The sequence below is a fragment of the Heterocephalus glaber genome, unplaced genomic scaffold (assembly GCF_053883595.1).
Source record: "Heterocephalus glaber isolate CG9 unplaced genomic scaffold, H.glaber_assembly_v1.0 deba00001724, whole genome shotgun sequence".
NCBI classification, from domain to species: Eukaryota; Metazoa; Chordata; class Mammalia; order Rodentia; family Bathyergidae; genus Heterocephalus; species Heterocephalus glaber.
The window spans coordinates 4,347,511-4,629,493 of NW_028258435.1; the positions used below are offsets into that span (position 1 = coordinate 4,347,511).

A 281,983-nucleotide genomic window follows, 5' to 3' on the forward strand; every position below is an offset into this window, starting at 1 on the left:
GCACAAGTCCTGTCCCCAGCAGTGGCAGTGAGGCTGGCACACGTCCAGGTGACCTCTACCCTGCTTTGTCGCAGCTGGCGCTGGGTCCTTTCATCTCCGGCCAGCAAAGAGCAGCTGTCTCGGTTCTCCAGCAGCTGTCCTCAGAGGCCATGCAGGGCACAGGGATCAGGGAGCCAAAGCCAGAGAGCATGCGCTGTCCTGTGGCCTCCCAGGAATGCTGTTCCTGGCCACAGGAGAGAGCAGTGAAACAGGAGCTGCTGGGGCTGCACCTGTCCAGCCACCACTGGTAGAACTGTTTTGCTCAATATCTGGGGAAACTGAGTCCTGGGAAGGGAGAGAACATTTCTAGACGCCTCCAGTTATCTGTGCCTGTACATGTTGCTTGCAGTACCTTTGCATTAGTCTTTTTTTTCCTCATTGTGTAGTTCAGGCTGCTCATGCTCCTAAAGTCTCTATGTAGCCCAGGCTGGCCTCAAAGTCACTTCGGTCCTCCTGCCTCAGCCTCTCAAGTGCTGGGATGACAGGCGTGTGTCACCACATCTAGCCGCCACGTTATTCTCCTTGCCATTAATTTTTACCTTTTTAAAAAAGTGCTTTTGACTTACTGCCTACAATCCTCCAGAGTTTATATTCTTTTTTCTTTCTTTTTTTGGTACCGGGGATCGAACTTGGGAACTTGGGCTCGCGAGGCAGGTGGCGGAACCACTGAGCTAAATCCCCGGCCCTAGAGTTTATATTTTTGCTCAAGGCTCACTAAAACAAAAAATTTTTGTGCACTTTTGCAGTAATTTTTAAAAACTTAATTTGGATGGTCTTGCTTTCAACTCGACTGCAAACAGAGTTTACGATGAAAGGAAGATAATGATAGGAATGAGGCCTCAGCCAAGATGTGAGCAGGGCCGAAAATATCCCTTACGAAATAGTTCCCTCACCCAATAAATCTCCCCCTGTCCCTGGTTTGACAAGTGACCTTTGAAGGAAGGAACCGTGGGGAGCAGACAGCTGCCGCCGGGAGCAGAAGAGAGGACCCGGGGTCTTCTTCCCTTGGGCTCTTAGCTTCGCAGGCCAAGGCCTACAGCGGTGTCCCCAGACTGTCCCCTGCCCCTTGCAGTCTCCACACCGGCGACTTCCGTTCTGGCCAGGTGCTTCTCCTTGGTCAGCGGAACTGACCCCCACCCAGCTGGTCCCGTCCCTCCTTGGGCACTATCTTGCTTGAATTCAGCCACTTGTGCTTTCTCAGACTCATTCACTTCTCATATGCATTCATTCAGTCCTTAAACGGTAAGTACTTATTCAATTAACAATGCTTCCCCCCATACTGGGGATTAAACCCAGGGGCTTTGCACGGAGCTACATAGCTACATCTCCATCCACAGGCCACTTTTTATTTTGAGACGGTTTCTGTAAATCCCTAAACTGCCTAGGCTGGGCTCAAATTCTCAACTCTCCTGCCTCAGCTTTCCAGAATGCTGAGATTACAGCGTGTGCCACCACTCCTGGCCCAATCAATGATTACTGACTGCAAAGCCTATATGAGAACAACTCACACTCAGGTCCTTTAGGTGTCTACTGAAGAACTAGCACAGTGCACAGGTTGAACCTAGAAGGTGAACAGGGTGTAGGGTGCTGAGGGGTGGGGCAGGCCTCTCAGGGTGAGAAGGGAGGGGCGGATGGCAGAGAAGGTATGGGCTGGAGAGGCGGGAATGGGTGGACTTCCCTGCACAGCACAGCCTGCACCATGGAGTCACCTCGGGCCAAAGTGTGTGGCAGCAGCAGGAGGAACGTGCTCGTCATAGGGTGGATGTCCATGCCAGGAAGGGAGAAATTCCCAGCATACGTCAGGCCCAAGTTTTGGGATGTCAAAAGCACCAAAAGAAACATAAAAACATTGATCTTCCCAGGTGTGTGAGGCAAGCACCTTGCTAAACAGCTTCTTAAACACTGCAGGGGATTCACACTGAGTGCTGACTGGGTCCCTGACCCAAGAACAGTGGGGAAGAGGAGGCTGGATGGCGGGACCCTCGGTCGGGGATGAACCAAGTCTGAGCCACTGAGAGGAAAAGCAAGGTGGGCCAGAAAGCCTGGGAAGGGGCGCTGCCCAGCTCCAGGAAGCCCAGTTCTGGCCAGGGTCTCGGCTGCCCACTGAGGCCCAGTGTTGGCTTTGGAGCCGTCACGGTAGGTAGGCATCTGCTTGTCTCAGATGGGGAAAGGAGCTGGGTGCAGTGCCATCCGGGTTCCTGCCCAACTGGCAGAACCAGAGTCAGCCTTGGCTTCTGGGATCCCGGGCATTTCTTGGGACCCCTTTTCTCAGCCATGTCCGCATCTGTATCTGCAGTGACCTACCAATAAGTCCGTATCCAAGCCATGACCAAATCTCTCTCCTTCCTAGCTTGCTGCTGAACAATTTGCCCTGGACGAAGACGAAATCTTTCAACTGGAGATCTTAAGGAGAGTTAATGACAACCAAGCTTCATTATTTGTTTTGTGTATGAAGAAAGTGACTCACAGAGGGGTTAGTGATTTTCCTTCAACCAGGGAGTCAGTATGAGAAGTATGAATGAAACTTAGGATGAAACTATTTCATTAACCTTTAAACCCTGTACGTTCCCCTTTACAGTAATGCAGTTTACAAAAATAATGACAGCTTTTCACTGAGAGGCTACTCCTTTATTCTCTTATTAAATGTGACTTACATGGGGCAAAGCATCTTACTACAAGGTGTTCCTCACTGTGAAGCAAGACAGGAAGAGTTGTGATGTTTTATTGGTGAGCCCTGCACCACGCACAGTTTGTGTTTTCATCCACCCACCCATCCATTCATTAATTCATTCCATCAACACACAGCCGAGTCCCTGTTACATCATCTGTAAAATGGATGCAATAATGTTACCATTGATAAAAGGTTGTTCTGAGAATGAAGATTAATTTCTATAATGCATGCTGTGCAGCACTGGTAAGCTCTTAAAAGAACAAATATTATTAAACAAGTAATTACAGGAGCCATGTTGAAAGACAAAAAAAAAAAAAAGTCCCTTTACATCCCTGTCTGTGGATGGAGAGAGTAAAGATGCACCCAATGGGTCAGTAAATCCCTGAGGAAGAGGTGGATCCCTCAACTGAAAAGCCAGAACTGGGAACAGGAGCCTCAGGTATACAAAAGAGGCAACCTCGGACCCATAGTGTGGACAGTGAGGTGTCAGAGGGTGAGGAAAATATTGCTAGGTAGGGGAGGTTAAACCGAAACCAAACGCTTAGAAATGCTGGCAACTCAGAGTTACGGAGAAGAGAGACAGACACAATTTTTTTTGGTACTGGGATTGAACCCAGAGCCTAGCACTGAGCTACTTCCCAGCCCTTTTTAAATTTTTGATTTTGAGACAGTGTCTCACTAAGTTGCCCAGGCTGGGCTCCAGTTTAGTTCCTCTTGCCTCAGCCTCCCAGAGTGCTGGATTACAAGCATGCGGTGTCAACAACTTTTCAAGTTTTAGGCTGTATATTTCTGGCTTGTTTGAACTTTTACAAAAATACATTTTTTGTGTATTCTTTTTGTAAAACAAGAATTGTCATACTGTAAAAAAAGGAATGAAAGAAAAAAGATGGCTTAACTCATATCAACAGACTAGTCTTTTCTTCTTGCAGGTAGACTGTTGTAAATGGGTAAAAATCTACACTCTGGCTGTTTCTAATCTGTAGAAATGGCTCTCTGTAGAAAGTGCTTGGTACATGTAGCTTGATCATTACTCTTTTTTTTTCATTACTTTTCTTTTTAAATAGGCTTTCATGGCTAGTACTTGGGACCACGGTATTGTTATCCCACCAGCTGCATAAAAATATACAGCCAGTCATTGTAAAATTAATTTGTAACTCAAGAAGCACACGGCATTCTTTTTGCTTTGTATATTATATTGTCACCAAGAACAAGAATCCATAATCATTATATAATTATTTCATTCCAATGCCTATGGAGTGTCCAGCTCCCTCATTTTCGGGTCTATTGGGGCCTGAGGGAGTAACTCAGCCTACGAATTCACGGGATTTACCTTTGGACCAGTGCTGCGTTGGGTCACCGAGGGTCTCTTCCGGCCCAAGTAAAACTGGCTTTACCCAGAAAGGAAAGACAGATTCCTGGGATTCTTATTAATGAACACGCTGCTTTACAAGCTCAGGGCTTTGGCCAATCTGTGCACTTATCTTTTATATGCCAGGGAGATTAACTCTTACTACTTATGGGCATCAGGTTCTAGCTTTTATAAAGAGTAGCTCATGTATCTTAATATCATTTTCTATTTTTGAAATTTTAATGTGTGCTTAAGCATTTTAAACTTTATTTCCAATACACCTTTCAACATACTTAGCGAAAATTTGCTGCACCTAGCAGTCTGCATAACCTACATAACAAGATTTCTCTGTTGGTGTGACAGTGCTTATATGGATTATTCGACTGTTGGACAGTTGGGTCCACTCCCAAGTTTTGGTCATTATGAACTTTCTGAATACCCCTGCTGAATCCCCCTCCCTCTGTGGATCGTTTCTTTAGAAATGTACTTCCTTACATGGGCGTACTGGGTCAAAGGGACTTTATGAACAGTTTTATAGCCCTTGAACATACTTTTCCGCTCGAGCCCTGGAGGCGCTGACCCGCGGCACTAGCCGCGAGGGGGCGGGAACGCGGAGGCGCGGACGCGCGGGTGCGCAGTTTTTGGACGCTCTCCTGAGTTTGGAGGATCAGCCCTAGCTGGGCGATGCAGGGAGCTCTTTGCAAATCCCAGAATTTCTGCCTCTACCCACCTCCCCGGCCCCCCAGGAAGCTACTTTTTTTTTTTTTTTTACGGTACCGGGAATTAAACTCAGGACCCTGCGCTTTCAAGGCAGGAGCCCCACCACTGAGCTAAATCTCCAGCCCTTTTACGTTTTTGGGTTTTTTTAGTACCGGGAATCGAACTCGGGACTTTGGGCTTGCGAGGCAGGCGCCGGAACCACTGAGCTAAATCCCCGACCCACCACCCCCACTCGGAAGCCGGGGCGTGAGTCCTCAGTTCCCGGCTCCAGTGCTCACGACGACCCCTGCACCCCGGGTGCAGTCCACGCGGCGCCCTCTGAACCACAGGTGCGCCTCGGGACCCGCGAACGCAGGACCTCGGCGGAGCTGCGCGCAGAGTCGGGGGGAACCTGGCCCCCGGGGGGTGCGACGGGCCTCAGTGGGGATAGCGGCCCTGGAGAGCGGTCCTCGTCCACAGTCCCTCTGCCTCTTGGAATCTGAAAAAGTGGGGGGGTCGAAGGGAAAGCACAGCCAAGCGCACCCGAGTAACAGGAGGACGGAGGCGGGCGCCGCGGGGCGGAAACGCGGGGCCGGTGGGCGGGGCCCAGGTGCGCGCGCAGGCGGGGCGTGGCTAGCACGCGCGGGGCGGGCGGAGGGGCTTCTGGGTAGCGGCGGCGCGCTAGCAGGGCAGGGCCGCGGTGGGGGCGCGCGTGTGAGAGCGGTGTTGCGAGGCCTGGAGGCTGCCGCGGCCACCATGGGAGCGGAGCGGCGGCTGTAGTCGCCCGAACCTGGGCTGCAGCCTCCCGGGACTCCGAGGCTCGGGGTGGAGGGGCGGGGACGCCGCCCGCGCTTGTCGCTCCCGCCGGGCCCTCGGAGCGGCGCCCCCACCCAGCTCGAGGCGCGGCCCCCACTGCGGGCGCTGGGCCCGGGCGGAGCCCCGGGGCGCGGGGGCGGCGCGAGGCCCCAGGCGGCGGCATGAGCAGGGCCCCGCCGCCCGGGAAGATGCCTGGCGACCCCGAGGAGGCCGGGCCCGGGGACGGGGCCGCCGACCGCCGCAGGAAGCTGGACGCGCTGCTTCGGGACCCGCGCTCACCTATCAACGTGGACAGCCTGCTGGTAGGTTGCGGCCAGGTCCCCGCTGCCCTCCCAACCGCGGGACCGCGTTCCCGGCGCGGATCCTCCCGGCCCGGTCCCGGGTCACCCCCTTCTCTGCAAAGCACCCCGCGTCCCCTTCCCGCTTACCCGCAGGTTTGGGGAGGAAAAGCGGCGTCCTGGCCCAGCTTCCTAAGCGGGGGAGCCGAGGTTGCAAAGTGTCACGCTGCCCGGGTGCGAGCAGGTGTCCGTGGGCACTGCCCACCTGGGTGCTCGACAAAGCGCTGCGCCCACTGTCTCTTTTAGTGGGGAATCTTGAGTTCGTAGCTAAGGTTTTGCTGTTTTCTGCTGCCTCTGAGCATTCCTTCGTAGCTATTTAGTGCATCTTAATTTATGTAAATTGAATTTTCCCGAGATTGTTGCTCGAGAGCCAAAAACAAAAACAAAAACAAAAAAAGGTCAGAATCGTAGAATGGAATAAATCTGCCCCTGCATCTTATCTTTCCTAGGACGCCCTTAGAAATCCAGATTCATAGCCGGGTAGAGGCTGCTTGTGGCTCTTGATTAAGAGGCGAACGCGTTTTACAAGAAAATGCCCTGGAGAGTGCTGGCATTTTTCTTATTTTTCTAAAGAGTTGATAGTTGCCTCTCGCAAGACAGTTTGATAGCACGCAGGAGAGATGTAGCAATAGGAAAAGATGGTGTGGACTTCTACCTCGGGGAAAAGAGAGCCGAAGGGGTTCCTCTGGCTCCTAAGCAAGCTCTGCAGGGCAGGAGTTAGGGTGGGCGGTCGCACCTTCTGTGCCAGGGCGCGGTGCTCACAGTCCTGGGTCCTGCTGGGAGAAACCTAGTGACTCCGATGAGAAAAACCTTCTCCTCCCTTGCTGCTGCCTGACTTCTCCTCTGAAGCCGTTGGTTATCCTTTGAGGTTTCTGGAACCCTCAGAGAGTGACTCAGTCCCGTCTGGCCAAAATACAGGAACTGAGTTGGAGAGTGTGTATCTTTCTGGACTGTGTGTGGAATATAGCGATATGCCCAATTGTATCCGAATGGAAGTACTATATTCGCCCTGTTGGGTGTTCTCTTTTGCTGATGTTTCAGTTAAGGTGTTGTTGGTTTTTCACGGGGAGCATGACACCTTGAAATCTTTTAATTGGGAATTGGATTGGTTGTGTGGAGATCGCAGCCTTTCCAGCTAAAACAGCCTGGGCTTCACTTCCAGCATTTTCACTTTGGTATTTTGCTAAGCAAAACTTTGACCTAAGGCCAGGAAGTTCAGTTAAAAATAGTACCTCAAGGTTCAGACTGAATCCCAGATAGAATTTTTTTATTTCCACTTCACTTTTATTCCTTGGGTGTTTAGTAATGTTAATTACAATTATTAGGATTATTCGGAGCTTGGAACTAAGCTGTTGCTTTATTTTCTGAATTATTAAGATGAAGATAATTTTAAACCTGAAATGGGCCGGAGATTTAGCTCAGTGGCACTGCACCTGCCTCGCAAGTGCAAGGTCCTGAGTTTGAACCCCGGTACCGGAAAAAAAAAAATGAAGCAGAAAACCCTGCAACATTGCACATGCTCAGTAAACAATCTAGTCCATTTATTAAGTACTTAAGACAACCAAGAGACATTTATTAAGGTGACATCAGCGGTATGAGAGTTAACATCGATGCTGCTGGCTTGACAGCACCATTACTGCTGCTTTTAGTTGATTAAATACCGTTATGAATATAAATGTGATTCTGAAGTGCAGTAAGTCTTGCCAAGCCAAAAAGTGAACAGGTTCACAGGAAATAAAATTGAAAAAAATTTTTAAAAAGTTATAGCAGATTAATTTTAAATTATGTATATTCAGTGTGAAATATTAGAATGAATTAATTTTAATTGGTAGCATTTACATAAAAATTTTGCTATTTTTTGGTATGGGGAATCAAACTTGGGAACTTGCACTTGCAAGGCAGACAGTGGAACCACTGAGCTAAATCCCTGGCCCAATTTTATTTTATTTATTTTTATGTTTTTGCGGTACTGGGTATCAAACTCAGGACCTTGGGCTTTTGAGGCAGGCACATTGCCACTGAGCTAAATTCTGGCCCTATTTTAGCTATTTTTAGGTGTCCATTTGGGTGGCGTTAAGTATATTCACGTTGTTGTGCAAACTGTCCATTCTCACTTTTCACCTTTCCAGACTGAAAGTCTGCAAATTAATCTTTGAAAGAATGCTATAAAAACTTTTGTTTCCTAAAATACTGATGAAAGAATGGCTGGTATCACTCTAATGATTTGAAACCTTACCTTATAAGCTGCATTTCACAGTTGCTCATTGTTTTACTGCACGTCCGCTTTTGTTTGTTTTGCTGTAGAAAATATTTTGTCTTTAATAGAGACAACTTAGGGAATGTAGTCTAATAGGGACACAGCACACAATACGGTCTCCTTCAGGAGCCCCAAGAAGGGCTGGTGAGCTGCACTTCCCTGAATGACAAAGGAAAAGGATTCCTGTGTGCCAGAAGTTACTGTGTGAAGCTATCAGTAGGCCAGGCCAGAAGATGTTAACAGGCAGAGTGCTTAGCTGTGTGCTCTGTGGATGTAGATCTCCTGTGTACCTTTAGCATATTTTTAGTTAATAGCTTTAATTTTTCTTTGTAAAAGAAAATGGTTTCATTTAAAACTATTTCTGGTTACAAAATTTTGATTGTGTATCCTTATCGTTTGACTTCGCCATCAGGAAAGTGTCAGTCACCAAGAATAAATAGAGCAGGATCCTAAGACTGTCTCAATTTGGAGACTAACCTTGTTTCTTTGCAGAAGAAGCCTCTAGTTTCTTCATATGGGCCCTTAAATTAATCCGAAGAGAATGTATCTATCTCTTTATGTGGTTGCAGATTGTGAGCTGCTTGATACTATCTAAACATAGTTTTGAGAAAGGTTTGCGTAATACTTGGAGTGGGGGGGCTTTGGTGATCTGCTTTTGTAGTGCTTGACATCTTTGGGTAAATACCTATGCTTTGTTGTCAAGACTCAATCCTCACACTGTTTGCCTATTATGGTAAAAAGAATTGTGTTTTAGCATTATGTTGGAGAAATGGCTTTCTAAAGTCTGTACTTCTGGATTTTGATTCATTTTACTCTTTCCAGGAGTATTCTTTCCAGTTATCTAATCTGTAGGATTGAGGTAAACTTACTTAAGACTCATGTGGATGAGTAAAGGGGATTAAACATTTATTTACAAGTTTCATTGCCTTAGAAAACATTTAATTTGAGTGATGTCAGTATACCTGTAGACCATATGATATTTCTTTTGTATTTTTTGGTATCAGATGTTGAACTTGGGTCTTTGTGCTTGCGCAGCAGGTGGTGAAACCACTGAGCTAAATCTGCAGCCCCCATATGATATTTCTTACCACAGTGCATAGGGTTTTTTGGGTTTTTTTTGGCTTGTTGCTGGTATTTGCTAATTAAAATAAAACTTTATAGTTTTTCTCACTATATAGTAAGTGAGAATATTATGAAGATACAATAAAAATAAAGTAGAAAAGAACTTGAAAGTTGTTTTATACATGTATTTCTTTTATTTATTTATTTTGGTACCGGGGATCGAACTCAGGACTTTGCGCTTGCAAGGCAGGCGGCAGAACCACTGAGCTAAATCCCTGGCCCCCATGTATTTCTTTTAAAGGTTGGACATTTATAACATATGTGTTAGTTTACTTTAAAGCTTACATTTTGATAATTAGAAAATCTTGAATTAAAGTGATATAAAGTTTATTATAGTTATTATAGTTAATAATAATAGCATTATTATTATAGTTATTATTTAGGTAAAGTTGAATTTCTTTGCAGATCCACAGTTCCTTATTCACAAATTTGATATATAAAAAGCTCTGAAAATCAAGTTTTTACTAAGACTTACTTGTGGGTGACCTTAGACCTGATCTGATGTTATGTCATGCCTCTTGGTGTAGATAGTAATAGCTTTTACTGGAGAAACATTCATGCACTTGATTTCACGGTGCTGATTTAGATTTCCAAGAGGGTTTTTGGGAACATACAGTATAAGTACTATGTTACCTTTCTAAAATCCAAAAAAAACCCCTCTAGTTTGAAACATCTTGATCCTGCAGTACAGCCAGGGGAAACTAATGAAGGAAATCCAGACTGGTAGACATCTGAATGGTTATAAAGAATAGTGGATAATTACCTTAAAACATGTCTTGGTTACTTTCTTATTGGTGGGACAAAATACCTGACACCCAATGGTAGGAAGGAGGAAGGGTTTATTTTAGCTCACAGTTTGTAGAGGTTTCAGTCCATACTTGGCTGCCTCCAAGTCAGGATGGCATGGCAGAGGGGCATCACAGAGGAGAAACAGTCCGTGGCAGGGTAGGCAGGAGGCGGAGGCGGTGGCGGTGGCGGTGGCAGCAGCAGCAAAACAGTAGCAAGAAGCCTCCCTTTCCCTTTATCCCATCCAGGCTTCAAGCCTTTTGGGTGGTGCCACCCACACCTACAGTGGGGCTTCCTTCCCATTATTCACACACAGAACTATGCTACATCAATCAGTGCACTAATTTGGTTGCCACACCCTTAATCCATATTCGCACACCTTAGATCCAGCTACTTCTGAAAAGCGCTCCCATGAGCACATGAATTTTGGGAGCAATCTAGATGTAAGTCATAACAAAGCCTAAGTTTGTTTTTGCTGAGCCCTGGTCAGATAGCACTCTTTCCCCATTTTCAGTTCTGAGATATAAAAGAATATAGCATTCAAATTCAGTTTTGAAGCATGGGAAACATTCGTGAAGTCACACAGTAGATGTAGTACCAGCCTGTTGAAGTCACCCATGTGACTTCAACACGTCTGGATCCACTAATCTGCTGCCCGGCAAGTTTTACTGTTCCTTTGCTTCATTTTACAGGTTACATTTGTCCATGTCCCTGAACAACATTTTATTAATCTAATTTCACTTGTTTTATTTATTTTTTTTCACTTGTTTTTTAAAGTTTATAACTGTTTGTTTTTTTGGGGTTTTTTTTGGTACTGGGGATCGAACTCGGGTCCTTGCACTTGTGCAGCAGGCGATGAAACCACTGGGCTAAATCCCTGGACCTGAAGTTTATAACTGTTAATGTTTGTGTATATCCTTTTGTGACTTGCTTTTTTTCACTCAAAATTGTGTTTTCTTACCCACACTGGTTTTTTTCATGGCCACCATAAATCATAATATAGCTCCAGTTTACTTGATGGATACTTAGATTTTTTTTTTTTCCTGTTGTGGAAAATGTGGCTCGGACCATTCCTGAGCTCATAGAAAGGGTTTCTATAGACCAGGTATATATCTGAGAGTTGAATGCTAAATTTCAGGATATGTTATGTTTGGCATAATATAATAGAGTTTCATTTAAAGGATGACAGAGGTGAAAGAATTTACAATGAACATCCATACACTCAACACCTAGTTGCTTTTTTTTTTGGTAGTATTGGGGATCAAACTTGGGACCTTGCGCTTGCAAGGCAGGCAGCAGAACCACTGAGCTAAATCCCAGGCCCTTCTAATTGCTTTTTTTTTTTGAGACAGAGTCTCACCATGTAGTTCAGACTGGCCTTGAACTCACTGTGTAGCTCTGGGTGGCCTTGCACTCTTGGTGATCTTCCTGCCTTAGCCTCCCAAATGCTGGGATTACAATCGTGAGCCACCACGCCCAGCCTAATTGCTATTCTACTGTATTTTTGATTAATTTAAAGTAAGTTAGACTTAGTAATATGTTTTAACATTTTGGTATACAGTAAGTGTTTAGGTCTTTAAAAGATTAAATTTACAAGCAATGAAATACACGGATCTTAAATGTCCACTGATGAGTTTTAACAGATGCACATACAATTCAAATCCTTATCAGAATATAGATTCTTATTACCAAGCCAGAAATCTTGCTTATGTTTTTAAAAATTTATTTATTTATTTATTTAGTTTTTGGTACTGAAGATCAGACTCAGGACCTTGTGCTTGTGAGGCAGGTGGCGGAACCACTGAGCTAAATCCCTAGCTTTACTTTTTTCTTTTTAAGTCACTATTTAGTTATTCAGACTACTCGGCACCATTTTTTTTAGGGGGTACCAGGAATCAAACTTGGGTCCTTGCAGTTGCAAGGCAGGCGGAGGAACCACTGAGCTAAATCCCCAGCTTTACTTTTTTCTTTTTAAATCACTAGTTATTCAGACTACTCGGTACCATTTTTTGCGGGGGGGGGGGAGTACCAGGAATCGAACTCGGGTCCTTCCAGTTGTGAGGCAGGTGGCGGAACCACTGAGCTAAATCCCCAGCCCCCAGATTTTATTTTTTAAAGTGAAGAAAGATGTCATTTTTTTAAACGATAGAAATAATATGTTCTTGTGAAAATTTTAGAGAATATAGAAAGGATAAGTAGTAGTAATATTTACCCACAGTCTTTTATCTAGAAATCACCATCATTTATATTAACATTTTTATATATATATATATATATATATATATGTATGTATGTATTTTTAGGTCAAAAATGTTTAAAAATTGTATATGTGCTTTACCTTTTTAAAATACTTAGTGAATAATAAAAGTTTTTATGTAGTCAGATTTATCTTAGTATCACAGGAAATTCCTCATTACCATGTTTATAATAGGTACTATTTAACTGTAGTCCTCTGCTGGCTTTATTTATTTATTTATTTTTTGGGTACTGGGGCTCGAACTCAGGACCTTGCGCTTGCAAGGCAGGTGGCAGAACCACTGAGCTAAATCCCAGGCCCCTGCTGGCTTTATTTTTATTGATAGTATTTTTTTCCCATTTGGAATTCTGATGAAAAGTGTGGGACCAAAAATCTTATCAGAAGATTTGTCTAAGTATTAGAATTTCCACAATATTAATTGGAAGCTCTCTAATTTTTTTTTTTTTGGCAGTGGGAGTTGAACTCAGGGCCTCACACTTGCCAGGCAGGGACTGTGCTGCTGAGCTATATCCCTGGCCTTTAACCTTTATATGATGTTTTCTATTTGGAAAGTGGTGGTTGGGGAGAGACAGAGACAGAGAGGAATGATACAGATTTGGTCTCCATTTGAGCCTTTCCGTATCACCCCACCTCACGTGGAAATTGCATTCTAAGACTGCAAGATGATCCATGACTTAACAGTGGGGTTATGTTCTGATTAACCCATCTTAAAGTGGAAATACCGTTAAGCCGAAATGCATTCAATAATACCTCCAACTCGCTTACCAAAGGACAGCTCAGTAGCACAGTGCAGTTGTTTGCCCCTTGATTTCCTATTTGACTGGGAGCTGCAGCATGGTGCTCCTGGGCCCCTGTTCCACACATCATTAACCTCAGAAAAGAGCAGAACTCAAGTGTGATTCTACAGGGTGTGGGGCCAGGGATTTAGCTCAGTGGTTCCGTTGCTTGCCTTGCAAGCACAAGGACCCAAGTTCGATCCCTGGTTCCAAAAAAAAAAAACACAACAGCTACAGGGTGTGTATCACTTTTGTATTGTCAGAAAGTTGAGAAGCCTAAGTTGACTCTTGTAAGTTGGATGTCTGTATTGAAAACTGTTCTGTACTGACATTTAAAGCATACATGTATGGGCTGTTAGTGATACGGACCACTGGTGAAGAGACTGATGGCCCATGCAGCTTTAGAAAGTAACACTGAAGAACCCTTCCCGTGGCGGGTCTGTGGGCAGGCTGGTGTCCTGTATGGAGCTTAGTACTCGACAGCAAGTATGGTGACACTCGGGCTCAGGCTCCCACTGTCATTAATCCTTCCTAGGGAGTGTTCTCCTTGCCTTTCCTCTGTGCTCCCCCCCCCATCAGATTCTGTAGCTATTTTTGCAAATTCTGCAGTTGGCTGTTCCAAGTGACCCTCACCTTTGTGAAAAGCGTTTGGTTCCTGGTGGTTCGCATTTCTGTGTGGGTGTGAGTGTGCTGACAACAAAATACTAGAATTCCTTTTTGATTCTTTGTTGGTCATCTTTTAGGGAATGAAGTCTAAGCCTTAATGGTTTTATGGCTTGTTGGCTCCTTTTGCTAATAGGTTTGGATATCTAAAAATATGTTGTATGTTTTGTTACAATTGATTCATCACTTTGTATTTAGTGTCTGATTTTCATTATTTTCTAAGTTTCAGACTTCTTCAGTTATAAAGCGAGAGATGGACATTTTCTTTTTAAGGCACTAATGATTTGGAGCTACCACTTCATTATTGGGGCCATTTTTTTATGCCCACAGAAATGATGAACAGAAAAGCCTTCAGCAGTGCTTTATGTAGAAGGAAACAGGCAGAGCAGGTTGGTATCGTCTTAATCACTTAAGTGACATGTTGAGGAAAGGTCACTACACTAAACATTTTTATATACATCTTGGTTAGGACTACTGTGTACCGTGGAAATCGACTCTTGTTTGATGATTCCCAAATGAACCCTTTGATATGTGTTCTTGTCACTTAGTTCTTACCTAAGCATAGGAAAGAAGACATGTAGATATCTGTATATGCAGAGGGGGGAGGGTTTGGGAAGTAGAATTAGCTGAAGGGCATGTAGGAAAAGTAAGCTAATTTGGACATTATCTCAGTTGTGATGAAATATCATGTCTTGGAAAAGATTTAAGCTAATTTTATTTTGCATTTTAGGTGAAGTACAGACACTTTGTGTGGGCTGAACAGCCTTGATCACTTATGTGTCATCTGTTCCCCCAGCTTCACTTTTCTTCTGGTTAATCACGTGCAGTTCCTTCTTATGAACCTAGGAGATCCCTGTGTGGGATCAGCGCTGCATGAGTAAGGATGAGATGAGACAGATGAGATGCTGGTGGTGTGTTCAGGGTGAAACCCTTTAAAGTGTCAGATTGGTTTTTATTAATAGTAAGGCAGTATCTGTTTATCACCAAAATTAGAAACAGTCAAAGGGCATAAGAAATTTTGGTCATGAATCAAGAATATCATTATAAGTCATGGTGAAGAATGATATTTTGAAAAATTTTTAGATATCATTAAGCATTCTTGGTACTAACATTTTGATTTGGCTTTGGCCTGTTTAGTTTGTACTTTGTGTCCTTTTCTGATAAATGTAAATTCTTAATTTTTCACGTTCTGTTTGTATTTTATTTGAAACAGTTATAGAAGGATCGAGGGTCACAGCATTTTCAGTAGCTGCTGGTGGTGCTCAGTTAGACACAGAACAGACACCGTGTGCATGTTGCTTGTAGGAAATCCCTGGTAATTGTTGGCTGGGTTAATAAATCCGGCTTGTAGATGTAGTACAATTGACAGGACATGTTTCTGTTCTTTGCTTTTAGAATCAACTCTGAAATAAAGTTTTGGCTGAGACAAAACAGATGTTCACAATAGCCAGGTACCCCTGTTCACTAACTTTGCTAGTTCTTTTCGTTTTTAACAGCTTTGTGGTATACTGCACATACCCTAAATTCACCCATTTTAAGAGTACAATTTAATAATTTTCATTAAAATGTTGAGGGGTGTTTAACCATCACCACTATCCATTTTCATTACCCCCAAAAATTACCTTGAGCAGATTTAGTCAGTCCTGACACCCATTCCAGCCAGCTGCTTGCCCGCTTCTGTCTCTGTGAGTTTATTACTTGTATAAATGGAATCAGATAATATGCAGTAATTTCCTCTGTCTTTCACCTAGAATAGTGATGAGTTTGGGTTGTAGCGTATATCATTTCGTATTTTGTTCTTTTTCATTGCTCAATAGTATTCCACTGTGTGGATGTGTTACATTCTGTGAATGAATTTAATGAGGACATGTGTTCTCATTTGTCTTGGGCAGATCTTAAGGAACAAGATTGCAGGATAGTGTCTTAAGCTTATTCTTTAAACTTAAGAAACAAAGTGTCCCCCACCTATGGCCCTTCTGCTTCATGAGAAAATCAAAGGCACCAGAAAGACATCCTTTCACTCTCGTAGTCCTTGACTTGCCAGCTTATCTGTTCTGCACCAGTTGTTCTTCCTTCCTTCTGTTTAAGTGGATGCGATGCCCATCATTCTGTGTCGAGCCCTTCCCCAGCTGTGCTCTGGGTCTCATTCTCATTCCTGCTAATTAACACGCTGACTTCCATCTCTGAATTCCACTTCTTTCTCATTTTGCTCAGCTTTAAGTGTTTCACCCAAAACACAGACAACAGCAGAAACAGCAACATAGCCCTAGAAAGAGACCTCACTTATTCTGCCTTGTTGGTCTGTATTTTTTTCCAGGACTTTCTTTCTCATTTATATGCTGGTGACTTCCACAGGATCTGCCTAAAAGCTCACCTCAGAGCTTCAGGCTTCTGCGTCCAGTGTCTTCCTGGGCCTTCTGCCCGTCTGTACTGCAGATATTTAAAGAGCAGCATTCTCTACTGCTGCACTCTTTCCTCGCTTTGCTCCCAAATCTACTTTTCATTTTCTCTGGTCTTAGTGACTGTTTTCATTATCCATTTGGCGTGGATCAAGCCAGAAATCTGGGTATCCGTCACCTTCGACCTTGTGTTCAGTCTCTAGGTCCTGCCAGTGTCAGCTCCTAAAAATGATTCACTTCCCTCCCATCCCCTGCTGCTTTCCTATTTCAGGGACCAGCATATTATTTCTGTATCTTTACAGTATTCTCATCCAGTGTCCCTTCCACCAGTCTCCTACCCATTTTCCACTGTCCAGCCAGGCCACTTACTATAAAATGCAGATCTCATTGTGCTGCTCCCTAACAGAAAATACTTAGGTGACGAAGCACTCATCAGGAGAAAGTTCATTTCTGAATGAAATTCTTCATGATCTAAGTTCTGCTTACTTTTCCAATCCTGTATCTCTTGTAACTTATTTCTTTCTCCCACGTTGTAGGCATCTTGAATAGATATTATTTGGAGTTGCACTATTGTTCTTACATCTTCAAGGTTTTTTTTCCCCTTTACATGTAGCTCCTTCTCCTTAAAGTGGAAATAGAATGCTAACTTCTTAAATACGAAGCATCAAACAGTATGTGGAAAAACTTCTGCAGTATTATTGTTTGGTTGTCGTCAGATTCTGGATATAGAAGACAAATGTTTATAATAATGTTTTCCAGAAATTGACCTAATTATATATTTAATTATAATGGACAATTTGTTTATAGAACTCAAAGGGGATTTCCTTTGAGTAGTGTTCCAAGTATAGGTCACTGATAATGAACTCATGCTTTTTTGTGAGCATTTCTCTTGTGGGAAATGTGGATAAAGTGGTTGGCTCATGGAAAAATGGGAATATAAATATTGGACACAAAACTTCCTGAAACTACAGAAAACTAAGTAAAATTTTAAACAAGGCTTTAATGATAAGTGTTTGACACCTGTCATGTTGAGTAGATTTTATGATACAAATTAAAGTTGTTGTCACTAGCAGTAATAGAAACAGTAACAAGATCTGTATTTCCTGCTGTGTGCCAGGCAGTGCTATGAAGAAGTACTTTACTAATTTGTTAGATTCCTGTGTCCAGTGACATCACAATAATGTGTTCTTTTCAGATTGGCCTCTTTTACATTCCGATGTGGACTTTAGTTCCTTCTTTGTCTTTTCATGGCTTGATAGTTCATTCTTTTTAGTGCCAAGTCATATTCCATTGTTTGGGTGTACCACAGTTTATCCCTTTACCTACTGACTTGTTTGCTTCCAAGTTTTAGCAGTTGTGAATAAAGCTACTGTAAACATCTCTGTATAGGTTTTGTGTGGACATGAATTTTCAACTGCTTTTGGTAAATCCCATGCACTCTTGCTGGATTGTATGGTAAGGTCAGACTCTAGTACCATAGTGTTCTGGAAAAGGAAAGAGACAGTAGAAAGCCATGGTTATAAGGAAGATATGAATAGGTGGAGCACAGAAGATTTTCAAGACAGTGAGGATACTATGTATGCCACTTAATGGTGACACACATTTTTCTGAAGTCATCGAATATACAACCCCAAGAGTGAATCTTAATGTGAACTATGGACTTCGGGTGAAAATGATACGTCAGTGTAGCTTTATCAGTTTATGAAAAATATGCCATTCCTGTAGGGGATGTTGATGAGGACAGCTGTGTGGGGGGGGACTGAGGGCTATATGAGACGTTTTTGTACCTTCCTGTAAATTTTCTGTGAATCATCAAAGTGTTCTAAAAAGAGCAACAATGTGATCTTTAAAAATATTTGGTACTTAGAAATACTTTGAATTCAGACATGGTGTCAAACATTTCTAAAAATCCATGCTCCCTTCTCATTAGAAAGAGTTGGCTGCATACCTTTTGCAAACATAAGAAATCTATTACTTCTCTATATTAAAAATTGTATTAAACTCAAGAGTTGAGGCCTGGGTTATAGCTCAGTGTTAGCCATCAATTCAGTCCCCAGCATCAAAAAATGAAACCCACAAAAAATCCTCCAAAAGTTCCTCCTGAAAAACAACAACAAAACTGGGCAAGGGGGTGCACATCTGTAGTTCTAGCACTCTGGAAGGCTGAGGCAGGAGGATTACAAGTTGGAGCCCAGCCCCGGCAACTAGGTGAGTTAGCAAGAGCCTGTCTCAAGATAAAATGTATAGGGTTGGGGATGTAGCTCATTGTAAAGGCCTTGCTGAGTGGCAGAACTGGAAAACAGTCATTGTTAGTAATTTCTAAGATAGTGTTCTTTTCTCATTATCATGCTTACTTTCTAAAGTAATTAACACTATTGTTTTAACATTAACCTTTCGTCTTCTCCCAAAGAGTGTTGGTACCGTTTCTCTCTCGTGTGTCCAAGTAGAGAAAGTACGAATGACATTTCTTCATGGTCTTCAGTATGATGGGTAATTCAAGAACAGTAAATGATCACTTTTTATAAGTCTTTTAAGGGCTTGTGTGAAATGTTTAAGGATATGTGTGGAATTCCAAAAGTTAATTAATCTTAGGATAATGAAGCCGCCATCTGAATCCTGGACTTTGTCTAATTTCCTCCCTGTTGGCACTGAGCTTTTTCATTATTGGTGATGAGCAACATTATCTCTCAGATCGCTGCCAAGAATTAATATAAAGAGAACTGCTATTGCTCCTACTGTCAGACTGATAGAGGGTATTTCAGAGGCATTGAAATTGAGGTATCTTCAAGTCTTCACTTCCGGGTCAAGCTGGGATAAAAGTGAAAATGTTAATGATGCCACTAAAGAGAGGTGACAGGACTTCTATGTTTTATTTATTTTTGGATAACAAAATTAAGGAGAAACTGAGGTGATGATTAAGAAGTCATAATAAGCCTGTATATCCTAATCTCCTTTTCTTGTAAAGACACTGCAGTGGGTTAAGGCCCAGTCTGACAACCTCATTATAAATTCATCATCTCTTTGAGGACCTTATCTTCGAGTTAAGTCACATTCTAAGGTACCAAGGCTGGCATTTCAACTTTAAATTGGGAAGGGGCACAATTCAGTCTCTAATTACCTATCCATTTATCAGTCTTTGTGTCCCATCTAGTTTTTTAAACCTGTCATTTAAAAAAACTTGCAGTGATATAAAATTGGGAATTGAAAAATACAATGAATACATACGTGGAAACTTCTGAGTTTTCTCTGTGGTCCTGTTATTGGTTTATGGGGTGCTTGCCTCTTGGTTTCCAGGTTTTTTTCATCTTGAACAAAGAATTGCACAAAACAAGCAGAAACAGTGACAAAGTCTATTTGAAAAATGAAGATAAGGGAGAAACTGGCTCTGCAGGGTGCACTTGGGCCGAATAAAAGGAAGGAAAAATTAAAAACCCAGATAAAATAAAAGTACACCCTTGGGGCACACAGGGCGGGCTCCCGTGAGGAAAGCCACAGAGCACGCTTTCAGTGGTGTCCTGGCTCTGTTTCTTCCACATATCGAGGGAACCCACAGGGCCCTGGGAATTACTTGGCGGTGTGTCCTGGGATCTGGTCACCCCTGCTCCCCCTGTCAGCTTTGCCATGCCCTGCCTTCTTGCCTCAGTCCTCCCTCCTGCCTTAAAAATTGGTCACTTTTCCATTTGTAAAACAAGTTTTTAATTCCTAGTTTCAGGGATTATTTTGTGTTAGATTGCTAGCTTATGGTTTTCTTTTCTAAAAATATTGCTTCAGTGTTCATTTCCCCCTAAACTAGATGTCTTTGTTTTATGCCTGTTTACTATGCCTGACTTGATGGGAATACTTTCTAGCAGCCCAGGCTCTTTTTCTTTGGTTCTCACCAAGTGTGCCTCTCTGTGTGGGCAAGCATGGCACTTCATCTAAGCCAAGCCACCCAGCTCTTTGACTTCCTTTTTTTCCTGATCGCTCTGCCCCACACATTCCCTGAAGCTGTCTGGACTCTGGAGTGTGTGGAACTCATGTCCTCTGTGCTCTGGGTGTCCTCACCAGCAGTGTTCACCCTGAGATAACTTACAGGCTCCAATCCTAGCCTCACCCTTGAAGTTTGCCACATCATTCTGTTTTTAGTGGTATTTCCATTTACAAAATACAGCAATTCTAGATTGTTGAAATTGTCAAATCCTAGAAAATGTAGCATTCTTGTGCATGATTGGAGAGACGCTAAGTCCAACTGGTTGCTGCAGAGTTGCTCTTACACAGTGACAGATGGCAAGAGGAGCCGGACATAAATGCAGTATTTTTGTGCAGAGCGTGGTGTTTTGCTTTGTGTTTTTCTGTGCTTTGAAATTTACCACATGAAAAAAAAGTTATTAAATACTGGTCATCATGTACATTTCTGTTATGCACGAGACAAGTTCACTTCAGAAATAGCTCCAAGAATAGTTGTTTTTTTTTTTTTTTCTGTACTGGGGATCGAACTTGGGTCCTTGTGTTTGCAAGGCAGGCGGCGGAACCACTGAGCTAAATCCCTGGCCCCAAGAATAGTTTTTATATTTTATTTTCTCATTGAAAACCAGATTTGTTTCAGCCCCAAAGAGCATGTTTATGTAAAATTAAATGAACACTGGCAGGGTGCTGACCCTTTCTTTTTTTTTCCCCCTAAATGGGGAATGTTACTGTGTTTATATAGGAACATTGATTTTTCTTGTTAAGAGTATCTCCATTGCCCTGCTTATATAGAACCAACAGCACGCAGGTAACAATGTAGACTCTTCTTCTTTGCCTTAGTAACATAGTAACATTCCTTTTTTTTTTTTTGGTACCAAGGACTGATCTCAGGACCTTGCACTTGCAAGGCAGGTGGCAGAGCCACTCAGCTAAATCCCCGGCCCAGTAACATTCCTCTGTCTCTTAATGTCGCCAGTATCATTTTCCTTGGATATTTGCAGTGGGTGGCCAAAAGAACAACTCCAAGTTTCCTAAAAGGCCTAGGGAACACATAGTAGAAGAGAGCTGCCTCTTCTTCTATGCGGATCATGTGTTGGACAGTCACAGGAAGAGGTGGTTCTGGTTTTTGTGGTATTGTTTTCTTCATAATGTCTCCTGTTTTCTCTGGCTCTTTTAGGAGTTTCTTTTTTCTTTTTCTTTCTTTTTCTCTTTTTTTGGCTACCGGGGATTGAACTCATGTCCTTGCACTTGCGAGGTGGGCAGCAGAACCACTGAGCTAAACCCCCAGCCCATCTTTTAGGAGTTTCTTATTCTGATTAGTTTGAATCAATGTGATTATGGTGTGCTTTTCTGTTTTCATATTTCTCATCATGAATTTTTTGAGCTTCTTGATATGTAATAGTTTGTAGCTTTTGTCACATAACGGGGATTTTGAGTTCTTATTTCTTCACATAATTTTTTTTTTGTTCTTTTTCCTTTCTACTGACTCCAGTTACATATATATTAGATTGCTGCATGTGGTGCCATAGCGTAAAGAATCTGTTTATTTTGTTTCCCTGCCCCATCCTTCATTTTCATAATCCTTATTTTTTTTCATAATCCTTTTGTCTTAAGGTTCCTTTGTCTTTTCTTCCACAGTTTTTAGCTCCCTGTTAGTACCATCCAGTATATTTTTCATCTTACACATGGTACTTTTTATCTCCAGAATTTGGATCTGTGTCCTTTTTGTGTAGTGCATGTTTTTGTTGAACATTTTCAGTGTTTCCTAAACCTTTCCATTCACTTTCAGTGTACAGTTAAGGGGCAGTAAGTACATTCACAATATTGTGCAACTGTCACTATTTCTGAAATTCTTTTATCACCCAGAACAGAAACACTGGAGTCATTCATCAGTAATTTCCTATCTTCAATTACCCCCGACCCCCTGGTATACCCTTTATATTATTTTCTATTTCTAAATTTGCACATGCATGCATTTCTATGTGTGTATTGTCTATAAAGGCATGCAGTATTTGCTGTTCTATGTCTAGCTTATTTCACAAAGCATACTGTTTTCAGGATTCATCCATGTTGAAGGATGTAGCAGTTATTTTTTCAATTAGCAATAATCACGCCTCAGATAAACCTCATTGGCTATGATGCTGCCACTGCACAAAGCTTGTACCAGTTATTTTTTAATGTCTTGTAGCCTTTTTAAATTTTGGTACCAAGGATCGAACTCAGGACCTTGCGCTTGTGAGGCAGGTGTGGTGCCACTGACCTAAATTCCTGGCCCTGTCCTGTAGCCTTTTGAACATAGGGAGTACATATATTACTGTTTTAATATTCTTTTTATTTATGTCATGTTTGTCATTTCTCCGTCACTTTCAGTTCACATTGTTTCTGCCCAGCATGTAAATTCTCCAGCTTCTTGGCTTATATGATAATTTTTTATTGCTTGTTGGACATTACTAGTTTACACTTTTATGAAATTTGTTTTTGGTGTATTGAGACAAGGTCTGTGTAGCCCTGGCTGGCTTTGAACTCACTATGTAGCCCAGGCTGGCCTCAAAGTCACAGCGATCCTCCTGGCTCAGCCTCCCAAGTGTTGGGATTACAGGCGTGTACCACCATGCCTGGCTAGTTTACACTTTTATGGCCTTGAGATAGATGTAATTGTAATTCATCCTTGGAGGATGTAGTTGTAATTTTTGCAGTTTGATCCTTTTGTGCCTTGCTTTCTCCTATGGGTAAAGAGTAGCAGTTCATCTGGGGCTAATGTTTCCATATCACTGAGGCAGAACCCTTGTGAGTACTGCTGTGGTTTGAATGTTTGAATGCTGTGGTTTGAATGTCTCCACCAAAACTCCTGGTGAACTTTAATCGCCATTGTAGCAGTGTTCAGAGGTGATGAGCTTGAGGGCTCTGCCTTCAGGCGTGGAGCAGTGTTGTCACTAGAGAGTAGGGTCCTGACCTGCAAGGTGAGCTCAGCCTGACAGTCCTACACCTGTGCTCTCTCATCTTGCTCCATGGCTTGAAGGGTCTCCTCAGACTCAGCCCTTGGCTTTGGACTTCCTGGCTTCCAGAACCACAAGCTAAATAAGCTTATTTATTCTGTCAGAAAACAGAAAACACAATGACAAGTACTGGATCTCAGGTCTCCTGAATCATAAGGATTTCCTTCTGGCTAGAATGATAAGAACTCTTAGCCATCTGCTCCAGGGAAATCTCACACAGATGCACTGAGAGTTCCCTTCTGAAGACTCAGGCCCCTGCACATATGTATCTTTCTGTGTCCCCCTCTTCCCTGGGCTCCAGATCTCCTGCTTGCTTGGTCAGTGAGTATAGTCTGGGGATGGTCTTCATGTGGTGAGCTGCAGTCATCTTAGGCTTGCTTGTCACTCCTCTCTCACTGGCTGACATCCAGTACCTTAAAGTGTTTCACTTTTTTTTTCTGGTGTTTTAGTATTTTTTTTTTTTTTTTTAAGGTTAGAATAGGTTAGGTGTCTGAAAGGGACTCCCATAGACATTAAGTAAAAACACATTATCTTGGCCTGGGGATTAAAATTTAGCTCAGTAGTTTTGCCACCTGCTGCACAAGCACAAGGACCCGAGTTTAATCCCCCGGTACCAAAAAAACACCCCACATTATCTGACCCCAGAGTAAGACTTATATGAAATAATTTTATTCCGTGCCATAACTTATGTTAAGTGTTACCACATTGCTGACCCACGACACAAAATGTTTGCTATTTTTGTCCTTATGATCTCATCAAAGGAACCCATTGTTAGTGTCTTCTTTATATTTAAATGTTGAATTATTTAAGATGAGATCTAAGCCAGCTAATTACAATACTGTGAGTGCTATTGAGAACACCTGGTCCAATTGATTAATTGATTGAGACAGGGTCTGGCTTTGTAATTCAGGCTGTCATTGAAAGCACTGTGAGCCCCAAGCTGGCCTCTAACTTGGAGCAATCCTGCCTCAGCATCCCAAATGCTGGGATTACAGGTGTGCACCAGCACACCTGGCTCTTAATTTTAAAAATTGAAAAAGTAGGCATACATGAACAGCCGTCTCCTTGTGGCCCAAATGTCTATGATCTTCTGGTGCTGCACTAGGAGAAGCCTCTGGGGTTTGGGCTGTGTGGAATAATGTTCTGTGTTTGGCAGTGTTCATGGCTGTGTCAGATTGGTCACGTGAGTGCATCAGGTTAGGGACTGTGAGCACTAGGGCTTGGTGAGTAGCTTCAAGGAGGGATCCCTACAGGGAGCAGATGTGTGCGTGCACCCTTCCTGTGCTTCTCTCCAGGGCGCTGCTGGTGCTTGCCTCCCTGTCACACCACACCACACAGTGGAAGCAGCTCCTGCTCTGACAGATACAGCTGAGCCATCAGGTCCCTTATAGCAGGAGCAGCCTCACTGAGCCAGAAGTGTTTGGAAATGGACCTGAAGGCACCGACTGGTTTGTGGTTTTTCTGTCTTCTGTAGCTAAACCAATCCAAACTAATAAGATACTTATATGATCATCATTTCCTTAATATTGCTGAGAAAATAAAGTGTTTAGAAATGTATAGAAAAGGGCAACTTGGGCCCGGGATTTAGCTTAGTGGCGTTGCTTCCTGCCTGCCAAGCACAAGGTCCTGAGTTCCATCCCCCTTACCAAAAAAAAAAAAAAAAGAAAAGGGCAACTTTAAAAACTAGTTTTATAAAATTAATACTGTTTACCCTTATAGAGCTCCTTTTATGTATGTGCCTGGTGTTTTATAGAAGTTTTATTTCCATTTACACAATAGTCCTAAAAAGTTACATTTTTATCTCTGATGCTTTTGAGGTTTAGAGACATTATATAATTAGACAGTAGTGGTAGAGTTAATAGTATTTCATTTCAAGTCAGTCTAATTCAGAATCACAGAGTTTCTTTTCCCTAAGCCAAGCATTTCCAACTCCTTTGTTTTAAATGTTCATTTCTTAGATCTTCTTGGTTGGTAAATTAATCGTTTGATTTTGGAGCTGTCTTACAAAGGTAGCTAAATTCATAGTTTTTAATTAGTATATTGACATAAGCTAAGATGTCTTTTAGCTTGCATTCTTCTTCATCCTCATTATTGCTGAATCTGCAGAATTGAATCCCTCCATAAACTAGAAAAGTAGTAATTCAGCCTTAAAGTACATACCATAGATGAGGGCTAGCCTCACACTAGCTCTATGCATGCAGCCTTCATCAGTTAAAGGTTTTGTTTTATGTATGATTAGCTTTAAATTACACTACACTTAGGATCTTAGGAAAACAGCTTAATTCTTTTAATATATTCTAAGTCTCTGAATTCATTGATTTTAATGCAGTTTTTAAAGTTTCCACTCTCTTATATTTTATTTTAGCTCACTTATTTTGGAATAACATAATGGCAGTCACAGGACGCATGGGCACATTCTGGGACTCAAAGTATGCCAAGAATTAAATTGTTTACTTCTGCCCAGTGTGGTAGTGCATGCCTGTAACCCCAGCACTTGGGAGGCTGAGGCAAGAGGATTGCCAGGAGTTTGAGGTCATCCTGGGCTGCATAGTGAGTTCAAAGCCAGCCTGAACTACATAGCTCTCAATAAACAAAAAATAAACAAACAAAAAAGGGCTTTTACTTCTTAAAGAAATTTAATTTTTATTGTCTGTTATGGTAAAAGATTTTTAAAGCCTTGGTGTTCCAGAACCTGTTTTACCAGTTATCTCTTAAGTGAGATGAAAATTGCATACCTGAAAGAGAAATTCATTAGTAGCGGAGATGCCAGAGCTACAGAGAGACTAAGTCCTTGTTTATGTAACCTTTTAGCTTGTTGAGTCTTTCCTTTTCTGGAGTACAGGAAATTAAATACTGTGGAAGAATTTGCCATTCCCAGCTGCTCACATGTCCCCTATGCTATAGAATTTTTTTAATGCTACTTTTATTATTTTATAAATCTGGCATGGTTTTAGTAATTGACAAAGTATGAGTAAATTTAATAAGGAGAACAGTTTGAAACTCTTAATATTATATACACGAATGTTGTAGAAAATCTGAATTTTCTTGGGCTCTGAAATGTACCCTTGGCCTCTCTCACTACCTCTGAAAATGTAGATTCCCTGCTCCCCCCTTTGACCACATTTTCCAGTTCAGCTTCTCAAGATTGAGTGCTACTGGTTGAAGAAAGCAGTGTTGAGTAGTGTTTTCAGGAGAGATGTCTTAGGATATTTTCTAAATGCTTCTGTCCTAATCTAGGCCTTCATTAGCTTAGGTAGCTAAGTTAATTAAACTGATTAAAAAAAATCCAAATCAAGTTCTTCAGTTGCTCTAGCCTTATCTCAAATACGAAATACCAAGATGTGACTAGTGCTACATGTCAGACAGCATAGATAATATAGAATGATTCTGTGTCCCTTGGCTGTCTCAAGTCCTTCTAGTCAGAAGAAGGTTCCTAGTAAAACTTAGATGTGTGTCATTTAATAATGTGCTTACTGATTTTAATTTCTGGCTGATTTAAAAAAAAAAAAAGTGAGGTCTTTCATTTCTGTCAAACCTGCCTTTCTTACCAGTCTGTTTTTTGATGAACTTTCTCATTGTAATTTTTATTTTTGTTTTTGGTAATGGGGATCAAACTCAGGACCTTGTGCTTGTGAGGCAGGCGGTGGAACCACTGAGCTAAATCCCCGGCCCCAAAATACTCACTTTTTAAAATAATTATTTGTTTATAGTATTTTTATTTGTTCTATTACAGTATAAAGACCACTTAGATACCTCTTGAGTACAAGGATTGTCTTGATTACTTCTTAATCATTTTATACAACAGTATGTAAAAATTTTTATTTTAGTTCCTTTTTTAATTACCAGTTTATAGCACTGTCCTGATATATGGGTACTCATTTGATAAATTTAGGGAATCAGATTGTCCATTTTTAAAGATTTTTTTCTGTGGATGAAAATATGTATGAAATTTTAGTAAAATAACAATTTAGCTTTTTGGACATATTCTTTGTTTTTAAGGATTATAATCTCATTTGTAATGTACATTTCCCCCCTTTTTTGCAGCTCTTCACATAGGAGAAAGTTTTTGAATATGCCATTTAAAGAGATGAATAATTTTCAAGGACATCCATGTTAAGTATCATATTTGTCTGGCTTTGTCACATGCCACAATATGGCTTTGCTATTTGAAGAATGTCTTTGGTGGCGAATGCAAAACTGTGATTCATGGGTGCTGGGTATCATATCAGCCACATTTGGTTATGATAGGGATTTGTAGCTTTTAGAAGCTGACTTCAATACTCTGTTATAAGGAACCATTGAAAGCAAAATTAATGATATGTATACTATAGCTTGCATTTTTTTCTAACCTACTGGATTTGGTGGTGTGTAAAATACAGTTGATATGAGACCTTATTTGCATGTGGACGCGACCTATACTATGTGTTGGAAATCGTGATGCATTGGGTCCTGATAAATGCACTGGCAAATGCACTTAAACCATTTGTGCAGTACTCTTAATGCGCTTAACAGTATCCTGTGTTTCAGTAATAGTAACTGAAAAGACAGTAGGTTCAAAGTCCAAATCATTGCCTTTATACAACTTGTAAATAAAGCATGTATTCCACTCAGAATTGGGATAAAGAAGCAGTGTATCAAAAAACATTTTAGTAATGTTTTTAGTTGCTATGTTGGACTTTGAAGAGAGTATTACTGTGATGTGCACATTGTTGACTGAATAGTTTTTCTTGGCACTGTGTGTGTGTGTGAAAGATAAACATTCAACTTATATAGTTTTTCAGTTTTCAGTATTCCTTTGCTTGAATAAATTCATTACCCTATTGCAAGACCTGAGTTATTGTAATCACATCTGGTTATCAAGGGTTGCCTTTACAAATGTGTTTTTGTGGACATTCTAGGAAGAATTTATTTGTTCTACTCATATTTCTTTGATTAGCTGATGTTATATATTTAAGATAATAAAAATTATTTGCAGTGCAAACATTTGTTTTAAAAAGTGTTATAAAATATCAATGGAGTAATTTTTAAAGGATTTAGAGATAATTCAGCAAAGACATGCAAATTACAAAAACAATGCCCAGGATGTAAAAAGATGAAAATAACATGTCCATGAGAGATTACTTTATTATCCTGTGAAGCCAAAAAGTATTCAGACAGTGGTAGAGTCCACTGTAGGGAGAGTAAGTTTGCCATGTCCTCACTGGTGGTCAGTGGTTCTTATCACTTTTTTTTGGTACCGGGGATTGAACTCGGGACCTTGCACTTGCAAGGCCGGCGGCAGAACCACTGAGCTAAATCCCCAGCCCTGAACAATCTTAAGTTGCTTCCTTTTGGCTGGCACCATCATCTTCTGGTAATTCACCCAAGGGTCTGACAGGCCCAAAGAGAAAGAGGAGAAGCGCCCAGTTCAGGTTCTTTACATCTTCTGGAAAACATGAGGCTGTTTCTTTGGCCACAGATAGGCAAACCTAAAGAAGGGTGATACTGCAGACATCAAGGGACAGGTGTACAATCAGAAAAGAACGCCCCCAGGCATTACCATGGCAACATGGGACACATCTACAGTGTGGCCCTGCCTACTGTTGACATCATTTGTACACAAGGAAGTTAGGGACAAGATTCTTGCCAAGAGAATTAATGAGCGTATTGCATATATTAAGCACTCTTAAGAGCCGAGATACTTTGCTGAATTGTGTGAAAGAAAATGATCAGAAAAAGAAGAAAGCCAAGGAAAATGGTATCATAAACCTAGGTTCAACTGAAATACCTATATGCTCCATCTGGAGAAGCACGCTTCATGAGAATCTGTGGGAAGGAGCCTGAGCTGCTGGAACCTATTCTCTATAATAAATGTCAAAGAATTAAAGTCTTCTGGACTATTAATTTTTTTGTTTTGTTTTTTGAGACAGGGTATTGCTCTGTAGCTCAGGCTGGCCTAGAACTGTGGGAATCTTCCTGCCTCAGCCTCCCGAGAGCTGGGATTACAGGTGTGTGCCACCATGCCAGGCCAAGATTTTTTTTTTTTTTGGTACTGGGGATCAAACTCGGGTCCTTCTGCTTGTGAGGCAGGCGGCGGAACCACTGAGCTAAATCCCCGGCCCTAAAATGTTTTTCTTAATTGAGTAATAGTGTGGTGTCTTCTCTAAAGAAATATTTAAAGCAAATTATAATTGCACTCTCTTCCTAAAAAAAAATCAGTGGACTACTTCTTAGAGCATTTTTAGGTCTGTAGAAGATGGAAGAGATAGTAGAGTTCCCATGGGACCCCATCCCCTCTGCCTTCCTAGTGTCGCTTGTGGCTAACATCCTGCACTGAGGTTACAGCATTGTTACGAACTAAGAGTGATAGCATACGTTATGGCTTACTCTTATTTGTACATTGTTTGTAGTTTCAACGAATGCACAGTGTGTTGTATCTACCATTACCACACCCAACTGAAGAGGTTTGCTGTCCTAAAAAGCACTGTGCTCTACCTGTTTCTCTCTCCAGCACTCCCATTTCCCTAGTCCCTAGACATCTTTTTGCTATCTCTATAGTTTTGCCTTTTTTAGAATGTCTTAGTGGAAATGTGCAAGATACAGCCTTTTTACACCCATGTCTTCAAGAGTTCTCCCTATTCTGTCTTCCAGTGTTTCTGTTTTAATATTTAGATCTTGATCCATTTTGATCTTAGTGCTGGTGAAAGATGTGGGTCTAGTTTTGTTTGTTTGTTTTTGGTACCAGAGATCGAACTCAGGTCCTTGCGCTTGTGCAGCAGGTGGCGAAACCACTGAGCTAAATTCCCGGCCCTGTGGGTCTAGTTTTAATCTTCGGCAAGTAGAAAGCCAGTTTTTCCAGCACTGTTTATTAAAGAGGCTTTCTTCCACTGAAAGTGTTTGTCTCCTTTGTCAAAGATAAGGTGGCTGAGTGTGTTTGGAGTTGCTTTTTGTAACTACTACTCTGTTCCATTGATCCTCAGGTCTGTACCCCACCCCCAGTACCATGGTGTTTTTATCACTGAAGCCAGGGACAAAAACCATATGATCATGTCAATAGATACAGAAAAAGTGTTTGACAAAGTCCAACACCCATTCATGTTAAAAACTCTACAGAAAGTTGGTATAGATGGTCTTTATCGTAATCTGAAAAAAAGCCATCTATGACAAACCAACAACTGACATCATATTAAATGTATAAAAACTGAAAGCTTTCACTCTAAAATCAGGAACAAGACAAGGATATCCACTATTACCACTCTTATTCAATATAGTTCTGGAAATATTAGTCACAGCAATTAGAATAAGAGAAAGAAATAAAATGAATAAGAATAGTAAAGGAAGAAGTTAAATTGGCTCTGTTAATATGGTGTACTACATTTTTTGCATATGTTGAACTATTCCCGAATCCCTGGGATGAATTCTGCTTTGTCATGGTATGTGATCTTCTTGATGATTTGCTGCATTCTGTTTGGCAGTATCTGATTGAAGATTTTTACGTCTATGCTTATTAGGGAGATTGGCCTGTAATCCTCTTTTTTGGTTGGATCCTTCTCTGGTTTTGGTATCAGAGTAATGCTTGGTTCCAGAAATGAATTTGGGAGTATTGCTTCCCTTTCAATTTCATTAAAGATTTTGAGAAGTAGCAGCATTGGGTTTTCTCTAAAGTTCTTGTAGAATTTAGTAGTAAATCCATCAGGGCCTAGGGTTTTCTTTGTTGGTAGCTTTTCAATTACAGCTTCAATTTCATTGGCTGATACTGGTTCATTTAGAATTTTTATATCTTCTTGATTCAGCTTTGGTAATTCATATGTATCTAGGAATCTGTCTATTTCTTCTGTGTTTTCCATCTTACTAGAATACAGGTTCTTGGGCTGGGGATGTAGCTCAGCTGCGGCGTGCCTGCCTGGCAAGCACAAGGTCCTGAGTTCGATCCCCAGTACCAAAAAAAAAAAAAAAAAGGTTCTCAAAGTAATGATGATCTTCTCGATTTCTGTAGGATCTGTTGTGATTTCACCCTTTTTATTCCTGATTGCATGGATTTCTTTCCTTTTTTGATAAGGTTGGCTAAGGGTTTGCCAATTTTATCTAATCTTTCAAAGAACCAACTCCTCAGTTTATTGATTTTTTTAAAAAATATTGTTTCGTTAGTCTTCATTCTGTTAATTTCTACTCGGATCTTTATACTTTTCCTCCCTCATGAGCCTTAGGCTTGACTTGTTCTTCTTTTTCTAGAAGTTTTGAGGTTCAAAATTAGGTTATTTGATCTTGCTTTTTTTTCTGATATAATTTACTGCTATAAATTACTCTCATAGGACTGTTTTCATTGTATACCATAAGTTCTGGTATGTTATATTGGCATTTTGGTTTAATTGTAGAAAATATTTAATTTCTTCTTTGATTTCATTTGTGACCTGTTGGTTTTTCATGAGGGTGTTAATTTCCATGTGTTTGTGAAGTTTTTTTGTTTTTTTTTTTTGGTACCAGGGATCGAACTCGGGTCCTTGTGCTTGCAATTCAGGCGACAGAACCCCTGAGCTAAATCCCTGGACCTGTTTGTGAAGTTTTTGTGGTTTATTTTGCTATTGGTTTTCAGTTTCATTGCACTATGGTCTGATAATAATGCACAGGCTAATTTTAGTTCCTTTGCATTGTTCTATATTGAAGACCTCTGCAGTAGGTTCCAATCATTGTATGAAGCAAGGCTGAAGGAAAAAAAACTAAAAGACAGAACTAAAGAGACAGAGAAACTGGGGAGTCAGGACAGCCAATGCTGCTTATTCAGCCAAAGGCATTGATCAGTCAAAGCCACTGATTTTTATTGGTAATCAACTGGGGTAAAGTCAAACTACGTGCTAAAGGGAGACTACATGTTAAGGACATGCAGTTGTGCAGTTACTATGGATACTAGTGCAGGCAAGAGTTGTAAAGGAAAAAAACAAAGCACTCTCTAATTAGGAAAAGAATAGACAAAATATATAGTTATAATTAAATCCTTGTCCTCCTAGTTAAGAAAATTTTAATTGTGGGAATGTAATTTGGGTGCAAGTTACTCTGACCTATGGCCATACTTGCTTCTCAAAATAAGCCAGTTGAGGGGTTAACTCTTTACAGCCTTCACTGCTTACAGCCTGCTTTGGGCATAATCAATACTGCAGTCCCCTACAGTTCTAGGAGGTAGTGTGTGGTCTATTTTGGAGAACATTCCATGTTCAGCTGAGAAGAACGTGTTCTGATGTAGGATGGAATGCTCTGTAAACATCTACTAAGTCCAGTTGTTCAAAAGTTTGGTTCAGTTTTGATGTTCATTGATTTTTGCCTAGTTGATCTATTTGTGACACTGGAGTATGGAGGTCCCCCATTACAACTGTATTAGTGCTTATTTGAGTTTTCATGTCCATTAATATTTGTTTTATTTATTTATTTATGTATTTGTACCGGGGATTGAACTCAGGACCTTGCACTTGCGAGGCAGGCGGTGGCACCACTGAGCTAAATCCCCAGCCCAATAATTTGTTTTATGTTTTTTTTGGGTTTTTTTTGGTACCAGGGATCAAACTCGGGTCCTTGCGCTTGCAAGGCAGGCGGCGGAACCACTGAGCTAAATCCCTGGCCCATTAATTTGTTTTATATAGTTGGGTGTGCTGGTATTTGGTGCATATATATTTGTAATTGTTACCTCTTCCTTTTGGCTTGAAATCCACTTTGTCTACAGATAGAATAGCTATCCCTGCTTTTTTCTGAGTTCCTGTCTCATGGAGTATTGTTTTCCATCCTTTGACTTTAGCCCTATGAATTTCTTTTTGAATTAAGTGTGTTTCTTGTATGCAGCATATTGTTGGATCTTGCTTCTTGGTCTATTCTGTCTGTTTCTTTTGATTGGTGAATTGAGACCATTTACATTAATGCTTATAACAGATACAACTGACTTACCCTTGTCATGTTATTTTCCTGTTGTTGATCCCCCCAAACCCATTTAATTACTTGTCTTGCCTGGTAGATTCATTCCGTTGTGGTTCTAGTCCTTGTTATATCTTTCTAGATTGTCCTTCAGAACATTTTGGAGTGCTGGTTTGGTGGTCATGAATTTCTTCAGGTGTTCTTTGTCATGGAAGTATCTTATTTCTCCATCAATTTTGAAACATAGTTTTACGGGGTATATCAATCTGGGTTGAAGATTGTTTTCCTATAGGGCTTGAAATACTTCATTCCAAGCTTTCCTTGACTTGAGAGTTTGTGTTGAGACCTCTGCTTTGATTCTGATGGGCTTTCCTTTATATGTGATTTGTTTCTTTTTTCTAACAGCTTTTAATATTCTGTTCTTGTGTTGAATTTCTGGAATCTTGACTATTATATTCCTTGGTGTAGATTTTTTTTTGATTGTGGCTAATTGGAGTTCTATATGCCTCACTTATCTGTATGTCAAATTCTTTTTCCATGCTTGGGAAGTTGTCTGTCATTACTTAAGTGAGCAGTTTTTTTTTTATGTCATTTTTATGATCTCCTGCTTTTTCATTGACTGATCAGTCTGTTATTCTTCTTTGCATCATCTAGCAGCTACTGGATTGATTTTTTTGTGGTCCCTTGCTATTTTTAAGAAAGCTTTCTTTTCATGATTGCTAACCACAATCCTGTCTTCTATATCTGATATTTTGTCCTCACATTGGTTCCTTCTGCTGCATATATTTTCAATGGAATTTTTAATCTCCTGGATATCTGTTTGAATCTATTTCATGGATTTCATTTCTTTTCTATATTGGCTGTTCATGGTTTCCATCATGTTTTCTAAGCTCCTCTATTTAAAAAATTTTTTTTATCTGTATCTGGCCTAGTGTCGCTAAACATGTCTTTCATTATGGTCACCATCTGTGTAATTATCTGAGAAATTATTTTTGATTTGATTTTTTTTTTCTAGAGCCTCATTTATCTGCTTTGTTACTTCCACTGTTACCACTTCAGAGAGTCCAGGTGGGTGGCTTTCAAATTGTTCCACCTCATTGCCCTCTTGGTTTGCTTTTGGTGAGGTGAAAGTCTGGGGTTGCATCTTAAGTGTCTACTTTCTTTTTGTTGTTTTTTTTTCAGTTTAATTCCTGGGTTGATGCTTGTAAATGCTTATGGCAGGTAGCTTTATTGCCAGCATTTAGAACCATTGTGAAATGGCTACTTCTCAGGGATGTCTTCCAGGTGTAACTGGCTTTTGGGTTTTAAGTCTGTTGCGTGATCCTACTTCTACAATTTATTAAGGATTAGAAGTTGCTGCCTACTTGGCCTAGCCCCTGGTTCTTTGACACTGACCTATAGTATTGTTTATGACCCTCTTGGCAGTCTCAGTCTTGGCACACCAGCAAGAACAACTGATTAGAGCAATTATGTCACCTTGGCTAAGGTAGTACAACCAGCGGTAACAATAGCATCAAACACAGGTTAGAAAATGACAAACTGTGGTAACTATTAATTTGCCACCTTTAACCATATGAACTATATTTGTGGTTATATAACAAAATCTGAAACCATAAAATTCTATACAGTAAATATGCCCTCAATATGGTGATTTTACTCTCAGGGGAGAAAATTTAAAAGGGGTTGGGGAAAAAAATAGAGAAATAGAAGAAGAGGAAAGAAGAGATTAGAAACCAGGCTGAAGGACAAAGGAAGCTTACATGAATTTCTGGAAATTGGTGAAGAATACAAGAGGGAAAAAGAGAAGGAAGAAATAAAAATAAGAAAAGAACAACAACAAGAAAACTAGAAGCAGTGTTCATGCTCTTATAAAAATGAGAACAAACAATGAAGAAAAAGAAAAGAAACACAACAAGAAAAGAAAAGAAAAAAAAAATCCACTTCGGGATGTGTCTTCTGCTGTCACTGGTAGACAGCATGGGCAGACAGAGCCCAGATCCATGTTGCTTAATCCCAGCAAGTCAGACATAGATTTTCTTTTTTGTATTAAATTCTTTTATTGGTACATTGTAGGTATACAACACAATTACATTTCTCATTGGGAATTGTACCTTTATATAATGCATCTTGGTTCTTATTTTTTCCCCATTCCTAGCCCTCCCTTCACGCCCTCCACCCTTCCCTATTTACAAAGACTCTATTTCCATTTTTTCCATTTCTCAGCATTTTTCCTTTCCCTTCTTTCCTTTCCCCTGCCCCTCCCACCAGCCCTACCCCTTTGGACCTTTTCTTCCTATTTTACATTATCGATTATTCATTCTAATCATTGGTACATTTTGGGTATACAATATAATGACATTCATCATTGGAAATTTGCACCTTTACATAGTCTCTCTTGGTTCTTGTTTTTCACCCTTGCCCAGCCCTCCCTTCAACCCCTCCAGCCCTCCCTATTTACAAAAATTTTGTTCCTATTTTTCCATTTTCTCATATTAATCCCATTCCTTTCTATCCTTTCCCCTAGCCCTCCCACTTCCTTCCCCTTTGCCCCTTTTCTTCCTATTTCACATGACCTATTATACATTTAGTCCTTATTTACACTTTCAGTTTCTCACAGCAGAGAAACTATTTGGTATTTACACATCTGTGTCCTATTTATTTCACTTAAGAGTATTGCCTCAGCGTGCATCCACTTAGCTATAAATGTCCCTAATTTCTCATTTTTTATGGCTGAGTAGTACTCCATTTTTTTAAAAAAGCCACATTTTCTTTATCCAGTCTGCAGGTGATGGGCATTTGGGCTGTTTCCAAGTTTTAGCTATTACAAACTGCGCTGCTATGAACATGGGTGCACATATATCACTGTGGTATGATTCTTTTAATTCTTTGGGGAAGATCCCCAGCAGTGGAATAGCTGGGTCAAATGGGATTTCCAGTCCTAGTTCTTTGAGGTATCTCCATACTGATTTCCACAGTGCTTGCACCAGTCTACACTCCCACCAGCAGTGGAGCAGGGTTCCTCTTTCCCCACAGCCCTGCCAGCATTTGTTATTGGTTGATTTCATGATAGCAGCCATTCTTTCTGGAGTGAAGTGAAATCTCAGCGTTGTTTTCATTTGCATCTCTCGAATGACCAGTGACGTTGAACATTTTTTCATGTATTTATTTGCTATTTCTACTTCTTTGAAGTCAGACATAGATTAATGGCCAGTCAGTGGATAATCCCACCAAACCTGTACCTTTAGTTTCCCTGAAGTTCAGGCTGGTTTCTGGCTGTGAGGCTGGTACCCATTTTTTTTTTTCCTTTTTTTTTTTTTTTTTTTTTGCAGTACCAGGGATCGAACTCAGGACCTTGCACTTGCAAGGCAGGCGTGGTGCCACTGAACTAAATCCCTGGCCCCTGGTTCCCATTGTTTTCAATCTGAAATACTCCATGTGCCTCCTGCTGGCTTCAACTTGCTCCTTGACCTCTTGCCCATTTGCACTTGGTTCCACCTTGACACTGGGAGCCGCTAGATGGAGCCAGCCTGCAGCTGCTTTGAGTTCCAAGCTCAGTCAGTCCCTCTCCAAGATGGCTACCAACCAATGCCCTCTCCTGGGGGACGCCCGAACCTGAATAACTCACCAGTCACTGCAGTCTGCTCTGTCCACTGCTGCATTCCACTGGTGCGTTTCTCCGTGGAGGCCTCTGGGGTCATGCGTAGTCACTGTGAGCCTGCAGGTTCGAGCTGCCACTCCCATGCAGTGAGTCAGGACTCAAGGAGCAAGTGCCGGCATTGAGGTCTGTCTCCTCACTCCCCACGGGCTTCAGTTCTCACTCCGGCTCCTTGCTGGGTCCCAGGGACCCACTTCCCTTCTCCTTTCCGCATATTGCTACATTTCAGGGCCTGGACACCAAATCTCAGAGAAGCTGTTTCTCTGCTGTCCACCACTCCACCATCTTCCCAGAAGTCCCTGTTTTTACTTTTGAATAATATTCCATGTACCACAACTTACCTGTTTACCCAGTGAAGGACATATTGTTTGGGTCCAGTTTTTGGCACTTATAAAGGTGCCATAAGCATTTGTATGCAAGGCTTTTGTATATCATAAGTTTTCAGCTCATTTGAGAAAATACCATAAATGTGAATGTTGGCTCATATGGTAAGATTACTTAGTTTTGTAAGAACCTGCCACACTCTTCCATAGTGTCTACCATTTGCACCTGTCAGCAGTGGATGAGGGTTCTGGTTCTTCCACGTCGTTGTTTGCAGTTGCTATTCTTGGGTTTTTGTTTCTGGATTTTAGCCAATCTAATAGGTATATAGTGGTATTTCATTTAAAAATTGCAGTTCCTTAATGAGGTATGCATAATTTGTGAAATATAAATTTTTTTGAATGATAATTTGCGTACAATAATAGCACATATCTTAAATGTACAGTTTGTAAAAAATAAACATACATAACCACACCAAAACCAAGATACAATGGGGAGCACATTTGTCATTGTAGAAGGTTCTTTATTTCCCTTTTTGTCATGCCTATCCCTCATGACCCCTAGCAGCCACTGATTATTGCATCTGGTCTGGAAGGAGACATGAAATTTCAGGTCTGAGATAAAGGACTCTGTTACTCTTTGAATGGTAGCAGCCACCGCACATGCTCAGTTCCTTGTGCCTCCAGCTTCTTACAGGAGCAGTGCAGAGTCATGGTGGTTTTCAGCACATCCAGCACATTGTGTTGCAGGCAAGGAATCTGTTATTTATAAAGGGACACAAAGTAAGCAGAGACAAGTCTGCTTTTTGTTACTGTTCTTGAGTTCAAGTTAATTTTACTATAGTAATGAAGCAAACTTGAGTATTAATTACAAACGAATATAGAATCGTTAAACCATGAAATGCCTTTATCTAATTCCTTAAAGTCTGCCGTTCCTTCTTATTTTATACTTTCTCCATTTGTAATTAATATAGTCATTGATATATTTGGATTTAAATTTACTGTTTTCATATTTGCTTTTTAAAATTTCTCCCTTATGTTGTACAATTCAATTTCTTCTTTCTTGCATTTGGGATTGTTTATTAGTATTTTATCCCTTTCCCTGTTAACTTGCTTATTATACATCCCCTTTCTCTTATTTTGGTGGTTTTCCTATTTTTTTTTAACATACAACCTTGCTTTATTAAAGTCTGATGACGTTTGTTCTCCAATTCTTACATTCCTGAATTCTCTTCCTCCCCTCCCGTTCCCCTACCTTCTGTCTCCTCCATCTGTCTGTCCCTCTCAGTCTCTCTATATTTCTATCTCCATTTTTGAGAGTCTTGCTGTCCTACCTGTGCTGGCCTTGAACTCCTGAGCTCAAGCAATCCTCCTCCTCCCTCAGCTTCCTGGACAGCTAAACTACAGACATGCACCATCTTGTCTGGCTCAGGATAATGTTTTCTGTCATAATTTTGCAGAAAAGGAAGGTCAGTTTTTCAGTGGACCATATATGTGTGGTTATATTTCTAGATTCTCTGTTTTATTCCAATGATCTATATGTCTTTCCTTGCACCAACACTGCCTTGATTACTGTAGCTTTAGAGGAAGTCTTAAAATTAGGTACTAAACGTCTTCCAACACTTGTTTTTCTTTTTCTTTTTACTTTTCTAGGTCCTTTGTACGCCTACATAACTTTTAAATTTCAATATCCAATTCTTCACTTATAGCAAGTATACATAGACCTGAATTTTTATATATACTTTGTGTTTTCTAATCCTGCTAAATTCAAATACAAGTTCTAGGGGCTCCTAGAGATTTCTTAGCATTTTCTCTGTAGATGATCATTTCTTCTACATATAAAGATTTTGCTTCTACCTTGCCAATCCCATCCTAATTGTGTCATTTTATTGCCAGACTATTTTGGTTTGGGCCTATGTTTCAAGTTTAATAGATGAAGAGTAGGCATATCTGCCCTTGTTCCCACCTTAGGGAGAAAGCATTGTATCTTCTCCATTCATATAAGGCATTTTTGCTGGAGGTATGGAGTACGTGTCTTTGATCTGTTGAGAAGGTTCTGTTCTACTCCTAGTCTCCTGATAGCTTTTACCATGAACAGCTGTAGAATTTAGTTTGATACTTTTTCTCCAACTAGTGACAGGATCATATGGCTTTTTCCTTTCCTCTGTTAAAATGATGACTTTTGGGGGTGGATTTTACAATAATGAACCAGCACTGCCATCCCTATAATAAAACTACTTTCTACATACTGCCATATCTGACTTCTAATAATTTGTTTTGTTAAACAAATTTTTATCTATGTTCATACTTTTTTCTTCAATTATCTTTATCCAGTTTCAGGATTAGCACAATGCTGATTTCCTAAAATGAGGGGAGAAGTGTTTCTTTTTTTTTCTGCTTTAAATGTTTGGTGTAATTTAATCAGTTAAAATTTATATGAGCCTGGTGTTGTCACATAGGTAGATTTTCAAGCTAGGAATATACTTTAATAGTTGCTATTCAAATTTTATATTTCCTCCAGAGTTAGTTTCATTAATTTGTCTTCTAAGGTACTTCTTAGAGATTTTTGAAATATGCTTTCTGTATTCTTTTAAATTCTGTAAAATCTGTGGTAATGTCTCCTAGATCTTGATATTGTAATTTTGTTTCTTTTTTTTTTTTGGTACTGGGGATCAAACTCGGGTCCTTGTGCTTGCGCAGCAGGTGATGAAACCACTGAGCTAAATCCCCCGGCTTGATATTGTAATTTTAAAATTGTATAATTGATATTGTGTAATAGGAAGAAAGGTCTAAAGGAGCAGAGGAAGTGGGAGGGGTAGGGGAAAGGAAAGAAGGGAAAAGCAAATATATGAGAAAAGGAAAAAAATGGAAACAAAGTCTTTGCAAATAGGGAAGGGTGGAGGGGGGGTGAAGGGAGGGCAGGGGAAGGAGAAAAAAATAAGAACCAAGATACTCATGTAAAGGTACAAGATCCCAATGATGAATGTAACTGTATTGTACACCTAAAATGTACCAATAAACTTAATGGGGGGGTCAGTTTTATTACCTGGTGGCCCAGGAGAAAAAAAGGATTTATAAAATAAGATACTACTGATTTGACCACTTTGTAGAAGCCATACCATTTCTAGATTTTTTGATTGTACTTTTTTTAAAGTACAAACTAGTCAGTTATATTTTATAACAGTGTAATCAAAACCATTGTGGTAGTTTTTCAAGGAAATGTGGTAATAAAATATCAGAGACCTTGGTTATAGTTGTCTCTTGGATCACACCTTTTACTTTATTTGAATGCATTTCACAACATTCTCTTTCCCCTAAGAAAATTTACTTTCTCTGTGTGCTTATGTTTCCACAACATGTGATAGTTAATTCTTGTCTGTCTGTATGCAAGTTGTTGCTGCCATATTTTACCCGTGATATTGGAGGGCCTTTTCTTGCAGTATTAGCTGGTTGCAGTATTACGGCTTTGATCACTAAGCTCTTCAGAGTGAAGGTATTATTAGCTCCTTCATTTATGCTGCAGACAGAGTTGTTCAGATATTCTTGCCTGTCAACTTAATAGTGAAGTTATTTTTCTGATTTCAGTATTTCTTTGTTTTGATTAAGTGAACATATTTTTTAATTGTATCTCAAATTTTTCCTGTTAGGAGAATTTTATGTACAGTCATTCAGTGAGTTTGTGTTTATTTGGCAAACATTGCATTCCAAGCCCAGGATTAGGCCTTGGAGCTGTAGCAGTGAAGAAAAAAGAAAAATCTCCAGCCTGTTAATTTGCTTTTTAATTGGGAGCTAGGTAATACTTAGCTTAATTGTGTATAAGATAGGAATAAATGATGAGAAAGAAAATAAAACAGAGAAGAGCACATGAAGCATAGTGTTAAGTTTAGACAGCAGAGTCTTCCTGAAGAGGTGACTTTTAAGTGAAGATGTTACTGACGGAGAAGGAGAGGTAGGCCGTGTACACAGCAGGCTGTGAGCCTTCCACACCGAGGTGAAAGGCAAATCTGAAGCCTCTCAGTCCACAACTTGCCTGGTGTAGGTTTTTTTTTTTTTTAAAAAAAGCTTTTTATTTTGAAACAATTTTTGAAAACAATTTTATATACATGTTACATAAGGACTCTATTCAAGTGTTGTCAGTAGTCTAAATAATTTCTTTTTTTCTTGGTTGTTTGAGACAGGGTCTCACTATGTACTGATATTCACTGTGTAGCCCAGCATGGCCTGGAAGTCACCGTGATCCCCCTGCCTCAGCCTCCTGAGTCCTTGGATGACAGGTGTGCGCCACCACACTTATCCTAAATAATTATTTCATAGAAAAAGGATCTAATCCAGGATTATGTGTTTCATCTTGCTGTCATATCTTTGTAATCTCCTTTTATCTGGTACTGCTCTGGAAGGTCCTTTTTGGAACTTCATGCTTTTGACATTTTTGAAGGTTATAAGCCATTAGCCCTGGATTTGGATTTGTCTGGTGTTTCCTGATGATTACAATCAGGATATGCATTTTTGGCTGGAGTATCACAGAAAAGTTGTTTTTTTTTTTTTTTTTTTTTTTTATGTTGTGTTCTTAATCCTGTTGGATGGCATATGGTTTATCCCATTGTTGGTAGTGTTATCTTTGATCATTTGATTAATGATACCTATCAGGTTTTTAAGTTACTTGTTTCTCTTCTTTGTAGTTATATTTTTGGAGAAATCTTGAGACTGTGTAAAATCATGTTCCTTTTGCTACTTGTACCTATTAGTTTTACCTTCCATTGATGTTTCCCACCATGGAGATTCTGAGCAGAGGTCATCTGCTGTGCTCCCTTGAAAGTGCTCCAGGGGAGTATGAGGGCAAGGCTGGGAACCAGAGGCTCGATAACAGGTGATGCATTAATTCCAGCAAATGATGGTGGTGTGTAAGGGTGGGGGAAATGGTGGGATTCTGCATTCGTTTTGAAGACAGCGCAAGGAAGATCTGTGTTTGCAAACAAGTTAAGCCTGATGCCCACCCTGTTAGCTGAGTATTTGGAAGGATGGAATTGCCACTGAGATGTGGAAGACAAAGAGAAAGTGGTTGTGGGGGAGGAGGGAGAGCGAAGTTTTGGACTTGGGAGACTTGAGTAGTGAATTCAGGATTTGGGTAGGGTAGAGATAATGAGTTCAGAAGCTATCAGCGTATGATGGTACAGTATTTAAAGGCACAAGACAAGATGAGTTTTGTGGAACAGTGGGTTGGGAAGAAGACCAAGGACAGAGAAGAAAACCAGTAAAGGAGACTGAAAGAGGGCAGCCAGAAAGTTACACGGAAAACCATGCATTTTCATCAAAGCCAGGTAAAGCAGGTCTTTAAAGAAGTAGACAGTGAGGGACTGTCCAAAAGTGTTTGTAGGTCACACAGATGTGAACTGAGATGTGACCTCTGGATTAGCAATGTGTAGGTCATTGATGAGCTTGAGAAGAACAATTTAGTTATTGTAGTAGTTGGCTGCAAGGGAGAACTGAGCAGAATGAGTACTGAAGACACTAGGAGGGGAAGAGCTAAAGACAGGTAGTGTAGGTATCTCATTCAAGGGATTTGACTAGAGGAAAGGGAGGGAGGGAGGGATGAAGAGATAGTATAATGGCCAACAGGTAGAAAGAATTGCTATAGTGTTGTTAGTGGGTGCGAGAGAATGGGAGACACGATGCATAGGAGGAAGGATGGGCTGTAACCAGGGCTACATACATCATAATTCAGGAAAGAAAGTACAATATATGGGCACAGATGGAGGATCGTGGGTGGATTTGGTAAAAAGGGCAGAGTTAGCTCCAGAGAGCACCGGCTGACTGGGGGTATGGTTTTTCCAGGAGAGTGTGCTCACGAGAGAGGAGCATGGGTTATGTGGAGGGCAGTGGCTGTGATGCTTAGCTGTGGATTTTAAGTTGTGGAAAGAGGACAATGGTAATGAGAATGGAAGAGAGGAAGAATGATAGGATCTGGACTGAAGGCCCCTGTTGGATCAAAAGATTGCTGGACTGAGGTGTTAGAGAGTGCTGGAAAGATAGGAAATAGTCAAAGGCCAGGATGTTTGAGATTATGGAGGTGTTAATGGTGATGTATGGTATGGTAATGATAAGATTAAGGAAGCCACAGGCTGAGTGTCTGGGATATTGGGAAAAATCTGCAAATATAATGCTATCACCAAGTGTTGCAGAGAGTGACCTGACCATAAACAAGGAGCCAGAGTGTTTATAGACACGGAGGGTCGGAGGGTTGTGAGCCCAGGGTGTGTGAGTGTATGAGATAGATGACTTAAGAAGTGGCAGTGAGTCCCAATGATATGATTCAGAGCTCAGAGTGTTCAGGAAGGAAGGAGGAAGAGTGTTCTGCGAGGCCCCAAGGAGCACGGGGAACACCTACCCACCTACGGCACCCATTGCTTGATGGATTGGAGAGCCTAGCCCCATCATCAGGGGCAGCATGGTTTCAGCTAGAGCATGAAGGTGAAGGTGGTTGTAAGGTTTAGGATGACTGAATGATGTATTTGTGTGAATAATACTAACATATATGCCTACTTTCTTGCCTTGACCCTTGGTGATTGTCCCACCAGACCTCTTGTTGGTGTCTGATTTAACATTTGAGGAAAGACTGTGTAAAGTATTGGGATTTAAACGTTAGAGGAATCAAAATGGAGTTCAAAGGATTCTGGATGTAAGGAATTGACAGCTGTTAAGACTTAATAAGCAGTGTCCAAATATAACTACATTATAGTAAGTACAATGACATTTTCCTTGAATGTGCAACATGTGGAAGTTCACAATAGGGAAGAGGTCATGGAGGTTCACGATGAAAAATTTCATGGAAGTAAGTCTCATTCAAGCTCATCTTTCAAGAATAGGCAGTGTTAGGGCCGGGGATTTAGCACAGTGGTGCCATCGCCTGCCTCACAAGTGCAAGGTCCTGAGTTTGATCCCGGTACCCCCAAAAAAGAATAGACGCTGTTTGGATGAGCAGAGATGACTGAAGAACGTTTCTTTGCTCAGCGCTCAGTCATGGCATGCAGCTTCCTCTCAGCGAACAAGTGTTGCGTGTTCCTCGGGGAGAGACTGCTGTGAGCTCAGTGATGGGAACAGAGAAGGCAGCGTGAAGGGCAGAAGTCCAGCTGGCCTGGGCCAGTGCTGTCCAATAAGTAAACACTGGGAGCCCTCTGCGTAGCTTCTGCTTTCTGGTAGCCTCATTTGAAAAAGTAGAAACAGGTGGAATGATTTTCAATAATGTATTTCATTCAAATGAATATTATCATTTTCACATGTAATCAAGATTTTCACACATGAAGGAGGTCTCTTACACTCTTGGCTCTGGACCCTGGTGTGTATTTTATATGCATAAAGTACCTTAGTTCAGACCAGCTGCATTTCAAGCCACCTGGCTGATGGCTTCCGTGCTGGATACTACAATGCAGAGCAAATGTGAAGAAAGGGTAAGTAGAGCTTTGGGAAGCTGGAGAGGGTCAGATGGCAAAGGATGGCAAATGCTAGCTTCCTGGCTTTTGGAAGCTATTTAATATTTTGAGGAGGGCATGAAACGTACAGATTTCTACTTCAAGAAGATTGACCACTCACCAATGGAGTGGAGATGGACTGGAGCAGAGGGAGATTAGAGGGAGGAAAACTTCACAAGGAAGAAGTGAGGCGAATCTGAAACACATAATGGAGGGAGGGTTGTGCTGCTCTGAGTGCAGTGAGCGCTGTCCAGGAAGGACCCGGTAAGGGTACAGGACGCAGAGAGGGATTCTGCACCAGGCGAGGCACCGTAGAATGGCTCGTGTACTGATAAAGAGGTGGAGAGTGCCTCACCCAGCTCCGACTCTGATGTTACCGGCATGCAGGCTGAGCATGAGTTACACAACAGGAGTTTTTATCTTTGGGTATATATAGTAGGCTTAGGTTCTAGAAAATAAGTTTTTACCTTTAAGGAAGATAATAAAAATTTCCTTAACTTTAAGGTGTGTGTGACTGCTAAACTTTTAATCTTTTGTCTTATGCGGAGGGGTTTTAGGGTACCTCCAAATAGATGTATTTTTATTTATAATATGTGTACAGCTGTCACTGTATTAAAATATTATGAACATTGCACAATAACCATTAAAATAGCAGTTTTTGTTCTGTTTTTTTTTTTTTTTTGTACCAGGGATCAAACTGGGGTCCTTACACTTGCAAGGCAAGCGGCAGAACCACTGAGCTAAATCCCCAGCCCAAAATAGCAGTTTTTAAAGTGTCAGCTACATCTACAAATACAGTATTTAAAAAAAAATCACATTGTATCAGTGGTACAAAAACTTTTCATAAAATGCAATATGCTTTATTTTTAAAATTTTGACAGCATTGTTGCAGTGATTTCAAGGTCAGATTCGAGTTTCATGATTTTCCTTTTGAGGACTGTCATTGTTTAATTTCACAAAGATAAATAGATACAAATGGAGGAAGCATAGTGTATCTTTTCTTCACCAGGTTAGAAAATTATATTTAAAATATTTTAAAACATGATTGTGAAGGTTAACACTTTTCATAGGACAGTTATCAGTAAAATTAATGTATGACTAGAAACACTTCCAGATATCCCTTTTCAAAATAATCCCCGTATAGCAATATTTTCTTTCAAAAATATTTTTTCTCACTATTTTTCTCTTATTTAGATAAAATCTATTATTTTTCTCCCCAGAATATCTGCCAGCATACTATTAATAGTTACCATAGGAAAGGCCAGAAAATTTGGAGCAATTTATCTTTTTGTAAAAGAAAAATATGTAATTAATCTGTAAATTCAGTGTTTTAAAAATTCATTGTGGCAGGTTAGCCAGAAAACATTTGTATAAAACTGCAAGTTTTATGGTCATTTTTATCTCATTACATAGGCTTGAAAATATTTTGTTAGGCTTCAACAGTTTTTTTTTATTTGTATGTTACAGGGTTGAGATGATGTAGCACTGTTTGCTCTTTAAAAATTTGATTTCTTACTTGTGAAAGCTTTTCCTATGAATGAGGCATGAGTGGTACTATGTTGCATAGTTCAGAGACAGTTTTTTATTTCAGCCAAAGCTCCTATCAATGGTGACTGTTAGAAAGAGTTTCCTTAAAATATTGCTACCAAAGGGGAGGGAAAAGGGATGACAAAAGAATGTGTGTTATATACATACACCACCTCCCCACAAGGAATGTAATTATTATGTACTGCAGGCATGAACTAATAAAAAATAAAAACTGGAAAAAAGAAAAACAAAATATTGTTATTGAAGAATAATTCACAGCCATGTGTGGTGGTGCACACCTATAATCCTAGCTACTGGGAAGGCGGAGGCAGGAGGACTCACAAGTTTGATCCCAACTTGGGCAATTTAGGAAGACCTTGTCTGAAAATTAAAAATAAAAAATAGGCTGGAGATGTAGCGCAGTGCTCCCTGGGTTTAATCTTTTGTTCTGAAAAAATAAATTTCTATTGAGAATTTCTTCAACTATTTCTTAATTGTGATAGTATCCAACATATATTTAAATTGATCAGGTTAGAAAATGTGTGTACTTTCAATTGTATAGTAAATCTCTCTTATTGCATAATGTATTTTGTTACTCATTTCTTCAACTTTTCAATTATTTTTCCTGTATGCCTTCAAACAGCATTTGCTGTCAAGAAAATATACCATTTTCACCATATTGTTTTTGATATATTTCAGTCATTAAAAACAAAACAAAACAGAAGAACCTATTTTTTTTTTGTACCGGGGATCGATCTCGGGACCTTGCGCTTGCGAGGCATGAGGTGGAACCACTGAGCTAAATCCCTGGCCAAGAACCTGTGTTTCCTATGGGCCTACATAGCAAGTCCTTTTCTCAAAGACCAGGGGTAGTGGTGGTGGTGGTGTCTTGATGTTAAAGGAGCAAAGCAAAACAAAAAAGCTAAAATATAAAAGAGGTTGAAAATGTTTATTATTCAATTTAATGAAAATTACTGAAGTACTTGTTGGAATTCAGGACATTGAACGTTATTTGAGAAAATATAGAGACTTGGCATGATCTGTTGACTAGGTTTTTACTTTTTTTATTTTTTATTTTTGTACAGGGATTGAATTCAGGACCTTGTGTTTGTGAGTCAGGAGCAGTGCCACTGAGCTAAATCCCCGGCCCTCGCTAGGTTTTAAATGTTTTGCTAATTGTGGTGGCTTTAGTTTTGTTCAGCTCTGATCTGAAATATGAATTGTTGAAAAGCTTTGTGTTCTACAGAAGTCATGTACCATAATTAATAGGTCTCATGGGGGAAAAACAGGATCAGATCAGACTGTACAGAAACCTAGATGACTTTTAACCACCAGAGTAACAACAGTAGTAGGATTTCAGATACAAGTACAAGCACAGTTAAGTCTGTGTTGGCATTTGAACCCAGTACCATGGACTTGATGATGTCTACAGCCCCAATTAAACCCTGAGGCTTGCACTTCTATCGTTGAATTCTGGGCCCGGGGAGGTTTTCATTCCCACACATTCCTTGAGTTACTTTCCCCTTGTCTTCTGAGCAGAGGACCACTCAGTGTCTTCTCGGCCTCTGAACCTGCACTGCTGTCTCCATCTCCCTGATGGCTTGGTATCCTGGTCAGTATGGAGGGCTTTGTTTGTTTTTGAGACAGAGTCTTGCTGTGTAGTTCAGGCTGGCCTTGAATTCACTATGTAGCCTAGGCTTGCCTTAAACTCGCAGTGATCCTCCTGCCTCAGTCTCCTGAATGCTGGAATTACAGGTGTGCAGTACCCCACCCAGTATGGAGGTGTTTTTTTTTTCCATTAGGTTTATTGGTACGTTTTAGGTATAGAATACAGTTACATTCTTCGTTGGGATCTTGTACCTTTACATAGTGTATCTTAGTTCTTATTTTTTCCCCATTTCCCTGGCCTCCCTTCACCCCCTCCATCCTTCCCTGTTTACAGAGACTTTGTTTCCATTTTTCCCTTTTCTCATATTTTTTCTTTTCCCTACCCTTCCCACTTCCCCTACTCCTTTAGACCTTTACTTCCTATTTCACATTATCAGTTCTACCATTTGAACCTTATTTACACTTATTTTTCACACCAGAGAAACTATTCAGTATTTACACGTGTGTCTTTTTTATTTCACTTAGGAGTATGGCCTCAATGCGTATCCATTTAGCTATAAATGTCTCTAGCTTCTCGTTCTTTACGGCTGAGTAGTACTCCATTTTATAATAAAACCACACCTTCTTTATCCAGTTTCCAGTTGATGGGCACTTGGGCTGTTTCCAAGATTTAGCTATTACAAACTGTGCTGCTATAAACATGGGTGCACATATATCGCTGTGGTACGTTCTTTTAATTCTTTTGGGAAGATACCCAGCAGGGGAATAGCTGGGTCAAATGGGACCTCTAGTCCTAGTTTTTTGAGGTATCTAGTATGGAAGGTTTTTGAAGGCACTGTCTGTGCTCTAGGAAAGTACTTCTGTAGGACTTTGGGCTTCTTCCTTAATGCCTTCCTATCTTATGATACTAAAGCTTTCTCATTAATTTGAGAAAAGTTGCCTGTCATTTAAATAGTGGACAGAAAGGACACATATATAGAAGGTTTTTTAAATTTTCGGATTTTTGAAAGTATTTACTTTTGAAAGATTCCTTGAAGTGTGTAGAATGACTGCTTTCTAGGGAAGAATGAGTTACACCTTGATCCTGTGGTGTCTGTTGAGAAGAATATTTTACTTTCTCACTGGGTCTGCGTACTTACAGGTGTAGTTAGAAGGAGAAAGGAAAAACCAAACCACCACCACCACCACCACCACCAAAGTCCTGCTGAGACGTCTGTGCAGGTCCTCGTTACATGGCGGTTTTCTGGCCCGGAAGGAGCCGCCTGTGCTGCCTCTCCATTTCCTGCATCCTTTTTGCAGGCAGGCTTTTATGAGAACCAGATGTAAAGTGGCTGGCCTTGGCACTGAGCGTATGCTCAGTAAATTGTCGACCTCCACTGCTCTGCTGCCCTATATTTTTACCTTTGGATTTTCAGGTGAAGTTGATTTGAAAGCTCTTGCTGTGCTTCAGTAGGTTCGTTGTTTAGATTTAACTAACCTTTGGGAAAATTAGGATTATGTTGTGGGCATAATGATACAATGTTGGAATGTGTCCATTGACTTTTTTGTGAAAAATTTTAGTTTCTGTAGTTTTTAAGTGTAACGAGCTATTTTTCAAATTCTAGTAGTAGGGAGTACTTTTGTGTTTGAAATTCCTTCAGTTCTATCTCAGATACCTAAGCAGGGCCATGGTCCACTTCTCCTTTGTAACTGCTGACTTGTTAAAAGTCGTAAGGAGCACCTTTACCTGGAAGGTGGGGCCAGGGTACACAGGGTGTACCCCCATCTTCCTGGTGCTCTGAACACTAGTAAGGATTTATGTTTTGGAGGGTAACTCTAATAGAAAATCCACATTGAATTTAGGAGACTCGAGGATGAGTTTCTTACTTTTTGTCTCATGCTTCTCCAAGTAAGGAGATAGTATATTGGATAAAGTATGTGAAGATCCCTAAGCACAATGAGTGATGGGAGACAGATTTTAAAATGTTTTCCTAGAGCCAGTGTGGTGGCCCACACCTATATTCCCAGCACTCAGGAGGCTGAGGCAGGACTGTGAGTTCGAGGCTAGCGTGGGCTACATAGACAGACCCTGTCTCAAAAGAACAAAAACAAAACAATTTTTTTTGTTCATTTGGTCTGCGATGTTTTTATCCTGTGAATCAGCTCATTGTTATCGAGTATATCCAAAACATTCTTTATTGATAAATAATACTTCTGTATATACATACAGAAAAGCAGCAACTTGATGGGTTTTTGCAGTCTAAATGCCGATGTAATCTGCATCCAGTCCCGACATGTACCCCCACGGTGCTGACCCAGTCACCACCCCACCCACGTTTTTAAAAGTTTATATGACTTTTCTATATATGTTTTTAAAAGAATTGTAAGGAAATCACATTTGTTTTTAATCATTAAGCTGTATTTGAATATTATTTTTTGTTTGTTTTGGGGGGTTTACAGGGGCTCGAACTTGGGACCTTGCACTTGCGAGGCAGGCGGCAGAACCACTGAGCTAAGTCCCTGGCCCATGAATATTACTAATAAGTAAAAAATGGCATATACCAAACATATCCTTATTGGGAACTTTAAAAAGAACTTCAGCAATTCTAATTTTATCTGGCCATTAGTTTCTCAGTTGAATATCATTGTTATGTTAAGAATAGGGTTCCTGGGCCAGGGATTTAGCTCAGTGGTTCCACTGCCTGCCTCGCAAGCACGAGGACCCGAGTTTGATCCCTGGTACCAAAAAAAAAAAAAAAAGAATAGGGTTCCGACAGATGATAGATTTTTCTGACACTCTGTAGTGGAGAAATGCTTTAATTGCTGGTTTCCTACTTTACTCAATAGTTGTGAGTAAAAGAGTATGTTCCTTGAGCACAGAAACTTTCTGTTTATAGAGGAAAAGATGTAACTGTTGATTTATAGATCAAAGAAACAATGTTATGAATAATACTTTGATTCCTGTCTTGCCACTGACTTAATATTTTAGGAGAAAAGAGTTAGAACCTAATTAAAATATTAAAAGTACTAGTAATTACCTGATGTAGCACTGAACACAATATCAACCCTGTTTCTTTTTAACTATGCAGTTCTGGGAAATTGTTTCAGGTTCTGCAAGCTTAATTTCTGAAATTAAACGATGATCCTAGCACCTGCTTCCACAGTCCACTGGGAAAATTAACAGAAGTAATGTTACATAAAGTGTCTGGCACAGCTTCCATTGCAGGCACTTGAGTTTTTAGCAGCTGCTTTATTGTTATAGGAGCATTGTCTCCTTTCAGACTACTAACTTTGCATTTAGTTCTTCTAACTCCTCCCAGAGTGTTGATCAGATCAGTAACGTGATTCTTGGCACGCTCTTGTAAAATGAAGCGTGCTTTAGCTGGTGAGCCTCTCACTGCAGGGCAGGCTCTCAGGGCAGAGCCAGACTGGGCACTGCCAGCGCAACACCTGGCACTGGCCCTGAGTTAGAGATGTCGAGACCACCTTCACAGTAACCAAGGCGTTTGAATGCAGAATCAAAATCAGTGGAAAAATCCGTGGTGAACAAAATATGAAAAGCAGAAATTTACATAAAAGCAGGATTAAGAGAGCCCTGCTGAGCCATGTTGTCATGTGAGGCCGAGGAAAAATTAGTAAGGCCAGTCCTGTCTCCTTGAGCCCAGTCAGAGCCCAGGGCAGCAGGAAAAGCTGACACCGGTATCGTGGCACCTGCCTTTTGCCCCAGGAAAGGACCTTTCTGCTTCATCCACCTCAGCCTATTCCAGGCTGTGCTTAACCTCCTGACAGGAGAACTGCTCATTACAATGATTTTATAGGCTGTTATCTGTGCTTCGCAGATGAGTGCCCTAGAAATCAGGGGAAGTTATCGCCTAAGGTCACGCAGCCACTAAGTGGCAGAAGCAAGATGATATGGCTCGCGTTTCTTAATTACCAGACTTGTTTTACTTCATTGTTTCTGTGTAGGACACATCTGTGTATCAAATTATTTCTTTCTACATTCACTTGACTTGCCATGTCCAGCATGCGCACCTAGATACAGGGATGCCAAAATGAGAGCGCTTATGAGGCCGCTCGGAAAGGGGGCTTCCATCCAAGGTGGGGAGGGGTGAGAGAATTTGTGAATAAGGGCAAGGAGCAGGGAAGGCAGCTTTCTTTTTAAGCAACGTTTTAATACACTTATCCCTTTAAGTGTTGTGAATATGAATGTTACTCTATTGCCAATTAGTCCATTGATGTACCTTATTTTTACATGTCGGGGAGTGTTAGGAATTGACCTTTCTGTAGCCATAAGTTGCTAACTAAAGGTGGCTATGAGTAAACAGGAAGATGATCTTCTGGTTTGTTAATGAGCTGCTCACACTTAGCATTGAGTTAATCTGTATGACATGAAAAAAGTAAGACATTTTAACCCAACACTCCTATTTATATTCCTTGGTACTTTTTTTCATCTTCAAGAAAGTATTTTCTTGTTAGGTAATAAAAAATATTTTATTTTGTTAAAGGCAGAATAAATTTAGTTTTTCATTTAATTTGGCTGGTAGCTCTTAGACTAATGTACTTGCAGAGTGATACATTTATAAAGTAAACATTAAAGATTTTATTCAGCTGATAGTGATAAATGATAGCAGGTCAGTTAATAGCATTTTAGAGTTTTCCAAAATAGACAATATGCTTTTTTTTTTTTGACAAATTATTCAACTTTATCATATATAAGACTGCATGACTGTAATGCAAAGGGGGGTTTCTTTTTTCATTTAGGGTTACAATATACACAGCAAGTCCGGACTAGATCTTACAATCTGAACACAGGTATTTAACCCTTTCCTTTTTTTTTTTTTTGGTACCGGGGCTTGAACTTGGGTCCTTGTGCTAGCAAGGTAGGTGGTGTAACCACTGAGCTAAATCCCTGGCCCCGGTATTTAACCCTTTCCATGCACAAAAGCCCTGTAACCAAACTGTGTAGTAGAGCACCCAAAACTTGGATTTTATGATTTTCTAATGTAAATATCGGTTTAAAAACTGCTTTAGTTTTTTGCTGCTTGCTAAGATGTGGCAACCAGCACAGAAAAAATGACCTGACCCATATAGTGTCTTAACCTTATGTTCATGTTCCATATTCCTAAACAGCAGTAGCTACTGAATCCCATTTGATACTGCTGTACTCAAGATCATACCCTTTTATTCACTGTAAACCTTTTATGAACTACCAAGTTCAAAAAATCATCCACAGGCTTGACATTTAATTACAAAACAAATATGGATCTCTTGATTAACACAAAATTTTGTGGTTTATAGAAATGGTTATTTCCAAGTTTCCATTCACATTTACACAGTCTTAAGCATTCCTTTCATCACTGTTTACATATAAAAACCTGCTTTTTTTTCAGAAAAAATTGACCTAGCCAGCCACATGGAGTTGACCAATGAAAAGTAACATGGTGTCCTGCTGTTGTTTCGAACAGGGTTTTGTTTTTGTTTTTTTGGAACCGGGGATTGAACTCGGGTCCTTGCATTTGCGAGGCAGGCGCTGGAACCACTGAGCTAAATCCCTGGCCTTGAACAGGGTTTTATTGGTAGAGGTAGATTACTGCTTCTTTTCTAGGCTTCTTTTGATCCTGGACAGGTAAATTATGCTATTTTCATTCTCTCAATTCAACTGCTTGAGACGATAATGCTTTTTAAAAATAGTGTGGAGTACACTTAAGATTGAGAGATGAATGAGCAGCATATAGATGGTGGCTTAGGAATTCATACAGATTGAACATCTCTGCTCTAAAAATCCAAAACTTTCTTGTTTGAAGTCAGATTTTTATAATTCCTTCAGTACTATCACGTCTTCATGAGGTTGTTTGTCTTCAAGATAGCACCTTTAAAAAGAACCCATGCCTAGCTCAGTTGCCCTGTCTGCCCAGAACTCTTTTATTTGGGTTTTATCTCCACTTGCATTATGGACATACTCCTGACAACTTCAGAACTCCTGGCATCTTAGATCTAAATTTCTCCCAGCAATTTACCTTAGGAGCCACATGATCTGGATTCTAGATTGTTTATTAATCATTGATTTCCAATATTGAAAGTCAGTATTTCCATACATATTTTACTCTTGAGAAAAACGTTACAACTCTCATTGTGCCTCTGTGATAGTAACATTTACTGCCATAGGAGTGTGGCCTGCCTCTCAGTTTAGCCACTAAGAGTCTGAAACTTAAGCATTAGCATGCTGCCTAAAGTGGAAAATTTTGTACCTGACCTCATCGTGGTTTGCAGTCAAAACTCAGGCACAATAAAAAATATTGCCTAAAATTACCCTCAGGCCACACCTGTGAGGTGTAGTGAAGTTTTAAAGAATTTTGTGTTTAGATGTTGGTCCCATTTCGTTATGTATATGCATATCCCAAAATCTGAAACTTCTGGGCCCATGAATTTCAAATAAGGGATACTCAACATGTATTGTGTTTGCTTCTGATGGATTTATTTTGGTTCTATTCTTTTTAGTTTTCTATTTGTATCTGGGTTTGTAGTAACAGGAAATATATGTGAAGGTAATTTGTTTCTTTGTGACTTAACCATACAGTAGATACCCAAAAATGTTTCGTATGCTGTATAGCCAACTATGTATTTTCTTTTGTTGTCTCATCTTTAAACCTATGTATTGTTTAGTGTTCTATTGCAAGGATAACTTTATTAAATTTAGGTTCAGTAATCTGGTTTTTTTATTTTGTTTTTTTTTGGTTCCGGGGATCAAACTCAGGTCCTTGTGATTGCACAGCAGGCGACGAAACCACTGAGCTAAATCCCCGGTCCAGGTTCAGTAATCTGTAAAGTATAAAAGCATTGTAAAAACCTGATTCTGTTAGGTGTCAACTCTTAGTTTGGAGAAGTTTTCTAACCTCAGCTTCAGTTTCTATGGCTACTGCTGTGATGTGACAGTAGTAGTATCTAACGTACCTGTTACCGTGAGGGTTAGAATGTTTAGTTTATGTGCAGAGCTTTGCACAGTAATTAAGTAATTAAGAACATTCCTGTCATTAGTCTTAAGTGCTGGATTGACCTGTGTAATTTAGTTACAGGTTTTGGTAAATAGGCTATAAAGTATAAGACACATAATTTATAGTCATATTGAATGCAGGTGTTATTGTGGTCTAAGATGTGAACTCACAGTAACATCTTAGAGAGGTTTTTTTAAAAACAAAAATAGAGCAATTGAATTGAAACCTTAGTATTAAGAAGGCAGTGAACAGTGATTTGGAAGCAACAAATTTGTAACCTAAATAGTCCTTAGAGAAGTCATTGATGCCCCCTGAGTAGCTGAATTCTCAGGCCTGGGTTGATGTGGCCGATGTGGTAGGCTGACTTTTTGGCCATTCTCTCTTGCTCCCTTCTTTCCTTCTTGCTTCCAGAGCAGCAGAGCAGTTTTGACTTCCTTCCTACTTTACTGGTTGTTTCTTCTTAGTCCCTTCCTTTTCTCGGTCTTACTATTGATGTTTCCTGGGACGTGGACCTTGATACTTTTCTGTAGTCTTTGGTCACACCTTTGGTGATTTTGTTCTTAGTGGTGCTTGGGATTGAACCCGGGGCCTCCAAGCCTCCACTGCTGAGCTGTACACCCAGCCCACACCTTTGGTGATTTTATCCAGTTTTGTAGCTTTAAATGCCACCTATATGCTGGCAACTCGTATACTTATAAACATTTCAGCTAAATGATAATTTGTCCTGAATTTAGAAGTAGTGTATTGTGAAAAGGAAATTAAGTCAAATACTTTATTCCTTCCTGACAGCAGAAGTGTAAAAGTTTCTCTGTTCTGGAGAAGTTAAAAAAATAAATATACTCCATATTGTATTGGAGAAGTTGAGTATTGGTTTGTACTTTTTTTTTTTAAATCAAAGTTGGAAAACGCTTTTTCCTCTCCGCCTTCCTCCGCTTTTGGACTACTTGTGAAGTGGGTTCCACCATGAACATAACTCCTGTCCTTGCCCCGTAACGTTGGAGGTGGAGGAGCTCTGGTGTCTGAGCAAGCTGGGGTGGGTTTAACCCCGTGTGTGACTGAAAGCTGTGTCTGAGCCACCTTGTTAGGCTCTGTGGTATAAAGCTTGGGTAGTTCTCTTTTTGTTTTGTTTTTGAGCTGAGGTTGTTTGAACCCAGATACGGGCTGTCCCATATCTGGTTTTGGTGGCTCGCCTGGCGAAGACCTTTGCATTCTGCCTGATCTTGCTGATTTTCGGCTGGAAGCTGCACTGGGAAGGAAGGTCACAGACCCGGCCCTTCCCCAGGGCCTGATCGAGTGACTCTCAGCGTTTACTTCATAGGCTAAAACATGGGACCTGAAAACAAGCCAATGTTCAGCTCTTAAAAAGTGAAATTGAATAGCATATATTCCAGTTATGAAACTTCATAAAGCCTCAATTAAGTTTATTTGTTTTTGTGGGTTTGGTTTTTTTTTGACAGTACTGGGGATCAAACTCAGTACCTTGTGCTTGCATGGCAGGCATGGTGCCACTGAGCTAAATCCCTGGCCCCAAGCCTCAATTAAGTTTTTAATTTCATACATTATTACATTGTTATTCTGATAAAAAATTATTAGATCAGAGTACCATACAGTCACTAAAATGTATACTACATACATAATAAACAATTGAAATAGAGTTTGATCTTTAAGAAATGATTTGAAAAACAACATGAGCAATTTGCTCAAACATTCCAACTGTTGAAAAAGTTCTCTGGCTTTACACTGGTGAGGTATATTATAGGGAAATATTTGTAAACTATTTTCGGATTTTTTTCTTGATTATTTACTCCTCCAAAAAGATAACCCTATCTTTTTGATAATCCTCTTTCAGTGAGGGTATGGGGGAAGTAAGGGTTCAGTCTTTTTATCAACAGTAAGCTTCAAAGAAACCTTTCTTTTGTTTTCATTGTGTGTAAATGAAGATTTTAAGACAGTTATTTTTATCTTTTTAGTATGAATTATTGTTTGCAAAATCTCTGATGAAGATTTATTCTTGCAGTGGAAGGTTTTACCTTGTTAAATATTTTCTTCCTGTCAAGGTTAGGAGAAGTATAGAAGAATGCTTTCCAAATGAAGACACCTGTCTTTGATTTGAAATCATACTGGAATACAACTTTTTTTTTTGGTACCAGGGATCAAACTTGGAACCTTGCGCTTGTGAGGCAGGCAGCGGAATCTCTGAGCTAAATCCCTGGCCCTTTCCCCGACTTTTTTTAGGTGCATGTCTGTAATACAGACTAATGGTATGTATTTTGGGGAATCGTACATGCATATAACATATCTTGATAATTTTCAATCTCTTTACTTCCCCCATGCCCTTTCCCATCTCTAAGATTATACCTTCTACTTTTTTGGGGGGTACCGGGGATCGAACTCGGGACCTTGTGCTTTTGAGGTAGGTGGCAGAACCACTGAGCTAAATCCCTGGTGTCTACCTTCTAGTTTTATTATCATTTCTTTTTTTTTCTGACTTTTAAAAATATTAGTACATGTTGCAGTTCATGAAGTTTACAATCATTTTGGGAGTGGTTATATGTACATATTATAGCTTCTTTTTTTTTTTTTAAACCCTCTTCTACACTTTCCCTTCCCCTTCCCCCTCCATTTTAATTTTACTCATTCATTTAGTTATACTTTAGGTTTCTCATAGAAAAAAACATGCAGTACTTAACTTTCTGAGACTGGCTTATTTCACTTAGCGTGATGGTCTTGAGTTCTATATATTTCCTGCAATGACATGATTTCTTTATGGATGAATAATACTCCATTGTGTATGTACACCACAGTTCTTTTATCCATTCATCTGTTGATGGGTATCGAGGCTGTTTCCAGAGCTAAGCAGTTGTGAGTTGAGCTCTTATAATCATGGGCATGAACCTAACAGTATGGTATGGTATCTTTAACTCCTTCCGAAATATACCCAGGACAAAGGTATAGCTTTGGGTCTCCTGGATCACACAGTTTTAGTTTTGGGAGAATCTCCAGTTTCCATAGAGACTATGCTAGTTTACATTCCCACCAGCAGTGTAGCAGGGTGTCCCCACACCCCGATTCTCACCTGCATTCATTGCTTTTTGTTTATAGATGATAGTCATTTACGAGGTAAGATGACAATTTCAGGTTTTTGTTTTTTGAGTTTTTTGGTACCGGGGATCGAACTTGGGACCCGCACTTGAGAGGCAGGTGGCAGCACCACTGAGCTAAATCCCCGGCCCCTTAGTTGTTTTGATGGTAGTTCCTTAATGACTAAAGATGTTGAACAGGTTTTCATATACTTATTGACCATTTGTACTTCTTTTGAAGTGTCAGGTTCATTTGCCCAGTTTTTGATTGGATTGTTGGTTGAGGTTAATTTTTTGAGTTTTTATATACTATATTCTAAATATTAGTCCTTTGTCAGAAGAGTAGCTAGCATTAAAATTTCTTTCCCATTCAGTAGGCTATCTTTTCACTCTGTTGATTGCTTTGTTTGCTGTGCAGAAGCTTTGTAATTTGATATGGTCTTGTTTGGTGATTCTGATACTATTTCCTGTAAAACTGGAGTTCTATGTAGAAAGTCTTTCAGGTGTTTCCCTGTTTTATCTTATAGAAGTTTCAGAGTTTCTGTTTTTATATCTTGGTCTTGGGTCCATTTTTATTTGATTTTAGTGCAGTGTCGGTTATCTAAATTTCAGTCTTCTATTAACGGGTAGCCAGTTTTCCCAACAGCATTTTTAGAGAGGCTGTCTTTTCTCCCAAAATATGTTTTTAGCCCCTTTGTCAAAAATTAGATAGCTGGGCCGGGGATTTAACTCAGTGGCACTCCTTGCCTCCTGAGTTCAGTCCCCGGTACCACAAAAAACGGACAAACAAACAAACAATCAGATGGCTGTAGGTGCATGGGGTTGTTTCTGTGTCTTCTGCTCGACTCCACCAGTATCTTTTGTTACTCCAGTTCATAGTATCACTTCAAAACTGGTGTTATGATACCTGTAGCTTTGCTCCTTTTGCTCAGGTTTGTTTTGCCTATCCTGAGTCCTTTGTTCTATATATATTTGAGGATTGTTTTTCCTCTTCTAGTGAAGAATGTTAGTGTATTAATAGGGATTGCATTAAATGTGTAGGTTGCTTTTGATGATAATTGACAATTTCACTGTATTAGTTCTGATTCAAGAAGGGACGTCTTTCTGTTTTCTGATGTCTTCTTGAGTTTCTTTCTTCAGAGCTCTGTAATTTTCCTTATAGAGGTCTTTCACCTCCTTGGCTAAATTGATTCCTAGGTATTTGTTTTTTGAAGCTATTGTGAATGGAGTTGTTTTCCTGATTTTTTTCTCATCAGGTTCATTATTGGTGTATAGTATGTTCATTCTGTAACCCTTAGTTTTTTCATCACCACCAAGATATATACTTTTTCCTACTTTGATTTTAAATTTAATGTATGCTCATTTTTAAAAATGTATGCTCATTTAAAAAAATCTAGAAAGTACATAAAACTTAAAAGAAGAAAATAAAAACCCAGTCAGTACAGCATCATTTTTTCCTGTTTTTCAAAGGATATTTGGCTTTGAGGGTGGGCTCCCTGGGATAGGATAGTCTTAGTTTTTCATTTCCTCTTTGTAGGCACAAAATTAATGTTTGTTAAATGAGTAAGAACTTAGTGTTGTTGTATTTTGTTTCCTTTCTTCTTCCTCTTGAAAACATGTATTTATTTGGTAGTGCTGGAGGCTGATCCCACTGCCTGGCACCTGCTTCACGAGTGCTCTGTCGCTGCACCACACACCCAGCCCTGGAGCCCCAGTGCTCCTGGCCAGGTGGAGGTGAGACCCCCTGAGGCTGGCCAGAGCTCCGGCGTTCCGGCGTGGCTCAGCATCTGTTCACTGGGAATGTACATGATAGAGTTTTAAGACTTTTTAGAATGTTTAGAAATTATAAAAACTGTCTTTTTATTTTTAACAGGATGGCTTAAATTCCTTGGTCCTTGATTTGGATTTTCCAGCCTTGAGGAAAAATAAGAATATAGATAATTTCTTAAATAGATGTAAGTATGTTTATTTTTAAACTTCATATTTGATCATATAACTGTACTTGGACAAAAGATTTGTGTTTGATTAATATAGTCCATAAGCTTATTAACTTAGTTAACACATTAGCTTATTAAATTTAAGAATATTTTAGTTTGTCATTTATTTTATGTAAAAACTGATATTTACAGTGCCTGTTTACTTGAGACCCTGGGTTTGACCCCTAGTACCACAGGAAAAAAAAAGCCAAAACTAATATTCTTTCGTTCTGAAGCAAAACCTCAGAACTGAAGTGCAGTATGTAACATTCAAGATACGGTATAAATTATTAAGGCTATTTAGCTGTTTTAGGTTATTTATAGCAGTTTTAATTGAAGTTTTAAAGTAATATTGACAACTCTTAAGACTTAGATTTCAGTACCCAGAAAAAATAATAAGCTGTAATGTTTCTATAAATATGGACATTTTGGTCTAAAAAAAAAACCAGTGTGGGGATAACAGTTATCACATGTATTATGTTAACCCATCATAGCACATTATCATACATGTTTATCACATATATGTTAACATGTATTATAAACGTGTTTATACTGTATATCCATGTTTGTGTTAACCAGTTTGCCATTATTGATATCAAGGTAAATTGAGTTGAATTCTAAAGATTAGAAATTCTCCAAATGATTAATACATATCTTGTATCACCCTAGTAAGCTCTTTAATTTGGAATTGCCAGATACTAACTAGGGTATTTCCCCAATTAAACAATCTTGTCTTTAGTTACCATACATACACTGTACAGTTACTACTTTGTGAAGAAGTAGGCTGTCAGTCATTGCCAAGATTGTCCTTGCAAGTGATTTTTGTGGCAGCTTTCTGTCATAATTTATAATGCACACCAGGATTACTTGGTTATCACTGTCAGCTGACATCAGATTTGCCAAGTAACACAGTTAGAACACAGAATAGCTTTAACTGTTGCTTTTTGGGAGTCCATATGTATGGGTTTGGTTCTTTAATATAAGGATACTGTGAATCTTAGGGGCTTTTGTTTGTTACTGTTTTTTGCTTGTTTATTTGTCAGTACTGAGAATTGAACCCAAGGCCTTTGCACTGAGGTACACCTTCAACCCCCTTTTTCAAATTTTTAATTTTGGGGGTTTTTTTTGGTTTTTTTTGAGACAGGGTCTCACTATGTAGTTAAGGTTGACCTTGAACTCACTGTGTAGCGCCTTAATCTCATGGTAGTCCTCCTGCTTCAGCCTCCAGAATGCCACCACGCCCAGCTCAAATTTTTAATTTTTTTTTTTTTTGGTACTGGGGATTGAACTCAGGTCCTTGTGCTTGTGAGGCAGGCAGCGGAACCACTGAGCTAAATCCCTGGCCCCCAAATTTTTAATTTTGAGACAAGGTCTTGCTAAGTTGTCCAGGCTGGGCTCAATTGTAATCCTCTGTTTCACCTTCCCAGAGAGGTTTAGAAGTTTGAATAGGAACCTTTAAAAACCAAAGTCCAGTATGTTGAAATGAAAATGTGTTTACAAATATGATTACTCATACATGGTGCTAATAAATGTGATGCTTGATATTATAAATACAGTGAACTTTTTATCATAGATGAGAAAGTTGTGAAAAAAGTCCGAGGCCTGCAGATGAAGGCGGAAGACTATGATGTTGTAAAAGTCATCGGGAGAGGAGCTTTCGGTGAAGTGCAGTTGGTAAGAAAGTGCTTGACCTTCTGGTTTGGGGAACTAGATCAGGCGCAGTAGAGTGACTCTGGTGTGCCCCTGTTGCCCTGAGGTGGTAGTGGTGGTGGTTCTTTTTAGGTTCACAACAAAGTTGTTTTGGTTTTGTAATTTCCATTTCATGTATGTTGTCAGTATATAGCAGTGTAATATATTTGTGAGTGTTGACTTTGTGTCCTGCTCTTTTGCTTAATTTGTTTGAATGTTTTTTTCTTTTTTTGATACTGGGGATCTAACTCAGATCCTTGCACTTACCAGGCAGGCCCGCCCCACTGAGCTGCATCCCCAGCCCCTTGTTCTAATAGTTTTTGGTGAAATATTTTGGGTTTTTCTGTCCATAAGTCATACAAAGACAGCTGGGTAGAGACTATTTTTTTTTCTCCTCCCTTTTTTTCCCCTTCCCTCCTCTCCCTTCCCCCTGCCTCTGCTACAGCTAGAATTCTAGTGGTGTGGTGAACAAAAGTGGCATAACCAGGCTTTGCCTTGTTTCTCAGAGAAAAAGCTTTTAGACTTTCATTAATGAGTAGGATGTTCACCAAGGGTATTTACTATATGCTATTTATATATTGGGGTAGTTTTTCTAGGTTTGTTTTGTTTTGTTCGTTTTTTGATACCAGGGATCGAACTCAGGTCCTTGCGCTTGCGAGGCAGGCGGTGGAACCACTGAGCTAAATCCCTGGCCCTTTTTCCTTTTTCTAGATTTGTTGAGTTTTGTTATTTTAATTACTAACAGGCATTGAATATTGTTAAATGCTTTTTCTGCGTCATGATTATATGTGTTTTCCCCTCTGGCTTCTGTCAGTGTGGTGTTATTAGCATTGATTAATTTTTCCTCTGTTTAGCTGTCCTTGCATTTCAGCAATAAATTTCACCTGATTATGGTGTTTAAGTTTTAATATATTGCTGAGTTAGGTTTGCTAGCAGTTTGTTGATGATTTTTTTTTATAAGGAATTTTGGTCTGTAGTTTATCTTTGTATCAGTGTAATGCTGATTTCACAGGATAAATTAAAAGATGCTCTTTCTTCTTCAATTTTTTGGAAGAATTTGAGAAACAGAGAATACCCAGAAATGAAAGTAGGGATATTTCTACTGATTCTACAAAAATAAAAAGGATTAGGAGAATTCTATGACAAATGTTTTGCTAGCAAATTGGATAACCTAGATAAATGAGTTCCTAGAAACACAAAACCTGATGACATTGAATTACAAATGAATAGAAAATTTAAAGAGAGCTGTAGCTAATAAGGAGATGAGTCAGTAATCAAAAATATTCCCAACACCAAAACAGGCCTTGGACCCAGTGATGTCATTGGTGATTTGTACCAAACTATCAGCCTGTTTATGTCTTTGGATCTACAACTGCAAGTAAATGTGACTGGGAGGAGAGATTTATTTCTGTCACTTTACTATTTGATTTCTGTATGTCTTATAGCTCCTTTTCTGTACTCTGGACTCCTTTTGCATTTAGTTGACTTTTTGTAGTGATACTTTTAAATTCCTTTCATCTTTTCTTTTGTAGATATTCTGTAACTCTTTCCTTTGTTGTTGCCATGTCGATTACATTTAACATCCTAAAGTTATTACATCCTAATTCCAGTTTATACCAGCTTAACTTCAATAGCATACTAAAATTCTGCTCCTTCAGCAGCTCTTTTCTTACCTGTTTCAGTTGTTGCTGTCACAGAATTACTTCTTTATACATCATGTGACCTAAAACATAAACTTCACTGTTACTACCTTTTTTTTTTGGTACTGGGAATTGAACTTGGGACCTTGTGCTTGCTAGGCAGGCGACAGCACCACTGAGCTAAATTCCCAGCCCACTGTAATTACTTTTAATTCATCAGTCTCTTAAATTACGTAGAAAATAATGGATTTATAAACCAAAGTCAAAATAGTGCTAGCTTTTATACTTAATATTTAAATATATTAGTCTCATGTTATCTAGAAAGCAAGAAGTACAATTAAAAACTGCTGTAACAATAATACTAGCTGTTTATTTATGTGTTTTATTAATTAACTTAGTTGTTGGGGATCAAATCCAGGGCCTCACACAGGCTAAGCAGGCTCTCTGCCACTGAGCTACAACCCATGTATTTACCTTTATTGAGATCTTTATTTCTTCATATGAGTTATTGTTTAGATGGTATCTTTTCATTAACCCTGCAAGACTCTTCTGACCACTTCTTGCAGGTCAGGTCTGGTAGCAGTGTCCATTAGCTGTTTTTTATCTGGCAATGTCTTAATTTTCCTCTCAGTTTTGAAGGACAGTTTTGTCATATTGTGAATGTATTGTTTGTTTGTTTTTAACTGCTTAGCACTTTGAATGTATTGGCCTATCATATTCTGGTGTCCAAAGTTTCTGATCAGAAATATATATAAAATTTTAGCGGATTCCTGGTATCTGACAAGTTTTTTCTGTCTTACTGTTTTTTTGTTTTGGTACCAGGGATCAAACTCGGGTCCTTCCATTTGCGAGGCAGGCGGCGGTGGAACCACTGAGCTAAATCCCTGGCCCTGTCTTACTTCTTTTGAGGTTCATTTTTTTGTCTTTGATTTTCATGTGATTATAATGTTTCTCCTTATGGATTTCTCTTGAGTTCATTTTACTTGGATTTCATTGACCTTGGATGCATATGTTCATGTCTTTATATCTGTTACATTTTGGGACTTTTCGCTATTTGATACCTGCTCAGCCTTGCTTCTCTCATCTCCTGGTAGTCCCATAGGTGTGTGTTGCTCCGGCTAAAGTATCATTTGTGTTTTTAGTTGGTTCACTTTTCTTCAGACTTTTTCCTTCCTGTTCCTTAAATGCACTAATTTCCGTGCCATGCTATTCAGAAGATTGCTGATTCTTCTGCCTGCTCAGATCTGCCTTTGAATCCCTTTTGTGAGTTTTTTAATTTCAGTTGTTGTATTTTTCTTTCTTTTTGTTTTTTTTTTTTGGTACCGGGGATGAAACTTGGGTCCTTGTGCTTGCGAGGCAGGTGCCAGAACCACTGAGCTAAATCCCCGGCTCGTTGTTGTATTTTTCAACTCGAGAATTTTCTTGTTTTCTTTTTAGGTTTTCTCTTTTACTGACTTCTGTTTTTTCAAACAGTGCCTTCTTACCTTTATCCATGTCTTCCTTTTGTTCCTCAAGCATATTTATGACAGTTGTTTGAAAGTCTTTGTCAAGTAGATCTGCCATCAGTTCTTTCTTTCCCAGGGACAGCATCTGTTGATTCTTTTCTTATGAATATCTGTATCCTTCTATGTCTTTGTATGCCTTCAGAGTTCTGTGTTGATACTGGGCATGTGAATCTGATAGTGTGATATGTCTGGAATTTAGCTTCTTCCTCTTTCCTAGCGCTTGCTGTATTGTGTATGTGTTTTAATTACTGTAGACTGTGTCTACTGTATCACCCTAAAGTGTAAGTTTAAGATTTTCTTGGGTCTTTTCTAGGCCAGCAGTTTTTCTTGGATATCCACACTCACTTTCTGATTTTCCTGTTTTGAATGTCTAGTCCTTAAAATCTGGTTCCCATAAGGGCAACAAGTTGAAAATAAAGGGGTAAAAAAAGTGTACTGAACTTTCAGAGCTCCTGGGTATCACTTCAGCATGAGAGGGAGGGGCTTGCTGCTGTGAGGGAGGTGGGTGACAGTAACTGCCTGTCCCTCTTGCATAGCTGTGTGAGCAGCTATGATCAGAGTTATCAGAGTGGACGTCCTTTTATGCTCCCTGGTTCCCTTGGGCTATGTGGAGGTTGCTGTAGGAACACAGAGCACAGCTGTCCGCCAAGGGGCGGGGACCTGGGCCAGGCAGCTAGGACTGTGCTAAGGACCGAAATTTGTCAGAACTAACCACCATGTTAGTCCATGCCTTCCCCTGGAAGACGCAAGCCTTCGTAGACTCCAGAGTTCCAAATCTTCGTTTCAGACAGATTCCTCCAGTGCAGATGCAGTCTAGGTGGGGGCACAAATTTCTGTTGTGCCTTCCTCTCCCATCTTCTCAGAATCTCTTGCTGTCTAGATTAGTGGCTCTTCTCCAGCAGCACTTGAAATATTTCACTTTGTTCTTTCTGTTCGCATGGTTTTTGAGGAGAAATTCTCATCTCTGTTCCTGTGTGAGCCCCACCCCGCAGCTTCTTTCTGGGTCTTTCATTTTTGAGTTCTGTAGCTGAAAGTGATGTGCCTACATGTAGTTTCTTTGGCCTAAGTCCTCCTTGGTGTTCTTTGAACTTTTCTGGATCTATGAATTGACCTGATATTAATTTGGGGAAATTTTGAGCCATTATTTCAAATACTTCTTTGTTGTTTTTTCTCTGTCTTCTGACATTTCCAGTACATGTATATTGCACCTTTAGTTGTACCATAAACCTTGGATATTCTCTTCTGATATTGTTCAGTCTCTGGTTTTTTTGAGCTTTGGAGGTACCTACTGATATATCCCCAAACTCAAGGTTCTTTCCCAGCCATGTCTAGTTTACTAATGAGCCCATCAGAAGCATTCTTCATGTCTTTTGCAGTGCTTTTGATCTCTAGAATTTCTGTCTTTCTACCTGCATCCCTCCCCTTGTCCTTGCACGTTGCCCACTGTGTCCATTTGGCCCCTACCATATTAACCGCTGTTCTTTCACATTTCCAGTCTGATAATTCCAGCATCCCTGCCATGTATCATTCCGATTTTTGCTATCTCTTCAAGTTACATTTTTGCCATCAAGTGTGCCTTGTGATATTTTTCTTCACGGCTAGGCATGGTGCACTGGATGGAGGGAACTACTGTTAAGTAGACCTTTAGGACTGTGGCGCAGGAGGGAGGGACATGTTCACAGTGTACAGCCCTGTGATGAGATTGCAGTCTTCTAGTGGACCTAGGCCTCTGGACTGTGAACTTCAGAAGTGCTTCTCCTCCCCTCCCTAGAGGTGGGGCAGGGTGGCTAGAGTGTGCCGTAGTTGTGTATTCCCTTCCCCAAGTTCCTCAGCTCTCAGTACAGCTTTTTTTCCTAAGAGCAGACTTTGTTAGGAGCAGCGATCCCGGCACATTTCAGAATGGTCCCTTCCCCTTTCCCTGCTAGAAGCTTTTTAGCATAGGAGGATTTTCCCTCATTATTTACTGTGGGGACCTGGTTGACCACTTGGATGTAAAACTTACTAAGGTAGGTGCCACCCTTTGACTGGGCCTCTCTAGCCTTTATTTCTCAGGCTTGACCACGCTTGGCCTCCACAGCTGGCTGGTTGCAGTTCAGGTTGCCTGCTCCACTAAGGTGGCTGCTCCTTGGGCTCTGACCTGGAATCCCTGGCTCCCTCTCCTCAGCCTTGGAGCCCTGTGACCTGGCTTACCTCCTCTTTCCTGGCCAGAAAAAGATGTTGATGTTCAGTCTGCGCAGCTTTTCACATTGTTACTGGGATGGAATAGTGGCTTTAGGCTCTTCACCCACGGAGCCAGAAATGTTAGCAGGCACATGGTTAGCATATACTTAAAGGGATGTACTCAGAACAGTGCCATCTGATGTGGGATGAAAGAACTGAGAGGTTGGTCTGGAGCACATTTAAGGAAAATACTGCCCTTGAAAATGGTAACATTTTATTGTTTGCTTGTGTTCTTTGATTTTTAGTGAAAATGGTGACGCTTCAGATTTTTGATGTTCTAGTGGGAACAGTGAGGTTAGGTTATAGGACAATTGAATTACTAAAGATCTTACAGGGAAAATATAGAGTAGATGCAGCCATTAGTTGTGCTGTTTTCTAACTCAGAGGTAATGGTGAGCATAGGCATAAATCTTTCTCTGAGTTTTGACCTAAAGAGTAGAGGCAGTAATACCTGTTATGAGGGCATTGAGGGCAACAAGTGGACTAATGCAGTAGACAAGCCTGGTTACAGAGTCCCTGAGGGTTATCTGTTAGCATGGCCTGTTTGGGATATGGACCCATACTGTGGTATGTGTATTTTACATGGATACGCTGTTTCTAAATGCTTACGATGCCGAGTAGCTATGGAAGAGATGCTAGAATTTGGAAAGAAGTGTGACAGCCCCTATTTATCATGTTCTCATGTCACAGTATTCACTGTGTTAATTCAGTCATTATGATTCAATATGTTGAAGGAAAGAAAGGAAAATATACAGATATGAAAGGCTTTCATTTTTGTTATTAATTTTCCATCTTAGCCACAAAATATGCAGAAGCAAAGTCATATGATTTTTGAAATGAAAAATATTTTAACATTCCATTAATCTGATGACCTGACCCAAGAGCTTGTGGCATGTTTGTTTTGGCTTTATTTCTTGGCTCTGTTACCTTACGCAGGGAGTCTTTAAAAGATGAATAAAGTTGTAAAGGAAAAGTCCAGGTTCTTCTTCCATCCATAGCCTTTGAAATTGATTTGTGTGTAGTAAGTTACTGTGATGGCTTTGTAGGGAAAGTTCCACATTTGACACATCTTTTGATTATGGTCTTCTAATTATTTGAAGGAAGACTCATAAAGTCAGTGCAAGTTTTTCTTTCCCTGTGAAATGCTTTTTCTGGTCAAGTTAAAAATGCATTCCCTAGGGCCGGGGATTTAGCTCTGTGGTTCTGCCGCCTGCCTTGCAAGCGCAAGGTCCCGAGTTTGATCCCCAGTACCAAAACCAAAATCAAAACCAAACCAAACAAAAATGTATTCCCTCAAGGAAGGAAGGGAGAAGAAAAAAAGTGAAAATAGAAGGAAAAAATGGAAACAGCTTCTGTACATAGGAAGGGGAGGGGGCTTGAGAGGAGGAGATGGGATAAAATAAAATTTATTTATTTATTTTTAAAAATTAAATTTATTTTAAAAAATGTATTCCCTCATAGGGCCCATTAATCAGTTTCTACAGATAAAATTCTCCCTGTAAATGTGACTGTGGTATGTCGCCGGTGTACTGCAGTGCGTGAGGCATTGGCTATAGAGGCAGGCTGCTTGTTGAATTCTGCCTGCACACTAGCTAGTGTGACTTCAGCCAAGTTACCCAGTGTCTTTGCCCCTCAGTTTGTTTCTTTTTCTTTTTTTTTTTTTTTTTTGGTACCGGGGATCAAACTCAGGTCCTTCTGCTTTTGAGGCAGGCGACAGAGCCACTGAGCTAAATCCCCGGCCCTAACCCCTCAGTTTGTTAGGTGGTAAGTGAAGCTAACAGTGGCATTCATACCTTATAGGATTCCTGTGACAGATATGACAATGTGTAAAAAGCCCATAGAATGGCCCTTGTGTCCTAGTCATGTTGAGTAAGTGTTAGCAGTTAATTGTCAGGTAGCAAAAGTTCATTTAGGTGTCACCCATAGTTTACCCAGGACCATTGTGTTGGAGAGATGTGCCAGTCTCTAGAGGTGCATAGCAGAGCCTCCGTCTCTCTCCCTGCAGTGCGGTCCTATGGAGAGAGGAGGATGCCTGCCTGCTGTCTGGAGCTCGGTGGGCTGTGTGCCTGATGGGGCTGGAGAGCCTGAGGGAGGGAGCTGGCCCTTCCCTTGGTGGGTTGAGGTGGGAGTTGCTGCACCCAGGGTGCCTGGGAGAGTGTTGAGAGGCCGAAGCTACCAAGCCACCTAACAGCTTTGGGCTTGGGCTTTGGCATCTGAAAGGGCACTCCTCTCAGATTGAAGAGTTCCATGATTCCAGGATGGCAGAAGCCGCTCAGATTGTGTCTTTTTTTCTCTACCTACAGAGAATATATGCATTTATTTTATATCACGAAAAGTTTGTGACATGGATGATTTTTATCTGACAGCAGTATTGCTAGTGGCTTGTGTCCTTAGTATATCTTTTCTGACATCTCGTTTTTGTAGAGGAAACTAGAATTGGGGGTAGTGCCCAACACAGCCAGGGCTTCTTTCTTGGTGATGTCTGTGTGTGCCGGCTGCCTGGGGCTGTGTGACCGGCACCACAGAAAGGTGTGTTCCCACAAGCGCTCAGGCGTTGGCAGGCACAGTGCTGTCCTTTACTGCTGCGACGGCTGGGAGCATTTGGAGGCGGTTCCAAGGAGTGTAGAGTTATTTTCAGTGGGTATTTATATTTATCCTAATTATTTTTCATTTGAGGAAAGTTAAAATTTTTTCCCTATTGAGTTATAAAAATAGAATCAGTGCTAGTTATTTTCTCTTGACATGAGAAAAAGAATTATTTTATGTATACTATGACAAATATATTCATAGTAGAATAATAAGAAAATAAGCTACCGTTATATTCTTAAAATTCACAAATAGGGAGACCTATCGAGCGATACCAGCTCTTCTTAGTTTGATGCATAGCTTTGCAACTTTTCAGTTTTTAAAGATATATGTGATATATGTATGTCTTAAATATCTCCATATTAAGGGATCATATTATGTACATGTTTTTGTAATTCATGTTTTTTAATGTAACAAGTAGTAGCATATGCTTTTATGGCAGTTGTTATATAATATTTGGGACAGGCTCTACGCGACCTCACAAGTCTTTAGGTAGTATTATTGCTGTGATGCCAGTTTTCATAGACAGCATGAATAATCTGCTGATGGTCATGTAGATGCTTAGTAGGTGAAGTGAGATTTGGATCGAGGTGTGGAAGATTACAGCGTGTGTTTTCTTTGTTACACGGTCATAACCATCTTCCCTGTCAAGTAAGTGTGGACTTCATCTGTAGCGTTACTGACTGTGCAGTATTTCACTCTCATCTTACTTAGACTTACTTGGTTCTTCTTTCTTTTTTTCCCCCTTTGGTACCAGGAATCGAACTCAGGACCTTGCATTTGCCAGGCAGGTGCGGTGCCATTGAGCTAAATCCCTGGCCCTGATTCTTCCTTCTTGAAACATCCAGTCTCCCCATTTTACTGGCTATTCTTTCTCATTCTTCTTCAGGTGGTTCATCCCCACCTGACCTCTACATATTGTAGTTGCCAGTGGATAGACTCTAACTTGCATTCTCTTCCAGGGTGAGCTCATGCATCATGTGACTTTAAATACCATTTATTTGATGTCACTGCTCAGAACTTTGTACCTCACTCTCCAGTTCATATCCATGATGACTTGACAGTCAGATGTGTCATGGGGGAGGGAAGAAGAAGGGGATTTTTTTTAAAAAGCTGTAATATGTACATGTAACCACTCCCCAAGATGATTGTAAACTGGATGAATTACAAACATGTACTAATAAAATAAATTATAAAAAGAAAAAAAGTATCATGGACATCTAAAATGTGTAAAATTAGAACCCTTGGTTCTATAACTCTGTTCTTCCTCCATAAAACTATTCCTATTCTTATCTCTTCATCTTAGTAAATGACTCCAGCACCAAATTAGTTGCTCAAACCAAAATAAAAAGGGAATCAGCCAGATGTGGTGGTGCACGCCTGTAATCCCAGCACTTTGGGAGGCTGGGGCAGGAGGATCACTAGTTTGAGCCCAGTTTGGGCAATTAAGCAATTTGGGGAGACCCTCTGTCAAAATAAAAAATTATTAAGGGAACTGGGAATGTGAAAGCCCTGGACTCAATCTGTAGTGGTGGGGCGGGTCATCGATTTTTCTTTTCTTAATTCCCCTGCCCAGTTTTCTATTAAGTCCTGCTGGGTGTGCCTCCATGTATTTCTTCAGTCCCTCTTTCTTTCACAGTATTCACTGCCACCCTTTCATCGACCAGCTCTGTATGAAGAAGGCCTGCATGCTTGTGCTCAGCTCCGTTTTCCTTCTCTGTTAGCGGGGCTTCACCACTGACCCTGTTGATCTTAGGTGTGCGGTGGTTGGGGAGGAAGTGTCAAGGACGTGCTTCTCACAGTGTCTGAGCTCATGCTACCCATGCTCAGTGGGACATGCGTGCTGACTGCACATACTCTGCCCTTCTGCCTTGTGTGCCTCTTCCTCCCTTGCTGCCTGGGCTCGATGGCGGGGCTTTTCCTGCATGCAAGAGCAGGGCACTAGGAGATGTCGCGTGGCTGTGGTGGGAATTTGTGTTAACGTATGTAAATGGCTGTTTCCTTCTAGATTATTTCTCTGTGTAGTTATCTCATATGTAAACATTAATGGTTTAAATATTTAAGTACATTCTTAAAACAGGTTTTGTCACTGTCTGGGTCAAGCATAAGTAATGATATGAGATAGATTAATCTGCTGTAATGTTGTATGGAGTTATTGCTCTGATAAAGTTAGGAAACATTCAAATTTTGATTTGCTTTTAGAGTAAGTGAAGGTTTTGAAGGGTAGTGTAAATATAAGAGAGGCCATACTCTAGCAACTTCTTGTTAGCAATTACTTGTGCTGTATTTAACAATATCATTGGCACAATCATTTGCTTTGAGATAATCTGCTAATTCAACACAAGTCAGTTAAAATTTAGCCTCTCTGCAGTGGTAGGCTAGGGTCATTCATCCCTTAAACCCCCACCCCATGTTTTATTGCCATCTAGTGCATATGTTTTCAGCATTCTATAAAGTTCATAACACCATAAATTAAAGGAATTGTTACTCCAGCCTACCTCCTTGATAGGGAGATGGATGGAAGCTCCAACTCTTGTTATCACTCAGTTGATCTTTTGCATGTAGCTTTCTTTTCATGTAAAGCTACAGTGTATTGATACTTCAAATTTCAAAATATTTTAAAATGAGAAGTGATAGAATTTCTTAGTAACCTTTGTAATTAATATTTGGTTAAACAGTTTTCACACTGAGATGTATTTTCTTTCTATCCGTACTGATGTTTTACCCACTTGTTCTATCAAGTACTGAGATGGGGTTGTTAAAATTTCCAACTAAAAACATAGAATTATCATTTTCTTTAGTTCCATCAGTATTGGCTTCACAAATTGTTGGCTCTTGTGTTGAAGATGCACACATATTTACAATTAGGCCTTCCTGATGAATTATCTCTTTATTTTATTTTATTTTTTACTGGGGATCGAACTCAGGACCTTGAGCTTGCGAGGGAGGCAGCAGAACCACTGAGCTAAATCCCTGGCCCTGAATTATCTCTTTATCTAGATTGTCCTGTTTAGTTATTGAAATAGCCTTGCCTTGAAGTCTGCTTGATTATTTATATTGCTATTCTAACTTTCCTGTCCTTGCTGTTAGCATGATGTAGTTTTTCCTATGCTTTTATTTTCACTTGATGATACTTAAACTGTATAAATCAGGATGTGCTTTTTAACCAATTTTGATAATTTCTGTTTCTCAGCTGGACTGTTAGGTCCATTTATATCCCATTAGACTCTGTAGGGCTATCTCAGAGGCCACTGAATTGATTTATGCTAAAGTCCAACTGATTTAAATTCTGTCTCCATTCTCCATTAAACCTTTCTGGTGACGTTATCATTTCAATTGTTGTATTTTTCAGTCACAGAATTCCTAATCAGTTGTTTTGTATAGTTTTATGTCCTTGTTGATGTTTTCTTCTTTCGTTGAGGCTTTATTTTCCATATTTCTTTAACATATTTGCTTTTGTTTCTTCAGGTATTATTTTAAGGTATTATAAAGTCCTCATGTATTTATAAGGGTGTTTTAAAGCTAAATTCAACATCTTTTGGCGTCATTTTCTGTTGACTGCTTTGTTTCTTTTTTGGTACTGGGGATCGAACTCGGGTCCTTGCGCTTGCGCAGCAGGTGGCGAAACCACTGAGCTAAATCCCAGGCCCCAACTGCTTTGTTTCTTAATGACTCACATTTCCTTTTCGCCTTTAATAATTTTTAAATTGTATATTGCACCTTATGGACATGTGGTAGGAACTCTGAATTTGGTATTTTTCTTTGAGGAGTTGATTTTTATTTCAGTGAGCCATGCAGTTATGTACTGGCTCCCCTTAACTTGTGCAGGCTTCATTTTACACTTTGTAAAGTAGATGTTGGAAAGAGGAAGGTGTTTCCGAAGGACTTTTTTTTTCTGATACCGGGGATAGAACTTGGGTCCTTGCGCTTTCCCAAGGACTTTTAATCTCCAAACTGTGCTACTTGTGGCCGTTCAGAGTTTATTCTTGGCTGGGTTAGGCAGTGCTCCAGTAGGCCTGCTTTGTGCGTTGTTCTTTATTCTAAGGTGCATCAGCTGGATGGCCAGGAAATTAGTAGTCCTTGTTCAGTTTTGCTGACTGGCTGTTGAATGTCCTTCCCGTGCTGCTTGACTTCAGTGTTTCTGTTCTTTTGTCAACCCCATAGCAGTTGCTCCTTAGGAAATGGCCCCTGCTCTGCAGAGCCCAGCCTTGAGCCCGCTGCTTCCTTGCAGCTTCCAAGACACACACACACACACCCCCCGCCCCGCCCTGGGTGTGGCTCCTGACCTTCCACCACTGCGCTGCTTCCTTCCTCACAGTTTCTGGCCCCCCCTCCTTTTGACTCCTGACTTTCCAGTCCTGTTGTCAGTGCCACCTGTTCTCTGCTCCTTAGCTTCAGGGCACTGTGCTCTGCTGAGATGCTACTTGTGGCACACTGGATGGGATACTGATTTCAAGCAGGGTTTCTGGGCAGTTGCGCAGCTGAGTTGGTAAGTTTCTTTCCCTGAGATTATGGTCATTTTAAAATTTATTATTCATGTGTATATTTTGATTTATTTTTTCAGTGCTGGAGATTGAATCCAAGGTCTCATTCATGCTAGTCAGAGTCTTTACCACTGAGCCCGCAGGAGTGTGTGTGTGTGTGTTTGTGTGTGGGTGTGTGTTGCTAGGGGCCAGACAGAGCCCAGCTGAGAGTGGACCTTCTGCTGCTTCTTTTACAAATCCTGAAAGCGGTTTCTTCCTGTGTTTGATGGTTGTTCACGATGGGAATGCTCAGCAGTGCTGGGTCCTCCCTCATAGCCAGATGTACATGGTTCTGAGTGATAAATTCATGCATTCGCTGCATCATACTAGGAGGTATCCGTGTTCTTTGTTGTTGGTTTGTTCAAGTCCACTCAAAAGCTCTTATCTACTTTGTTATTGGAGAAAACTTTGTCTTGAATGCATACATTTTATGATTGTTCAGAATTCTGTTGTATTTTATACAGCATTTGATCTGTAAAGCGTGATGGTTCTTTCCTGTCTCCTCAGGGAGAGATGGTATTCCTTTGATTTACTTTATTTTCATCAATATAAGTATTGGTTCTAGATGTATAGTAGACAAGAAGCAACTAAAAATATTGTTGAACCTTTCTTAAAACTGGAAATTTATAGTCTGGCCAGCCATTGAGTTCAAAAAATATGTTTCTACATATTATTAGTTCCAGATTCAAATATTTAATGAGTATATTTTATAGCTAATGCTGGGATTGAATTTGGCACTGTGAATATCAGAAAACAAAACAAGTGTGAATGATCCCTACTCTTGCTGAGTGTACATTCCAACATCAGAGACAGGCAGTAAATACAAAGAAACAAACAACATTTAAAAATTACAAATTGTGGTATGTGTGAGGAAGAAAATAAACAGAGTACCGAGGCAGAGCTCGGTGAGATGCTTTAGGGTGGTCAGAGAAAGCCTTTTAGAGGCGCCACATATTTCAGCTGAGCCGTAAGGAGCAGGTGTCCTGGGGAGAGGAGAGTTTGGGACTGTGGTGGGTTTTCTCATGCTCTCCTCAGTACTGTGAGGCCGCCGAGGCAAGGCTTGGTCTGGTGGAGGCACTGAGAGGAGATGTGTGTGCTTGGAACATGCAGAGAAATGAAAATGGCAGAGTTTCAGCTGGGAAGGTGGACATAGGCTGGATGACTTGGGGCCCTATAGACTGTGGCCAGCAGCTCGCCTTCCTCTTAGCTTCTCTCTTCCAACCCTAAGTGGGTGACCACAGACTGGTCAGAGCTCCTGAGTGAAAGTACAAACTGGATGAGCTGTCGGGCTGGCAGGTGCCATTTGGCTTGGTTTGCGGAAATGGCCCTAACTGTGAGCTTACATATGTAGAAACAGCGTGGATCCTGCATGCTGACTGCCTTTCCGACTTCATTCTGTATGGTCCTCTGGCAAGTTTACTTCCCTGTGCCTCATATTTGCCATTTATAGTGGGGAAATAATACCTCACTGGAACTGTTGTGAAGTTTAAGGTAATGCATGCATCAAAATAGTGCCGTTTTGGGGCCAATGTGATTTATTATCTAATTTGACATATTACAAGAGAAAATGAGAAGTTTTGGCTTTATGTTGGGAGTGAAATGAAGAGGCTTGAGGTTGTTTTGTGCTTTTGTTTTTTTTGTTTTTTTGGTGCTGGGGGTCAAACTTGGGACTTTGCACTTTCAAGGCAAGTGGTGGAACCACTGAGCTAAATCCCCGGCCCGCATGCATCAAAATATATAGCCCATGGGTCGTACTACAAAGTACTCAGTAAATTCATTCTTTTAGGAAAGATTTATTGAAAGAATATTATGTGTCAGGGCAGGGGATTTAGCTCAGTGGTTTCACCGCCTGCTGTGCAGGCTCAAGGACCCGAGTTTGATCCCCGGTACCAAAAAAAGAAAAAAAAGAATATTATGTGTCAGGCTTTTTACTGGGCATGGGGGGTTAAATAGCAAACAAAACACAAACATTTGCCTTCATTATGTTAAATTCTAGTGCTGAGATAGGTGACAGATAAGTTGTTGTTTTTAAACTGTAGAGCCGGGATGGAGTTCAGTGGTGCTGTGTCTGCCTGGCAAGCGCAAGAAGTGTGGGGAGGGGTCTGTAAGTGGTTCCTGCACACAGGGGACACGAAAGGGAGTCACCAGCAGTGACTGCAGGCCAAGGAGCTGGCTCAGAAGGAAAGGGCAGGCAGCAGTGGAAATGGTTAGAAGCCACTGGGCTCTGAGACACCTTAGAGGTAGAAATGACTTGATTTGCTGGCAGAGGGGTTTTTTTTAGCCCAGGTAACTGGAAGGATAAAGTTGCTATTTATGCAAATGGGGACGACAGTAGAAGGGATAAATTCAAGGGTGAAGATGAGGAGTTCAGTTTTGGATATCCTGTTAGATACCTAGGTATAAATGTTAGCAGTTCTTATTTATTGTTAATTATTGAATGAATGTTAACTGCATTTATCATACATTAAATATTTATTAGCTCTGTGGTAGGCAGTTAATTACCAGTTATGGGAATTAAAAGAGTGCTCAAAAATAGTGTTCTTGCTCTTAGGGAATTTATAGTCTAATGAGGAAGGTAAGAATTGACCATACAACCATATTGTTGGTAGCTTTTCTCTATAAGGAAAAATAACCTTTTAAAATAAGCTGCCTAAAAAGACATAAAGATAACAATAAAATCATAGATATCCCTTGAACTTTAAATCAGTTAGGTTTTCATGTTCTGATAGTGATACATTGATGCTTCAAACTAAAATAAATGAATTTCCCCATGAGACATAGCTTGGAAGTTTCCCATTTAATAATATCTTATTCTTAAAATTGATTAAGTAACAGAAGGGAATGATGCTTCATGAATTTAGCTTCATTTAGCTGAAATAAATTTAGTTGCATATTAAACCTGGTATTGAAAGGTATTGTATTTTGCATGAAAGATTTAGGCTGTTATATAAATTTTCTCCTTCGTTTCTTTTACATATGTAATATTACATTTTATTAGGTAGTTAAGGATCATTTTGTTTTTCAGCTGAAGACACCCCCCCCCCCCCCCCGCCCAAACCTGCAATCAAACTCAGGACCTTGCACTTGCCAGGCCAGAGGTGGTGCTACTGAGCTACATTCCCAGCCCTGAAGTCTTAATAGTAGTATTGTGGTATGATCTGATCACTTAATGTCATAAAATTAAAGGATTAATTTTTGTGTTTTAACAAATCCACAGGTTCGTCATAAGGCATCACAGAATGTGTATGCCATGAAGCTGCTTAGTAAGTTTGAAATGATCAAAAGATCAGATGCTGCTTTTTTCTGGGAAGAAAGAGATATTATGGCCTTTGCCAATAGTCCCTGGGTGGTTGAGGTAAGCATATGAAATTTTAAACTTTATTTCCTTCTTTTATGAGTTCTCATTGTTCATAAGACTTTACTTTGTCAGAAATGCTATGCCTTGGTCACTCGGTAGTAATGCAGGTGTTGTTAATAAGATGCAATTCAGCATACTTGTTTAATGTTCCTAAACACTAGGTCTGCATAGACATGACATGAATAATTGCTTAAGTTGTTTTGTAGAAGCAAGTATTACTTGCAGGTTTTTCCTTTTTAGTTTCTTAATGTACAGAATTGGCTTGATCACCAGTATGCCATTATTTTCTGCCTACCGTTTATTGTGATTTACATCATCGGAAAAAGTAAATTAAGTGAGTCATTTGGAAAGATAGTACATGTTAATATTACTCAGAAGTTGATGTTATGTTAATTGTCCTGTCTTAAACAGAAAAGCTTCTGACAATAGACATGTTGGAAATTCTCCTACAGTCTGTTATATATTACCTATGACAGTGGTGGTGAACCTATGGCACATGTTGCTGCAGGGGGCTGTTTGCATCAATGAAAGATCTAAAAGGTTCACCATCACTGACTATGATAACATTCCTGCTTCTGTGTCTTCTTTGAGTGAATTAAGGAATTTATGATTCTGTTTTGACTCCTTTTCCTTTATATTCCTCACCAGCTTTGCTTCTCTGCAGATTTTTAATACTAGAATTTTTTTTTTTAAATTACCAATTTAGGGCTGGGGATTTAGCTCAGTCAAGCGCAAGGACCTGAGGATGATCCCTGGTACCAAAAATAAAGCAAAAGTACCAATTTAGATGGCTTTGTCGTCAAAAGATTGAGTCATAGTCTTCCCCCTTTCCTTTATTTTGTTGATTGTAGCTAGTTACTTGGAATTTTTTTTTTTTTTAATAATAGAAGATTTTTTTTTTATTGTTTTTGTTTTTTGAGACAAGGTCTCACTATGTAGTTCAGATGGCCTTGAATTCACTAGTACTCCAGGCTGGCCTCACACTTGCAGCGATCCTCCTGCCTCAGCCTCCCAAGTGCTGGGATTACAGGCATGCAGCACTATGCCCAACCTTTAGTAGAAGATTTATTTAAACAAGAAAGCACAGTCATCATGGCCAGACTTAATATGAGATATTAAATGGTCGTCCCAGTTTTCCTTCTTGGATAAGCTTTTCCTTCCTATCCCTATCCATTTTGAAAACATAGTACCAGAAGATGAGGGGCCCAAGTCCAAATGAAATTCCTATCAGTGAGTTTTTAGGAGTGGGTCTGAAACTGGGATAGGTATTAGCTGATCTTGCATAGGTCCAACGGGTCAAAGCAGAATGATGAGCCCTCGGCGATTTGGATTGTTGAACTGAAGCAAATACTCTTGTTTAAGCCAGGCTCTTATGGCCAAACACTCGACTTGGCCTTCCGGGTTTCCGGAGATATGTCGTGTTCGGCTGGGTCAAGGGTAGCAGGAAGAGTGGCCCAGCGTGAGGGCTTGTGCTTTGGGAACGCCATCTTGCTCCCCACCCCCAGCTCCTAGTTACTAGGAATTTTTGTGGCAAATTATGTACCATAATATTGACTTGATTAAAGAATGATGATGATAAAGAATTTTTTCCACTTTTTACTTAACATTGCTTTCATAATAGATTTCTTGCCATTTCCAGTTAACCATTTTATATGCTGGTATTATTCATTCATTCATTTATTTATTTATTTTTGTACCAGGGATGGAACTCGGGTCCTTGCGTTTGTACAGCAGGCGGCGAAACCACTGAGTTAAATCCCCGGCCCTATGCTGTTATCTTAATTCTGCTAAGTGGACCCTTATAGAGTGTTAATTGATAAAATATCTCTTGATTATTGAAATAATCTGAGGAAGTAGATCAGTGGTGAAAACAGTGCATTTGAAAAAAATCACTCAGGGCTAGGGATTTAGCTCAGTGGTTCCATTGCCTGCCTCGAAAGCACAAGGTCCCGAGTTCAATCCCCGGTACCAAAAACAAAAAGAAAAGAAAAAATAACTCTGGTTCCAAAATTGGCACACAAAAATCAATAGCTTTCCCATACACCAGTAATGCTGCAAAAGAAATCAGGGAAACAATTCCATTCACAAGAGATTGAAAATACAATACATAGGAATCAACCTAAACAAGAATGTGAAAGGCCTCTGTACTGAAGATTAGAGAATGCTGAAGAGAGGTATTGAAGAAGACATTAGGAAATGGAAACACTTCTCTTGTTCATGGATTGTTAAAATGGCCATATTTCCAAAAGTGATTTACAGATTCAATGTAATCCCTATTAAAATACTAACAGTATTCACAGAACTAGTGAAAAAAATGCTAAGATTCATATGGAATCACAGAAGACTGAAATAGCCAAAACAGTCCTGAGCAAAAAGAGCAGCACTGGAGGCATCACAGTGCCCTGCACTGTAAAGCCACAGTGACAAAACAACTCAGCACTGACACAAAAACAGACAGGAGACCAATGGAGCAGAACAGAAGACACAGAAACAACCCCAGCACTTGCAGCCATATGAATTTTGACAGAGGGCCAAAGGACCTATACTAGAGGAACAGCTTCTTTAACAAATGATGCTGGGAAGACTTTGCTTGTAGAAGACTACACCAGATCCTTCTCTCTCTCCCTGTACTAAAATCAAAACAAAATGGATCAGGTTGTTAGGGCTTGTGTCTAGATATCCCCTCAAAGCCTCGTGCTCATAGATAGGCCCTTGCAGAGGTGGCTGGATCTAGGATGTGTGATGCTGGGATTGAGAGTGTGTGATTACTAAATTAGTCCACTGATTGGTTTGGCATAGTTCTGGGTGTGGAAAATGGGAAGGCCCACCCAGGGTGTGAGCAGCACCACCCAAAGGGCAGGTAGCCTGGAAGGGATAAAAGGGAGAGGGAGGCTGCAGCTTCTGTTTCTGTGCTACTTTGGTGCCTTCTGTGCGCCATGAACCGTTTCTCCTCCGCGATGCCTGTCTGCCATGCCATTCTGCCTTGGAGCCAGCCAACTGAGAACTGAAACCTCTAAAACTGTGAGCTACAATAAGCCTTTCCTCCTTTAGCTTTGGGTATCGAGTGTTTTGTCTCAGCAACAAGAAAAGTAACTAAGACAAAGACCTAGATACAAGACCAGAAGCTTTCAAACTGCTGGATGATAACATAGGGGAAACATCTAAAGCCATAGACTCAGGCAGAAACTTCCTGAATAGAGCTCCAATAGCACAGGAAATCAAGAATCAACAGATGGATATACTTCAAATTGAAAAGCTTCTGCACTACAAAGGAAACAAACAGATTGAAGAGATAGGCAACCTACAGAATGGGAGGAAATCTTTGCTAGCTATTCTTCTGATAGAGGATTGATATCTAGACTATATAAAGAACTCAAAAAATTGAACACGTCTCAAAAAACCCAATGGCCCAATCAATAAATAGACAAATGAATTGAACAGAGAGTTCTCAAAAGAAGTAAAAATGCCCAAGAATATATGGGAAAAAAAAAAAAGCTCAATATCTGGCTTGGTCACTTTCTCATTTCGGGGAAAAAAATATCTGATACCCATAAGTTAAAGGAAGAAGGATTTATTTTGGCTCACAGTTTATAGAGGTTTCAGCTGATAGTCACCTGGCTCCAAGGCAGGGTGACATGGCAGAGGAGAAGCAGTTCACGGTGTGATAGGCAGAAAGCAGGGCAGCAATCAAGGGAGTAGGAGGGATGTGTATATTTACACCCTTCCAAGCCACGCCATAGGGACCACCTCTCCCCACCTGGCTTTAACTTCCAACATCCCACCCAGCTCCAAACTCTTAGTGGGTAATCCAGCATGACACACCCATGATCCAGCCACCTCCCTACAGCTCACTTGTGAGCACAGGAGGCTTTGGGGAGGGGGCAATCTAGATAGAAGCCATGCATCTTTAGCTGTTAAGGAAATGAGGATCAAAACTAAGTTACAGTTCTATCACATCCCAATTAGAATGGCTATCATCAAGAACACAAAAACAGGCCTGCTTCCTCCAGGATGTACTTTTATCTTGTTTTTTCCTCTTTTACTGAGCCCAAGCTCACTCTGCAGAGCCAGTTTCTCCTTCACCCTTCACTTTTACTTTTTCAGATAAAGTTTGTCACTGGTTTTTGCTCGTTTCATTCAGTTCTTTGTTCAAGATGAGGTCAGTCTAGAATCTAACCCCAGGTGAGGCAAGCAACCCCTCCCTCCCCCCAAAAGAATGCAAAAACAATACATGCTGGTGAGGATAACTAGAAAGGAACCCTTTGAGACTGCTGGTGCAAGTGTAAACTAGTATGGAGAGTCCTCAAAAACTAAAAATAGATACACCATTTATTACAGCTATGCCTCACCTCAGTGCATATGAGTATTTTTCATATGAAATTGGTATATATGTTCGTATATTCCTTTTAGGGATCTACCTTGAAGAGAAATTAGCAGGTCCCAGGTGTGCCTATAATCAATTTCAATGGATTATCTTCCCAAATCTCATCTCTTAATTTTTAGTGAGTACTCAATATTTAATTATACAAACAGCCTCATAATTCATTGTTACTATATTATTGTTGGAAAGATACCTTTTTAATTTTCTTGTTTTAGTTTATGGAAAAAATAATATTTCATAACAAAATAATAGAATAACAATAGTTAATACACTATGCACTGTGTATCGTTATCTTCAAAGTATAGTTACTCAGAATAGAAGACAGCAACAAAAAATTCTCACAAAGAAGAAACAGCTATTAGTGCAAAACTTTCTTTTCAGTGAACTAAGAGAAACTAGTAGTATAAATGAAACAAATCAGCATATATATTAAAATATTTTTGAAACAACAGTAGGTAATTTTGGGAATCACTGGAACCTCTCCCCATTTCCTATTTATCTGGCTTCTATTTTGCTCCATATATATATAATTTGAATTTCTCATATAAAAGAAACCTGCCATAATTAAGCTTGTATATCATTATTTCACTTATGTTCTCAAGTTACATCCATTTATCTATGAACGCGCCAAGTTTATCTTTCCTTATGATAGAGTAGAACTCCACTGTGTGTAAATATATTTTCCTTATCCATCCATCTGTTGGTGGACGTATGTGCTCTTTCCAAAATCTAGCTATTATAAATTGTGCTGCTATAAACATGGGTATGCATGTATCCCTATAATATGATAATTTTAACTCTTGGGAAGATAGAAGGGATAGCTGAGTCAAATGGAATTTCTAATTTTAGTTTTTTAAGGAATCTCTGCACTGATTTCCATAGTGATTGGTACTACTTTACGTTCCTACAAACTATACAGAAGAGCAACCCCCCCCCCCCGCCTCTCCAGCGTTTTGTTATATTAGATTTTTTTATGGTTGCTATTCTTTCTGGGGTAAGATGCTATCTCAAAGTAGATTTAGTTTGCATTTCTTTAATGGCCAGCAGTGCTGGACATTTTTTCTTGTATTTGTTGGCTATTTGTACTTGTGAGAATTGCCTGTTCCTTTAGGTTGCCCATTGTTTAAGTGTCTGGAGAAAAGACAGCCTCTGTAATAAGTGGTGCTGGGAGGGGCCGGGGATGTAGCTCAGTGCCTGCCTCGCAAGCTCAGGGCCCTGTGTTCAATCCCCAGTGTGGGGTGGGGGTGGGGGTGGGGATAAATGGTGCTGGAAAAGTTTGATATCCACATGCTGAAGTTTGAGTCTAGACCCGTATCTCTCACCATGCACTAAACTAAAATCAAAATGGATCAAAGATCTAAATAGTAAAACAATCTGCCAGAAGATCAAGTAGGTACAACTCTTGAAGACACAGGCTTAGGCAAGGGTTATTTGAATAGAACCCCAGTAGCACAAGAAATAATACTTTTTGGGGTTTTTTGCTGGTAGAAAGGACTTTATTTTTATTTTGGTACCGGGGATCGAACTAGGGACCTTGCACTTGCAAGGCAGGCGGCGGAACCACTGAGGTAAATCCCAGGCCCCGGACTTTGTCTTTTTTAAACCAAGTATGTATTCAGTTTGCTGTTTTTCTAGTGTCCTTACTTTTATGGTAAACACAGCTCACTCAAATGTGTGCCCCTGATCCATTTACTTTAGTTATGCCATTGTAACATTTTAAGTTCAGATACATCTTTTTTCTTTTTTTCCAGATATATCTTTTTAAATCTCTACCTGGAGTGTCCTCTTCTGTTTTCTTTTGTTTCCAGATTGAGGAAATCTGGAGTTTTTTTTATTTTGTCCTTCAAATGCAGTTTAATATATTTTTCTCTCATTTGTGTTTCTGTAAAATGTGAGTAGATATAAAGCCTTGATCAGATTCAAGTTTGACTGGAGTGGGCGGTGTGCAGGTTTCCCCAGGCAATGTTTTTCTTCTGTCAGAAGGCTAATATCTGATATCTGTTTTGTTACCAGATGTCGGTGCTCATGGTATTGGTCCATTTTATAAATGGTGATATTCCAATTTAATCATTCCTCCTTTATTATGGTGACTGGACTATTTCTTTTTATTTTTGTGTGTGTTTTGTTTTGCTGTGTTGTATGTTTTTGAGACAAGAGTATCGCCATGTAGTCCAGGCTGGCCTTGAACTCACTATATAGCCCATAACTGGCCTGGAACTCCTGCCTCAGCCTCTGCAGTGCTGGGATCACAGGTGTGCACCACTAGGCCTGGCTAGAATATTTCTGTAAAGGTAACATAATTCTCCTATTTACTGATTACCCGGTGCTACAGTTCACAAAGAAAGAGCAGGATAAATGCTTTATTCTTTCCTCATACTGTATTTGCCAGATTTCAGAGTAGTTTTATTTTATTTTTATTTATTTATTTTTGGTACCGGGGATTGAACTGAACTACTGTCCTTGTGCTTGCACAGCAGGCGGCGAAACCACTGAGCTAAATCCCCGGCCCCAGTAGTTTTATTTTTTAAGGGTCTCTAGTTTGGGTGGGGAGGGTTTCGGTTTTGTATGCATACACTTAGAAAACCTACTTGATATATTTAGATGTTTATAATGTGGCACCTTTGGTTAATGGGGTTCTATTCAGATTGTCTGCAACCTTTTGACTTGCCCTTGGGAGTGTGATAGCTTGCTTGCTAGCTGATATAACAGGGAGTTCCAGACATACTTTCTCTGATTTCTATGCTTGGAATGGAATTAACTGTATCCTATAAGTAAGCATTTCTTTAGACTAGATTCCTAGCATTGGAATTCCTAGGTCACATGATATGCATATTGACATTTTGATGAAAGTGCCAAATTGCTTTGTAAAAAAAAGGGAGGGGAACTTTTACAAATTTATAGTGTCTCTAATTGTTCTGTTTTTTTTATTAGTACGTGTTTGCAGTCCATAATGAATACATTCATTGTGGGGAGTGGTACAACTACATTTTGGTTCTTAAATGTTTTCTTTCACATTTGTAGCAAATATTGAATATTGTATTATTTTGAATTTTTATTAGTTGCATGCCTGATAAAATACTATTAAATGGTATTTCCTTAATTACAAAATTCTACATATTTAATATCCTTATTAGTAATTTATTCTTTTACATTGATTATCCAGTTTTTCTAATGGAACACTTAATTCATTTGTTAATGCTAATAGATCTTGGATATTAATCCTTTGTTATATATATGTTGGAAATACAATCTCTTGACTACTGTTTGTTGCATATTGAAGTTTTACATTTAGATGTGGTCAAATCTCTATGTTCTTTATTTTGATTCTTGGTAAGAAATACTTTCCCCTTGCTGAAGATTATAAAAATGCTTTGTACTACTCACAGTTTTTTGGAAAAGGGGATCTATTTGTTTTGTTTTTCTCAAATAAGTAGCCAATTTCCTATCACCATTTATGGAAAAGCTCATCTTTACCTATGAAATGAATTAACTAGCTTGCATATCATAAATTACCATGAACATAGGAATTTCTCTTTAAGCTCTGTTCCTTTACATTGATTTGTTAATTGTTCTTGTACTAAAATCACATTGTCTTAGTTTCTGTATTTTTCATATATTTTAATATCTAGTAGGGCAAGTTTCTTGTCATTCTCATATATTTTTATTGCAATTCTTGATAATTTCCTCTGTGAAGTTATAGTTAGCTTCTCATTTTGTTAAAAATTACAATTGTAATTTTGATTGGATTGCTTTAATAGGTACATTTTTATTGCTGTGATTACTTTGAAACATAAGTCTTCTTATAACAGAATAGTCTGTGTGTGTGTGTGTGTGTGTGTGTGTGTGTAGAGCCTGATGTCCAACCAAACAAAACCCCCACCCCCTGTAGGTTCAGAAGAGACTTCTGCATAAGAGACCTTTGCCTTTCAATATGTAGGTATTATGATGCACAAAATAAAATGGCATGGCCGAGTCAAGGTAGTGTTGAACAGTTTTTTCGTCCTTATCTTTTATTACTTTAAAATTCAGTGGCTATAGTTTTCCTTTTTATTAGTGTGCTTGTGATACACAGTGGTTGCATTTGTTTTGGGCAATTGGTACATGTATATATCATATCTTTTTTTTTTTTTGGTACCAGGGATCAAACTCAGGTCTTGCGCTTGCAAGGCAGGTGGTGGAACCACTGAGCTAAATCCCCGGCCCTGTATATATCATATCTTGATCATTTTTGATCCCTTTATCCCTTCTTTCAAAGAGGTTTCTTTTTTTTTTTTTTGGTACTGGGGATCGAACTCAGGACCTTGTACTTGCCAGGCAGGTGTAGTGCTACTGAGCTACATCCCCAGCTCCCCCAAATAGGTTTCTTATTGGGAATAACATTGAAGTGTTTGAAATGGTTCCTTAAGTATTTTTTAAGGTTTGTTGTTGTTGTCTAATCTGTTATTGTAATGTGCTTTTCAAAAAGACTTCAAAGTAATATAAAGTCTAAAGTAAATGCTTTTTGCTGTAATGTGATATTTTCTTAATAGGATACTAGATTTACTGATATTTTGTTAAATAATTTTGCATCTGTGTGTATAAATGAGATTAGACAGTTTTTTTAAACATGGGTTATTGTTAGTTTTCATATCATGGCAACACAAGTAGACATAGTTGGAGAGGACACCATTTTCCTTATGCTTTGTTAGTTTATGTAACTTCATTCCATGGGGCTTTATTGAACTTGCTTTCAAACCTCTCAAGAAAAAAAAAATTCAGTATATTTAAAGATACAATTTTTAGCTTCAAAAATTTACTCTTTTAGGGCTGGGGACATAGCACAGAGATTGAGCACTTGCCTAGAATGTGTAAGGCCCTAGGTTTGATCCCCAGCATCAACAAAGAAGGAGAAGGAAGTAGAAAAGGGAGAGGAGGAGGAAGAGGAAGAGAAAAAGAAACTATATCTGTTATCAATGTTTGTCTGTCTAGATGATAAAGCCCAAACATACCTTAGTTAGAAACAAAGTACGTCCGTTGAATTCTGTGTTTATCCAGCTCCAGTAGTTACCTACCACGGCCAGTTTTGTTTCAATTACACCAGGAGTTGGCAAACAGTTTTGTAAGAGGCAGATGGAAGTATTTTAGGCTTTTTGGACCAAGAGGCAAAATTGAAGATGTTATGTTAAGCATTTATAAAATGACATAAGAAATTTTTATCAGTTTTTTTTTTGGTTGTTGTTTTGGGTACCTGGAATCAAATTGAGGACCTTGCACTTATGAGACAGGCGTGGTACCACTGAGCTAAATCCCCAGCCCAAGTTTTATCAGTTTTATTGGAGAAATTCAAGATACAGTGATAAAGGTGGAGGGAGGGGAAGGAGCCATAAAAGAATGAAGACGTCTTAGGTACATGTATCAACTTCCCCTGATGAATGTAACCATTATGTACTGCAAACATGGACTAGTAAAATAAAAATGTGAAAGTACAGTTTTTAAAAGTATAGAGATAATGAGAGCAATAAAATTGTTTGCTGGAGTGATAACATTTTACTTAATTGGGGTTCACAACTACTGTTTCCTGTCATCAAAATTGAGTGCAGATGTTTCTTTGGTAATGCTGATGAGTAAGATTTGTCTTTGAAAAATGTCTTTTTCACACACCCAGGTACCATCAAATGCTGGTTATCATTCACCAGCAGATGGTTAGTTTTATAATAGCCTTTATTTTTAAAGAAAGCCATTAGATTTACAGAAAAAAATTGAGCGTGTAATATAAAGAACTTCCTTTCCTCCTCCATCTAGTTTCCCTTCTAGACATCTTACAAATATATGAATGTACCAATACTGATATATTATTACTCACCAAAGTCTGTCATGCATTCAGGCTTTCATAGTTTTTACCTAGTATCTTTCTTCTGTCGCAGGCCATCATATCACATTACATTCGATACTGTGTTTTAGGATTTTGTTGGCTGTGACAGTTTTTCATACTTTCATTGCTTTTGATGACTTTGACAGTTTTGTGGAGTACTTGTCAGGTATATTAATAGGATGTAATACTCCAGTATTGAAAAATGCCTGATGTTTTCTTTTTTTTTTTTTTTTTTTTCCTTCCTTTTCGGTATTGGGGATCAGACTCAGGATCTTGAGCTTGCCAAGCAGGTGCTATGCCACTGAGTTAAATCCCTGACCCCTGATGTTTTCTTACATAGACTAGGTTCATAGGTTTTTTTGAGAAAGAGTATAAAGTACCACTTCAATGATATACTAAGAGTGTCTGCTGATACTTATAAATGTTGATGGCCTTGAGCATGTGATTTTGAGCACATTTGTGACTTGGAGAGAGCCCTTTAAGCATTCTTTTAAATGCCTTTCTTGATCTTAGCTATTTAATAATATGCAGGTTAAGCACTGCACTTGAAGATTAGATTGAAGCTCCTTAACTACAAAGGCTGAATGAGTTTTGTAGTAGAAATTTTCTTTTGTACTTATATTGGGGTGCAGAAGTTCTGCTGTACTGTGATACTAGTTTGAGCTCCGAAAATACATCCACTGCAAATTTGTGTAAGAATGGAGATCTTGCTTCTCCTTTGTAAATTGTTTGTAAACCATTTGGTGCTGTCATTAAAGTGATTGTATGTAGCAAAGTTTTACAGGTAAGCACTGTTTGGCCTGGTGATTTTAGGTTGTGATAACTAAGAAGCATTATCAAGTCTGTAACAAAAGTTAATTTCCAAAGCTGAAAAGTGTTTGGTAAAGTGATTGAGAGTTATTCTTCCTCAGACAAATTTCAGTCTCAGCTCTGAGCTTGAATAATTGCAATAAAGTTTTATTGTTGCCAAGCCATTAAACTGCTGTGAGGTGAAGTGAGTCAGGATATTCAACTTCTATTTCTGAGAAAAATTCACAAAACTGACAGTCATGGTTAAGTCAGTCTATAGCATGTAATACTGTCGACACTACTTGTTTCTTAACAAAAGAACTTTAAGGTATTTCCCAGAGAGTACCTGTTGATAAGTGTTACAGTGAATAACCAGAGACTTTAAACATCTTACATTTTCATAAGCTTTGAAATATTTCTAATTAAACCTTTTCTACTCCATGCATATTTTTATAACCATCTGTTTGCATCTTACTAGATTCTACTTGAGATTGTATTTGATGTATTTTCTAAAGTTCTTTGAAAATTCTCTTTTCATATATAGAGAAGAGGGTAATTCTTTCCCCTGAAGCTAGTGTTGTCCACAATTTTAAGACAAGGCAAATGTATTGGAGTGGTTTTCCTTGTCTCCTGAGGAATTGCTGAATGTCACCAAGTCTGTGTGACTTAGTAATTTGCCGTGTTGCTATATTCACTTCATTGCTAGTTTGATTTCATTGTTTGTGCCACAGTGTTGGCATGTTTTTGGAAATTTGTGTCTTGCACAGTGTCTGAGGGTTTGCATGCTCAGCCGTGTTGGGTGTGCTCCTGGGTAGAGCAATGTCTCCAGGTCCCTGCGCTGAGTCCTGGCTGGTGGTGCCTGGCAGGTTCATTGTAGCTGTGGGGATCATGTATAAATTCCGTTTGCTCCTGCTCTTGCTAATACTTAGTTTAAAAAAAATTCCGATCATTTTATTGCATGAGAAGCGACAGTGCACGGCAATTTAGATTTCTCTTTCTCTAACATAATCAGGTACCTTTGCATGTTTGAATGTGGTCTTCTCCAAAATGCCTCTGTGGGTCTCTTCCTCGATTGCCCTTCCCCCTAGGATGTCTGTCAATTGGTTGTTTGTGTGGATAGGAACCCTTCTTGGGTGTGTGTGCAATACCTGTCCCTCCTCCTGGAAGGGCCTTTCTCTCAGGCAGGGCAGGGTGGAGCATTCCAGGGTCGGCAGTGCCCACCCTTTTACTCACCTTGCTGGGGGCCACAGCACTGAGACTAGTGCGGTGTGGCCAGGCCTGGGCCTGGACAGCTCCCTTCTCGTTGTCTGCTTCCGGGGCCGAGAGCGGAGGGACAGGCAAGCTCTTGCCGCCGTGTCCTCTATAACAGACTCACTCTCGTGACCCCGTGTGCGGAGTTTTGGGGTTTCACCCCGCGAGTCTGGGAGACTGCACACAGCATGCAACCAGGGCTTGCGCCTCACAGGCGAGGACGTCTCTCGCAGAGCTCCAGCGCTCCTGGAACGGGGACACTGGTGTCCTCAGGCCCTGCTCAGGTTTCATCATTTGTCCAGGTCACATCTCTCCTGTCAGGAGAACGAGTTCCTGGTTACATCTCGTTGCTCTTTCGGAGTTGGACCTTCTCTCAAGCTCCCCTTGATTCACCCCTTGGGGCTCTCGCATCCCCGTTAGGCTGCACGTCTGCCTGTCCTCCCTGCGTGGGCTGGGACAGCTCTCAGCCTCTGTCCGCATGCGCCAGTGCCCCCCACCCCCATACCTGTCTAGCTCACATCTGGTCTTAGGGTAAAGAGAAAGCTGCGCTTCCAGCTTTGAGAGATCTCTGCCCACGCTGGAGAAACATGACCCGGTATTCTCCGTGCTGGGCAGAGGTGCAGACCTCAGCTCCCAGCCGTGCACCGTAGGGTTAATTACCGACATGCAACGGTGCTGAGCTATAATTCTGTGTGCATGTACAGACCACATTTTCACCTTAATGACATTTTCATTTTAAGAAACTAAAAATGTTCATCTTTTTCCCTATAGGTATCCAGTTTTTTGAGCACTATTTTTAAAAAATACTACCTTTCCGGGCTGGGGATTTAACTCAGTGGTTCTGCCGCCTGCCTCCCAAGTGTAAGGATCCGAGTTCCATCCCCCGTACCAAAAAAAAAATATTACCTTTCCTTGAGCCGGGCGTGGTGCCACATGCCTGTAATCCCAGCACTGGGTGGGGGCTGAGGGTGAGGCAGGAGGATCCCCATGAGTTCGAAGTCAGCCTAGGCTACATGGTGAGTTCAGGGGCACCCTGAACTATAAAGGGAGACCCTGTCTCAAAACCCCAAATAAATACATGCTACCTTTCCCCTCATTAAATATAAGTGTTTATTACTAGACTCTGTTCTACTTCATTGATCTGTATATTGGTTCTTATACCAGTATTAATACTGTGTTGATTAGCTTTGTGATAAGTGTTGAAATTGGGAAATAGAAGTCCTCCTACTTAGTTCTGGCCAAGATTATTTAGGTTCCTCTGGGCTCTTTGCATTTCCACATAAATTTTAGGATGAGCTGGAGGGGGAGGGGCTGGGACTTATACACAGAATTCCTTGACTATATTGTACTGGCACAGATAGCAGAGGCAGGCGTGTACAGGACCCCTGTGAGGAGCAGACACCAGCCCTGGGCCCCTCCATCTCCCTCAGGGTACCCTGCAGTCTTCTCCAGGGACTGCTGTGCCACTGCTGACACAAGTCTCCCTTCAGCCTCGCCTCTTAAAGGCCTCTGCACCACCTTAGGGCCTGTACTGCATAGGACCAGCAGTCTTGTTCCCCTCGTCTTTCTTTTGTTTTGTATTAGAAGATGTCTGCCATACCAAGTAATAATAAATCCACTCATTATTCCTCTTAATCCTTCAATGTGTTCAGAGGAAATTTCTTTGCTCACTTTCCTAGCTATGCAATCTGGTCTCCTGTCCGTGGTCATGTACTCCATTCTTACAGTTCAGAATTTTTCCCTGTTAGCTTACTGTTTAATTAGTGCCATATTTGTTAGCTTTCATATGTATTGACTTTACATATTTACAGCTGCCCTCAATTTGTGTTATATGGCATCCCCTGCAGTCTTAATTTTGTTTCTTGAAGTACTTTGCTTTGTTTGCATCGCTTGTTTGCTTCTGGGAAGGGTAGGGCGTGTCATTTGCTAGGATCCACAGATCCTTTCTGGTGAGTGAGGTTTCACTGCCTGTTCCACTGTTCACACTCATGGTGCCAGTAACAGTGTCACGAGCTACTTAGCACCCACTCTGCTTTTCCCTCCCCTATCTATCGCATGTGTTCCCACTGCACTGGGACCTTCATTGTACCCATTGAATTGTGTAGCTTTTAGATGTTTCTAGACTGCTCCCGTCTCCTTGGTGCTTTTCTGTGAGGGACATGTGAATAGTTTAGGTTTCAGAAAGCTATTTGTTTTTAAACTATAGTGGATTTTTCTGTCATTTGCACTTTTTATGTTCCTTGTTCCTATTCTGTTTCTCTTTTATAGATGTTTGTATTTAAATAGTTTTCTGTACAGTACTGGCTTTTCTCAGAGAGAAGGACATTGATTTTTGCATGTTGTATATAGTATGCTTGAACAAGTACCCATGTAAAAATCTTCTCTCTTCCTGCCCTGCTTTACCATTGAATATGTCCAAGTCTGAAATAAATGATCTCATAAATTTTAACTCAATTTTGGTTATAAAATAGCTTCCTTTTTCACTGGTTAAAAGTATGTTGGGGTTTTGTTCCCTTCATAAGGTTTTGGTTTTTTAAATTGCTTTTTTCTTTCCTATCACTTTCCAGCTCTTCTGCGCCTTCCAAGATGATAAGTATCTATATATGGTCATGGAATACATGCCTGGTGGGGACCTTGTAAACCTGATGAGTAACTACGATGTGCCTGAGAAGTGGGCCAAGTTCTACACTGCAGAAGTGGTTCTGGCTCTGGATGTGATTCACTCCATGGGTCTGATCCACAGGGATGTCAAGCCTGACAACATGCTGCTGGATAGGCATGGGCACCTGAAGCTGGCAGACTTTGGCACCTGTATGAAGATGGATGAGGTACGTAATAGGCAAGAGGAGAGTGTGAAATAGTGTGCTACATCAAACCAGTACTTCAAAGAGTGGGTAAATCGCCGCCTGCCGCGCAGGTGCAAGGACCCAAGTTCGATCCCCGGTACCAAAAAAAAAAAAGAGTGGGTAAAGATACCTTGAGTTTGACTGATTACAAAACCAAATTAAAACTTTTTTTTTTTGCCACTCATTTGTTTAGTTATAGAATATTGGTAGATTTGCTGCATGCAAGAGAAAGCAAAACTCTGATAACTTAGCTTCTTTATGTTACGTTGGAAACATTTGCTATCAATCAGATTGGTTCATGTGTTTAATGGTTGTTATGGCTTGTGTCTAAATGTTCCCCCAAAGCCTCATTCGTTCATAGGTGGGGCTTCTCAGAGGTGGTCGCATTTAGAGTGTGCATTGCTGGGATTGAGGGTGTATGATAACTAAATGAGTCTACTGATTGGTTTGGCATAGTTCTGGGTGTGGCTAATGGGAAGGCCCTCCCTGAGTGTGAGTGCTGGATAGACTAGAATATAAGGGACAGAAAGAGGGCTGCTGTTGCTGCTTGTCGCTTGCTGCTTGTTGCTTCTTTGCTACTTTGCTGCTTTGTTGCCTTCTGCCTGCCATGGACTGTTTGTCCTCTTTGATGCCCCACTGCCATGGCACCCTGCTTTGGACCCAGCTGACTATGGACTGAAACCTCTACAAACTGTGAGCCAAATAAACCTTTCGTCCTTTAACTTTGGGTGTCAAGTATTTTGTCTTAGCAATGAGAAAAAGTAACTAAGACAATGGTATAGGTAGGATTAGGACACAGAATCTAAATCTAGGTACACAAGTATTTCCACCATCATTGGGATTTCTGTAATTTTCTTTTAACTAAGGAGTTAAGGTAAAATAAGGGAAGAAATATGTAACCACTTTCCTCCTACCCTCTTGCATCAACCATAGGGAATAAATTTGAGGACATCACTTATTATGATGCTTTTACTTATTGAATAATTCATATTATTAATGGGTTCAGAAACATTAACCTCATAGCTAATCATTATATTGATTTATTTGTGCTTTGCCCTTCTCTTTCTGAATGTACTTTAACTCCTGATGGGGAGAGATCATGCCTGCTTGATTGCTTGCTTACTTTCTTTCTGCTGTTAGATTCTACCAGATGACTTATAAATGTTGATACATAGAGTCTTACTGTGTTCGGCAGCCATTAACCAGTGTTCTGGTTTTTGGTTGTTCCTAAGGCTCCCCCTTGTAGTATTTACCATAATATGGTATGAAATGATTAACAGTGAACATTATCTGTAATCACAGTAAAGTTTGAAATAACTCTCTGATAGAATGGTAAACTTCTGTGGAATCTCTTGTGTTTATGTGCTGCACTTCCATGAGTGTATTCTGATTTAATTAAAAATTTGATGGGGTGGGGTGCTGCATGTTTTTAGGGGAGGAATTAAAGGTGATTAACGACAGAAAGGTGTAGAGTATGAGAATATGGGGAACAGGACAGAATATGGTATTTATAGAATAAGTTACAAACACTAAAACCACCTGTTAGAACATCCTAAATTATCTTTTAAAAATACAATAAAATGTGGCTTACTAATTTCATTGATGATTTTTTAATCCAAGAGAGTTGAGCTGACTATTCTTCCTGATTCCCAGTGTGTTCGTGAGTTCCTGCCCTGCAGCCTCTTGTCTCCTTTCCCCATGGACAGCCAGTGCAGTGTGTGCCGTGTCTGTGTGCATGTCAATGTGGTGCACACACAGGTTCCCGTTTATAGGACAGAGTCTTAGAAGAGGTGTTGCTTGCCCTGTCACGAAGCACTGACTCACAGCTCTCCCTGATGTATGTACCTTAGTGTGTTACTGCTTAGTGTGCGGTAGCATCTATAGTTGATCTTTCCTTTGCCTCGGTGTCAGCATCCCAGGTCACCTCCAGTTCCTTGCTGTCAGTAGGACTCTCTGGATCCTCTTCACGCAGGTTCCCTATGGCTCCCAGCAAGGGTTTTCCCTGGTATGAGCTAGAAGCAATTGTCCTGCATCTCGGGCGGCCCCAGGCACCGCCGGATCCTGGCATGGCCGGAACTGTTTCTGACCTCTTGGGAGTGGGTCTCTTCTCTGCTTCTCAGTAGGTTGTCCTTCCAGGCACTCAGCTTCCTAAGTATAGCTGAGTTTCTTAAAAAGCATGCCTGTCCCATGAGTGATGACAGCCCTCCTCCTGTCCTTGTCTGCTCCTTCCCCTCTGTGTCCACTAGGTCATCTTTCAACCTTCTCTGAATTGGCTTTTTGGTATGCAGGGCAGACCCTGGTACCACCAGACACTGATCCACAGGCCATGCTGGTGTCTTCAATCTATGCCTTTGTTTGAAGAAGGAATTGAGGTTAAGATAGAAACCCTTCATGTTAATATAGTCAGATGTTTTTTAAATACCCAACTTCAGTTATGTTGTTTTAGCCAAAATCTCTATTCTTCAAGTAATATTAATGATGATTATTTTTAATGTTGAAGAAAAGTTTATTCAAAACTGTCATGCATAGAACTTAAAATTTTCAGCTGGGAGTGTGAATAATGTTCAAGTTCAGCTTCCTCACGGTGCTGGCCTTTGCTTGATAATTGTCACTCCCTCGTCGTTCCAGAGATGTCCACAGACCTGCTCTTGTTCACCTGGGGAGGGAGGGGCAGGGTAGAGCACAAGGGTTAGGTCTGACCTGTGCTCTGTTTTGTACAGCTCACTTTTATAGGGGGATTTAAAAGCAGAAGGAAAATCTCACTGACAACCTGTGTGGCCCTCAAAGCCCAAAATGTTTACAGTCTGGCCTTTACGGGAGAAATTTGTCATCTCATCTATGATGCAGGCATCGGTGCTCGGATCACTTCTCATCTGTCAGCTGATCAGTTCTCCTCTGTCCTGGTTATAAAACATTATGTCATGGATAAAAACAAAAATAAACACAGCTGTCAGATGGAGGAACTTACACTAAAATGATTTGTGACCGTCACCATTGAGTGGGGCCAGATGTGCTCACTGCTCCTAGAGCATCATTACCTATGTCTTGTCAGTGGACAGAGCTCCAAGATGTGTGTCCTGACACACCCATCAGTGCACAGGGCCAGGAGACAGGGATTATTTGTACTTCATGCGCTAATCCGCATGTCCACATGTGTTTAATTTCCCACCTGCCATATGTATAGTACATTAAATGTCATACATCTGATTCAAGTCCAGCACCACAGAGTTCATTCTGTTCTTCTTCCATTCTTTTTTTGTTATTTCTTTGCCAACAAAAACCTGGCTGTCATTACCTATGTGGTATATTGACTTGTTTAACCACAGTAGACACCTAAACTTGTTTGCTAATTGCTAGTCCCTACGACTGTCACAAAGAGATTTAGTGACTATTCACTTCTTTCCCTTCTTTTCGATTTTAAAATTTTAATATAAATGAAATATTCAGTTTCATCCTTAACTTCCCAGAATTGTTATTATACTACAGCTCAGTGTTCTTTCCACACTTGTACATGAGCTAACAAGTCATGATCTCCCTGAAGGTAAGCTGACAAGCACTCAGCGACAATATAGATGCCAGATAAGCTCAGGACATCCATTTCATAAAAATAAAGTTGTCCTCTTGAGAGATTCAAGAACACTTAGCTACTTACTTAAACTTTTACAAGCCCTTGTTAAAGGAGAAGCTGTATCTAAAAGAAAAAGAAGTTTGACAAGAGAGGGAAAAATAAGTATCTTGAAAAACAAAGTGAAATACAAAATGTAAAGGATAATTAAAGAATACATTTCCTGAGACTAATAAAAAATGAGCTGTAAGATGTCAGGAGTTCATTATAAGTAAGTATAGACTTGTAAGTACAATGTCCCATTTTTGTTCCATTATTGTAATTAAAATTTTAGTTTCCATTCAAGGAGGAAAAGCTGAAAATGACTCAAGGGTGGCTTTATGAAAATATCACAGATTTCAAACAAAAGGAAAAACTCAAGAGGACCAAAAAGTTCATATTACTGATAAAATTTTCAAGGATTCAGCCTTTTAGTAATAAAACTACCTTGTGTTAGGGTACAAAATCGTAATATATAATAGTTTTTTGTCATACCCTTGTTTTCTGAAATAAAACCTCCAATCTCACCCAATTGCCAGGAACATGCAAAAGTACCTTAAAGAAGAATTTATTTATGAAATTTTTTTAGTTTCTTTTGCTATGGATCTCCAGTTTCATCGCACTATGGTCTGATAATATACAGGGGATAACTTCAGTTCCTTTGCACTTATTTAAACATGTTCTGTGTGTGAGTATGTGGTCTGTTTTTGAGAATGACCCATGTGCAGCTGAGAAGAATGTGTATTCTGATTTTGTGGGGTGGAAGACTCTGTAAACATCTGTTAAGTTCATTTGTTCAAGAGTTCGATTGAGTTCTAGTATTTCATTACTTATTTTTAGTCTAGTTGATCTATCTATTTGTGACAGTGGGGTGTTGAGGTCCCCCACTACAATTGTATTAGTGCATGTATGACTTTTCATGTCCATTAGTATTTGTTTATATAGTTGGGTGCACTAGTGTTTGGTGCATAGATATTTATGATTGTTATCTCTTCCTCTTGGGGATTCTTCCCTTTACAAGGATGTAGTGTCCTTCTACATCTCTCTTAATCAGTGTTGGTTTGAAATCTACTTGATCTGCAAAGAGGATAGCTACTCCTGCTTTTTTTCGGGTTCCTGTCGCATGGAGTATTGTTTTCCACCCTTTAACTTTCAGTCTGTGAGTTTCCTTTTGAATTAAGTGTGTTTCTTGTATGCAGCATATTGTTGGATTTTGCTTCTTGACCCATTCTGCCAGTCTATTTCTTTTGATTGGTGAATCAGTCAAATTGGTGATGGTTATAACTGAAACGTATTGACTTGTCATTGCCATGACTTTTTCTTTTTGTTGGGTTCTCCCCCTTTCCATTTAATTTCTTGTCATGCCAGATGGGTTCATTCTGCTTTGCTTCCTGGGGTTGTGATCCTCAATATCTGTTCCTAGGATATTGTGTAAAATTCTTTGGAGTACTGGTTTGGTATTCACGATTTCCTAAGGTGCTCTTTGTCATGAAAGTATCTTATTTCTCCATCAATTTTGAAAGACAGTTTTGCAGGGTACATCAATCTGGGTTGGAGGCTGTTTTCTTTTCGGGCTTGAAATACTTCACTCCAAGCTCTTCTTGCCTTGATGGTTTGTGTGGAGAAGTCTGCTGTGATTCTGATGGGCTTTCCTTTGTATGTGATTTGTTTCTTTTCTCTAACTGCTTGTAGAACTTTGTTCTTCTGTTGAGTTTCTGGAATCTTAACAGTTATATGCCTATGTGTAGATTTTTTTTGATCAAGTCTATTTGGAGTCCTATATGCCTCACTTATCTGTATGTCAAGCTCTTTCCCCCTGCTTGGGAAGTATTCTGCCATTATTTCTGTGAAGAGATTTTTTATGTCATCTGCACTCTCTCCTGTTTCTTCATGGAGTCCAGTCAGTCTTATGTTATTCTTCTTTGCATCATCTAGCAGCTGCTGGATTGATTTCTCATGTTCCCTTATAATTTTGAAGCAATTTTTCTTTTCCTGGTCACTAATTGCAATCTTATCTTGTATATCTGAAATTCTGTCCTCACATTGGCTCATTCTGCTGTGTAGACTTTCAGTGGAGTTTTTCATGTCCTGGAAATCTATTTGCATCTGTTTTATGGATTCCATTTGTTTCCTATGTTGGGATTCCATCATGTTCCTGAGCTCCTCTCTAGATTTATTAATCATGTCTTGCACTAGGGGCACAGTTTCTCCTGTTATCTGAGAAATTATTTCTGATTTCATTTTTTCCAGATTCCCTTTTGTTGCCAGTTCAGTGAGTCCAGGTGGTTGAGTATCAGAGTGTTCCATCTCATTTCCCTTTGGGGTTGCTGTAGGTGATCTGGAAGTCTGGTTTTGAGACTTATTTACATGTTTTCTCATTTCGACTGGGGGGGGTTGCTGTTGGTGCCTGCACGGATTACCTCCTCTGAGCTGGGAGAGGTGGGACAGGGGCCGGGAGCAGCGGTAGGGATGGTGGCCTAAAAGCCCTTTCCTGTGGGCTGGGAGCAGCGGGAAGGATGGTGGCCAGGAAGCCTTTTCCTCTGGTCCAGGAGCAGTGGGATGGCGGCTCAGAAGCCCCTACCTCTGGGCCGGGAGTGGTGGGAGGGATGGTGGCCTGGAAGTCCCTTCCTCTGGGCCAGGAGCAGCGGTAGGGATGGTGGCCCAAAAGCCCTTTCCTCTGAGCTGGGAGCAGCGGGAGGGACGGTGGCCGGGAAGCCTCTTCCTCTGGACCAGGAGCAGTGGGATGGCGGCTCACTAGCCCCTACCTCTGGGCCGGGAGCAGCGGGACTCAGTACCGTTGTCTGGTGGTCTGATGTCCTCTGTGTCTTTGTAGTGTGGAACCAGGTGGCTGTACAGAGGAGCAGGGCGGGGGGGTGTCCAGTCACTTCTTTCTTTTTTTTATGTTGAAAGCTTCCTCTAGTTTTTTTATTTTTTGGTACCAGGGATCAAACTGGGGCCCTTGCGCTTGCAAGGCAGGCGCAGTGCCACTGAGATAAATCCCCGGCTCTAGTTCCTCTAGTTTTAAGAATTAGAGCTCTACAGAGTGTCTGCCCAGAGCAGGGTCCCTGCCGCCCATTCTCATGTCCCCCTCTGCCCACCACTTCCTGCCTGCTCCCTGTACATCAGTCAGTCTGTAGTTTCTGACTTATCCTTCCTGTATTTCTTTTCAACAGATCAGAGACTTGTCATACATTGTAGATTGTAGATCCATATAATTTGAGAGCTTCCTCACGAGGTTTTTAGACATCTTAAATATTGTTTTCAATGTTAATCTTTGAAAGCCTGAATATGGTAGTCAAAACTAATGGGTTGAACATTAATTTTCCAAAGGAGACCACTGTAGTTTCCTTATAGTTTACTTACTAAAACATCTTTTGTCTTACCAAAACTGATGAAATTGATACCCAGCTTATCCTTCTAACCTTCATCATATGAAACTTTACCTTTAGTTGACTTGGACTTCACCACATTTAGGTCAGGTCATTCTCGTTCCTTTTTCTATGCTCTTTATTTTTTTCCATTTAAGCTGTCAGTGCCCTCACTGCTTTAACTTGTCCGTTCTTCACAGCCTTAATTTTATGTGTGGTCTCTGTCTCTCTCCTCCCTCCCTTCCTCCTTTCCTCCCTTCCTTCCTTCTCTCCCTGTCAGCCTGTCTGCTCCCCTCTTTCTGGCACCAGCAGCCTTTATTAGTTCCAAGGACAAATGAAGGGGAACTCAACAGATGCATCTCCGAGGCTGGTGTCCACGGACATGCTCTGATGCTGCAGTCCAAAAAAGGGTTCTTTCTTTCATCTTGCCCATTCCTTCCTCAGAACCTTGAATGTTAAATAAATTTTTGTTTGGTTTTATTTGTGTATGTGTGTGTGTGTATGTGTGCGTGCCCCTGCGTGCAATAAGAGATTATCTCTGAAGTCTTCACAAGATTAATGTTTTATTGGGCTGGGGATTTAGCTCAGTGGTTCCACCGCCTGCCTCAAAAGCGCAAGGTCCCGAGTTTGATCCCAGGTACCAAAAAAAAGAAAAAGATTCATGTTTTATCAAAATCTAGTTTCTGTGGGTTCAGGTGAGATTAAGAGTTTCGTCACGCTGATTGCCCTGTTCCCCCATAGAAGTGTGAAATATTGGACCATCCCTGGGTGGCTGAGGCCGCCCTCTTCAGGGGGAGTGCTGCCCACTGTGCCAGGGCACAGCCTTCAGTCCCCAGCACCACCAAAGAGAAAGTCTGTCCCGCTGTTTGAAGTCAGGCACTATCTTGTTTTCTTCTGTCCTTGTTCTCTGTTGCATAGCAGTACACACAAAGTATTACTCCCATGGTTTGCTCAGTTTCCATAAGATTTCTTAATTTATCTCCACACTAAAATTACTTCGGGAAAATAAGGTTATGGAGTCTTTTCTGTCAATTTGAGAAGGAAAAAAAATTGTTTTTTAAATTAACTTCCCACGCTTAAGATGTTTTTATAGCACGTAAATAAACGCACTTCCATAAATCATGTTTATAGAACCAGTTGGACTTCCTTTTCCCAAGGGAACAATACTTAGTGATTTATCATTTTTAATAGCTTCCTTATGAGAAGTGTGGGGGACACGGTCTCTGTTGGGCAGGAAGCGACGAAGGCTGTTTCGGCTCATCTGCCGGACCCTTGCCGGGTGGGCGGAGCTTGGGTGAAGGACGTTATTCAGCTCCGCACAGCAGTGATGTCCCTTGGCAGCACACCCAGCCCTCGAGGTTCTGTCCTTGTTGGAAAGACAGCAGGTTGCAATGATTTGTTACCCACCAGCCATAAACGCAGATTAGGGGTTTTTTGTTGTTGTTGTTTTATGGTTTAAACATACTTTATTTGTATGTATAAAATGCCCTGTGTAGTTGACCCCAACATTGTTCACACCTACTTCAAGAGTTTTGTTTTCCGTGTTCAAGTTGCTCAGTTGCTGCTGTTGGTTGGTTTGTTTTCTTTCAGGATCAAGGTGGGTGCTTTCATATAAAATCTTTTTTATTTCTTCTCTGGCAGTTCTTTGCTGGATTCTTTCCTTTGCATAATTATACCTGCAATGGAACCAACATCCTAAAGTCACCACGATAAATCTTCCTACACCAACATCACATGATCTTCTAATTCTGCCTCCCCTTCCGGGGTTCGCTGGCCATGACCAGAAGTCTGCCAGATTAGGGGGTTTTATCATTTGGCCAAATACATTGACACCACATCTCTGTGTTTCTAAATATGTCACTTAGAAGTGTAAATTTCAAATTTTTAAGATCTTTCAATTTCAGTGTTAATCTATTTCAATTGTTTCTCTGAATAAAATAACCATTTATTTATACAACCTCCAGACCATCAGTTCTCTTAATTGCTTTAGTTTCTTTGGCAACCTGCAAGGCTTCTTTTCTCTAACCTATTCTTTTCCTCTCCCCAGGGTAGGCACTTTGGGACCATGTTTTATACTTCTCTTATAACTGCATTATGAAGTAGGAAATAAGGACAGAACCTTAACAGTTGTTGATTTGCATAGTCTCCCCAGAGATTACCACCTTTTCCTTCCTCTATTGATGAAGCCTCCTGTGTTTTAGAGAGAAAACTTGCTCCTCATCCCCACCATCATGCATTTTGATGTGTTTCACACCATGTTCACCTGAACCCTTTACCGCGGCAGCAATGCGGCTCTGTTGGTAGCAGGAGCAGTCGCCACGCTCCTGACAGTCGGTGATGAGTTGTGTCGACGTGTGTGTTTCCTCACTGACCCACACCACTCGCTCTCTGCTGTTTCCCCAGACAGGCATGGTGCACTGTGACACAGCGGTCGGAACCCCAGACTACATATCACCAGAGGTTCTGAAATCGCAAGGGGGCGACGGTTATTACGGGAGAGAGTGTGACTGGTGGTCTGTCGGGGTTTTCCTTTTTGAAATGCTAGTGGGTAAGTGAAGATTTTAACTCATTCTTTTTTCAAAACCCTTTTCCTAACAGTTCAGTCAAGAATTTGAGAATATAAAGAAATTGCCTGGGTCCAAGGGAAAAACTGGAATTTTTGGAAACTTTGAACCAGTATTGGTGACATTAATGTGGCAGTGATTGAGTAGAATGTGAAAAGTAGGAACTGTTCCCCTCAGCAGATCTTTTGAGTTAAGGAAATACTAACAAGAGCAGGTTTACAATTTCATGGGCCTCCATTCTAAGATTTTCTTGATTGTTATATTTGTTACACATTTTTACATGTAAGAGTGTTAACATCTGTTCCAGTAGTAACAGGTAATCAACTAAATTTTCTTCAGTGTATGTAGTTTTGTTAGGTAATTGATTTTGTAAACTCTTCTACTGCCTGCATATATTTTGGGCTTATGTAATTCCAATCAAATGAATCACAAATATAATGGTTGACCATTTGATTATCAAGATAAATATACTTTTATTTCAGTTTCAGAAAACTCAGGCAAATTTAATAATTTTTAAAATTTAACCAAATCAATATTTAAAATTTCAAAACTTTTCTTTATATCATGTTTCATTCCCAAGATTTCACATCCCTAAAATACTAGAGTCACTGAAAAATATCTGTGTCACAAAAATATCTTCTAGGTAAAGAAGCCAGGGACTGAATTGTCCGGCTGAGGTGGGGCCATGCAGCCGAAGATGCTTCCCAGGGCAAGTGTGGCGAGACTGCTGACATGTGCAGTGGCGTTAGAGCTGATGTATTTTTGGCGTTACAGAATTTACTTCCTAGAAACTGACCCTAAAGAAAGTGTAAAATTTGTCTGATAACAGAGTATGGCTATTGATAAAGAATCAGGAATTGCTAGTAAATCCCACATTTAAATAATGAGTACCGTAGAATGTCTCTGTGCCCCAAGTTGCCCCGTCTCGGTGACAGCACAGTGCACATAGCCTAGCCCTGCCCTCGAGCCCAGGCTCATGTCACAGTGTCAATTACAGAGAGTTGGGCCTCTGTCTGTGAGTCTCCACACACCAAGCGGTCCCTAGAACTGCACACATCACGTGTGTCCTGGTTTTGCCTCGGGAGGTATCTAGTAATCTTTTGAAAGTAGGGTGGCTTTTCTTACGTGCATGGCCTCTCCTTCCAGGGAGTTAGAAAATCGGGTACTTTGGAGGAAGTGATGGGGCTGATGTAAGGGTGCTGTTTAAATTCCCACTGCTGTGCTCAAGTCTGAGAGTGGAATCAGCAGAATGGCTGAGCCCACTGAGGTGCTTGCTTAGGTTGCTGGGCACTGGACTTCCTCTAAAGGGTTCCATTGCACTAGACCAGTGTTGGTGAACCTGGCACGCGTGCCACAGCAGACCGTTGGTATCATTGAAAGCGCTAAAAGGTTCGCCATCACGTTACTAGCCCAAACAGCACTGGACAAATTTTGAATTCAGTGCCCACCTCAAATAACAGGTAACTCCAAGTGTACCATGTGAAGTTTGAATTGGCTGCTTTGGGGAGGCCTGGTTGGCACTAACATTACCTGGAGTCCAGGCACAGGGACAGGTCCTTCACCCCAGCACCTTTAGCTCTCTCTGTCTTTACGCGCACTTCAGTGCCTCTGTATCAGTCACTTATCAGCGAGGACACTGCCCCTGCCCAGGAGACACCTGAGTTTGTCATCCTCAGCAGGTCCCCTGTGCCCGTGCTGGGCCCCACCCCACCTGTGTGAAGCACTAGAGATGCTCTGACCCTTCTGGTCAGTCTGGTACATGGAAGCAAGCCACATGTGTGCTGCCCAGTATGGTGACCATGGACCACACTGAACCCTCGAGACACGGCTGGTGTGTGTGCCGAACAAGTGTGTTCCATGTTGTTCAGTTCCGGTGTAACTGTAGATGTTGCACAGGGCTAGCACCTGCTGGGCTGGGTGACAGCTCTCGGGAGTCTCATAAGAGCCCATCTAGCTCAGGCATCCGGGATCCTGACCGAACCCTCCACTTCACCCCCACTGAGGAAGCTTGCTCTTAAATTACTTCAGAAACCATTTATCGTCTGTTAAAAAAGAAATTCCAGAGTTAGCATTCATTTAGTCTGTTTTTAAAGGATCACTGGTGTGGTTAAAGCTTAAATACGTTCTTTGCTTGTGCTTCTTGGTTTTAACTGGGACCCCTGGCTCACAGGCCACTAAGTCCTCTGTGCATGTGACCCATTCCAGTATAACACAGTCAAATGTTAGATGGGAAGGATTGCATTTGCATTTTCTATTACATTCAGTGTCTTATTTTCTTGGAATTTTAGGAGATACTCCGTTTTATGCAGATTCACTTGTAGGAACTTACAGCAAAATTATGGATCATAAAAATTCACTATCTATCCCCGAAGATGCAGAAATTTCTAAACATGCAAAGAATCTCATCTGTGCCTTCTTAACAGAAAGGTAACACATGCTAAATTTCTTTGTAAAGAAGCCCTTTCACTGAAATTTGTCAAAATGAAAGCCATTGTGAGGACATATGAAGTCAGGCTCTCTTCTTGTCTGAGTTGCATTTTCTTCAGGGCTGGCTTTTTCTACTGCTAAGGCTGATGTTGGGTTACCTCACCCTTTTCTGTACACAGCCCACTTGTAATCCAACTCTAATCATAATCCTCATGTCTAAAAAGAAAATCAGAACTCAGTAAAAGAATGGGTTTGAAAGAAATAAAATGTATTATTTACCCTCTTAAGGTCGTTAATCCTTATTTCTCTTGATTATACAACTTATGAAAGAACAGTTTGTGCTGATACATAACAGTTCATAATCATAAAAACTATGTTTGCCGTCTGAGCCCATCCTTCCAACTCTTTTTTATTTGCAATTTAATATGAACAACTCTGTCCTGGAAACTATATTTTTTAAAACAAAATAGATAAGCAAAGATGTGAAAACCTGCCCAAAAAGAGAAGCTAGGAAGCTAGATCATGTTCCTGCCTTGGTCTTTCTGCTGGGTTCTCTTTTGTTCATTGGTTGATACTGTGATTGAAGCCGTCAGAGTGAGGGCCAGAGGTCCGAGAAGGCGTCCAACCTGCGATCCATGTGCTGTGATCCTGGGCAGCCATCTGCTGGCCTCCATGTGGTGGACCACACTAGACACCTCCATGAGGCCCTGCCCCTTAAGGCCACACCTTGGTGCTTGGCAACAGTGCTCTTGGTGCCGCAGTGACTGTCCTCATATTCAGCTTGCACACGTTTGGAGCAGACAGTATTCAGTAGAATTCGGGGATGCATATTCTTAAATTACTTTGCAAAACTGACCTCCAAAGAAATTGCATCACTTTATATTTCCGTTGATAATAATTGGTTTTCTCTCTTCAAACTGAATATTATAAATTTTTAAAAATTTTGTCTACAGGAGGGAAGCAACAAAAGTTACTTTATTTTATTAGAGAGGAAAATCATGTTTATCAATTATTTGTAGAGTAAAACTTTAAAACTTACTGATTACATGATTAATGATCCATAGTGATAAAATCGAAGTATAACCCGTAGAATATATAATTTGGAGGCTAAGTGGGGTTGGTGGGGATTGCATTATAAAATAGGGATAGCCAGGCGTGGTGGTACATGACTGTAATTCCAGCTGCTTGGGAGACTGAGGCAGGAGATCTCAAAGTCGAGCTCAGCCTGGGCAACTTAGCTAGGCCCTGTCTCAAATAAAATAAAAAGCATTGGGAGTATAGATCAGTAATGGAGCACCTGCCTAGCATGTGCAATGCCCAGATTTAATGCCCAGCTCTGCACAGTAAGTAAGGTGCAGAGAGTGTTATTATCCATGGAAGATTTGTTTCAGCACTTTTGGGAGTAGGTACAATCTAAGGAGTTAGATTTACAGAATTATGGGTGGAAAACAGATAACACTGTATTACCGTAAATGTGGCCGGGAGGGCACAGGTTTTCCTGTTTAGGAGCACACCTAAGCAAATGCATAGTTTTGATTTGTTTCTTTGTTTGTTTGTTTTGTTTGTGGCTGGGATGGAACCCAAGGGCTCAGTTATGCTAGGCAAGCATTACCTCTCCAGTGTAGAATGGTCTTCATTAAACTTAGAGGGTGAAAGGATGGAATTGTTAGTAACATTTTTCTGGTATTCAGAGTAATGCTCAATATATATGGGGGAGCTTAGCAAAGCAAATAGGAACAGATCCAAACTTAATGTGTGAATTCTTTTCAAGAAAGGGAGGTATTTTAATACCGTATTAGCTCTGTGGCCAGCGCTAGCCCTGTCTTAGGGCTGTCCTGAGGTTGGTGGGCCCTGCAGGTTGGAGTACACAGGAATTTCTTACTGGAAAATCTCAGACACAATTCATCTGATTCAAACTACAGGTGGAAACATACTTCACTTTCCTCAGTGCTCCCTGCATATTGCAGTCTTTTTACTCTATTCACAGAGATCACACACTACACAATTGGGATTGTTTACTTTTGAAAAACATTTAAACTGAAGCTTTTAATAAAAATATCTCAAATTTACTTGTGATTCTTTTTGGTTTAACTGTTGAGCTAATATTTTTATTTTTTTCATTATTTTTATAATACAATCTCTGACTGCATTGTTTAGGGAGGTACGCCTTGGGAGAAATGGGGTAGAAGAAATCAAACAGCATCCTTTCTTTAAGAATGATCAATGGAATTGGGATAACATAAGAGAGAGTAAGTCAATAAATCCAAATACTTCCATTCCATTATGTTTCAAATCACATAAACTGACTCCTTTTTTGATGCAACAGGCATGTTTGATATACTTCATGCTAACTCATTTTTAAATTGGGAAATTTTATTTCACATTTTTTCTATAGCAATATTTATAATTAATGAGCTGATGTGTATGTATCAACAGTATTTCCCAGTTCTTTTACAGTAAACAATACATTTATTTATTTTTCAAGAGAAGTTTTGTGGATCTCAGTTTTCACAATGGGTCAAATATAATCCTTTAATTTTAATGCATTTAAATTGATAAATCAATCACTTATGGAAAATACAGTAATACTCTGGTAAAACATAGTAATTCATTTTTACTATATATAGAGAGAGAGAGAAAAGAGTGTGTGAACTGAGAGGACGCATTTATTCATTGTAAGGGTAAAAAATACTGCTACTTAAAGAGTGTAGAAAATTGAGGACCATAAAGAATATATATGCATGTTATTCTTTCTTGTAAATTCTAGCAGCCAGAATAATATCATATATCTTTCCTTGTTTAACTGGTTAATATATATTTAAAGCTGACATAATATAGTAATAAAATTTGAATTCTTTGAAATGATAAAAATAGGATATAATCGCATTGTCACTAATAATACGTCACAAAATGGAGGTTGTTTGTGTCTTGTGTTTCAGTTAGGAATGAAGCAATTTTTATTTCTCTTCTTTTGACAGCGGCAGCTCCTGTAGTGCCTGAGCTCAGCAGTGACATAGACAGCAGCAACTTCGATGATATTGAGGATGATAAAGGAGATGTCGAAACCTTCCCAATTCCTAAAGCTTTTGTGGGAAATCAGCTGCCCTTTATAGGATTTACCTACTATAGAGACGATTTGTATGTTGCTCGTTGAGTTTTATTTGTTTTCATAATGTAGCTTATAGGAGGATGCCTTGTTTTGAGACCAAATTATAGATTATTAGTTTTGTTTAAAATCTGAGCTTATGCAAAAGGACTCTGTGAATTATTTTTAATTTTATTTCATTATTTGATGTTTATAGGCAGTGGGGAAGGACCCAGCTGAGAGAAGTTGACAGTAAAGCAAAAGCAGTGATTTCTGTCTTAAGACCCGGAGAATTATGGGTTATCTTTGAAAAAAAGGAGAGATGTTGCCTTCTAGACAATGGAATAGTGAAGAATATAATGTTAAAGAAGCGCAAGTGAGGTAAAGAAGGAGGAAGCACAGGTCTGCGGAAAAGACTCCAGTCCCAACAAAGTTAAAATAGGTTATCTGACGAGAGGCAAGGGAAGTTTAGCATTTTAAATACTGAGAATGGTGTGAATGTCTAGAGGCAAAAGTATTACTTCATCCTAATATGTTGAAGTAAAAAGAAAATCTTTGTGTTCAGTGTATCATTCTGAGACTAACTTGAAGCCGAGTGTGTTGGTGCATACCTGAAATCCCAGCACTCAGGAGGCTGAGGCAGGAGGATCACCACAAGTTTGAGGCCAGCCTGGGCTACATAGTGAGTTCAAAGCCACCCTGAACTACATGGCAGACCCTGTCTCAAAAACAACAAAAACAAAAGCAAAAACAAAGGAGAGAGAGAAAGTGAATAACTTGGTTGAATAAGACAAGTGGATTAAAACGAAATGCAAAGGATGTTATTTTTTTTCCTTCTAGGTTGTTAAGCGACTCTCCGCCTTGCAGAGAAAGTGACTCAGTACAATCAAGGAAAAATGAAGTATGTATACACTTTTGCTACACTAGTTATTTTAGTCTCATGTTCAGATACTTAGTAATCCTCCTTTTGAAAGCTTTCATTGGATGCTGGTTTTTACATCACCAGATTGCATGCCTGGTGCAGTGTGCGCCAGCATGATGCTGTTGCTGCTGTCTGGAAGCATTGTGCAGTGGAGAGGTGGCTCCCACATGGCGCTAGGTGTGGGCAGAATTGGCTTCCAAATGGCTCTAGTGCCAGCTTGAAACTGTTGTGATCTTACTGCTCTGGAAAAATATAGATAGCTGGCTAATGGGGCTCTTACTGGTTACCCACCCTACACTATCAGGTGTATCTGTATTTTTATTTTTTCCTCCCAAACTATTACTCTGCAGAGCCCATTTTCCCCTACTCTTGTTTTTTCTTATCTTTAATAAATGTGAAGCTTTGTCACCATGAAAAAAAAATGAATGCTGATAGTAAGCTATAAGGTACAGAAGTAGGGGAGAGATTAAAATTGATTTTCTATTTAGAATGTATTCATATAAAGGATAATTTTTTCACACTGTTCAAGTATTTTACACTATAAAAGTATTTGGGGCCGCTACAATTTGTAACCACATACAAAGCTAAATCACACATATGCTTGCCCACATGCGCGCATGCGACAATGCTAGACATTTTTTTCTTATGAAAATAAAAGTTAGGATAATTTCGGTATGGCTTATGTTTTAGGAATGTTCCAATGCATAACAAATTAGCATTTATCTTAAAATATTTTTAAAACAACAGAATAGATAATTTGGGATTTACAGTATTTGAACTTCTCCCTACTTCCTATCTATCTTCTATTTTGCTCTTTATTTATATATACTACTAGTTTCTTTTCATTGAAAAGACAGTTTTGTCCTTTTATTTTTTTGTTTCTTCTCTGTAAGAAAGAATCTTTTTTTTTTTGTCTATGGCTTGTACTCTGACCAATGTTTTGCCAGCTCTTTTAAGATTATGATAGGTCGGGCTGGGGATTTAGCTCTGGTTCCGGCGCCTGCCACGCAAGCGCAAGGTCCCAAGTTCGATCCCCGGTACCAAAAAAAAAAGATTATGATAGGTCAACCATTTGGACCTCACCCCGCCCCTCAGGACCTGTTCCTGTTCTCCAGTAAATTTTCCTACTCTTAAAAACAACAGAAAAAGGAGGGCTGGGGATTTAGCTCAGTGTTGCCACCACCTGCCTCACAAGCGCAAGGTCCTGAGTTTGATCCCTGGTAACCCCCCCCCAAAATAAATAAAAGAAATGCTCAGATTCTGGTTTAAAAAACAAGAAACCAAAAAAGATCATGATACACACAGTGTATTAACCATTGTTATTCTCCAATTACTTTGTTAGGAAATTTTGTTGTATTTTTTTCTTAGAAGTGTGAAGTGTTTTATGTTTTTTTATTAATATCTATTTGTATTACATTAAAATAAAAAAATTTTAAAATACATACCAAACATTTTAATGTTTTCTTTTCTTTTTTAATAGGAAAGTCAAGAGGTATGTTATCAAATATGTTGAAAAACAGAAAAAAGTCATCCCTGTAGCAATGTGTTAACGTAGTCACAGTTCACCTTCCATTTGGAGTGCTACATCTACCTGAGAGAGAAGTTCCAGCCTTTTTCTACTAAGTATCCCTTTTGTTACTATTCCTATGAATCCACTCTTTAAGATGTGTATCCTGTGACTCTGGTTCCCACTTAGCAAGGGTTTATGCCCGCAGCAAGGTCCTCTGATGAATGTGTAGTAACCGGTGTGCTAGGATGCATGCAGTAGCAGCCAGATGCAGTTGGAACTTGACTAATTCATTAGCCTGGATGTTCTTTACCACATTATGGCACAACAGAGTTTTCTTAGGAGATAGGAAATATGTAAGAAACCACAGAAAGCATGATCATGAGGAAGAGTAGTGGAAAGAACCACAGACGGGGTTCTAAAGACCTGTGTTGATTTTGGCACCGCCACTTGTTTATCCTCTCCTGACCCCTGGGTATTTGCCTTGTTTGAATTTCACTTTCTTTACCAAGTGGTTACAGTGCTACCATCTTCTTTGGGCTTTTGTTAGAATTAATGAGACTTCACCTCTAAGCGTCTGAAAGGGCACCACAGGGACTTAAAAAGTTAAACCTTTTAAAGAGGAAACAATATAGTTTGCATTTGTTCAGGAACTAGCAGAGCTGGGAAAAGTACAGGGAAGACTTATAATTGATTGGCTATCATTTACTCAAGAGTCATTGGCAGGTGTGGTGCCATACGTCTGTAATCCTTGAGAGGCTGAGGCAGGAGGATCACTATGAGATTTAGGCCAGCCTGGACTACATAGCAAGACCCTGTCTCACCCCCTCCCCCAAACCAGTCATTAATCACAGCTCTCTTCAGAGTACTGTATCCAGTAATAATGTATAACAATACAAAGGAGCTTGTATTCTCCTCTTTAACAACAGTAATATGTTTCTAGGACGTTCTGTTGGATATTCTGAATATTTCCTTCAGCTGTAAACCTTTTATATCATGAGCACCAGTAGTCGTGATATTTTTAAATACAATCTATAGAAAAGCAGTGGAAGAGGTTTCCTTTCTTTATAGCAGAGTTTGAAACTTGGTGTCAAAAAAGAATTCTGCTGGGCTGGGGATTTTGCTCAGTGGTTCTGCTGCCTGCCTCGAAAGCGCAAGGTCCTGAGTTCGATCCCCGGTACCAAAAAAAAGAATTCTGCCAAAGCAGGAGCTTCTCATCCCTGTTTGTGTGAGTTTGTTCAGACAGATATGTGTCATGCGTTCTGTGATAGAAAACAAGAGGGGTGGTTTTTCTCTGTCTGTAAAAGTCACATGGAGCAAATACACATACCACACTGTCATAGAAGAAATCACATTACATAGAAAAATAGAAGCTTAGCATTATTTTCTTTAAGAGTCTCGTCTTTAATTATGACCAGAACTGGTAATTTCTTGTTTTTTGACAGATTCAGAAAAAACTGTATAGCTTAGAAGAACGCTTTAACAGTGAGCTACAAGCCAAAGAGGAGCTCGAGCAGAAGTGCAAGTACGTATTGTAGACAGATAACTGTGTTTTCAAATTTATGTTTAAACGTTTTATTTAAAAAGAGGTACAAAGTAATGTATAAGTATTTAAAATTCATTCACTATGGTTTTGTCATAAATTAGAATTCTATTTACCCTTTTTAATTCTTTAGATCTATCAATACTCGCCTAGAGAAAACAGCAAAGGAGCTAGAAGAAGAGGTAAAGCTGCTCCACTCTTTTACTAACTTACTTTCCTTCGGTGCTGGGTATTGAATCCTGGGCTTCCTATGTGCTAGGCAGGTGCTCTATCACTGAGCCCCACTCTCCCTATTAGCATTTTTGTTGCCAAAATCTTTGATGTGTGACTTATAGAGGTCTCTAATACTGTGGGAATACATATTGATATTGGTAGACAAGACTGAAATTACAAGGTAACTCTGTTACCTAGACTTCATTCTGTTGTGTTTCTTGCAAACTTGAATTACTTGCTATGTGTAGATATTTCAAGTAAAAGTTGCATTTGTATTGTGATTAGTAGCACGCTTAAATCTAGAAATTGACTCTTTCTTTAATTGTTGTTCATAACATTTTAGACCTATAGGTTTGGGCATTATAGTGATAGAAAGTTTGACTTCATACTAAACAATAGACATACAGTTTTGATTATTTAAAAGTAGTGTAGTGTGCTATTTTATAAGCATTAAAAATATTTTTAACAAAACAGTGATAGGTTTTTTAGATCTCTTATCTTTTTGAAATGACTGAAGTATTTTGCTTTGATTTGATTTGTATGCATTCCTTTGATAATAATGTTAAGCCTTATTTCAGATTACCTTACGGAAAAATGTGGAATCAGCATTAAGACAATTAGAAAGAGAAAAGGCGCTTCTTCAGCACAAAAATGCAGAATATCAAAGGAAAGCTGATCACGAAGCAGACAAGAAACGAAATTTAGAAAATGATGGTTTGTGGTGTAGAATATTAAATACTTATCAAGAAAAATATATATTGTGTTAGAGCTTGCACTGAAATGCTTTTTGTTATAGTCAACAGCTTAAAAGATCAACTTGAAGATTTGAAAAAAAGAAACCAGAACTCTCAAATATCTACCGAGAAAGTGAACCAGCTACAGAGACAGGTAGGTTCCTCTTACTTGGAGATAGGGTATAGTGTTTGATTCACGACTTCTTTAACCAGAGGTTCGTTGGCAGTGATCAGAAGGCTGTGGCTCTAGTTTTAGAGGGAGGTCCTTGGGAAACATTTTTAGGTTGTTGTTTATTTTAAATAGTTTGTGACGGGGTAATAAACCAATGTGTTTCCATTGTAACCACTGTGTTTGTTTGCCTTTGAATGGAATAACAGCTGGATGAAACGAATGCTTTGCTGCGAACAGAATCTGATACTGCAGCCCGGTTGAGAAAGACCCAGGCGGAAAGTTCCAAACAGATTCAACAGCTGGAATCCAACAACAGAGATCTGCAGGATAAAAACTGCCTGCTAGAGACTGCCAGGTTAAAACTGGAAAAGGAGTTTATCAATCTTCAGTCTGCTCTGGAGTCAGAAAGGAGGGACTGGACCCACAGATCAGAGATCATCAGTGACTTACAAGGTACAGAGTAGAGATTGCATTTGAAATTGTCATGATCATTTGTATCTTGGTAATGACGTTACATGGTGGGTGCTGTGCTACAGTAGTGTATTTCTGAATGCAGCACTGTGTTATGTAAAGTTAGAACATTTGAAGTGCATTGCTGTAAAGTTGTATGAAAGTACACATTCAGATAGTATGATTTTAAATATCAGATCCTGTAGGTCGTAGATTGGCTTCTGGCTGAATCGTGAAGCTCTCTACCAACAAGTAGGAAATGCTTGCTGACAAGACAAGAGATCCAAAATAGGAGAGGGCTTCCAAAGTTTTTACTCTTAATTGAATGTATATAATTTTGTGAGTAGATTGTTTTAAAAAAGTGTTGCAATCTTTAGGTAGAATATCTGGCCTAGAAGAAGATTTAAAGAATGGCAAAATCTTACTAGCAAAAGTAGAACTGGAGAAGAGACAACTGCAGGAGAAGCTTACTGATTTGGAAAAGGTAAAATCTGTTAAACTTTACATTTGTTGTGTAAGAAAAATCACAGTAGAATTTCAGATGAGAAAAGTTATTCTAAAATAAGAGAAATCACCAATTGGAACATTTTCACAGTGATAGACTCTTTTTCTTTAGACTTGGTTGCAGATTAGTTGTGGTATGAGAGTAGTTGCCAGGATGAGGGCTCAGTTCGTAGGCCATGACAAGATAGTGTAGTGGTGCCACTGAGTAAAGAATTAAGGAAACTCAGCTCATTTAGAGGTGGCAGCAGTAAATCCATCTTAGCCCTCTTTGAAGTGCTTTTGGGCTAGCTACATTAGAATGTCCATGAGGCAGGAAGCCATGCCCGTAGCAGGTAGGGATAATTCATGGGTAGGTAAGAGGCTAAACCAGAGGTGTAGAAGGACCCACCTGGGAAGAAACTGCATAGAGTGGCAGTTACCAAAGCAAAGTGCATGCTTCTGGTGGTGAATTGTTGTAGTTTGAAAAGTCATTTTCTTTCTTTTTGGTTTTTTGAGACAGGATCTCACTATGTAGTTCAGGCTGGACTCAAACTCACTTCTATCCAAGTGCTGGGATTATAGGCATGTGCCACCATGCCCAGTGGTGGCACATTTTCCGTATTAAAGATTTCGTTTGAAAGAAGAAAAAAAAAATCTACATCATATTTGTGATATGAACTATAGAAATCAAAGAATTAGGAAATCCTGGTGGTCGCCAGGTACAATTACGTCTATAATCCCAGCACCTAGGAAGCTGCCGCAGGAGGATCACTGCAAGTTCAGGGCCAACCTAGGCTACATAGTCAGTTCAAGGCCGGCCTAGAATGCATAACAAGACCCTGTCTCAAAAAAAATATTTCTGATGGTATATGTAGAAAAATAGTGAATATGATTTCACTTAAAATAAGACCCCAATGTGGGAGCTACGGGTGAACAATAGGAGATGTTGTTGAGGGTTTTTTGGGTTGTTTTTTTTTTTAGTACCAGGGATCAAACTCCGGACCTTGCGTTTGCGAGGCAGGAGCTGAAACCACTGAGCTAAATCCCCGGCCCTGTTTTGTTTTAATGTAGCGAGGGGAAACATTAAATACTAGAAATATACCACAGAAAGTTTGAGAAATTACCACAGGAAGAGGAGAAGCCCTGTGACCAGAAGATGCCAGCACTGAGACAGCTGGGGAAACCAGGAGCAGCAGGAAGGACGGGAACAGGTTGGGGAGAGCCAGTGTTGAGGACGCAGGTGACTTTGAGAGAAAACCTGGGCCGAGCCCAGAATGTGATGGTGAGGCTCCCAGGTCACTCTGAGGAAGCAGCCGTGACAGTAAGGAAGCAGCCCTGAACAGTGGCCTGCAGGGGTGGCCGGGGTGAGGGGCCTAAAGAGGCAGTGGGCATAGAGGGCTGGACAGGGGCGGTGCTGAGTGTTCCTGCTGAGCCTGTTTAGAAACAATCTTGAGAGCTTTTGAAATTGCAAGGCAGCTTTTTTTGGTGATAGCTGCCATTTGACATCTTCTCAGGAAAAGAGCAACATGGAAATAGACATGACATACCAGCTCAAAGTTATCCAGCAGAGCTTCGAGCAGGAAGAAGCTGAGCACAAGGCCACGAAAGCGCGGCTCGCAGACAAAAATAAGATCTACGAATCCATTGAGGAAGCTAAATCGGAAGCCATGAGAGGTACATATTTGAAAAGAGAGTTTTCCAGCAGCATTTGCCTGAGAACTGATTCTGTATTTGACTCTTTGGTTCTGAAATATATTTATGTTTTATTGTCAAACATTGGGAACTTGGGGAAAAACTTATCAGGGAGGCTTTACAACCCATATTTTTTCTCTTTGCATCAACAAAACTATTCCTAAGACACTAAGGCCCAAACACAAAGCTATTCAACTATATTTTTAAGTCAGAGAAATTAATATTTCAGTGGTGTCAAGAATGACACATACAGAATATGAATGTCTAGGTCTCAAAAATTGGGGAGCATGTTCTCTTGGGTAGTATTTGTTCTGGTTTGGCATTTCACCAGCTTGTGCTGCAAAACTGTTGCCAGTTTATTTGGGGTAAAGATGTAAAATGCCACTTGCTCTAACTGGAACCTTAGTTGTGAGTGTTTTGGACCCTGGCGCAGTGAAGATGCTCACTAGACGGCGTCAGAGCCCATCGGCTGACTTTCCTACACAACACCCTTCACCTTGGGGTAACTTCTTGTGTTTTGAATTGTGTGTAATTATAATGGATTTGAATTCCAAAATAAATCAGTACTTTACTGTACTCTTAGGAGTCTTAAAATTTATAAGCATAAATTTCATTTCATATGGAAGCATAACGTTTGTGAATAACTTAGCAAAAATATATTTTGAATTATTATGTTTAGTGAAAGCTGTAGATGGCTTACTGGAGCAGGTTTGGATTAAGGCACTAGCTCAGGATGGTGATAAATAAAATAGCACTTTACTCAGAACTCTCAGGTGGGAGACAGGAAGCCAGGCCACATCACTTTTACCCATGGCCTCAGAGGAGACTTGCGTTGTTCTTGTGAAGGTATAATTTATGTGCAGTAAAGTATAAATGTGTTTGACAGTGACAATGTAATCTCTGTTCAAAATAAGATAGAGAATTTCTCTATCACCACAGTTTCCTTTTGCCTCTGTTATTTGTGGCCACATTATGTGATTATTTTTAAAGTGAGTGTACTTGTTCAGAAGAATGAGCCAATTCAGTATAATACAGCTACCATTATTTCCAAACTGTTACTCCCAACACAAGTAGCTGCATGGCAACTCCACATGTGGCACACAAGCATCCTAGATGTCACTGTTGGAGATGGCGCTCGGGCCTGGTCTGCATCCCATGGTCTTGCTGCTGCACGTCATTGCCTCCTTGGGTCAAGAGCATGCCTTACTTGTACATGGTCACTAGCAGTAGGAGCAGAATGACCTTCTCCAATGACTTGAACTCTGTGCTTGGTCCTCTGGAACGGGACAGTGGTAGTGTTGGTAGCTGTGGTGTACACCCTGCAGTTATCCATGTGAAGTGCTGGGAAGCGCTGTCTGTTGTGAGCAGTGTTTACAGAGCGCTTCATCAAAACCTGAAAACAGGCTTAATTTTTCCCAGAAAGCACTCGATGGCATGAGATGTTGAGCACAGGTATGAGGAGCAAAGGAGCCTAATTAGATTTGCACTGAGACACTGATCCATGTATCAGAAGGCAAGCCTTTATCTGTGAGAACTTTTCATCTTGAAATCATTTAACAGTAAACTCTGGTCTTCACTTTGACATGGATGGAGGCTTTGCCCTAATTACTAAAACAAATGAAAACTTTAATCACTTAGAAAAATATAGAAAAATGTAGCTAAAACCTGAGATTACCTGTAGTCCAGCTGGGTGTGGTGCCACAGTACTGTAATCTGGGTACTTGGAAGGCAGAGGTAGGAGGATGGCAGGGTCGAGGCCAGACTGGGCAACTCGTGAGAACCTGTTGGATGAATGAATGAGTGAATGAGTGTAGCTCAGTGCTCCTTGGATTCAGTCTCCAGTACCCTACCCCAAATAGGTTACCCTTAATCCTACTAATCTAGATATTATTCTGTATTTTTTCCCCATTTCCTAAATTGCTTTGCTTTTTTCTTTAAAAAAAAAAAAATACATAAGCATTAATGAGCACTTCCCCAGTCCTTGCCACCTACTGGGTATAGCTGAGTGCTCCGTGCCCTGCCTGGAGCTGAGCAGAGGGTCGGGAGGGCAGCTTGCCTGCTCAGGTATTGTCCTCCTGGGATGCTCTGGGTAGAAGCAGTGACACCAGAGACTTAGAATACTGTGAAAATCAGCCTTCACAGGTGTAACCATTTTACAGAACTGTAAAAAGGCAAATTATCAAATAGGAAGAACAGGTCTGAAGGGGTAGGGGTGGTGGGAGGAGAAGGGGAAAGGAAAGGAAAAATTACGAGAAAAGAAAAAAATGGAAACAAAGTCTATGTAAATAGGGAAGGGTGCACAGGTAATGGGGAAAAATAAGAACCAGGTCACATCATGTACAGGCACAAGCACCTGATGATAAATGTAAACATATTGTAGACCTAAAATGCACCAATAAAAGAATTTAAGGGGGCAGGGGGGAAAGGCAGATTATCTTGCCCCCACTACAGTAGATGTAATGTTAAAGAGTGTGATCCATTCTATGCCCTGGAAATAACAGCACTTGTAATTTTTTCCTCCAGTACTGAGGATTAAACCCAGGGCCTTCAGACTGAGCTACATCCCCAACCTTTTTTTTTTTTTTAATTTTTTTTAATTTTGAGGCAGCCATCTCAAATTTGCTAAATTAACAAGATGGGGGCTGGGGATTTAGCTCAGTGGTTCCAGCACCTGCCTTTCAAGCGCAAGGTCCTGAGTTCGATCCCCGGTACCAAAAAAAACAAAAACAAGATGGGCTCAGACATGCTATCCTCCTGCCTCAGCCTCCAGGAGTGCTGGGATGATAGGCGTGTACCACCACACTTCCATCGGGTGTACAGCTCCTGATGTTTTAAATATGTTGAGAGGAGTTATAAAAATACTAAAGCGGAAGTGAGTAAAAAATACATAATAAAGCAATACCTTTACTGTTGCTTTTCTTATGGCACTGTTATGTATTTGATAAGTTGCTTTTATTTGTAAAGTCATGGTTATGTCCATGTCACTGTAACAGAAATGGAAAAGAAGCTGTTGGAAGAAAGGACTTTAAAACAGAAGGTAGAGAACCTGCTGCTGGAGTCGGAGAAGAAGTGCTCCATGCTGGACTGCGACCTGAAGCAGTCGCAGCAGAAGCTGAACGAGCTCCTCAAGCAGAAGGACGTGCTCAACGAGGATGTGAGTGTCGGCTCTCCCTTGAGCTGCTGCAGGAGTCCGGGGGTGGGCGGGACGCTCAGGACGGGTGCCGTTTTTCTTAGTGGCCTGGTGCTTTCACTGGATTTGATGATATAATAACTGAGTCGTAACTTAATAATTTCAAAATGATTTTCAAAGAATATTTTAGGTTAAGATGTATTGAAAACATTTTTGGAAATACATATTGTGCTCTGAAATAAATCGATTACCTAAGGACAGAAGTCTTTCTATCACCATAATTGTTGCCAGTTTCATTGATCAGAAAAATGAATATAGTTTACTTACTATCAAACTTGCAATTTATTTTTTTTTCTAGGTTAGAAACTTGACGTTAAAGATAGAGCAGGAAACTCAGAAGCGCTGCCTCACACAGAATGACCTGAAGATGCAGACACAGCAGGTGAACACACTGAAGATGTCAGAGAAACAGCTGAAACAGGAGAACAACCACCTGGTGGAGATGAAGCTGAGCTTGGAGAAGCAGAACGCCGAGCTCCGAAAGTGCGTCCCTGGGGTGGGGTGGGGCCTGCCTGTGGTTCCCCATTGCTTTTCCCGCTGCTGTGTAACTGCTCTGTGGCGGGAAGGATGTGAGGTGTGGGCAGAAGGTCACCAGGGTTCCAAGCCTGCCCGAGAGCCTTCCTCGGGCTGGCCCAGGAGCGTTCTGCCCCTGTTGGTGTGTCCCTTAGTTTCTAGGACTTGACACTGTCTGACTTTTAAGAAAAAACCATATAAATTTTTAATCACTTTATAAGATATCTTTGGTGCTCTACTTAACTTACCTAGGACATGGAGAACATTGTTAAAATACTTTCAAAATATGCCTGGTGTGGTGGTGCACACCTGTAATCCTAGCACTTGGAAGGCTGAGGCAGGAGGATCACCGTGAGTTTGAGGCCAGCCTGGACTACAGAGTGAGTTCTAGATCACCCTAACTACACAATGGGACCCTGTCTCAAAAAACTCAAAAAAAAAAAAAAAAAAAACCTAAACAGGAAACTCTTTCAAAATATGCAGTAAATGTACCCTGGAAGTCTGTCCATCTTTCTGTAAGCACTAGATGAAAGGGCCCGTGGAATCCCAGTCACCCAGTCAGGGTGGTGGCAGAGGGGAAGACTGAGCTCCAGAGCCAGGCGGACAGGAGTGTGAGTGTCCGTCGCACTGTGCATTTGCTCGCTGACCAGAACAGGGCGAGACATTCAGCTCTCTGAGCCTTGTCTCATCTGTCAAAGGAGGAGTCACTCTTGCTTGTTAGCTATCTTGTAAATAAAACTGGGGCTTACTTAAGGATCTTGTAGAGGAAACTCTAATTTATTTAGGACCCATTAAATGCTGGGAACCATTATTACCATAACTACCAGAATGGCAAGTATTACTCATTGCTGAAGCCTGTGCCACATCAGTGAGATTGACACTTTGTAGAAAGGCTGGTCAGAATGGTCAGAAGACTTTGCTCTTTCATGCTTATTTATTTGTTGCCAGGTAAGCGTAGATTCTTCAACACAATGAGATTTCAGCTTTCAAAATTACAGCTAGAAATCAGAGTAAGAGTCCAACAGCTTTATCTTTTTCCGTCCTATGTATTAATTTTATATTCTTATTTTAGCTCAGCTTTTCCCACTTAACTGAACAATTAGTATCCATATCCCCAGGGGTTGTCTTCTAGTTTCATGTACTTGGAAACACCCCAGATTCATTTCATTGGCCCTCAAGCCCGGGGGTGGAAATTCTGGCCTGCAGCTAAGCTGTGGACTGCAGGCCTAGGCTCTGGGAACACAGGTTCAAAGCCACACGTCCAGCTACTCTGCACAGCATCTTTATGAATGCAGGAGCTAGTGGTCATCCGGCTAGTGTTCCTGTCCTGTTCTGATAGTGCGTGGTTTGTGCCTTATTTATGGTCCTCGGTGTAGAAAACCCTCTCATTTCTTTGTAAGTGCACAAGCTTTTGTTGTTTTTTTGGGGGGGGGGTACCGGGGATTGAACTTGGGTCCTTTTGCTTGTGAGGCAGGCCACAGTACCACTGAGCTAAATCCCCGGCCCTGTTGTTTCTTAATTTCTTTTTCAATCTACTGCTCCCAAAAGACACCTGTGTCTGACGATTAGCCACCAAATAGGTTGCACGTTCTGGAAAGGCAAGGACTATTTGTCTATTACCTTTTGTTCCCCCACCCCGACCCATGTCTTGCACACCCTGAACAAATGCCCATGAATGAACGCATGCCTGTCCCATGTGCAGCATTGCCATAGTCACTGTGGAGCACAAACATTAGTCACCCGCATTTCCTACCCTGAGACCTCCTAGGACTTTACCACAGTTATGCATGAGACAGGTAAGATGGGTGCAGAAGTAAATGGGATACAAGGGAAACGCTGGTCAGTAATAAAATACAGAAATAACATAGACTGAGTGACATTAAGTCATAATTTCCTTTTTACCCAGATGATGAAGAGCCAGTGAATAAACAAACTAACCAAATTATGTTAAATGGGAATGAGGATAAAAGTCCTAAGTAATACACAAATTAAACATACTAAGATTAAGTCATTCACTCTGGGTCTTTCTTCCAATACACATTTTTCAGATATCCAAGTGGTATTCAACTATTTTCTAACTGTAAAATACTCAGATACAAATTATACTGAGAGAGAGAGAACACAGTTTCTATGATACAGACGTTTTCCTTTCTCCAGAAGTAACACATCTTAGTTCATTATTTATGCTCCCAGACTTTTTCTGTGCCTGTACGTATGTATCTGTGCAAATATATATACAAGATTGGAGCTTTGTATGTTTTGGTTTTGTTTTATTTTGTTTTTTTGGTACTGGGGATTGAACTCGGGTCTTTGCCCCTTTGAGGCAGCCAGCAGGCGGTGGAACCACTGAGCTAAATCCCTGGCCCTTGGTTTTGTTTTTTATATCATAGACATTGCATTGTTTTCCAAGTGATTTTTCCCCCTTAGTTTTGACTTGGAGTAAATATAATTTTTATGTTTTAAAAATGAGGCCGGAGGGCCAGGGATTTAGCTCAGTGGTTCCGTCTCCTGCCTGGCAAGCACAAGGACCCGAGTTCAAGCCCTGGTACCAAAAAAAAAAAAAAAGACTGGACTTTAAACATAGCATTTCAACTCAGTTACTTAAATGGATTATTAGGCTTGCTTTTTATTTATTTATTAAGACGAACATACAGAGGGCCGAGGATTTAGCTCAGTGGTGCCGCTGCCTGCCTCACAAATGCAAGGTCCTGAATTTGATCCCCAGTACCAAAAAAAAAAAGATGAACATACAGAAAAAGTTGAAAAATTAGAAATTTAGAACTGAGTCAGCTTTTACAGTGTACAAATCTATGCACTCATCGTCATGATTTAGATCTAAAACCTGGGCTCCTAGCTGAGCGTGGTGGTGTACACCTAGAATCCCAGGATTCCGGAGGCTGAGGCAGGAGGATCACCGCGAGTTTGAGGCCAGCCTGGGCTACACAGTGAGGCCCTGTCTCAAAAATAAAAAGTAAAACATAAATCCAGGGCTCCTAATCCCCTGATGCCCCTCCCAGCCTCTTCACTCAGATAACTGGTTTCCAGACCCTCTGTACTCTCCGGGGAGCCTTGTTGGCTGATGTGGGTTCTGTAGGAGACTCAGCAGTTTAGTGCTGTTGGTTTAGTGTGACACTGGCTTCAGAGTCCTTCCTGCGCTGGAAAGTGAGGGTTATGTGAGTTAGCTGTAATGATACTTGTTTTGCTAGAGACTAAAACAAGTGCATTCATTAGCTGTGGGATAGAGGTGTCCTCATGTGTTGCGGCCTCGGGAGCCCATGCATGCTCGGGACTGAGCACAGTGCGAGCATGCAAGGGCACCCTCTCAGGCGTGCGGTGGAGTCTGAGACAGCTGGGCTTGCCCACACCACCTCACTGCCTGGTGTCACAGGACTCACTCGATCCTGTGTCCCCCTGTCTTCACAGAGAACGGCAGGATGCAGATGGGCAGATGAAAGAGCTGCAAGATCAGCTTGAAGCAGAGCAGTATTTCTCCGTAAGTCCATCCATGCTCATTGGAAAATTGCTCTATTTGTAGAATTCTTAAAGCTCTTGCTGCAGAACCAGGAAAATGTGCTTCTTTAAAATAGATTCTTAACACCTGGCAGTGTTGGGGTAGAATATTTTGTGTAACCCAATTCGTAAAAAGTACTGGACAAAAAGGAATGCAGGTAATTTAACAGAAATCGTTATCATCGCCAGAAAAATGATTATCTGTGCATGGTGGTGTACACCTGTAACCCTAGCACTCCGGAGGCTGAATCTGAAGGGTCGCCACAAATGCAAGGCCAGCCTGGGCTGCATCGTGAGACCCTGTCTCAAAAAACAATTCTAAGCACTGTACTATGTAGAATAGATGTACTGTACTGTGTCTGTGAAACTTATTAAGAGCATTGCTTGTTGAGGAAGATTGTGTCTTCGTGTTATTTTTTGTTGTTGTTGTTGATTTGGTACCAGGGATCGAACTCAGAAACTTACACTTGTGAAGCAGGCGCTGGAACCACTGAAGATTGTGTCTTCATAATGAAAGAAATAAAACTTTTTGAGATTGGTTTTAAATTTGAAGCAGAAATTGTCACCCTGCTCTGTTGATTTAAGTCAACAGAATCTTCTGTTCTGAATTGAAAATGCCCGGTTCCTCATTCACCTGCCCACTTGGCCAGCCGTGAGAGCTGTCCAGCGGCTCTGCAGTTGCTGGATGAGCCCTTCCCAGCTGCTCCACCGCCATTATCTTAGCCCCAGTGGCTGATGAGGTGGCCAATCACATTGTGCACAGGCTCAGCAGCCCAGGGTCCCTGAGCGTTAGGATGGAGTTTGTGTGTGTTCAGCTTTGTCTCTGGGTGTGTTGTGAATGTGAAAATAATACTCTTGACACTTAGTACCTATTTCTTTTGTATTTTTTGCTGTTTAGACCCTCTATAAAACCCAAGTTAGGGAACTTAAAGAAGAATGCGAAGAAAAGACCAAACTTTGTAAAGAGTTACAGCAGAAGAAGCAGGAGCTCCAGGATGAAAGGTGAGTGAGCACAGGGCCTCCTGTGCAGGGACGTTTGTCCTGTTCCCAAGCACTGCTGTGGCTCTGCTCACAGGTGGATGCAGCCAGCAGACAGGGCTCAGGCTCCACAGTGGGGACTGAGCATACGTGCGTGTGTGTGTGTGTGTGTGTGTGTGTGCGCGCCTGCGCACGCAGCCCAGGATGTGGGTGTGAGCCAAGCACGCAGGAACCCTAGGCCCGGCCCTCACACAAGAACACGTGAGCACAAGCCTGAACGGTGTCTCTGTGCTGCAGGGACTCCTTGGCCGCCCAGCTGGAGATCACCTTGACCAAGGCGGACTCCGAACAGCTGGCTCGCTCAATTGCTGAAGAACAGTATTCCGATTTGGAAAAGGAGAAGATCATGAAAGAGCTGGAGATCAAGGAGATGATGGCCAGACATAAACAGGAGCTCACTGAGAAGGATGCCACCATTGCCTCGGTGAGTGAGAGCTGCTGCCTCCTTGCTTGTAATGCAGTCGCTCTACCAGGCTTCTGCGAGAGTGAGGCCTGTGTCAGATCCTAGGGGAAACCCGCACTCCTGGCTGCAGACTCTTTGATCCCATAACTACAGGTGTCTCAGTGTTGGGCAGAGACAGTCCAACTAAAGGGAAACTGCAAAGCAAAGGAAAATACCAGATAGGTAGATTTCTCCTACCAGTGACTCAAAGCCACAGAAATGGCGTGGGAAGCCCCGAGTTGTGCATTAGAACAGGGCTGTGCGGTCCGGTCAGCGGGAGAGATAGAGAGGCCGGAAGTGGAGTCCTGGACCGGTGGAAGCCAGCAGCTGGGGGAAAGTTCGGGGAAGTAGCCGAGGACAGTAATCTCAGACACAGAAGAGGCCGGCAACACTTTAGGACCTGGATTTGAATTAGGATGTCATGGCTCACAGATTGAAATTGGGATGTGATTTTTTTTTTTCACTTTTGTTCATCAGCTTGAAGAAACAAACAGGACACTAACTAGTGATGTTGCCAATCTTGCCAACGAGAAAGAAGAATTAAATAACAAATTGAAAGATGCTCAAGAGCGTACGTATAGAGTAACGTTGGTTTCTAACACCTGTACCCGCTGTCCGCCGCTCTGGTGCTGTCAGTCTAACCCGTGTTTCCCATGTTTCAGAGCTATCAAGGCTGAAAGACGAGGAGCTAAGTGCCACAGCTGTTAAAGCACAGTTTGAGAAACAGCTGTTGACAGAGAGAACGCTCAAGACTCAGGTACGTCCCCAGACTCTCAGTGTCCTGTCGTGTTCTGTTTCTCTCTCTTCGGTTTACTGCTAGCGTTACAGATAGGAAGCTGTCGCCATTGCTTGTATCAGCATTTCTGAACCTGCTTTTAGCCAGGCTGGGAGAAGCTAGATTTCACTAGCATTGTCCCATTCAGTGTCTGTTAAAGGTTTTCTTCGTTTTTCACCTGCACTCCCATTGTCTCCTCATGGCTTACCGTATCCAGTAAGCGTTTCTCCTCTTAGAAGTTAATAGGGAATGACCATTTGCTCGGTGTCTGGACAGCCTGGACAGGCCCTGCAGTTAGTGACCACTGCATCGGTTCCCTTGGGTGCTGCAGACAGCACAGGCTGTGTGGGTGCCTGGTACCTTCTCTGACATTGGGCAGGGTGTTTTCTAGTGTGATGTTAGGGCAAAATTCTTCCTTCAGAGCAAAGGAAGAAACATCTGCATATTCATGGCTCCTCTGGAACAAAAGTTGAAGGGTTAGAAATGTTTTAATTGGTGCTGGGGATTGAACCCAGAGCCTCACACCCCTAGGCAAGGTCTATCCCACTGAACTATGCCCTCAGCCCCCTATAAATATTGTAAATTATAGTTCTCAAAAACTAGTATTGCAGGGCCGGGGATTTAGCTCAGTGGTTCTACCACCTGTCTCGCAAGCACAAGGTCCCAAGTTCGATTCCCCGGTACAACAAAACCCAAAAAAACTAGTATTGCATAGAATGGAGGACAGTGAGTAATAAAGAAGGATTATTATTTAATTACCTAGAAAGTGTTTCTTTGTTACTCTTTTTTTTCTTTTTTGGTACCAGGGATCGAACTCAGGTCCTTGCACTTTCAGGGCAGGTGGCAGAACCACTGAGCTAAATCCCTGGCCCTAGAAAATGTTTCTTTGTAGCTCTGTGTATAGGGAAGGAGATTATTAGTGGTTGTGTAATTTGGGACTGGTGAGTTACTAAGAAAGCATCAACATGTATTTTATTGTTTTTCCATTTTTAAGGCTGTGAATAAGTTGGCTGAGATCATGAATCGAAAAGAACCTATCAAGCGTGGCAGTGACACAGACGTGCGAAGGAAAGAGAAGGAGAATAGAAAGCTGCACATGGAACTGAAGTCTGAGCGAGAAAAATTGACCCAGCAGATGATCAAGTACCAGAAGGAACTGAATGAAATGCAGGCTGTAAGCATACTTATCAGACTCCACATTGAAGGCTTCCTCTTAAGAAAAAGAATCATGTCCATGTCTCTGTGTGTTTGGCTGGTTATAGAGCATTTCTACAAACAACTTATTGAGCCAGGATGCAAAATCATGAGGTCTCATGCAGTTAACTGAGTTAACTTCATTTTTTATAGCAAATAGCTGAGGAGAGCCAGATTCGAATTGAACTGCAGATGACACTAGACAGTAAGGACAGCGACATCGAGCAGCTGCGGTCGCAGCTCCAGGCCCTGCACATTGGCCTGGACAGCTCCAGCATCGGCAGTGGGCCAGGGGACACGGAGGCAGAGGACGGGTTTCCAGGTACAGCTTTGCTCTCCATCCTGGTTGTCCTCACCGGAAGTCAGTGGATGGGTTTAAGTCCCATGGCTGACTTTGCTTTTGAGGAAAAATGTTTATCATTTTCTTTATGATTTCCTAATCCTTGGAGTGGGAATTGAAATAATATTTTGAACTCATTTGTTGATTTTTGTCACTACTGTTCATGAAAAAACAAATATGCAGAAGAAGGCAGTCCCTGTTGAGACATGGAGCTCGCTCTGTGCTCACTAGGAGCTCTCTGTAAGCTCCCCTTTGCTTTTCTCTCCACCCCGCACCTGGCTTCCTTGTACGATGGTGTTCAGTTCGCCTTGCTCAGTCTCACACCGTGCAGTCCATGTCCTTCTCCTACCAGCACTCCTCCACTTGTCTCAGTGTGGCCACCAGGTCTTCTGGTCCTCACGCACTCCTTGACTCAGACTCGGACTCGGACTCGGAAGAGCCTTTGGCTTACTTGCCCATTCCATCGGAGCCCAGTGGTACAGGTGACAGTGCAGAAACCTCGTCTTCGAGGCCTTTCCCGCTACCCTCAATCATAGCCTTTTGGAAAACTTCTTACAGTATCAACTAATCTTCACTAACTCTGACAAGTTGCTGTAGACTCAGTCAAAAATTTGCATGAACAGAGACTGTGTTTTTAAGGTATTTTGATGTGACGTGTTATATAATTGCATGTTTACTTTGGCAAATTAAGAGAAACAGAGTGAGGTATTTTGTTATGTAAGAGTGGTTTTTCTTCTGGATCTATTTTCAGCCAAGAAATTCTTTCTGCAGTTTCCTATCAAGAATGGTAGTACAGAAAAACACGTGGACTGTTTAAGAGAATGTGTTAAGGTTTTCATTGAGGACTTAGAATAGTCAACATTGGCTTAGGCCTTAGAAGAGGACATGGCACATTTTGATGTGACATTACCCTGAAATGCTTATATTTAAGTGAAGAGACCAGGATGTTTTCACTTGAGTCAAAGTGTGGCCTCCCATGTTCCCTTGTATAGTTAGGGTTACAGAGAGCTCAGGTAGAGTCCAATACTGCTGGCTTGTGCTGAGAGATTGACAGTGACTTTTACTGCTAGAATGACCTCCCCAAGCCCTACTTTTGCCCAAGATACTGATCGTTGTGCTAGAACAGATTCCAAGGGCTTAGAGACTTCTTTGGTATTTCGGAGTTTAGAAATCTTTGGCTTATATTGCTGCTCGTGGTATCAAGACCGGTTTTGATCTGTAATTCACAGTCTTACGTCATTTTATTGTAGGCATTCTAAAAGTCTCTGAAAACAGAACCACTCATCTAAAATGTTTTGTCCTTAAAGGTTTTCATTCTCTCTATAGTTAGGCCTTCTTCCAAAGGATTGTAATGCTTATATACCAGTGAGAATGAAGAGTTGCTGGAGCTTTTGGTTTTGCAAGTTTTCTCCTGAATTATGCCAATGCATGGATTTAACGGGCTGTTTGACTTTATGCAACTTTGCAGTATTTTTTCCAGTGTGATATAACCTGGATTTCATTTTGCACCACATAACTTGGCTTTTATTGATCCTGTATTATTATTACATCCTAGATAAAGTACAGTGATAAAATCTGAAGGGCATATTGGATGGACTTTGTGGTTTCCATGTGAAAGTGGAATTCGTCATTGTGTAAAGGGAACCATTAGATTTATCCTCATATCTTGTGCTTATTTGTAGAGTCAAGATTAGAAGGATGGCTTTCGTTACCTGTGCGAAACAACACGAAGAAATTTGGATGGGTTAAGAAGGTAATTAATAGTTTTGAATATGGCTCTTTTTTGTGTGCTTCCAGTTTAGCTCTGGCTGTTTCACTGTTGTAGGATGTACATGAGCAAGACTTTTCAGACACATAAAACTATCCTGTACTCTGATTTGGAGGGATGTGATTTCATCTCTGTAAAATTACTCTCCCTGTGTTGTTAATGATAAACTGAGTTTGGGTTGGGAAATAAAAGCCTGCTGACTTTGGTGCTTTTGCTGTCTTGGTGGGAAACAGCTCCGGAGAGGAGAGAGAGGCCCATTTAGTTTCTGTTCTTCTGTTACTGTGATTAGTGATGTTATTATGTTCATTTTTGGTCCAGAAATACTTGACCCCCCCCCCAGGAAATAAATATCTATAAACAACTTTGTTATTTTTCTTTTTTTTTTTGGTACCGGGGATCGAACTCGGGACCTCGCGCTTTCAAAGCAGGCACCAGAACCACTGAGCTAAATCCCCAGCCCGACAACTTTGTTATTTTAAGGAAGACTTTCCTAAAGATGTTTCAGTACATCTTAGTTACTCATTAGTTTCTAATTATTAATATACAACTGATTTTTAAAGAAAGCAATAAATATGGTATATATATTATTGACTCTTTCCTTCCCTCTTTTTAACAGTACGTGATTGTGAGCAGTAAGAAGATTCTTTTCTATGACAGTGAACAAGATAAAGAGCAGTCTAACCCTTACATGGTTTTAGATATAGAGTAAGTGTTTTTATGAGAGTGTTGAGAGACTTTACCGTCTGAGCATGCCTTTACTGTCTCTTTCCCATCTTCATCACCCTCTGCAGAATGAGAGTGAGGTGCCCCCTTTCCTGTCAAGTTGATGCCGATTATTAGCAGTCATAGACGAGTTTGTGACATAGCTCTTACTGTACTCAGATTACATTTTCTTATATTCTTACAAGTCTAGGATATAGGATTATCTCAGTCATCTTTATTTCATGGATCTTAAATATATTTTGTGAAACTCAATTGGAAAATTTTAACTTACTGAAAATTTCTGAAAAATCATAAGTAATGTTTGAATTAATAGAACAAGATATTCTGTGAGCTTCTCACATGGGTCAGAGTGGTCAGGGTTTAACACAAGTGGAGGTTAACTAATGTACTTTGAACCTTTGGTAACATTTTATTGCGTTATGAATCTTTTATAGCAAATTATTTCATGTCCGACCGGTTACACAGACGGATGTCTATAGAGCAGATGCTAAAGAAATTCCAAGGATATTCCAGGTAAGCAGTTCCGCCTTCTCGCTCTGGGAGGTTCTCGCACAACCCGGCTGATCATGCTCCTTTCCCCCTGACCCTCGGGTCACCTTTCAGCCACTGGGAGATGGCTCCCTCTCTCCCGCGTCTGCTTGTTCTGTATGGAAACTTCATTCCTCTCTTTGGAACTTTACTTGTGAAAGCCCATAGTGTGTTTCCATCATGTTTCTTATCTTTGTTATTTTTCGCAATTTTTTTTTTTTAGTATATGTGCTGCCGAAGCGAGCACGGCAATTTTTTTTTTTTAAACTTGAACTTTGTCCTGTTTTTGGTTTTAGGATTTGCTCTGAAAAAGTTAAAAATGTCACTTAGGAAGTTAAATTTTATACCTAGTAGCCTGTTTACTTCCTGTTTAAACAAGAAGCCAGCCAGGTGTGGTGGGTTGTGCAAGTTTATAATCCCGGCACTCTGGGAGGCTGAGGCAGGTGGATCACAAGCTCAACCCCAACCTGGGCAACTTAGCAAGAACGTGTCTCAAAATTTAAAAAAAAAATGGCTGGTATGTAGCTCAGTACAAAGGCCCTATGTTCAATCCCCAGTACCAGAAAAATAAAGTCAAATTCTTCTCCGCACTACTTCTATTTAAAATTATTCAAACCAGCATTAGTCGTTGAGTTCTTTCTCTGTAAAAGCCACTAAGCCTGGTTTGTCTCTTGTTTTCTGGGTACTTACATTGTTTAGTTGGGATATGTTACACATCTTTGAAAGAAGGCTGTGTGTCTAGTATGTATTCTAGCTATGACCCAGTTTCATGGGGCTGTTTGTTTATTTTTAAGGCATTGAGGATTGAACCCCAGGCCTTTACACTAAACTAAATCCCCAGGCCCCCCCCACACCCCCTTTGGTACTGGAGATCGAACTTGGGACCTTGCGCTTGTGAGGCAGGTACCGGAACCACTGAGCTAAATCCCTGGTCCCCAATCCCCTTTTTTGAGACAGTGTTTCCCTAAGTTACTCAGGCTGGGCTTCAACTTGCGATCCTGCTGCCTCAACCCCCAGAGTGCTGGGATTACTGGTGTGCACCATTACACCTGACCAGTTTTTCTGTTTTTAAGAAGCATATGTTACCATCACCTTCCCTACCTGCTGGGGCTGGGACCCAGAGCTTCACGCATGCTAGCAATGCCCTGAGCTTTACGCTAGCCCTGCTGTTAAGAAGCCTAAAACACAATGAATAAATAGAATTGCCAGTTTTTCAGTGGTTGGTTCTTCGCTGCTGCTGTTTGATTTGGGGGATTGAACCTGGGGTCTCCATGCACCACTGACCCCTGGTGTGGGTGTACTGAACAGGCCCCCCCGGGAGCTCTGCGAGCCTGCTGCAGTGTAGGTTGGTCAGTGCTCCTAACACACGGAGCGCGTGCAGTGCAAGCAGCAGATGTCTGGTGAATCCTCACAGTTCCTTCTCAGAGTAGCCGAGGCTGATTTTTACTTCATGTACACTGTCAGAAGTGTCAGGACTTAGAACTTCAGTCTAGACATCACTTGTGGTTCTTTCTGGTTTTATAGATCCTGTATGCCAATGAAGGAGAGAGCAAGAAGGAACAGGAGTTTCCAGTGGAACCAGTGGGAGAGAAATCGAATTACATCTGCCACAAAGGGCATGAGTTCATCCCCACCCTGTACCACTTCCCGACCAACTGCGAGGCCTGCATGAAGCCACTGTGGCACATGTTCAAGCCCCCTCCCGCTCTGGAGTGCCGCCGCTGCCACATCAAATGTCACAAAGACCACTTGGACAGAAAGGAAGAGATCATAGCGCCGTGCAAAGGTGAGCGGGGCCACCTGCCCCACTGCGGCGTTGGTGCCCAGTGCAGCAGGCACACTGACATAGCCCCGTGTCCCTTACAGTGTATTACGACATATCCACGGCAAAGAATCTGCTGTTACTCGCCAACTCCACAGAGGAGCAGCAGAGGTGGGTGAGCCGCCTGGTGAAGAAGATCCCTAAGAAGCCCCCAGCACCCGACCCCTTTGCGCGTTCGTCACCCAGGACCTCCATGAAGATCCCGCAGAACCAGTCGGTCCGGCGGCCCAGCCGGCAGCTTGCCCCCAACAAGCCCAGGTGAGGTGCAGGGCAAAGTGGCTGTCGAAAGCTCAGGTTTTCCCTCCTTTTCCTTGGTATTGTATTGACCCCACAGAACACTGACTTTTAAAGTACTTTAGTGTGCATGTCAGCGGAGATGGAGCCTAGAAACTCGAGTGTGCACCAGGCTGTGATGTGGTGCGCAGTGGTGAGTGATTGTGTCAGAGTGGGTGTGTTTCCGCAGAGGTTGTCCTGAGTGAGTAGCCATTGTGTTTGCTTCTAAGGTGATCACTCACCCATCTGCCCACTCTGTCATTGTCCCCAAGGTCACCAGCCACGCCCTCCTGCAGCCCCATTGTACCACGTCTCAGGCAGCAGGAGAGCACTGTGTAAGCCACACTAGTGGTCGGGCCCAGTGACATAGCGGTCACAGGAGCCTGGGGACCAGTGGGGAGGGCACAGTGAGAGCCAGCAGTTTCTCCTGGGTCTGAGAAGCTGAGGCGGCTGTGCTGTCACAGAGAACAGGACAGGGTTACACCCTGCATCCAAGCCCGGCTGAGGCATAGCACAGCCTCCAGCCCAGCTTCCCAGCCCGGCTTTTCCCAAGGCGACAGACCAGCCGTTACCCTCGAGCTCTGTGGGATGGAGAGGACCGCACTGCTGTCCTGAGACACACGAGGCGACCACCATGTCGCGCCAGTCACTCATCTAGTGTCACAGGTCCACTTCTGCCTTGGCGCCTGGCCGCTGTCACCCACATTCACAGTCACGTTGGGGCGCACTCTTCTGGGCGAGGGACGGCTTCCCCGGCGAGGCTGGCAGCGCCTCCCAGCCAAAGTTCTAGGAAGTGGCGCCAGCTGCAGCTTCAGAGTGGAGTCTGAATTGGACACCTCCTGTTGCAGATTGCTTGGCTTGGCGCTTAAGGACTGGGACTGGTCCTTTGATGATGGTGATGGTGCTGGTGACGACGATGATGGTTTTGATTTCTGAAGGAGGAGATGGAGTAAATCAAAAGTGAAGAATGAGTTGTTGTGGTGTTCTGTGTAGCGCATGTGGTTTGCCCTTGGGCTTTTGCTAATTTTTACTAGTTTGGGAATTTTATAGGTTGCTTTTAATAGCATACATTTAAAGTACAGTCTTCAGAAAAGTTTCTAACTGAAATTCCCACACCAGGTGTCAGAATGAAATGCTATGTTCAGATTCTTTATTGGCTATAAACTTGCAATGCAGTTGGAATTGAAATTATCTTAGTGATGAAAAATGTAGAAGTAACAAAAGGAGCTAATAATCTGGTGCTTTCTGTTCATTCCGAAAAAGCTGTATTCTGAGAAGTAAAACCTAAAAGCTGTGTGTGCTCGAGTTTGTGAACATAGCATGGGCGGCTTCTCTCCCTCCTCTTCTCCAGCTTGCAAGAATTTGGACCCTAAGCCCTGAGGCGTCTGCTGAGTGCTGTGGAGCTCTTTCTGGCTCGGCTTTCTCTGTGACTGTTACCCGGGCTGTGCTGGGAGAGCCCTGTGCTCTGGGGCAGTGCTGAGTAGTCTGGTATCTAGTGACTGAGGGGTGAGGCCAGCGCCCCCGACCCACCACACCCCAAGCAGTGGGAGTGTGTGTCCAGTGAGCTAAGTGAGCACGTTGAGCCCTCAACACTTACCTCATGTAGTGCTGAGGTCTGCTCACATCGGTTTTCATGGAGTATCTTTATGTATATTTACTGCCGAAGTGTTTCCTCATGCTTCCTGCCAGGCAGCTTTACTCCCTTGAATGCCTTCATTTAAATATTTAAATGTTTTTCAAAGTTTTAAGCCTTTTCTGTATTTAAGAAAAAAAATCTCAACTGGTAGCTGCACCTCAAGTCAAGCTTCAGCACAGATGTGCTGCCCTGTGGTGTGCTTTTAACCCCGAAGCTTCTTCCCCGAGCTAAGACTTGTATGCAATGTCAGCCACTGTTACTGGGTGTGGAGGTGCACGCCTGTCGTACTAGCACTCAGGAGGCTGAGGCAGAATGGTCACTGGGAGTTTGGGACTGGCCTGAGCTGCACAGTGAGCTCAAGGCCAGCTGGTCCTGTATAATGAAGCCCTGTCTCCAAAGAAAAAACAAAACCAAGTCCACTGTAAAACTGAGAAAGAATATAATTAATTGCATGTACCTAAAAATGAGAAAAATAATGTAGTTAAATATGCTTATGCATGAGTTAGGTGTTGGAAACATAGCGGTTAGAAGACAGCACAGCTTCACGGTGTGAACCAGCTGCCTTTACAAGGGACGGACTGGTCTGAAGTCACTGCACTGTCTAGCCGGCCCTGTCCTCTCTCTTTTCAGCTAACTGCCTTCTATGCAAGCCATCATCTGAGGCAACCACACTCTTCCAGGTAAAACAAGACTGAAATGTGATGGCCCAGAACTCAGTAAAAAGCTGTATTCTCCCGAGGGACGGACACACACACACACACACACACGTGCACACACAATCGTTCCCTTTTTCCTGTAATGTAAGTTACAGATCCTGGAGCCGTTTCTGGGCTTCTTTGGAACAAGGGGAGCTGGCTCCTAGAGAAGGGCGCCATGGCTCTTCCTCCACACTTGCTGCCTGAAGCTTCCTTGGCGACACTCACACTACATTGCACACGGCGTGGAGGAGCTCCGTCGTAGGAGACATCTGTCACGTCCAAGAGTGCTCTCACCAGCACCCTGAGCAGCGGAGTCTGGCTTGGACCCCAGTACAGTGTCGTTGCCCCCTCTTGAGCCGTGACCCCAACACTGTACCCATGTGTACTGTGACACCGCCAGAGGGGCCGTAGACGCCCAGCGTGTCTTTCACATCCACTCATCCGACCTCCTACTTCAGTTGCAACTACGCACTGCGTAAGCCATAGCATCATTGGCCTCCCTCACCACGCCAGTGGAAACTGCATGCTCGTGGTAAGCAGTTACTGTAAAAGAGCTTGGGCTCTTCTGTCTCCTCATGTTTCATGGTAGGCAACTTTACCCACTTTGGATGCCTTAACTTAATTTTTTTTCAAAGTTTCAGCCCTTTTCTGTATTTAAGAAAAAAAAAAAAGGACAAGTGTTTACCAGCTCTTAGGGTGCAAACTTGCATTGTGGAAGAAAGTGCACATGTTGTGTGTAAAATACTAGTATTTCACACGTCCCAGTCAGCATCAGCCTGCTTTGGTGGTGGTGGTGGTGCATGTTGTTTCAGTGGGTTTGTCATAGAAACGGTGAGGGCTGGCATGGGACCTCTCCCACCCTCACACACCTCCTAACAGCCCTGACCCAGAAACGCTGGCTTCCCTTGGAATTCGCTGGCTGCGCTGGGTGGTTTTCTATTTCTGGTAAAGACATTTGTGACTATTTTTACATTTTCACTCAAGATTCAAAACTTGTATCAAATATAAAGAAAACTAAGGTGTACTGTAGATATATTTTAAATATTTAAATGTGATCCTCAAACACACAACTGTGTATGACAATATTTCAGTGCTGGGCCAGGGAACTGGGGAGAAGCAGCCTCAGGGTGCTGACCTTGGCTGTACCTTTCCAGTGCGCTGAGGGTGGGTTCCAGTGGGACATCCCAGGTAGATGCGCCTTGTGCCACAGCAGGAGGCCACAGTGACCAGTGTCACAGCAAAGCCCGTGCAGCCTGGTCTCAGCCTCTGCACTGTGTCCGGACAGTCTGGTACGGTTCTGAGCTGCAGCATCCAGTGTTCAGTGAAGGAAGAAAGCATTTCCCATTGCTTCCCTCTGGGTCACAGCAAAGTGTGGTCGAGCTCGCTGTGCACTCGACGCCATTGTAGAAACCAGCGCCTGCCCAGCTCAATGGCCTGCGGTGCCCTGGCCTCCCTCCTGCACCCCACGCGTCACTCCTGCCACTGCCACAGCCACCGTGCGAGACTGGGCAGGCGCCCTCCAGGGAAACCGCTGCCCGGGCCCAGCACAGTGGCCTGGGTTTTTTAAAAGTCAGATTAAAAAATAAATATATAAAATTTATATAGAAGAGATATTTCCACTCATTAGAGTTGTTTAAAAGGAGACTGAATTAATATTTTATATAAAGATTTTGTTACACTATGGGAGGTTCTATCCTATTATTCTGAATTGGAGAGTATATATATATATATATATATATTTTTAATAAACTTTATTAAGGTGAAATAATTTCAAGTTTACACATGAGTAATTGAAGTATTTGAGTAAAACAGGCAAAAGTTTAAATTTTGAATGCTATATATATATATAAGGAGAATCATGGTGTGATACAACTGTGCAGGGAAAACTGATGTGAAGGGTGAGGGGAAGAACGCTCTGAGGGGTGCAGACAGTCTCCAGGGGCTGACAGGGAACGAGACGGTGCATGTCTGACTGACGGGATCTGGGATCATCCAGGATCTGGGAGTGAGCACCCGCTGCTGCCACCCCGCCTCCCGCACCACAAGTGTGGAGCACCCCGACTTCGCGCCACTTCTCTTCCTTAGGGCCCCGAGACTTCCAGGATAGATGTTTATAAGACCAGTGTTTGTATTCCCACACCTGATTCTCCGAGAGCCGTGAATACCTCCTATTGGAACTCAGAAATAGTGGATACTGGGGTTTTCTCAGTTGGATTTTTACTTTTGTTTTGTGGGGATAGCAAGACAGAAGGAGAAGGAAAACTAGTGCTGGTATTAACTGTTGAAAGTTAATGTATAATGAATTTTAAAGTATTTTTTAAAACATGCTATCTAGAAGCAAGATGTTTTTTAAGAAAATAAAATTTATCTCAAAGTTTAAAGCGCTCTAATGGATCAGTGTCCTGTTGACCAAGAATTTAAGGTTAGTGCTCCTAGAACCTGTGCTGTTCCCGAGAACCTGGCCCTGAAGGACCACCTTGGTGTCTGCTTAGCTCTAGACCCTAAGCAGAAATGCTCCTCTTGCCAAACTACAGCTGAAGGAGTCATGCTGCTCCCCTAACCTCCCTGAGAGGGCTCAGAGGGTGGAAGCGAGAGCTCAGCGCTCTGGAAACCTCCAGAAGTCCGTCATGTGCCCTGTCTGCACCCGAGGAGAGAGCAGGGCGCTCTGGGAGTCCTGGTCGGCGCAGGCGCTGCTGCCTGGAGGGACGCAGGTGTCCCTAGTCCTGCTGGCACTGTGCCCCTCCGATCCGACTCAATCCAAAGCACTTTGAAAGAGGCACTGTGTGACAGTACTGGTGCCATGCCCAGGGCCTGGCTATGATCCTGACCCTACTGTGACTTTTGTTTCAAATTGTGTAAAATACAAACTGCATGGTTTAGATCATCATTAGTATTTGATCAGTGTCCCCTGAACAGGTCATCCTACAGGATTTTTTCTTTTTTTAAAATTTTGTTGCATCTTTGTAGTAATGTAATTGTATTTTATGCCTGCTTTTTATAAAAAAAAAAGTTAAATAAAAGAAATTAAGATGTAAATATTTTTATACTTTTCCTATAAAATAGTCCTAGAATTCTGCAGCTTTCACAAGTTCGCCAAAAACTTTGTCTTCCCTGAAAGAAAAGATGGGAAGGCATGGTGGCGCAGGCCTGTGATCCCAGCACTCAGGTGGCTGAGGCAGGAGGACTGCCAAGTTTGAGGCCAGCCTGGACTGTATTGCAATACCCTGTCTCAAAAAATCAAAACAAGAAAGATGGGCTACAGTCTTGTGCGTAAGGCTCAGGCTTCCGATTGCCTGTCCTGTTGTGTGTACATGCAGATGGTGAAGTGGAGTTTCAGCCAGGAGCCTGTGTCTACCTGGGCACCTACAGGTCAGACCTAAAACTGTCCCTGGAGTCAGTGATGATGGCGGGAGGCAGGGTGGCCAGTTCCTGGGGCACACTTCTGGGTCCTTTTCTAGGAGTCTGACTTGCTCCAGTCCTGGACAGGGTGTGCAGTCGGGGCCACAAGGCCTCTGTCACAGTTGATTGTGTCACACAGCAGGCTGGGGAAGGAGCAGACGGCAGGGCATGCAAGATGCCCAGAGTCGCAGAGTCCGTCCCCTCCCACTTCTCACAGAAACTGATACAGTGTAGCTCTGTAAAATATTTGTTAGGATAAAAGTCCTAATCTATGCTAATGGTCATATTATAAGTGTTTATGAGAAAAAAAATTAACTTGGATTTTTGTAAATGACAACTGTGATTGAAATATCTACATAAAATGAGTAATTTCTTTTTAGATACTGCATTTTTCTTCCTGTTTGTCCCAAGCAGTACCAAAAGAACCAGTTTATTGAAAAATATACCTTACATAATTTAAAATAAGTCACATTAAAATAATTGATAGCCTCAAGACTCAGCAGAATTCAAAATATGAAAGTGTGGGCTAGGGATTTAGCTCAGTGGTTTCGCAGTCTGCCTTGTGAGCACAAGGTCCCGAGTTCGATCCCTGGTACCAAAAATCAAAAAAGACAGAATATGAAAGTTTACATGGGAAACCAAACATGTTTCTAATGTGGTTTACTTCCTGTATACAATAGAATAATTCACTTTGAAAAAAAGTGAGTTCTTAAATGTTAAATTTATAATGTTTTAGGGGCTAACACAGTGTACAATAATCTTAAGATCATATTTAGAATAAGATATGATGAGAGTAAAATCCATATATTTTCACTAGCTGAAACCGGTGTTCTGTACCACATCCTGGTGACTCCCACATGTGGGTGACGCCCTTCTGCAGACGCCGCACTGCACCTCACTGAGTTGGTTGGGATCTGCTCACCTATGCAGCGCTTGCTTCTAACAGCACCTTTGTTATTAACTCCTTGCGGGAGGCATTTTTTATGAAAACAAAATTTCCTAACAAAATAATCAGAGAAGAGCAGTGGTTAACAGCAGTTACTCAAGAGAAGCCCTTCAAGGCTCACGTGAAGTCAAGGCCACGTGGTGTGCAGCTCGGGCCCCAGGACTTCTCCCCACACGGCTCCATGTCCACGTCACACGGCGTCAGTATCGTGAGGACTCTCTCAGAAGACCCTGGAGCAGGAGGATGCAGGCAGCGCAGGAGCGAGGGCAGCAAGCTCAGGGAGGGTCTGAGGGCACCGCGAGTTCGAAAACTGGGCATCTGACCCCGTGTGACCCCAGGCAAGGGAGGTGGGGACAGACATTGGCATTTAGATGCCTGTTTAAGGGGCTCCTGTGAGTCCCAAAACCCTCTGGCTTGGCATTTCTGGAGTAACTGACTAAAGGTCTGAGCACCCTCCACAAAGCTGCGTGTACTGCTCTGCTCAGCCACTCCAAGTCCGTCCCCAGGCTGTCACTCAGCCTTGGCCAGCTTCCGGTAGCGCAGCACTGTCGCTGTCACCCAGATATTCAAGGCCAACATGATCACAAAACGGGTGAGAACTGCAACAGACCGAGAAGAAAGTCAGTGTGGCCATTACCACCTTTTCACATTCTAGGGGAAATTTCTTCCTGCTTTTTTGTTTGGTACTGGGGATCGAACTCGGGACCTTGCGCTTTCGAGGCAGGCACCGGAACCACTGAGCTAAATCCTAGGCTCTCTCTGCCTGCTTTTAACACAAGCCTAAGTGAGGCCTTGACTCCAATCCCTGAGCAGCACTGAGGAGTAGATCAGCCTCCTTGAGAAAGGATCTTCCTGCCCCATGTCCGCCGGGCACTCGCTGACCTCCCGAAGGACGCGCCTCCTCCGAAGCTGTTACAGCAGGCTGGGCCTGCCCAGGCCTCCCCACGCCCTCAGTTCCTGTGTGCAGTCACTCTCGATGCAGGTGCCACACAGGCAGTGTAAGCCCATTATGGTAAAGCTGAGGAGCAGCCGATCTCATAACCCAGGGACCATGAAGGTCTGTGAAAAAGATCACTGTAACAGTACCTCCCCTTCCGCTTCAGGCTCAGAGTCAAGGCAAATAAGGATTATGAGGCCCGAGCTACCTAACACCTCAGCTGCCCTGTTTTAAAAGCTCATCCTAATACACACTGGGCATTTTTAGGAGCAGCAGTCACAGAGGAGGCACAAACCACAACAGGAACACTTTTGTCGCCTGAGTTTTCCTGTGGGTTTGGTGGTCTGACTCCGTGCCCTGCTGAGAATTCTTCAGGTCAGCGGAGAAACAGACCTGGGGTGTCTCCTGTTCTCCACAAGAGCAAAGTTTTATGCTTCCGATCAGGCCGATTTTAATCCTATAATTAGAGCCAGTAGAAATACAGTATTTGGGCCCAAGAAAGTCTCTGGGAACAGACTAGCAGGTATGTCTCTGCCTTTCTGTATTTCTTGGAGCAAACAGCTTCCTGCAGGGGTCTGCGTGCAGGGGACAGTTCCTAATCTTCACTGAATCAGGCAGACACACTGGGCCGTCTGTGTGCCAATCACCTTCCAAGGACTCCTACAGTGTTCTCCATGTGAGAGTTGAAAAGGTTCAACCAGGTGCAGTTGCACACGCCTGTGATCCCAGCACTTGGGAGGCTGAGACAGGAGGATCACTTCAAGTGTCAGGTCACCATGTTCACTGCTGAAACAAATGGTGGAAATCCACTCGTGCATACCCTTATCCCCGATCCTGCAAGAGCAGAGCCTCACACTTGGTGACGGTGCAGACCAGGCCATTTCTGTCCTCTAAGCTACAACCTAAACCAACTGAGTCAGCCTATTAGAGCCTAAGACAGTTTCCACTCCAAGGAGGCCGAGACAGCACCATGCCCAGCAGAAAGGGGAAGGGAAAGTACCACTAACCTGTCAGGTCATTGGTGGTCATGGAAGTTGTTATTACTCTTGCTGAAAAAGAAGATGGGCAGCATAAGTAACTTGCTTCGGAGACATGTCGGTGTTTAGCTGATCTTACTGAGCACACTGCACTATGCCAACAGTTCCTAAGGGCTGTGCGGCTCAGAACACGAAGCGGTCCAGTAGTTCGCAGCCACCTAAAGACCCACACCCCAGCCTCAGCAGCCGTAAAATCTCAATTGCCCACAGGCTGGTAGCCTCATGAAAGCCTTCAACTGATGTAAAACTGTGTTTTTGTTTGTTTTTTGAGAAAAGGTCTCGCTTTACAGTCCAGGCTGGCCTTGAGCTCGTGGTGATCCTCCTGCCTCAGCCTCCCAAGAGCTGGATGACGGCTGCGCCACCACCCCACCTTGTAAACACAGACAATCCTAGTTAGCAGGCTCTAGCCAAATAGCTACTTGCAGCACCCTAAAGCCCAAGGGACGGACATGCTTAGACAGCAGGCTCCCCTTCTGGGGAGGCACAGGTGTCCTCACCTGCACTGGTGTAGGCGGAGAGGCCCCAGGTGAGTGCACTGGCGGTGCCCGAGTCCCGTGTCTTCCACAGGTACTGGAGCTGCACGAGCTTGCTGGCCGCGCTGACCAGTGTACACAGGTTCTGTGGGCAGATGAAAAAGCCACAGCCCATTTGTTAGAAAAGTCGAAGAGCAGCAGAGCCACAGTGCTGTGTGGTTTTGTCTTTTAGAGACAGGGTCTCGCCTGTGGAGCCCAGGCTGGCCTCAGACTGGCGCTTCTCCTGCCTCAGCCTTCTGAGTGCTGGGATGACAGGCGTGCACCACCGGGCCTGGTTGTTCACAGCGCTTTATTGAGCCACACTTTCAGGCCAGGTCCTCACCGGCTTGCACAAGATTGAAACCTGTGTGTGGTGGGGGATAAGATGTCACTTGAGATGTTTCCATCGAACCCATGAATCCCACGGGGCAGCAGGAGGAGTCCCTGAGGCTGCAAAGTCTCAGCCACCCACAGCTCTGTCCCCACAGCCTGGGTTCCCAAATCTGGGGGAATCCAGCTGCCTGAACTGACGCCCAGGAACTCAGAGCTGTTGGCACAGGGCCCCAGTCCCGTGCCCCCAGGGCCAGGCCACCAGCTAAGCAGGAGCTGCGTACAGCTGCACGTCCGCCCCACACCTGCAGCTCCAGGGGACCCGGCAGACGGGGCCGGGCAGGCCGGAGGCCCACAGACAGGGTCACGTGGTGCCAAGCCAGGGCAGCCCCTTTTGCCGCCTGGGAAGCTAAGGGGAGTGGGCTTCATCAGGCTGGGAACGCTGCAGGAGCAGGTGTGTTGGGAGAGAAGCGAGCACAGGTCAGAGGTTCAGTGCTGGCTGCATGATGCTGGCCAGAAAAGTGCTGTGGGCAGTGGGACACTCGAAGTTTAAGAAGTCAGTAATTCCAGGGCCAGGGATTTACCTCAGTGGTGCCGCTACCTGCCTAGCAAGTGCAAGGCCCTGAGTTCGATCCCCAGTACCAAAAAAAAAGTAATTCCAGCTCTCTGGGAGGCTGAGGCAGGAGGACACAAGCTCAAGGCCAGCCTGGGCGACTTAGTGAGACCCTGTCTCAAAATGACAAATGAAAAAGGGCTGGGGACATGGCTCAGTGTGAAGACCCTGGGCTCAGTCCCCAGAACTGTTGTCAGTGGATGAGCAGGGTGGCCTGGGCGGAGAAGGCCACAGGGTCAAAGAAGGATGGGAGAGCACTCGAGGGGCTTGTCACTCACCATGGCCAGGTCGACGGCCCCCTTGTGCAGGCCGAGGATGAACCAAGACAACAGGCATCTCACACGGGCTAAGGAGCACAGCTGTGGAGCACAGGCCACTGCCACCTGCCCCCTTCCGCAGACACCTCGCCCACGAGGGTGACAGATCAGCAGAGAACTCACAGCGATCCTCCTGCCTCAGCCTCCCTAGTGCTAGGATTACAGGTGTGTGCCACCAAACCTGGCTTTTTTTTTTCCTGTGCTGGGGATGGAACCCAGGCCTGACCCATTAGCTCCACCACTAAGCCACCCGTCCCAGGCCAGCCAATCCCATTTCCAGTTCTCAGATGTTAAAAGGATACACAGCCAGGTACGGTACAGCCTGTTTTACATCCCCGTTAAAATGAAAGATGCAGAGTAGGAGGATGACATCTGGAAGAAAGGCTCCAGTGAGAGGATGAAGGGAAGCCCCAGGGAGCAGCCAGGGATATGGGGTGCAATGGGTGTGCAAGGGCAGCTACCTTGTGCAATGAGGATGGGGTACTCCAGGTAGGTGATCACTGGGTTCCCATAGTAACACTGGTAGCGGAGGAAGACCAGGAACCTGGGGACAGGAATGGCACATGATTACAGCTCGCCTACAGCCAGCCTGCCCCAAGGCTGGCACCTCCACCAGTCCTGGAGCCCAGGGTCCAGGAGGAAGACTTGGAACAAATCAGAGGAAATGTCACTTTGGCGGTCTGCTCCACTGAGGGGCGTCTGCCAGCTGCTGGGCGCCCTATGTGCAAAACCCATGGTTTCTCCGGTCTCAAGATGGTCATTTGCTAGGCAGGTGGCGCACACCTGTCATCCCAGCACTCTGGGAGGCTGAGGCAGGTGGATTGCAAATTTGAGCCCGCCGTGGGCAATTTAGTGAGACCTTGTCTCAAAAATAAAAATTAAAATATGGAAATGCACTGAATGTAATCATTTCGTCCTACAGACATGTAATAATTTTTTTTAACGGCTGTAGATGTAGGTTGATAGTCCTAGGTCCCGGGTGCCTCCTGAGTTGTTAGGCCTGGGACCGTGCGGCCGGCGACCCAGCCTGCAAACGCGGCTTTCAGGGTGACCGCTCAGATCCAGGGAGGAGCCCGCAGCAGGCAGCCCGTCCTGGGTCCCGGTCGCTCACCCCCAGGGCTGGGGGTTAAGGGCGCGGGTGGCAGGGCTCCGAGAAAGCCCTCACTCTGTCCCTGCCCGGCCGTGGGGAGAGCGGGACAGAGCAGCCGGCCCTAACCCAGCGAGGAGCGCGGAGCGCGGCCCCGTCGCCCTGCAGCCCGCAGGCTCCCAGTCCAGTCAGGGCCCCGCCAAAGCCACTCCCGGCTCCCCACACCCTCGGAGCCTGCCCCGGCCGGCCCGGCCCGTCCTTGCGGCCACTTCCACTCCTACCCGGGCCTCTGCGCTGAGCTCCGTGCCCAGCCCTTCCTAATTTTGTGTGACTGGGTCTCGTTAAGTTGCTAAATTGCCCAGGCTAGGCTCAAACTTGGCATCCCCCTGCTTCAGCCTCCCAGTGCTGGGATGTCAGGTCTGCGCCACCACACCCGGCTACGCCCAGGTCCAGAGGTCCCGAGTCGGGGCTCCCGGGCCGGTTTCCGGCGGAGCAGCCCGCACATACAGTCTTCTCACCCCCCCTCCTCTCCCAAGATCTCTCCACTGTCCGAGTCCCCAGCCGCAACTAGAGTCCAACCTCTCCCCTGGTGAGAATCGAGGCCAGAAAAGAGGTTTGGGGACAAGGAGGGGCTCGAGATGCAAATGGCATGGCGAGGTGGCGTACACCAGCGGTCCCACAGCGCAAATTCGAACCGAGCCAACTGTCAAAGAAAAAACTGTGACCACTAGGGCCGAGTCTGGACTCCGCCCGGCCTCAGTTTTCCCGTCTGTCAGGTGGACTTCACGGAGCAATGCACGCGCTGGGAGCGGCTCGGAAGCGCCCCCAGTCCAGCTCCCGCGGCCGCCCCGCCCCGGGGTGACCCTGATCCCCCCGCCGCCGGGGCGCTTACCCCGCCAGTTCGAGCAGCAAGCTCGGGAGGCTGAGCCCCCGCGAGCTGCGCGCCGCCAGCTGGGCGCGGATCTGCGGCAGCTTGAGCGCGGCGCACACAGCCAGCGTGCTCCAGTTGCAGAACCACAGCACCGCGGCCTCCATGGTGAGCGGGCCAAGTGCGGCCACCGCGGGATGTGTCGCTGTGCCCAGAAGGCTCCTTCCGCCTTCCCGCCTGCCCGCCGCGGCCCCGCCCACTTCCCTCCCCATCCGGGTTCTCCCCGCCCACGCGCTCGCCTCGTTCTCCCTATTCGCCTGCCTTAGCTCTGTCCCGCCCCTGACTAGGTCCTGCCCCTTCCCCCGGACCCGCCTCTGACCCCGCCCATATCTCCGCTCCCAGCCCCGTCCGTCCGCCTCTCGTGTTAGCTTTGCCCACCCTATTCGCCAGCCTCAGATCCGCCCCGCCCCCAGGCTGGCTCCGCCTACCTTCACCCCGCCCTGTCCGCTCCCGGCGGCCCCGCCCCTCCCCGCCCCGCCCAGTTGCGCCTGTGGCTGAGTCACTTTCCGACCCAGCCAGTTTGGATCCCGCCGAGGCGCCGGCAGGGCGGTCAGAGGGCGACTCGCACCCTTCGCCGAGGGACCAACTGTCCTGTTGGGATTTTGTGGGGGGAGGAGACTACGGATTGAGCCTTTGCACTGAGGCGCATCCTCAGCCTTTTTATTTATTGTTTGTAACTTTACCGGGACACGTTTGAACATCCCCGGTGTGGAGCGGTACTGCTAGCGGCGTCCCCGCACCCGGTTTGGCCCCGCCCCCTCGGCCCGAGTCCGCCGGTCCTGGGCCTCCATCCCCGGCTCCGGCTGGGTGGGGAAGGTGAGGGCAGAGACCTCCTGTTGGAGGAGGTCGCGGGGAGTCTCCGGCCACCCAAGCCACCCCCGCGTGGCCAGAACGCGCAGGCCGGGTCCCCTCCCAGCGCGCAGCTGCAGCCCGGTCTGCCCAGCCGCAGACAGGGCCCCGCGAGCCGGAATGGCGTGGCGAGGTCACTGGCATCGCTGGGGACCGAGGAACCTTGGGGCAGAACCCACCCACCCCCGGCCCCGCGTGGTGGCGCAAGCCCGTCATCCCCGCACTCTGGGAGGCTGAGGCAGGAGGATCCCAAGCTCCAGCACAGGCTGGCCAACTTAGTGACTTAGAGAACCCGTCTCCATAAAGGGCCGGAGAGAGAGAGAGGGTTTTTAAGCAAAAATGCCTACAGCCATCTGCAGCTCGGCTGACAGTCACTGGCGCTCAGCTGCCTCAGGTTCGGCCTCTGCTCAGTCCTGGGGTTCCTGGAGCCGAACTCGAGTTCGAACCCCAGCTCCACCGCAGCCAACTGTGTGACTTCCGAGATGACTTGACTTCTCTGGTCTCCTCGCCCACGGGGCACAGAAACGCAGCCCGAGAGGGTGAGCTGAGGTGGTGCGTGCGGGACCGTGGCGCTGAAGGCTCGCTGTGGGGTGGAATCAAACCCAGGCCAGGGCCGGGGATTTAGCTCAGTGGTTTCGCCGCCTGCTGCGCAAGCGCAAAGACCGGAGTTCGATCCCCGGTACCAAATACAAACAAACAAAACCCAGGCCGGGGTCCAAGCAAACAGCCACTGCAGCCAGCCGTTTTCCTATCTCAGAAGGATTTTGGAGGGAATGGAGGCAGGAGGGAAGAGGCTGCTCTGTTTGGGGTGGGCTTTTGTTGCTTCGTTTTGTTTTTCACTATGCACCCCAGGCTGGCCTTGAACTCAGGAGATCCTCCTGCCTCAGCCTCCCAAGTGCTGGAATCACAGGCGTGCCCCGCCACGTCCGACTTTGGACAGGTGTTCCGAGCCCCTGCACCCACCTGCCGAGGTGGCACCCCATCCTACGCTGGGTGCAGCCCGGTCCCCGGCCTCTTCCTGCGTGTCCCTTCCACGAATGTGAAGTCCATGTGGACCAGGTCTCTGCCCAGCGGCGTGTCCAGCCTGCTGCCCACCACCCGGCTGCTGGAGTGGGGCACGGTGTCCGAGAGGGAAGGCACCTGCTCCGGCAGCTGCTTGGGCTGCTTCCTGTTGCCCTGAGAGAGGGGACAGCTGGGTCACTGCCTCGTGGGGAAAGGAGGACCCCACACGCCTTTGAGACGTGGCCCAGAGCAGACATCTCTGGCTTTGTGCTTTTGGGTTTTGTTTTTGTTTGGTACCGGGGATCGAACTCGGGACCTTGCGCTTTCCAGGCAGGCGCCGGAACCACCGAGCTAAATCCTGGGCCCTGTTTTGTTGGGGTTTTTTGAGACAGAGTGTCGCTATGCACCCCAGGCTGTCCGTGAACTCATGGCGATCCTCCTGCCTCAGCCTCCGGAGTGCTGGGGTCACAGGCAGGTGCCACCACACCAAGTGGGGAAGCTAGGGTGGCTACGGATGGGAGAGGCTTCTACCAGAAGCAGGGAGTGTGTTTCCATTGTATTTTTACCCACACTGGTTTTCCTTTGGGGCTTGGCAGCTCACCGCGCGCACACAACTTCCGGGAACAACGTTCGGAACCAGGTGCCGACCACTCTTAGCTGCCCGTCTTAATACAGTCAACAGACGGTGGAAATTTTTCTCAGTGTTCTGTGTAAATATTTTCTTTCCCTCCAGGCCCCGAATTGCTCAAAACAAAACTATTTAGCCATCAACCCAGTGTGGAGCACAGAGTAGATGCTCAGCAAATGGCTGTGGAGGGAAGGAAAGAAGCAAATAAATTGGAGCTGAAGACAGCGCGTCTGCTTTACCATGGGGTCGTAGTCTTTCAGGAAGCCCCAGTTCTCAGTCCTGGAAGAGAAAAGGACATTGGCCATGTGAAGTCTCACCCTTTTTTCTTTTTTCCTTTTTCCTTTTTCTGTCCTGGGGATTGAACCCAAGATCTCCATGAGTTGCCCAGGCTGAGCTTGGACAGATCCTCCTGCCTCCACCTCCCAGAGTGCCAGGATCACAGGGTGCATCCCCACACTCAAGTCTCTGAGACATTTTAAGACTGACTTGCGCTGTGTGCAGTGAGTCCTGGTCACAGTGCATCTCACAGCGGAAGAGCTGGAACAATTCGTAAGCAAAATGAGCACCGAACACCCACGGGCATCCTCTGAAGTGGGGACGTTTTGGTGACCTTGCCGGCTCCAGGTGGTGACCCTGCCGCCAGGAAAACCCGTGCCTCAGTCCTCACACACACACACACACCCGTCTCCCTGCTCCACAGGAGACTTCATGAGGAGAGGCCCCAGGCCTTCATAACTTCCGCAGGACCCCGGGAGGAGGGCAGAGCGGGAGGGGACCAGCCTTCGCTGGTGGTTTAATTTCTATTGGAATTTCCTTATTTTTTAGCCGCAGAGTGCCCTGTGCCTCTCATCCCGGCTCTCTGGGAGGCTGAGGCAGGAGGGCTGCAAGTTGGAGCCCAGCCTGGGTAATGTCTCAAAAATATAACACAGGTCCCCCCGGCCCATGCGCCCTATCCCTGGATCTCCCACCGCGGGGTCCCTTTAGACCCCAGGCCAGGCAGTGGTTTGTTTGTTTGTTTGTTTGTTTTTGATACCAGGGATGGAGCTCGGGACCTTGCGCTTGCGCGGCAGGTGCCGGAACCCCTGAGCTACATTTGGAGGGGGCACTCACCATCGCCGCCGCCCGCGCCCCTCCGCCTCCACGAGCTCTTTCCATAGTTCGTCTCCTTGCGCGCCCAAGGCCGCCCGGGGGGACCCCGGCGCCTGGCGCCCCCCGACAACACCCTGCACCGTCGGGGAAATTGAGGCAGGCGGCCTAGCGGGGCGCAGTCGGGACGCGGTGGGTGTGGTTCGCGGGAGCCCAGGAATGGGGCGGCTCCCCATGCTGCGGGTCTGTGGGATTCCCTGGCCCCGAGCTCCGCCGGGCCACCCAGCTGCAGTGGGGCCTGTGGTGTTGACTGTCGCCCTGGCAACGCAAGAGCCGCCGAGCGCAGTGCTGCCCCTGGCGGCCACGCGGGGCAGGGCGGGCGGGCTGCGTGGTTTGGGGAATTGGGGTGCAGACAGCACCTCTCAACTTCTTTCCCTCCCTTCCCTCCCCTGCGTTTCTTGGTCCCCTTCCCTTTTGCAAAGAGCTGTCTCCCTGTGTTCTATCATCTCTCTTATTTTGCTCTTTATTTATACTCTGTGTTTCTCACATAAGAGAAACCGTGTGATATTAAAGCTTGCGTGTCTGATTTACTTCAGTTAACATAATGGTCTCAGTGCACCCATTTTCCTACAGATGACTCAAGTTTATCCTTATTTATGGTAGAGCAGTGCTGCATTGCGTGTACAAACCACATTCATTCGTCTGTCGATGGACAAACAGGCTGCTTCCGAGACTTAGCTATTATGAGTTGTGCTGTGTGGTCCAGGATGGTCTTGACCTGCCTATGTAGCCCAGGCTGGCCTCAGACTCGCACTGATCCTCCTGCTTCAGCCTCCAGAGTGCTGTGATGACAGGCGTGCGCCACCACGCCTTCCTCCTGTATCCTATTTACTCTTAGTGCAGATGGAGCCGCTCTGGAAAAGCTGTCCCCAGTGACTGCAGTTCACGTCTCTGCCAGCAGAGGGCAGCCTGTAGCTTTCCATCCCACAAGGGTCGCTGTGACATCTCCGATCCAAGAGGAGACAGTGGCCCGGGCAGACAAGGGCTCCCAGGGCGCCACCAGGACGTGGATCCAGGTGGGTGACGCCAGCCATGTTTTCCCACAGGTGAGGGAGGTGTTGGGGACCGGGCTGGACAGCAGCCCTTGGGCGTGGGTTGGGCGGGGACAGGACAGGCTGCTTTGCTTTGCCTGCCTTCCTTCGTCCCCTCTCCCCTCTGCTCTCCTCCCCTCCCTTCCCTTCCCTTTTTTGAGACAGGTTCCTCGCTATGTAGCCCAGGCTGGCCTTAAACTCGCATTGATCCTCCTGCCTCAGCCTCCCTAGTGCTGGAATTGCAGGCATGCATCCCCACTCCTGGGTGCCTTTGGCTTTTGAAGCCCCCACAGGAGCCCCAGATCTTACCCAGGGTGACCCTGACCCACCCGCAGGCCCCAGTTTGTTCTCCACCAGGCTGCTTTATCTATTTGGGGGCTGTGTTGTTTGAGGTACCCAGTTCGAGACTCTCACACCTTCCTCATGGGCCTTCCACCCTTGGGAAGTAAGTTTGCCATCCTATAAAGCTCACAGGTTTCCCCTGATCACTATAGCTGTTCTAGTTTTCTCTTGGGAAGTATTTGCTGCTATGTTGTTCTCCATCCGTTTATTTTAAATATGAGTCCGTATGTTTTTAAGTATGTGCTCTCGTAAACAGCATAAGGCTGCCCTAAAAAAACAAAAACAAAACCATTTGACAACCCTTTTTTTGAGACAGGGTCTCGCTATGTAGTCTAGGCTGGCCTTGAACTCACTATGTAGCCTAGGCTGTCCTGTCCAGTGATCCTCCTGCCTCAGCCTCCCAAGTGCTGGGAGTGAAGGTGATTCTATGATGGTGGAGTTGTGAGTGCAGGAAGCTACCAGATTCCCCCTGACTTCTAAGTTAGGAAAGCCGCCTGTCCTTCCCTAAGATGCTCCTGGGTTCTTCCTCAGCCTTCCAAGGGGCCCAGGAGGTGGACACCACTGTACTGCAAGGTCCTGGCAAAGCAGAGACAAGGACACAAGGACATTTCAGTGAATATCTGAGCTGACCGCCTGCAGCTTGAATCGGACAGGATGTTCCCTCTGCTCTTCTGGGACAGCTGCTTGGGCATGGGGTGTAAGCAGGGACAGGAAGCCATGCAAGGTGACAGAGCAGCTCCTGGTGCCCCAGGAGCTCCTGGGGCTCGTGATGGTGGCTTTGGGCCAGCAAGGACTCAGGGCTGCCTCATGGGGATCTGGAGGGCCTGCCTGTGACCCGTGTCTCCATGTGGGCCATGACCTGAGGACAGGCACCATCCCCAGCACTTCTACCCAGAGCTGAGCCACCCTGAAGGCCTCTTACCAAAGTTCACGCATTGGAAACTCAACCCCAGGGCCAGTGGGCTGAGAGGTGGGGCATCAGTGGGTGATTAGGTCACGGAGTCTGTCAGCTTTCCCATGGCTGGGAGGTGACATCTGACACCCACAGCTTAGAGGAGAGGGTGGGTCTGGCTCACAGTTTCAGAGGGTACAGTCCATGGTCAGCTGCTCCAGGGCAGGAGCATCATGGAGGAAGGGAGCTACCTCCCACCAAGTCATTGGCAACAAAAGAGTCCTTGATCCTGGACTCTACCACCTCCAGAATCACGAACCACATAAACGTCTCTTGTTCATGAACCAACCAGGCTGTGGTTCACCATTACAGAGGCAGAACATGAACTGAAACAGCAGCCCATCTTCCCGCTGTTCCAGCATGGTGAGCTGCTTATCATTCCCAAGATGCCAGATGTGACTGCAACATCCTCTTCCCAAAGCCACCATCTCCTTCCCTGTCTCTGAAAGATCTTCCTGGCCATGTGCAGGTTTGAGTCTTGCCTCCCTGACCTCCTGCTGCAGCTTGAGGCTTCCTCTCTTGCATCTGCCACTCAGTGCCGTGGACATTAGCCTGTTTGTCTTTCTCCCCAGCTGAGTCTGAGCTACTCAAGGGCAGGGGGCTGAATTCCCACATGCCCTTGGTGCCTAGCATGAGCTGGGATGCAGAAGAGGCCCACTAAATACCTCTCCCGTGGAGAAATGCATAGATAATGGACAATAACTAGGAGTGGACCAGGGCAAGGTTGCAGATTGGGAAGATCATCTAACAGGGATGGTTATGGCATTCCCAGTCAGCTCCTAAATTGAATTGAGATGCCTGCCCAGGGGTAGTTTCTGGAACATTCAGAAATATTCTGGAACATTCAGGAACACACTGGAACATGCTGGAACATGCTGGAGCCCCTGCTCTGATGTCCTAGCCTAGGGACCAGGGGGTGCCATGGCAACTGACCCTGTGAGTGCCTCTTGCCACTGGCCCACTGCAAAAGCTCTTGCTTTCCGATCTCCTCTCAGCACTCAGCTCTGGCCTCTCCATATCTGTCTCCTTCCGTGGCTGCAAGGAACAGGAGTTCAGAGGAAAAGGGAGGAGAAGCATCCTTCTCCTGTCACCTCTGTATCCCTGGCCCCAAGGACAGGTCCTGCGGCTTGGTCATTTCCCCCAGCACCAGCCAGCTCCAGGGTCCCTGCTCATGCTCATGAGGGAACAGAGGTGAGAGGGAGAGTGGCCAGCCCCAGGAGGCCCCAGAAGCTGGGGGCCTGGCTATTTCCAGATTAGCATCAAATGAAAACAGACTTTGAGCCAGGCGTGGTGGCTCCTGCCTGTAATCCCAGCACTTGAGAGGCTGAGTCAGGAGGATCTCTGCGAGTTTCAGGGCAGCCTAGACTACGTACATTTATTGTGCACCTGCAATTTGGTGAGCAGGTGAGGACAGGCAGGGAAGGGCCTGTCTGGGGTCACCAGCCATCAGGCAGGGTGACGGCCATCCCTGGGGACTCCTGGCTCCTACCCTTCCATGCTTTCTGATGCCGCACGCTCCAGTGGAAGAGCCTGCTTCCTGTCCCATGGGACATTTCCTGTGTGTCCTCAATCCTGGCCGTGCACCGTCTGTGCCACTGGGGACCTAGTTACAGATGTGACGGACACCGGAATTCCTCGAGCACCTGCCTGCTCAGAGGCAGCCCCAGTGCACACTGTGATCCTGTCACCCACTTTCCATGACAGAACGCACTGAATCTAAATTACAGGCCGGGGCCAGCGCTGAGCAGATAAATATGCCTGTGGGTCTGATGCTATAATTAGGACTAGCGCTCTTCAGGTGACAGGAAAGCAGGCATGTCTGGTTCAGGCCTCCGCACCAACGCTGTGTTGCTGGTGGGAAGGAGCTGAGTTAACATCACGTGAGGCACCAAGGGAGCAGGAAGGTCCACGGAGAATTCCTGGGAGTGAGGCCAAGCTGGCCTCGAACTTGGCGATCCCCCGGCTCAGCCTCCCGAGTACTGGAATTACAGGTGTGTGCGGCACCACACCGGGCTCAACCCCTTTGCAGAGACCTGGGTATGCGCATCTACTCAAATTGTGTTTTTTTATTATTCGAACAGAGCTGATGTCAACAGCAGTTAGATTTTATTTAGCGTCTACTATGCGTCCCTTTTCACAGCACAAAGGTCCCTGCTGTCTGCCTCTGCCTCTGTGGTCGCAGCAGCAGTCAGTGACCAGGACACAGCTCCCCGGGGTTCTCTGCCCCCACCCCGGCCGCCAAACTGTGCCAGCTGCTCCAGACGTGGGCTCTCGGCCGCCCCCTGTGGGCCGGGGAGGGGATTGTGCCCAGCCAGGCAGCGTGGCCTTGGCCAGCACAGCTCTGGGCGGGGCTGAGGGCCGGTGGCCTGGGCGCCGTTCTGGCTCCCCCAGGTCCCCCCAGCGACGTTACCCTGGTGACAGACACCTGGCTCCCTGTCCGCGCCCAGGCTAGCCCGGGAATCGGTGATTCCTCCGCGGCCCCGGCCCCTGGAAGTGGGTGTCGGTGTTCGGGGCCGCCGGGTGCTCAGGGTGCTGTGGCTCGGCCCCTCATTGTTTCCGGGTTGGTGGGGTGGCCACCGCCAGCGAGCTGTAGACCGCACAGCTTTTGTTGAGCGCGAAGATCTTGTATCTTGTTCCACTCCAGAAATCCGGGTCAGCCGGCCCCAGTGTAAATGCACACTTTCTCCCAAGCACACACAGCGGTTTCGTAATCCTGGTATTAGCACTGCAACCAGTGGTTCAGATAGCAAAAAATAGTTTGCTATTCTTTCCCAGGGGGAGCAGTTCATTTGTTTGGAGGCCCAGTCCCACCAGGTGGTGAAATCCAGTGAGTGTCTTTCAAAGCCACTCGGAACGCAGCCCTGCGGGGAAGGACGGGGACAGCCACCCCCGGATGCAGTGAGACGCGTGGCTTTTATTTCCCGTTTGATTTTAAAGGACTGCAGAAGCTTAGTGCTGCTTCAGAATGCATAGATTTACATCAAATCTGTAACTGTGGTATATTTAAGGGTGTCCAACGTCTAAACGTGCTGTTTGCTCTATTCCCTGTTCCCATAATAATTTTAATGTATTATTGTTTCTCCTTTCACTTAAAAAAATATAAAGACATACAGGTGAGAAACAGATCTCAGAGTAACATTAGCCTGGCTTGAGCATCTTTTCATATTGTTAAAAGCCATTTCATTTTTCTGAGACCTGTCGTTCATAACCCTAAACTATTTTTCTATAGGGGTTACTTTGCATTTTTCTAGACTATTTTTCTTTCTTTTTAAAAAAATCAGTACATTTTTTGTTTTTGTTTTTGTTTTTCTGGCCTTGAACTCACCATGTAGACAGGTTGGCCTTGAACTCACGGCAATCCTCCTACCTCAGCCTCCTGAATCCTGGGATTATAGGCCTATGCCCCCATGCCTGGCTAATTTCATTTATTAAAAGTCTGTTTTTGGGCCAGGGATTTAGCTCAGTGGTTCCGCCGCCTGCCTCAAAAGCACAAGGTACCAAGTTCGATCGCCGGTACCAAAAAAAAAAGTCTATATTCTCCCCCATTGACTTAGAATGCTACCTCTGTCATTCTCAACGGTGGACCTGGAGTTAATTTTGCTGTTCTGCCCTCCTGGCCTGTTGATCCATTATCTAGTTCATATCCCACCATTCTAATTAAAGAGCTTAAAATCGGTGCTCATAGCTCTTTCTTGTTGCTCTTCTCTTCCCAATTTTTCCTGGGTCTTTTTTGCCTGTTTCTTCCTTTCAATGAATTTTGAAATCAACAGCTTCTGCTCTAGGAAAAAAAGAAAGATGATCATTTTATCTGTGCATTAATTTAGGAAGAACTGAGGTCACTAATGTCTTCATGATCCCCGACAAAGAACATACGCTGTCTCGAATTTGTTCAAAATGTCTTTCGTTCCTGTCCAGCAAAGGTTTGGGGTCTGGGTGACCCTGAAATACTTTAGGGTGAGAGCTGGAATTTAGTAACAGTGATTCTCCCCTTTGCCCGGGGAAACATGCTTCCACCAGGATATCAGGGTCTTGAGAAATAAAAGAGATTCAAGAACAAAATGAACTTGCGGTGGAAGCAGAGAGGGTCGGGGTGGGGCCGCGGGGTGCCCAGGGACAGCGACAGGAAGCAGCCTGAGTTTCTGATGCTGTCCCGGACCAGCTGGGACACGTGTGCCTGCTTTCCCTGAGGAAGCTTCGGAAAATAAGCCAGTGCTTTTATGTCTGTGGAATTAATGGGCAAAAAGGAAAACATTTGGGGATGCTCCAAGGGCTGAGCACTGGGGTGGGGACCTGATTTTTCAAGGAGAAAAGTCATGTCTGCTCTTTCGGCTTGAAAGCTTTTTACGCCCTTGCATTAACTGCACCCTTAATGGAGCCGGGCTGTCCCAGAGTCCCCACCCATAGCCACTCTGCCTGAGTGCGCCCCACGCCCCACCCCATCTCCATGAGGTTTGCAAGGCCGCGGGGAACTGCCCTGCCTTGGGAACCACCGGAGTAGCTTTCTGCCTGCTAGGACCCTAATGGCTTTGGAGCAGAATCTTGTTAGGCCCCTAGATTCAACACCAACTGGCTCTGAGAACATCAGTGAATTTCCCCACCTCTCCCCCCCCCCCTGTGTTTTTTGAGACAGGGTCTCACTCTAGCCCAGGCTCACACTCACAGTGATCCTCCTGCCTCAGCCTCCCGAATGCTGGGATCACAGGCGTGCGCCCACACACACTGTTTTCTGAGGGACTTCACTGGACAGTTCTGGGCAAAGGGTCCCTAAGGGGCTTGAGGAAAAGCCACCTGTGGCCCACACCCTGAAGCCTGCAGGGTGACTTATGGGGATCCCCTGAGAATCTGAGTTCCAGTCCAGAGACCAGGCAGGTCGGTCACAGCCCCACTGCCCGGCGTCTGCAGGGTGGGCTGGGGCACAATCACAAGTCCGCAGCCAGAATCCCTAAACACCGGAGGGGTACAGCCCAGCGCCCAAAGCCCTGAGCAGAACCTGTCCCTTCTCCCACCCTGGCGCAGGAGCAGGAGGGCCCTCTGAATGCAGGGCCTGCGCTCCTCGGCTTTGCTGTGGAAAGGCGGCCAGCAGGACCTGCAGGTCTGTGACGCCCCAGCCCCAGGTTTGCCCCTTTATCTCCTCTGCCCTGCAGTTTAGGAGACCCCGCCGTCCTCACAGATGCCTCCTGGGTCCTCCGGGGATGGGGGTGCGTGCAGGGAGGGCACCTCCGGAACGTGGGGCCAGGGAGGAATCCTGGGGGACGCTCTGGACCTGGGGACCCGGGGTGTGGCCCAGAACCAGCAGTGGCCGGGGGGGGCTGGTGTCCTCGTCCTGCACCCCAGAGAGGTCTTCACCAGGTGGGATCACAAACGAAGCGACTGCTGCTGCCGAGCGCCACCCAACAGAAAGGCAGCTTGTAAAAACACGACTCTGTCCTCGTCCTCCTTCGTCACCGGGTCTGGCACAGTGTGACTTCCGGCTCTTCCCCAAAGTCACAATGACCTCGAAAGGGGAAACGTTTTGAATCCACTCGGGACAGGGAGGAGGCCAGGACAGTGCAGCTAAAGGCCCTCAGGACAGAGGACTCCAGAGCTGCTGACGGAAGTGGCCAGGATGATGGGATGAGTGTGCCCAGAGTGAGGGGGGATTTGAGGGGATCCGTGGCAGTGCGTCCTTTACTGCACCGGCCTAAGTGTGCGCGTTCCCCGAGTGTTGTGATCCCCCCACCACGCAGCAGGGCTGCAGGAGAACCACAGGGCGGCGGTGGCAGAGAGTGACGCTGCTGGGGAAGGAGGACCCCGTGCCAAGGGGCAGCTGCACCCTCCGGGCAGGCGTGGGCTGAGGGAGCAGAGGCGAATCCTCCGAGCGACCCCGGGACAGCAGGCGGCCCAGGTTTGGCCCTGGCCAGGCCGTGTGCAGCGCCGGCCTGGTGTCTGTGTTAAGTGCAGCCCGGAGCCCAAGCCCGCGGGCTGCTGTCCGCTTTTCTTTTAGCTTTATTTTTTTTAAAGCACTGACTAACAAAGAAATCCGGCGGCTGCAATCATTTTGCTTTTCAGAGCTGCACTTCTGAAATGTTTCTCGGCCCTGGGAGCCTTTACAAGACCGCAGAGCCTGTGTTGTTCCAAAGAAATCGAGCCACGGCCTGCCTTAGGGCTCGGGGACAAACAGCGTGGAAACCGTGGAAACCGCTCTCCTCCTGCTTTTCCTCTGCGGCCCTGACAGGCCGTGGGAGTGCTTACCGCGGAGGAAGCGGAGCAGCGGAGGCTTCCGGGGAGAGGGGGCTGGGGTTTTGAATGCGGCTTTTCCACCGAGCAAAATGAAGTGGAATTTCAGCCTGCTGTAATCAACTCTGCGGGACGGACCTATTGTCTTGTGCAGAAAATGTCTCTGTGATGGCTGTGTTGCTGGCATTCAGGCTCCCTGCTTCTAGCGACTCAAATGAAATGGTTCCCAGAGGCAAAAAGAGGTGCTCGAGACCTCACAGGCAGGCAGTTCCTTACTCAAAATCCGTCCCTCTTTCTCCTGGCTGATTTGGTTGGGACGTCTCCTCAGGGAGGGTCAATTTTAGTCACTGAGGTCTTATTCTCCTTTTTGGTGACTGCTTCAGATTTGGTCTGAGAAAGAATCCCGGCCAATGAGAACTTCTTCTAGCCACTGTTAGGTTTGGGTGGGTGTGATGGCTAGATACCTGCAACCATCTTGTAACCATGAGGAAAATCAGCCTGAAGACAGCTCAATCTGCTGAGTGTGTTGAAGGGAGAAGGTGAAAAGAACCAGAGCCCCTGAAGATGCCATGGGGCCACTAGGCTAACCAGCCCCAGACCCACCTCGCCCTGAAACATGTTTTTAGGTGACACAGTTTTTCTTCCTGGAACCAGCAGCATCTTCCCCAACAAGGGGCAAGTGACTTGTTGGGAGGCCTTCCACCTCGCTCTTCTCCCTGGGTCTTCGTGCATGTAATGCCTTCAGGTTGAAAGTGAGAGAGGGCAGCTGGGCGACCTTGTTCTCTAACGTGCCAGGTGCTGTCTGTGCCCACACTCCTTCCCGGCAGGAGCTGACAGGTAGGGCAGTCGGCTCTGCAGGGCTGAGAGCTGATGTGGGACTTGGTCCTTGTGTCAAAGTCCTTGTCACGTGAACCATGGCAGGAGTGTGCAGTGTGTGCTCAAAATTGTGCATTATCCCTGTGAGTTTGTCTATCTGTGCAGATGTTACATCAGTGCATTTGTGTGTGTGTGTGTGTGCGCGTGTGTGTAGCACCTGGGATTGAACCCAGGGCCTTTGCACTGAGCTCCATTCCCAGCCCTTTTTCTATTTTAATGTTTTATTTTGAGACAGGGTCTCACTAAGTCACTAAGTTGCCCAGGCTGGGCTCCAGTTTGTGATCCTCCCGCCTCAGCCTCCCATCGAATGTGCACATTCTTGAGTCGCTAGACACTGAGGGGAGAATTGTGTGTCACAGGGAGCTGAACCCCTGGCTGCTGACCTGAGTCTTGCCGATGTCCATCAGTGTCTGACACTTGTGCACTGAGTGTTAACTATGTGTCAGTGGATGGAGCAAAATGAGGCACATGGCAGGTTTTCTGGAAGGAGAAATGGGTTTGGTGGCCCTGCCGACTCCCACACCTCATCACATGGCCAAGTGTTACAGCTCAGTGTCACAGCTAAATGCCATAGCTCAGAGGCACAGTTGAACTTTACCACTCAGTGTGGTGGCTCTGGAACACAGCTCTCGTAATTTGAAGACTGGAGAATCTGATGGTCACTTGAAGAGGTGGAGAAAAAAGCTTTATTACACTGGTGAGCCCCCAGTGGGCTCAGAGGAGTCTGAGCACTCTACCAGAAATGAAAGCCTCCTTATATAGCGATCTGCAGGGTAGGCAAGCATGCTCACTGAAGCAAAGGGGCAGAGTTACAGACCATTCCTGAGACGGGGTAGAGCTTAACAGAACCTTCTTTTTTTTGGTACCGGGGATCAAACTCAGGACGTTGTGCTTGCGAGGCAGGTGGTGGAACCACTGAGCTAAATCCCCAGCCCATCAGAACCTTCTTGTGAGGGGGCAGAGCTTAACAGAAGAACCTTCCTGAAAGGTCACACAGTTCAAACAGTCACAAACCATTTTGATACACTGGGCAGGAGCCCAGCAGCACAAACTTACATTTCCAAAACAAAACACTCTGTGGGAAAAAAGATGGAGGCAAGGCAAGGGGCTGTCTTATTGTATAGCACTTCTCTGTCAACATCACAGAGAGGGACCCTGGGAAATATCACAGAGAGAGAGAGAGAGAGAGAGAGAGAGAGAGAGAGAGAGAGAGAGATCCTTGGAAATGATATCAGAGAGAGGGATCCAGGGAAATAACATCACAGAGAGGAATCCTGAGAAGTGACATTGTTCCAGAAATCTCAGAAAGAAATACACGGAGGCACAGAATTTGGGTAAAATAATGAAAAGTTCTACTTGCGAGTGGGCGGGACCGCCAGAAACCGGTCTGCTTAGTATACATGTGCCCCTTTGTTCAGCATTTCCCTTTTATATCCTTTTTAGCCATTATCTTATCCCTAGTGGTCTTTGATGTGTAAATACAATTCCAGTTCCTATTTACAAGTCACAGACACAAGATAGGCCATATACATTATAAATTCACCCAACCATTGCAACTTTGTTAGGTTAATGAAGTTACTGGTTAAATAGTCAGTTTACCATCACCTTAAACAAGGAGAGTTACAGGAAAGGCAAATCTTAAAAAAAACATTACTTATTTTGCTTCTACAACTACCTAAATATTCAATCTACTAAGTTATCTAAAACTTTTCCCTATCAACATCAAAAAGAAAAGAATCCTGAGAAATAACATGAGAGGGAGGGGTCATGGAAAACAACATCAGAGAAGGAGGGATCCTGGGGATTGACCTCTGAAGGAAGAATCCTGGGTACATGGGATCAGAAAGAGGGATCCTGGGGAATGACAGCAGAGAGGAATTCTGAGAGAACTCATAAGAGAGGTGCCCTGGAAGTGCCCAGACATGGGAATGTTGGGAACACAACAGCAGAGGGAATTGCAGGAAGATGCTGACAGTACAGAGATCCTGGGGGAAGGAGTTGCAGCCCAGTGGTAGAGCACCTAACAGGTGTGAGACCTGGGTTCGATTCCCCGGCACCACAACGGAAAGGAAAAGACCTGTGGATCTTGGGAATACACCTTTGGAGAGAGAAATGCTGGGAGCCCTTGTCAGAGAAAGATGCTGAGAACTTGCCTCAGAGAGAGGGACTCTAGAAATACGACATCAAATAGAGAGATTCTGAGTACGCCGATCAGAGAAGGGTCCTGGAAATGTGACATCAGAAAGAGAGAGTGGGCATCAGAGAGAGGGATGCTGGGATTGGGTGTCAGAGAGAGGGATGCTGGGATTGTGGTTCAGAGAAGGGTGCTGGTATATGGCCATTCAGGAGAGGGTTTCTGGGAATACTTTGTCAAAGAGGAGGATCCTGGGAATGTCCTCGGCAGTAGAGGGAATCCCTGTCAGAGCAAGCTCCTCTTCCTTAGAGTTTTGGTTGCTTGTTATTGTTTATACTGCTTGTCTCCAGAGTCTTCATTCAGAAGTTTAGAATCGGGCCGGGGATTTAGCTCAGTGGTTTCGCCGCCTGCTGCGCAAGCACAAGGACCCGAGTTCGATCCCCCGGTACCAAAAAAAAAAAAAGGAGCAGAAGTTTAGAATCTTGAGATATTTAAGGCTAAATACTAAAGAGGACAATATTATTAATTCTCTGGAAAGTTTAAGTGATAGATTTTAAATTTCATGTATTTAATTAAAGTGCATAGTGTCTCTTGATAGTGAGGAAAATGCTATACTTCCATGCAGATCTCACATGCGCAGTGCAGACCCTCCAGGTCACGTGGTGAGAAGCACTATGACTTCTTCCAGTGACTGAGCCAATCCAGATTACAGAATCCACTTGCACGGGAACAAACCCCTCCATGTCTAGGCAGCTCCAGTGGATTTGCGCTCCACATGGAGCGGAAATGAATCTTCTGGCATTTTCAGTGCTTTCTCTTCAGGAGCAATGCCCTCCAAGCAGAAGCAGTTCATTCCCAGTTGGAATGAGAGAGTGGAATTAAATATTTTTAAATGCTGTCTTGATAGCTGTTCAAATTCCTGGGCCTCTATTGTGACTTGACAGCTGGTAATTTCCAATTTGCATTTATGCTAATTTAACTGGCTCCTCCTTGACAGTTTCCTGCTAAACTCAGATTTGTGGATTGAGGAGGCTGCTCCCACAGACAGCAGGGTGCGCCAGGGGAGGTGGAAGCTGGGCCTGGCCCTCTACCCCCTTTCTTTTAATCTTTCTTTCTTTCTCCTCCCCCCAGGAGGGAATTGAGCCCAGGGCCCTTACACTGAGCTGCACCCCCATCCTTTTAGTTTTTATTTTGAGCCGGAGTCTTGCTAAATCACTAAATTACCCAGGCTGAGCTTAAACTTGCAATCCTCCTGCCTCAGCCTCCCTGAGTGCTGGGATTACAGGTGTGCATCACCACACCCTGCTGTGAGGTGGCTGTTTTTTGAAGAAGGTTTAGTTAATATTCATCAATCCCCCTCACCCCAGCAGACATGTAATCTGCAGTCCCAGCAAACAGGATGGATCCTAGCCTAACAAGGATGGACGAAGCCGGACATGGTGGTGCATGCCCATAATCCCAGCATTCGGGAAGCTGAGGCAGGAGAATCACTGTGAGTTCCAGGCCAGCCTGGTCTCCACAGTGAGTTCAAGGCCAGCCTGAACTGCAAAGTGAGACCCTGTCTCAAAAAAAAAAAAAAGGATGGACGCAGATCAAAACCATTACCTGTCACACAGGGGTTCAGCATGGAGCTCATCCGCTTCTCCTGGCACAGATGAGCGCCTAGAGCCTCTCTCTCAAGTTGTCCTTGGCCAGGCAGGGCTGGGGGGCACAGGGGCCGCAGCCTGTACTCCAGACCTGCAGCCATCAGGCTGAATTCCCACAGGGAAGTTAGGCAGGTCAGTTAGGCGGGCCAAGCTGGCCCGGGGCAGCGGGACAGCAGAACTCCCAGGCAGTGGGCTGGCTGGGCTCACACTGAGCCTGAGTGTAAGGTCGAGGCAGCAAGATGGAGGCGGAGACGCTGAGCACGGGCTGGGCCAGCGCCCTTGAATGTGACGGGCCAGCGATGTGGAGCCTGGGCCATCGCCAAAGATCACAAATGTTGTACATCCAGATTTACGTTTTTATTTGTTTGTTTGAGACTGGGTCTTACTATGAACCCAAGGCTGGCCTTGAACTCACCGAAATCCTCCTGCCTCAGCCTCCTGAGTGCTGGTGTTCCAGGCATTCACCACCATGCAGCTAAATTTACATTATAATGAGAGTTTTGCAGAAGTTCACTGTGCACAAATTTGATTTGATTTGACTTAAGCCCTGGAAATTTTCTGGTGTGATTTTTACATCCATCACATCCAAGCTCCTTGGAGTTGTTGACCATATTTTCTGAGTCTGCCAGGGAAGCATGTGATACTCAAAAGACTTTTCCTTGGCCCCCAAACAGCTTCTGGTACTGGGGAGGACGCAGCCCACTGCTGGTAGCATCACTCACGCCCGGGTCTGTGGCACGGCGTGCGGAGGGATCTGTGTGGAGGACCCTGCTGTGGGGCTGGCCGCAGGTCTGTGCAGACACCACTGTGGGCCAGGGAGAAGAAAACCATCAGTTTTTCATAGTTATGAATACTCCCGGCTTGAGGAGGAAGGAAAAGGACGGGGCTCGTCAGTGTTCTCACAGATCTGCACTTGCAATCCAAGCATAGTGTTAATCCTAATTCACTCATTCAGTCATTCAACAAACATTTTTCAGAAAGCTGTTCGTGCATTTTGCATGGCAACTGCGCTGTGCCATGCCCTCCACTTGTGGCTGGGAAGGAAGAACTGAGTTGCAGCTGAAAAGCTCAGGAGGAAGAGGGAGGGGACAGACCCCAGTTTGGTCTCTGGGACTCCCTGGATGATGCCAGAAGTCACGACAGGATTGAGTTTGGGTTCAAGGTGGTGGAGTGAGGCACGCATGTGTGCCACCCTCCTCCAAAGTCCTGAGCGTGCTCAGTGTGGATGCAGTTTTTCTGACACATGGGTGCTCTAAGGAACCCCCAGATTCCAGGGGCAGATACCGCCCCGGCTGGAAAGTGCTCAAGCCTGAGGTTTTACCCAAAGGGTTTTGGTTACAAAATGTATCTTAATTTTTTTAAAAAGCCTTTAATTTCTCCTGCCCAAGAAGAAATTCTATTACTGTAATCGAGTACATTAGCAGAGGAAAAGAATACAGTGATCTCAACAGACGTATTGAAAGCATTTGCTAAAATGTAACATCCACTTACAATTTTTTTAAAAAGAAAGGAAATTCAGCACACAAGAAAACCTTTTTAATGTAATAGAAATCTTTAAAAAAGAAAACAACACTTAGTGGTAAGACATTAAAATAATTACTGTTAAAACCCAGGCAGGGGAAAGTGAAGGATACCCACTCACAGTGTAATTTAAACTACAAAGAGTTTTAGCCAGAGGAGTAAGAATAGGAAATGGAAGTTATGGAAGTTTGAAAAACTGGGGAAAAAACAGCTACCAAATCAGATCCCCCCCCCCCCCCGGTCTTCGGTGGATGACATGATACTATGTAGAAAGTCCAAGGGAAAGCAGCCATTAGAATTAATAAAACTGCAGTACCATACTAGATTTTTTTATACTAAAAAATTGTATTTCTATATACTACACATGTATCAAACCATTCTAAAATATCAGTTGAGATGAATTACCATTTATGATCACTACCAGAAAAACTAGCAAAAATATACTTAGCAACCTAGAAACAATTAGTAGAAAACAGTAAAATTTCCTGAGTGACATCTAGGAACCCCAGAGATGTGTCCGGTTCGTGGTTAGACAGATTCAATATCGTAACCAAATTGATTCTCTCAAAAATAGTGTCTGGTTGGGCCGGGGATTTAGCTCAGTGGTTCTGCTGCCTGCTCTGCAAGCGCAAGGACCCGAGTTCGATCACCGCTACCAAAAAAAAAAAAAAAAAAAAACGGTGCCTGGGTCTGTTGTAATTCCTCTTCCTCTTCTTCTTCTTTTTTTTTTTTTTTTTTCTTCAGACACGGTCTCGCTGTGTAGCTCGGGCTGGCCTTGAACTCTGTGCAGCCCAGCCTGGACTCACACTTCGGCAATCTCCTGCCTCCGCCGCCTGAGCATAATCCTCATTTTAAAACCCCAACAGGATTTTTCGCGGAACTCAACAGGATGATTCTAAAGTCCGTGCGGAAGAGGCGCATCCGGAAGAGCTGAGATAACGGGGCGGGTGGAAGCGTCTCCTCCAGCCCCGGGTCTGGGCGGCTGCGGTTGACAACCCAGGCCTGGGGAGGAGAGGGGCCCCGGAAGCGCTGTGCACAGCGCTGGCGGCGGGGTGGCTGGCGAGTTAACCGTGTGCGGAGCTGTGAAATCAGAGCTGTGCCTCCTCGTCCCGCGCAGAGGAAAGTCTTCAACGCTACAGCTGAAACTTAGAGAACAAGATACAGCTCTTCCTGTCTCAGAGGACTCACTTAACCCTGCCGGAGAGGACTGATACTTCCGCAGCGTTAAAGAAACACCGTTCAGGGCCGGGGATGTAGCTCAGTGGTCCTGCACCTGCCTCGCAAGCTCAAGGTCCGGAGTTCGATCTGCGGTACCAAAAAAAACCTCGCAACACCATTTATCCCCACTCACGCCATTTGATACCTGCCAACCTCTAACAAAAAATTCCAGTCTGGTGAGACAGCGTGATACGCTATGTAGTTCAGGCTGGCCTCGAACTCGCAGCGATCCTCCTTCCTCAGTCTCCTGTGCTGGCATCACTTTGGAAAAAGAATCAACACTATTTAATGGAGTTGAAGCTGCACAAAGATTCAGCAATTCTATTCCAAAGCAAAACCCTAAAGCATGAGCACAGGAAATACAGGAGAGCTGCCACAGCAATATCAAACATGTTTTAAAAATCACCAAAAAAACCCCTAACAGCTCACTGGGGCAAAAGCACAATGACTTGAAGAAGATGTTTGTATGAGGATCATAGAAACTTGATCGGCTTTAGTTTTAGACTTAATTAATTAATTATGGGCAACTTGGTTGTTAGTTCAGGATTTAATTAACAGGAGTTTTACATACAAAGCACAATTTAATATTCTGGCACCTAAGAAACCTGAGGATGGGAGAGGTACAGGGAAGTGGAGAATTCTCTCCTTCATCTTCAACAGTAGGACAATAAGAAATATTGCCTGTCATTGTGGGGCAAAAGATGGAGTTTCTGTACAGTTTTATAGTTAAAGGTGTTGCCAGCCATGGTGCTGCACACCTGTAGTCCCAGCACCCGGGAGGCTGAGGCAGGAGGATTGCTTCGAGTTCCAGGCCTGCCTGGGCTACATATCAAGATCTTCTTTCAAAAAACAAGACAAATCACTCTTGATTATTTGATTTTCTAAAGCCATATGTAAATATGTCCTCTCTCCCCATCCCCTTTCTAGATCCAAATCCCCTTTGACATTCAAAACAAAAAGGCAGCTGTGGTGACACAACAGGCCTCCAGGCCCATGGCCCTGCCCGTGCTGTGACCCCAAAGCGGGCGCTGCATGTCGCTAAGTCCCTCACTGACAGCCTGGCATCGGGATGGCTCCACCTCTGTGTAACTGTGCACCTGTCACCTTTCTAAGCCTGCACCCACCTTGGACCCCTCAGCACCCATGTCTGTGTGGCCATGTTTTCCTCCCTGTGGTCACTTCCGGTTTTGTTGCTTGTTTCTTCTGCTTTTTGGAGACAGGGTCTCACTATGAGGCCCAGGCTGGCCTTGAACTCACAGCAACCCTCCTGCCTCAGCCTCACAGGTTCGGGGACACATCTCAGAACTGAAATGCAAAGCTGCTGTGGTTCTGAGTCACCTTTCTCTCCATCATCAGCGTCTCCCAAGTGGGTGGCAGGGACAGTGCTTGGATCTACAGCAAGCGCTGCCCACACGGCAGATTGTGGGCCAACTGGGCAGCTGTGCCTCAGTGCAGGTTAAAATAAGATGCCTCCCTCTGATGCTAACCTGGCAGATCCTGGGCGCCCCTGTCACCCCTGTGCCTTATCAGTCCCCTGTCCCATCGCCTCTCCACCAGGCTGCAGAAGCCGGACCGCAGTAGCAACAGCAGCAGCGCCTGCAGATCCAACTCATTTCCCTCATGGTCCTCAGCACCAGCAGTGTCTGTGGACGGAAGAAATGCCCGAATCTTCACTGCCAATCTTTGTAGGCTTGGCCAGGTGCAGGCTACAGGCCTGGTGACAAAGCCTGAGGATCCCAGGAGCCTGTGGGTGCCCCTGTATCTCCATCTCAGCCCAGCCAGTGTTTGTCTGGCTGAACTGCTGCTCAACTCGGGACACTCCCCAGCAGCTCCAGCCTCCACCTCAGGACAGCGGCTGCACCTTCTGGGGGGCATCTTGATTGTCTTTCGCTTTCTAGAACCTAAGATCAGATCAGGGGTCTGGGGACGGTCCTTCATGGTTGCCTCTAATGGAAGACAACCCCAAGCCACTGTCCACAGAGGGTGGGAGGGCAGATGGTGCATGCTCCTGGACGGTGGCTCGCCGGGCTGGCCCAACTGTGAGCAGGAAGAAAGAGGCATAGAGGACGCAGGGCCTGACTGAGAGCAGTAATTTAGCCTGGATCCCACCTCAGGGAGGACACTGGCGCCCCCTGCAGGAGGAGCAGGTGGTGGGCCTGAGGGACCCCAAGTCTGGCTCCCACTACAAGAGGCTGAGCTAGAGCCACGTAGGAGGGACAGGGACAGGGAGAGGGTCCCCAGGATATTCCTGGTCTAAGACCAGAGTGCGATTTGGACCCCAGCACAGCAGGTCGTACTGGGCATTCAGGGGGGTGAGAGACGCCACAGACCTCTCTGTCCCCACACCCTCTGCCCCAGGGAGGCGAGCGTCCACATGTCCGTCCTCTCTGCCAGGGGCTGGGACCAGACTCCATCGGACAGGGAAGATGGGGGCTGGGCGCTGTCCTCCCAGGGGCCTCTTCTCGGGAAGATGCTTTCAAGGGAGAAAGGGTTTGTGGGGAGCTATGGGAGAAAGGTAAAGTGATTTCACACTGGCCAGGGCTGGACAGCAGGAAGAGGACACAGCAGAGCCTTAAAATGCAGAGCTGTCAGACTCCAGAACCAGTGCTCTGGGATTCGCGCCTGCTGAGCGCCCAACCGCTGTACATCTTGGCTTTTGGTAGCTCTGTCTCATCACAGGGTGGTCACAGGGCAGCCACTCAGGCACAGTTTTACCAGGAAGACATCAAGTCTCAGCCAAATAATCACCCCAAGAGCACAGAGCTAGCAAGTTGGCAGGTGGACTTTGAGCCCAATCAGTCTGACTCCAAATCCGTGGTTCTCCTCAATACTCATGAGCTGCCGCACCCTGAAATCTGCAGGGGTCCTGAGCTGGCCTCTGTACTGAGAGTGGAACCCTGCAGCTGGGGCTCAGCCAAGTAAGGGAAATTACCCTTGACCTCAGCTCTTGGCTTGGTCTGAAAACGCAGGTGCAGCAGTGTACGTGGAAATCCGGAGAGGTCAGACAAGGCCTCGCCCTCAGGCCCTGGTGAACTTACTGCTTCCCCCGATCTTCCTGGCTCTGGAGGTGGATTTGGGCAGCAAAGCTGAAATGAAGAAAGCTCGGGTCCTTGCCGGACCATTTTAGGGTCCCCTAGAAATAATGTTGAGGCTCTTTGCTTTTACCATGACGCACGTGGAAATCCCATTTGCAGCTCAGGGAGGGCTGGGAGCTGAGGGGACAGGGATCGGGCCTGGGACTGGGGCTGGGGGCTGAGGGGGACATTTTCCCTGGGCCACTGGAGCAGAGTCTCGGAGAAGTGCCAGCTTTCGTGACAAGTCTCCACAGGGAATGTGGCTTTCAAACATCAGCATGCCAGGAGGGAGAAGATACTATTTGCTATGAAGCACTACATTCCCAGAGTTCATTTCTGGGAACTGGGAATCACTACAGAGGTCTGGGGATTCTGAGTCCGCTAGGTCCCCTAAGGGAACCTTGTTTAGTTCTGCCCTTCCATTCCAGACTTTGCCTTTTTCCTTGCTTTTGGGCTGTGGGTAATAGAACTGGCCCAGGTCTGCCTCCCAGCCAAGGCTCATGACGTGACCTTGGCTATGTCTCCTAACTGTCCCCACCCTTGCTCTGCTCTGTAAAAGACAAGGGCGGCGATCAGGGCCATGCAGGGACATGACGTCCCATGTATGAATCCAAAGCACTTGGGCCATAAAAAGCTTTTTCATCCATCCAGGAAAATTTCCTTTTGAATCTCGTTTTTTTTGTTCTATGGGCTGTGATAAAGAAAGTACAGTGAATGTTTAAATTAAAAATAAAATAAATCCATTACCGGAAAAGACACATTGCTATGAATCCCTCTCAAAATATCCCCCCACATACACACACTTCAACCGCACTCATCCCATCGTCCTTGGCATTTTCTGCAGCAGCTCTGGAGTCCTCTTTCCTGAGGGTCTTTTTCTGACTGCCTCAATATCCTGAATAGATTCTAAACATTTATGGAAATTCTTGTCAAATAAAAACATGAGCCAGAGATTTAGCTCAGTGGTTTCGCCGCCTGCTGCACAAGCACAAAGACCCGAGTTCGATCCCCCATATCAAAAAAAGAAAAAAAAAGCAAAACCAAAAACAAATAAAAACATGACACTGTGACCTCGTCCACCTTGGTCACTGGATCTGACACGGTGTGACTTCTGGCTCTTCGCCAAAGTCACCATAACCATGAAAGGGAGACGTTTTGGATCCACTCAGGACATCGAGGCAGCCAGGAGGGTGCAGCTAAAGACCCTCAGGAAAGAGGGCTCCAGAGCTGCTGCAGGAAGTGGCAAGGACAATGGGATGAGTGTGTTTGAAGTGAGAGAGAGGATTTTGAGGGGGATTCGTGGCAATGTATCTTCAACTGTAATAAATTTTTTTAAGTTTATACATTTACTGTATTTGCTGTTCATACCTTACAGTTTGAATACGTTCTTTCTTGGGTACATTTTCAGGTGCTGATAAAGTTTTCACTTTTTCTGCTGCTCTAGTGGTTTAATTTCTCCCTCATCCCCCTATGCAGTAGCCACCCTCCCACTGGGCTTCATAATTTAAACGCTTTAGCTTGACATGGAAAAATACAAAGGTCTGTGGGAGAGATTCCCCTCTTCCAGCACCCGGGACACACAAGTCTTTGAAATGAGAGACACCTCAATTTGGCTCCCTCAATTTGAGTTCCTTTCTTTTTAAAAAGATATTATATTTCCTTCCAGATTTAATGACATATGTTTTGATATTCAGTGCACCCAGATTGATGTGTGAGGAGCCAGGTTAGCTTTTCCTAAATGGATAGCGGATCCTGACAATAACATTTGTCAGTTCATCTGTCTATTTCCCAATGATTTGAAATAGCATCTTTAGCAGATGCTAAATATACCATGTATAGGTCTGTGCCTGGATTCCCTATTCTGTTCCACTGATTTTTCCATCCTTACACCAGTACTTTAGGCTTTAATCACTGCAGGGAAGCTGGAGTTTTTCAGTCAGAATATTTATGGACACTAATAATTCACTTTTTTATAAGAATAAGAGGATAGTTACAGAATCCGTTGTTCCTACGAGCCATCTGGCATTCCCCAACTCTTGGAAAAATAATACAAAATAGTCATTTAGACTTCTATTTGTTTATTTTAAAAATCATCTTGAGCACCCTTCTTAATAAGCCAATCTCTAAGCCTTTGAACCGAGGAGAAGTAGGATTCCAAACGTTTTATTTATGAGATTTTTCACTCCATGGAGACCAGTTTATTTTCAGGTCTGGGCAAACAAACCAAACTTGGGCAACTTTCTGTTATTTCTCAGTTCTGGTACTAATAGTTTACACGTGCGCCATATTGTACTGCTCTGGATTTGGCCTGAGCTTCTCAGCAAGTGTGGCACTGGCACCTAAGAGCCACCATCATGGTCAAACTGTCACAAGTTTGCTGGGGCTGAAGGGGGCCGGTCACAGGCTGTCAGCTGTCACCTGCACACTGTGACGTTCACTGACATCTGGGAACCAAGTCCGCTACTGGAGAATTATTCTAAAGGGCACCTCCTAGGTTTCATGAATTTGTAACAAATCCTCCAGTTTGGAAGAGTGAAGAGTTTGAAGTGTCTCTGTGGAGACAGGAGCGTTTGTTAGCACCTGGTCTGCTCCCCAGTCCTGAGATGTTTCCTTACGCCACTCAGTTTGGCCTTCGGGGCCCTGGGGAGGTGGCTGTCCCTGGAGAAAACTGCAGCAGTTGCCCTCACCTGCCCCTCCACACAGCCCCAAAGTAGGGGAGCAGGGACCCAAGAGCCACACACTTTCTTCATCCCATGCTCACCGGGACACCAGTTCCAAGCTCCGACCCTACTTGGTTCCAGTCCAGAGGATCCCGAAACAGACTATGCACCACAACTGAGGCTGGCCCTTACTGTTTCTGACATCTTTCTACACTTGTTCCAAGGTGGGCCTTGTAGCTTGAGGCACAGTTATGCATCTGAGGTCGCTGATTTGATAACTCCTTTTTGTTCTCTTCCTTCGCTCTCCCCGGAAGGCACAAGTGACAATGGAATTTGTGTCCTCCAGGAGCCCGTGGGGCACAGATATGCATGAGTCATAGCAAGGACTCCGTTTCCCAGGCTCTGTCCCAGTATCATCATGTGTTGCTCAGGAATTCTTCACCTCAGTTCTACCACGATCATGCCCAATTTGTCTATGAGGAAACTGGAAGGGGAGATTATGTAGCTTGCCCAAGGTCACACAGGTGGGAAGGGTCAGCTGTGCTTGTGATCTTCTTTGCTGTTGCTGGGACAAAATCCCCAACACCTCCAATTTAAACGAGGAGGATGTAGCTCAGCGTGAAGGCCCTGGGTTCAATCCACAGTGACAGAGAGGAAGGAGGAGGAAGGGAAAGAAGAGGCACGTGGAAGAGGAGGAAGAAGGCAATAGAGAAGGAGGGAAAGGGGGGAAGGGAGGAGGAGGAAGAGGAGTAGGTGAGAGAGCAGGAGGGGCAGCCGCCACTCAGGACCCACGTGGCTGGCCTCCCAGGCCAGGTCAGCTTCCAGGTGGCAGCATCTGCCCTTGTGTGCCCGCCTGCACCCACCTGGGCCCGGCTGAGTCTGATGTGTGGAGGGCTTTGTGCCTGCCAGGCCAAGTGCTGAAGGGCACCCTGTTCCTCAGGGCACCAGGGCTGAGCCTGGGCTCCCTACAAGTGCCTCTCCAGGGTCCGGCATGCCCAGCACACCCTCCAGTTTCTGGAGAACAACAAGTGAGAAAGGGCGAGAACTGGCCCTGCCAAGGCACTCCCGAAGCGGGCACCTTCCTGAGGCAGAGTCCGTCTGACTCCTCTGGGCACCCAGCCCATGCCACTGGCTGCTCCAGAGCAGGAGCGCTCAGCCACCCCATCTCCTGTGCCCATGGTGATCACTGCTCTGCCAGGCCATGGCCTTGTCCACTGCTCTCTGTCGCCGGGGCACAGCTGAGCTCTTTGGCTGCAATCGGTCTCCTTCATCACTGTCCTCTGCTATTGGTGAGAGCTCGTGTGTGTGCGTGAGACTTGGACTCCATGGGGTGGCCCCTCCATCCAGCCCCATCCCTCCACCCTGCGTCCACTCCACAGGGCACTATGCCAGACCCATCACCCAAAGCACCAATGCATTTAACTTTCTCAGCTTCCCTTCACACCTTCTGCTGCTTCTTCCTGGAAGCTAGCTGTCTTAGTCACTTTCCCTCTCTGGGACACTCACAGCTTAAGGAGAGCTCTAACTTGGCTCACAGTTTCAGAAAACGCAGTCCATGGTTGGCTGCCCCATGGCAGGAACATCATGGCAGAAGGGCCTGGTGTAGCAGAGTTGCTCACCCCATGGCAGTCAGGAACCAGAGACTGGAGCAGCCGGAAACAAGAATCCATCCTTCCAGGTCTCACCCCAGTGACCTCCTCCAACCAGTCCCCACCTCCTACAGCACATTCAGCCCTGAACTCAGCCATGATGGATCCACTGATGAGCACAGCGCCCCATGATCCAGTCACCTTCACTCACGTGAGACTTTTGGGGACAGATCTGAACCCTAACATGAACCCCCCCCACACACACACGTCTTGGTCCAGCCTCCTGTGATCTCCCAGGACACCACTTTCTGCTGGAAGCATGGGCTGCACGCTGGTGTGCTCACTGGGATGTCACTTGTCCCCAGTCTCACTGCCCTGCCTGTCCAGAAGATCGGCACTCTGTGAGCACAGGCTGAGATTTGGGTGTTTTCCGTGTCCCTGGTATCTGAGGCTTCACGTGGTGGATGAATGTAGCCTTCAGCAGTTTCCCAGAGCCTGGGCTGGGTCTCGGGCTGTGTCCCTCGGCTTTGCCTGCCCCACGGCATCTGCAACTGGGCAGGCACTGCCTCCAAACCTGGGAAACTCTCCTGACTCAGTAGCCCTCTGGGGGCATCAGATCCTCCCAAGTGGCTTTGCAGGTGAGGTGGGCTGTGTGCGGATCCTCACCTCTGTGTGCTTCTGGGATGAGAAGTTCTCTTTCCCTCCCTGCCTTCTGTGCTCTGAATGAGAGGGATGGACAGCCTCAAAACAGAAGCCACAGCGAGCTTCATCTGTGCAGGGCCTGCAAAGCGGAGGTGGACTCGAACCCCGATCTGGACACCTATCCCTGGCCATCACACGCCCAAGAGCACACAGAACAGCCATGCACTGCAATGTGGGGATCAAACCCAGAGCCTCCACACTGAGCTGCACCCCCAGCCCTTCTATTGTATTATTTTGAGAAAGGATCTTGCTAAGTCACTAAGTTGCCTGACCTGGGCTCAAACTTGTCATCTTCCTGTCTCAGCCTCCCAGGATGCTGGGATGACAGGCGTGCACCACTGAACCCAGCTTCTTCGCACCATGATGGGAGGTGAACCATGTGCTCTGGCCAGGTCAGGAAGACAAGGGGGCTGTGTGGCTGCCATGTGGCCGGCTGGGGAGTCCTGAGTCAGGGATGCGGCACCTACAGAATATTCACCCCACCGAATGTGACAGGAAGTTCCTCCCCAGACCATGGGGACAGCAGCAGGTTTGCAGGCTGGAGGGAGGCTGGAGGGATGCCCTGCATGTAGGGTCCCCAGAGAGACAAAACAGGCCCATGACAGCCAGTGCCTTACTGGACAGGCTGGGAGGCTGCAGAGCCTGCTCAGCCACTCACTGGCAGCGGTGATCTCTCTCACGGGTGGGGACTTCTCAGCCCTCGGCTCTGCTCAGCAGGGCAGAACATAGGACCCCAGCACAGTGGGGCTCAGTCAATACCCTGAGCCCAGCCCAAGGCACTGGCGGGGACTGGAGTGTCTGCTTCTGGGCAGGTGAGAGCATAGGTACTGAGAGCCAGTCCCATGCACTTCCTCAGGGTTCTGAGGAAGCAGGAGGAACAAGACCCCACCAAGTGTGGCCCAAAATACCCTAACCGTGGGACTTCCTGCTCTGCCCCAGAGTCACAATGACCACAAGAGGGAGACATTTTGAATCCATTCAGGACATCAAGGCAGCCAGGACAGCGCCCCTAAAGACCCTCAGGACAGAGGACTCCAGCGCTGCGGCAGGAAGGGGCGAGGACGGTGGGATGAGTGTGTTGGAAGTGAGGGGAGGATTTTGAGGGATTCATGGCAATGTGGCTTTTGGTGTAACACATTTTTAAAATTTAAGCATTCACAGTGTGTCCTCTCACACCGAGTACTTGGGGCTAGCGCCAAGTTAACTCCCGGCTGAGGCCAGAGTCCGCTGCCTGCACTCACCTGGCCTCAGGTAAACAGGGACTGGGAAAGGCTCTTCCATCACTGCAGCCACAGCAACGGTGCCTAGAGTGGGCCTCGGGCCCCAGGACGGGTTTAGGAGTCATTTGACTCAGGCTCAGCTGTAAACACACGGCTAGAGGGTGGCCAACATGTCATGCCCTCTCAGCGTTGAATGACGTAATTTCATTGCTACATTGTTACCAAAAAGGCAGCAAATTTGGATAGTGAAGTTCTGGGCAATAAATCAAAACTGCTATTTAGAAGCCACTGGATTGCTCCAGCACTCTAGGAGGCTGGGGCGGAAGGACTGCAAGTTCAAGCCCAGCTCATAATCCCATTGTTAGACAGAGAGACGGTTTCCAGAATTCTACTGCTATAAATTATCTGGTGAGCCCCACTTCAGTGGAGGAGGTACAGCCGTGCAGTTGAGCTGCCTGTGCTGGAGTCTTAGAGCAGCCTCAAAAGGCTGTGTGACTTTGGGCTGGTCACTCAACCTCTCTGTGCCTTCTTAAGGTATAAAGCAGAAACACAGAGACACCTGGCTCTCGTGACTCAGGGTCCTGGTCTGTTGACTTCCCAATTCAAACAGTATCCTTTCTGGTGCTTGATGGGGTTGGGGACACGCTATCCCCAAATATGTCATGCTGGCTCATACCTATAATTCCAGAACTCTGGGAGGCTGAGGCAGGAGGATCTTAAGTCAGCAACTTAGTGAGACCCTGTTTCAAAATAAAAAATAAAAAAGGCTGAGGATGTAGCTCCATGTAAAAGGCCCTGGGTTTGACCTCCAGTGCTGGAAAAAGAAAAAACAAAACAAAACCCCAAAGCCAAAAAACCCTCCCATGTCCAGTAAAGCTGATATTAAATTCACCCGAGGGCTTTTCTCTTGCTCAGCTGTCTTCCTTTACGGGAGCCCAGTCAGGAACTGAGAGGGGAGGAAAGCTCTCAGCCCTCCCTTGGGCGGCCCACGATGTCCCCCTAGAGGGGCCTCACGCCCGTGCCAACAGCTCGGTGGCCAAGGCAGCCCGGTCTCCGGGTCCTACAGCCCCACTATCCCGGGGATGAGCTGAACACGACCCTCCCAGGCTCCGGGAGGGACTCGGGTTGCTGCCTCGCCTCCGTCCTCTCTGGGCACCAGAAGCGCAGCAGCCGCGGCCGCTCCTGACCCCCGGGCCGCCCCTGCCGGTCTCTTCCTCGGCCTCCCTGCATCAGGCCCGGACGGCCCCACGGCATCTGACCCTCGCAGCAGCGCGAGGCCGCGCAAGGACATCCCGCGGGACTGGTGCGCGGGTGACCTGTGCAGGTCACTAACCCTCCGCCACCCGCCACTGCTGAGCTGGGCCTGGTAGGGTTTCTCTCGTCTCCTCTCGTCTCGGGGAGGTTAGATTCTTGGAGAAATCAAAGCAGCTGTGATTCGCAGCAGCCTGCCGGAAGTCGTCTCTTCCCCGGTGGCTGGACTTTGAAGACGCTGTCCCGGCCTCTCTGCTTCCTGTTCTCCGCTCCCCTGCCCCGCGCTCCACTTGGCCCCTGCACCGATTCTTCTCTGTTCCTAGTGGAGACTTAGGCGGCCCCGGCTGCGCCGTCCCTCTTCCAGGCCCTCTGTTCTTTGGGAAGCGACGTCAGCAATCATCACTGAGTCTGCCCGCCCGTCCCGGGTGAACTGGGGTCCTTGCGGTTCTGGTCTTGCAAGGGGCCATGTTTTGGGGGTGCTGTCGCATCTGTGTGGCGTCTGTGCCGAGCACGTGGGCCCCAGGCCCATGTTCCTGTCCAGGCCGGAAACTTCCCCTCTCCACGAGGGAAGGGACTTACACGGATGTCAGCTTATAGTTCATTATTCGATGCCTATTGGTTTGCTGGGGTTACAATGACAAAACACCACAAACCTGGTGGCTTGAAATAACCCAAGTGTATTCTGCTCTGGAAGCTGGATATCTGCAGTCGCGTTGATAGCCAGGCGTGGTGCCACATGCCTGTAATTCCAGCACTCAGGAGGCTGAGGCGGGAGAATTGCTGTAAGTTTGAAGCCAGCCTGGGCTACATAGCGAGACCTTGTCTCAAAAAAACTAACTAAATAAAAAATATTTCTAAATGCTCCTCAGCCCAGGTGTCTCAGGACCTGCCCGCCCCCTGCCGTCACCTCCTTAGGCTGAGCTCCAGGCTCTGGTTCCATGAGTCATTGCTGCTCTGGGCTCCCGCTCACTTTTAGTCATGAAATTAATGAGCAAAAGCAGCTGGGATCTGGCTGTTCCAAAAATAAATCAGAGCCTCAGCTCCTTTTCTTTCTTTCGCTTCCAAGACTTTGAAGTTCCACAACTTTCTCCCATGAGAATGGAACTGAAAGAGAGATTTGCAATTTTGATATCACTTTTATATCAAACTACAAAGGAAAGATCAAGAATGAACAACAAGATCAAAGGAAATGAGAGATTTACAAAGGGGAGGAGGACACGATGCTATTTTGCCCTTTTGTTTACAAGCTCTTTGGTTTTTTTCTTTGCTTTGAGATAGGGCCTCACTAGGAAGTCCAGGCTGGCCTTGAACTGACAGGGATCCTCCTGCCTCAGCCTCCCGAGTGCTGGGATCACAGGCCTGTGCCACCACGCCCAGCTGTTTACAGACTCTTTGGAAAGACAGGGATGACCCAGAAGAGACGATCTCTCGCTGTCACTTGGGGATGGCAAGGTGTACATTGTGACAGGGGCGAGGGCAGTCACCGCGAGGAAGGAGGCCGCTCCTGGGAGCCCTGGCTGCCTGGCCTGGTGTGGATGGCAGTGAGCTGGCCTCGCCTCTGAAGTGCCCTCTGCTCACTCCTGGTATCACAACCCCACAGGGACCCCTGGGCTCACCGGATTATGACGCAGTTTTCTTTCTCACATCCGTTTCACTTCCTTCTTAGAGCTCTTGTTTTTTTCTCCCTTTCTGTGTAGGGAAAGAAATGTCCCCTTCTCAGGAGGATGACAGGCCCCCACATTCAGCGGGGGGCTCATCAGCAGGCCCCAAAGGGCAGTGGGAGAAATCATGGCAGATCAAAACCCAGAGGGGAGAAGTCTTCTCTCTCTGCTTCCTCCCTCCCTCCCCCTCCCTTCCTTCATTTACCTCCTTCCACAAAACAGAAAATTTACAAATATGCCAATAATATCTTAAGAGATACACGTATGTAACGATACTATAAGAAAGACACAGAAAAGGTAAACTGAGTGAGGAGAAAGCAGGCGGAAGCCAGCAGTGTTACTGTCACAGAGGCCACATTCCTTCCTCAGGCCCCACTTGGTGTAGGCAATGCCTCGCTCCAGCTCCGTGGAAGCCAATGGGAATGCGGGACGTGGTCACATGACCAGTGCCCTTGACTCCCAGCATCTGCAAGGTGAAAATAAACCTGTTGCCAAGGAAAAGCTGTTTGTGACGGATTCCAAAACCAGTGAGAATTTTTCTGGGTTTTTGAGGAAGATGAGGCAGGAGGTGTAGCTGGGAGTAGGGCTCAGGGCCGAGGGACCCGGGCTGAAGAGGCTACTCAGGCTCAGGGGATGCATTGCCCGGAAAGTCTAGGGTCAGAGCCCATCAAAAACGTGCATCAAAGATTTTTGTAATATGCTTTCTATATCCTTTTAAATTCTGTAAAATCTGTGGTAATGTCTCCTAGATCTTAATATTGTAATTTTAAAAATGTATAACTGATATTGTGTAACAGGAAGAAAAGGTCTAAAGGTGCAGGGGAAGTGGGAGGGGTAAGGGAAGGGAAAAAAAGGAAAGAAAAAAATATGAGAAGAGGAAAAAAATGGAAACAAGGTCTTTGCAAATAGGGAAGGGTGGAGGGGGTGAAGGGAGGGCAAGGGAAGGGGAAAAAAAATGAGAACCAAGAGACTCATGTTATGGTACAAGATCCCAATGATGAATGTAACTGTATTTTATACCTAAAATGTACCAATAAAGTTAATGGGGGGGGGGAGTGCATAAGACAGACAGGCAGACGACAGACAGACAGACAGGCAGGCAGGCAGGATCTCTGCTCCAGTGAGCTCCTCCAGAGGGCAGAGACAGGCAATAGACTCATAATTAAAGTACAGAGTATAGAGAGGTTTTTCCACATGGGGATTTGTGCCAGGAGAGAGTGAGTCAGCTGCCCTCTAAGCAGAAAATCAGCCCAGTGAGGTGGTGCAGGCCTGTGACTCCAGCACTCTGGGAGGCTGAGGCAGGAAGATCCAAAGTTCAATCCCAGATTGGACAACTTAGTGACTCAATGAGCCCCTGTCTCAAAAAAAGAAAAAAGAAGAAAAACTGGAGATGTAGTTCAATCATAGATTCAATCCCTAGCACCAAAAGAATAGATAGATAGATAGATAGATAGATAGATAGATAGATAGATAGGTGGGTGAGTGGCCGGGTGGATGGATACATAGATAGATAGCTGGATAGGTAGATAGATGGGTAGGCGGGTGGGTGAATGGATAATAGATAGATAGTTGGGTGCATAGATTGATAGATAGGATGGGTGGATGGGTGGATAGAGAGACAGATGAATGGATGAGTGGATGGATGGATGGATGATGGGTGGATACAGATAGATAGTTGGATGGGCAGATAGATGGATACACAGATGAATGGAGGGACAGATGGATAGATAGATGGATGGTTAGACAGACAGACAGACAGACAGACAGGTTGGGGGGGGTCCCAGGATAGAGGTGATGTTTAAGGAAGCACCTAAAGGAGCCGAGAGTGCTGCTGAGCAGAGACCTGAGGGAAGCAGACCACTCCAGAGATCGGGGCTATGGGTCTAATCACACCTCGTGACCCCGAGAGACACCAGCACACTGTGGGTCGGGCAGTGGCCACTATGACACTGCAGCCGCGGCTTCTCTCTTCTGTGACCGCTGCTGCGAGCTGAGACTCGAGTCTCGCTGGACACTCTGGTTTAGTAGAAGCATCCAGAATCCCCAGAATCCAGCACCATGCAGACTGGCTCCAGCCAACTGGCAGTGCCTTCTGCCTCAGCCACTCCCCATGTGCAGCCCAGTGCGGCCAAGAAGGACATGGCCACTCATCCTCTGTCCCATGCTGCCCCTGCACGCCATCCGCGCTGAGAGGCACCTTCGTCCCGCCTGCTTCCTGGGTCACAGGGTGCACCTGCCAGGTGTGCCACATGCACCCAAACAGTCCGCAGAGCCACCATGGCGGCTCATGCTGGTGATCCCAGCACTCTCGGAGGCTGAGGCAGGAGGATCGAAAGTTGGAGCCCAGCCTGGACAATTTAAGTAATTTAGCACAACTCGACCTCAAAATACAAAAATTAGGAGACTGAGGCTGGAGCTCAGTGCAAAGGCCCTAGGTTCAATCCCCAGTCCTGCAAAAAGGAAAAAAATTCATTAGCCAACCTGGATTCGTCCAGGGAACGTGTTTGAGACCTACACAGTGCTGCTTTGCCTTTCTCAAAGGTCATTGGCTCTGTTGGTTTTTTACTTTGGTTTGAAAAGATGTTTTTATTTTTCTCTGATTATATAAGTGGTGAGCAGCAGCATTCAGAGCTGAAATCTCTGCTCCAGGAGGATGCAAGTGTTCTAGAGCCAAAAATAGATGTGTGAAGTCAGTGAATTCAGGGAATTCAGATAAAACAGAGAGGAGGATTGCACAGTGCTGACATCCTGTGACCCCCAGTGCAAGAGAGGCCAAGGGACTGGGTGTGGGGCACGTGCCTGTGAGCCCAGCACTTTGGGAAGCTGAGGCAGGAGGATGCAAGTTCAAGCCCAGCCTGGGCAACTTAGTGGTTTAGCAAGACCCTGTCTCAAAATGCAAAGTGGGGGGGGGGGCTCAGTCTGAAGACGCCAAATTGAGTCCCAAGCCAGGGAAGCACGTGGCGACCAGGCTGCTGGGCGCACTGGTGAGAAGATCCCTCCATGCCTAGGGAGGGATTCACGCCCAGAAGGAGGAAAGCTGTCAGGGAGGAGTGTGAGGACCTGGATGCCCCACAGGCCTGTGGCACTTGCTGCCCTTGGGAGAAGTCACTAGGTGCATCTGTAGGCATCTCCCTGTCTCTGCTCCTTAGGGCCACCTGGCCAGGTGGACACCACCATCCTTCCTCCAGCTTTTCCTGAGCTCCCTCCTACCTCCCTTCACCTCTAGGCCTCCCTCCATTCTCATTCAGAGACCAGAAGAAGCCAACAATGGCCACTAGCTCATGGGCTTCTCTCTATGTCCCTCCTCACCATCTAGTTGGGGCAACCTCTCTCTTACAGCCCAAAGGCTCTCCTGACAAAAATCTACCCTCAAGAGTTAACTAACATATAAAAGCCTGTCAGTCACCTCTTTCTTTTCAAAATTTGTCAGCATTTTTCTTTCCTCATATTCGTGAAATAGAGTGTGCTGGCTGCCCCAAGTTGACCAGTAGAACATTCTAGAAAGAACTTGGCTCATGGAACTCAGGAAACAGAAAAGAAGGAATGGTAACATTTTTTTTGGACCGGGGATTGAACTCAGGACCTTGGCTTGCAAGGCAGGCGACAGAACCACTGAGCTAAATCCCTGGCCCAGAATAGTAATGTTTTGAGAGAGAGGGAGAGATAGAGCTGAATTAACCTGGAGACTTGTGTCCTGAAAGGTCCCAAGAGCCCATACTATGGCCACTCCCAAGGTGGTCCCTCCGCAGAAACTCTGTGGGGACAGAGGAAACTCTCTGTGGGGAAGCAAGGCTTGAGCCTGCATCTCTGGGTGAGGGGCTTGTGGCAGTTAGGGTGGATTGTCAACTGGATTGGCTTGGGAACTACCCTGTAGATTAGCAGAGCTCACTTCTGGGTGTGTCTGGTCGGTCACGGAGGGTGACCCTGGGGTCCATATCTGGTCACTACCCCTTCCTCTCTGACTCTGTTCCCTTGCTCTGCTTCCTGGCCACCATGAACTGAGCAGCTTTGCTCCCTCATACCCTTCCGCTATGATGTTCCTGCCTTGGAGCAGCCAGCTATGGACTGAATCCCCTGAATCTGTGAGCCAGATCCAACCTCTCCTTCTTTAAATTGTGGGTGCCAGGTATCAGGAGCCAGCACTGGGAAAGCTGACATGATCTGGAATTGGAGAAGCCCAAGACTGACCTTGTGGTCTGGGCTGGGCCTGCCCCTGTGCTGCCTCTGTCCCTCTGTCCATAGCCTGAGCCATGACCTGACTCACACCCTGCTTGGCCACCACACTCCTGCATAGCTGGGCCTGAGGGGAAAAAAGGGCCTGGGGCCTGGGGAAGCAGTGTTTCATGTGAGGACAATGTGAAGGGAGACCCATCTGCCCGCTAGTGTTGGGGGATGCAGGGAGCCCCCTACTTTGTCCTAGTGGACTCTGGTCGCATGCTCTCTGGTCCCCAAGGACACTGTGCCTCGATCCCTGTGTGGGCTCAGAGACAGCCCTGAAGCTACCCATCTGTGAGCCAGCATCTGGACTTCGTTTTATTTTCTTTGTTTGCTTTCAAATAGCAGAACAAGTGGCAGATGCGGTGGGCAGATGACGCCTTCCCTGCACTTCACAAAATAGCAGCAGCTGCAGACACTGCTGGCCCAGCGAAGTCCTTGTCTCCCAAGTGTCTGCAGGATGGCACCTTGCGCCATGGAAGACTCGGGCTGCTGTCCTTCCTTCCACCCAGGGCTCTGAAGAGACTGGAAGCTCCTGGCTCAGGGCCTCCTACCTGAACCATTGCTCTGCCCCAGAGACCCTGTGATTTCTCCCCATGGACAACTGTGACAAGAACAAATGGTCTCCAACACCCTCTGATTCCTAGTGTTATCAATAAAATCTGCTGAGTACTCTATGGAGTACTAATTTATGCTCTGTGCAAAAATATCAATTAAAACTGGAGATAAAAATGAAAGGAATGTACTGCTCTGCACAGTGTGTCCCCAAGTTCATGTGCTACTGGGGACCTCAGGATGTGGTCTTATTTGGAAATAGTTTTTGCAGGTATAATTAAGTAAAAAGAAGTCACACTGGGGTAAGGTGGGCCCATATGACTAGTGTCTTTGGATGCACTGTCCTGGCTGCCTCGTATCCTAAGTGGATTCGGTACGTTTCCCTTTCCTGGTCAGTTTGACTTTGAGGAAGAGCCGGAAGTCGCATGGTGCCAGATCCGGTGACTAAGGTGGGTGAGGACACAGCCTTCCTTTCCGCTGAGTGGCGCTCGGCAGCAGCAGTCACTGTATTTGTGATCACAGCTGGTAAAGACCCTCAGGAAAGAGGACTCCAGAGCTGCTGCAGGAAGTGGCGAGGACAGTGGGATGAGTGTGTTCAAAGTGAGCTGCTGCCCGAGTCTAGGCCTTCAGTGACAAGACAGGCACTGCCCAGCGTGTTGCTCTCTGGAGCCAGGCTGCCTTTCTGTGTAGAGCCTGGGAACCTCTTTCCAACTCTGGGCCAAGCCTCTGAAAGCCACCAGGCACCCACAGTGCCCCTCTCCTGTGAGCCATCCAGGCAGGTGATTTTGGAGAAGTGGTTCAGGTCACAGGCACCTCCGCTGTGGGCCTCCCCGGGCCGGGACAAAGCCCAGATTGTGGCCCCAGGACACAGCTGAGAAAGGGAGCTGATGGAATCCTCCAGCACATACCCCATCTTCTGTAGGGTTCTCTGAGCCAGGGCCCCGTGGCTTCTGCTGGAGTCCCCTCTGGAAGAGAGGTCACACTCGCATTCCCATGTCCTCGGGGCTCTGCAGAGAGCACCCATCTGGGTCCCTTGGAACGGAGCAAACATCAAGGCTGCCACCTGGTGCTGAGTGACAACCCAGTGCCAGGCAGGAGATGGCAGCAGAGCCTGGGAGGCAGGAACAGCGTTGGCCAGAGAGGGACAGGACAGGCAGTCCCCAGCCCCACTGCAGAGCAGGACCTGGAGCCCAGGGCTGGGCCTCTGGCCTCTTTTTAGGGGTCCTGTGTGCTGCACCCCCAGAGGATCCTGGGCTGGGATTCAAAACGGGGGGTGGGCTCCCAGCTGCACCCTACACCTTATATTCCCTTGGGGACATTGGTAAGACTCTGTGCCGCTTGGGGCTGTTTTTCATTCCCAAGACCTTAGACCGCAAGGAGAAGACCAGTAAGTTTGCTCTGTTCTTGGAAAAATAATGATTTGGCCAAAAAAAAAAAATCTCCTAAAGCCAACAATGACTGAAATCACTGCACACATTCTGTCATTGAGCTGTCCACTCCCCGGCATCCACGGGGAGAAAAAACAAGGTTCTAAATCTGTTTTCCATATTATGTTATCCATAATTAGGTCCTGGCTTTAAAAAAATATCACTTACATCATTCCAATGAGAAAGCATGAGTTTTACCATCGGGTGGAAGAAGCAGATCAGGGAAAGAGCTCACCAGAGGGGAAACTGAAGCTGACCAGTTGTAGAGCTGGGAGGGAGGTTGACCAGATCTCCCTGTTGGAACCACCTGTGCTCTATAATGCTCTACAGCTCTTTGCTCAGAAGGAGGGGCTCCCAAAGCCTGGGCCCAAGTTCAAGTTCCAGGTCAGCCCCAGGCCGGGTCCCCAGGTCCACACAGCAGCCCACAGGGGGCTGGAAGACACCCCAGGTCCCTCCAGGATGAGTCACAGGCCCCGGGATCCTACACCCAGTGTCTACACAATGCCTGCTTCTTCCTCCCAGGCAGCCTTAAGCCATGCCCAGCTCAGGCACCTGGGGACAGAGTCTGGCCCCCAGGAGGGGCTGGGGGACCGAGGGTCCAGTGACCTGCATCAAGGACAGGGTCTGTGGAGGAGCCCTGCTGGCTTTAACAAGATGTGTGAGACGCGTTCCTGTGGACATTGTGTCCAGCTCCCTCATTCACCTGCTGGACAGACTGAGTCCTGGTCGCTGTCTTTGGGCCTCAGTTTCCCCACATGTTAAATGGGGCTCTTACAGGGGAGATTGGATGCAGGGGCATCACCCAGAGCAGGGGCAGCTGTGGGCAGACACTCAGTGACAGGAAGCATCATACACATGCTCAGGGCCTGGATCCTGGTCCTCATCCCCCAGGGAAGGGATGCTGTGTGCTCTTTGGTACCCAGAATTCCAGGATTCTGACCTTGCAGATGCTGACTTGTGGCAGATCTGTTTGCCCTGTGGCCTCTCCTCAGTGGCTATCTGGGGAGAAATTCAAAGCAAATAGACTCAACAGACCCCAGACACTCCCTGGGGGCACCTGTCACCAAAGCTTCTTTCCTCCACCCTTGACAAGCAGGCTAGTTTCCTGAGTGCCACTAACTGTCAAAATGGCTGCTGGGGAGCCATAGTCATGAAGTGGGCCAGAGTAGGCCTGCTGGTGCCAGGTGGACCCAGGATGGGGACCAGGGGCAGCCCAGTGAGCTTGTCAGAGCCATGGCTCCCAAGCAGAGGGGTCTCCAGCACGCTTGTAGGCTGGGGTCACTGGGAAGACTTCAGAGTCAGCCGCTGCCAGGGACCCACGCTCAGGTGATGGGGTTGGGCTCTGCTGTGACCCGGGCAGCTGGCAGGACCTCACACCCTCTCTGATTATTTGCTTAAATAAAGACTTTATTGAATAAAACTGTGACTTCCAGTTGCCACAGCTCATTCTAGGTTTGAGAAGGAGATTAAGCAGCTATTATGTCTCACAGAACAGCTTCTCAATCCAGTTTATTTTTTATTCTTTTGGCTCGCTCTCCGAGGCGCTCACAGCTGTGACGTTAGCAAGCTCCCGTTTGGGCAGGGAGGCGGTGGGAAGAAAAGAAGCTGTGAGCTGGTTTTTTGAGCGTGAGTTGAGCCTGTCAGCTCTGACCTTTCCATTCCCGCTCCGCGCTATTCAACACAAGCCCTGACATTTAGGAGACAGCAGAGCCGCCCACATCTTTATCCTCCTGGCCGACCCCTTTGCAGAGCCTCCTTGTTGCAGAGATAGCTGACAAAGTAGCCTGGTATCTCTGCTACTTCTGGTCCCTGGCTTTCAGAAATTGCAGGGGAGGCGGGCGGCTGGGAGATGAACGTGTGCAGCCAATGCTTCCCCTGCCTGGGCCCCACCTGCCACACACAGCCGGCTCCACAGGGTTCCACGCTGCAATCGTAGCTCTGCAGGTGTCGGAAGCAAGGGAAACAGGTGGAAGCCCACTCCAGAGCTCCTATTTTTAGCCCAGTCTATTTCAGTGGAAGTGATGACTTCAAGGTGACTGGCAAGAGAAAATGTGTCTGTTTGCACAGTAATGGTTTTGCCCAAAAAAGGAATGAATAACCCCAAGGTGATCCACAGGCTGAGTGAAAGGAAAAACCACAAGGGGAGACTTGGAGAAGGCACCAGATAGGGACCTTTTAAGGATATTTGTAGAGTCAGGCATGGTGACGTACACCTGCCATCCCAGAACATTGGGAGGCTGAGGCAGGAGGATTGCAAGTTCAAACCCAGGCTGGTAACTTAGTGATTTAGTGAGACCCATCTCAAAATAAAAAGCCACAAGGGCTGACAGTGTAGCTCAGAGTGAAGGCCCTGGGTTCAATCCCCAGTAAGAAGAGATAGAGAAGGAAGGAGAAGGAAGAGGAGGAGGAGGAGGAGGGGAGGAGGAGGGGGAGGGGGAGGAGGAGGGGGAGGGGAGGAGGAGGGGGAGGGGGAGGAGGAATAAATACTGAAACAATAATTGCTGACCACAATGATTACTATAACAAGAATGGCTTTGTGTAAGACTGAACAATTACCGGATGGACACTTATGGACCGACTTTTTGTATCAGGTGTAGTGGGCTCTGTAGAAGTTTGTGGTTCTGGTAGAGTCCTTTGTGCTGGTTACTACCAGGCCCTCATGGGTAAGAATCCCTCCTTCTTAACCTCCCAGCTTTATTTAACTCATTCATTCATTTATTCATATGTTTTTTGGGATAAGGTCTTGCTACATAGCCCAGACTGGCCTCGAACTCACAGCAATCCTCCTGCCTCAGCTTCCTGAGTGCTAGGAGGCATGTGCCACCATGCCCAGCCCATTTACCCCTTTGGGGGTTCACAGGGCTGCCCTAGGGACTCCATTTTGAATCTGACGACACTCAGATTTCTTTCACAGGCCTTGGAGATGACCCATGGAGGCACTGGGACAGTGGCGAAGGTGCTGCCCAGGGTGGGTCCTGAAGAGGGTCAGAGCCTGCTTGAGTCCCCAGGACCCATCCCAGTCGGGCTGGGAGGCCAGTCCCTTCCGGACTCTGCCCAGGACACTGAGTTTTTGTTTGCATTGTTTCTCAGTAAGATACAATGTCACACAGAGGTCTCTTTTGGTTCCAGCAACCCATGGCTCAAGTCCCATTAAGCTGAGATGGGGCTGGAATATTTTCTAGGAATTAGACAGGGCTGGCACACTGTATATTATTATTTTATTAACATGTTTACTTTGGATATTGTCTTGTGATACTATGTAATATAATAATGGAGAATACAGTAAGTAGGTGATCCTGCACCTCAGGGAAGCAGGAGGTGGAAATCAGGTTCCGCCTGTGAGGACGGTGGCCTCCCCACTTCCCCAGAGAGCTGACAACCACGCACGGTCCCGACTTCTGGTTTTGAGGCCAACCTTTCAATGCATGGTTGTTGGGTCAACAAATTTTAAAAATATTTTTCTTTCTTTCTTTATTCTTTCTTTCTTTCTTTCTTTCTTTCTTCTTTCTTCCTTTCTTCCTTTCTTGCAGCACTGGAGATTGAACCCAGGGCTTTTCACTGAGCTACATCCCCTGTTTTAGTTTTTGTTTTGAGACAGGGCCTTGCTAAGTGGTTAAGTTGCCCAGCTTGGGCTCAAACTGGGCTCATCCTCCTGCCTCAGCCTCCTAGGGTGCTGGGATGATAGGTGTGCACTGTGGGACTTTATTCTCTCTGTGTCTTTTTAACTCTACCTCAAATTCTTCAAAATGTTGACTTGATTAAAGGCAAGATTGTTATACACCTATTAGTTTAAAAGGCAAAAAATCCCATGGAAATAAATTTTCATGCAGAACATAATACTCTACATTTCAGTCCAAACCATTTGGCTGTTTTCATTTTGTGGTGTCTTAATAATACATTTAGACCTCTCCATTTGTCTTATTAATTTGAAGCAATATTTATTGACTCTTACTTATGAAAACTAAAAAATTTAGCTCATTTTTCATAGCTTCTGCCTCTTTCCCAAATTCTTGAAATTTTCTTCTTTTTCTTTTCTCCCCTCAGTACTGGGTATTGTCTTAAAATACGGCCTCATTAAGTCACCCAGACTGAGCTTGAACTGGTGATTCTCCTGCCTCAGCCTCCCAGAGTGCTGAAATTACAGGAGTGCACCACCGCACCTGGTTCCAACTTCTCGCTTTTTTTTTTTTGGTACCGGGGATCAAACTCAGGACCTTGCACTTGCGAGGCAGGCTCAGCGCCACTGAGCTAAATCTCTGGCCCTGTACTTCCAATTTAAAATCACCTTTTTTCAACATGCTGACTATTGAATTCAAATAAATAATGTTTATAATAGAATCATGGTAATTGCTTCTCGGCCTTTTGGCTAAGATCAAGTGTATAATAGAATCATGGTGCAAGTTGTACAGTGAACCCTCGAGTTATGAACAGCTTGACATACAAACACCTTGGGTTGTGACCAGAATTTTAGTTTTAACTTTTGACCAAAGTCTTGAGTTATGACCCAAACACCAGCTGCTTGTGCTTCCAGATGGTCTCAGATGCAGATTTAACCCTTAAAGAGTTCTGGAAGGAACATGACAACAGCCTTGCCTGTGTGGGGGTGAGAAATCCTGGGCCAGTGTCTCTCTAAGGACACTGAGATCTGTCTGTGTACAGGAGAGAGACTTTGAAGGCAATTGACCAACTCGAGTTACAACCAGCCCACGGGAATAATTGAGTCCATAAGTCAAGGGTCCACTGTATTCAGTGCAGGACTCGTTCACAGAGAAGGACCAGCGCGCGTGCGGCCGAGTCAGGATGCTGGAAGGAAACACTCACGGCTTCCCCGTCTCCCCTCTCCCAAGGCTCTGACTCATGTGGTTTCTTTGTCACTGTAGCCTGCAGGATGGCTCACAGCGATCCCCAAGTCCTGGGTTTATGCCCTCAGCCAGCCCTGCCCCCCTGATCATGGGTGACCCTGATGACCACAAGAGACCAGCCACCTCGATTTTTTTGTTTTACTTTATTGCAGTTTTTACCACTGGAATTTTTGTGGCAACAGTGCATTGAACAAGTCTGTCGGTGCTGATTTTCCAACAGCAGGTACTCACTTCCTGTCTGAACCACATTTGGTATATTTTAATTAAGAGATATACTTTTATTTATTTTTTTTAAAGGCAGGGTCTTGCTTTGTAGCCCAGGCTGAACTTAACTCACTATGTAGCCCAGGCTGGCCTTGAACTCCCTCCTGCCTTCCCCCTGCAATCCTCCTGCCTCAGCCTCCTGAGAGCTGGGATGACAGGTGTATGCCGCCATGCCTGGCTTTTAGACATAATGCTATTACAGACTTAGTAAACTACAGTATAATGTAAACAGTACTTTTAGATACACTGGAGAACCAGAAGCTTTGTGTGACTCGCTTTTATTGTTATGTTCATCCAACCCCCCAATGCACCCCCTGTGGAGGTGTCCTCCAATTGAAGTCACTTGATGATATGTTGCTTCCCATCACAGTAGAAACCCCATGTGCTTAGGAATTTTCATGTATTGTATTGTAGTATAGTGTGTTGTGTTGTGCTGTGTTGTGTTGTATTGTATTTGCAGTGCTGGGAATTGAACCCAGGGCCTTCGCACTGAGCTACATTCATAGTCTTTTTTATGTTTTTATTTTGATCCCAGCCCGAGCAACTTGGCAACTTAGCAACTTAGTGAGACTCTGTCTCAAAATAAAAAATATAAAGAGGCAGGGATGTAGCTCAGTGTGAAGGTCCTGGGCTCAATCCCAATATCTCATTTAAAAAAACAAAAAGCCAAGGCTCAGAGAGTTGAGATTAAACATCCAGGCCACAGAGCCTGGCGTGCAGAAACTTGGAAATATACATTAAAGCCTTGGAAGGCTTGGGGGAGTCTGATGGGAAAGAAATTGGTTTAAAAAGAAATCAGATGCCAGAGCCACATTTGGGTCCGACACTTCCAGAGAGAAAACCTTGGGCTTCCCTGTGTGGCCCATGGGCCCCTCAAGTCTTGGGGGTGAACTTCCTGGCCTGGAGCTGACCAGGAGCAGGGCAGGGTTGCCATGGTTTCCAGTGGCTGGAGCCAGGAGCCACCTGCAGCTCACAGCCACAGTGCAGGTTTGGGCCACTCGCTGAGTCAGGCTGGACCACACCCGGGCCCTTCCTTCATCTTCCTGGTCAGCCTGCATGCGTTCCTCCTGTCGGTTTGCTCATTCATGCATTCACTGTCACTCCGGCCACTTGCACGGTCGCTGATGTCCTGGCTCACTCCCTCATTCATTCACCCTTTCTCCCTTGAGTAACCATCACGCGCCAGGTCCCTCCCAGGCACAGCCCGGCAGAATCTCATTCCCACACCAGAGCAGCGGGCAGAACTCAATGGCCCCAGGTCCCCACCCACTGAGTGCTGGCCTTGGGGACTTGGAGCAGCGGTGTAGGAGCACTGTGGCTGGGCTACTGGGGCTGCAGATATACAGGCTGCAAGGAGGCTTCTGGAACATGAGGTGTGCTTGAAAACTCTGCTTCAGGTTTAAATTTAAAAATTGTTACAGCAAAAGCCACACTGCCACGGATCCCTCTCAGAATCCTCCCTGGCTTTGCACACTCTCATCCCATCCTCCTCGGAGCTTTCTGCAGCAGCTCTGGAGTCCTCTTTCCTAAGTGTCCTTAGCTGCACTGTCCTGGCTGCCTCCATGTCCTGAACAAATTCAAAATGTCTCCCTTTCATGGTCATTGTGACTTCGGGGAAGAGCAGGAAGTTGCAGTGTCAGATCCGGTGACTAAGGTGGACGAGGACACAGCGTTGTGTTCTTATTTGACAGAAATTTCTATAAACCTTTTGAAGCAATTCGAGACATCCACAAAGACACTCATGAAAGAGGACTCCGTTGCTGCCTTGGAAACACTGATTCGAACACTCACCCTATTTCTGGCCCCAGGCGCGTGCTCTGGAGATGTGAGGTGACCTGTCTTGAGCGGGATGGGACAGGGTGGTGACCGCACCAGTGGTGGAAATTCAGGCTGAGCTGTGTGGAAATGGGGGCTCCCAGGTCCTTTGAGCTCACTCCAGGATTGGCCAAGAGCTGCATGCAGTGGAGACTCACAGGACCCGGTGGCGCCCGTGGTGCCTTCGACTGCCTGTCCTTGGGCCCTGGCACTGCCCACGAATCCACCGGGGCAGGGAGCCAGGCGCGTGCAGGGGCTCTCACACTGTGAGCAGCAGGTGCTGCTCAGCATCCCCACAGGGCCCTGGTCACCTTTCCCCGAAGCCCGAACCTGCCCTGCCCCAGTGGCTCATGGGAGTGGGCACCATAGGCCGACCCAGCCTCAGTCCATCCTGTGGCCACCGGTAGGGATAACTCAGCCCCAGGCAAGTCATCTGGGGGACCCTGTTATGAGAGCCCCCTGGGATAGCTCTCTGTCCGGGCACTGCTCACAGGGTCCCTGTGAGGAGGGACCACTGTTCCCCAAGCAACCCAAGGAAGGATTAGGGGACACTCAGCCCTCACATCTGGGAAGAGGTGCAGGGAGTGAGAACTCAGAGTTCCCAACTCAGTGACTCTGCTCCCCAGCATGACCTGGGAGCCCCCAGCGTCACCCACTCACATCCCAGGCCACACCGGCCCTCAAGAGGCTGCATGAAAAGAACCATCCCTCCCTGTAGCTCAGCACACGCTTGACCTCCCCAGCCTTCCCCTCTTGACCACACGTGAGTGGATGAAAGGGTGATGGGAAAAGGACAAGCTAGGCCTGCGATCCCAGCCCTTTGGGAGACTGAGGCAGGATGACTGAAATTTCAGCCCAGCCTGGGCCACATAGTAACTCAGTGAGACCCTGTCCCAAAAATAAATAAATAAATAGGGCTGGGATGTAGCTCTGTGTGAAGGCCCTGGGTTCAACCTTTAGTGCCAGGAGGAAATCAAAAGGCAAACAAAAGCCAGAGCAACTCAAAGCCCTGTTCAGCCCAGTAGGCTGTCTCTCTGGGGCGGAAGTTGGTTGGGTTTGTGGGTCCCCCTGACTGGGCAGGTCGTGGGGAGTGGAGGAGGCCCAATGTGCTGAGGGCGTCCTCTGGCCACAGCTATATTAAGATCAGTAACATCGTGCAGCAAACATCTGAATCATCACGAGCCTTGCCGGCCGGGGTTTGAATATGCATGAGAAGCTGCCCAGAAACGACTAAAATACACACGCGACTCACAGATAGTCAGAAAGCAAGCCAGCTCCGGGTGACAGGCAACCAAAGGCAGCCTGGCTGGGGACGGGGTGCAGCCACTGCTGAGAACCTGTCACAGCAACGCGCAGGTCAGGAAATTCGACGGCGCTCCTCAGAAAGCCTCCCACGCCAACAGCTCCTGCATCGTTCGCCAGGGCGGTTGCCAAGCAGCTGGGAGGTGTGGGGTCAGGATGAGGCACTCTCAATGCTGCGTTCCTGAAAATCACACGCACCCCCTCTTCCCAGGGACAGCAGGTTCCACTTTCTTCTCTGTGACTGCGGTGAAGAATAATCACGTAATCAAAGTCTCCAAAATGCTACTCTGTGATCCTGGCACTCTTGGAGGCCGAGGCAGGAGGGTCTCCAAGTTTGAACCTAGACTAGGAAACTTAGCAACTTAACAAGAACCTGTCTCAAAATAAAATAATAAAAAAGGGCTAGGGATGTAGCTCAGTGCAAAGATCCTAGGTTTCGATCTTTAGTACCCTAAAATAATTTTAAAAATTGCTGCTGGTTGGTTTAAGTTTGTTTGGGAGTGGCTGATTGTCAAAGTATCGAAATAAGTATAGGTCGAAAGCAAAGTGCACAGGGTGTAGGCCTGAGGGCTGGCACTGACAAGTGAAGGTAGGGCCTGGGAGTGGCAGCAGGGGGCACAGAGGGAGCCACAGCCAACCCCACACTCAGGGAGTGGAAGAGAGAGCTCTTGAGAGGAGGCGATGTGCTGAGAAACAGAAGCTGAATCCCATTATGGAGCCTGACGGGCTCACTCAAGAAGTAAAAAATTTTAAATGTGCCTGGCACCCGGGACTGCTGGGAATCATCCCTGCTGGAAGTAGTGCAGGGCTCCATCTCCTAGGCAGGAGCGAAGTCCTCCATTCGTGCACTACGCATTGCCCAAGCGCTTACTCTGTGACCGTGGGCAGACTGCTGGGGTTTCAGTGGCCATCCTGATCCCAGCCCCTGTCCTCACAGAGGTCTGGCAAGGGAGACAGAGACTGATTGGGTCAATAAGGACCACACAGATGGAAGCCACATGGGCACCAGCGGGCAGCCTCCGACACAGGACAGTGGGGAGAAGGACCCTGGGTACAGCTGGAGCAAGGGTGGGAGACAGACTCCGCAGGGAAGGGGAGAGGGCAGTGTCTGGCTACCAGGGGCTGGTGTGGGCAGCAGGGGGCACCTCTGAGGTCCAGCTGACCTGGAACCCGGCACTAGGGTCTCCATCAGGGCCTCCTCCATGGCCTGCGTTCCAAGGCCTGGTCAGAGCCACTGGGCCAAACCAGTGTTCTGACCTGAGTTTGGTCCCCAGAACCACATGTGCTCGTAGATGGGGCTTTTGGAAGCTGATTGGACGATGGGGGCTTAGAACTGACTGCTGTTGGGAGGCGGGGCCTGATGGAAGGGGCGGCCCTGGGGGTGTGGCCTGGAAGCATTTATCTCCCTCCTCAGGGCCTCCCTGTCTCTCTGCTTCCAGTGTCCATGATGTGAACAGCTCTGTTCCACCAGACCCTTCCTTCCACCATTCCACCCTGCCTGGAGCCATCCAACCATGAACTGCAACCATGAGCCAAAATATGAAAGTTTTCTTTTTTTTGGCTCCGGGGACCAAACTCAGGTCCTTGCGCTTTTGAGGCAAGTGGCGGAACCACTGAGCTAAATCCCGGGCCCATATACAATAGAGTCTGCTTCTTTTTGTTTTGTTTTGTTTTTTGGTACCAGGGATCGAACTCGGAAGCTTGTGCTTGGGAGGCAGGCGGCAGAATCACTGAGCTAAATTCCCAGACCCGTGAGCCAAAATAAACCTCTCCTCCTTTAAGTTGTAAATGTTTTGTCCCAGCAACAAAAAAGTGACTAAGACAAGATATGATATATATATATATATACACATACATACATATGTACTAATCCCCCCAAAGGAATGAATTACTATGCATCACAAACATGTACTAATCCAAAAAGCAAAGAAAATGAGATGTAAACATTCAAAACGAAAACCTTCTGACAGTGTAGCCAATGCATGTGCCAGCAGGAGCCTGGCCTGGGCGCATTAGCAATTGGGTCTCATCTCAGTCTGGCTGTCACTACGGCCCACACAGCCCCGCGTGGCCAGCAGAGCCCCGACTGCAGGCAGAGTGCCGCCGGCCAGCACATGGAAAGCGGGCTGCTCCGGCGCACCGGGCACTGGACTCTGGAGTCCACACTGCCCCCTCCTTCACTGCGGGCCCACAGGCAGCACCCAGGACCAGGGTCCCAGCCAGCGGCACAGCAGCCCTGCCTCTCCGATCGTGGGAGAGTGACGTGGAGCTGGTGACCGCGGCCACGCCAGCTGGCAGCAATCGCCTCAGAAGCAGAGATGATGAGGCGCAGAGTCCCCTGGGCCTTGTCCAGAATCTTTCTCTGGGAAACCCACACCGTCTCCCCAGCTGCGTCTTGGGCTGTGTGGAGTGGAGAAAAGGTTTTAGGGGGAGCTTACGCCGCGATGGCTGGTGACACACCCAGTGCAGCGCCAGGCGCCTGGTGCCGGAGCTGCCTTCCCACGGGCGCCAGGTGGGAGGCTCTGAAAGCTTCTCCTCGCTCATCTTTCTGGAGAAGCCAGGAGACACCCCAGATGCTGAGATCGCCTCCTGGGTTCCAGGAGGGGCAGGCAGCCCCTCAGGGCAGGGCGAGGCCATTCCAGGACCCTGCTCACAGCGCTGTCCCGAGAAAGCCGGGACCGGGCCATTGCCGGAGAGCCCGTGCGCAGTAACTCCGGGTCAGCGCTCTCAGAGGCCCTGGTCCCGTTTGATGCGGTACCTCCAGGCCCCAGAAGGGGACCACAGACTCAGATGCCTCCCACAAAAGCCAGGATAGAGCCCAAACTCCACACAACCTGGCATCGGGCCCAAAAAACAGCACTGTTTCAGAAGGAAACGCATCCCTCTTTCCTTAACCCGCACCACCTGAGCCAGCGCGCTGGGCCTGGGGACACCTCACAGAGAGACAGACATCGCCTTCTTAGGAAGCTGGGGTCGTCCCAGAGGAAGGGCCGGAATGGGGCCCGCGGTGTCCCCTGGAGGCTCTGGGCGTAACCCTACCTCTGCCACCAGCACTAGCCTTCTGCTCTCTGGGCCTCAGTTTCCCCATGTGTAAAGATGAGGCAAACCCGTTCGCCATGCACAGTTGTTTAGAAGCTGGAGTGAAATTGCTCAGGACATCAGAGGGGACCTCAAGTAGCAGGAGCCAGGACCGCAGGCTCGAGGGGCCCTGGGGGACGGGAAGAAGGGGGCTGTGGCCCGGGCTGAGGGAGCGGGGTCCCCTCCTGCCCTCCTCCAACAGTCCGGAGGTTCTTCCCTGCCCCCTTCCCTCGGCTCCCACCTGCTCCTGAAGCTCACCTGGAAGCCACTGCTTCCGCCCAGGTGGGCAAACTTCACATACAAAGGACCAGGGAGGAGCTCGGCCAGGCTCTGGAAGCTGCCTGGTCTTTGTCTCAGCCCCCAGCTCTGTGTTCAGTGACCCCCAGATCCTGGACAAATAAATAGACATGGCTCTGTTCCAACAGGACTTTATTGTGGACCCAGAAATTTGCATTTTACGTACTTTTTGCTGGTCACAAAATGTAATTCTTTCTTTGAGATTTTTTCCAAACATTTAAAAGTATAAAAACTGTTCTTAACTCATGGGATGGACGGAAGCAGGTCGGGGGAGGAGGGACAGATGGGGCTCCTGGAGCCAGAGTTTGTCCACCCTCCTTGGGGTCCTGGGCCCGGCGCCAGCCCCATGGGAGTGCTTCTTGGAAATGCAGAATGGCGGCCCTCCCAGCCTCACAGATCCAAAATCTACATTTTCACAAAATCTCCAATGACTCAGGTGTGCTTAAAAGTAAAACAAAAACAAAAAAACCCTGGCTGCTCAGCGTCCCTCCCAGAGATTCTAATTTAATAGGAATGGGGTACAACCTATCAGTAGGAGTTCTTAAAGCTGGGGCAGAGGCGACAGGACCTTCAGAGTACTCTGGGGACAGCTAGGGACACAAGGCACCACCCCACATCTGCCATGCTGTCTGTCCCTCCGAAGCCAGGGACACCTCCTTGTCCCTTGCAGCTCACCCTGAGCACACGGAGATGACCTCAGCTCTCTCCCAAGACTTCCCCTGCAGGGATCCCCTCCAGATGACAGCTGCCACCCTCTCCACCCTCCACCTACCCTTGCCAAAAGCATCCACACCCCAAGGCTTTCCAGTCCTGGAGCACAGACCTAGAAGGACCCTGGGGAACCATGGGAAAATTGAGTGGGGAGGGGAAGTGTCCCCAGATGGTGGCTGACAGGACAGACCCCTTCCCCGTCTACACCTCTGTCCCCTTCCTGTCCCCAACACTGGCATCTCAGGGGAGGGAAGAGCAGAATTCTGGGGCTGGTAGATGGTGGCAAGCTGTGGACAGTGTGACAGTGTCCTGTACCCACTCCCTGCACGCTCAGCCCAGATCTGTGGAGGGTGGGCTGAGGGCCAGTGCCATGGCCTCCTTCCAAGCGCAGAGAAACAGAGCCAGCTGCCATTTATTGAGCACTTACTAAGTGGCAGGTGCTGTCCCAAGAACCAGGGTTCTCCGAGGTCATTGTTTTATATCCAAATTTAACAAATAGTCAGATGGGGATCAACAAGACTGAGGCCACACAGCTAGCAGGAGAATGGTGGGAGAGATACACTAGTGAAAAGCCCTTAAGCTCCTGCACCTCCAATCTTGTCCTCGTGCCCTGAGCTCAAACCAGGTCTGTCTGTTCATCCCCTGAGCTCAGACAAGGCTGGCAGGGGACCCGGGGGGCCGGGCTTAGGGCTGTCCATGAAGCAGATGCCTCAGAGAGATCTGAGTGGAAGGGTGGGCTAGGATGCACCCCCTCTCCCTGCCCCTCTCCCTGAAGCCCCCTTGTGAGCCCAAGGAGAGCCTGTGGCCGAAGACCCCCTGGCATCCCCAAGAAGAAACCCCAGACTGAAACTCGGGCCTCAGTTTCTCCATCTCCATTGTCTAGCACGGTCACCAGAAAGAACAGGAAGAAGTTGTGCAAAAGTCCCCAGACAGGGGCCAGGGATTTAGCTCAGTGGTTTCACCGCCTGCTGCGTGAGCGCAAGGACCCGAGTTCGATCCCCGGTACCAAAAAAAAACAAAAAACAAAGTCCCCACGCAGGTGACAATTAAATGGTGACCTCACTGTTCCTCAGGCTCTGTCACTTCTCCCCTCCCCCAGCCCTGGGGTGCTGGAAGCCAGCTTCACCCCCGAAGGAAAAGAAGGAAGATGTCACCTGGGGAGCCTCCCGGAACATGGCCAGGCGCCTGGGCGCCGCACCCTGCCTGCCTCGGAGCCCCTCTTTAATAACCTCCTCCCTCATCCAAGGCTGCACATCTACATCCCGGCCTGGCACTGGGGTGTGGCTGAGCCACTCTCGGGGTGACACGGAAGCCACAACACAGGGGGCACACGCAGCGGGAGCTTTAGGGAAGGAGACACAGAGCCACTCCGCGCACCCCACGCGGCCCTGCACCCCTCCCACCCCTGGCCTTGCCCCTTACCCAGCCTTGCTCGGCAGAGGCGCCCCAAGGGTCTGTCTGGGGGAGGCTTGGGGACACCTGGCAGGCCTTCTCCTCTGCCCCAGGGTCTGTCGCTCCGAGGCCCAGCCGTCCCTGGCGTGGCGCCCTCCGTCACTTGCAGCTCTGGATCCTGGTCCTGTGGTGCTTCTCCTCGGTCAGCAGGGGGATGGAGGTATCGCTGTGGGAGAGCTTCAGCCGGCTGCCCCAGCTCGGTGCCTCCTTCCCCGCGGGCTCGGGAGGCAGGGTGTCCAGGTCGCTGCGGGAGCCGCCGGGCTTGCTGTCTCCAGCGCTGCCGGAGTTGAGCTCCATGAGCTCCAGCTCATGCTTGGCCGCGGTCTCCAGCACGCGCTGCTTGTTGTAGTACCTGACAAAGTTGTTGATGATGGGGTGGATGGGCAGGGCGATGGCGATGACCCCGCACAGGAAGCTGATGGCCGCGTTGAGCTTGCCCAGGGTGGTCTTGGGGTAGATGTCGCCATAGCCAACGGTCGTCATGGTGATGATGGCCCACCAGAAGGACTGGGGGATGCTCTTAAACAGGGTCTCGGGGTGGCTCTGCTCCATGGTGTAACCCAGTGCCGAGAACACAAAGATGCCCACGGCCAGGTACATGAGCAGCAGCCCCAGCTCCTTGAAGCTGCGCTTGAGCGCGTAGGTGAGGGTCTGCAGCCCTGAGGAGTGGCGCGCCAGCTTGAAAATGCGCGCGATGCGCATGATGCGCAGAGCCTGCACAGCCTGCTGCACGTTGGTGAGCTCCATCATGCGTGCACCCAGGTGTGTGAGTGTGAGGCTCACGTAGAAGGGCAGGATGGCCAGCACGTCCACGATGTTCATGAAGGACAGCGCAAAGTGCAGCTTGTTGGGCGACGAGAAGAGGCGCAGCAGGTACTCCAGCGTGAACCAGCCGATGCACGCCGTCTCCACGTTCTCCAGCGTCGGGTGCTCCACGCGGTTGCCCTCCGAGTCCACTACCTGCAGCTCGGGGATGGTCCCCATGCACATGACCACAGACGACACCAGGATGAGCAGGAAGGACAGCACGGCCACCACGCGCGCTGGGCACGACGACTCGGGCTTCTCCAGGAACTTCCACACGCGCTTCTGGCAGCAGCGCCAGCGGCCCTCGGCGGCGTCCACGCCCAGGTCGTCGAGAATGAGCTGCACGCGGCGAGCGATCTCCTCCAGCTCCTCGCGCTTCTCGCTCAGGTGGCTTTTGCAGCAGTCGTCCAGGAACCTGAGGTCCACCTTCCAGAACTCCATCTCGTTCTTGAAGCAGATGGGGCAGATGCCCTTCTTCATGTGCACCTCCCCGAAATAGTACACCTCGACGACACACTTGAACGCGTCTGGGTCCCTGTCGAAGTAGAACTCGCGCTTGCCAGGGTCGTAGTCGTCGCACAGGGAGAAGATGGTGTCGTAGCCCCCGGCCAGGCAGTTAATGAGCTCCGCCAGCCGGGTCTCGGGGTACTGGCTGAGCAGGTCTCCGTACAGCACCTGCCTCACGCCTCCCACGTTGACCACTATCTCGATGTCCTCGCCGGTCGCCGCTGAGCCCCGGCTGTCCGGCTCCGCCAGGCTGCGCTCCCTGGCTCCGTCCATGCTCCCGGCGCGAGCGTTCCCGCCCGGGCTGCGCGCGCCCCGCCGCCTGCGCGCGGGTTCCGGAGGGTCCCTCGGTGCGCGGCCCCCGAGGAGCCTTGAAGGGCGCTCACAGCGAGCAGCAGCCGGCCGGGGCGCACGAGGGCTGCATGCACCCCGCGGCCGGGCTCCGCGCGCGCATCCGTGCGCCCAGGGCGCGCAGGCAGGGGGTCTGGCGGCCGGCGGCCTCGCTTCGGGAGCTGGCAGTGATCTTCGGCTCTGGCTCGGCCTCCTGCAGCAGCACCAGGAGCAGGGTAGGGAGGAGTGGGGGTCTCCGGGCGGGTCGCGAACACCTTCCTCTTCCCGGAGCGCGCGTGCAGCCGCCGGACCCAAGCAGTGAGCGGAGGTGCGCCGAGAGCCAACTTGCGCTCTCTGCCCGAGCGGGTCCAGGCACAATAGGAATTCCAGCCTGACGTCAGGAGCTTTTCCGCGGTACCCTCTTCTGGTGAGATTCCGCACGGCACGCGCGCGGCGGCGGAGCCACCGGTTAACCCTTGGGCAGACGGGCCCTGCCACGCCGCGTCCCCCGAGCCACTTGGTGGTTGCCAGGGGCTTGGAAGCGGCAGGCTGCTCGGACTGCAAAGTCCCCCTGTTGTCGCCGCTGTTGGCCAGGGTGGATGGCGAAAGGACACGGCAGCCTGTTGCGCGACAGGGAAGGACCCCAGCTCGCTCACAGAAGCCCTTCACTCCCTTCCCCACCCTAGACTCCAGCCAGGCCAGGGTGGTGGTGGGGTTCCGCTCCCTGACGCCGCCACCTCTGGTGTCACCTTCACCCTTGACTCGGACTCCAGCTTCTTCTCAGCGCCCAAAGCAAAGGGGTGGCCTCCCCTGAGCCCAGCCGCCCTGCCCAACCCCTGACTTCCGGCTGGTTTAAATTCTGCCCGGGACTTCTTGCTGGCCTTTCTCTTTCCCAAAGCCAGGAGCGGCCGCCCCTGGAAGGGTGAACAGGCAGGGCCCAAGGCCTTCAGGGCCGTGAATGTGTGCTTGATACCGGCACGGTGGACACGTGTCGCACATTTGTCAAAGCCCACAGAATTTGCAGAGCGGGAACAACGTCGTGCAGTGTAAGCCGTGGACATGGGGTGACGAGATGCATCCTGGTGGGTCCCTGCCTGGTAGTAAGTACACCCCTTGACGGGGGATGTGGGTGGGGGAGGCTATAGAGATGGGGGGGGGAGCTGTGCTTTAGTTTCAGTTTTACTGTGATCCTAAAACTGCTCTTAATTTTTTTTTTTTTTTGAGACAAGGTCCCACTGTATAGCCCAGGCAGACCTCAAACTCACAGCAATCTTCCTGCCTCAGCCTCCCAAGTGCTGGGATAACAGGTGTGCAACGCCACGCTCCAAACCATCTTAATTTTTTAAGGCTATTAAGGATGTATTTTGGTCAGTCGTGGTGGTGCACATCTATAATGCCAGCACTCTGGGAGGCTGAGGCAGGAGGATGGAAAGTTCAAGTTCAGCCCGGGCAGCTTAGCAATTTAGGGAGAACTTGTCTCAATTTTTAAAAAGCTTTCAAAGGGCCAGGGATGTAGCTTTGTGTGAAGGCCCTGGGCTCAATCCCAATCCCTGTATGGAGAAATATATATATATGGAGAGAGAGAGAGAGAGAGACTATAAAACTGATTATATTAGAATACATCACACAAAATAAGTATTGCGTGGTGAAACTTCTTTTCACAAATTTTATTTCATTCCCGTTTAGAATCAGCCTATGATGAGTTCCTCCAGAGCAGGAAGCTGGGGCTCTGAAAGGTTGGGTGGTAACAATTAACACTGTTATTGTAAGGTACTGTCCACCAGCACCCTGGGTGCTTGGAGATTTTCCCACTGCGTCCCCAGTGGGATGTGGCCCGAGGCAGGCCTGAGCGCAAGGTGCCGCCCCACACTTACCCCGATTCCATCCATCTTCCAAGCTGGATTCACGCCAAGCTGCTCTCTGCTATCTGTGCCGCTTCTGCAGGGCTAAACCCAGATTGCATCTCGGCCTGAGTTTAATGGGTTTTAAAACCCGTGCATTGAATCACGCATTCAAATATTTATTGGGCTCCTATGGCGCTCACACTCCACACCCTGCCCGGGCCGGGGACAGAGCTGTCCTCCGTGGAGAAGACGAGGGTGTCAGGGGAATAGCAATCACCAGGCCAATCGCTAAGGAGACAGGGGGCACGGGGGTGCGCTTCCTGGATCCCCCGACAGGGGGCGCTGAGGGCCCCATCTGGCTCACTGGGTGGAGAGTGCATTGCGTGCCTGGTGGAGACCCCTCGGCCAAATGAGTTCCGCCGCCACCCCTTGGCACCTTCCCTCCTGAGTGCTTCTGGAATCCGAAATCTGGGCCTCCCCGGCCCAGAGAAACTGCTGTGTTACACCCATACCCAGTTGTCACCCACGGAGGTGGCCGGGTGCTGACACAGCAAAGTCAAGGGCCCAGAAGGACTCCTGTATTACACACATGTCCCTTGAGAATAGCACCGGCTCAAGCAGGCAGAGGCGGGAATGAGGGGAAACTGAGGCGCGGCCTTCCCTGAAGAAGGCAGGAGGCGCAGTGAGCAGCTGGGACTGGCGCGTTGGGCGTGATTGGGGTGGGCTCGGGATGGCAGCGGTGGCCTCCCGGGGCTTGGTAGCCGGGCAGGGGGAGGACTGGACTGGGACCGAAGGACCCCCTGCTGTGGGGCGACCTGGCAGGCGCTGTCTCTCTGCAGATCCCCAAGCATCAGGAATACCTGAAATAAGAAAGTCTGGCTAATGCAGTATTGGCAAGTCTTGGCTGGGAGGAAATATGGTTAGGACAGCTGGAGACAGAGATGGCCCTGAGGAGCTGGGGTGTGATGGAGCCTCGCAGCCAAGGGCCTTTTGGTGCCTCGGAGAGCAGGGGACTCAAGGCATGGTGTCACAGGCACGCAGACCAGAGGACTGAGGGGCCCGGGAAGCTGGGACCACAGCCAGCAAGCATTTCACTCAGGTCACCACATGTGTGTGATCAGAAGTGGAAGGAGAAGCCAGGCATGGTGGCTCATACCTCTAACCCCAGCACTCAGGAGGCTGAGGCAGGAGGATCACCACAAGTCCAAGGCCAGCCTGGGGTCCATAATGAGTTCAAGGCCAGCCTGAACTACATAGCAAGCCCCTGTCTCAAAAAAAAAAATTTTTTTTAAAAGGAGAAAGAGAGAGAGAGAATTCACATGCCATACTTGTGTTCAGCAGACAACCCAGGTGCTTTGATTATACTCACAGGGTCGTTCAGCCCTAAATACTATGTAGTTTAAGAACATTTTCATCGCCTCAAGAATAAACCAAGTACAGCTGGGCGTGGTGGTGCATACCTGTAATCCCAGCACATGGAAGGCTGAGGCAGGAGGATCACTTAATTCAAGGCCAGCCTGAACTGCAAAGCAAGACCATATCTCAAAAAACAAAAATGAACAAAAAGAATAAATCATATACCTTACAGCCATGAGCCCCAGCCTCCCAGCCCAAGCAGCCACTAATCTACTTTCTGTCCACAGGTTTCCCTATTTGGGGTATTTCAGATAAATGAAATCCTATAGCAAGTGACTTTTGTGACTGGTTTCTTTCACTCTCCATGCTTTTAAGGTTCAACCATGATGTTGCATGTATCCATGCTCTATTACTTTTTGTGACTGAAGAATAATCCATTACATGGATAAATAACATTTTGTTTCTAGCCCATTGTGGCCAGTGGCTGCCATATTGGGCAGGTCAAGTAGGAGTGGGTAGTGTGGGAAATGGGCAGGGCCTCTCAGGCTGCCATATTGGGCAGGTCAAGTAGAAGTGAGCGTTGAGGAGTGAGCTGGGCCTTCCCACCTGCCATATGGGGCAGGTCAGATAGAAAGGGCAGTGAGAGGAGCGGGCAGGACCTCCCAGGTAAACAAAAGGGAAGCCACCCAGGCAGAGGCAGAAAGGGCCCGGTGTGACCTCCACACAGATTGTACCCTCCTGCTGCAGCACAGCCTCACCCAGCTCTGGGCTCTCCATTTCCCACCCTTCGAAGCTCAGTCTTTGGTGTTTCCGCCTCTGCTAGGAGGACTCCCAGGATGTCCTCCTTCCCTTCCCCCAGGGACCAGGGTGTGTCACCCTGACTCAGTGTCTGGTACGCCACCCCACCCCACCCCGCCCCGCCCCACCCACTGGCTAACCCCTGTGCCTATGCCCCTGGGGACAGAACATCCATGCTGCACAGGCACGGAGGGAAGGAACAACAGGGAACTTCACTGTGTGCAGCTCTGTAGCTCTGTGGCCATAAGGACCTTCGCGTCTACCAGGGCCTGAGTGTGCTCAGCCTCTTAGCGCTGCCTTCGGACCTGCTAAGCCCTCCCTAGTCTCCCCCCGCTCCCCTGGACAGGGGCCCTGTCCTCTGGCCCCACAGCCCCTACCTGGCTGTTGTATTAGGCTGGGATTCCATAGATTTAAATAAAATAACACACAAACAAAAAGACTTCGGGAGGCTGAGGCAGGAGGATCGAAAGTTCATCTTCTGCCTGGGCAACTTAACAACTTAGCAAGGCCCTGTCTCAAAATTTTTAAAAATGAATTAAATGAAAAGAGCTGGAGACGTAGGTCAGTGCAGAGCACCATGGATTTGATCCCCAGTACCATACACACGCACGCACGCACACACACACACACACACACGCACACACACACACACGAATGCCCACAAAGACCATGATGCGACCTTCTCATAGCAGGTCACAGGTGCACAGAAACTGAGCCAGCAGCCTGCATCCACAAAGTACCCAGGAAAAAAGTCTGGATTTTTTTTTTCCTAAAAATGAAAAATTTCTTGCTGTGGTATATTTGGCCCTGCAGATGACTTCTTTCATGCTGCCCAGGGCCTGGGGGCCAGGACACAAAAATATCATGTTAGACACAAAGAACAGCAGCAGTCTAACTCCTGGGTTTTTCATTTAAGGGAGGAAGAAAACACAAAGCATTAAACTACTTAAAGCATAAAACTACTTAAGCATTATGGAAAGCGATTGTTTGAGCTGTGCTCTTCTTTATTAAATGTGGTTTTTTTATTTGATGAACAATAACATTTTAGGCTACAAACTGTTTCATTTCCATGACGCTAATTAAAACCAGCCCGTGTGTGCCGCAGCGATTTGTCTAGACTGCAAAGCACGCAGGCTGTAAACTATTCCCTTTTGATGAACTAATCAGTTCTGCTCGGTTAGAATTTCTTTGTGTCTTGCTGAATTTAATAACATCTTTCATTAAGATTCAGTTCAGTGCTCTGTGAAATTTTGCATTGCTTTACTGGCTGTGCAGGCTTCAGCAGCAGCAAGCGCTGCATCCCTACCTCCCCCTCCTGTCCGGCCCCCTTCTGTCCCTTCCACTCCTGACCCTCCCCCCAGGTGAGAATGACTGACCGCAGGCCCCGCCCATCGCTGCTCTCGGAAGGGCCAGGGCCAAGTGGGTGGGAGGCAGTGCTGGATAAAATCAGGCGGAGGGAAAGGAGACTGATGTAAAACTGAATCAGCAGGAAATTCTGGTTTTTTGGTTGGTTGTTTTTCGGGGGGCGGTGAGACAGGGTCTCCCTATGTAGTCCAGGCTGACCTTGCACTCATGGCAATCCTCCTACCTCAGCCTCCCAAGTACTGGAATTACAGACGTGCACCACTATGCCCAGTTTTCTTTTTTTAACCCCAGTGCCTAAATTTCTTTTTTCTTTTTCATGCCTCAATCTTTTTCATGAGCAAGATGGAACTGGTGACCCTTTCTTCCTGACTACCTGATCTGATAGGAACAAATAAACTGTTGGCATGAAAGAGTTTTGTAAAAGTTTGCAACATGCTGGCCGAAGGAAGGCAGAGGGAGGGGTCCCAGCCCCCATTCCCACTGGAGGCTCGGGCATCAGCAGTGTGGCCACACACCCTCATCATGTAGGGAGGTTGCTGAGGCAAGTACACTGAAGCCATGTGTGGTGGAGCATGCTTGTAATCCCAGTGCATTGGAAGGCTGAGACAGGAGGATCTCAAATTCAAACCTAGCTTGAGTAAATTTACTGACTTATTAAGACTCTATCTTGGGCCGGGGATTTAGCTCAGTGGTTCTGCTGCCTGCCTCAAAAGCACAAGGTCCCAAGTTCGATCCCTGGTACCAAAAAAAAAAAAAAAAAAGACCCTATCTCAAAATTTTAAAAAATAAATAAATTGGGCCGGGGATTTAGCTCAGTGGGTTCGCCACCTGCTGCGCAAGCGCAAAGACCTGAGTTCGATCCCCGGTACCAAAAAAATAAAAATAAAATAAATTTTTGTAGTGCTGGGGTGTAGCAGACATCTCTGCCCAATATTAGCAGACTAATTAATCACAACCCAGTCTCAGTACCCTTGATCTCTCCAGGCAAGACAAGCAGTGGCTTCCCCCTTTACATCCCTGCCTGCATATCAGCCATCGCCAGATGCTTCCAGCCAACTGCTTCAGGACACTTCACACTGTGCCACTAAATGTCTTCAAAGCATACCCTTCTTACCTTCCCATTCTTGCAGTCAATAAAATTCTGGGTGCCTTTGGTGCCCCTTGTCTTTTCTCCCCAGAGCAGCACTGATCAGCCCCAAGACCCAGTTCTAATTCTTGTTTCTTCCTTTGCTCTTACCAGCTTGTGTTGTAGTGCCTCACAGGAGACTGCAGGTCTATGCTAATGTCCCCATTCCCATTCCCTATACTGAGGATGTAGCTCAGTGCAAAGGCCCTGGGTTCGTTCCCCCGTAACACATACACGCACATGCACACACACCAGGAAGGTAAACAAAACAATTGAAAGAAACTATTTTGAAACAAATCCCTTAGCGTTTTCCCTTATATTGCAAAATTCATATATATTCAGGGCCGGGGATTTACCTCAGTGGTTTCACCGCCTGCCGTGCAAGCGCAAGGGCCGGAGTTTGACCCCCGGTACCAAAAAAAAAAAAAAATTCATATATATTCATTGTAAACAATTGGCAAACAAGGAAGAGAGCTGCAGATTCACATCCGTCGGTTTCCAGATTGCCAAAGGTCAGGGAGCAAAGTGCATAGCAAAGCTAGTAACATGGGCACTTGTTGAAAGCAGCCTAGAGCTTGAACCCAGCCAAGGGGTGACAAGGATGAAAAGTAGAGACACAGAATCAGGATAAAACGTGGAAGGCCGGGGGCTCACGTCTCCCTTGGACAGAGAGCCCCGAGTGCCTGGTGCACCTTGGCTTTATTCACTCAGACACAGACACAAGCAATTAGAGATCCACAGCCTTCACCTGCCTCCCTCCCTCCATGGCACTTGTCGGGTAAACAACAGGATCTCACTTTTCCCTGCAGCAGGCCAGCACCTTGCAGGTCACCTTTCTTCCTGGTGCTCACCGAGGAGGTCATTAGGCCTCAGTCTTCCCATCTGGTCTCCCATAGTCGCTCATTTCCATTCCCAAGTATGGGATGTGTGGTTCATTGCACGACAACTGTAGCTTAATAAAGCTGTTTAACAATTCTCAAGAAAAAAGTTATATTCACCCTGACTGGGGTTGAAATGCACACCCATATTTATATTTATAGCAGCACAACTCATAATAGCTAAATCTTGGAAGGGGCCTATATGTTCGTCAGCAGATGAATGGATAAGGACAATATGATAGATGTTAGAAGCGATATAGATACAGATCCACACAGCCATAACGAGGAAGAAGTTTGAGTCAAAATGGAGGCACCTGGAGACCAAATGATAAGTGAAATAAGTCAGACACAGAAGGTTAAATATCATATGGTTTCTCTTATATGAGAAACCCAAAGTATAAATAACTGAGAGAACAAAATAAAAGATAGACAATAGGAAACAGGGAGGTAGATATTATGGAGAAGGAAAGGAGAGCTAAGAATGGGAAACGGAATGGAGGGGAGGGGTTGGGGAGGGAAAGGATCGGGATGGGATGTGTACGCACACTAATGCCCCACCTCGGGTGTATTTAGCATGCGTCTCCAACATACACTGATAAAAAAGATAGGCTTGGGGCTGGGGATTTAGCTCAGTGGTTTCACCACCTGCTGCATAAGCACAAGGACCCAAGTTCGATCCCTGGTACCAAAAAAAAAAAAGATAGGCTTTTCTGCCAGACACTTAGCTCAGTGGTTCCCGTCTGCCCTGAAAGCACAAGGTCCCGACTTGGAGTCCCCAGTACGAAAAAAAAAAGATAGGCTTTTCAAAATGATACCAGAACAACTGGACATCCATATGCAAGAGAAATGAATTTAGATATAGGCTGATTTGCAAAACTTAACTCAAAATGGATCCTAGACCTAAACACAAAATACAAAACTATAAAATTCCTAAAAGGTAACATGGGAGAAATGTGGGAGATTTGGGGTATGGTGAAGATGCGATAAAGATACAATCTATGACAGAAAAAACTGATAAATTGCTTTGTGCTAAAATTTAAACTTCCGGTCTACAAAGGACATTGTCAAGAGAATGAGAAGATGAACTGCGAACTAGGGGAAAATATTTGCAAAAGATACATCTGCTATTTATCAAAAATATGCTGTATACAGAATATCTTATATGCAATGATAAGAAAATATTAACAACCCAATTAAAATGATCAAAACACCTGAACAGACACCTCTCCAAAGAATATAGACAGAAGGCAACTAAACACATGGAAATATGCTCAGTGTTACAGTCGTCAGAAGATCATAAATTAAAATGACAAGGGGATGGCACTGCGTATCTATTACAATGTCCCCAAGCTCAAAACCTCAACAACATACCAGGTCTGGTGGCGCACACATACAATCCCAGCACTCAGGAGGCTGAGGCAGGAGAATCACTGCAAATTCAAGGCCAGCCTGGACTACATAGTGAAGGGTTGGGGATATAGCTCAGTGGCTCGGCACCTGCCTGCCAAGTATGAGGCCTTGAGTTTGATTTCTGGCACCAAAAAAAAAAAAAAAAAAATTACATAGTGAGACTCTGTCTCAAAAAAAACAAACAACATAAATAAATGAAACACCAACAACACAAAATGTTGATGAGAGAGTAGAGTGACAGGAAACTCTTGTTCATTGCTGATGAGAGCATAAAATGGTACAGACACTCAGAGAGAGAATTTAGTGATTTCTTACAAAACTAAATATATTCTCACCATATGGTCCAGCAATTTATGATCTTTATAATTTAATTTCATATAATATAATCCTTGTATTTTAATCAGATAAATGGAAATTTTACGTCTTCATGAAAACCTCAATGCAGACGTTTATAGCAATTTTATTCAATTGTTAAAACTTGGAACCAACCAAGACATCCAGGAGTAGATAAAATATGGTAAATTGAGGAAATAGAATATTATTCAGTTCTAAAAGAAATGAACTATCAAGCCATGAAAACAAATGGAAGAAACTTAAATGCATTTTACTCCATAAAAGAAGCCAATCTGAAAAGGCTACATTCTGTATGATTCCATCTACAGGACATTTTGGAAAGGACAAAACGATGGCGAACACAAGAAAGTTAGTGGTTGCTGGGGATTAGGAAGGAGAGAGGGATGAACAGGTGAAACATGCAGGATTTATGGGGCAGTGAAGTTACAGTGAATGGTTCTACAATGGTAGGTGTGTATCATTATATATTTGGAAAAGCCCATAGAGTGTACGATTAGCCCTAATGCAAACTGTGGACATTAGTGAAGATTTATCAAGTGGAACAAATGCACAAAGTCTAATGGATGACGTTGTCCATGACAGAAGCTGGAGGAAAGGTGTGTAGGGAGCTCTGTACATTCTATCAGTTTTGCTATGAAATTAAAACTACTCTAAAATTGTTCTGGTTTAGATCTAAAATATCCCCCCAAAAGTCTCCTGTATGTGGAAGGTGATAGATCAGGGGGCGCTGTGCTCATCAGTGGATCCATCATGGGTGAGTTCAGGGCTGACTGTGCTGTAGGAGGTGGGGCCTGGTGGGAGGAGGTCACTGGGGTGAGACCTGGAAGGGTGCGTCCTTGTCCCTGGCTCCTCCCTTCCCTCACTGCTTCCTGGCTGCCATGAGGTGAGCAGTTTCCTTCCGCCAGGCCCTTCCACCATGATGCTCCTGCCTTAGAACAGCTGACCATGGACTGAACCCACTGAAACCATGAACCAAATAAATCTCTCCTCATTTAAGTTGCAAGTATCCGGTTATTGTTCCCTCAACAGGAAAGTGGCAAGACAGGGACAAATCCCTTCTATTGGCAGAAGCAGTGTGTCTTCATGTCCTGCAAGGGGCTGGGTAAAAGGTGGGAAAGAGGGGCCAAGCAGACCCCAGGCTTTAGGATGGACAGGTGGTGCTGAGCTCCAGGATGCTGAGAAAACCTTTGAGCTCATCCTCACTGCACCCACTGGTCACTTTAGTCCTGGCCTGGGAACTGAGTCCCTGCCCAGGCCTCCCTCCTAGGCCCTGCCCACCTGCCTCAGCCAGCCCACCATCACCCTTGGATAACCCTGTCCACCTTCCCGGATTGTTGCCTCGGGCTGGATGTCCCTGCATGAGGTGCACAGCCTCTCTGGACAGCACTGACCTGCCCTGCCTCCACCGCTCTGGTCACTAAGTCACTCTTCCAGCAGGGACCGCGGAGGGCACCACCCCTTCTGCATGTGACGGGTCGCAGTGTCCCCAGAAGCCAGGTCCCGACACAGCCAGGAACTGGCCCCTCGCCATGCAGAAGTCCAGGTGGAGCTTGCTGTAATGTGGACAGAGAAGAGTATCTGAAGGGCTTCAGAAGGACAGTGCCCTGCATGTGACCCTAAGATGTCTCCGTGTCCTGTGGGGTCGATGGCTCTGAGACCTAACATGATTACAAGCAGATCATATTTGAAAGTCTTCGTGCAGGCTGATTAGGAGCCCACCCCCTTCTGTCCCTCCGACCTGCTAATGTCTAACTATCTGCCTAACACTTCTGCCTTGGAACACTCCGCCGAGTTAAAGGAAGCAGAGTGAACGGTCATGCCTGGATTTGGCCTTAATGTGCAGGGCTGTGGGTCTTTGTTAAACAAAGCAAGTTTCCATGCTTGCCAGGCATCTGTGCAGACGCTTGCTGCAATCAAATATGTAAACTCAGAGACATTAGGCAGATAAACACCACCTGCCTCTCCCTCTTAGAAAATCATCCTTAAACTCTCCAAGTCAGACACACTCTTCCCAGACACTAGACACTTTTTTTTCAGTCCTGGAGATTGAACCCAGGGCCTTCACACTGAGCTCCATCCCCACCCTTGTTCTATTTTCTTTTGAGACCCCATCTCTCTAAGTTGCTCAGGCTGGGCTCAACCTTTTGACTGTCCTGCCTCAGCCTCACAGAGTGCTGGGATCACAGTTCCATGGCACCAGACACTTCTTGGGAGACAGTATTTGCCAGAGAGAGGGCTGCCCCTCCATCCCAGCCGCTGTGGCCGGTGCTAATTACATCCAGGCAGAGACAAACATGGGGAGGGGATTTGAGGCTCAGCAGAGTGGACTCGAGATAGCAGAGCAGGACCTTCCATCCGCGCCTCCCCACACCCAGGCCATTCTCAGCAAGAACTTTGATGCTGCCCGACAGCCCAGTCTGCTGGGTCGCTGGAGTGCACAGACCCCACCGACCGCACTGAGCAGACTAGACCTGGGCTCTCCCGCCCCCAGCACTGGGTTACAGGGTTGAGAGGTCCCGCCCAGCCCTCTGGATCTCCAGGAGAGGTCCCAGGAGATACAGGACAGAGACTCCCAGCGTTTGGTAATGCGGAGGGGAAACTGATTCTCAACCACACCCAGCCCAGAGGAACTGTCACCCTGCTCTCAGTGGCAGTGGAGATCAGCCTTTGCTGCCCGTGCTCAGGTGACAACGAATGGGCCAACAAGGCACACACGTCCTGGGGTTTCCCTGCTGCCTGACACATGAGCCATTTCTACCTGTGTTAGGCAGAGATGTCCAGAAAAACAAAACCTCAGAACTCTGGGAGGCTGAGGCAGGAGGACTGTTGGTTTGAGGCTAACTTGGGCAACTTAGTGACTTAAGACCCTGTCTCAGAATGAAAATTTAAAAAGAGCTCAGTGTGAAGGCCCTGAGTTTAAGCCCTACAGAGAGAAAAGGTAAAAGGAAAAAGGGAAGAGAAGGGGAAATCAGTTAGGCAGAAGGTAGATAGATAGAGGATAGATAGACAGACAGCTTCTATTTCCTGACATCTAGTCCCTGGGTCTTAAAATACCAGTGAATCCCTCTCAGAATCTTCCTGCTGTCGCGTTCGGATCTTGCTGCTCCAGCGTCCGGGGCACGTTCCATCCTTCCAGCCCACGACCAGCAGAGGAAAAAAACCCACATATTTTCTTGCCCCGTACATTTCTGGAGGCGAGCAAAAGTAGTTAATTTTAACCATGAGGGAAATCGTGCACATCCAGGCCAGTCAGTGTGGCAACCAGATGGGTGCCAAGTTCTGGGAGGTGATCAGCGATGAGCACGGCATCGACCCCACCGGGACCTACCACGGGGACAGTGACCTGCAGCTGGACCGAATTTCCGTGTACTACAATGAAGCCACAGGTGGCAAGTATGTTCCTCATGCTATTTTGGTGGCTCTGGAACCTGGGACCATGGACTCTGTTCACTCTGATCCTTTTGGCCAGATCTTCAGACTAGACAACTTTGTTTTTGGTCAGTCCGGGGCAGGCAACAACTGGGCGAAGGGCCACTACACAGAGGGGCCTGAGCTGGTGGACTCGGTCCTGGACGTGGTGCGGAGGGAGGCAGAGAGCTGCGACTGCCTGCAGGGCTTCCAGCTGAGCCACTCGCTGCGGGGCGGCACAGGCTCCGGCATGGGCACCGTGCTCATCAGCAAGATCCGCGAGGAGCACCCCGACCGCATCATGAACACCTTCCGCATGGGGCCCTCGCCCAAAGTGTCCGACACCGTGGTCGAGCCCTACAACGCCACCTCTCCGTGCACCAGCTGGTGGAGAACACCGACGAGACCTACTGCATCGACAACGAGGCGCTGTGCGACATCTGCTTCCGCACCCTCAAGCTGACCACACCCACCTAGGGGGACCTCAACCACCTCGTCTCTGCCACCATGAGCGGCGTCACCACCTGCCTGCGCTTCCCCGGCCAGCTCAGTGCTGACCTCCGCAAGCTGGCTGTCAGCATGGTGCCCTTCCCGCGGCTCCACTTCTTCATCCCTGGCTTCGCGCCCCTCACCAGCCGAGGAAGCCCGCAGTACCGCGCCCTCACGGGGCCCGAGCTCACCCAGCAGGTCTTCGATGCCAAGAACGTGATGGTCGCCTGCGACCTGCGCCACGGCCGCTACCTGACGGTGGCTGCCGTCTTCCGGGGCCGCATGTCCATGAAGGAGGTGGACGAGCAGATGCTGAACGTGCAGAACAAGAACAGCAGCTACTTCGTGGAGTGGATCCCCAACAGCGTGAAGACGGCCGCGTGCGACATCCCGCCCCGCGGCCTGAAGATGGCCGTGACCTTCATCGGCGACAGCACGGCCATCCAGGAGCTGTTCAAGCGCATCTCGGAGCCGTTCACGGCCATGTTCCGGCGCAAGGCCTTCCTGCACGGGTACACGGGCGAGGGCATGGACGAGATGGAGTTCACCGAGGCCGAGAGCAACATGAATGACCTGGTGTCCGAGTACCTGCAGTGCCAGGACGCCACGGCCGAGGAGGAGGAGGATTTCGGGAGGAGGCCGAAGAGGAGGCCTGGGCCGGAGCCCCCTCACCTCAGGCCCCTCACCTCAGGCCCCTCACCTCAGGCCCCTCACCCGTCCCTCACCTTCACCATTTGTTTGCTGCCTCTTTTTTCTTTGGGGGGTGTAGAACAGCGCCTGGCACAGAGTAGGCCCTCAATAAATACTTGTTTGTGGGATGTCTCCTCTTTCTCTCTACTCTGGCAGTCCTAGATTTCTGTCATTCTAGGTGACTTTGTATTTTCTGCTGGCACCCACTTCTCACTGTCCAGTTAATATATCTGACTTCAGAATAATTCTCATTTAGAACCAGCCAGGTGCTGAAAACCCGTATAACGTCCACCATCCTGAGTCCAAGGGAAAGGTAGAGTAGAGGTCAGTACAAGAAGGATGGCCTGTTTCCATTCTGGGGCAGTGTGGGAAGGGGGAGTCCCCGCTTCCACGTCCATTTAGGCCCTGTCTCAGCTTCAAGAGAGGGGTGAACAGTATTCTCTCCATTTATCTCCCTCTCGGCTGTCCAGAGCGCCCCTTTCCCTTTGGAGGGGAAGCCTGCCGGTGCCCCTAAGCCTCTGGGAATGCCCTTCCCATCCCCACAGAGCATGTGAGTCGTGCAAGGTGCACATGGCCACCTTCCTGTCCGGGTCACTCCCCAGCTGGGCAAGGAAATCCCCTCTTTTGCATATCTCATCTCTTGCTATTTCCCCCACTCTTGATTTTTGTCCTGTCCTGCACTTCAGATTTCTATTTTGTGTTGAACTTGCTTTCTTTCATATTGAAAAGACAACATTGCCCCAAGAGCCAAAAATAAATGGGAATTCAAACAAACAAAAAAAAAGCCAGTGAATCCCAGTACTATGGATGGACTATCTGTGTCCCTGTCCCCAAATTCTGGTACTGCAGCCCTAACCCACAATGTGGCTGTATTTGGCCTCTAAGAAAGCAATTCAGGCTAAGTGGGGTAACAGGAGGGTTGGCCTTGTAAGCAGAGGAAGGAAGCTGGGCATGGGGGTGTGCGCCTGCCACCCCTGTCATCCCAGCACTGGGGAAACTGAGGCAGGAGGGTCGCTGCGAGTTCGAGGCAAGCCTGGGCTACACAGTGAGATCCTGTCTCAAAAAAATGAAGGCCGCCTGCCTCACGAGCGCAAGGTCCCGAGTTCAATCCCGGGTACCAAGAACACAAAGAAGGACACGAGTCCATGAGAGGGCTCACTGGGAGGACAGGCTCACCACACACAGCCTCAGCCAGAACCTTGATGTTGGACTTCTGGCTCCAGAACTGGGAGAGAATAAATTTCTGCTCATTAACCAACCCATTCCATGGTATTCTGTCACAGCGGTTCATGCTGACTAATATACCCAGTGCGTGGCCCTGAGGAAGAAAAAACAACACCAGAAAAATTCTAGTAAAACACAACAAAACCTGGGGCTGGATTTTAAATGTCAAGAAGATGTCTGTCTGTACCAGCCAGAGGAAAATGAAAATAAAATGGAGGCAGCCCAGGAAAGAGGCTCACCTTTGGCTTGGGTGACAGCTGGCTGGGGTCCCCTCCCCCTGTTGGGACTGGCTGTGGGGACGGTGACCCAGGGGACCCCGCTCAGGGGGTGCCAAGTGTGGACGGAGACACAGAGGACTTTCCTGTCAAGCTCCACTGCACCCCAGATGCTCCCTGTGGACTTCCTGCAGGAGAGAGTAGAGTGAACAGTACAACCCAAGTTTGAATCCCACATTTCTGTCCTTGGGAACACTTTCCTCTCTATTGTGTGGCTGATTTTTCTTGCTTTTCATCACCCTGTCTTTTTGAAGCTTTTTTGAGACAGAGTCTTGCTTGCCATGTAGTCCATGATGGCCTCAAACATGCAAAGATCTTCCTGCCTCAGCCTTCCCAGTGCCAGGACTATAGGAGTGTGCCACCATGCTTGCTGGCCCTGATTTTTTCTGTTCTTGAACCAAGGCATAATAGAAGAACTCTCTTTCAGTCCCAATGGGCCCCTGCATTTCTCCAGGCAGCCACAGTCTGAATCTGGAGTGATTCCTAAAATATTCCTCCATGATAGAAAAATCCCTTAAATGATCATTGCTGACTTGGTCCTGTTATTGGCCACCTGCCTATCCCACAAGCAGCGGAGCTTTAAAGCTGCCTGCTGCCTCACCCCAGGTTGTGCACCATGACTATTCCCTCCCCAGCCACATTGCACACATGCGTATACGTGCTCACACTCACACCCCAAATCCACACATAGTCACTGAACTACAAGACAGTGAAGTCCTTGTAGAAGTTGCAATCCTGGCCTCCCAGCAGAGACATCCCACTGGAAGGAGAACTGTGAACTTGCAGAGACCTGCTGGAAGGCAAGGGTTGAGTATTAGCAGGTGGGAAGATTCCCCTTAAATAGAGGCAGCCCAAGCTGCAGCCCTTGGGTCCCAGAGAGCTCTGAGAAAAGCTTCCCACAGTGGCTTCGGAACAGGGAGGGACCTGACATGGTCCCTCAGAGCCTCCAGCAGGGGGGAATAGTGACAAACCCGTCATGGGCTCATGTGCAGTCTCGAAGCTTTGCCTGCACCAAACAAACAGCTGCACAAAGTGACCTTGATTTTGATGGTTTAAAATGAGAGCAGGACTCATTTATCCTGAGTCTGATTTTTGCATAAATCACACTATTTGAGCTTTGGAGGACTCCGTTCCTCCACCTCCTGGGGAACACTGACTTTGAAATGAGGGTCATCTGCAGTCTGTCCATACCACACTACTCCCACCCCGCAAGTGTGCAGGGTGTGGGGAGCAGGCTCCAGGCTGTGCGTGCACAGGCACTTCCTGCTTGAGAGAAGGACAACACCAAGCAGGTCCCTTCTCTGCCCTGCTGAGCTCTTCCTTTCTGCACATACAAGGGAAGATGGCGGAGTATTTGGGTGCTGATCTGGGCCCGCAGTCTAGGGACTTGTGGGGACTCTGAGCCAGCTGCACAGGTTTTTAGCCAGACTCCCACCTTCAGGATGTCAATCACCTCTTCAGTCAACATCCACACATCCCTCATGACTCCCAGACATTGGGTACACCCCTCCTGCCATGCTCCAGGTACCACACTTAATGCTACTGTCAGGACCCGGCTTGACATGACTATGGCCATCTTGGTCATCACCTCCATCTTGCCTGCCAGGTGAGCTGGCACATATCCCAAACCCTGTAGGACAAACAAAGTCATCAAGATAGTTGGTTGAGTGTGTGTGCTAGCACCAGTGCCCAGATTGCTCCTACCTGACAGGAGACAACTCCCAGCCTGGTGAGTGCAAATGCTGCCTGCTGGCCCCAAAAAGCTGTGATCACAGACACAGGCTCAAGGCTCAGCTGCACCATGCAGCAGCTCCAATCTCCCTGGCAAATTCCTCAGTCCTGAAAATGGAACTGAAAAGAACCATAAGTGGGAAATCTCTGGCTTTTCCTAGGTCAGAAGCAGCTCAACAACCCCCACATACTTTTGTTCACCTGTTGTAAAAGAGCCCAAAACAGGAAGCATAAAGAAACTCTAGGGCTGGGGTGTAGCTCTGCAGTAGAGGACTTGCCTGACAATCAAGAAGCCCTGGGTTTTGTGACCAGCATGGCAGAACGTTATGGGACAGAGTGTCTTCAAGGCTGTTTCCTGCTCCACAGCCACCTTTCCTGAGAGCCCCAGGTTGTGGGGGAGGCCCTGGGGCCCTTGGGGTGGCTCTTAATTTGACAGGACTGATGTTTGTGTAGAAAGAGGACATTTGAGGCCAGGTGTGATGGTGTGCACCTGTAATCCCAGCACATGGGGAGGCTAAGGCAGGTGGATCACATGTTTGAGGCCAGCCTGGGCAACTTAGTGACCTAGTGAAATCCTGTCTCAAAAACAAAAAAGGGGCTGGCTGGATATAGCTCAGTGTGAAGGCCCTGGGTTCAATTCCCAGCATAAGAAAACAAAAAGGGAAGAGAAGAGAGGAAAGGGGGAAAGGGAAGGGCCAAAGTAAGAAAATGGAGAAAGGAAAGGAAAGGAAAGGAAAGGAAAGGAAAATAAAATAATAGTGAAAATCTTTGCCAAACTTGATGGAAAACCTTGACACATCTAAGCTCAATACAGTCTGCTGTAGGAGGGACACAAAGATACCCACAGACAGATACATGTGTCAGAGTAAACATGCTAGGCCAGGACAAGGGGAAAATCTTGAGAGGTGCTGAGAAAAGCAAATCATTGTTTTCAGGGGAAGCAGAAGGAGACTGACAGCTGACTTCTCTTCAAGACGATGGGGCTGGGACACAATGGAACCACAGGTGAAGGCCTCAAAGTGGTCAAAGAAGCCACACTGAGCACAGCTATATTTCAGGGGTAAAGGCAAAGGCCTGCCCAGACAGGCAAGGAGAAGGATGTGCTGTTAGATAGGAAGGACCAACAAATTCTGCACACCGGAAGCAGACAATTCAAGAACCCAATTCAAAGCCCCATGAAAAGGAAGAAACACAGCCACAGGTAATTATGGATTTACAGAAGACATGAAGGATGCATGGTTCTCTTCCTTTCTCCAATTCGCTGATTTTAAAAGCAATTGGGCAAAGCCATATGTACTTCCTTGTATTTTGAGGCCTGTGACATCTAGCAATGAAGCATATTCATCAATATCAGTACAAACAAGGTGGGTGGGGACAGAGCTATATTGAGCAGAGAAAAAGTGTCCATATGGTAACTGATTAACAGGAACAAATGAAGAGGATCAGAAATAGGAGCTATGAGTCTAATATAACAAAGGCTAGAAACATGTGCTTGCTTTACTTCCTTAGCTTCTTTAAGATACAATATTATGTAATGTAATAATACGGCCATGTGTTGTTGCATTTGTAAAGTAAGTAGATGAAAAATATTAAACAGTAACACAAAAAGATGGAAAATACAATAGAACCATGTAGGACTTAAGTTAGCCTAACCCTAAAGTGGATTCTGACTGGATTCATATTTCCCCCAAAATAAGACCTACCCTGAAAATTAGCACCAGTCTTTACCACAGCGATGGCCCATGTCATGCAGAAGATTAAACCTCATTGTTCTCTGGCTTGGTGGCTGCTCTATAAGGCAGGTAAGGCAAGGTGATTGGGACTGGCATTTGTTTTCTTTCTTAAATTTTTTTATTGGTACATTTTAGATATACAATACATTTACATTTATCATTGGGTCCTTATACCTGTACATGATGTATCTTTATTTTTTCCCCATTACCTGTGCGCCCTTCACCCAATCCACCCTTCCCTATTTACATAGATATCATTTCCATTTTTTTCTTTTCTCATAATTTTTCCTTTCCCTTCTTTCCTTTCCCCTTCCCCTTCCACCACCCCTACCCTTTTGGACCTTTTCTTCCTATTTCAAATTATCAATTATTCATTTTAATCATTTTAACCCTTATTTACACTTTCAGTTTCTCACACTAGGGAAACTATTTGGTATTTACACATGTGTGTCCTATTTATTTCACTTAAGAGTATGGCTTCAATATGCATCCATTTAACTATAAATATCTCTAGTTTCTCATTCTTTATGGCTGAGTAGTACTCCATTTTATAAAAAAAAACACCACATCTTCTTTATCCAGTTTCCAGTTAATGGGCATTTGGGCTGTTTCCAAGCTTTAGCTATTACAAACTGTGCTGCTGTGAACATGGGTGCACATATATCACTGTGAAATGAGTGTTTTAATTCTTTGGGGAAGATACTCAGCAGGCGAGTAGCTGGGTCAAATGGGACCTCTAAGCCTAATTCTTTGAGGTATCTCCATACTGATTTCCACAGTGGTTCCACCAGTCTGCACTCCCACCAACAATGGAGAAGGGTTCCTTCCTCCCCACACCCCCGCCAGCATTTGTTATTGGTTGATTTCTTGATGGCAGCCATTCTTTCTGGGGTGAGGTGGAAGCTCAGTGTTGTTTTCATCTGCATCTCTCGAATGACCAGTGATGTTGAACATTTTTTCATATATTTATTTGCAACTTTTACTTCTTTGTCTGAGAAATGCCTGTTCATCTCAGATGCCCATTTTTGAATTGGGTCTTTGAATTTGGGGGGGTTGATTTTTTTTCAGTTCTTTATATATTCTAAATAGTAGTTCTTCATCTAAGATACAGCTGCTAAAATTTTTTTCCCACATTGTAGATTGTCTCTTAGCTCTGTTGGTGGTTTCTCTTGCAGTGCAGAAGCTTTTTAATAAGATGAGATCCCAGTTGTTGATTCTTTGTGCTAATTCCCATGCTGTGAGGTTTTATTCATAAAGTCTTTTCCTATGCCAATGTCTTCAAGAGTTCTACCTAACTTATCTTCCAGTAAGTTTAGTGTTTCTGTCTTAATATTTAGATCTTTAATCCACTTTGATCTCAGTCTAGTGCATGGTGATAGATATGGGTCTAGTTTTAATCTTTGGCAGGTTAAAATCCAGTTTTTCCAACACCATTTATTAAAAAGGCTATCTTTCCTCCAGTGAAGATGGTTGGCTCCTTTTTCAAAGATGAGGTAGCTGAGTATGTCTGAAGTTGTTTCTGCATTTTCTAATCTATACCACTGATCCTCAGGTCTGTTTTTTTGCCAGGGACTGGAATTTTTGATATCTTATTTTCAAGTCTGATTATTTTCTGGTTAGGTCTTTTTTTTGGTACCGGGGATCAAACTCAGGTCCTTGTGTTTGTGCACCAGGTGGCAAAACCACTGAGCTAAATCCTCGCCCCTGGTTAGGTCTTATTTTTGTATATGGTGAATTCTAGAGTAACCACTTGGGAAATAACTCCGCCAAATACAGGGAAGATCACCAGGGCAGTATAATTGTTACGTTGGAGAATATTCACTTAAAGTAAAAGAAAGAGGTAAAGGAGGAATTGAAGAAAGAGAAGAAGAAGAAGAAGAAGAAGAAGAAGAAGAAGAAGAAGAAGAAGAAGAAGAAGAAGAAGAAGAAGAAGAAGAAGAAGAAGAAGAGGAGGAGGAGGAGGAGGAGGAGGAGGAGGAAGAGGAAGCGGAAGAGGAAAGAGGAGGAGGAAGAGGAAGAGGAAGAAGAAGGAGGAGGGGGAGAGGAAGAAGAAGGTGACAGCGAAGGGAAAGTAAAACAAGAGCTGTGAGTACAACTCCAATTGTGCCTACATAATAACTCTAATAACTCTTCAGTCAGCACCAGATGGTTGGTCTTGGACAATCAGAACAGAGCTGAGAATGTTCTTACTGGGTGACGTCACAGCATTGCAGTGCAACACTTTACTCTGGGGTGACAAGTTGTATAAAAGCATGAGATAGAGTCAGGTGTGGTGGCACACACCTGTGATCCCAGCACTATGGGAGGCTGAGGCAGGAGGGTCACAAGTTGGAGCACAGCCTGGGCAATTTAGTGACTTAGCAAGACCCTGCGTCAGAATAGAAAGGCCCAGGGATGGAGACTTGGTGCGAAAGCCCTGGGTTCAGCCTGCAGTACCAAATGAAGGAAGAGGAGGGGAGGAAGAGGAAGAGGAGGAAGCTGCAGCCGCCACAAGAAAGGGCTCTGTTCAGGGTCTGAGAGGGACAGGGCCAGGCTGACAGCTTTATTTGGAGCCTGGAGTCCCCAGAACAGTGATGGGACACATGTCTGTTGCTCTAAGCCACCCAGTGCATAGCGATTTGCTGTGACAGCCCCAGGAAATGAACACCCTGTCCACTGTGTCCCTTTCCAAACTGAGCAGTTCACGGCCCAATTACAAAAGATCTGTGCGATGGCAGAGGCACTGGGTGCTGGCTCGCAAGTGAGCAGGGACTGGGGTGGTGGGCAAGGAGCCGTGTGGGGTGCTGCTTCTGACCCCGGCAGGGTGCCCTCCTCATCTGGCCTATTGTAAAAATGGGGACACCAAGGCCTGCGTAGCGGGAGGGCAGCAGCTGCTGCCGTCCACACCTGCAGTGGCCTAAAACCCACCTCAAAGCCTGGAGCCGGGTTAAGACGTGCTTAAAGATCTCAAGGGGCCAAGGCAGGGGCTGCTTGGGCCTAGGGCTCCCCACAAGCCAGTCAGCAGGGGAATTTGAGTACAAGTCCCCACTCGGGCACCTGGGGCACACGGAGGTGCCGGCCACCTTCTGGTTCTTAAGCTGGCTCGTGGGTGTGTGGGACTAGTGACACTGTAGTCTTTTTCCCCACCTGGGGGTTCAACCCAGAACGTTTGCACTGAGCGGCATTCCCAGCCCTCTTCTTTTTTTTGAGATAGGATCTCACTAAGTCACTAAATTACCCAGGCTAGGCTCAAATTTGGGATCCTCCTGCCTCAGGTTGTGAACCCCGGTCTTTCATTCCCAGAGCCGAGCTCTGTCAGCCGCTGCAGACCCAGCTTGGGTTTGTCTGCACTGTGAGCCCCAATTTCATAGATGGTGGCTCACTGTGCCCCATGCGACTGCACAGGGGCAGGGCCTTTCAGGAGGAGATTCTGAGTCACTGAGCTCACGGGGTGCCCGGGAGTTTGTGCCCTCACAGGAAGGGGCCTCAGGGCTCCCTCCTTCCACCGTGTGGGTGTGCAGAGAGAAGTGGAGGCGTTCTGACCGGAGCCCAGACTTCCACCTTTGGCACAGCTCAGGTATGAGATTTCTCTATCAGCTCGGTGATGAACGAACAAGATCTCCACGTTCCTTTCCCCACTGCTCAGCCTTTTAGAGGAAAATAAATAGCTCTAAAATAAATAGCTCTCCCGAGGACATCATAGCATTTATAGGGCAACTGGAAACTGGAGCCTGCTGTCTCACCTCCCTCATCAAGCATTTAATGGGGTGCAGTTGCTCCCCGGGTGCCCCAAGAATCCCTTAAAGCAAGTCTCCCCCCCTCAGCTGCCCAGCCCCAGTGGCATTGTCTCGTCCTCTCTGGACGCACCCACTCCATGATGAGCCCCTCTGGTCTTCCTGTGAACAGAGTTTTGCACACATGGGGTTTGTACCCCAGCACTGGGCAAACGGGGTCCCTGCCCCCATTCCGCAGGAAGGAGCTGGGGAGTACCCCCCGCCCCGCCTTGCTGAGCAGCAGCCTTCCTCCGGCCCCGCTGCTGGTCCCCAGTTCCCACGTCAGTGCCACATCTAAACAAGTGCGTGCGCGTGAATAAATTGTGCTAAATAAGTGAATCAATGTATGGGCAAACAATTAAATGCAAAATGACAAATAAATAATTAGAGCCATTTGAACATCCGCCAGAGACGGAAATAACACAAAAATAAGGAGGAGGAGGACTGGGCGAGGGAGGAAGGGGGATGTGGGGAGGAAAGTACATTTTCCTCTCCTGTTCACCTGTCTCCTGGTGCCCCCGATCATCAAGGTCATTTCGAGGACCCAGTGGGGGACAGGGCTGCTCTGCGACCCGGTGGTGACTCAGTCCAGGCCCCAAGAGACACACTCCACTGTTTCAGCTCCTCCAAGTTGTGCTAAGTTAACAGGGCAGAACCAGAGAAGGAGGCAAATTTCTCTCCGAGGTTGAGCCACGCTGCCTTTTACCAGCACGCAACAGGGCTCCAGGGTCCTGTGACGTTCATCACACCCTCCGGGGACACTCGATGCCAGGGCAGGTGCAGCCTGCTTCACAGTTCTTGCACCTTCAGGGCCCATGGGCGTCACAACTGGCTCCGTGGGAGAGAAGAGGCAAACAGCCTCAGAGGGGCTGCGTGGCGAATCCAAGGCCAGGTTGCTAGTGAGTGGCCAAGCCACAACCTGAACCCCAATCTTCCGGCTCCAAATCCCATGTCCCGTCCACCCCTCCAGGTGCTTCCAGAGCCCTGCCAGACAGCTCATGGAACCCCGCAGGTGGGTCAGCATGGCACACAGAACAGGGGCGACTTTGGGCCCTGACTCAACTGGAATGCTGCCTGACTCTGAGCCCCTGTTCCAGAGCCTGAGATGAGCTGTTCACTTTGCTGAACCATGGCACTGCGGGGCAAGATCGCCAGCAGGAAATAGAGCCGAGGCAACAGATTCGTGCTGCAAGCTCTCTCCTCACTCCTCTGAGAGTCCCTAGCCCTGTCCCTTCCACACCCTCCCCGTATCCTAAAGCCTCAACTTCTCCATCAGCAAAAGCAGAGCTCCAAATCAGTGATGGATCAGATCCGCGAGGAACTGGAAGGAAGCCCAGTCCCTCAGAGGGCATCAGCTCTGCCGCCACAAGTCCTTGGGCTTCGGCATCTTACTCTACTTCAAGCCAAAAAATGATTTCAGCCTTCTCAGGAGACGTGAGCACTTTAGAAGCAGAGTTTCAGATCTATATTTTGAGTGTTTCATAAGCCAGTCCACTGGAAATAGAAATGCGTTTGGCTTTGACCAAAACACACCGAGGGGCTTGTTTCTGATCTCAATTTTTTTCTGGGAAGTGGTCCCGAGGGACAGTGCTGCAGTGTCCATGGAACTCACTTACAAATGGTTTTTCCCAACACCTAATTATCCCATGCAAACCCCAGCACATTGTCTGCTAAATGTCTAAGTGCTTTAATAATGTAATTGTTTCATTAACTCCAATGCATGCTTGGGAATCAGACAAAGAAATTATAGAACAGCTAAAAAAAACAAGCAACTGCTGACACATGTGTTCTTGAGCTCCAAACACGTATGGATGTGGCAGTGCAGACAGTTCTGTCAGAAACAATAGACTCACATTGCTGTGTGCCCACAGAGGGGTCTTCCAACATCTCAGAGGGGCCCTACCACCTACAGAGATGGGGCCTTTCTCCAGTCCCCTCCTGGTCACCCTGCAAGCAATCTAGGCTCCCAACAGAAGAGCCCCATGCAGATGTGCTCTGTGAAGCTGGGCCTTTTATACTGTACGGGGAGCTCAAAACACACACACACAAACACACACACACACACACACACACACACGGTGAATGCTTACATTTTAACAAATGTATTATAGTAAAAGACGCATATCCAGGAATCCCCGCAAACCCTCCTCTCCCTTTGCACACACTCGTCCCATCGTCCTCACCACTTCCTGCAGCAGCTCTGGAGTCCTCTGTCCTGTGGGTCTTTTCCAGGTTAGACCACAAATACAGTGACTGCTGCTGCCGAGCACCATCCAACAGAAAGGCAGCTCATAAACATATGACACCGTGTCCTCATCCACCATGGGCCTCATCCACAGAGCCCCAGATGTGGCACTGTGAGACTTCTGGCTCTTCCCCAAAGCCACAATGACCATGAAAAGGAGAATCCATTCAGGACATTTTGAATCCATTCAGGACATCGAGGCCGCCAGGACAGTGCAGCTAAATAGCCTCAGGAAAGAGGACTCCAGAGCTGCTGCAGAAAGTGGCCCAACAGCAACCTCCTTGCGGGCAACAAACAGGTGATATCACCTGCAGAGGAAGAGCAGCAGACGAGGGCATTTCTGCCTGGTGTCTCTTAGGAGAGAAGCACCTTTTCCAGGATTCTCCTGGGGTGGCCTCCATTGCCTGGGACCCAGCCACAAGTTCACACTTGAACAGCCACTGGCCCAGGGAATGGGGTTCTCCTCCTTCACCCCACCCAGGGTAAGGGAAGGCCCACGGAGCACAGAACCCCCAGGCTTCGTACAAACTGGGCTTCTGATGGCAAGGAGAGGGTGAGGCCCAGCATGGTACTCTCTGCCTGGTAGAACCTCAGCCCAGCACCTCAGACTTTCTGGGCAGACTGTGGGTCCAACATGTCCCTTCTGCATAGAACAAAGCTCTAGCACTGAAGCTGAGTATGATGGTATCATCCCAGCACTCTGGAAGGCTGAAGCAGGAGGATTGCAAGTTAAACCCAACCTCGGAAACTGAATGATTTAGAGAGACCCTGTCTCAAAACAAAAAACGACAACAGCCTAGAGATGCATCTCAGTGTGAAGGCCCTGGATTCAATCACCACCACTGCAAAAATAAATAAATACACAAATATCTTGAGCACTGAGAGGCAGGAGGCTGTGCAGGGAGAGTTCAAAGCCACAATCCCTGGCCTCAGAAGACCCCGGGTCCCTTTCAGTCCTGACATTTGCTGTACATTTGGGGCCAGCGCCCCTCCCCTGCCGTTGTCTCATCTATAAAATGGTGCTTGTGAAGGGCCCTGAAAATGTGCAAAAGCTGAGTGTGTCACGGGGTTCGGCTAGCTGCTGGTACCCATGGAGGCTATTTCAGGAGGAGTGGTTACTAAGGAACGTGAGGTTCTGGTAACCGTGACAACCATAGGGGAGATGGAACCATGGCATCCACCCTCCCTATTCCATTCTTAGCTGCTCCTCTCAAAGCTGCATCTGGTGCTTACTCTGCAAGATGTCGCGTCTCCCGGGCCCCAGTAGGGCCTGGCACTGTCCCAGGAACAGGCTCCTGGCCTACAGGTTCCCAGTGTGCTTCAGGACACAGGCAAAGGCCTATGCAAAGGCCCTGGGTTCACTGCCTGGGGGCAGGGGGGGATAAACCAGATCCCCCACTTTGCTGATCCCCAAGGAGTCCAACTGCCTATACCTAAGCCCTGGAGAAGCTGTTGGGAGCATGAAAAAGGATTTCAGAGCATTAATTTGGAACTCCAAATAGAAGGACCACAGAGATCAGACAGCTGAGACCTGGGGCCTCCCAGGGGTCTTCATGGCAGCCCGGCTACCACAGCGCACACCCTCCAAGGAAGAAGGGAGTCAGAACTGCCTAGCTGATTGGTGGAGCACAGTTCTGGGTGTGTCTGTGGATGATTGACATGGAGGCTAGCAAACTGGGGGGAAGACTCGCCGCCGAGGTGTATGGCACTGGCCAATTGTAGCCTGGATTGGATAAAAGGGAGAGAAGGAAGTAGCCTCCATTTTGGAAGAATTCCAGGCTTCGTCATACCTTGGACCTTGGTCTCCAGCTCTTCAGGGCACGCTCCTGCCTCTGATCCTGAAAGCTACCTAACAAAGCCCCTTGCATAATTATGCATATATTTTCTGTTGATTCTCTAGGGAACCCAACTGATGCAGAGCCCCTCCACAAGCCAGCCTTCTCCCACACCTGCAGTTCTAAGCTTCTCTGCCACACTCTTCCTTAGGCTGGACACTGAGATCTCCCTCTTGCTAACATCCAGGCCACAGGCAGACTGGGCCCTCCCTACTGGACGGCTGGCACATTCTGGTTTTCTGGGGACATTGCAGAAGCTGAGCTGAGCTGGGTTCCATGGTCATTTGTGAAAAAACACATGCCCCTCCCTCTATTTGAAGGATCTGTTGGGCCGGGGATTTAGCTCAATGGTTCCGGTGCCTGCCTCACAAGTGCAAGGTCCCGAGTTCGATCCCCAGTACCAAAAAAAAAAAAAAAGATCTGTTCAGCTTTGCAGATTATGGATAAACTGGGTGAGAAAAGACATTCAAGTCCTTCATGGTGTAGTTTACTATGATCACTTTGGAAACCTAAGATGGTATTCACTTCCGTCAGGCAAACAGTAACGGCTGACACCTTCCCACAATCCCATGCGGTAGAAATAGGAACATTTATATCTGCAGAAAGTAAAGAAGGGGAAGTCACAAGCCTTGATTGGTACTGCATGTGGTAAGGGGCAGAGCCAGGACTTGAACCCAGGACCTTCTGGTCCAAATCCTAATGCTCTTTTCTCTGGCTGTTTCCTCCCAGGCTTGGGGCTCCCAAGCTAACGCAGGAGTTGAACAGAAGCTGTCATAGCCAGTAATTACACCCTGAAGCAGTCACGACTTCAATACCATATTTAATTTTTGTAAATCCTTAGCTTTTTCACCACATATGAAAAAAAAATGCCCATTACACCAACCAGATACCTACAATTAGGAAATAAGACATTTTCAAAAGCCTTGAAACCTCTACTGGTATATAATTACAGCCTATAGACTTTATATTTTTTAAAATAGTCACAAGGAGCAGGAAAAATTAAGCCAGAGTGATTTCTTCCTTATTAGATCAACCTCATGTTGGAAGCCAGCGATTAAGAAATTTCCCTCCCAATTGAAACTAAAGCGCTGATCAAGATTAGTTGGATTCCAGGGTCAATCACAGGAAACTGTAAAACACAAGTGGGTTTGGAGGGAGGCAGCAAGGTGAGTTCCACAGGAAGGCAAAGCCAGAAGGGTTGGAAAGGGTCAGTGGCTACCTTGTGGGTCCGCCCCTGAAACCAACCTGGAGAAATTGCAGAGCAAGAGAAACACAGACCAGAGGAAAAGGGTAAGAACAATGAGGTGAGCAGGGCATGGTGGTACACACCTGTGAAGCCAGTGCTCTGAGAGGCTGAGGGAGGAGGATCCCAAGTTCAAGATCAGCCTGTAACTTAGTGACTTAGTGAGACCTTGCCTCAAAATAAAAAATAATAAAAAGGGCTGGGGAGGCATCTCAGTGTGAAGGCCTTGGGTTCAATCTACAATGATGGGGGGGAAAAAGGAAGGAGGAAGAGAAGAAGAGGAGGAGGAAGAAGAGAAAACTCTGAGGAGCAGACGGCTGGCATAAGTGGGAAGTGCACAGGAAGCCACTGCCCAGACAGGGCCAGCACAACCAGCTGAGAGCCCAAGGCTGAGTCCCGCATCCCGGGCCAAGCCCACCCAGGTCTTGTCAGGTCCCCAAAGAAGAAGGCGCAGCGTGGCTCGCTGAGAAATGGGGGTTTGTCGAAGCGGTCAAACATGGTAACAGAAAAAAAAAACAAAAAAAACCACATGGTAACAGCTACGACACAGTAGTGTCTACATTGTCTAAATGCATCCAAAGTTGTGTTTAGGTGCACTATTTGTATATAAATTATACCTCAATAAAGTTGATTTTTTTAAAAAGGTGGTGGATGAATTAAAGTTAACTGGAAATTCACTGTTGATTTTGGTGAGATATCTGTGGAAGATTCTTACTCAATTATCTTTCTTCCTTTTTTTTTTTTTTTTGAGTCAGGGTCTTGCTATGTAGCCCAGGCTGGCCTCGAACACTCATCAATCCTACCTCAGCCTCCATAGTGCTGGGATGACAAGTGTATGCCACCACATCCAGCCCTTTCATTTGTATTTGAAAATCACTATAATAAAAAGTCAGAACAAATCAAAAGATCCATCATCCAGCCTCCTTCGTTCTTCACCCAGAAAGACAGGGTCAGGGAGCCCTGAGTGTTTACAGAACACAGCCACACCTCACAAGGTGATCAAAAACATGGTGATGGATACTGCCAAGTGCCACCCAGCAGAAAGGCAGCTCGTAAACACATGACGCTGTGTCCTCATCCATCCAAATCATGGGATTGGCACTGCGTGACTTCCAGCTCTTCCCCAAAGGCAAAAGGACCATGAAAGGGAGATATTTCGAATCCATTCAGGACATCGAGGCAGCCAGGAGAGCGCAGCTAAAGACCCTCAGGAAAGAGGACTCCAGAGCTGCTGCAGGAAGTGGTGAGGACAGTGAGATGAGTGTGTTCAGAGGGAGGGAGGATTTTGAGGGGGACTCATGCCAATGCATCTTTTATTGCAATAAAAGATTTTTATTGGCCACAGTTTTCAGTCACCCCTGTCACTGACAGGAGCGTCACTACACCACACGTAACTGTGCCTCAGCAACTGCAACTCTTTTGTGTTCTCCTGAGAATCTGTAAAGTGCCATCCCCCTTCCTCATGGGGCCTCTCAGGGACAGGAGGGATGGAACCTGCCCAAGGTTACACAGGCTGCCTGCCAGGCATGGGCTGAGCCCAGGCTCCTGCCTGAGTCAAAGTTTCTCCCCAGTCTGCCACCATCATTGTGGTCTCAGGGCCACGGAACAGCCCTGGGGACATCTGTCTCCCTCTGCACCTTGGGAGCCCTCCTAATAGCCTCCTGCAGCCAGGGATTCCCCAGTGATCAGCAGCAGTGGCCGCCATGTTCCCATGGTGACGTCTAACTCCGTCCCCTCAGAGCCCCAGACGGGACACAAGCAGGACAGCATGCATGCTGGGACCAGGGGAGAGAAGCGCGCAGCAGGCCAGGGCTCAGGTGCTCCTGGAGCTCTGTCTGCAGCCCGACACACCACCTCCATGGGGAGCAGGATCCTACATGAGACAGGCCCTGCATGCGGAAGGGACCCCTGGGTCCTGAGCCACAGCCATGTGTGCAGAGGCCATGGCAGTCAGCATCATCTCCAGAGCTGTCTCTCAGGTTACCAGGCATCCACGAGCACCTCTGGCTGGCTCTCCTGAACACCAAGGGTCTGCACAAGCACTGCTATCTCAAACACGTTCACAGCATGGATTATAAACAGTGCTTTCATTTCTCTTTAACCATGGGTGTCCTTTATCCAAACTCCCCCCTTTTTTTGACAGTGTCTCACTATGTAGCCCAGGCTGGCCTCCAACTCACAGTGATCCTCCTGCCTCAGCCTCCCTCATGGTGGGATTACAGAGGTGCACACCACACCTGAGTTGGTTTTCCAGAATTTTATTCATTCAGTAAGCAGATGAGGCTCAGAGGTGATCATGGAGTTGCTCTTAGCCAGGTGTGGTGGTGGACACCTGTAACCCCTGCACTCTGGGAGGCTGAACCAGGAGCATCACAAGTTCAAGCCCAGCCTGGGCAACTTAGCCACTTAATGAGAGCTTGGCTCAAAACAAGAAATTAGAAAAGGACCGAGGATGTAGCTCAGAGCAAAGGCCCTGGGTTTAATGCAAGTACTGGGTTCCAGGGGGGCTCATCTTTACAGCTCTCTTAGAAGCAAAGCCCTGATTCACGGCTCGAGCCTGCCACTTCTGGCCGTGTCACTGCAGGGAAACAGATAGGGACCTTCGCTGCCGGGGCTTGCTACATGCAAGGGTAGGTCAGCATCGAGTGTTTCCTGTGTGTTCTGGGAGATCCGCGGGGTCGTCCAGGACCTGGGGGTTCAAGCTTGCTCAGTTTCGCAAACACACAGACACACGCACACGCACAGGCACGCAATTACTGGCAATATATCCCTGTGTTGGGGCAGCGCCCCCTGGCGGGGAGCGAGTGAACAGCTAGGTGGAATCTGGCCCGGAGCAGCCCCCTCTCCCTGGCAGATGAGGGGCGAGCACGGTGGGAGCCACACAAGGTTCTGGAGGGGGGCAGGCGCCAGACAGGAAGTGCCACCGTGGAGGCAGAGGCAGATTAAACGCCACCACCCCCAATTTTCTAAAATGAACAGCAAATAAACCAGGGCTCAGTCAACACCGTGAATGGGGGTGGCTGCCCGGAAGGAGGGGAAGGAACAGGTTGTCAGCAGGGTCCCTAGAGAACAGAGAACCCCAGGATGACTTTGCAGCACTATCTGTGACATTTGACGCGTGCATAAAGGTACAGGAAGTGGGCTTGTTTCCCTGCAGGGACTCTTTCTAATCCTGCCCCTCTGAGCGGGGAGGTGGCCAGGGCAAAGCATTTGCGCTCTATTAGTGTGACAGTGCTTGTCACCAGCTGCCTGCCGGAAGTGTCAGAGAAGAGGTCACTTTCGCTCGGCCCCTGAGCCCTGCTGTGATGCCTTCTGCACCCCAGAACATGGTGTCCCTGTGTCATCGAGAGCACTTGCCCTGTTGAGAACGAGCTGCTGCTAGGAAACAGCCAGCCATGAACGGCAACTTCCTGTTACTGCTCCACAGAAGCCAAGCCCAGCTGAGCCTCAGGCCTTTTTTTTTTTGGCATGGGGATCAAACTCGGGACCTTGCGCCTGCAAGGTAAGGTCTTTATTATAATCATAACTCACTGGCCCTCCTCCACTGCCCATCCCTCGAGCTTGAAGTCCTTAGACACCTCTCCAGGTCACTGTTGCTCCTTTCTTCCTTTCTGTCCTCTGTACCCCAGCCTCAGCTGTCCTTGCGAATGCAGCTGGGCCTCATGGCCCCACCATGGGGACAGGCACAGTGGAGGACAGATGTCCCCAGGCTGTGGGAGTAGGCGGCCTAAGCTGCAGGGACAGGGACAAGACCCGGGCCCTGCCTGCCTCGGGCCCAGTCTGCTGTGCCCTGTCCACCCAGTAGGGCTTCCCAAGCCCCCATGTCCAGCTTGGCCCCCAATTCTAGGCCCCCAAACATCACCCTCAACACCCTTAGCTCAAGCCCTGCCTAACTCCACTCCAGGCCCCAGCCACCTCCTTTCTGACGTGGAGATAAGATGCCCTGAAATGGATTCAAAACATCTCCCTATCATGGTCATTGTGACTTTGGGGAAGATCCAGGAGTCACATGGTGACATATCCAGTGACTAAGGTGGATGAGGACACAGTATTGTGCTTTACAAACTGCCTTTCCGCTGGGTGGCACTCGGCATCAGCAGTCACCGTATTTTTGACCACACCTCAGGAAAGAGGACTCCAGAGCTGCTGCAGAAAGTCACAAGGATGATGGGATGAGTGTGTTCACACCGAGGGGGAGGATTTTGAGGGGGATTCATGACAGTGTGTCTCTTACTATAATAAATTTTTTAAATGTTAAGTTGAAACATTCACTGTGTTTTGATCACACATTATATATGTGATCCCTGGGAGAGGCTCTCAGAAAGCGAGGAGCAGATTCCTCCTCCATGAGTGATGGGAGGAATTTTAATTTATCAGAAAGAAAAGACGGTTGGAATGAGGTCTGGGGTTGGGAAGCCAAGGATCCATAGGAACCCAGCAACTCTGCCTCAGCCCTCAGCCCGTAGCCCGCAGCCCGGCTGGAGGAGATCCTTTGCTCCTCGCGGCCCTGGTTTGCGTCCGGAGGCTGAGCTGAGGCTAGGAGAGGGGAGACAGAGTTCTGTGCTCAGCTCCTCTTCTCGCTGCCAAGGCTGCTGTCTGTGGTCGATTAACCCGGAACTCCAGGAAGGCCCGTCACACAGGCCAGCCAAAGTGGAGAGAGACAGCCCAGGGCCGCCTCCGGCAAGAGCTGCACCCCACCGGGACCTCACTGTAGCCATCGCTGCCCTGGTGCTGCGGCAGCCCTGTGGCCTAAAGCAGCCACCTCATCTGACAGCCGGGGAAGTTGGAGACCTTTGCTTTTGTTTACTAACACGCGCTCCTGATTGCACACCCGAGACAACGTTGCCCTAAGCACCTCTGGGGCCTTGCTGCCTCCGCCTCCTCTAGGGGGCCAGCTGGAGCTCAGCCCTGGCCTGCAGCGCCCCCTGCTGGCCACGCACGCCCTGCCTCCTGCAGGCTGAGCTGCGGACGGGCGACCCGGAGGCCGAGAAGGTGGCCTGGCTGCTCAGGAAATGAAAAGGCACGGGCTCACTGCGGGCAGCGCGGTCACCGGCACAGCTCTGGAGTAGGGCTGACTTGGAGACGTGACCCCTCGGCCTCTTTCCAGCCGGTGACCTGGAGGAGTCGGAGACCTCTCAGCTACCCAGGTCTAAAATAAGCATAGGTGAGGAGGGCCTGGGCTTTAGCTCAGCGGTGCCGCTGCCTGCCTCGCAAGCGCAAGGTCCTGAGTTCGATCTTGGGAGTCCCAGTCTGCAGGAACAAGACCGTGCCATGGGGTTGATGTCTGCCAGAGGTCAGTACAGAGTGGCCAGGGCACAGCAGAGGCCCCAGGCCCAGGAAGAGAGGGAAGCCTCTCGGAGAACGAGGCACACACATCCAGAAGATTGCAGAAGGTTCTTTCTCCTACACAGTATTTTTCTCCCACAGCACCCTGCTGCAGGTAGCATCCGTGACCAGCATAGAAAGAGCCTGCCTCTGATCCAGTTCGAGATTTTCACCTCTTTAATCTCTTCTCAGAAGTGGAGCCTGTCGGACATAGGCACTGCCTCCATTTGAAATTCTGTAGCTGCCAAAGCAAAGATAAAAATTCACTGGGGATTTTTCTTCAGATCTGTATCATGCTTGCTGCCCAAGCTTTCGGGATTTTGCCATTGTACTCAGAGAATCCGTAACACCCAGTAAAGTCTTCTTCAGAGGTTCTCAAGGGAGGGAGAAGGACAGGACTCTTTTGCTGTTGTTGTTGGTTTTTTTGTTTGTTGGTTTGGTTTTGGTTTTTTTTGTTTTTGGTACCGGGGATCGAACTCGGGTCCTTGCGCTTGCATAGCAGGCAGCGAAACCACTGAGCCAAATCCCCAGCCCTGGTTTTTGTTTTTGTTTTTGTTTTGAGACAGGGTCTCACTATGTAGTCCCGGCTGGCCTTGACCTCACAGCAGTCCTCCTGCCTCAGTCTCCCGAGTGCTGGGATCTCAGGCACCTGCTCCCACGCCTGGCTCCACATCTGCTTTATCCCATCCTCCTGTAGGAGTGCATTGTGAGCAGGGCTCTGCCTGGACATATACTGAGCCTGAGTCCCCAGCACTGCCCTCCTGGGACTCCAGCCGGCCCATCCTGTGAGAAGGGTCTGCCACACTCACCAGGTCTCAGAAGGCCTGGGATGTTCCACAAACTTCTGAGAAGGAGCTCAGATGTGTTCTGGGAAGACAGCCGGGCCCCTCTACCTGGGGAAGTCCAGGTATGAGCACTTTCTGGGGCCTCTCCCCTTGTCAGGACGTTGGAGCCCCACTGGGGACAGGGACAGCTCAGCGCAGAAGGTCCCCAGCCTGGGCCAGGAGCACCAGAGCTGGGGCAGTGGCAGTGGCAGTGGTGGTGACCGAGGGACAGGGTGATGCCCACTCTGCCCAGCAGGTCTGGAGCCCACACCCCTGTGGCCTCGCTGAAGCTGGCCCTGCCTCAGGCCCCGCTCTGCCCCTGCCTCTTGGCCTGCAGGAGAGGGTGTCCTGCCCCGGGCTCTGGGGACTCCAGCTTTCTCTCTTTCCTTCCTGTGTGGGGGGGGTGGGGAGCAGGGGCTTGAACTCGGGGTCTGCACCCACTCTATTTATTTAATCCATTTAATTTTTCAACAAGGTCCTGCTAAGTCACTAACTCGCCCAGGCTGACCGCTCACTTGGGGTCCTCCTGCCTGGGCATTCTGGGGCACTGGGATGACCGCTGTGCACCACTGTGCCGGGCTTCCCGGCTTCTCCCTGTGCCCTGAGATCACCCCTGAGCACCCTCCTCACTCACTCCCCACCAAAGCCTCCCAGATAAGTGACCCGGGGCCTGGTACATGGGAGCCCCAGGACCCTGGCACCCTAGGATGGACATGGTCCCTGAGCCCAGACTCCCCGTGTGGCACAGGTGGCTTTCCAGGTGTCACCAGAGCTCTGATTTCAAAATGTAAGCATTTTATTGAAGTAGAAAATACAGAGAAGGGCACAGGTCCAAAGTGGACAGACAGCTCCGTCCCACAGACAGATGTGACTGGGGAACCAGCACAGATCTGTGGCAGGGCGCCCCCTGGTGGCCTCTTTGTGCCACTACTACTCCTGTAATTGGAAGTGAGGGCAAAAGTCCCAGTTCCCAGGGTCCAGAAAACCACCCTCGGCCACCGTCACATAACATAAGGGCAATCAAGGAGCCCAGCAGTGGTGAAAGGCAGGACAGGAGCTTTGATCAGGACAGTCACGCTATTGAGCGCTGACGAAAGGTCCACAGCCAGGCGTAGTGGTGCACACCTGTGATCCCAGCCAGCAGGAGGCTGAGGCAGGAGGATAGCAACTTGGGGCCCAGCCCCAGCACTTTAGCATGGCCGGCTCAGCAGTCTTTCTGAGCATGGAGCATCCCGGAATTGCTCTGCAGCTTACACGGAAGTGTGCAGATGCCAAGCGCTGAACTGCTACTGGTATCGTGGATTCCAGCAGCACAGGGACCCATGTCAGACCCACCTTCTGGCCTGGAGCACCTAGGAGCCCAGACAGCTCAGTGCCTGAGACTCCCACATTTTCACTGCTACATACATTTTTTTTTTTTTTTTGCAGTGCTGGGGATCAAATCCAGGGCCTTCCAACTAAGCTACATCCCCAGCCCTATGTTGTATTTTTAATTTTGACCCAGGATCTCTAAGATACTAAACTGCTCATTGTGGGCTCAAACTGAAGATCCTTCTGCCTCAGCCTCCTATCTCAGTCTGGTTGGGGGGGGCACAGGAGAGCAGGAGCCAGGCAGAAGTCACGGGCTTCCCATGGTCACTCTCCGAAGTGACACTCATGCTTGCTCTGTTCCCCCCTCCAAACGGGACTCTGGGTCCAACCCACCCAGAGGGAGGATCCCAGGCCACTGGCCCCTGTGTGGGTCTGCGGAAGGTCCCTGGCAGAAAGGGCGCTGTGGGCCTCACTTTACCCAAGCTTCTGGGGAAAGGGGACACTGGGTGGGGAGGGCTCTCCCTAGATTCCTCCTCAGGACCCAGGCAGGGGTTTTGTCTCTGTCTGCCTGCTCTGTGCGACAGGTCCTGCCAGGCAGTACCCCGGTGACAGCCCAAGTACACATGATCCCCAGGGAGCGGGCAGGGGCCTGGAGAGGCCGGAGAGGCACCAGGCCTCGTCACACACCTAGAAGGAGAGGGAGCAGGCCCGGCTGGCTCTGTGTGCCCACAGCCAACTGCTGGCTGCACCCAGGCCTGGGGGTAGGGGTGGGGGACTGGGCATTGGGGTTACTGTGCTGTCGGGGTCCTGCAGGCTCGCACCTTTCTGGGCCCCACTTTGTCTGCAGAAGCCGCAGTGCTCAGAGCAGCGCCCTAAGAGGGCGTGGTCAGGACCCCCGGCCAAGGCAGGAAGTGCTGGCCCTGGGCCCTGCCAGGTGCTGTCCAGGGCAGCGGCTTCCCTGTGTGCCCCCCTGCTCCCTGAGGAAGTGGCTCTGGGGACTCTGACCTGGCGCCTGGGTGCCCATTTGTAAGCAGGGGCCCCAGCCTGGACACCACCATCCCTGGCCTCTGAGCTACCTGAGAAGGGGCTGGCTGGGCTCATTCCCCAGACAACATCCGCAAAGCGCCTACTGTGTGCAGCCGCCACTGCTCCAGGCACTTGGCAGGGCTAAGGAGCAGCACAGAAAAGCCACCTGTGAATCTGAGTTCCCTGAACATATCGGTGATACAGGAGATGAGATATGAAGATTTACATCTCCCAACCTGTTAGGTGTCAGACACGCTGAGCTCATGTCCTCTACCCACTGAAGAATGAATTCTAGGAACAATGGACGTGAAGAGTAGGAAAGTATTTATTGAGAAGTTAGCTCCTGAGAGGCAGGAGGGGACCCGAATGGGTAGCCGGGGATCCCACTTTACAGGGAAGTTTATAGAGCAAAACCCACGTAGGCACGACGTGGGTTGCAGCTATGATCAATCAATAAGGTTACAAGTATAGTCGCTTAGGTAATAATGGTCCAATGGGGGAACAAGTCACGTAACAAGGGAAAGAACATGAAAAGAAGCCAGGCTTGGTAGCACCTGCCTGTAATCCCAGCACTCGGGAGGCTGAGGCCAGAGGATCACTGTGAGTTCAAGGCCAGTCTGGGCTACATAGTGAGAACTGACTCAAAAAAAAGAACATGGAAAGAACAAAGACTTTTTCTAGAAAATGGTGAGTCTGGAGGCTTGGTCACCCACTGGGGTGGCTAATTTCTGTCTAGGCTTCATTTGGCCCAGTGTTTGTCCTTGCAGGAGTACAGGCCTGGTCATTTTGTCTTTATCTTGAGGCCTGGTCTCCAACAGATGTGCCACGGCTGTGATGTTCACCTTTGTCCTGATTCCTGGGGGCCCAGGCCTGGCTGACTGCCTGGAGTATTTCTGCCTGACTCAGCTATCTATAGCACTGGCCCGAGAGGAGGTCCCCCCGGTCTCCTCTGGGTCTTCATTCTTCCCCGGGGGCCAGGAACAGCCAGAAAATAAAGGAGTGAGTGGGCTGTGGGGCCAGAGGGAGGGCTCCTGCCCCACAGGGGGACGCGTGCTAAGCTGGGCCCAGGGAGAGTCCTGAATGTCCCCAGCAGAGGGAACGTGTCGGACAAACCTGGTTTCCTAGTGCTTCTCAGCCAGTACCCAGGAGCCCCGAGGACAGGACCCACAGAACCAAAGCAGGGCCCCTCTGCAGTTTTAAGGACCCACCAGGGGAACACCTGCACCTTGTGCTCCTTCCTGTAGCTGCCTTTCAGTCCCCGAAGCTCTTGGGCTGTGACAGGAAGGGGCCTCACTCACCTCTCAAGCTCGTGTCCCTCCCTAGTCTCTGCAGGAGATTCTGTCACCTGCTCTACTTGTGACTGAGCCAGGGCTTCACAGGTCTTCGGGGTCACCAGCGCCCTAGCTTAGCTCCTCTTGTTTGCTGGAGAACACTCCCCCTGGTCTCGGGGCTGCCACACTCACCCCAAGATGACTCTCGGGCCCGTCCTGAACTTGCCCCCACGGTTGGCTGAGAAAGGCCTCGCATCCGTCTTGAGTCCCTGGAAAACAGAAACATGCTATTTGCAGCTGTTCCGGTTTTAACGCTGGTATTTTCATTTACAGAATACAGTGCTAAGCAGCTTCCGAGGCTAAAGCTTTCTTGGGTGCTTCGCCTTTTCTTTTTAATTTTAATTTTTATTTGCACATCTGCAGTACAGGACGATCACATTCCCCTCAGGCAGTCGGTGCATGCGTGTAACACATCTTTTGGTTTGGCGGTGGGGATCGAACTCGGGTCCTTCTGCTTGCGAGGCAGACGGCAGAACCACTGAGCTAAATCCCCAGCGCAATGTAATGCATCCTAATCCCTTTACATCCCCTTCCCCTCCCTCGCCCCTCCCAAAGCCCCTCTCTTGGTCCTCTTCCCATCTGTAAAAGATCTATCTCCGTTTCCCGTTATCTATTATTTTGTGCTTTATTTTTACATTTTGGGTTCTCATAAAAGAGAAACCATGTGATATCTAAGCTCTGACTCATTTCACTTAACGAGGCAGTCTCAGTTTGTCTTTTAAGTGTGTTGTTTGTTTGTTTTGGTTTTGGTTTTTGGTACTGGAGATCAAACTCAGGACCTTGCCCTTGAGAGGCAGGAGGGGGCACCACTGAGATAAATCCCTGGCCCATCTAAATGCATTTTAAGCCAGATGTGGTGGTGCACACCTGTCATCCCAGAACTCAGAAGGCTGAGACAGGAGGATCGCCACGAGTTCAAGGCCAGCCTGGGCTACATAGTGAGACCCTGCCTCAAATAAGCACCTCCCCCGCCCCCCCCAAAAAAAATGCATTTTAAGGAAAGGCTACTTTTGGTCCTGGAGACCAGCTCCCCACTCTGCTCCTCAGTGCTGTTGCCCTACACCCTTTTTATTTATTTATTTATTTATTCATTCATTCATTCATTTGTACCGGGGATCAAACTCGGGACCTTGCCCTTGCAAGCCTACACCCTTTCTAACCCTCCTCTCTCCAGGCCCTGTCTCCGAGGCTCCCTCCAGGGCCAAGTCCATAAGGTCTCCATTTCTACTGCTCAGTGGCCTGGGTCTGTCCTCCCTGTCCTGGGAGCCCTGCCGGTGCTCTGGCGCCCAGGGTGAGGACTACCAGGGACCTGGCTCCTGGCTCCTCTGTGACATTGGGAAAGTGTGGGGGCACTGGAGATGCCCATGTCCACTCTGGGCTCAGCCCTGTCACCTATGGTGCAGGCACAGTCAGTGGGTCGCTGTCACAGGACATGGGGGACATTGCTTGGCGACCTGTAGCGTGCAGTATAGATGTAAGAAGGAAGTCTCTGCAGTGGGGAGATTCATACAGAGGAGCTTTTGTTTCTGCAAAATGACAAGGTCTTGCTCTGTAGCCCAGGCTGGCCTCGAACTCACAGTGATCCTCCTGCCTCAGCCTCCTGAGAGCTAGGAGACAGGCATGGGTCACAATGCCCTGCTTATAAGAAAAAAAAAATTTTAGGCACACACCATATATTTTGACCTCCCCTTGTGTACTTTACCTCATTGAAGAAACAAGCGATAAAGAAGTCATTTTTTGGACCAGGGATTTAGCTCAGTGGTACTGCTGCCTGCCTCAAAAGCGCAAGGTCCCAAGTTTGATCCCCAGTACCAAAAAAAAAAGTCATTTTTTAATAACTTTATTATAAACACACACACATACAAAAATTAAAACCCTTCAAAGAAGAACAATGCAAGGGGGGAAAAAACTACGATAATATTCAAATACAGTAGAACTTAACCAAAACAAAACTGAAAAGCACTTAAATATTTTTCCATATAACTTTAAAAAGCATCTCAAACACCAACAAGACACCAGAGGATCTTATTTGTTTCAGAAAGATCCCCAAAACCAACATTGAACAAATAGTGGTCTGGAAAAAATACTCCAGTTAGCAGACTCCACGTAAGCCAAGCTACTCCCTAATTTAAATTTCAATACAGTCAGATGACGCGGAATGGAAATACAATTCAAGAACTATGTTGTTAGGCCATTTCATCCACATGTATCCTTAATTACACTATCAGTTTCTCACACTAGAGAAACTACTCAGTATTTACACGTGTGTCCTATTTATTTCACTTAAGAGTATCGCCTCAATGTGCATCCATTTAGCTATAAATGTCTGCAGTTTCTCATTCTTTATGGCTGAGTAGTACTCCATTTTATTAAAAAAAATCATCTTTATCCAGTTAATGGGCACTTGGGCTGTTTCCAAGCTTTAGCTATCATGAACTGTGCTGCTATAAACATGGGTGCACATATATCACTGTGGTATGATTCTTTTAATTCTTTTGGAAAGATACCCAGCAGGGGAATAGCTGGGTTAAATGGGACCTCTAGCCCTAGTTCTTTGAGGTATCCCCATACTGACTTCCACAGTGGTTGCACCCGTCTGCACTCCCACCAACAATGGAGAAGGGTTCCTTTCTCCCCACACCCCCGTCAGCATTTGTTATTGGTTGATTTCTTGATAGCAGCCATTCTTTCTGGGGTGAGGTGAAATCTCAGTGTTGTTTTCATCTGCATCTCTCGAATGACCAGTGATGTTGAACATTTTTTCATATATTTATTTGCAGCTTTTACTTCATCTGAGAAATGTCTGTTCACTTCAGATGCCCATTTTTGAATTAGGTCTTTGAATTTGAGGGGTCTGATTCTCTTCAGTTCTTTATATATTGTAGATATTAGTCCTTTGTCTGAGGTACAGTTGCTGAAAATTATTTCCCACACTGTAGGTTGTCTGTTAGCTCTGTTGGTGGTTTCTCGTACAGTGCAGAAGCTTTTTAATAAGATGAGATCTCAGTTGTTGATCCTTTGTGCAAGTTCCTGTGCCACTGAGATTTTGTTCTTTTTTTCTTTTCCTATGCCAATATCTTCAAGAGTTCTACCTAACTTATCTTCCAGAAAATTTAGTGTTTCTGTCTTAATATTTAAATCTTTAATCCACTTTGATCTTAATTTAGTGCATGGTGATAGGTATGGGTCTAGTTTTAATCTTTGGCAGGCTGAAATCCAGTTTTTCTAACACCATTTATTAAAGAGGCTAACTTTCTTCCAGTGAGGCTGGTTGGCTCCTTTGTCAAAGATGAGGTGGCTGAGCATATCTGTAGTCATTTCTGCATCTTCTAATCTATTCCACTGATCCTCAGGTCTGTTTCTTTGCCAGTACCATGCTATTTTTTATCACAGTAGCTTTGTAAAAAAAAAAAAGTCATTTCTTAAAAGTTATTTATCTGGGCCACCTTGTAGCTAGAACATTGCAGGACAATGTCCCTCTGTCTCCTCTGCTCCTGCAGGCTGCAGGCTCTCTGAGCCAGGGATGGTACCTGCTGTAATCAGGCTGGCAACCTGTACTTTAATGAAAAAAGCCATGCACGGAGGGATCCTAGAGGGATCCTGCTGTCTCGGTGGACCACAGAGGCACAAATGTCCCAGGGGAAGTCCGGGTCCATGCCACACCCTGGAGCAGCCTGTGTCTGGGCTTACTTTGAAAGTACATGGTTACTGGATGGGGAGCAGGGGGTCACCTGTGGTTTCAGGACAAGCCCTGAACCTGACACATCTTGCAAATGTAATCTGCAAGGCCACATCTTCCAGGAAGCCCTTCTGCCACCCTCCAATTCACAACCCTTGTGTGCTTTAAATACTACCAAGAAAGTGTTATATGGAAATAAAACACCTTTGGGGAAGGGATTTAGCTCAGTGGTGCCCCACCTGCTTTGTAATCAGAAGGTCTTGAGTTCGATCCTGGGTACCTTAAAAAAATAAATAAATAAAAAGAAAGAAAGAAAGTGTCTCTTCACCCTTGAGCCTTAAAATAGTTTACTTATGTAGCCTGGAGAGGGGCACACACCTGTAATCCCAGCACTTGGGAGGCTGAGACAGTAGGGTCGCTGCAAGTTCAAAGCCAGCCTTGGCTACATAGCCAGATCCTGTCTCAAAAAACCAATTAGAAATAAGTTGGCTTTTGCAAATCTTACTTTGTCCAGGTGAAGGCAAAGGTTCCTCCCCCGCCAGGGGCAAGAAGGGAGCCCTGGGAAGGAAGAATCCACAGAGACCAAGGTCTCGGTGTACAAGGCTTGGGGATCGCGTGCCCTGGACTCGAGAATGCTGAAAGTAATTGAAAGAAAGATGCGCTGAATGATGTTGCTTAAGGCGCTTAGCAAGAGATTTCTGGCTGAACACAAGAGTCATTAATATGTCATTTAATAAGGTCATAAACATGCCAAAGGCCCAGGGACTGGTTCTGCCCTGAGAGGGATAGAGGATGGAGAAGCCAGGTGTGGTGCTGCTGCCTGGGAAGCTGAGGCAGAAGGGTCTCAAGTTCATAGCCAGCCTGGGAAATCTGGGGACTCAGTGAGACCCTGTCCCAAAATGAAAGTAATAAAGGCCTGGGCGTGTGGCTCAGTGTGAAAGGCCTTGGGGTCAATCTCCAGGGTCACAAAAAAAAGGAGAAAGAAGGAAGGGGCAGGGAGAAGAGAGGACTGGAAGAGGGAACGTCTAAAGGAAGGAGAGAGGGCCAGGGATTTAGCTCAGTGGTTCCGCCGCCTGCTTCACAAGCGCAAGGACCTGAGTTCGATCCCCGGTACCAAAAAATAAAATAAAATAAAATAAAGGGCGGAGAGAAGGAAGTGAGAGAAGACAGAACTTAGATCCCGGACAGGAAGGCAGAGGTACCCACGCCGGGCACTAGACCCCAGACCGCCCGGCATGCTCCGCCCCGGGGAAAAAAACCAAACCGGTAACCTCTACCCGGCTGCCTCTCATTGGCCCTGGGCTGAGCGACGTCCACCGTGACCAATGGGCCGCGGCCACGCGCGGCCACGGTTTCCGGCCCGCCCCTTGCGCGCGCGCAGCCCCGCCCATCGGCGTGGAGAGCGGCGGAGGCGGGAAGGGCGTGCGGACGGCGGCTCGGCATGGCGCGCGTGGGGCTCGGTAGGCGCGGGGCGCGCGTGGGGCTGGCGGGCGCGGTGCTGCGGGGGCGCCGGGCGGAGCTGTGGGGGCGCCGGGCGGAGCTGTGGGCCGGACCCTCGAGCCAGGCCGAACGGGGACCGGTCCCGGCCTCCCCTTCACCCGAGTGCGTGGGAACCCCGGCGCCCCTGTCTGTGCGCTTCCACTTCCAGAGGCTGAGCTCGTACGTCGGATGGGGTAGCGCACGCCTGTAATCCCAGCACTCTGGGAGGCTGAGGCAGGAGGGTCTCAGGTTCCAGCCCAGCCTGAGCAACTTGGCAATTTAGCGAGACCCTGTCTCATCTCAGAACACTAAAGGGCTGCCCGGTGAGAAGGCCCTGGGTTCAAGCCCCAGGACCTCCGAAACAAACCGCCCCGAAGGTCGGTGTCGGTCCCGTCCCTGCCCGGGTCACGGCCCAGGCGCTCGGATGCTGTCTCGCAGCTCGGGCTCCAGGCCATCTGCTGTCCCGCTCCTGCCGCCCGCCCGGAGGTCCCTTTCCCCGAGGTGCTGGTTCCCGCGTCGAAGGGCCCTGTGAATTTTAGCGGCAGGACGTGTCGGTCAGCGCTGGCCTAGTTTGTCATCCTCACGGAGCCCAGGAGTAGGGTGGGAGGGGCCCTTCTTCTGGGCGGCTTTTAGCTGTCAGAATTCATACATCTCTGACCAAAGTACTTTTGATTTCTTTCTAACCCTGCTAAGTTGCTTTTCCTTTCAAGTTTAGATCTAAAGCACGTCTGGAGGATTTCCTTTGGTGGCTGTGTATAAGGAGGGAGGCTGTGGAGAGAACTAGGCAGAATGTAAAGGCAAAAAAGTCCGTCTCCTGACCAGGCGTGGTGTGCCATGAGCATAATCCCAGCACTCAGGAAGCTGAGGCAAGAGGATCATTGTGAGTTGTAGGCTAGCCCAGGCTACATAGTTCGAGATCAGTTTGAGCTCCAAAGGGAGACCCTGTCTCAGACTGCCCCCCGCCACCAAAAAAAGCCCATTACTGTTACCAGAGAAAACAATGACCAAGGTGTGTGTGACACTGTCAGTAGTCCATACCCTCCCGACGTGCAAAATTATGGTCCATTCCCGTGTGTCAGCCTGAAGAGTTGGCGGGGTGCCTCACTGTGTAGCCTCGAACTGCAGCGATCCTCCTGCCTCAGCCTCCCAGGTGCTGGGACAGTAGGTGTGCACCACCCCACCCCCAGCTCACCATATGGAGCTCTTATGGGACTTAACGAATGCAAAAATGTTTAGGGCAGGGCTGGTAGGAATCGTGTTGTGTTGTCTAAAGGGTAATGACAGCTCTCTCACATGTTAGCCGCACTCCCCTTAGCGAACTTCTTACGAAACGCATCTGTTGGGGGAAGCATAAGAATTGTCCGGATTGAACAGTCAGGTCAGTAGTGGAAAACGGAAAAGACCCAGACCCTGTATGTAGCACCTTAGCAACCCGGCTCCATCGTCCAGAACAGGTAGCCAGGAGGAAATAACCCGTCATCACTTATGTGGGAAATGCTTGCAGCTTTTTAGCTTTCCCATTTTGGACATTTTCACAAGAGACTCAGTGTCCTGAGCAAGTATCAGTTCATAGCATGTTGACAAAAAGATAAACTCAAAAGTAGCAAGCTTCAAAGAGGGTTCCCAGGGCGTCTTTACTTTCAGCCTCATGCAGTTAGGATGGCCTTCACTTATGTCCCTGCGTGACTGACTGCTGTGCTTTTTTGTGGTCTTCACACTGAGCTACATCCCCTGCCTTTTAAAAATTTTGCGACAGGGTCTTATTAAGTTGCTAAGTTGCCCAGGCTGGGGGCAAACTTGGGATCCTCCTGCCTCAGCCTCCCAGGGTGCTGAGATTACAGTCATGTACTGCCCCACCTGGCTCAGACTATTACACTTAACTGTACTGCAGCAAAAGTATTTGGGGAGCTCGGTCCAGTGGAAGTGTGGTGAAAACTTTATATGTGAAGTAATTGTTAATATATATTTTTTATATGTGAAGTAATTTTCTAATAACCACATTTAAAAAGCCAAAGAAGGGGCCAGGGATTTAGCTCAGTGGTTCCGCCACCTGCCTTGCAAGTGCAACAACCCAAGTTTAATCCCTGGTCCCCCCAATAAATAAATAAATAAATAAATATAAAAAGGCAAAGAAAAACTGTTAAAATTAATCCTAATGCAGTCGCACAGCACGTAGCAATGTTTTCCATCAGCAACAGACCACACTTGTGACCTCACCAAGCGATGTCCCTGCATGGACGACATTGTCTACTCAGTGGCTTTCTCAGAATGGGTCCAGTGACACAGTGACCCAGGCTCATATTTACCAGGAGGTAGAAAAGCATCCCAGGAAATAATCAACATGGAAAGGACTGAAGGGGTTGGTTTGTGGAGATAATGTTCCCTCCTGCAAGGTCTTTGAAGTTCAGTTACACTGAGAGCACATCTCTTGGGGTGGCCACGTGTCACTGCTGGCTGCCCTTCTAGGCGGTGCATTCATCCTTTCCCACCATTTGTTTTTTAAGACAGGTTCTAACTACACAGCTCAGGCTGGCCTCAAAGTCACAGTGATCCTTCTGCCTCAGCCTCCCAAGTGCCGGGATCACAGCACACCACCTCTTACAGTACCCGAGGCAGTTCCCCTGACACAAGTTCGCCGTCACTCGCCTGGCTCCCATCCTCTCTGGGCCTTTCGCCCAGACATTCCCTGTGTTTGGCCTCTCCTGCTGCTCTAGTGTCAGCTCTCCCATCTTCATAAAGGAGCCCCCATCAGCCCCACACACGTTCGCTCGCTCTGTCCTACTCTGGACAGTGGTGAACCTTGGCGACAGCAGGCAGCTCCAGGCCTCTGGCCTGGTTGCTGCTTTTGGGATTCTGTCTCCACCGCCAGCCCAGTGGCTTCTCGGGTGATCATTCCACAGAGTTTCTGTCACCCATCTTGTCCTCCTCTAGTATAATTTTTTTTTTTTTTTGGTACCAGGGCTCAAACTTGGGTCCTTAGCTTTCGAGGCAGGCAATGGAACCACTGAGCTAAATCTCCAGCCCACTTGTCCTCCTCTAGTACACGTAGCTGTAGCACAGTGGGGGAACTGCTCTGGGTTTAGGTGATGCCATGCTTAGTTTTATTTCCTGAGTTCCCACAGTGTCCACCCAGCTGAGATGCAAGAAGAGACAGCAAGGCATAATGGGAAAGCTTGGCAGGAGGGTCCTGGGGCCCTTGAGCTGCCCCAAGAGCCTGGCTCTTCCTTACTAACAGGATGAGAATTCTTGCTTTCCGGTTAGTAGTGCTGCGAAAAACCAAATGGTCTAATGCATTTGAAAATGATTGGCAGATTGAAAGTGCCGTCGGATGGGGGACTTGGCATCATGGCAGTTAACACTGGTATGCCTCTGTTCCGGAAATTGGCTGCTCGGCTATTCCAGAAAGTTCTGTTTAAAATCTCCCAAACTGTGCTTAGAAAAGTCAGCATTTGAAAACATGGCTCAGATGCACATAGACACTGTTAGAAGACAGGCAAGCCTTGCTTTTGATTCACTTTAACACCAGTTGAAAAGAAAGAAGTTATTATATAATTTCATATGTAAAACTATAGCTGGGCGTGGTGGCACACACCTGTAATGCCAGCACTTGAGAGGCTGAGGCAGGAGGATCACTTGGAGTTTGAGGCCAGCCTGCACTACATAGTGAGACCCTGTCTCAAAAAAAACTAAAAAGGAAAAATAAACTTTGTAAGTAAGTATATATATTCAATTTTGATAGTATTGCCAATTCAAAACACTTTTGCGTGTCAATATAGTAGAAGTTCAGAATTTGTTGCCCTGTATAATTGGTATAAGTTGCCAAATTTCCAGAATAGCCAATGAAAACATGCTTGACCCTCAGTGTGGCTAAATATTGTTGTTAACAACACCATGGGTCAGTGTCCTCCCTTTATTTTATTTTATTTATTTATTTGTTTTGAGTCAGGGTCTTGCTGTGTAGCCCGGGCTGGCCCCGAACTTGTGGTGATCCTCCTGCCTCAGCCTCTCAAGTGCTGTTATCACAGGTGTGTGGCACCACACCTGACCTACCCCCCCCCTTTTCTTTTGCTGTTTCTTTATTAGTCCAGTGTTTGCAGTTCATAATGATCGCATTCCTCATGAGGAAGTGCTTGGTGCACGGACATACATTTCAGTTTTTTTCCGTCCCCTTCCCCTCCCAACCTCCTGTTCCCTCCATGTCTTCGTTCCCTTCCCGTTTGAGAAAGCTCTCCCAACTTCCTATTATCTATCCTTTATTTTGCTCTTTATTTTTACCTTTGGTTTCCTATATGGAGAAACCATGCGATATTTAAACTCGTGTGTCTGATTTTTCTCACCCAACATCAGGGCCTCGGTGTCCACCCTTTGTAACACTGTTCACATGAAAATCCTGAGTTCACACGGCGACATTACGTGTGCCTGGCTCCTGAATGCTGTGGGGGTGGCCCAAGGTCACCGCTAAATGTGACCTTCCAGTTCCCCAGTTCTGTCCCCATACAGTGGGGGTCATGTGTGGGAAGCTCTGAGAACTGCTTCCGGCTTCACTCCACCGGCTTCACTCCACAGTGCGACGCCAGGGCAGGATAGGCAGGAGCCCCGGGGTCCCTGCAGCACCCCTACTGGCGGCTTTGTGTCCTGCAGGCCTGGTGAGCTGCACCCTGTTCCTGGCCGTGAACGGTCTCTACTCCTCTGGAGACGCCGTCATTGAGCTAACGCCGGCCAACTTCAACCGAGAGGTCATCCAGAGCGACAGTCTGTGGCTCGTGGAGTTCTATGCGCCCTGGTGAGTGTGGGGAGGCCGCGGGGTCCTATTGGACGGGTGGGTGGCTAAGGGAGGAGCATGAAGGGCGCATTCTGTGAAGCGAGAATCAGGAGCAGAGCAAACGGGGAGCAAGTGATCGCCGCGCTCTCCTGCTTGACGAGGCAGGCTGTTTGCTTTATGTGTCCTTCTGCCGTCTGTATTTTGCCGAAAAGACCCTTGTGGGCTAAAGCCATAACCGCCATGCTGCGAGATTGGGTAGTCAGGGCGCGGCGTTGCACGTGTTAAAGCTGTTAGCGCCCAGAAATCCAATAGTAGAGACAGCTCAGCGGAAACTGCAGAAGTGTGGGTGAGACTGTCACTGCCGCTGCCTGGCGGGCCACAGGGTCCCGAGAGGAGCGCGCAGCCAGCTGCGGACCAGTGAAGCTGAGTTGCTCCATGAGCTCACTCCCGGAAAAACTTTTTTTTTTTTTTTTTTTTTACGGTATTGGGGGGTTGAACCCAAGGCCTTTGCACTGAGTTTCATCATTGGCCCTTTTTTTACTTTTGAGACAGAGTCTCACTGAGTCATTAAATTGCCCGGACTGGGCTCAAATTTGGGATCCTCCTGCCTCAGCCTCCAGAGTGCTGGATTACAGGCATGCACCACAACGCCCAGCTACAAGTTTGGCTTTAAGTCATGGGCAGTTTACCTTTTTTCTGAGAGCTGCTGTACTAGAGAAGGTGCTCCATTCTGAAGGCATGCCCTCCCGCGGAACTGAGAAGGCGGGACCCTGGCGTGGCGGCCATGACCCCTGGGCAGCGCATGCGCGGTGCGGGGTGGGGAAGGGTCTCGGCGTGAGCGCGGACTCCTGTGACCCTTGCGGGGGGGGGGGGTGCCTCCGCCTATTCAGAAGTGCAGGCTGGGTGACAGAGAAGCGGAAACGTGCGGACGGGGTCTCAGGTGTTGCCTCTGCAGTGGGGTCGGCCGCCCGCCCTGAGCCGGGGGACCGGAAGCATTGGCACCCAGATGTTTCCATCAGTGACGGTCACGCCGCCCTGACCCCAAACCCCAGACTTCCGGTGTCGAGGCAGCTAAGGTGGCCAGGGCTGTCAGGCGGTGGGCGTCTCGGTGGGGACCCGTGACTGTGCCCACGCACAGGCGGTCCGGCCATCAGACCTGCTGGGCTCCAGGTGTGGCTTGGGTGGCTCTCTGGTGGGGACCCTGGTCCCGACCTGGTACCACATAAACACACTAAACCTGTCAGACAGCTGTCCCTGGGCGCGGTGTGACACCAGCTGTTTCCTAATGCTTCAGTCTCGGTTGTCGTGGGAGAGAAGGGGACAGCACCACCCTAGTCTTGGGCTCGCTGAGGAAAGCCCCCCATGAAGGTGGCCACAGTGCCACAGGCACCACATGGAGTGCCCAGGGCTCTGTTAGATGCGCCTGCATCCACCGAGGAGCAGCTTTGCTCTGCATAAATCAGCGTCGCAAGCCAGGCGGAGTGGTGCATGCCTGTGATCCAGCACACAGGAGGCAGAAAGAGAATTGCAGTGAGTTCAAGAGCAGCCTGGGCTACATAGGGAGACCCCCCTTCTCAAAAAGCCAACAAATGAAAACGGCGTAGTGGGCCAGGGATTTAGCTCAGTGGTTTCGCTGTCTGCTGCACAAGCACAAGGACCTTGAGTTAGATCCCCGGTACCAAAAAAAAAAAAAACGGCGTAGTGCAGCAGCGCAATGAGTGCCGCACCAGTGCCCTCCATGAGCCGTGGGAACGTGACAGGCTCTGAAGGCCTTCTCTGCATTGTATTTTGCAATAATTTTTTTAAAATATTGGTCCCTGCAAGACTGTTTTTTCCCTTGTGTTCTTGCCGTCTCCTCTCACACCCGGTTGCACACAGGTGTTCATTGTCATGCAGGGCCTGCAGCTTTTCACTGGGGGCTGTGTGCTTCCCGCAATGGGTTTTTGTTTTGTTTTTTGGCTGATTCAGTTCTTTATTTGCATGTGGACACACCCAATAAAAAGACACTCTTCCTGATTTACATATGGTGATGACCTAAACAAATTTTTTTTTTTTGGTACCGGAGATCGAACTCAGGACCTTGCGCTTTTGAGGCAGGTGGTGGAACCACTAAGCTAAGTCCCTGGCCCTAAGCAAAGTTTTTGCTAGGATAGTTTATAGTTGACATGGTGCCAAGTGAATTTTTTTGTTTGTTTTGTTTTTCCATTAAGTTTATTGGTACATTTTAGGTATACAATACAGTTACATTCATCAATGGGATCTTGTACCTGTACATGATGTATCTTGGTTCTTATTTTTTTCCCATTTCCCTGCCTCCCTTCACCCCCTCCACCCTTCCCTATTTAGAGACTTTGTTTCCATTTTTTCCTTTTCTCTTATTTTTTCCATTCCCTTCTTTCCTTTCCCCTTCCCCTCCCACTTCCCCTACTCCTTTAGACCTTTTCTTCCTATTTCACCTTATCAGTTGTACATTTTGAACCTTGTTTACACTTTCAATTTCTAACACCATAGAAACGATTCAGTATTTATACACGTGTGTCCTATTTATTTCACTTGAGTATGGCCTCACGTGCATCCATTTAGCTATAAATGTCTGCAGTTTCTCATTCTTTATGGCTGAGTAGTACTCCATTTTATTAAAAAAACACATCTTCTTTATCCAGTTTCCAGTTGATGGGCACTTGGGCTGTTTCCAAACCTTAGCTATTACAAACTGTGCCGCTGTAAACATAGGTGCATATATATCGCTGTGGTATGATTCTTTTAATTCTTTGGGGAAAATACCCAGCAGGGGAATAGCTGGGTCAAATGGGACCTCTAGTCCTAGTTCTTTGAGGTATCTCCATACTGACTTCCACAGTGGTTGCACCAGTCTGCACTCCCGCCAACAATGGAGAAGGGTTCCTTTCTCCCCACAACCCCGCCAGCCCTCCAACACCATTTATTAAAGATGCTAGTTTAGGGCCTGGGATTTAACTCAGTGGTTCCGCTGCCTGCCTCGCAAGCACGAGGTCCCGAGTTCGATCCCTGGTACCAAAAAAATTTTTTAAAAGATACTGGTAAAGAGTCTATCTTCCCTCCAGTGAGGGTGTTTGGCTTCTTTGTCGAAGATGAGGTGGCTGAGTGTGTCTGGAGTTGTTTCTGCATCTTCTAATCTGTTCCACTGATCCTCAGGTCTGTTCTTTTGCCAGTACCATGCTGTTTTTTATCACAGTAGCTTTGTAGAATAGTTTCAAGTTGGGGATTGTGATAACCCCTTGCCATGACTCTGTTGCCTAGAATTGCTTTTGCTATTCTAGGTCTCTTCTGGTTCCAAATGAATTTTTGGATTGTTTTCTCAAGGTCCATGAAGTATGCTGCTGGGATTTCAATTGGGAATGCATTGAATCCATATAGCAGTTTTGGAAGTATGGCCATTTTCACTATATTGGTTCTTCCTACCCAAGAAGAAGGGATGTCTTTCCATTTTCTTATATCTTCTTCAATCTCTTTTTTCAGAGTGCTGTAGTTTTTTGTTTTGTTTTGTTTTGGGGGGGTTGTTTTGGGGGGGGGCGGTTTTGTTTTTTTGGTTTTTGGTTTTTTGAGGTAGGGTCTCCCTTTGTAGTTCAGGCTGGTCCTGAATTCACTCTGTAGCCCAGGCTGGCCTTGAACTCACAGCGATCCTCCTGCCTCAGCCTCCCCAGTGCTGGGATTACAGGTGTGCACCACCACACCTGGCTTAAAGTGCTGTAGTTGTCAGTGTAGAGGTCTTTTGCTTCCTTCGTTAGATTGATTCCTAGATATTTCTTTTTTTTGGATCCTATTGTGAAAGGAATTGTTTCCCTAATTTCTCTCTCAGTGAGTGAGTCTATTATTTGTGTACAAGAAGGCTATTGATTTTTGAGTGTTGACCTTGTATCCAGCTACTCTACTGAATCTGTCAATTAAGTCTAGAAGTCTTTTGGGCCCAGTTTTTTGGGTCTTCTGTGTAGAGTATCATGTTGTCAGCAAATAATGACAGTTTCACTTCTTCCTTTCCTATCTTTATTCCTTTTATTTCTTTCTCTTGTACTGTGGCTAATGTTTCCAGAACTGTATTGAACAGGAGTGGTGATGATGGGCCCGCGGTGGGTGTTTTATTTTGTTTTATGCAGTACTGGGGGTGAGCCCATGTCCTGGGAGTCTGTGTTTTGACCCCCTGCGTGGCCCGCACATCCGGGCTCTGCCGGTCCACTGGGTTCTGCAAGGCCCCTGTGTCACCGCGGTGCGATCGTGCCCCGGCTCATGGTGCAGAGGTCTCACACTGAGGACTGTGGCGCAGCTGGGTGCTCGGAGGTGAGGGCCCCGCTGTCCCTCATCACCGGCTTCTCCTCCCACAGGTGTGGGCACTGCCAGAGGCTAGCGCCCGAGTGGAAGAAAGCGGCAAGCGCGCTGAAGGTCAGAGCTGGGCACTGCCCTCAGACTGCGTGGGGCTGTGGGAGGGCTGTGAGCGCCGGAAGTGTCCTCCTGCCACCTGCTCCCTGCTGTTTCCAGCCTGCGGGTCGCTGTCACCCGCCTGTCTTCTGAGCCTCTGGGGAGGGGAAATGCTGGGTCACGGAGATGGAGTGAGGCAGACCATGGCTTTCTCCCCACAGGATGTCGTGAAGGTCGGTGCCGTTGATGCAGATAAACACCAGTCCCTGGCCGGCCAGTACGGGGTCCAGGGCTTCCCTACCATCAAGGTCTTCAGAGCTGACAAAAACAAACCAGAAGATTATCAGGGTGAGGAGTCCCCCGTGACTGTGCCCGTGGGTGCAAGAACCTAAGGTTCGGTTTGTTTTTTGCCATCCTGGAGACTAAACCCACTGAGCTACACTCCCAGCTCTTTAATTTTTTTATTTTGAGCAGATTCTTGCTAAGTTACCTGGGCTGGGATGGAGCTTAGTATCCTCCTGCCTCAGCCTCCCGGAGTGCTGGGATGGCAGGCATGCGCCATTGTGCTCAGCTCTAAGTGTTTCACCTTCGCTGTTCTCTGGTCTCATAAACGTGATGACAGTGGGCACCCGCATTTTCCATTTCCTAGATCAGTGCCTTTCGAGTGTCTGCCGGGAGTCATGGCGACAGTGAGCAAGGGCTTCTGGCTGCAGACTCCTGGCCAGGTCACCATCCATGGGCCCCAGACTGGCAGGTCTGGTCTGCGGAAGGGGCCATGGCGCACAAAGGGCAATGGAAACAGTGCATGCGGGGTCCGGGGCCAGGCACTCAGTTGACGCCAGTGCGGTGTTGCTGGGGCCAGCTTCCGTGGAGATGGGCCCCAGACACGTCATTGGTCTTCTGAATGCCCTGGCTCCGGGTGCTAGGAAGTGATCAGTTGTCTTTCTCAGTCAGCATCTGCTTTCCTGCTTTGGAATAATGATTTGTGACAGTTTTCCTATTTTGAAAACTGTCAAATGTTGGGTAGCAGAGAGCCTGCTGCCTCCGGAGTGTCCACGTCTCGGGCCACAGCCGCGCCTGGCCCTTGGCAAGTCAGCCCTAGCGCTGCAGCCCGTGGTCAGTCCCTGTGCCGCCAGGTGATGTGGACAGGCAGGACAGGTGCACGTGCGCGTGCCGCCCCTGACACCCTCTGTCCCTGCAGGTGGCAGGACCGCGGAGGCCATCGTAGACGCCGCGCTCAGCGCCTTGAGGCAGCTGGTGAAGGACCGGCTGGGGGGCCGTGCTGGGGCCCAGGGCTCGGGAAGGCAGGTGAGGCAGGAAAGGCGCCAGCCCTGGGGGGCGGCCCACGTGGGGTCCTTGTGGGAAGGCGCCTCCTCCCGTAGTTCACAGTGGTGAACTCAGCCCTGAGCTGTGACAGCGAGCAGAGTGCACTGTCGGCCTGCTCATGGGTCCACAGGGAGGGTGGGACAGCTGCCACCGTTCCTCCCTGAGGACAGCTCGGGCTTGCTCGGTCAGGATTATGGATGCACCTGAGAGCCGTGTTCACGGGGTCTGACACCTGCTGTCTGGTGCCAGGGCAGGAGCGAGGGCTCGGGAAAGAAGGACGTGATCGAGCTGACGGATGACACCTTTGACAAGAACGTGCTGGACAGCCCAGACGTGTGGATGGTGGAGTTCTACGCTCCGTGGTGTGGACACTGCAAAAAGTAAGCACTTCCACCAGGCGTCTGTCCAGCCAGTGCTGCAAGGACGCCATCCAGCTGCTGTGTGGAAATCAAGCAGGGTCGGGGGTCTCGAGGCTCCTGACCTGTGTCTGGTCCTCCGTCCTATGTCCCGAGGTCACCAGGGCTGGCCTGGTGTCAGGCTGGGCCAGATGGGGCCTGGAACATGAATGTCGCCGCTGTACTACCCTTCCTGCATGGTGCTCCACAAGGCGCTCTGGGGTGACGTGGCACGGTCTGGGCGGGGACACACAAGCCCAGTCCCCTGCAGTGAGCCCACTTCTCACCTGCCCGTCCAGCCTAGAGCCGGAGTGGGCTGCGGCAGCCACCGAGGTAAAGGAGCAGACGAAGGGCAGAGTGAAGCTGGCAGCCGTGGACGCCACCGCAAACCAGGTCCTGGCCGGCCGCTATGGGGTGAGTGCTGGAGCTCGGGCCTGGGGGACGGTGAGCCCTTCCTCAGGGGCGTTAAGTACTGACTGTCTCAGGTCGGGCAGGGACTCAGTCGCTCACCCGTACTGCCTCAGCTTGTGCGAATTGCCCTGTGGCCTCTGGTAGCCAGCCTCAGTTACAGCGCATGTGCGGCTGTGTTCATCAGCCCCCAGGGCTTGGTGTGGCTGGAGCGCCTGTCCCCAAGACAGGCTGAGGCTGGGCCATGTTTGTCGCAGGGCGCCACCTCAGGTGGCTTAGCAGGCAGAGTGTGACTTCTTTGTATCAGATGTTCATCTGACCTTGTGCTCTGTCACCAGATCAGGGGATTTCCCACGATCAAGATCTTTCAGGGAGGCGAGACCCCCATGGACTATGATGGTGGGCGGACGCGGTCCGACATCGTCTCCCGGGCCCTGGACTTGTTCTCCGACAACGCCCCGCCCCCGGAGCTGCTGGAGGTAAGCTCCTCCTGCCGGAGCTGGAACATAAAGCAGGAGGAGACACCCTGTATGTTCCAGTCAAGCTCTTTCCTGTCTGGTTTTTTGAGACAGGGTCTCACTGTGTAGCTCAGGCTGGCCGTGAACTCACTGAGTTGCCCAGGCTGTCCTCAGACTTGTGATCCTCCTGCCTCAGTCCCCAGAGTACTGGGGTTACAAGCGTGTGCCACTGCACCTGGTCATACTTGAGCTTCTAAAAAGTAGAGTGCACCCTGCCATCGTCATTCAGGTGTGTGCTCAACAGCAGATGCACAGAGCACCTGGTCATGGGAGGAGCACTGCTCTGGTGCTTTTATGCAGGCTTTTCTCACGTTCTCACATGGGCTGGGCATGGTGGCGCACACGTGTTATCCTAGCACTCAGGAGGCTGAGGCAGGAGGGCTGCTGGGAGTTCAAGACCAGCCTGAACTTGAACTACATAGCGAGACCCTGTCTCAAAAAAAAAAAAACTCACATGGACACTGCGGTGTGGATAGTTTTATCTCCATTTTACCCATGAGGAACTTGAGGTACAGGGAGCCCTGAGCTTGTGAGAACGTGTGGCACATCCAGCGTGACTACCTGAGCGAGTGAGAGGCCAGGCTGTGTGAGACCCGGCCTCTTCGGGGCCTCTGTCCATAGGCATGGGTGGCTTAGGAACAGAGGACAGGAGCCCAGTCTTGGAGAGAGAGGAACAGAGGACAGGAGCCCGGTCTTGGAGAGAGAGGAACAGAGGACAGGAGCCCAGTCTTGGAGAGGAACAGAGGACAAGAGCCAGGTCTTAGGGACTCGCTCCCAGAGTTTCTCGACGAGAAGTGTCCCTGGGGTGCAGGCTCTTCATCTCTCCCCCTCTGACTCAGAAGTGTGGGGCTAAGCCTTGGATTATGAAGCCCCTTAGCAGCCTCCCTATCACCCCGCCCTGTCCCCACAGATAATCCACGAGGATGTGGCCAAGAAGACGTGCGAGGAGCATCAGCTGTGCGTGGTGGCCGTGCTGCCCCACATCCTGGACACTGGTGAGCCGGGAGCCGCTGCCCGCCGAGCACACTTCCTGCGGGGACCCCTTCACCTTTCATACTCTGTCTGTTTCCATAGGAGCGGCAGGCAGGAACTCCTACCTGGAAGTTCTTCTGAAGTTGGCAGACAAATACAAGAAGAAGATGTGGGGGTGAGGAGGGAGCCTGCTGTCTATAGGGGCAGGGAAACAGGCTTCCAGGAGGCTGTATCCTCGGGCCTGTGTTGCCCACTGTGTTATTTAAGAGAGAACAGTTGTCATCCAGGAGGAAAAGAAGTAAGACATGGTTCTTATTTATAAGATGCTTGTGTATTAGTCACAGAATACCCAATGGCCAGCTTAAAGGAGGAGAGGTTTAATTTGGCTCACAGTTTCAGTGGGTTCAGTCCATGGTAGACTGCACCATGGCAGGAACATCATGGCGGTGGGGCCTAGAGGAGGAGAGCTGCTCACATCATGGTGGCCAGGAAGCAGAGAGAAGGGTTGAACTGGGGACAAAATGCACCCTTCCAAGTCAGGTTGGTGGTGCACACCTGTAGTCCCACAACTTGGGAGGCTACACAGTCAGTTCAAGGCCAGCCTGGGCTACATAGCAAGATCATGTTTCAGAAAACCAAAAATAAAATAAATGCATGCTTCTGAGTCACACTCCAGTGGCCTCCACCACCCAGGCCCCAGCTCCTACAGCACATTCAGCTGTGAGCTCACCCACACAATGAGCACAGCACCCCATGGTCCAGTCACCTCCCAAAGCCACAGCTCTGAACATGAAACTTGGACATCTAGGTCTACACAGTAGCAACTTCTTCCACAGCACACCTTCTCCTCTTAGGAATCACATTTTTCATGGTGTCTGGGGTTTGTGTTCGATTTTTACCATTATGACCCAATACCTGAGAAAAGCATCTTATTTTATTGTGGCTGCCCCAAGGCGGCAGCACGCTGAGGGGAGCCAGGGCGTGGCAGGCAGAGGCGCTCACCTGGGCGGCCAGGACAGGGACAGGAAGAGGGTACCCGGTGCCCACCACCTCCTGCCAGGCCCTGCTTCGAGGCCCCGTCCCTCCGACAGACAGGGTCGGGCATCACGGGCTTCAGGCCAGCAGGCAGAGCTCAGTGAGCTGACAGACCCTGCTGCCTCGGCAGCTGGAGAAAGGAGACAGGAAGGCCTGGTCAGCCCCTTCGGAGTGCCTAGGCACACTCTTTCCTGCTCATCTTGCTCCTCAGAGCTGCTGCTTTCCCGGGTGCCCCGTGTGCCACGCCTGCGAGATGCACGCATGTGGTGTGGGCAGTAAAGCAGATGTTGCTGGGTTCCAGGCTAAGCACAGGAGTAATTCACGGAGTGGGCACTGTTCGGGGTCTGAGGACAAAGCTGTCTTAGGAATGGAGTGGTCTGTTCTGGGGATTTTGTGAGATCTGCTCTCTGGACTCATCTCAGACACCTTTGTCTTGACGGCGTCTCCTTCACAGGTGGCTGTGGACAGAGGCAGCCGCCCAGCCCGAGCTGGAGAATGCGCTGGGCATCGGAGGGTTCGGCTACCCGGCCATGGCCGCCATCAATGCGCGTAAGATGAAGTTTGCACTGCTCAAGGGCTCCTTCAGCGAGCAAGGCATCAACGAGTTCCTCAGGTGATCCACACTGGCTTGGCAGTCAGTGCGGTGTCCGTCCGGTTCTGTTGGGGTTTTGGCTTTGAAGCTCGGTGTAGAAAGCCAGGCAGTAGGCCAGCCATGGTGTTAAACACTTGGGATCCCAGCACTCTGGGAGGCTGAGGCAGGAGGGCGGCAAGTCCCTTAATGCTTTAGTGAGGCCCTGTCTCAGAATGAACACACAGCTCCTCAATGCCTGGGCTGACAGGATGCGTGGCCTGAGCACCTCCCTGGGAGAGGCCCACTCCCACACCAGGCACTCCTCCTGTGTGTCCTCGTGTCCATCCTGACGTGTCTGTCCTGCTGTCTCCCCAGGGAGCTGTCTTTCGGGCGCGGCTCCACAGCACCTGTGGGCGGTGGCGCCTTTCCCAGCATTGCTACGAGGGAGCCCTGGGACGGGAAGGACGGCGAGGTGAGTCCCCAAGCCAGGCCTCGGGCCGTGTGGACCTGAGCAGTTCAGTTCCTCTGTCATCTTTGTCACCTGAGAAGTGACGCTCAGTATCTGGACGGGCATCCAGTTCCACTTGCTGGTGACATTGCTGTCCGGTTGCTCCCCCTCCACTGAGCCTTGACCCAGAATCCATTTACTTTGTCCCAAAGAAGTGTGAAACTAGATTTCGAATCCGAATTCCTGCCAGGCGTGGTGGTGCACACCTTAACCCCATCATTTGGGAGGCCGAGGCAGGAGGATGGCCGTGTCTTCCAGGCCACACTGGGCTACACAGTGTCTCGGAAAACTGAAAAAATAAAAAGCCACGCAGCACCCAGGTCCTGGGCTTTCCCATCTGGGTAGTGGGAGCCAGGCTGGGAAGGAGCGGCCAGTGGCTGGGTGCCGTCTGGAAGGACACTGGTGGCCGGTCCGGCGTCCCTCTGACGGTGGCTTCTGTCCCACAGCTGCCCGTGGAGGACGACATCGACCTGAGCGACGTGGAGCTGGACGACCTGGAGAAGGACGAGTTGTGAGGGCCGCGGCCCCGCCCTGGGAGCGAGCAGCATCCAGCGGTGCGGGAGGCTGCATCCCGGGCCTCACCCGGCCGGCGGCTCCTGGAAGGCACTGCCCCCGCACCTCGCGTCTCCAAACACGGAAAACCTATGCATTGTAGCAGCGGGTCGGCTGTGCTCTGCCACCTAATAATTTGAAGAAAACCGGGCTGTCGACACGGTTTTCCCTCCCTCTTGACTGAAGGCTGCTTGAGTGTTCCCGGAGGCTGTTTCTTACATGTAGGTTTTTTAAAATGTGATTCTTCATTTGAATATTAATGGCTTTTTCCATTAAAGAATAAAACATTATTTTGGACAATGCCGATAAACGTATGAAATTAGTGTCCGCATCAGAGTCTGATCGTGAGTCAGTAAATTACGTCTGAACCACGGGGCCGGAGTTGCTGTCTCCCCCTCCCCGTAAGAGACCTCGGCCACCCAGACGCCGCCCGCGGGTGTCCTGAGGCCCCCAGTCCGAGCCCCAGAGCGTCTCGGGCAGCGCGGAGGCCGCTCCCGAGGGAGGACCCCCTAGTGCTTGGCGTCCGGGCAGCGCTGGGGGCACGGGCGGTTCACACGGGCCCGCAGGACAGCGCCGATTCGGCTCTGTTAGAACTGAGGACACGGCTCAAAGGACCAAGCACTTTATTATAACGAAATAAATACACTGTGTCTAACTCCTGCGAGATCTCTGCGAGTGGAGGTTCTGCCGGACTTCGGAGCGCCTTGGTTCTAGAGCGAGAAGCCGTAGCCTCAGCGGTGGCCCGCACTCGGGAAGCCCGGGCCGCCTAGTCCAGGAGGCTGAGGTCGATGCGGAAGTAGACGTAGGGGAAGTAGTCCTGGCTGCCGAGCTGCAGCCCCGGGATCTCCACCGACGCCTGCGGGAGGAGACGCGGTGGTGGCGTCTGCGCATGCGCACTTCCTGGCGCGCACTGGGCCTCGCGTGGCCGCCATCCGCTCACACGCGGGTGACTGGTGGGCTTTCCCAGCAGGCTGGCAAGTGCCTTTTCTGTCTAAGGGAAGCCGGCGGTGGGCTTTGTACCTACATCCAGGACACTCGCAGCCGCCACCTCGTCCAGATGCCGGAAGACCGAGTTCAGCACCTCCCTCAAGCGTTTGGTGGCGGACTTCTTGTGCGGCTGCAGGAGCACAGCCTGGAAGTTCACTGGCAGCCCGTACCTGCCGGACAGACAGCGAGGAGCGGGAAGTGGAAAGGGGAAGAGCTAAGGAAGGAAACCTCAAGCGGGTGTGATGCGCACGCCTGCTGTGCCAACACTCAGGAGACTGAGGCAGCGGGATCACAGTTTCAAGCCCAGCCTGTGCAACAGCAACTTAAAAGACCCTTTCTCCGAAAAAATTTGAAAAGGGCTAGGGATGCAGCTCAGTGCTGAAGCCTTGGGTTCAATCCCCAGGACGGGAATTTAAAAAAGAAAAACTCAGGCAAAATGTCAAGGTTGCAGGTGAGTCTAAGGACCAGCTCTGGATAGAACAGGCTGTGGCAGCACAGGCTGACCCTGCTGATGGTGACAGCCACAACCAAGGCTGAGAAGTCACCCCTGGGCCACTGAGGACCATTCCACGGGGGCATTAATGCTGGACGGAGGTGGCGGGACTGAACTTGGTGATCCCCATGCATGGCAGACTCAGCTCTGCTGTTTTTCTCTACTACAAGAAAGCATGCAGGGCGTGGTGATGCGTGCCTGTCATCCCACCACTTGGGAAGCTGAGGCAGGAGGATCGCTGGGAGTTCAAGGCCAGCCTGGGCTACATAACAAGACCCTGTCTCAAAAACAGAAAAAAAGCCGGGCCCTGCCGTGGCCATGAGTGCAGGGGGAACCTGATCCACAGATGACCCTGACTCCCAGACACACACCTCCCATCCTCACTTCCTGTGAAGAATCCCAGGAACGCAGAGTTTGCCATGAGATCCGCAAAGGTGGGGGCAGTGGATGGGGGGTGACCGCAGGTGCACATGGGATCTGACTGCCCCACCTCGTGGTTCCCTTCAGCGTGGGGCTCCCCTTTGCACCCCGGGATCCTTAGGGCACCAAGCAGCCATCCCACGTGGTGGCGTGGGCTGGGCTTGGGAACAGAGGTGGCACCCTAACTTCCCCATGAGGCCCCCAGACCCTCACGCTGCTCCAGACAGCCCGTCACCCTCACTTGGCCTTCAGCCTGGCCACCCACCGGTCACTGCTGAGCCCCCTGCAGTGGACCAGGGCCTCTGTTCCACCCTGGAAGAGACTAGTGGCAGTGGCTGGCCCCACCCAAGCCGCTGCCCAGCTCCCTGATCTCGGAGGCCACCTGGGGGACAGGTCCTGTCTCCTTCCTTCCAGGAGGTCCTGACATCTATTGTGCCTACTCCACGGGGCCTGACGCCCAGCTGGGACAGCCGCCACCTCTGCCCTCTGCTCTCCCTGCTCACGGCCTGTGACATCTGCTCGCCTGACCCACACCCAGCTACCTGGCCAGCTACAGCAGCCTGCCGCTCACCAGCACCCATCCTGTCCGAATCTTCCCAGAACTGGAATTGAACCTGGGACCTCTGCACTGAGCTGCATCCCCAGCATTTTTATGTTTTGAGACAGAGTCTCCCTAAGTCACCAAGTTGCCCGGGCTGGTCTCAAACTTGTGATCCTCCTACCTCAGCCTCCCAGAGTGCTGGGATCATAGGCCTGTGCCACAGGGCCCAGTGTCTGTCCTATGAGCCGGGGAAACAGGAGCACAGTGGGAGGGAGGTGGCCGGGGCTGGGACAGCCCACCCTGGGGACACCCCACCGGCACCTGAGCACGGACTCCACGAACACCCTGAGGGCCTTGATATGGATCCAGGCAGTGAAGGCCTCACTGAAGTTCACCTTGAGCCAGCGCAGCAGTGGACCCTGCAGAAATGAGGACCACGTGACCCTCCCGGCCACTCGCCGGGCAGGGAGGACTCGGGTGGAGGGGTCGCCGAGGAGCTGCAGAAGCACCAGAGAGGGAGCCATGGGGAGGCTCAGGACTGAGGCGTCCTGCACAGCCACCAGCGCATGCTAAGGGCCACCAAGGCCCAGGGCGGAGGCCTGCAGCCCCTGACTGCCGCCCCGTGCCAGTCCTCTGGGGCAGCCGCCTGTCACCAGCTCCAGCCACCGCAGCCAGGGCACAGGCACCTGGCTGGCAAGCACCGATCCCTGCAGGAGGGTGACCCTAGAGAAGGCGGATCCCGGCTCCTAGAATGTGAGACCTCCAAAGCCCCAAGAGACCCTGGAAGTGCGGAGACGTGTTGCACCAAAGCCACCTGCACGGCAGAGATGCGAGCCGGGGACCCAGGGCTCCCGGAGGGGCTGCTTACCTCACCCTCGCCCTCACTCTCTCTCTCTCTGTCGGGCTGCCCCGCAGCGAGCCTAGTGGGGCTCCCTAGTGGGGCTCCCTTAACCTTGTGGTCCCGGGAGATGGATGATCCCTTTTTAAGAGTAACACAGGAATTTTGCTAAAGGTACAGAAATGATTTATTAATCGTCCGGCAAACACGCATCACAATATACAGAATCATTCTTGTGGCCCCAGGAAGGAAGCTCAGGCGGCCAGGCCACAGCCTGGCTTCCGATGCCAGGGCAGAGCCATCGGGTGCGGGCTCTGGGCCCCTCGCCTGCGCCCCGCCTGGCCTGGGTTAGGGCCCCGTCCGGGGCACACAGAGGCAGCACTGGTCTCCAAGGGAAGGGCCCCGTCTGCAGAGCTGTCCGCCTGGGTGGCCATGGTGTCGCCACACCCAGCCGCAGTGCATTCACCATCGCCTGGGCACGCCATGCAGAGGGCCGCACAGGCATGCCGTCCGGCAGCGCACCCTTTCCCACCGCTCAAGTAGGGAAACAGGGCACTTCCACCCGGACCATCCTGGGACCTAGCCCATCACTTCAGTTGCCAGGTAACAAGAAGGATGCAGGAAGCCTCGATGGTGGTGCATGTTTGTAATCCAGAGGCTGAGGCAGGAGGATCCTGAGATCAATGCTAGCCTCGAGAGCGGGCTCAGAAACCCACCCTAAAGACTGGATGCAAGGTGCTGGGCTGTGTCGGCTTCCAGCCAGGCCAAAGGGGGACAGCATCTCAGGACACCGGGATGGGGCTGCCCCCAGCTGGTTGGGGGTCCATTTTCCGCCTCCAGGAGGCTCCCCCAGACCCTGCCGGCCAGTCAGCCCCATGTGGCAAGTAGCAGGCTCCTGTGTGGCACTGACCTGCAGGGGTCAGGCAGGGGGCGCCCAAGGGCTCAGTTCACCACTCCTCTGGGTGGGGCCCTCGGCTGGCCCTGTCACCTCTGGGGACCCCTGCAGGGCTTGGGGTCAGGTAAAGTCTGGACTGAAAGGAAGCAGGGGAGGGACGGCCCTGCCTGGGCTGCCGCTCTGCTCCAAGGACCGGACACTCAAGGACACAGTGCCCCTCATCCCCAGGAGCCTCGGCCCAGCAGTCTGCGTGTGGATGCTCTGGGGAGGGGGATCAACGTCCCCCCATTAGAGCCGGGCCCTGCAGCACATGCCTGTAATCCCAGCTACTCAGGAGGCTGATGCAGGAGGATCACAAGTACAAACCCAGCTTGAGCAATTTAGCAATTTGATGAGACCCTGTCTCAAGGGGAAAAATAAAAAGGGCTGGGGATGCAGCTCAGTGTGAAAGCCCTGGGTTCAATCCCCAGTACTGCAATACTGCAACAACAACGAAAAATCCCTTGAAGAACCTGATGGCAGGTCCCAGGGTGGGGCACCCTCCTGAGGGGCGGGGCTTCTCCATGGGGCCCAGCAATACAGAGAGCTGGAGGCAAACGTGTTCATCCCGGGGGCCCAGCAAACCCTCAGCCGCTGCCAGAAGCACTCCAGCAGCCCTTGTCCCAGCCTCATCCTGGTGGCTGTTTGCGCAGCCACTTCTGGGGACACCGAGCACCTTCCACCCCTGTGCCCTCCTCTCCCTGCTTTCTGAGCCTGGAAACCATTCCTAGGAGCCGCTGAGCGACTGTCCCCAAACTACACTGTTCATGCTTCAAAAACAGGCATCCGGCGGGGCATGGTGGCACATACTTGTATTCCCAGCACTCAGAAGGCTGAGGCAGGAGGATCACCATGAGCTCCTGGCCAGCCTGGGCCCCGTAGTGAGGTCAAGGTCAACCTGGACCACATAGTGAAACCCTGTCTCAAAAAAACCAAAAGTGAGCATCCAGTTTCTCTCCCTCGTGAGCTCGGCTGCTTGCTCCCCAGTGTCCCCAGCCCCGTTAGTGTGTAGGTGGCTGCGGCGGGAAGTGGCACGGATAGGCACCCACTCACTTCTGAGAACGCTGGAGAGGTAAACACAGGTGCTGCGATGCTGCAGAAGCCACACAGCCAATGAGATCAGTGGCCACAGACTCTGGTTGCCCCAGAGAAAACTGCAGGTGACAAACCCTTCTGGGGACAGGCCCAAGTGGGGTACGGTGTCACGCTGTCCCCAGACACAGCTGTGGTGGCTCCAAGAGAGCCCAGGGGATAAAGGAGACCCTGAGCTGGGAGGTGGCACCTGGGAGGGCTCCTGTCCCGAGCCCCAGAGGGGCGCTGCTCAATAGGACCACCCAAGCCCTCTCGGCTACTCACATACTGCTGCTTCTTGTCCGACAGCAACCTGGTCATCTCTTCCCTCTCTTTCTTAATTTCTTTCTCATCATAGTAAAACTCACGAACCATGAACCTTCAAAGAAACAAACAACCACGGTCACCAGGAAGCTTCCAGAGCCCTAGGGAGGCTGAGGCAGGAGGATCACTGCAAGTTCAAGGCTAGCCTTGCACTATGTAGCAAGACCCTGTCTCAAAAAAAATAAAAGAAGAAAAAAAGCTGCCAAGGGGACAGGATTTCCCCGCAAGGGGGCACATACTGTCCATTCCACCATCTCCCCACAGTGCCGGAGCCTTACTTGTTCTCTTTGGCTTTGGTTTTGAAATCATCCATCACTCTCCGGAACAGCGTCACGGTGAAGAGGCCGCCCTCGGGGTCCTCTGCAATCAATCTGTGTGGGGAGAAGTTTGTTCCCTGAAGCAATCCCCAGGGGCACTGGGCCAAGCCCTGAGAGGGCTGGTCCTGCACACGGAGCCTCCGGGTCCCCAGGTTGCTGGCCCATGCTCGGGACCCCATATCCCTATTTCTTGGCTGGCTGCGTGCAGCTGGAGCTGCCCTGGGGCTGCTGCTCTTTGGGCCTCAGGTGACCGCAACCAGACCTCTGCTGTCCCGAGCACCATGTGGCTCAGGCTGGGCCCCCCCCCGCCCCCGGTCCTGGTCACTGCAGCCAAGCCCTCGTGTCCCTGACCTGATGGCTGTAACAACACAGGACAGATTCCTGGGGGCAGAAACGACTCCACCAGCTCCACACCACCTCCAGTGTCGGAGTCCTAATGGGATTGCGTTCCCTGGGTGCTCCACATAGTTGAGGTTCCCAACACCACAGGAGCTTCTGGGCCTGGGGGTCCAGGCATCTCTGAGACCCACTGGCCACCTCGAACCTGGGAGCCCTCACACCCATGGATGTGTGAATGTGGGTGTGTGACCTGGTCCTCTCTCCTGTTTCTTTGTTGTTTTTCTGGTTTGTTTTGAGACAGGGTCATTCATGTACCCCAGGCTGGCCTTGAACTCACAGTGATCCTCCTGCCTCAGCCTCCTGAGTGCTGGGATCACCGCCACATGAAGCTCAACCTCTCTTGTTTCCTGGAGCCACACCCAGAGGAGCCATCCCCGGGCTCCAGGTATTTCCAAATGGTCAGCCCAGGTGCCCCAACCCCAGCATCCCAGCCCGGCCTCAGCCTCCTGGGACAGCCAGGGACACTGGTGTGGCACCAGCTCCTCCTCCCTGCAGAGGCTGCTGTGCGTGCCGGCACCTCCCGTGACCTGGGGCTGACTGTCCTGTCCTGCACCCCTCACTGAGCTCCAGTGGCCACCTCCTAGCAGGGAGAGGCCCTGCGCCCCTGCCCTGTGCCCCAGGCAGCAGCTGGGTGGGGACGGAGGAGGGGCTGTATGCTGCTGAGCGGGGAGACCCCTCCCAAAACCTCACAGTTAAGCTGGGTGCAGTGGCGCATGCCTGCCAGCCCAGCATGCCAAGAAGCTGAGGCAGGAGGATCCCCAAGTTTGAGCCCTGTCTCAATAGCAAAACCCTGTCTCAAAAGGTAAAAACATTTTTAAAAGGGCTTGAGATGTAGCTCAGTGGGAAGGCCCTGGGTCCCTTCCCTAGTACTGGAAAAACAGAAACAAAAACCCTCAAAATTCCCAAGCATTTCAGATGCCCAGAAAAGGGACCAAGGATAACAAACACCCCCAGATCCACTACCCAGCTGGGGACGGCCACACTTGTCACTGGGTTGAGACCCCACGATGGCCTGCCACGCTGCACTCCTGCCCCAGGTCCCAGCCATCCTGACAACGCTGCTGTTCATGGCCCCTCAGCAGCTGCCGTCCTCACCGTGCCGGTGACCCAGATCCCAATCCCCACTGCTGCGTGTAGCTGAGAATTGCGTCTCAGCTGTGTCTTCGATGGACCTACTCCTTGCTGGTCCAATTATTTCCTTCAGCACCAAGCTGCTTCCTCCGCTCTTTGTAACTTTTCTCTTTTCCACTTTATTTTGAGCCAGGCTCTTGCCAAGTTGCCCAGGCTGGGCTCAAACTTTTGATCTTCCTGCCTCAGCCTCCCAGAGCACTGGGATAACTGGTGTGCACCAGCTGTTCCCTCTTGTCATTTTGCACAGATCCGCTGCAGGGTACAGTGGCCACACTGTGGGGACCAAGGCTGACTGGGGTGTCACTTACTTGGTCGACCGAGGTACCACCATGTCCGAGAGGGATTCGTAAGTCTTCTGCCACTGTGCGTAGCTGGCCCTGTGGGAAGACAGTCACTTTCTGAGGGCCGAAGTGCGGCAGGGATGTGACTAGAACAGCCCCCAGCATCCCCCAGGCCAGGGACCCCGTACAGGGACGTTGTCAGGGGGCAGAGACGCCACCGTCCTCTGCTCTGAGCAGGAGGCCTAGACACTGACACCTGGCTCTCCCTGGTCCACGTACTTGGGGACAATGACCAGGAGGGTGACCAGGTATTCGGAATCCAGCACGAAGTCCTCCTTGCTCACGATGTCACTCAGTGTCCGTGTGAAGAGGTTCCCCCTGCAGAGCAGCGGGACACAGCCTGTGACAGCAGGAGGCTCCCCTTCCCACAGCCTGGAGACGCCAAACGCTGAGGACGGTGGATGCAGGAGCCCAGGACATGGTGGAGCCCCCTCACCACGTATTCCAGGCTGGCCTTGAGCTCAAGGTGAGCCTCCTGCCTCAGCCTCCCGAGTGCTGGGATAACTGGTGTGCCCCACCACCCCTGGTCACCAAAGATTTTCCCAAGTGACCGTCACCGGGCTCTGTGCTGGGGCCAGAGCTGCCGCCCCCTCCCCTCGGGGACAGGGAGCTGGTAGAACCTCAGTCACCATCACCAGTCCCTCGAGGGGCTGCCAAGTCCCACACCTCGGTGACCCAAGCTGCCCGGGGCTGAGGGAGGGGACCTCAGGTGGCAGTAGCAGCTGAAGGTACTCAGATGTCACCACAGCGGCCAGCTCTCGAATCTGTGCAGCCACCCCAGCTAGGTCTAATTCTGGGTCACTTTACAGAGCTTTCCGTCCAGCAGCTGGGGGCGTGGGGGACGGGCCCCGGGAGCGGCCTTGCGGGCCCCAGGCTGGGCCTGAACAAAGCACGTGGTGTTCGCATCTGGGTCAGGGCTGCCGTGTGGGCCAACACAGCTAGTGTCCAAACACCGTGGCCACCAGGACACGGCCAGCACCCAAGGCTGATGTGGCACAGATGGGGGCTGGGACCGAGCCTGAGGGCTGTGGCATCAACACAGTGCTTCCCTCATGAATACCTCCGAGAACAGGCCTGTAATCCCAGTGCCCAGTAGGCTGAGGCAGGAAGGTCTCAGGCCCAGGCTACACAGTGAGATCAGGGCCAGCCTGGACTGTATGGTGAGACCCTGTCTCAAGACACCAAAACTACAGCAAGGTGCCCGTGAGGCCCCCAGAGGGCATGGCACTGCTGGGGTAGCAGCTGCCCTCCTGTACCAGCTCGAGGGGCTACACACGTGGACCTCTTCTCCAGGTTCTCCAGCGCCGTCTTCAGTGCACTATAGGTGGCTGTTCGTGATTTCAGATCTGCTTCAATCTGCGCAAGTTGCTGTGTTAAAGAAACAGCTCAGGTGACAAGATTGAAGGGGCCGCTAGGACTTTTCTAAATGGTCGCCGAGTGTCATGTGTCAAGGGGGCCCCAGAGGTCCCCTGCTTCTCCCTGCATGGCAGCTTCCGGCCCTTGGGCAGTGCCTGGGGGGCGGAGGTGACACCAGCAGGAGGGTCTCACCCAACCTGGGCACCGTGATCTAACAAGATTCTCAAGATCAAAAGCATGTTCTGCCTGCCTTGGGCCCAACAGCAACTTCCGGTCACAACCAGCTGGGCCCTGCTTTGTGAAAAAAGGTTTGTACTTTAAAAGAAAAACAAAAAAAACAACCTGCCTAGCACATGCAAGGGTCCAGGCTCAAGCCCCAGCCCTGAAAAAAAAGGAAAGAAAAGGAGAATAAAAACCACTGCTTATTCTTAATTTTCTGATTCCCCCATAGAGGAGTCCACAGCTGCCGGGGATGCTGGGAGAAGGGAGCAGGCTCGGAACCTCAAGGCCCCGACGCTGCCAGGCCCGCAGCCATCCCAGGGCCCGAAGCAGCGCTCTGTGCTCTTGGCAGGCCTTGCGCATTGGTACCTCCCATGACACCGCAGCTGCTGCGGGTCCTAGGGATGCACCGTAACCCCTCACTGTGTCCTCATTTGAAATCTCCTTGGGGCCGAGAATTTAGCTCAGTGGTGCCGCTGCCTGCCTCACCACCGCAAGGTCCTGAGTTTGATCCCTGGTACCAAAAGAAATTTTTTTAAAAGGACTAAAAATGAAATCTCCTTGTGGCCAGCGGAAGCAAGAGAGTCAGGCACCTCGGGACACTATCAAAACCAGGGTCCCTGGGCCGGGAATTTAGCTCAGTGGTTTCGGCTGCCTGCTGCACAAGCACAAGGACCCGAGTTCAATCCCCGGTACCAAAAAACAAAACAAAACAAAACAAAACCAGGGTCCCTAACTGGGCAGGTGATGCACAACTGTGACCCCAGCACTCCAGGCTGCGGCAGGAGGGTTGCAAGTTGGAACCCTGCCTGGGTGACTTAGGGACTTATTAAGACCCCGCCTCAAAGTAAGAAATAGGAAGGGCTGGGAATGGAGCTCCCTGCCAAGGCCCTGGGTTAATCCCAAATGCTGCCAAAAAACCAAAGCAGATCAAGCTCCCCACCCCTGCTCCAGCCATCAGCCAAGTCCCTCCTGGCCCCCGACAGGACCAGGATGGAAGCCAGGCCCCTGCTCCTACTCGGCTGCCCTGTGTGCTCCCCCTGGGTCCCAAGCAACTGAGCCGGTCCAGGGCAGGGCGGGGCGGGGCCGCCCCAGAGGCCGAGTGGGACTCGCCGGGCAGGGTGTCCCTGAGGGCCCTCCAGGTCATGGCACCTGTTCTAGGAGGCGCCAGGCTGTGATGCAAGTGTTGCCCGGGCCACATCCGGATTCGGAGCCTCCCCCGCCCGCTCCCCGATGCTGGGCACCCAGAAGCCCTCGGCCCCCCTGAGCCACCTGCCCCATGGGACCCTGAGAGCAGGGTGGCTGTCTCCCTGCCAGGCTGCAACTTTCTCTCCAGCCGCTGGGCCAACAGCAGATGGGGCGTAGCTGGTGCATTGCAGAGTGAGAGGGACAGGTGTCAGAAATGGCCCGCAAAGCTGGGCACAGGGGTGCGCACCTGTCATCCCAGCACTCTGGGAGGCTGAGGCAGGAGGCCTGGAAGTCGGAGCCCAGCCCGGGCAGTGCAGCAATCTAATGAGACCCTGCCTCAAAATAAAAACAGGGCCAGGGAGGAGCAGGGCAGCTGCAGCAGACAGGACCCAGGGTCTCCAAGCAGAGCTGGAGCCTGGCCTCCGCCTGGCTGCTGCAGAGCCCGGCGCTGTGTCCCCACCTCAGGGCCCGTGTCCGCTCTCACCTTTGCCACTGTGTCCACCACACTGACCAGCGTCTGCTTGGTGGGGTACTTGGCCATGTCCCATTCGAAGTGGCTCACGAAGGACGTCAGGTTATCTGAGGGGCACAGACACACTCAGCGAGGGTCCCACTCTCCCTGCTGGGCTCCCGCTCACACCCGGGCCGCAGCAGGGAGAAGCGGGGCCCGCCCCTGCGTGGCCACCAGCCCAACCCCAAGCCCTCCCCAAAGCACGCCACAGCCAAGGGAGGGCACCGAGGCGGGCACTTCTGTCCCCAGTCCGGCTCCACTCTGCACGCCCAAGGGACCCGTTGCACCGGAGACCACCCTGGCGCCATCCTGAAAAGGCCCCACTTCTGCAGTCGTCTGAGCCACGCTCCCTGCTGGTCATCACTTGGTGTTTTGTTTTTGGCAGCATTGGGTTTTGAACTCAGGGTCTTCACACTGAGCTACATCTGCAGTCCTTTTTATTTTTTATTTTGAGACAGTCTCAAGAAGTCCCTAAATTGCCCAGGCTGGGCTCCAACTCGTGATCCTTCCACCTCAGCCTCCCGAGTGCTGGGATTTTAGAGAAGGCATTTTCCGGGCTGGGGATTTAGCTCAGTGGTTCCACCGGCTGCCTGGTAAGCACAAGGTCCTGAGTTCAATCCCCGGTACCAAAAAAAGCAAGAAGGCATTTTCTGCTCGAGGCTTTCTGTGTGCGCCTCCAGCACGCGTCTCTGCATGAAGCAGGGGACACAGGGGCATCCTCCCAGTGTCCCTGTCTCCAAAACCAAATGAAACCGCCACCCTTGGGGTCAGGGGTTTCTGACCCTGTCGCACCCACTGTGGGGCTGGGAGAACCCGGACTTGAGGTCAGCGGCCGCACAGGGAGGCTCAGCGGCCTCACGGGTTTAAGTCAGCCTTTGCACCAGAGAGCTGGGCACATGCACCCCATGCCTGCTCCCTTCCAGTCAGCTCTGTGCACGCTTCCAGAGCGCTGAGGACATAGGCCAGGTCCACCACTGTCTCCCCTCTTCCTTCTCTCCTTCTTGAGGTGCAGTCTCACTCTGCTAGCCAGGCTGACCACCCCTGGGCTCCAGAGGTCCTCCTGCCACACAGGGCACAGGGCAGGTGACACCCAGACTCCCAGGTTGCTGGCTGGGCAGAGGGCAGAGGCCAGCCTGGGATAAGGCTGATGTGGGGACCAAGGCCCCAAGTAGAACCTGGAAACCAAAGAGGACTCAGGGGGCCTGGGGGACACAGACCGGACACCCCCGGAGGCAGGAAGTGCCTTGACATCACACAGGATGCTGGGCTTTGCAGCAGGGGACATTTACTGCCCGTGTCCTGTGGGCCAGGACTGTGACTCATCCCATCTAATTCATCCTGCACCCCACCAGGGGCTGCTACTGTGTCTGGGAGGAGCCAGCACAGGAGGGTGCCCTGCACCCCATGACTAAAGGAGAAACTGCACCGGGTGTGGTGGTGCACACCTGTCATCTCAGCACTCAGGTGGCTGAGGCAGGAGGATCACCGAGAGTCTGAGGCCAGCCTGGGCTACATAATGAATTCAAGCCCAGCCTGGACTCCACAGCGAGACCCTGTCTCAACAAACAAACAAACAACCAAACAATCAACAACAGAACAAACCCCAGGTGGCATGCAGCACTCATGGGAGAGGCAGGGTGACAGGAGAAAGACAGGGAAGGAAGGAAACAGTAATTTGTGTTGCGTGGGTGTCGGGACTGAGCTGCGTGGTTGTCACTCAAGGAGCCGTGGCGACCTGACCTCTGAACCCCACAACCAGACATGTGCACCACAAGGCACCCAACAGCGTGCAAGGGACCCCACCTACGCTTTAAACACTTCATTTTCTCCTTCAAACCTGCAATGTAAGAGGTGCAGTTATTAGACCCCGGAGACCCACAAATCCAAGGTCCCGGCATTTCCACGTGTTGACTTCAGGCAGCAAATAAAACACTCCTCGTGTGTCTGGGAAGGACAGGAACATGGACCTACCCGTGTTCCATGCGTAACAAATGACTGGAATTTTAAATATATATGGCCTCGTTTTCAAGAAACATGCAGTCACCTTAACTATCCCCGCAGATAGTCAGACATTTCATTTTCAAGTTTCCAGAGTCCCTGAGCTCTGTGTGTTTGTGTGCATGTGTGCAGTGCTGGGACTGAACAAGGACCTTGGCACTGAACAGCATGTCCCCAGCCCTTTTTTGTTTCATTTTGAGGCAGGTTCTCACTAAGTTGCCCAGACTGGGCTTCAACTTATGATCCTCCTGTCTCAGCCTCCTGAGTGCTGCGGTGATGGCTGTGCGCCACCACACCTGGCTTTTGGGCTGTGCATTTTACATCCTTTCAAAGGGGATGGACACAACTGGTGCCCGAGTCATCACTGGGACCTAGAGGCATCTGCTCTCTGCACAGGGGAGGGGAATTCTGAATGGGGATCGGGGCAGAAGGCTTTGGGGGCCGGATCCCCGAGATTGGCTGCTTGGGATTTTGTATGGTGGGGGAGGTGCTGGGGCAAACAGCAAAGAGCCTGGGAATGGACGCCCTGGGGCCCCATCATGTCCAAGCTCACTGAGGAGCTCAGGGACAGGGTAAGGGGCGCCACACACTAGCCAGGTGTGGTGGCACACGCCTGCCATCCCAGCACTCAGGAGGCTGAGGCAGGAGGCCTGGGCTGCATAGTGAGTTCAAGGCCAGCCTGAACTACACAGTGAGACCCTGTCTCAAAAAACCAAAAGGAGGGCCAGGGATTTAGCTCAATGGTTTCACCGCCTGCTGCACAAGCACAAAGACCCGAGTTCGATCTCTGGTACCAAAAAAAAACAACAACCAAAAGGAAAAAACCCACATGCCCTGCAAAGAGGCAGCAGAGCACAGAGCTTAGAAAGGGAGCTGCATCCAAGCTCAACTGTGCTAGCAGAGTACACGGACACTTCCGGGACCATGGAGGTGACCCAGGGACAGCACCCTGGGCAAGCCCACCTCCATTAGCCAGAAGGTTCTCCTGCACCTTGCCCTCGGAGTCCTCCATGACGTCTGCCACGGTTTGTGCCATTCGCTTTATGAGGCTGCAGAAAGGGAAGAGAGAATCCTGGGTAAGAAGAGCAGAAGGGCCACAGAAAACCCGCATACACAGCAGGCAGAGCAGGGAGCCTGGCACTTGTGTGGACGTCAATGGGGGTCTGTAGGAAGAGACTTCCAAGTGTTAACAGTCACCAGGTAGCTGGAATCTCAGCACTCTGCGAGACTGAGGCAGGAGAATCTCAAGTTTGAGTCCAGCATGGGCAAGACCCTGTCTCAAAATAAAAAATAAAAAGGTCTGAGGATGTAGCTCAGTAGAACCATAGAGATGAGAGAGAGAGGGAGAGAGAGAGAGAAAGAGAGAGAGACTTCAAGTGTTAACAGCCTCTGAACCAGTAATTCCACTTTGGGGAAACTTTCTTAAGGAAACAGGAAAACCAGAAAAAGTTTTCTGAATACAGTGATGCTCTTAGTGCTGGTGCTAACTGTAAAACATTGGAAACAGCCAGAAGATTCAACAATAGGGAATTGTTCAAGGGAGTGGTGGGAGATTCAGCAGTGGGACTGTTAGGCAGCCCCTGAAAGCTGGGTCTACAGAGAACTGTGTTACAACGTCAGGGAAACTGAGACCCGGCCAGGCTTCGCCAGGGGCAGACGTTCCTCCAAGCGACACTGTCTGCTATGACCTGGTACTGCTCTTACAGCGGAAAAGTAAAACTCCAGTCTCTGGAAAAAACACTGAAGCCAGGCATGGCTGTGCACGCCTGTCATCCCAGCACTCTGGGAGGCTGAGACAGGAGGATCACAAGTTCAACTCCTACCTGGCCAATTTAGTAAGACCCTGTCTCAAAATAAAAAGTAAAAAAGGCTGGGGATGTAGGTCTGTGCAAAGGCCCTGGTTCAATCCCCAGTCTATAAACAAATAAATAACTGTAAGGCCGAAACCTGCTCCTATGGTTCAAGGTGGAGTCAGGCTGGGTGCTCAACTCACCCCAAGTTCAATATCTGTGGCAGAAGGGCTGGGATAACAAGTGTGCACCACCATGCTTGGCTAAAAATCTACAAAGGGTTTAACACATGGATTTTTTTTAGGGGTTTTCTTGTTTTGTTTTTTAGTTTTTTGAGACAGGGTTCCGCTGTGTAGCCCAGGCTGGCCTCAAACTCATGGTGATCCTCCTGCTTCAGCCTCCCAAGCGCTGGGATGACAGGCATGCACCATCATGCCCAGCCATATGGATATTTTGATCCAAGAATTTCAGTTGCAGGAATTTCTCTTTCTGCTAATCCCGGCTCCAGGCCTTCAGCACAAAGTGCCATGTGACTGCAGACAAAAAGCCACTTGTGTCACCCATAAGGGAGCTGCCAGATCTAATGGACCACCGGGAAGTCTCTAAAGACAATGAGGATGGTCCCTATGTGCTGCCTTAAAAGGACAGGATCACTGGGTGGGGGATTTAGCTCAGTGCCTCTGCACCTGCCTTGCAAGCGCAAGGTCCTGAGTTTGATCCCTGGTACCAGGGTAAAATAAAAAGGATATCCTCCCAGAGCAAAGAAGAGCAGGCTGTACACACGCTATCTACAGTTACCATCACATCTTTGCAAACAACAAAACAAAAAGCCCCATACCTGCTTGTCTATCCAGAGAGAAGTCTGGACCTATTGGCCCCACATTGGAGACACAGTCCTTGGGGTTGTGGGATTCCCGAGGTCAAATATGGGTTTGGGTTTTTTTTGGAGACAAGGTCTTGCTGTGTAGTTCAGATGGGCCTTGAACTCACTTACTAGCCCTGGCTGGCCTCAAACTTGGCAGTGATCCTCCTGCCTCAGCCTCCTGAGTGCTGGGATCACAGATGTGTGCTGCCACGCCCAGCTTGTCTCACAATTTTAAGACAAGGGGCCAGGGATGGAGCTCAGTGCAAAGCCCCAGGCCCCAGGTCACTTAGCTGCTGGCCACAGCTCCACCCAGCGCTGGCCCCTCCTGGCCCCACAGCTGTGCTCGTCAGAAACGTGACCAGAGAGTGGGGAAGTGGCTTTGTTTATAGAAAAACAGAGCCCCTGAGGTTCTCGAGGCCCCCAGCACCAAGCTTTAAAAGCCAAGCCTGCCTTGCAAGTGCAAGGTCATGAGTTCGATCCCTGGTATCAGGAAAAAAAAAAGATTAAAGGTCAAGCTTGACCTTGAGACCTCAGAGACCAAACTTCCCCAGTCACTCAGAAGAAGATCTCTGAAGCCACGTGAGGATTTTAAGCAGGAGAACCGTGTGTCACTGTGCAGTTATTGTTCTGGGTTTTTATTTTGGGGTGTGGGGAGTTACGGGGAGTTGAACCAGGGCCTTCACACTGAGCTACAACCCCCGCCCTTTTTAAATTTTTATTTGGAGACAGTCTTGCCAACTCACCTAGGCAGAACTCAAACTTGGATCCTCCTGCCTCAGCCTCCCAGAGTTCTGAGATTCGGTCAGCAGGTGCTGGGGTGGGCAGAGGTAGGGGCCCCTGGGAGAAGCTGGAGTTCTTGGGGTGGGGAGGGCAGTGTGAAACAGCCACCGTGTGGGGACAGCCACGTGAGACCTAGGCCCATCGAGTCTTTACAGAGCACGGCTGGCACCCAGCACACAGGTGTCTGCTTCCTGTCCGGTCACTGAATCCAACAAAATGTCCCCATACTGTTCCTGTGTGACCTTCCTGCATAAACAGAGAGGCCAGGGGCTTCCTCTTTACAATATTCACACTCAGAGAGTGACCTGTGATCAGCCAACCCTCAGGTGACCATGCCAGAAGCAAACCTAGCACTCGGGAGGCTGAGGCAGGAGGATCACTGCCAAGTTTGAGGCCAGCCTGGGCTATACAGTGAGACCCTGTCTCAAAAAAACAAGAAGAAAAGAAAAGAAAAAGCCACCAGCATCCCATAAGACAGGTGAGATGCTTGCCCAGGGGCCATCAACAAAGCTCTGCAGAAACCCTGGAGGCCTCAGTGAGCCCTGGGATGGAAGACTGCAGCCCCTGCCAGGACGGGAACATGGAAAGCACCCAGACTCTGAGAAGCAGCCAGGAGCTTTTTTTAAAAAGATAAAATCATTGGGTTCCTCCGCTGTGCATGGATGGTGGCATAAACCCTGGGTATAGGAGAGGCAGCACAAAAGAAAAAAATCCAAAAATAACAACAAGGAGCTTGTCAGCAAAGCTGCCTCGTGGCTATATGGAAAAACACACAGGTGCCCAGGTAAATAAATAATAAAAGGGCAAGGAAACAATACCCCTGCTGAGTCCTGTCCCAGCCCGCGCCCTGGGCACGGTGGTGTGGACAGGTTTACGCTGCCCAGGTTACAGACCCAGGTTACAACCCTTTTATTTATCTCATAACACTGGAGGATTTTCAGGTTTTTATTTTTTGGATTACAGAACAGAGGGCCTCTGCACTGGGCTATGTCCCTAGCCCTTTGTTTATTTTTGAGACAGGGTCTTACTAAATTGCTAAGTTGCCCAGGCCTGAACGTGTGATCCTCCTGTCTCAGCCTTCCAGAGTGCTGGGATGACAGGTGTATGCCACCACACCCAGCTATGCATCTCGTATTTTAAATCCCAGACACCTGGCCCTGAGAGCAGATCAAAGTTAGAAATAACAACTTTTGGTGCTAGAACCCATTATTTTTCTTTCTTCTGATAGGAGAGTTCTTGGGAATACACACCTATGAGGAAAACTAGAACAATGCACAGTGGTTGCCATTCTTACCACACCTACTCCCGCTTTGCAAAAACATGTTAAGTTGCACAGGTTCTGCCTTTCACAATTATAGCTTCCGCCTGCTTGTGTGCATGTCCTTTCTCTTCCTTTTTCTTTTCTTCTTTTTCCCCCCAGGTCTGGGGATTGAACCCAGGGCCTTCACACTGAGCTACAATCCCAAGCCTCTTTTATGTTTTATTTTAAGACAAAGTCTCACTAAATTGCTAAGCTGCCTAGGCTGGGCTCAACTTTGAATCTTCCTGCCTCAGCCTCACAGAATGCTGGGATTACAGATCTGGACCAGGAGGCCCAGCTTGGTTTTTTTCTTAAACATCTGCTACACCACTCTCAAAGGCAACTGTTGCAACAAACATGCACAGAACTGAACAACAATATCTCTTGAGAAGAAAGTAACAAACAAAAGGAAGGAAGCTAAAGTGGAAACAGTAACAATAGCAGGAGATTCCTGAGTTGGAAGGGGCTGTAGAAGGAAGAAAGTTAAAGAACTCTTCACCAAGGCAGCCCACCGATGGAGAAGACAGGCCAAAGAAAAGACAATGCTAAACAGAGCCCAAGGCAGTGGCACAGGACTGTAATCTGCGCACTCTGGGAGGCTGAGGCAGGCCGATCTCATATTTGAGTCTCGACTGGGAAACTTAGTGACTTAGTGAGACCCTGTCTCAAAATAAAAAATAAAAAGGGTTAGGTTGTAGCTCAGAGAGAAGGCCCTGGGTTCAGCCCCGGTGCTGGGGAAAAGCAAGAACTCGGGAGAGCTTCAGTTCCTCCACCCAGCGCAAGAACAACTCCCCATTCTGCACCTAACTGAACAGCCCCTGCACTGACTGGATCAGAGCTGCCTGAGAGAATACACAGCAAACACCAGCCTGACTCAGGGCACCTGCCAGGCCCTGGGCTCAGCCTGCTGGTGCTGAATTAGGCAGTGTGGTGGGTATCTGTCTTCTCAGTCAGACCCGAGTGACACTGGGTCCAGAGAACTCTGTGTGCCCCTGCAGTCCCTGAGAGGCACGGACACTGTGGGGCTTGTTGCTGTTGTTGTTGTTTAGAGACAGAGTCTTACTGTGTAGCCCCTGTGGAGATCCTCCTGCCTCAGCCTCCCAAGTGCTGGGATCACAGGCCCACACCACTATGCCTGGCTCACACCCTGGCATTTCATGCTACTTGGAGGGATAATTATGTCCAGAAATGATCCCTGTTATTTCACTTTACAGAGGAGAATGCCAAAGGTTAGTTTTATCCTCAAAGCTTGTGGCGTGGCCAGCTCCTTGGTCCAGCATTGCACACAGAGCAAAACATTTCTAGCCAGACTTGGTGACACACACCTGTCATCCCAGCACTTGGGAGGCTGAGGCAGGAAGATCACCATGAGTTCGAGGCCAGACCAGGCTACGTAGTGAGACCTTGTTTCAAAAAATTAAAAACAGTGCATACTAAAAACATTATGGCAGCAGTTGTCTCTGGGTACAAAATTATAGGTGATCCGTATTTTCTTTTCATGCTTTTCTGTGATCTATAAATGCTTCCCAATGATTATTCATCAAATTTATAATAATGTTGGAAAAAAGAAATGCCATTTTAAGCCTCTAGATAGCCTCATACATTTTTGGTGAATGTGTGAATGGGAGAAACTCTCAGAAGAGCAGCATGGATGCATCCACAAAGTTCTGCATATGCAGGCTCTGACCTGACATTTCCACCGCGCACGCGCACGCGCATGTGTGTGTGTGTGTGTGTGTGTGTGTGTGTATGTCTGTGTGTGTGTGTGTGTGTATAGTACTGGGGATTGAACCTGGGACCTTCAAACTGAGCTAAATTCCCAGTCTTTTATTTTAAATTTTTTATTTTGAGACAGGGTCTTGCTAAGTTGATAAGTTGCCCAGGCTGGCCTCAAGCTCACAGCAATCCTCTTGCCTCAGCCTCCTGAGTGCTGGGATTTCAGCTGTGCGCACCCATCCTTACCCACTGTTTATAATAGCAAAGGATGGGCTGAGGATTTAGCTCAGTGGTGCCACCGCCTGCCTTGCAAGCGCAAGGTCCTGAGTTTGGTCCCCAGTACCAAAAATTAATAATAATAATAATATCAAAGGACAGGAAAAAGAACTATCTCACAACAGAGAAGTCAAATAAACACAGGCACATCTGTTCTAGTTAGAAGACAGCGTGTGATAGTGACAGGCATACAATCCCAACAGATGTTAAGACAAGGAAAGCAAGACACAGAATCCATGCTATCATTTGCCTAAAATTATCTTTAAGACCACACTCATATTTATTTGGATAGGCCTCTCTGGAAGGCTTGCCTCACAATAGCATTGCCCACAAAGAGGAGAAATGAGCAGGGCATGGTGGTGCACACCTGTCATCCGAGCACTCAGGAGGCTGAGGCAGAAGGATCACCGAGAGTTTGAGGCCAGCCTGGGCTACAGAGCAAGGCCCTGTCTCAAAAATAAATAAATAAATAAATAAAATAAAAATGCTTCCTGCAGTTAACAAAATAATAAGGGACCCAGCGTGCACCCACAGACCCTCAACCACCAGCACGAGCTTGATTTTTTCCCCTGTGGTTCCAGGGATTGAACCAGAGGGCCTCTACCACCAAGCTTCATTCCCAGCTCCATTTTTTTTTTGGTACCGGGGATAGAACTTGGGACCTTGCGCTTGCGAGGCAGGTGGTGGCATCACTGAGCTAAATCACCAGTCCTCCAGCTCCATTTTTAAAGAGAGGATTTCTCTAAGTTTCCCAGGGCGTCTTGGATCTTTCAATCCTCCTGCCTCAGCCTCTCAAGCAGCTGGGACTGTAGGCATGCGCCACCATGCCAGTGTCACCTGCTCTGTGTGCAGCTCTGGGACCAGGTTAGAGAAGTCCATCCCTGGGTTCAGCCCAGCAAGGGGCCGTGTCCCCTAACAAGGCATTCCTCCTTGTGTGCAGTAAACAGAGAGTGTTTTACCTTTCAGCAAAGGTATCGAGTTTCCCCAGCTCATCGGAGAGACCGACCAGTGAATCCAAGGTCCCCACCTGGGAAAGCAAAAGGAAGTTAGAGGCTCCTGCTGTTGAAGCCTGGGCGTCATTTCAGCTCCGGGGTGGGACCCTCGCATCATCCACACCTGGACAGACTGGGCTCAGCTGCAGAGCCATCACCAGGGGAGGACTGTGTCCAGCTCAAACCCAGGCTATTTCTTTCCATAGCCAGACAGACAGACCAAAAAGCCAATTAGCAAGGTATGTATAATCTCTGCCAGGCGTGGTGGTGCACAGCCGTAATGCCAGCACTCAGGAGGCTGAGGCAGGACGATTGTTGAAAGCAGTTCAGGGCCAGCTTGGGCTACATAGTGAGACCCTGTTTCAAACACACCCACACACCCACACACACACCCACACACACACACACACACACACACACACCTCAAGCCTGTCTTCTCCAAAACAGTCCAACCTTCCTGTTCTTTTTTTTTTTTTTTTTGAGACAGGGTCTCGCTATGTAGTCCAGGTTGGCCTTGAACTCACTATGGAGCCCAGGCTGGCCTCGAACCTCGGCGATCTTCCTTCCTCAGCCTCCTCAGTGCTAGGATGAGGCTGGGAGGGGCCTTGTGAAGTTTCTTAGTGTGGAAAGACTGCAAACCCCACTGAAAGGTGTATTCCCAGAGCCAGAGAGGAGCACCGGCTGCCCAGTGAGTCCTCTACTCACGTGGGAAGTCCACGTTAGGACAGGCAGGAGGCAGCCCAGTGGGAGGGAACCAGCGTGGGGGGCTCTGGTTTAATCTGCAGGGCCACCTCACTCCCCCAAAGTACATACACAGTGGCAAAGCCCACAGACCGCTACCCAGAGAGGCTGCTACCTTTTAAGTAAGGTAATTTTAAGCTTTTTTTTTTTTTGTATCAGTGATTGACTGCACTGTGCTGCATCCCCTACCTTTTTATTTTGAGACAGGGTCTTCCTAGGTCTTGGACTCAAACTTATCCTCCTGCCTCAGCCTCCCAGGATTCGGGGATTACAGGCTTGTGCCACCACCATGCCTGGCAACTATACACAACCTTGGGCAAGGCTGTGTCACAGCCCTAGTGATCTGGTTCGTAAATGCCACAATTACATGGGGCTGGGACTTGAAGCTCCAACAAGACCATCAACTTTGCCCAGCACCTGCAATCTCAGCAGGGAGGCTGAGGCAGGAGGATGGCCATGAGTTCGAGGCCAGCCTGGGCTACACAGCGAGACCCTGTCTCAAATAAACCAAAATTCCCCAGCTCAGGTTTGGCCAATTCCTTTCTCCTTGGCTTCCCAGAGCAAGCGACCTTTGTCCTCTGCCCTGCGTCCTGCTCTGTCCCCCCCAACCCCTCACCTCTGTTCTCCTCCGGGAGTTTTACCTTGAAGTCGGGAATTGAGAACTTCGTGTTGTGGGACAGGTTGGATTTGGAGGTGACCGTGTTCATCCTTTCCAGTGCTTGTAAATTTTCCTTATCTCCAGGGGCCGAAATTAGCCAAAATTCAGACATGCTTCCTTCTGGTCCTCTTACCTGGGTACTGGGTGGAACCAAGACACAAGCACAAACAGAAACAGGAGAGAGAAGTGTCAGGGATCTCCATTCCCTCACTACTCTCTGCCCTCCAGATTAACCCTCTCGAAACCAAGCGTGGTGGTGCATACCCGTCATCCCAGCGCTCTGGGAGGCTGAGGCAGGAGGATGGCAGGCTGGACCCCAGCCTGGGGAACTTAGCGAGTCTTTGTCTCAACATAAGAAATCTTTCTTAAAAGTGGTGGGAAAGGACTGGGGATTTAGCTCAGTGGTTCTGGTGCCTGCCTTGGAAGGGCAAGGTCCTGAGTTCGATCCCTGGTACCAAAAAAAAAAAAAAGAAAGGGGCCGGGGATTTAGCTCAGTGGTTTCGCCACCTGCTGCGCAAGCACAAGGACCCGAGTTCAATCCCTGGTACAAAAAAAAAAAGTGGTGGGAAAGATGGAGGTGGAGATGTAGCTCAAGGACGCTCATTTGTGCAAAGCAACTGTGCTTATTTATCTCACCGGGAAAGCCCGGGTCCCAGCAGCCCTTGCATCCTCCAACAGGGTGGCTCTGGGTGGTGCTTGGTTCTCCCTGTTCCAGACACAGCTGCTGCCCGACAGGACGAAGGGGATTCAGCCCTCGGGGGGGGGGGGCTGCAGGAAGGGTGCAGGACACGAGGGTGGGATTCTCACAGTAAGGTTGGCAGTTAGCTTAAAAGTCGACTCCAGGAGGATTTTTTTTTTCCGGATTGGGGATCGAACCCAGGGCCTCTGCTCTGAGCTGCACCCCCAGCCCTTTTTACATAATTTATTTTGAGGCAGGGTCTCACAAAATCTCTAAGTTGCCTGGGCTGGGCTCCAACTTGCGAACCTCCTGCCTCAGCCCTCAGCCTCCTGAGTGCTGGGTGACAGGCGTGCGCGACCACGCCCAGACAGGGCTCTCCTTTTTAAAAACAAGAAGGAAGCAGAGAAGGGGCCCTGAAGCCTGTTCCCCCTAGAGGGGCTACTCCGCGGGGCTGGGCGCCCTGTAGGCCTGGGAAGCTCATCCCCACGCGCGCCCACACCTGCCATGGCGCTGTCCCGCGGTGTCCCCGCCTGCGTCCTGAGAACAGCGCCTCCCGGCCCCGCGCAGCCCAGTCCCTCTCGCTCCCCCGGGGACAGGTGGCCCTACCCGGGTCGCCGGGGAGCAGTGTGAGCGCCGGGTGCCCCCGGAGAACCGTAGCCCCGGGTGGCCAGGCGCCCTCGGCCCCGCCTGGGATCCGCGCTTCAGGCGACCTTACCCGGGCTCGGGAGGAGCGCTCGGCGGGCTCCCGGGAGGCGGCGGCTTCGGCTGCCCCTTCCCGGCCCCGCTTTTTATACCGGCAGAAGCGGGCGGGGGGGAGACATTTGCATAGACACCGCCCGCGGGCGGGGACACCGCTGGGGCGGGGCCTGGACGCCAGGACCTGAAGGGTGGGAATGCAGATTGGGGGTGAGGGTACACATTGGGGTGCAGTTGCTGGATTGGGGGTGCCGGTGCCGATTTGAGGTGGGAGTGGGATTGGGGTGGGGGCGGGGCGAACCTGACCCATCCCCAGCCCCAGGACTTCGCAGAACCGACAGCGAGTGGAGACGCGGCCTCGCAGCCCCGCACCCCGTCCCTCAGCGCCGGCCGGATCTGGGGTCACCTGCGCCCGGTTGCCCGAAAAGTCGCCCCTCCCCGGGAATGGGGGTTTGGGGCTCACGCCCGGGCCAGGCCCGCCTGGGGTTCTCGGGCGAGAACTTTCCCCGCGTGGCAGTGCCCTGGCTCGGTCTCCAGGGCCACCAAAAGTAAACTAAAGTTGTGCAGTTTCAGATGTGCCGCTAAGGGTTACACTAAGATTTTTAGGGTTCGGTCAACAGTACCAATAGAGAAATCCAAATCGAGGTGTTGGTTGAACAGTGGTGTCAGTCTGTCCTGCTGAAATCAGCGGGAGAACCCCCGAAGTTAACCTGCAAATATTCGACCTAAAACAAAAACCCCGAGGCCAGGCAGGATGGCGCACACCAGTCATCCCGGAACCCTGGGAGGCTGAGGCAGGAGGATGCCAAGTTCCAGCCCAGCCTGGCCAAGCTGGTGACTTAGCGAGACCCTGCCTCAAACTAAAAAATAAAAAGGGCCGCTCCGTGTGAGGCCCCTGGGTCTAATCCCCAGTGCTGCCGAGAGAGAAAGCGCCCGGCGCCTCGGGGTGCGGTCCATGCCAAGCGCAGGAGAAGGTTCGGGGTCCTGCTCGCCAGGGGTCCCCGCTCTAGGAAGCGGGCGGTGACCTGTGCTTGCGCCTGCGTCCTGACCCCAGGGCGCGACCTCGTGCCCCTGCGGCAGCCGGGAGCCCGGCCGTACCCCAGGGCTCAGGGGGGCTCCAGGCGTCGCTGCCACGAGCTGAATGCGATTCCCCGCCCGCGGTTCCCCTCTCGCACCTGCCGCGCGGCGCTGTCCCTGAGACGCGTTAGTCAGCCCTGGCGACACCGCCCCAGGGAGGACACCTGAAACCCGGACGGGAACCAGCCCGCGCCGGAGGCTCAGGGCCCGGGCGGGGCAGGAGCGGCTGGGTCATCGGGGCTGGACAGGACGCAGCGGGGCAAAGGTGGGGCCAGGGGCAGCTGGAGACCCCAGAGCCACGAGTCAGCCCAAGCTTGGGTCCCTCTTGCTACCCCCAGCAAGCCGTCTGTGCAGCTGGCCCTTTGCGTCAGAGCAGAGCTGTCGACCTGACTTCTTGGAGATTGGGCGGCATGTTTTTTAAATTTAATTTTAATTTTTGTTTGTTTGTTGCATCAGAGTCTCACTATGTGGTCCAGGTTGGGCTTAACCTCATGGCAATCCTCCTGCCTCAGTCTCTAGAGTCGCTACACCAGTGGATGACATGGAAGTATCTCTGATTTTGCTTCTGGCGTCTTTCTCTCTATAAACCTGGTTTCCTCTAACCAGTTTTGTGAAATAAGAGTCAGAGACAGGGTGTAGCTCTGAGGCAGAGTACTCGCCTAGTGTATGCGAGTTCTTGTTTGATTCCCAAAATGGTAAACAACAACACAACCAAAAAGTTAGACAATAAATCCTGCAACCCAGTGAACAAAACGGTGAGAACCTATAGTACCTACCTTCTTCCAAAGCTTCCTACTCAAAATCAAAACTATTTTCCATTTTCAGTGCATTGGTTAATATTTTCCTGTATAATGATGGTTACTGTTGCAGGAGGTGCTTCAATTTTTACATATCACCTTTTTGCCTCCTTATAAAGGCAATTCTATGCTCATTTCCAAGATTTTGGAGCCCAGCGTGGTGGTGCACACCTGTGACCCCAGCACTCAGGAGGCTGAGACAGGTGGATCACCCAAGTTCAAGGCCATCCTGGACTACGTAGTGAGACTCTGCCTCAAAAAGACAACAAACAGACAAATAAGTAAAAGAATTTGGAAAATAGAAAAGCATAAGGAAGAAAGTAAAAATACTCGTTACTCCATGACTTGTGTATAACCACGATTAATATTCAAGTTCTCTTTGTTAATTTTATTGCATATTTGTAGACAGAGATATGGGCTTTTTGCGTAATTGAGATGATGCATTATACACCAATTTGGCATTATGCTGATTACTTTTTTTTTTTTTTTTTTTTGGTACCGGGGACTGAACTCCAGTCCTTGCGCTTTTGAGGCAGGCAGCAGAACCACTGAGCTAAATCCCTGGCCCTATGCTGATTACTTTTTAAGGATTAAAATTATTAATTGTATCTTAACTGTGAAGTGTAATTCAGGTTTATCAGCAACTGATCACAGCTAAGAAGGTGAGTCACCCACATGAGACACCTTGTTGGATAGGCTGGGGAGGGGGTGCTGGATGGCTGTTTCCACACATGTATTTATTGGATATGGGCAGACTTCCAGTTTTCCCTCAGGTTTTCGCTCTTTTGGGGGGGGGGTACTGGGGATTGAACTCCAGATCTTGCACTTGCAAGGCAGGCGCTGGAACCATCAAGCTTAAATCCCCAGCCCCATCAGGTTCTCTTTTAAGTGAGACCAGACTTTACCCCAGAGAAATAGAGAAAAGTCAACTAGGCCTGGTGGTGCATGCCTGTGATCCCAGCACTTGGGAGGCTGAGGCAGGACCATAGCCATAAGTTCAAGGCCAGCTTGGGCAGCATAGCAAGACCTGTCTCAAAATAAAAATAAAAAGGGCTGAAATGTAGCTCAGTGTGAAGCCCTGAGTTCCATCCCCAGAACTGGGGGCGGGGGGGGGGGGAGCCTGCAAGTAAGTCTAGGTGCCTTGGTCCCTGATTTGAAAATAACCCCCCGGTTATAAAAAACGAAGAACCCAGGGCATGTGGCTGCTGGCACTTGCTGGGCGTTGAGGCTGGAGACCGAGTGCCACGTGCCCTGGGTCCTCTGTCGAGGATGGCGAAGCTGGTGAGTGCTGGACGTCCGTGGGTCGTGCACTGAGCCGCGAGGGCTGCGCAAGACCAGACAGTCCCCAGGGCCGGAAACCGGAAGGGCCAGGCGTCCCAGCAGGTCTGTCTTCGCCTGGCCACTCCCAGGTGGAGTATTCGGGGCTTTTATTTCCTCAAACAGCCCATCGAGGATGCTCCCTTCAGCCGGGGAGGCTGGGCGCCGGTGGGT

The 281,983-nt window shown here is 47.3% G+C and overlaps 6 protein-coding genes, 2 long non-coding RNA genes and 4 pseudogenes across 24 annotated transcripts; 6 read left to right on the forward strand and 6 right to left on the reverse strand.

The window, feature by feature from the left end:
- Positions 1–5,424: 5,424 nt before the first annotated feature.
- On the forward strand, positions 5,425–132,844 carry Rock2 (Rho associated coiled-coil containing protein kinase 2). The gene is made up of 34 exons (XM_021248400.2): positions 5,425–5,875; positions 59,489–59,570; positions 61,165–61,265; positions 76,972–77,109; positions 91,952–92,212; positions 101,606–101,750; positions 104,055–104,193; positions 106,351–106,442; positions 107,172–107,331; positions 108,119–108,179; positions 109,681–109,692; positions 111,153–111,232; positions 111,384–111,432; positions 112,042–112,177; positions 112,260–112,351; positions 112,576–112,822; positions 113,197–113,303; positions 114,817–114,976; positions 117,988–118,148; positions 118,483–118,667; positions 122,121–122,190; positions 123,106–123,209; positions 123,483–123,669; positions 124,165–124,258; positions 124,350–124,444; positions 125,457–125,636; positions 125,810–125,978; positions 126,299–126,478; positions 127,679–127,749; positions 128,381–128,469; positions 128,922–129,000; positions 130,540–130,801; positions 130,882–131,095; positions 131,959–132,844. Exons 1-34 carry the CDS (start codon positions 5,735–5,737, stop codon positions 132,044–132,046), a joined length of 4,431 nt encoding a protein of 1,476 aa, XP_021104059.2. The 5' UTR covers positions 5,425–5,734; the 3' UTR covers positions 132,047–132,844.
- Positions 5,882–50,306, forward strand: LOC147821626 (uncharacterized). Its single transcript, XR_015446744.1, has 2 exons — positions 5,882–24,560; positions 27,157–50,306. It is a non-coding gene; the product is annotated as an uncharacterized LOC147821626 (long non-coding RNA).
- LOC147821627 (U4 spliceosomal RNA) lies at positions 22,156–22,275 on the reverse strand (annotated as a pseudogene).
- On the reverse strand, positions 78,144–78,611 carry LOC101723825 (NADH dehydrogenase [ubiquinone] 1 beta subcomplex subunit 4 pseudogene; annotated as a pseudogene).
- A 4,368-nt stretch (positions 132,845–137,212) lies between the features above and the next one.
- On the reverse strand, positions 137,213–143,741 carry Slc66a3 (solute carrier family 66 member 3). Of its 4 annotated transcripts, none has more exons than XM_087199658.1 (8): positions 143,515–143,741; positions 141,997–142,079; positions 141,838–141,907; positions 141,497–141,554; positions 140,619–140,639; positions 140,261–140,381; positions 139,734–139,775; positions 137,213–138,388 (listed from the first exon to the last, which is right to left on the reverse strand). In XM_087199658.1, the coding sequence occupies exons 1-8, from the start codon at positions 143,655–143,657 to the stop codon at positions 138,300–138,302; spliced, it is 627 nt and encodes a 208-aa protein (XP_087055784.1). In that variant the 5' UTR covers positions 143,658–143,741; the 3' UTR covers positions 137,213–138,299. The 4 variants fall into 4 exon arrangements, with proteins under 4 accessions (XP_087055784.1, XP_087055783.1, XP_004870003.1 ...); XM_087199657.1 differs by having other exon boundaries at positions 141,838–141,919; XM_004869946.4 differs by lacking the exon at positions 140,619–140,639.
- A 282-nt stretch (positions 143,742–144,023) lies between these two features.
- Positions 144,024–147,590, reverse strand: Cimip5 (ciliary microtubule inner protein 5). Its single transcript, XM_004869947.3, has 4 exons — positions 147,140–147,590; positions 146,269–146,308; positions 145,363–145,575; positions 144,024–144,982 (listed from the first exon to the last, which is right to left on the reverse strand). Exons 1-3 carry the CDS (start codon positions 147,349–147,351, stop codon positions 145,384–145,386), a joined length of 444 nt encoding a protein of 147 aa, XP_004870004.1. The 5' UTR covers positions 147,352–147,590; the 3' UTR covers positions 144,024–144,982; positions 145,363–145,383.
- A 38,221-nt stretch (positions 147,591–185,811) lies between these two features.
- LOC147821628 (U2 spliceosomal RNA) lies at positions 185,812–185,975 on the forward strand (annotated as a pseudogene).
- A 7,223-nt stretch (positions 185,976–193,198) lies between these two features.
- Kcnf1 (potassium voltage-gated channel modifier subfamily F member 1) lies at positions 193,199–197,650 on the reverse strand. Its single transcript, XM_004869948.3, has one exon. It carries the CDS (start codon positions 196,831–196,833, stop codon positions 195,346–195,348), a length of 1,488 nt encoding a protein of 495 aa, XP_004870005.1. The 5' UTR covers positions 196,834–197,650; the 3' UTR covers positions 193,199–195,345.
- A 10,193-nt stretch (positions 197,651–207,843) lies between these two features.
- On the forward strand, positions 207,844–210,706 carry LOC101726031 (tubulin beta chain pseudogene; annotated as a pseudogene).
- A 17,118-nt stretch (positions 210,707–227,824) lies between these two features.
- Positions 227,825–228,901, forward strand: LOC147821629 (uncharacterized). The gene is made up of 2 exons (XR_015446724.1): positions 227,825–228,145; positions 228,548–228,901. It is a non-coding gene; the product is annotated as an uncharacterized LOC147821629 (long non-coding RNA).
- A 10,610-nt stretch (positions 228,902–239,511) lies between these two features.
- Positions 239,512–255,357, forward strand: Pdia6 (protein disulfide isomerase family A member 6). Its single transcript, XM_004869959.4, has 13 exons — positions 239,512–239,599; positions 244,260–244,401; positions 248,739–248,796; positions 248,994–249,120; positions 249,974–250,080; positions 250,348–250,478; positions 250,793–250,907; positions 251,240–251,380; positions 252,330–252,414; positions 252,494–252,566; positions 253,881–254,039; positions 254,373–254,469; positions 254,952–255,357. Exons 1-13 carry the CDS (start codon positions 239,581–239,583, stop codon positions 255,018–255,020), a joined length of 1,323 nt encoding a protein of 440 aa, XP_004870016.1. The 5' UTR covers positions 239,512–239,580; the 3' UTR covers positions 255,021–255,357.
- A 306-nt stretch (positions 255,358–255,663) lies between these two features.
- On the reverse strand, positions 255,664–278,756 carry Atp6v1c2 (ATPase H+ transporting V1 subunit C2). 14 transcript variants are annotated; one of them, XM_087199741.1, is made up of 15 exons: positions 278,638–278,756; positions 277,227–277,383; positions 275,812–275,879; positions 269,089–269,174; positions 267,935–267,964; positions 266,101–266,195; positions 264,130–264,221; positions 263,073–263,171; positions 262,821–262,889; positions 260,944–261,036; positions 260,627–260,720; positions 258,367–258,477; positions 257,820–257,917; positions 256,078–256,214; positions 255,664–255,913 (listed from the first exon to the last, which is right to left on the reverse strand). In XM_087199741.1, the coding sequence occupies exons 2-15, from the start codon at positions 277,353–277,355 to the stop codon at positions 255,789–255,791; spliced, it is 1,326 nt and encodes a 441-aa protein (XP_087055867.1). In that variant the 5' UTR covers positions 277,356–277,383; positions 278,638–278,756; the 3' UTR covers positions 255,664–255,788. The 14 variants fall into 14 exon arrangements, 13 of the variants coding, with proteins under 13 accessions (XP_087055867.1, XP_087055868.1, XP_087055865.1 ...); XM_087199742.1 differs by having other exon boundaries at positions 256,082–256,214; positions 258,367–258,504; XM_087199739.1 differs by having other exon boundaries at positions 258,367–258,504.
- Between the last annotated feature and the right edge of the window lie 3,227 nt (positions 278,757–281,983).

What these genes read in the sequence shown, in the direction of transcription:
- Rock2 (XM_021248400.2), top strand. Translation starts at nt 5,735, where the DNA reads ATGAGCAGGGCCCCGCCGCCCGGGAAGATGCCTGGCGACCCCGAGGAG. An exon ending in TGTGCCTTCTTAACAGAAAG is followed by an intron (nt 104,194 to 106,350) that starts GTAACACATGCT and finishes TGCATTGTTTAG; the next exon opens with GGAGGTACGCCTTGGGAGAA. An exon ending in TAAATCGGAAGCCATGAGAG is followed by an intron (nt 114,977 to 117,987) that starts GTACATATTTGA and finishes TCACTGTAACAG; the next exon opens with AAATGGAAAAGAAGCTGTTG.
- Slc66a3 (XM_087199657.1), bottom strand. Translation starts at nt 143,657, where the DNA reads ATGGAGGCCGCGGTGCTGTGGTTCTGCAACTGGAGCACGCTGGCTGTG. An exon ending in TTGCTGCTCGAACTGGCGGG is followed by an intron (nt 142,080 to 143,514) that starts GTAAGCGCCCCG and finishes TCCTGTCCCCAG; the next exon opens with GTTCCTGGTCTTCCTCCGCT. An exon ending in GACCACCAATGACCTGACAG is followed by an intron (nt 138,389 to 139,733) that starts GTTAGTGGTACT and finishes GGTCTGTTGCAG; the next exon opens with TTCTCACCCGTTTTGTGATC.
- Cimip5 (XM_004869947.3), bottom strand. Translation starts at nt 147,351, where the DNA reads ATGGGGAGCCGCCCCATTCCTGGGCTCCCGCGAACCACACCCACCGCG. An exon ending in GGGCGCGGGCGGCGGCGATG is followed by an intron (nt 146,309 to 147,139) that starts GTGAGTGCCCCC and finishes TTTCTCTTCCAG; the next exon opens with GACTGAGAACTGGGGCTTCC. An exon ending in TGAAAGACTACGACCCCATG is followed by an intron (nt 145,576 to 146,268) that starts GTAAAGCAGACG and finishes CCCCTCTCTCAG; the next exon opens with GGCAACAGGAAGCAGCCCAA.
- Kcnf1 (XM_004869948.3), bottom strand. Translation starts at nt 196,833, where the DNA reads ATGGACGGAGCCAGGGAGCGCAGCCTGGCGGAGCCGGACAGCCGGGGC.
- Pdia6 (XM_004869959.4), top strand. An exon ending in TGGTGTGGACACTGCAAAAA is followed by an intron (nt 250,479 to 250,792) that starts GTAAGCACTTCC and finishes CTGCCCGTCCAG; the next exon opens with CCTAGAGCCGGAGTGGGCTG. An exon ending in CGCCCCCGGAGCTGCTGGAG is followed by an intron (nt 251,381 to 252,329) that starts GTAAGCTCCTCC and finishes CTGTCCCCACAG; the next exon opens with ATAATCCACGAGGATGTGGC.
- Atp6v1c2 (XM_087199739.1), bottom strand. Translation starts at nt 277,355, where the DNA reads ATGTCTGAATTTTGGCTAATTTCGGCCCCTGGAGATAAGGAAAATTTA. An exon ending in AACCTGGAGAAGAGGTCCAC is followed by an intron (nt 263,172 to 264,129) that starts GTGTGTAGCCCC and finishes GCTGCTCTGCAG; the next exon opens with GGGGAACCTCTTCACACGGA. An exon ending in TGCGAGTGTCCTGGATGTAG is followed by an intron (nt 255,914 to 256,077) that starts GTACAAAGCCCA and finishes CTCCTCCCGCAG; the next exon opens with GCGTCGGTGGAGATCCCGGG.